This window comes from Balaenoptera ricei, chromosome 15, assembly GCF_028023285.1.
Source record: "Balaenoptera ricei isolate mBalRic1 chromosome 15, mBalRic1.hap2, whole genome shotgun sequence".
Classification (NCBI taxonomy): Eukaryota; Metazoa; Chordata; class Mammalia; order Artiodactyla; family Balaenopteridae; genus Balaenoptera; species Balaenoptera ricei.
In genome coordinates, this window is record NC_082653.1 from 72,267,526 (window position 1) to 72,553,490 (window position 285,965).

The 285,965-nt window shown below is 47.6% G+C and overlaps 6 protein-coding genes across 15 annotated transcripts; 2 read left to right on the forward strand and 4 right to left on the reverse strand.

Moving 5' to 3' along the window:
- Positions 1-23,017: 23,017 nt before the first annotated feature.
- Positions 23,018-136,268, reverse strand: XPO6 (exportin 6). Its single transcript, XM_059896570.1, has 24 exons — positions 135,644-136,268; positions 98,009-98,099; positions 94,616-94,728; positions 93,606-93,803; positions 88,339-88,498; positions 86,306-86,383; positions 77,269-77,722; positions 73,859-73,985; positions 68,375-68,484; positions 60,058-60,166; positions 58,522-58,614; positions 57,300-57,369; positions 47,679-47,838; positions 44,455-44,547; positions 41,020-41,164; positions 39,215-39,361; positions 38,122-38,311; positions 32,413-32,568; positions 31,335-31,449; positions 30,988-31,159; positions 29,096-29,257; positions 26,623-26,721; positions 26,235-26,465; positions 23,018-23,684 (listed from the first exon to the last, which is right to left on the reverse strand). Exons 1-24 carry the CDS (start codon positions 135,644-135,646, stop codon positions 23,583-23,585), a joined length of 3,378 nt encoding a protein of 1,125 aa, XP_059752553.1. The 5' UTR covers positions 135,647-136,268; the 3' UTR covers positions 23,018-23,582.
- A 30,432-nt stretch (positions 136,269-166,700) lies between these two features.
- SBK1 (SH3 domain binding kinase 1) lies at positions 166,701-218,608 on the forward strand. Of its 4 annotated transcripts, none has more exons than XM_059897319.1 (5): positions 166,701-167,517; positions 200,149-200,339; positions 212,357-212,589; positions 214,030-214,232; positions 215,017-218,608. In XM_059897319.1, the coding sequence occupies exons 3-5, from the start codon at positions 212,364-212,366 to the stop codon at positions 215,848-215,850; spliced, it is 1,263 nt and encodes a 420-aa protein (XP_059753302.1). In that variant the 5' UTR covers positions 166,701-167,517; positions 200,149-200,339; positions 212,357-212,363; the 3' UTR covers positions 215,851-218,608. The 4 variants fall into 4 exon arrangements, with proteins under 4 accessions (XP_059753302.1, XP_059753299.1, XP_059753301.1 ...); XM_059897318.1 differs by lacking the exon at positions 166,701-167,517 and adding an exon at positions 194,190-194,943; XM_059897316.1 differs by lacking the exon at positions 200,149-200,339.
- LOC132349398 (protein transport protein Sec61 subunit gamma) lies at positions 180,771-181,032 on the forward strand. The gene has a single exon (XM_059897760.1). The coding sequence runs from the start codon at positions 180,771-180,773 to the stop codon at positions 180,975-180,977; it is 207 nt and encodes a 68-aa protein (XP_059753743.1). The 3' UTR covers positions 180,978-181,032.
- A 31,337-nt stretch (positions 218,609-249,945) lies between the features above and the next one.
- Positions 249,946-254,014, reverse strand: LAT (linker for activation of T cells). Of its 3 annotated transcripts, none has more exons than XM_059896332.1 (12): positions 253,855-254,013; positions 253,651-253,678; positions 253,491-253,525; positions 253,143-253,227; positions 252,945-253,009; positions 252,823-252,852; positions 252,672-252,735; positions 252,506-252,600; positions 250,822-250,884; positions 250,543-250,621; positions 250,386-250,460; positions 249,946-250,207 (listed from the first exon to the last, which is right to left on the reverse strand). In XM_059896332.1, the coding sequence occupies exons 1-11, from the start codon at positions 253,955-253,957 to the stop codon at positions 250,430-250,432; spliced, it is 678 nt and encodes a 225-aa protein (XP_059752315.1). In that variant the 5' UTR covers positions 253,958-254,013; the 3' UTR covers positions 249,946-250,207; positions 250,386-250,429. The 3 variants fall into 3 exon arrangements, with proteins under 3 accessions (XP_059752315.1, XP_059752314.1, XP_059752313.1); XM_059896331.1 differs by having other exon boundaries at positions 250,559-250,621; positions 253,855-254,010; XM_059896330.1 differs by having other exon boundaries at positions 250,559-250,621; positions 252,672-252,852; positions 253,855-254,014.
- Positions 254,015-254,851: 837 nt separating this feature from the next.
- Positions 254,852-262,784, reverse strand: SPNS1 (SPNS lysolipid transporter 1, lysophospholipid). 5 transcript variants are annotated; one of them, XM_059896325.1, is made up of 13 exons: positions 262,459-262,784; positions 262,168-262,372; positions 262,004-262,069; positions 260,081-260,217; positions 258,779-258,930; positions 258,616-258,682; positions 257,662-257,807; positions 257,200-257,355; positions 256,724-256,913; positions 256,298-256,363; positions 255,928-256,026; positions 255,463-255,634; positions 254,852-255,189 (listed from the first exon to the last, which is right to left on the reverse strand). In XM_059896325.1, exons 1-13 carry the CDS (start codon positions 262,726-262,728, stop codon positions 255,095-255,097), a joined length of 1,821 nt encoding a protein of 606 aa, XP_059752308.1. In that variant the 5' UTR covers positions 262,729-262,784; the 3' UTR covers positions 254,852-255,094. The 5 variants fall into 5 exon arrangements, with proteins under 5 accessions (XP_059752308.1, XP_059752312.1, XP_059752310.1 ...); XM_059896329.1 differs by having other exon boundaries at positions 262,724-262,778; XM_059896327.1 differs by having other exon boundaries at positions 262,168-262,458; positions 262,724-262,775.
- A 7,085-nt stretch (positions 262,785-269,869) lies between these two features.
- On the reverse strand, positions 269,870-280,554 carry NFATC2IP (nuclear factor of activated T cells 2 interacting protein). The gene is made up of 8 exons (XM_059895966.1): positions 280,066-280,554; positions 278,914-278,986; positions 276,406-276,520; positions 275,618-275,698; positions 275,339-275,525; positions 273,953-274,097; positions 273,718-273,827; positions 269,870-272,106 (listed from the first exon to the last, which is right to left on the reverse strand). The coding sequence occupies exons 1-8, from the start codon at positions 280,450-280,452 to the stop codon at positions 271,948-271,950; spliced, it is 1,257 nt and encodes a 418-aa protein (XP_059751949.1). The 5' UTR covers positions 280,453-280,554; the 3' UTR covers positions 269,870-271,947.
- Positions 280,555-285,965: the final 5,411 nt, after the last annotated feature.

The window sequence follows — 285,965 nt, forward strand, 5'->3', positions numbered from 1 at the left end:
ATTCTGCCCAAGCTGAGAACTTCTCCAACAACCCCCTGCTCGTGGAGTGGCAGGGCGTGCAGAATTCAAGGTTAACGGATTATGAATTGCCTTACTCTAGTGGGTGAGCCTGTGCTCCCTGGCAGCTGCTGCTACTTTGCCTGGGGGTAGGTGAGAATAATTGTGGGCAACGTTCCTGGCAGGAACCCATATGAAAGATGGCCAAGGGTCTCCAGACTTGTTTATTAGATCCCTTTTCTGGCCCTAGGCAAGGTGTTCCCAACTATTTTGAGGAGGACCTCCATTCAGTATTGAGGGTATTGGTTGAGAGAGAAAATACATCATGGCCAAACAGCTAAAAAGAATTCAGTGACACTTTTAAACGGCCGTGCAGTATTCATCGGAGGAGTATCTGTACACATTTGAAAACCAGTCCCTCAGATGTTGGCTTGAGACGGTGGTTCATGTGCATGTGTGTAGCACTCAGGGACCTACAGGCTGGGAACCCTGTCCTGGACATTCAAAGCCAGGAGAGCCCAAGTGACATATGTCTCAGGGACCACACTCTCTTAAGAAATACCCAGAGGAAGCACAGAGAGGTTTGAAATTTCCATCTAAGACACTCTTCCACTCTCTGAGTGCCCACTGGATGCTCAGCACCAGGGAGAAAAGAGCATGAACAGCATTAATAAGTCCGTTGTAGAGTCGGCAGGTGTTAAGAGCCAGGGAGAACAATAAAGCAGGGAGGAGGACAGAAGTGAGGGTAGCAGATTGTGATTTTAAATCAGGGCTTCAAGGAGATCTCACAGGAAAGTTGACATTGTAGCAAAGGCTTGAAGGAGGGTGGGAGCAGGCCACGGAGATATCCCAGGAAAGGAGGTTCCAGGAAGAGGGGGCAGCCAGTGCAAAGGCCCTGAGGTAGGGGATAACTGAAAAAGCAGTGTGGCTGGAGATGAGTGAGCAGGGAGAGTAGAGAGGTGATGGGCGGAGGGGACAGGTCATGGTGTGTGGAGTTACAAGGACTCCGGCATTTACTCTGAGTTGGGTGGGAGCCTGGGGAGGTTCTGGGTATAGGAGAGACATATCTGACTTGGAGTGTAAGAGGACCACTCTAGATGCTGGATTAAGAAGGGGGAAACAGAGACCAGCTGGGGGCTAGTGAGTGAATCCGTGCAAGCAATGCCAGCGGCTCAGACCAGGGTGGTTGCAGCGAGGTTCTCCATCTGTGTCAGTTTTCAAAAGCAGATCCAGCAGGATCTGAGGTGGGATGTGTAAGACGCCTTTGAGGTGTTTGGCAGGAGCTCCTGCAAGGACAGAGCTGCCCTGTGCTGAGCCGGAGCAGGTGGGGGTGGGGCGCGGGGAAGCTCCAAAGTTCTGACTGATGTTGCCCTGGACCTTGTACTCAAAGTGAAGATAAGGACGAGGGGGTGGAGATTGTGCCACCAGAGGGAGCCACTGCATGTGTCTACACACCCTTCCGGAACCGAATCCAAACTCATGAGCGAGCCCCTTGGATAGGATACGTATTTTTATCCTCAAATAATGATACAGTTGCCTTGGGTGTGGACAGGTGTTAAAGAAAAATTATTCATGACACTTGTTAAGACAGTAAGGCAGCCTTTATTCAGGGACCACTGCAAAAGGAGCTTTGCCACAGGAGAGAGAGACTGGGCTGAACTCTGAACACAGGGACAAGAGGGGATTTATAGCCAAGGAGCGGGGGGGCGGTGGGGGCGGTCAGTGGACGGAGGAAACCTCAGGGCTGGGGGGATTCTGGCCAAAGTGACTTGACAGGATTCCTGCTGAAGGCGGCCCAGGAGGATAAGCTGTCTGGAGTGGGGAATGAGGAACTTGATTGGGTCTCAAGGATGAGGGATTCTTGCTAAAACTGGAGTAAGCTGGCCAAGGACAGAGCCCAAGGTCAGGGCCTAGTTGAGAAGAGGGCTCAGAGGAGCCCGACTAAGGCTTGGTCGAGGAGGGTCTTTGTCTGGGGTGGGGCTGGGGTGGGGAGGGAGCTTGTTTAGGAGGCCAGAAAGGTGGGCCCAAGCCCCTGTCCCCTCCTCTTCAGACATTGTCAGAGGCCAAGGCCTCCTGTCTCCCAAGACACCCGACCAGGGATTGAACCCCGGCCACCGCAGTGAAAGCACCGAGTTCTAACCACTGGACCACCAGGGAATTCCCCCAATGCCTCTGCTTAACCTCCTCCAAGTACTGCCCTCTGCCGGCCCCAGGACAAAGTCTAGATGCCCCAGTCCTAGAAAGTCCTGGAAAGTCCAGTCCTTTCCAGGTCCTGTATGGCTGGCCCTGTGCACATCTCAGCCCCTCCCATGCCACAGACACACCAAGTCACCTTCCGCTTCCTGATCACCGTGGGCTGGGACAGGCCCCCAGGCCTCGCGCACCTCCCTCCCTCCCCCTCCCTCTGCCTGGATGATCTGATCCTGTGCGTCCTTCAAAGTGCTGGTCACACGTCGCTCCACGCACCGCAGAGCCTTCCTTGGCTCTGTCCTCCTCCGTTTGGCCCTTCATCACCCCTCCTCTGAGCTGTGATGTCTGTGTTCACGCTCATCTCCCCCACGGGCCTGGGGGTCCCTCAAGGTCACCCCCACCGGCAGCCTGCAGGCCAAGTTTGGCCCATGAGCGTGTTTTGTTTGGCCTGGTTGGAACTGGCCTCCACAGGGTGCTAAATTTTCATGAGTTGCCAACATTCAGTAATCATGATTTCACACAAAAATCTAGACTTCCAGCTTCTCTGGCAAGATCAAGTTACCTGCCGACACTGGGCCTGCATTTTTGCCAGGCAACCATTGCCAAAGTTCCCCGTAAAGCGGATCACAAGGGACCACAGTCCCACTGGGCCCTTCCATCGTTAGGGATACCTGTGGGGAGCCCCTGGGGGCATTCAAATTTGAGAACCTGGAAGCAAGGCGGCAGCGAACGTTTTTGATAACACCACTTAGCACGTCTCACCACTTAGCACATCTCACCACTTAGCACGTCTCACCACTTAGCACGTCTGTGGTGCTGAAAGTCAGGGTGATGGTTACAGTCTCCGTGACTGAAAGGGGCCCCTGGGGGTGGGGCTTCTGGGGGCCGGTCACATAGGTGTGTACACTTTATGAAAACTCATTGAGCCATACAGTTGGGAACTGTGCCCTTGTTTATATTCAACAAAATTTACCAGAAAAACTGTTGCTGTTAATAAGGAAATTCATACTTTTCAGGAACCATGAATATGCTTTGAAGGGACACGACCCAAATGCATCTCACTTTCCACTTAGAGTCGGCTGCTGCCAACACTCTCACCAGCTTCTGGACCTCCTAAGTCACTTCCTGTTTCCTTTTTCTTATTTTCTAAATTTATTTATTTGTTTTTATTTTTGGCTGTGCTGGGTCTTCGCTGCTGCGTGCGGGCTTTCTCTAGTTGTGGTGAGCAGGGGCTACTCTTTGTTGCGGTGCACGGGCTTCTCATGGCGGTGGCTTCTCTTGTTGTGGAGCACGGGCTCTAGGTACGCAGGCTTCAGTAGCTGTGGCTCGTGGGCTCTAGAGCGCAGGCTCAGTAGTTGTGGCACATGGGCTTAGTTGCTCTGCGGCATGTGGGATCTTCCCGGACCAGGGCTCGAACCCGTGTCCCCTGCATTGGCAGGCGGAGTCTTAACCACTGCGGCATCAGGGAAGCCCAGTCACTTCTTGTTTTCTAAGCCTTCAAAATAAAGCTTGGGAAACCAGAGCATCTCCGGCCTCCAGGCCCTCCTAATTATAGCAAGGGATTAGCCAATTTCCAATTACTGGTGAGGTTTTTTAAACATTGACTCCCAAGGTATCTAAGCCTAATACACATTTTACTCCCTGGTTCAGATGCCTCTCCAGGGCTTCAGTGAAAGCCTCGGGCCGCTGGTGTGTTTATGAGGCTGCCTGCTGCTTGGGGCCAGTGTTCCCAGGGGAGGAAGGGACCCTGGAGCTCTGTGTGCAATCAAAGAAGTCCCAAGGTGTGGGGTCTCTGGAAGAGAAAGGAACCCACTTCATTAGCAAGTGATCAATTGGAGTTTCTTTGAAACTGTCTTAACTCTTCCAACAACTATTCAAGAATTTAACAGGCCCTGGCTCTGTGCTAGGCTTTCAATGAACAAGACCAACCAGGTCCGTATCTTCATGGGGCTATGTTCTAGAAAAGGAGACAATAATGAGCAAGGAAACCGCTCATACATTCAATAATTGCAGATGGTAAAACAGGACGCGGGAGACAGCAACCAGGGGCCTCACTGAGGAGGGACGGTTGAGCTGGGATGTGTTAGCAGATGTCCCGGATCGAGGGTGGAAGGTCTGAATTTTAATCCTGGTTCTGCCACATCTGGGCCACCCCTACCCCTCAGAGCCTCAGTTTTCTCATCTGTAAATGGGGAGGGGAAGGGGACATCAACACGTGCTGAGCGTCCTCACCACAGAAGGAGACTTCCATCCCCTGTCACTCTCAACCCTCACGAGGCTAGTTGCCTAGAGAGAAGAGGCTTGGAGTGCAGGGGGTTGGGGAGAGCTCCTATCCCACGGCCTTGAACATCAACCCAGGAGCTAAGATCTTACCCCATCAGCGATGAGGATCCAGTGATGACTGTGGAGCCTAGAGCATGACACACCCAGGGCTGTGTTTCTGGAAGGTTGCCCAGGGGGCCGGCAGGGTGGGTGGCTGGGAGGTAAGGAGTCCTGGAGATGTGTCAGGAGGCTCATGCTGTGGTCCACACCTGCTCTGGTGATGAGACAGAAGCCTGGGCTTGTTATCTGGCCACATTCACAGAGAACAAGGCTAGGGCACACGTGCACCGCAGGACGTCTGCTCAAAAATGTGTTCAGAAACCACAGCCATAGGGTGACCAACAAATCAACCTTAGCTCTGACGTCCGGGGCAGGAGGGAAGTGAGCCAGTCCTGGAGAGAAGTGGGAGGAGGACAGGAGGCCCTCACACTGGTCCCCACCATCAGCAGTGATGTCCTCTGGATGACAGGCCAGGGACGATCTCAGGGGGATGGAGCATGAATGAATCATGAGAAAGAGCGTGGGAGCGTTTATTTAGGACCGAGGGCACGTCAGGCACTTTGGCCAAAGGGATGTAACTGAACCCTTATGGAATTCTTAATCTCAGCTGGAGAAACTGAGGCTCAAGAAGTAGCAGGGCAGGGGCCGGAGTCCAGGGCCTGGCTGACTGTCATCTTCAGGTAAATCAAGTGTCCAGGTGAAAGCCCCATAGCCCACTGACTCCCCTCCTTGTTTCCAGCACTCAGTGGGATTTTTCTCAGTCCTCAGGGGCTGTAGCTGGTTTGTTTTACTCCAGTCTTGAGGAGGGACAGTGAGGAAGGCTGGGGAGAAAACAGACATTCTAAGGTGTCTCCTGAAACCAGCCCTTCTTGGGCTTTCTGAGTCAAGTTGTTTTTTGCTTCCCTCCTCTGCCCCCTAGAGGCTGAGAATGGGGCAGCAGGCTCTGCTTCCCTGGACCAGGAAGAAAGCCCCCTCTCTCCGCATCCACCCTCCACCAAGAAGCTAAAATTGCCTCCACAGCCACCTGAGGGACACCTGGGACTCGATTAGGTGATTGAGAGCAGAGGTCTCCAACTGGGTGTAAAAGTTTATAAATTACAAATATATTACCAGCAGTATAAAGCATATATAAAAACTAAAAAAATTTAAAGGAGGACATAAAGATTAAATAAACACGGCTTTTAAATGTTTTATTTTTATTTTATTTACTAACAGTATAATAGACCTTTTGGCCTTCCTTTAAACATTCTTTTTTTTTTTTAATTAAACATTCTTAATAATATATTTTTACAGCTAGCAATGCAACTGCATATGCTTTCTTAAATTTTTTGAAAAGCATGGGTTAACACTCTGTGCTGTTGTGATTCAGGAGTCTGGTTCTATGTAGAGTTATTTCCATACTTGATTTGGCTGTTAGAGCTGAAAACAGCGATTTCATTTGGATTTATACAAAGATTTCTAAATCCAAATGAAAGAAGCACCTCATGGGCTGTGCTTTCTAAATACTAATATTCATATTTTAGTCCCATTCTCAAAATAGGGAACCGTTTTTGGTGAAATCTGGCTAATCTACATTCATCTTTCTAGATATCCATCACTAAGTCCGGCAAACAAATCAGAAGATTAGTATTCATGTATTTTTAACAAACGGATTCAAAACCCCCTGAAAGTTTTCTTTTTGGAAGCTTTTTGAAATTGGTTGGAATCTTCCGTTTTCAAGTTCTTAAAGTGTGCAGACTTGGAGAGTTTCTAAGGGGAACATACTTTCCTTGCTTTTTGGCAATACAAGCTCATAACAATGGAAACATTTCCAAACATCTGCTTTCAAAATTCTCTTTCCAAAGATGTAAAAAAGCAGTTACATTCTCTCCCATTGTTTAAAAATTACCTTCCTCTTAGAGGAGCAGATTAGGTGCTTTGTTTTCAGGGGGATAAATAGTCGACAGTCACGTGTCACCCCAGAAGAGGTCAGCGAATGTGGGCGCTTGTCTTTAAATACATGAGCCTCATCTCCAGGCTCAGCAGCTGTTTGAAGTCACACTCAGGGTCCCTCCCCATCTCGTAACAAAGTATCACTGAAGAGTCTTATATGCAAAGGTCTTGTTCTTAGTAGTAATAATATAAATCATAAATACGATGATAGAGAATAGGGACTCTGTGTCAGGCACTATGTAAGTGGGCTCAGACGGATTAACTTACTATATCCACGAACAACCCTGTGAGGCAGGTACGATTCTAGACCTTTTTGACAGATGGAGAAACTATGGCACGGACGTGGCAAAACCGTGAGAAGCCAACTGGACAGCATGTTTAGGACATCGTTGTTGTTGTGACTCTGACAGATGATAATGGCTAAGGGGAGACTGTTGATGGGGCCACTGTGAGAACATGGGGACCCTCAAACTTGGGAATCAGAGCTTCCGCCACCACCCAGGAGACACCATGAGCTTCTAGCAGATTTGAGTCCAGGCCTGTGGTTTCGGCACAGCCCGCAAGGGACACCCACACTCTGATGGGAGGTGAGGGGCACAGAACTCACTGAAAAAGGGTGAATCTTGCCTGTGCTCGCACTGCCTTATCTTCCTCGGGTTTCTGATCAAGACATATATTCTGGAGCCTCTTACCTTTACCACACAATCTGTTAACCACTTCTCCATCAACCAAGAAGGAGGGTCAAGTGTGGCTATGTCATTCCAGGAACCTGAACACCCCCCTCCTTCCCCCTCTGACTGAAGGCATCAGGGACCCAGACCTCCTAGCTGGAGAGACCCCCTGGGCCCTCTGGACCACTCTGCTCAGGGAATGGGGCCACACAAAGCCCCCACTTGGAAGACTATTATGTCACCCACATCCAGATTGGCCATCTCATAGATGTGTGTTGCTGGTCAAGCAACTTAGTCCCTCTGAATGTAAGATGGGTATGACAGTGTCCACTTAACCTGTGGAAAACTCCTGGTACGACATTTTTTTTTTTTTAATGTGAGCCAAGATTTTAAATCAGGAGATCAAATACAAATAATTGGATTCTCCAACTTCTTAGGGACAATCTAAAAGTCTGCCAGCACTGGGCCTGCATTCCCAGCTGGCAGAACTGGCTGGAACTGAGTAACTGTTTTAGATAGGAGACAGTCTCCCCACTTTGCCACAGTCCCCACCACTCCCTATTGTCTTACATCAGATCTACTTTGCTCATTCCTATCCCTGGCCTAATCCCAGCAGGCAATGGAGTTTGCCACCACTGGGTTAGAATTTTAGTTCCACTGTCCTCAGAGCTCCACCAGATCATTATCCCGGGATCCACTGTCACTAAACCCACAGCTCAACATCTGATCTTTGTAGGGAGCCGTCATTGCCTCCTTCTGCATCCTCCATCGCTCCAGCCACCAGGGCACCAACCAGCACTGAGGACTTGGGAACCACCTCCCTAGCCAGGCATCTGAGTGACCGAATCAGCCCTCAGACGTCCTCGTTCCTCCCTGTGGCTGAAGATCCTGGGGTGAGGCCTCTGCTTTCAGCAGTTTGCAGGGCCCCAGAATCCAAGTCTGTTTTAATCCTCCAGGCGCTTAGTCTGCAAATGGTTTCATCTTGGTGTCTGGGCTACTTGACTAGAGCATCCAGCTGCTGTCTCTGATGTTCCAATCCTTCAACAAATCCCCATCGAGCATCTGCTACAGGAAGCAGCAGACCAAGGCGCATGGGCCAAATCCAGCCCTCCACCTGCTGCATTCTGCCCACAAGCTAAGAACAGTTTTTACATTTTTAAAAAATTTTTATTTATTTATTTATTTATTTATTTATTTATTTATTTATTTATGGCTGTGTTGGGTCTTCGTTTCTGTGCGAGGGCTTTCTCTAGTTGTGGCGAGCGTGGGCCACTCTTCATCGCGGTGCATGGGCCTCTCACCATCGCGGCCTCTCTTGTTGCGGAGCACAGGCTGCAGATGCGCAAGCTCAGCAATTGTGGCTCACGGGCCTAGTTGCTCCGCGGCATGTGGGATCTTCCCAGACCAGGGCTCGAACCCGTGTCCCCTGCATTGGCAAGCAGACTCTCAACCACTGTGCCACCAGGGAAGCCCAGTTTTTACATTTTTTAATGGTCGAAACAAAATCAAAATAAGAATCATATTTTGTGACACACGCAAATTATATGAAATTCAAATTTCAGTGTCCGCAAACAATGTTTGATTGGAAAGTAGCCATGCCCATTCATTTCCGTGTTATCTGTGGCTGCTTGCAGGCTCCAGGGCAGCGTTGGGCTGTCGCAACAGAGACGTAAGGCCCACAGCCCACAGAGCTTCAAATGTTTGCTCTCTGGCCCTTTCCAGGGAAAGCCTGCTGCCCCCTGCTCTGCTACATTCCAGGCCCTGTTCTGGGTATTGGCGCTACAGAACTATTTCCGCTGCCTGGCGCTGCATAACAAAGTACCACAGACTGGGCGGCTTAAAACAACAGAAATGTATTCTCTCTGAACTCAAGGTGTTGGCAGGGCCACGCCCCCTCCGGGGGCTCCAGGGGAGGATCCTTCCTTGCCTCTTCCAGTTTCTGGTGGATTTACATTTACCATACTGACCTCCATTTCCTCATCTGTAAAGCGGCGGCAGTCTCACTGGTGCTGCGGACGTTAATTCAGATAATATGCAGGTAACAGGCCACCCAATGAGACTTTTTTTCCTGTTTTGTCCGTGCTTAGCAGCTAAGGTCCGAAGCCAAGGACCAAAGCTGCCAAGGATCCCACGTTCTAAATAGAAGGAGGCTCTGTGAGAATTGTATAGACAGACTGGGGATGCCTTTAAGGAAAGGCATCTTGTTTGTCAGCCGGATGCTGGCAGAGGTAGAGGCTCCACAGGCCCACACTGGTGCCCCTACAGGAGAGAAGCATGGGCAGAGAGCTTCCTCAGGGCCCACGGAAGTGCGTAATGAATCCTTATTTTCAGCCCTTCTCCATTGTGGGGTAGAAGGTGGGGGTGTGTAGCAATTAACTAAAGGCCAAGATAACACTGTGTAACAAAGAGCCACAAAACCTCAGTGGCATCAACAACACACATGTATTTAGCTCAGGAATCTGCAGTGACCGGGGTTGGATGATCTAGAATGAGCTGGCTAGGACAGCTCTGCTGATCTCCATTGGGCCTACTCACATGTCCAGGGGCTAGCTGGGGTCAGCTGGTCTCAGCTGGGTCATCTGGGCAGCTCCACGATCTCAGCTGAACTCACTCTCATGTCAGAGGGTTGGCTGGGGTCTGCTCATCTCAGCTCGGCCTGCTCGCCTGTCTGGGGGTGACCGAGGCTGGGCTCTGCAGGACAGCTCTGCCGAGCTTGGCAGGCTCGCTCAGGTGGCTGCAGCTGACTCGTGTTGGTGACCTGGGCTGGCCTCGGCTCCTCCCCGTGGGTCCTTCATCCTCCTCTTGGGATCAGGAGGGTGGTCCAGGCCTACTCTTTTCATGACAATAGTAGAGGTACAAGGAAGTGAGCACGAGGCCTCTGAAGGTCTAGGTCAGGACTGACATGCTGTCACTTTTTTTGCCGGAATTCGGCCTCTGTTCACCAGTGCCGAATAGAAGCGCGGAGACAGAGTTTTGGGTGAAGTAGAAAAGAATAGCTTTACTGCTGTGCCAGGCAAAGGAGGCCACCAGCAGGCTAATGCCCTCAAAACTGTGTGCCCCACCCCGGAGCGGGTAGTGAGGAGTTTTTTTTGTTTGTTTGTTTCTTTGTTTTAATTTTTTTAAAAATTTATTTATTTATTTATTTTTGGCTGTGTTGGGCCTTCGTTTCTGTGCGAGGGCTTTCTCTAGTTGTGGCAAGCGGGGGCCACTCTTCATCGCGGTGCGCGGGCCTCTCACTGTCGCGGCCTCTCTTGTTGCGGAGCACAGGCTCCAGACGCGCAGGCTCAGTGATTGTGGCTCACGGGCCCAGTTGCTCCGCGGCATGTGGGATCTTCCCAGATCAGGGCTCGAACCCATGTTCCCTGCATTGGCAGGCAGATTCTCAACCACTGCGCCACCAGGGAAGCCCAGTGAGGAGTCTTATAGTGTTCGAGGAGCAGGGTGTGGTCAGCTCGTGGACGTTCTTCTGATTGGTTGGCGGTGAGGTAATCGGGAGTCAGCATCATCAACCTTCTGGTTCCAACTGGTCTGGGGTCTACGCGCTTGTGGACAGCATACAGTTAACTTCTTCCACCTGGTGGGACTTTTAGTATCTGTAAAACAGCTCAAAGGACGTGGCTCAGAATATTATCTATAGTCCCTGAGGAAGAACTAAAAGTCCTTGACTTTGTTTAATGGCTAAAGTATTATTATATTGTCTTGCTTGACCGTTTCCCTTTCTTTCTGCATTTTCTCACTTCTCTTATTAAATTTATTCTTTGACTAAAGTTTTTCTACAGACAAAAGGCAGACAGAGGACATGGGTAGGGGTCTATTCTAGGAAGGCCTCATAGGTCCTGCTTGGTTACACTTTTACTTTACCTTACTGGCCAAGGAAAGTCCATGGACAAACCCAAGTTACACTCCTCTGTAGTGGGAGGAGCTGGAAGCCACAGACAAAGGGCAGGCATAGGAGGGGTGAAGAACTGGGGCCAATAGGGCTCCACTGCACAGGGCTTGGCTCCTGGAGTTTGGGGGTGCACTTGGGAACCTGGCATCGGTGGCATTTCTGGCCCAGAGACTTCTGAAGGTGAGAGGCCCCCTGTAGGGGGCCCACAGATGATCTCCTGGCCCACAGATGATCTCCACTTGAAGGGCCTGTGGTGGTGTGCGCCTCGGGAGACCAGGGGAAATCGCGTTTCTTCTCTGTGGCCCTCAGAAGGGTGGGAAAGGACTCTCTTTATCCCCAGCAGATTAGAGGAGGAAAGGAGGTCTCAGGACCACTCCTGGGACCACAGAACTGAGACATGGTGTGGACTCCCGGCTGAGTCCATGGTGGAGACTGAACCATGGTGGGGTCCAGGTGAGGCTGGCTTCTGCTCCATGACGTATGTGGGACCCCTCTGCAGACAGTTTGCAGGGTCGAGGGGAGGGGCGGAGCTCTGAGTTGAACTGAAGACTGAGATTTGGAAACATGCAGGCCTGAGCCTACGACGGAAATGAGACGGTTCCCACAGAAAGGGACCAGAAGCTGCGGAATCAGGCCAACATGGCACTGAGGGACGGGGTATAGTTGAGGGCAATTATGTGAATAATAAAAATACAATAAGTACAATAATAATAACAATGCTAGCAGCTAACATATACACCACTTCTTGTGTACCAGCCAGCGTTCTAGTGCTTTATTTATTTTAAATATTTATTTATTTATTTATATTATTTTATTTATTTTTGGCTGCGTAGGATCTTCGTTGCTGCGCGCAGGGTTTCTCTAGTTGCGGCGAGCAGGAGCTACTCTTTGTTGCGGTGCGCGGGCTTCTCATTGCGGTGGCTTCTCTTGTTGCGGAGCACGGGGTCTAGGTGCGTAGGCTTCAGTAGTTGTGGCGCGCGGGCTTAGTTGCTCCGGCATGTGGGATCTTCCCGGACCAGGGATCAAACGCATGTCCCCTGCATTGGCAGGCATATTCTTAACCACTGCGCCACCAGGGAAGCCCCATAGTGCTTTATTTAGATTTAGTAACTCTCTTAACCTTCACAACAGCCCTATGATACTGTTATTATATTAATCATTATATTATTATTATCTTCATTTCAAAGATGAGGAGGCTGCGGCAGAGAGGCTCAGAAACTTGCCCAGGGTCACACAGCAAGAGGCACAAGCCAGGATTTGATCCCTGGCAGTTGAAATTCCGAGGCTTGTAGCTATGCTGTCTCCTTATTTTTTAAGAAATGAAACCATTTCATGTTTACACTCCAATGAGTTAAATGCCCCAATAAACCAGTCACTTAGTAGGTTCTCAAGAAATGATAGCTCCCTGGCCTATTCCTCCCAATGACCTGGGCCGCCTGACGACACCTGTTACCATGGTGACCCCTCCCAGGGGTGCCCAGGGGCGCTGTGGAGAGAGTTGAGCTGCGAGCAGGGATCCTAGGTTCTAATCCTGGCTCGACCCTGGCTCTCATATCTGGCTCGTTCCCCACTCTGGCTTCGGGCTCCCAAGCTATAAAACAGGGGCATTGAACTTGGCCGTGACCAGGGAGGCCGTGTCAATACCTCCTGGGGAGGCCATGTGCCCTCTGCCTCCTCAGACAATTCCTGCTCTCCCAGACGGTATGTGTGGATGTGCATGTGTGTGTCAAAGTCACAGGCTGTGTCCACAGGGTGGCAGCCATGCAGAACAGGGCAGAGCATCTGGAGGCAACAGACAGCCATAGGGACAGCCCAGGAAAGCCTCACTTTCCACCAGCCCCCCTGGACCTGCCCAGACAATCCCTGGACCCCAGGGCCAGCACTGCGGGCGAGGTGTGCTCAGGAAGAGCCCCATCTGCGTCACATGTGGCAGGAGAGGGCTGACCAGCAAGCTGCCACCACACCTGGGCTCACGGCCCCACCTGCTGTGTCTCTGAGCATCTGAGCTTCTGCCTCGAAAGTGAGGCTAACCATGCACCTCTCCAGGGGCATGAGGAGTGCATGAGGGACCTGGGGGGATGCCCAGCCCGGGACCATCTTCTCTCCTGACACCTGCTTCATGTCTACACCTGGCCCGTGTGTCTGACACTTTGCTCAAGCTGTCTCCATCTTTTCCAATCAAGTATCAGCTGAACCCCCAATCACCCCGACCGCTGCTGACCAGCCAAAGCCAGGCCTTCTGCGCTATGGGTTACACACCCCAACGGCCCAGAGGAGCCTGTATCAGTAACAACCCAAAGGACCACTGTTCTACTACAACTACTGCAACCCAGGCTTGAAGCTGAATACTCTACATCCATCAGCTCATGTGGTCCTTCAACAACCCTGGGAGGAACTCATACTAACTCCCCTTTACAGCTGAGGACTGAGGACCAGAGAGCCTAAGTGACTTGCCTGAGGTCACACAGCTGGGCTGACTGACTTGTGCGTGGAAGCACAAGAGAGAGAAATCAGCCCACAGACAAGTGTAGCATCACTTTACAATATTAAATCTAATTCTATGACTTAGTATTGTGGGGTTGTTTTTTTTTCATTTTTCCCTCAGTTTTATTGAGGTATAATTGACTTAGTATTGTTTTTATTTTTAATTACTTTGGGGTTGGGGGTGGGGTGTTGGCACTACACTTTTTCCAGTGTTTAGGGTCTGGCCCTCCATCTAGGAAGCAGTAGCATGTGAACTTGAACCCAGATCTGTCCGAACCTGACTCTCAGGACCTCGACAAGAACAGACAGACTCTGAGCTCCACCAAGCTCCCAGGCACCCACCTCTCTGAGTGCGTTGGCACCTCCAGAGGGCCTGAGACTGCGGGGGTGGGAGGGGAAGACCGAGGACGGGGTCCCCAGGCCAGCCCCTCACACTGTCATACCTGAGGGGAGGGTCTGTGGAGTGGGTCTAGCTGGAGGAGTCCTATGGATCCAGAAATGCCTGTGTCGCCATCTAGTGGGCATAGGTCACACACGCAGCTGCCCACCATCTTTTAAATAGCCTTTGTATCTGGGGGAAATTCTCGCAGTATGAGTCCATCTCCTGGCATAGAAGGCAATACACACGTCCCAGCCTCCCCGTCCCAGTCTCCCTGTTGCCATCACATGCGCCGACCTAGGATTCCAATTTGGGAGAGAGTCAAGTAGAGTCCTGGAGTAGGAGGCAGAGCGTGGTGGGGGACATCGAGATTTTAGAGGCGGGGGGTAGGACTGACCAGCGGTTGGAGTTTAGCTCCTCATAGTGGAGCTCCAAGCCTGATTAAGGGTTCCCCGGGCAGCTTCCTGTTCTCACCGTCCTGCCGGTCTGCACTGAAAGGTGAGGCTGTTTGCACGTGGCCATGACGCGCCCCCTCCCTAGGGAAGCGAATACTCTTGCTTCTCCCTGCTTGCCCCCTCAGAATGCAAGCCCAGGGCTGACCCCAAACTCTGCCCCTGGGAGGCTGGATTGGTGGGCAGAGGGGCCGGAGAGAAGACGGAGCGTGAGGATGGGGATGGGGACCGTCATCTGTCACCACGTGCAAACTGCTGAAGACCAGCCAGTGAGCAGCCGACCCCTCAGGGGCCACATGGGTCAAGGCTTCGTGTGGGCAGCGGCCAGCCTGTTGCCCAAGACTGACCAGCAGGACTGATGCCCATCTGTGCCAGAACTCCGGCTCTGCCCCCTCTGACCTCACTTCTTGTTGCCAACTCCCTTTTCTATGGCCATGGCCTCTCCAGAGTTGTCTGGAAGAGTGGTGGGAGCTGGGCCCCGGGGGTGGCTGAAGGTGGGAGGGGAAGCCCTAACCCGCAGGGCCCGGGTGGACCGGAGGGAGGCGGCCGAGTCACCCGAGCCCGGTCCCCGGCGTCGGGGAGGAAAGCTGAGGCTCAAGAACAGGGGCCTGAGGCCTGCCCCAGGGCAACAGGCCGCCCCCGGCCTGGGAGGGTCGGAAAGGCAGGAGCTGCTCCACCACCCACCTAACTGCGGTGGCACCAAACAGCACAGCAGGTGGCACCAAACAGCATCGAGTCCTCACGTCCACTCACTCTGATTTTCTACTCTGCTGACGGGAAGGCGGAGACTTCAGGCGCCGGTGACAACCTGCTGTGTCCTGGTGGGGATGGTAAAGGTCAGATGTCACAGGCAAGGGTATGGCACACAGACACACTTAGCTTCAGACACAGGATTGAGTCGGTTTCGGATATTCAGTCCTGAGGGGACCAGGATCATCTAATAGTGGCCTTTTAGTCTGAGGATCCAAAGTCCAAAACAGGACCTGGATGTCCCTCCCCCAACCCCATAAAGACATCTGCCTCCCCCCAAAAGCCAGCTTGGAAAGAAGAGGGATGAGGGGGAAAGGAGACCTCTTGAGACAAGACACTTTCAGTGGGGAGTTTGACAAGTCTGCCATGGACAGCTGTGCAGGTTGTTCACCATCCAAGAAGGCCTGGCTGAGGGAGCAAGTGTGGGGTGAAATCTTGCTTACACTCCACTCTCCTGGTGCAGAGCTGCACCTATTTGGAGGAAGAGGTGCCTTTTGAAATTCTCACAAAACTTGTCTGAAGTTTGAACTTTAATGGAATATTTTATCCAGAAGAGCCTGTTTCAAATCTGGAGAGAATGATTTCGGTTTAATGGGCAAATTTTTAAAAAATACATTTTTCCGGCCACCAGTTTTGCAGTGTAAAATGAGATGATTTCTAGAAACAGGTACGTTTTGTGTACCTCTGAGTCAGGTCAGAGCACAGACTATATTTTGTCCGTCACCCCACACATGCATTGTACACAAACACACACACACACTCTCTCTCTCTCGTAAGTAATTATGATGATATAAAGGACATGGACCACTTTCTTGAGGGCAGGACCCATGGCTATCCACGCGTCAGGCCTAGTCCTCGACCCAGTACTGGTCACAGTATAAACCCTCAGTGAATGTCTGGTGATGACTGGCAGACTGAACAGGTGAGTGATGCGTAAGTGATACACACCTTTGAGCTGAGGGCGGGTCAGACCCGCATCGTTCTATTAAGGGAAACCTACACAGCTGGCCTTTGGCTCCACAGCCCCCTGTGCACAGAGAAACCCCAAGGAGCCTTGTGCTCAGGGATGGACCGGAGTGCCCAGGGTCTCCCAGAAGTGCACTCCACCTGGGTCATCTATACAAACTGGATTCTGTAAAGAGCTCTCAAAGCCACCAGGGGAAGCAGAACTAACTGGATGGAGCATACTGTGCGTCAGGAAGCAGTCCTGCTTCTCACATGCCCAGGCTCCAAAAACAGAAAGGGCCGGGACCCGGCAGACCCGGTCAATCTGGGTCCCCAGGGACCCAGACTCCTGGCTCTCGGCTTCCCACTGTCCCCGCAGCCAGCTCAGGCTCTGGCTCTGGGACTCCTCCAGCAGCTCCATCCACAAGCACTTCCTCTCAGGAAGAACAAATCCGACTCCAGGCACAGCAGCCACAGCACCTCTGGCAGGGAACAGAATTTGGAATCCCGTAGACCTGGTTTCCCCGCCCTGCCACTTACAAGCTGTGTGACCTCAGGCAAGCCACATAACCCCTCTGGGCCTCAATGCCCTTCAGGTTCAAGGGTGACAGTGACAAATGTCCTGTCTCCTTGGCTCAGCAGAATAAGAGCTTAGGGGACTTCCCTGGTGGTCCAGTGGCTAAGACTCCACGCTCCCAATGCAGGGGGCCCGGGTTTGATCCCTGGTCAGGGAACTAGAACCCACATGCCGCAACTAAAGATCCCACAGGCCACAACGAAGGTCCCACGTGCCACAACTAAGACCTGATGCAGCCACATAAATAAATAAATATTTTTTTAAAAAAAAAAGAGAGAAAGAAAGAGAGAAAGAAAAAAGAAAAAGGAGAGAAAGAAAAAGAGAGGAAGAAAGAGAAAGGAAGGAAGGAAGGGAGAGAGAAAGAAAGAGGAGGGGAGGGAGGGAAGGAAGGAGGGAGGGAGGCAGGGAGGAAATGAGCTTAGGAATGACTGACAGGAGCACAGAAGCTTCCAAGGCCCCTCAGCATGCCGTTTCCCCAGTGAGGCTGAGCGGAGGCTGGCTCCTCCGTGAGCACGGGCATAGCAGAAAGAACACAGGCTCTGGAACCACACAGACCTAAAACTGGACCCCAGCTTTGCCAATGACTTGCCGCATGGCCTTGGGAAATTCACTTCCCCTCTCTGCGTCTCAGTCTCCTCATCTGTAAGCGTGTGCTCTGAGAGCAGCAGATCCTAAGGGCTGGGGTGGGTGCCTGCAGAAGGCAAGCCCCAGGCAGCATCTGGAAGGCAGTGGTGGCCTGTCTCGTCCTGCAGGGGGGGAGGCGGGAACCATTTTTGGAAATGCCACAGTACAGATCAGTAAAGTAATAACAGCCCCTAGAGCGTCTCGGGGCTCCTAGCCCCTCCCCAGGTAGGCTCAGCAGGGGGAAGCTGGAGATGCTGTGCACGTCCTTCTCTGGAGTCCGAATCACTTCTACTCCAGTGGCCTTCAGAGGCTGGAAGCAAGGTCGCAGCGACTCCAGGGGAGCTCAGGACTTGGGCAGAGAGAGGCAGGGCGTGGGCTGGTTGCAGCCTCTGGACCTCAGGCCCCACCTTGGCAAAGTGGGGATAAGCCTTCCTCGAGGGCTCCGAGACTGGACAGTATCTGTCTTGGTTTTTTTTTTTGGCTGTGTTGGGTCTTCGTTTCTGTGCGAGGGCTTTCTCTAGTTGCGGCGAGTGGGGGCCACTCTTCATCGCGGTGCGCGGGCCTCTCACTGTCGTGGCCTCTCGTTGCGGAGCACAAGCTCCAGACGCGCAGGCTCAGTAATTGTGGCTCACGGGCCCAGTTGCTCCACGGCATGTGGGATCTTCCCAGACCAGGGCTCGAACCCGTGTCCCCTGCATTGGCAGGCAGATTCTCAACCACTGCGCCACCAGGGAAGCCCTCTGTCTCGGTTTTTCCCGAAGGAACCGCACCTCTGGATGAGTCTCTAGCCTCAGGCCCCAAGCTAACTCCAGACACCAACGTGGGTCCAAGAGACGAGGGCCCAGATTACCTCCTACAATGTTCCAGAGGCCACTTCTACCTCACTGGTCCCCATCATGGCTTAGGCAGAAACAGTCAGCAGGGGTCTCCAGGGGTCTGTGACCCACCAGAAGGTGTGTATATGCACAGAGGCCTAAGGGGGCAGAACCCTGCCACACACATAACATCATGTTGTACACCCTGAAAGAGGTGTGTGCATGTACATACACACAAGGAAAGGTCTGGAAGGCCACCCACTGAGTCATTATAATGACTTAAGAAACTTTTATTTTGTTTCTCTGAAATGAACATGTATTGTTTGCACAATAAAGAGAAGGAAAACTGGAGCTGCTGGATGTGTTTAAATAATTAATCTTTCACCCTCCTTGCCCCCCACCGCGGGCACCACACAAGGCACCACACAAGGCTCGCGGCTTAGACCCAGGAGGCCGCATAACCCACGTCTGTGGCAAAACGCACCACCCCACCTAGGGCCCGAGCCAATCAATTAACGTGGCCTTTAAAAGATGTTTCCAAATGATGCAGACAGGGAAGAGCGGAAAAGGGAGTCCCTGATCTGAAGAAATCCTTCACTGAAGAGCCGTTCTCTCAAGTGCTTTTCCCTAAGGAGCCTGAAAGTAAGGCCAGGCGTTCTGAGAAGACACCAAGGACGCAGCTTCATTGTGTTAAAAACTAGCGCCAGGAGAGACCTCAGTGTGACTCCAGCTTCCTCCTTTGAGGAAAAACCCACTTAGATACATCGGGAAAATCCTCACGCACTCAGTATTTTGGGGGCACCTGCTCCAGGCCCTACACTGAGCGCTGGGGACACAGATGCTACCCTGCCTTCACGGAGATCTCATCCCGGTGGGGGACAGAGGCGCTGTATGGTTAGTAAGGAAGCCTCGCTGTCAAGGGGCGTGCAGGAGAGCTTCTGAGTGGAGGACCTGGAGGAGGGCAGCCAGCTCAGGTCCAGAGGGTCAGGGAAGACCCCAGCTTTCCCCTGGAGCTGGTGTGGGGATGAACCGAATTGGTCAAACTGCAACCACCAAAATGCTGGCTGTGCAGAATACAATGTTGTTCGTCATGTTTATCTCAGTGCTGGGGACCCCCTCAGAGTCGATCCCTCCTGACGAGCCAGGCGGCTGCACCTGAAGCTGAAAGGAAGGACGCCGGGGATCGCCTGTCTTCTAGACACAACAAGCCTCCCAGGGCCGGACACTTTCTCTTCCAGGACTAGGGAGAACAGACGTCCCAGTTTACACCTGTCGCCCCAGAGTTATTGTTGATAATGTCTCTTTTCACTCAACACATCCTGATTTGGGGTAAAAAAAATTACAGTCATCCTACCCATCTGTCCACCAAAGCTTCATGGCAATCTTCAAATGTCTCCAGTCAGCGCCAGCCTGCTGGCCAGCCTTAAGATGCCGTCACACCTGTGTCTTCAGCCTTCCTCTGCCCACTTGCCCAGAGGTGAGAACCGCTCAGATGATTGTCACCTGCAGTGAAGCCTCCCCTGACCCCCTAGCTCTACAACCCTCTGTCCATTTTCTGGACTCCTAACCTTGTCACAGTCCTAAGTACTGAGGTTCTGCAACAATCTGTTTGCCTTTCTCCTCACTGGTCTGTGAGTTCCTTGCAGACACAGGCTGTGTCTTATTAATCTCCAAATCCTTCCCTCGCAGCCCCAGCACCTGGCTTATGGAGGCATTTGGTAAGTCTGTAAAATTGACGAGCCACCACCAACCACGGCTCCTGTGAAGGTCCCTCTCCCTGGTCCCAGCTGCCTGGCAGAGGTGTCACTCGGGGACACTAACGTTGCTCAGAAGTGGGCAGGAGGCCTGGTTAGGCTGCCACTAACCAGCCAGGAGGCCCTGGGGCTCAGGGTCCCCACGATCCACAAAATTAGGGGCTGATTTGCTCAAATGGTCTCAGTGGAGCCCTACAGCCCAGACATTTTGCAACTCTGAAGTCTGTAACTTTCATCCTTCTTCTGAATAGAAATCAGGCCCCCCCCCCCGCAAGTGATATCACAAGCCTCAAAAATATTTGACCCAGCAGTTTCACATGTAGGAACTGAACCTGTGGAAATAATCACACAAGTACCAAGATTTATGTACAAGGATGTTCACTGCAGCATCATTCGTAATAAGAAAAACTGTAAACAAATCATGGTATAGCCATATGACAGAATACTGTTAACGACTGCAAGTTTGTGTGCCTAACGCCCAATGAGGCCAAACGGAAACATCAGAGTTTGGAGCAGAGAAAGGTTTATTGCAGGGCCACGCAAGGAGATGGGTGGCTCACGCCCCCCAAAACCCCAAACTACCTGAAAGCTTGCAGCAAAGCATTTTAAAAGGTGAGGGAGGGGTGTGGCTGGTTGTTACAAACTTCTTGGTGCAGGAATCCTTTGTCCCCATAGGTCCGGTCACCATGTTCCTGTAAACCTCCAACAAGCCAAGTATTATTTTCTGCTCTGCAACATTTTATCTCTGTATGAGCAGAAAAGTGTAATACTCTTAAACGGTATAGCGCTTGGGACATTGGGATTGACATATATACACCTGTTGATACTATGTATAAAATAGGTAACTAACGAGAACCTACTGTGTAGCACAGGGAACTCTACTCAATGCTCTGTGGTGACCTAAATGAGAAGGAAGTCCAAAAAAGAGGGGATATATATATATCTATACATATAGCTGATTGTAAAGCAACTATACACCAATTAAAAAAAAAAAGGTATAGCCTTGAGAATAGGCTGTCCTGTATATTTCAGGCTACGGGCAACATTCTTAACTGGAAGCAAAGGCAACAGAACACAAAGATTAAAGTAAAAGAAACAGATCTAACATGGAGTCAGATTTGTTCTTCCCTATTACAATACCATCCACCATTAAAAACCATGTTTTAGTAGAATATTTAACAACATGAGAAAATGGTCATGTTAAATAAATCAAAAGGAGACTACAAAAACAACAGGACCTCTATTTAAAAAAAAAAAAAAAAGGAAAAGGAAAATCATACATGTTTGCAGACAAATAGGGAAATGTTGAAAGAAAATTCACCAAAATATTAACAGTGGTTTTCTCTGGACACTGGGATTAGATGACCCTATTTTTTTTTTTCCTGCATTTTTTACATATTCTTCTACAACATTTTGTAGTTGGAGGGGGGGAAAAGGCTGTTAAAAAATGTCAACCCTCCGTTGTGTGAGGCCAATGGTAGGCAATGGAGGAAAATGCCATAAATTGTGAAAACCAGAAAATTTCATCAGAACCCTTCCCAAAGCCAGCGGCTGTGCCTTTGGCGGATGTAAATGACATAAACCAGAGGAAAAGCAGGACATGGGCATCAAATGGAGCCGAGACAACCTCCTTGCACACAAAGGTGGCAGGGAAAGCAGCCCACCTCACTGAAAACCCCCAGCCATTATCTGTCCCCAGCTGAGACTGACCTAAAGGCTCCCTCTTGTCCATCTCTACCCTTTCCCCATCCCCTTCCTCAGATCACAAAGACGGTTTCTGGATTTGCCAAGGGCCTGAGAACTTATCCAGTTCCACCCAGGTGTCCTAAGGCCTGCTCTGTGCCAGGCCCTATGTGGGGCACTGCAGTCAAGAGAAATCGGATCAAGACCTGTCTGACCTCCCTCCCAGGGGAGGAACCCTTCCTGTGGGTCACCCAGCCTCTTGTCCACCTCCGAGGACTGGGAGCTCACTACAATCCATGCAGCTGGGGCCGCGCCCATCAGTCTTAGAATAAATATCCTCCATCCCAGCCCACCTTACTCCTCAAGGCCTTTCCTCTACCATCCCAAGTCCTGCCTTGTGTTCCATCCAAGGGTGGGGCCCAAAGGCGACCAAACCCATTCCCTCACCCCCTCCGTCGTTAGGCATTCAAAAAGCCCTTTCATAATCTCGGGCACAGGCAGCGCTCCCGGCCTTGCCTAGCAGGCAGGTGGGGTGGTGTTTATAGCCCAGGAATAACTGGATGCTACTTCCCTTCTGTAGAAGAGCGACTGAAGTTTCAATTCCCTCCTCTACGAACTCTGAACTGGGGCTAGCTGCAGCTGGGAGGCTGCGACTGACGCGGAGCAAGGGGCTGTGTGCACGTGTGCACGCATGCACACGTGCGCGCACACACACGTAGCTCAAAGCCGGCCCACGTCCCTACCCCCAACTAAAGATATTCTTATAAAGAAAGGCCTCGGAAGTAGAAGCTGTCAGCCCCCAACTCCCTCCCCAGTTCTGTCAATGAGTTCACATAACACCCCTACCCTCACTTTCAGGTGAGCAAACCTCTTCCTGCCAGGCGTGGTGTTCCTCGTTAGAAGCAACCCCAGTCCTGTCTGTCCAGTCCCTGTCACACCTCAAGCAGGAGGAGCTGCCGATCCGTTATCCTAGAAACTTCGAGGACAAGTACCATTTCTGCACATGAACAGCGGGTCAAGGCCTCACCTCTCCGACACACCAGCGAGCCCCTGAGTCCCACCCACTCCTCGCCCCTCACACGGCTACACCCTCCCCTCCCCTCTCCAACCCCCATTCTCAGACAATCCATTAAGAGACCTTCACCTCCCTGTTGTCCTCAGGCGAGACTTTGGTCCATTGAGGGGTCCACTCTCTGGGAGGGGGAGGAGTGGGAGCCCACGTTCTGAGAAGCAGGGGTGTGGACACCACCTGGACTCCAGGCCCACCTCCACCACTAGGGTAACTGTCAGACCAAGTCCCCCACCGTCCCTGAACTTGAGAACAGGGACCCTGCGTCTTCTCACTGTTAAAGACGTTGTCGAGAAGAGGACGGGATGTAAGTTAGTCCTCCTCGGAGGGGCTCCCCGTGGGCACCGACACAGGCCTCACCCCCTGCTGCCCTGCTCCCCGCCAGGACGCTCCCCTTCACCTGGATGCTGGCCCTTGAGGAAGTTTTGAGTGGAAAAGAAGCTCCCTAACCAGCGTTTATATAACAACAACATAAGCATTTTATTTTTTCATTAAGCTTCTTAGTTTCTTAGTATCACAATGGAATGATGAGAAAACAAGAACAAAAAAAAAAAAAACCCCATGGGTCTGCAAATCTCTGACAAACAGCAGAGACTTCAAGGCAATTGAGGGGGAGGGAGGGAGAGGCTTGACAGAAGTGCCAAAGTAGTTCCAACATCATGCCTCTCCTTAGCCGGCTGGGCCGGGAGGGGTGGGGAGGTGGAATGGTGAGAAGGTGGCACTGTCACAGCTGTCCTTGGCGTTTCTGCCTCGTGACTGATACACGCATGATCTGCACGGACCACCCCACAAGGTTTCCCGTTGCCTCCCTGGTACCTGGCCGCATGATCCCTGCCTGCTCCAAACCCCGGGACACCCCGGAGCCAGTTCTGCTGGGTGGGTGGCAGGAGAGGAGCGTGGAGTGGGTTGAGGGCAGGCGACGCCGCTCCGGGCGTGAGAAGCCGAGGAGCGGCCGAGGCCCGTCCGGGAGACACCCGTGGCAGCAGGCGGAGGTGGTGCAGGTGGCGGCGGCAGGAGTCCACGTCTCTTGGGCGGTGAGCAGGCCGCGCCTAGAGCTTCACGGTGCCGGGGGGCAGGCTGTCGTTGCAGAGTCTGTAGTAACGCAGGTCGTTGACCAGCCTGTGCACACTCTGGGTGAACGAGGGCAGGTCCTGGAAGGCAGGGGCACAGCTGCAGCCCAGCCCCACCCAACACCCCAAATCACCCCCACCCAACCAGCCACTCCTGTCGCACAGGGCGTCCGGAGCTCTGAGAACATTTGACAAAACGCGAAACTTCACTCATTCTTGCCCCACGTGTCAGCAAAGGCACAGTGGGAGAAAAAGAACAACAGCTGATACTGCCCTAGTGCCCACCACGTGCCAGGCCCTGTCCCAAGCAATTCAGAGACAAAAGTAATTTAATCCTCACTGCCAGCCTGTGGTGCAGGTTGTTAGTACCATCATTTGAAGGATGAAGAAAATGAAGCGCGGACAGATTAAGAAACCTGCCCCGGGTAACACAGTCAGGAAGGGAGGGGATCTAGACTGGAGTCGCTCCCGAGCACTGATACGGCTCCCCTCCACCACAGCCAGCCGAGCCACATCTGCAGAACCCTTCTCCACCCAGGGCTCCAGGCAGGCTCTGCCAATCAAGAGTCACAGTGGCCCATATGTCTCATGACACCTAGCCTGCTAGGCCGCAGAATAGCAGAATACAAACAGAGAAGGCCCCTCACAGCAGGAAGCTCAAATTCAACCATGGACCACTACAGGACCACCCGAGGTCTGCTTCTTCATCTTTGGATTGGGATTACTGAAGGCTGGATTGCAGATCCACAGGCAAAGTAACATCAACGGTGCCTGTCCACACCCCCAAGGCCTGGCTAACCTCTCCTCCTCTTCAAACTTTAGCTCAAAGCCTGCCTCTTCCAAAAAGGCCACTCGGATACGTCCTATTTCCTGGCTCCAGCGGGCTAGGTCGGCGCCTCTGCTCCAAGCTCTCTGAGGCCCTTGGCTCACCCTGCCTGTGGACAGTGAGGGCAGGCTCTGGAGCCAGAAGCCCCAGCTCCAGATCCCGCTTCCTGGCTCTACCAATCCCAAGTTCTGTAACTGCCAACCAACTGCTGCCCTTTCTGAGCCTGGGTTCCTCTGTGAAGTGGTGTTAAACAACAGGACCTACACTTCAGAAGGCTGTTGGAAGGCTAAAAAAAAGCTGAGGCAAATAAGGTGTTTGGTTCAGTGTGGTCCACAGAGGGCGCTGTTGCCCATCTTCCCAGCAGGACTCCTTAAAGGCAGGCAGGCACGAGCTCCTGGACACCTGGCACAGGGCTGGAGAAGAAGCCAGCTTAAATACACAGTGGATGGATGAATGAATGAATGTAGGCGCTGATTCCTTTACTTATTTTATCCTCAAGAAAACAAACCAAGGCATATTTTTAAAATCAGTGGCGCCCAAATGCCAAATTCAAATGTCTTGAATGGAACACGGCAGTACATTTCTGCATTTTTAATAAGCACCCCAGGTGCTCTGATGCATACCTATCAATAGCTTTGAAAACCACTGCTTTAAATCAAGAAGTTGACTGAGAATGACATCATTAGAAACTGATCATTAAATATTAGGATTTGGCCTCCAGGATAAGGATGACAAAATACCCAACTGGCTGAAGTGAACTTAATGAAGCTCAGGAGAAAACAAGATCAACGCCAGGGAGAGAAAGATTCCAGACAAGGGAAAACAGGAGCTGAGTCTAAGAAAGAACTACCTTGACACGTATCACAGACGAGACAAGCAAGGAAGACGAAGAGTTTGCTACAGCAAGAGCAACACGCAACCCTGGACGCTGAAGTGGAACGTGGACGGGCTGTTCTCGCACGGCGGTCGGGTCAACACCACCAAGAGGATGTGGGAGAAAGAGAAGGTGTCACTGCATCAAGTGTGAGTGGCTGAAAGACGAAAATTACTTATTCGATAGGAAAAGTTCCAGGAAGAGCCTCTTGGCGGGCGAGCAGCCAAGACTTAGCAGCTGAAACGGGAAGGAGGAGGACAGGTGAGGGCCCAGCAAGGAGGCCCCAGGACAGGAGAGGCTGGGCACCACGGGACCCGGACACACTAGCAACGATGGCTTCACGGGCATCCACAGGCCTCACCACCCCAGTTCCCACTCAAGGGGCTGCCCAGGCGGAACAGCCCACCTGACCGGCTCTGGGTGGACAGTGGGAGGCAAGAGCGTGAGCGCTGTGAGGCTCCTCCCAGGGCCTGGCAGCAGGTCAGCCCCGCTGAGCCTGGCATCTGGAAGAGCCCAGGGCCCCACCGCTAACCCCTGGTGCTTGGGCTCCCAAGCACCAATCTTCACGGCCTGTCTGCAAGTCCGGGCTGTACTGGCTCACGACCCAAAGGAAACAAGAGCTGGGCCCCAGTCAGAGGTGGGCTCGACAGAGTGTAAAGAAGCTGAGACAAATCAGGCGGACGGCTGGGGCCAGAACCGGGCCCAGTAGCTGAGACGAAGAATATACGTGCTGCAGAGGCCACCACTGGGGGACAGCGTGTGCCCCTCAATCCAGCCACGGCACCGAGTCATCCAGGAGCCGCACAAGCTACAGTGGAGCCGCCGGGGGCACAAAGCACGCGCGAGGCAGCCTGCCCCCTCCTCTCGGAACAGGTGCCAGGCTTGAGAGCCCACGCCTGCCCTCCCTTTAGCCTGGCCTCTCTCTCCTCACCCGATCCATCTTGAAATTCCGCCCCAGCACATTTTTCTGGTTGGCATCCACACCGTCACAGCTGGTCAGGAACTCTGGGAGGAAGGCCGCGAAAAAGCCATCGAAGTCCACAGAGGCCATGTTGTAAATGGCGATGCCAATCTCCTCCTGCAGGAGGTCGTGGGACTTGTGAACCAGGACCTGGAGCAGCACGTTCACAAACTGAAAGAGCATGGTGGTCCGGAAGATCTTCTGCAGACAGAGAGGGAGCAGGGTGAGCGAAGGCCGGGCGGGCTCCCTGCCTACTTCCCGTCGTGCTCCGCAGCCACTGACCTGAGGAGGGTGGCCTCGGCCTGGGCCCACGACACCTCTGATGAAGAAACCTTCATCTGGGAGCTGGGGCACTTACCTTGTGGTACAGCTTCTGCTTGGTGTTGAGAGTCTCCAAGTAAAAGAGATTTTGTTTAAATAGGTGGATGTCAGGCTGGAGAAAGGACTGTCCAAAAGCCTAGGAAATAAGACCACCATTTTATAAGCAGCCTTTCAACACCCTCAGATCCAGCCTTTCTAGGGCACCTCCCTACGCCCAAAGAACTGACACTTGGCGGCGGTTCCCCACGCTGACGCAGGGCGGGGGCACCTACTGCCTCATTCTCCTGGCCTGTCTGGTCAGATCTTTGGAACGCTCCTGTGTAGTCTGAGCTCCCAAGTCCTCCCCACTGGGCCTCACTTATTTGGTCTCATCTTGCACCTTTTGTAATTAACCTCCACACCTTCACAGGATCTGTCTTTGAAGGAAGCAGCTAACACCTCTAGGCAAGTACCTCAGCCGTCTTAGCAGATACCAGAGGCTGCCCTCCCCGCCTCAAGCCAACCACTCGCCCGTAAGCCACCCTCTCCTTGGCATCCCAGGTCTTATAAACCACAAATCCTTGAAGGCTCCTTCACACCTGGCTGCCTCTGCCTTAGGGTTAAGCAATAGCAAGTTTTTAAACTGCTTTGCAGTTTCTGGGCTGTGGAAGTTTCCAGTTCACCCCGCACCCCAAACACAAAGAGCCCTGCTCCCCCAGAAAGTGACGGAGGAGTGGGGGAGGCGAGTGAAATGCAAACCCAGTGGTGGGCAGGACACTCCCCAGAATAAGCCGGTGATGGCCTCGTCATTCTGTCCCTGGGCTCCTAAACTATGAGAAGGGGGTCTTATAACCCCTGCTGTAGTGATAACATCTCCATGATGCCCAATTGTTTTATTTAGTTTTTAAAGTCGGGTTTATTGAAGTGTAACACAGAGTGAAATTCACCCTTTTGAGATTCACCATTGTGTAATTCTGACCAACACACAGAGTCATCTAACCACCACAACGATCAGAACAGAACATTTCCTTCTCCCAAAAAGTTCCCTCGTGCCCCCTTTGTGGTCAGTCCTCTCCTCTTACCCCGAGGTAACCACTGCTCACTCTCTGTTCCCCTGGATTTGCCTTTTCCAGAACATGTGTCATATGATGGAATGGAATCAGCAGTATATAGCCCTTTGGAGCCGGACTCTTACACCTGGTGGAATGTATTGGGAGGTCACTGTGTTGTGCGAATGAGAACAGGTTCCTTTTTACTTGCTGAGGAGCAGGTGCCACAGTCTGTTTATCAAGCCACTGGCTGATGGATATTTGAATTGTTTCCAGCTTTTGGCAATTATGAAAAAAGCTGCTATAACATCTGTGTATAGGTTGGGGGGAATATATGTTTCCATTTATCTTAGGTAAAATATTTAGAGATGGGATTGCTAGATCACATAGTAATTACATGTTTAACTTTATAAGAAACTGCCAAACTGTGAAGCTGTTTTCCAAAGTGGCTTTTACCCGCCCTGAGTGGAGGACCAGCCATCAAAAGAGTCTTGAAAGCAAGGACAGAGTGGAAGAGGGAGGTAGGAGGGGAAGGAGAGAAGGCACTTGAATACTCCAAATCCAGGCCCGTGATGGGGTGTCAGAGATGGAAGTGCATGAAAATAACTGCAAAGACCAGGGGTGCGACATCCGCTCTTCCACACAGGGAGAGCGCGTGAGCGTGTGTGTGCGCGCACGCTGGGAGGAAGCCGAATGGAAGAACGGTAGAATCCCGCTGGTTTCCCCGTGACGAAAAGCTAGCACTGAAAATCCAAAAAATAAAAATAACTCTCTACTTCAGCCGAGGCTTAGAATAAAAAAGTTGTACGACTGAGTGCAGAACAAGGAGTGCGCCTGGAAGCGGTCCCTGAGCAGCCGGCCACGCCGGCACGGGGAGGCCGCCCGTCTCCCACAGTGGTGTGTGCTCAGCCCCCAGAGCTCACTCTCTAGGGTTTAACAGTTGCACTTGATCAGAAAGGGAGACAATCACAGGGCAGTGTTTCTCCCGACATGGTACAAGCCAGAATTCTCTCTCAAAAATGCAGATCAACTAACACAGTGCTGCAGGTAAGGAGGGCCCCAGGTGGTCCTGACGTGGGCAGCCTCCTCACACGTGGGGCAACTCTGCTATAAGGCAGAGGGAACTGAGACGTATCCAGCATCCTGGGTGCCAGGAACGCTGTGTACACTCTCATTTAACCCCACAACAAACCCACGAAATAGGCACTATTATCCCTACTTCACAGATGGAGAGACTGAGGCTCCAAGACGTTAACTAATTTCATAGGTACTAAGAGGTAGAGCTGAGCTTCAGACCCAAGACCACGAGGCTTCAAAGTGCCACTGCGTGGCGCCTGCTGCAGTGGCCACATTAGAGGCAGTGGGACCATATGCCACAGAAGCAAAGCAAGGGACAGTCGGCCAGTGGACCCAGGTGGTGTCCAGAATGATGCGTGTCTGTTCCTGGATCACAAGGCAGCCTCACCAGCTCTGCCCCATTACCTGCATGATGGCACTGAACTGAGGCTCATTCTCCATCTGCTCCTCAGCAATCCCCCTCTGGACACTGGCCAGGACGGTGGACCTGAAGAAGTACCTCCAGTTGTGATGCAGCGTCCGGAAAAGGAGCTCAAACAGCTCAGCCTTCACATCAGGGGAGGGGCGCTGCGGAGACACACACAGACCCTCAGACCTTCAGGGAGCCACTCACAGCCTGGGCCCAGAGCAGCAAAGAGGCCTGAGAGATGCCTCCTAACAGCCAGCAGCGGGTTGGCTTTCCACCCTCACTCTCGTCCTGTCAAGCCCCCTGTGGGCCAGCAGTTCAAACGAGGAGTTCTTTGGCAGAGACATGGTCACAGTTGAGACACACAATGCCTGGGTCGGTGCCAAGGGGCCCTTTTTCTTTTTCTTTTTTTTTTTTTTTTAAAGAAATTCACGTTCTTTATTTATTTATGACTGTGTTGAGTCTTCGTTTCTGTGCGAGGGCTTTCTCTAGTTGCGGCAAGTGGGGACCACTCTTCATCGCGGTGTGCGGGCCTCTCACCATTGCGGCCTCTCTTGTTGCGGAGCACAGGCTCCAGACGCGCAGGCTCAGTAATTGTGGCTCACGGGCCCAGTTGCTCCGTGGCATGTGGGATCTTCCCAGACCAGGGCTCGAACCCGTGTCCCCTGCATTGGCAGGCAGATTCCCAACCACTGCGCCACCAGGGAAGCCCCCGGGGCCCTTTTTCTGATGGAAGCACTCAGCTTTTTAAGCCAAGAAAAAAAGGCTACTAAATGGAAAACAATTAGGAATATGGATTTCCTGCTGAGCAAGCAGCTGACCTGATCTGTCACATCTTCTTGGTGGTGCTGTTCCTTTGTCAGTATAAAAAAAAAGCTGTCCCAGCTAACCTGTTGGTCTTATGCAACCTCTGAGGATAAAGACAAATAAGAAGGCTTAAAAGAGGTTCTGCCCTCCATAGAAAAGGAGTTTAAAGAGCACTTAGAAACCACCGACAGCAGCGTTAGAGGGCCTCCGGGTGGAAGCAGCACCCCGGGGGAGGCACAGTGTGGCGCTAACTGCTCTCCCAGCCTGTCTCCTTTCTCAGGCAAGAGGAGGGGGTGAGGGAGGCAGGCTCAGCAATAATTTTCACATTTATCCAAAAATCTCCAAGTCACTGAAGAGCACGACAGGTCACATTATTCCACAGGTCTCGGCAGAATTAAACATTATAAGGCCCAGATCTATTTAATGCAGCTTTGATTAAAGTTAAATTAAGACCAGGGGGCACCAACTTCCATGGCAGGAATCCTCAGAGGGCGCAGGTGTGTTTAATGATGCAAAGCAACTGGACTTACTTAAGCCTTAGTTTGGGCAGTTAGGAAGGTTAGCCCTTATTTACGTAACTATTACAGAAAACTTAAGTTAAATATATATTTATTCTGAATTTTGTCATGCTGAGTGGCTGTTTTCTAAGAAGGACAAAGAGCTTTCTAATGATGAAAGCTTTGAATGGTTCTAAGAACTTGTTTTGTATCCTTGAGATCATGAAAGTTCTTAATAGGAAAGTGTTATGAAGTGTCATTACTACAACATTTGTTATGTTTGCTGGAGAAAACCATATATTCACCTAAAGTTCTAAATTATTTGCCATGGGACACTGATCTTACTTACCAACCAACCTTGTGACAACCTGTTATGCTTACACTAGATTAGTTCTAATTAACTCAACCAATATAAAAAAAACCATACCAAGCTAATGGCATTCTTTCTCAGAAAAAAAATTATTTTATAAGAAAAATAAAATAACTAACAAATTAGCTTTAAAACACAACCCATTTTCCTCAATATTTCATTCCCTCCCCCATCTCAGGCAGGAGGCAGCACAGGGGACCACCCCAGCCCCTCATACCTCGGCGATGATGGGATACACCTGCTCCATGCACAGGGAGATGATACTGGGGAGGAAGGGCTTGAACACCTGGCCAGGCTCCTGGACCACCACCTGCAGGATCTTCAGGAACTTCTCAACCACCCGGCAGCCAGTACTGCCTTCGTGGAGGATGCTCTCGGCCAACTGTTCTCTGCAGACAGAGAACGCACACAGTAGCCAAGAAAACGTTTCTCTGGGGAGCAGCATGAAAACCAACACTTGGGGCAAGTGAAGGAAAGGAGCAAAAAGTCCCACACTTTGTAGCCAGGTCGCACCACTGCTCATGTGGAGTCTGAAAACCCTGGACACAGCGGGTCTGTGGTTACCTGGTAAACATATTGAGGAAAGTCTGTATGATCTGCTCAGTGAAAGGCACGCCCATCTGTACTCTAAGGCCTCGAAACAGAGTGAGGAAGAAACTCAGCATCTCATCAGTCACATCTAAATAAAGGGACAAAGCAAATGATCAGAGGCACGTACACAGGGATAAACAGAAGCCCTTGGCTTGATGCACTTCCTTCTGCAATCTGCACTATCCTTTCTCTCTAAGGCTTCCTGCTGGAAGAAATTTCCCCAACACCATCACAGCCAATGACGGAAAGTGGGAAATGATTAAGGATGTGCTGAGAAAACTGCTCTGGCACAGAGAACTCTGCCTGATGGCTCACGATAGGAAAAGAAGGTCATCTCGAAGCCGCCCTCACTGCCCAGCACCCAGCGCCACGCAGAATTCTCACTGCAGGTGGGTTATTCTGTACTTGCTGATGCAACTACTGAACTGGGTCAGCCCCTGAGGGCTTCAGCCACTTCTCTATGACTGATAATCTGCAGTTGGGTCCAGGGTCAAGTGGCTGAAAGTGGACAGTGAGGGTGTACTCAGATTGCATGGCCCTGGGCTATTAAATAGATTAACTGCAGAAAATACTGGTTACATTTAGCGTGGCTCCACTTCCAGATCTAAACAATCATATTGTACAGTACGCTCTGGCTTGAACCACACACACTCAGGGGCAATCTGAGTGACTGAGAAGCCCTGGATATTTCTCTCATAAGACTGACAAGACCACTGTAAGTGGTCATGAAAGCCAGGCGAGTACATCCAGAGACCCAGAGAGAGCCTCTCTGAGTGACAGTGACAGTGTGCGGAGGTGAAGCATCTCAGCAAAATCCACCTTGCCATGTAAGTAAATAACTATCAGAAAAGTTCTCTGTCCCGCTGCAATGCCCCTCTTACTCCCATCCATTCATGTTCCCAAGTGACTCAGCGACACACGACATAACCGCCCTCCGCCTTCACCATCTAGGCCAACCCCACCGACTGACTTGGCCTGCCCTGCAGAGCTAAGCAGTTACTCTGGTCCTTGTCAGCACCACCCAGCAGTGAGGCCTGCGGCCAGCTCCTACCTGACTGATGGATAAAAGCTGGAAAGAGGGCCAGGGAGACCTGAACGGATTCCTGCAGGGACTGGTAGCAGATCTGTCGGGACTTGGTGGATTCCCCGGAGATATTCTCCACGATATCTTCTAAGACACTAAGTGTCTGGTGGATAATCACCTTGGCTGCAAACCAAGATTAAGTTGCCTGTTATGACTTGTCTGAGGATAAACAGGGTAAGAGGGAACACAGGGAAGGGGAAGAAACCTGCAAAGTTATTCAGAGGACAATCACACAGAAGTCTCTCTTGAGTGAGTTATCAATCTCTCTCTGTATCTCTCTTTCTACATCCTTTTCTTCCTTTTTTTGTTCCCTTTTTACTGTCAGGACTCCAGTTGCCTGCCAGCCAGCCTGCTCAGTTTTTTGCCTCTATTCTGCCTCTATCCACCTGAAACATGTCCACAGAGAAGATGAAATGTCCCTCAGGTTAGGTGTCTTGGACTTAATCAAGACTGCAAGATGGTGAATAGACCAGTGAGAATGTTAAGTGTCACAAGGTAATCATCACAGGCAAGAATGGACACATGCAGATCAAACACCCTCCTTCAACTCCAGACATGGCTCCAGCCCGGTAATCCACACAAGCACCTGCCATGCACATCTACTGCTGCTGTGTTAAGGAATCAACTGCCTGATCAACCCTTGGTCTATTGGGCCTGAGGGCCTAAAAAAATATATACAATTATTGTTATTATGTTGCATTATAGTATATTGTAATATATATTGTATTATATGTTACTGACAATAAATACTTCTAACAATCCCCTGATGTAAGAGCTCACTGATGACTCCATACAGCACACAGGGGAAACAGAGGCAGTGGCTAGCAAACAGGCAAGATCTCAGAGGACAGAGCAAGGGCCTGGGTCAGAGGGGCCTGGATGTGAATTGCACGTGGTCAACACAGCTACACATGGGGGCAGGATCCTCATCGGTACACCAGGGTTGGCCAATAGCCCCCACCTTTGCAGGGTTGCTGTGAGGATTAGAGACAAGGCTCAGAATGATTCTCGCAAAGCACCTGACATATCAGGAGATCCAGCACAGGGAAGTTGTCACCACTCCCTAGCACCTGTGGGGTTTCTCTTCCCACCGGCTGCCTCAAGAAGCCCCACAGGGCTCAGCCTGAGCTTGACAGACTTGACCCTGGCGGAGCTCCAGAGGAGGAACCGGAGCTGGGCTGAGAGCCAGCCTCCACCTGTTAGGGCTCTCCGGGTGGCCCTGACCCCGAGCCCACCAGACTCTGTGAGGGCTGCAGCAGCTTCCAGGGAAGGGGATAGCAGAAAGAATCCAGGCTTTACAGGTGCATGGGACCAGATCTGACTCCTGACTCTGCTTATTCTGAATCTCGGTTTCCTCATCTGAAAACATGGAGAGATGATACCACCTTACTCATAGGACTGGGCATGAAAGAAGACAATGGCTCGCAACAGGCCTGGTCCACTCAAGGCTGGTCACAGGGATGCTAGAAACTGAGCTCCTGAAGAAGCCATTCACTCACAACACTACCAGCACACGGATGCTCACTGAGCCAGAAAACTGCACCTGGCAGACGCTTCCCCAAGAACACACAAGGCACAGGGAAGGCAAACAGAGTCAAGAGACCAAAATCTGACCTCTGATGTGAGTGTATTTAAACAAGAACCAAGATTTATTCACAAAAATGTGCAAATGGAAAACAAAAAGCACAATTAAATATGCAATAATAGGAAAATGGATTAAATATGCAAAAATTGGAAATATGTAAATTGGTACTTCCACAGGATAGGATGTTATAAAACCATTAAAAACACTGCTTTCAAGAAGAAAGGCTAATTAATAATAATAAAAAAAAAGGGGGGGGGGCTTCCCTGGTGGCGCAGTGGATAAGAATCCACCTGCCAATGCAGGGGACACGGGTTTGAGCCCTGGTCCGGGAAGATCCCACATGCCGCGGAGCAACTAAGCCTGTGTGCCACAGCTACTGAGCCTGCGCACTACAGCCCGCGAGCCACAACTACTGAGCCCGTGTGCCACAACTACGGAAGCCCACGCACCTAGAGCCCGTGCTCTGCAACAAGAGAAGCCACTGCAATGAGAAGCCTGCGCAACACAATGAAGAGTAGCCCCCGCTCACCACAACTAGAGAAAGCCTGTGCTCAGCAACCAAGACCCAACACAGCCAAAAATAAATAAACAAACAAACAAATAAATAAATTTTTTTTTAAAAAAAGAAGAAGAAGAAGAAGAAAGGGGCAATGTGGTGAAGAGCAACGGATCTGGAGCCAGTCAGACCTAAATCACACTCCTGACGCCACCACTTTCCCTGTGATCCAGAGCAATGTACACCTGGCAGGCCTGGGGTGGGGGGTAGGGGGTACGGGATACCTTTATTGTGGAGAGATTGGCAGACACTCCCTGAAGCTGGTGATCACACTGAGCATCGCCAATAATGGGATAAACAGAAGCGATGCAGTGGAAGTACACGTCACCACCTAGCTGGTGTTCCTGCCAAAAACTGCTGGAAACAACCAGACAGAATAAGATTATGGGACTTTCTACAAGAAAACAGGTCTGGACGCTTTAAAAATGTCAATGTCATGACAAACAAAAACTAGGAATATTTTTCTTTATTAAGAAACTAAAGAGATGTGACAATCAAATGTACCTCATGATCCTTGAAGGTATCCTTTTTTAAAAAGCAAAAAAGGACAGTTTGATAAGAACTAGGGAAAATTTAAATGTGGTCTATATATTAAACAACATTATTGTAACAATGTTCCACAGCTTGGTTGGCTGTGTTAATGGTGTTCTGGTAATGTAAGAGAATATCTTGTTCTCAAAGATAAAGGTTAAGTACTCAGGGATAAAGTGCTGATGTCACCAACTTCCTTTAAATGGCTCAGTTAAAAAGAAAAGGTGTGTGTGAGGTTGGGGAGAACACAAATGTGGCAAAATATTAACTGGTGAATCCTGGTGAAAGATATCAGTTTCTCATTTACTTAATCTTTTTAAAAAAATTTTTTTATTGAAATATAGTTGATTTACAATGTTGTTTTAGTTGGAATGGGGGTTTAATTCTGTTTTACTACCATGTATTTTCTTGGCTGCTTTGGGTCTTCGTTGCTGCACGTGGGCTTTTTCTCTAGTTGCGGCAAGCGGGAGCTACTCTTTGTTACAATGCGTGAGCTTCTCATTGTGGTGGCTTCTCTTGTTGCGGAGCACGGGCTCTAGGTGCACAGGCTTCAATAGTTGCAGCACGCAAGCTCAGTAGTTGTGGCTCGCGGGGTCTAGAGCACAGGCTCAGTAGTTGTGGCGCACGGGCTTAGTTGCTCTGCAGCATGTGGCATCTTCCCGGACCAGGGATCGAACCCGTGTCCCCTGCATTGGCAGGTGGATTCTTAACCACTGTGCCACCAAGAAAGTCCCTCGTTTACTTAATCTTTTAACTGTTCTGTAGGTTTGGAAATTTTTCAAAGTATAAAGTTGGGATAGGAAAAACTTTCCAGCCTTCATTTCACCACTTGTAGAATGAGGATAACAAGACATAGCTCAAAGGGCTATAGGGGAAAGCTAGATGAAATAACGTATATAAAGTTCCCAGCCCAGTGCCTGGGACAGAGTACACACTCAACAAACGTTAACTATGTTTTTCATTATGTTTACTGTGGAAATCATTATGCTATTCAGCAAATATTTCCTCACATGGTGGCAATCACACTTCCCACTTCCTCTGAAGTTAAGCCCTGGCCCTATAACCATTCACTCTGGCCAATGAAATGGGAGTGGAAATGACAAGCATCACTTCTAGGCAAGAGCTTTAAGAATCACTGCACAATTCGCCATGTTCCTTTCCCAACGTAAGCACAGACTACAACCGAGCCATCATCAGCCTGGGTCCCCGAGTGACTAGAATAAGAAAAACCTCCCCAAACCCCTGATGCAAGCTGGACACATAGTAAGAGCAAGAAAATAGATGTTCTCCCTGCATTAAGCCCCTAAGCTTTGGGGGTTGTTTGGTACCACATAGCATAACCTAGCTTATGCTACCTGATATAAGTACATGCAAGATAAAGTGAGAAAAGACCATTAAGCTTTATAAAACATGATTCCACAATAGCTGTATGGAACCCCTAGGCAGGTTACTCAATCTTCACATACCTTAGTTTCCTCATGGATAAAATCAGGATAATTAACAGTACTTAACTCATAAAGCTGATACTAGAATTAGATGAATTACTGAATGTAAAACACTTGGAACGAGATTCAGACAAATACCAGATTTTGAAGGTTGATGTTGGCACAGCCAGAGATTTGATGAGGATGTAAGATCGCCGAGGCAAGAGCCTGGCACACAGGATGCCCTCATTAAGCCAGCCATTCTTATGCAGCTATATAACTATAAAATACTCTTACAAACAGAAAAGGGAAGACAATGAGGAATTAAACCTTAGCTAGACCAGGAGTCAGGACAGGTCTGCAGGGGGAGCTATCATGCCCCACCATGTATTACTGTCAATTACTCCAAATAGGAAGGTGTTACCTACTTATCCTGCAGGAAGAAGAAAATTATTCTCCCACCTGAAGACAGTCCAGCCAATCACAGACTGTAGCAGCCTAACCAGTGAGAAGTCTTTATACTTTGGACTCCCAGGTTCCTCCAATGGACTCTGGTTATTACAGCCCCTAGCAACTCCCCCTTTTACCCTATAAAAGCAAGTTCCCCTTCCTAGTTCTTTGGATTTGCCTATGGTCTGCCATAGTCCTCATATCCTGAGAACTCCAATTCCTCTGGCTATTCCCGAATAAACTCACTTTTGCTGGTAAAATAATTGGCTATTACGGTATATTATTATTAAGGTTGATAACAATAAGATGGTTAAAAAGGTTACTTTCTAAAATACTAAAAATAGTGAGATTTAAGAGTTTCTTTTTCCATCTGTATACCATTCTAGTATTTTTGTACAATTAGCATATGTTATTAATATTCCTAATTATAAAAGTAATGCTTTTTTTAAAGAATGTTGAGTACATATGACTAACATTTCACAAAGCATTTTTGTTGCTATCAGCAACGTTCTATTATTTTCTTTCTGTGAAAATAGACTGTATTTTCAAAATATTTCTTTAATATTTGTTATTTCAGGAAGATTTTTCAGAGAAAGCTGATGCCTTCTACTTGAACTATTGAGTTTTCTTGATTCTTTTTTTTCCTCCTCCTTTAATATAAACAATCAAACTTGAAGATACCAAGCTCTTTCAAAGCCTCTTAAATATATTTGGAGAAAGGTTAGAAACGGTTTCAAAAGATAGTTTCATGCTTCCCAGTGTGTAGAAGTGAACTGCTTTGATTGCTTATACAAGTATCTGAAATGGATCAAGAATCACTGTAGGATGTTTACCCACGGAAGGCATCATCAAGTAATGCCTTTAAATGGATGTTTTCCTTATTTTGGACATTTTAAATAAGAGACGGGGGCAACCTGCATTCAGGAAATAGGTTCATCTGATGTGTTCACTGAATTCCACAGGCAAACAGGATTCTACCCCCGAGTACGACTCTGCTCCTTAGCAGCTGCGTGACTGTGGACAGATGAATTCACCCATGAGCCCCAGATGCAAATCCCATCTGCCACAAAGGAAGAATGATGCCTGCCCTACCTATCTCCCCAGGCTGCCCCTGCCTAGGGGCCACTTACTGTCATCCAGGGGCATCTTCCTCTGCGGGGCGACAGCATTGGGCTTCAGGTTGTGATAATCCCGGGAGAGCGCAGAGATGAGGCTGGCATGGTTGATGGAGCGCACAGGCCACTGCTGCTCATTCTCTGGGAGGTTTGGCCATGGAAGCAGCAGGATATTAGAGAGGGCTCGGCACACCAACACCTGAGCCTGGAAGAGACCCCAAGGCATCCATCAGAAGTTTACGAGCAACGTGGGCAGCAGAGGGGCTGTGCCTGACACAACCTTCAGTACCTACCGCACACAGTGAGCTCAGGCCTCAGGCTCCTTTCTTAAAACCTGGGCCTGGGACTTTGGTCCAACTCAGATAATCCAGGGAGAAAAGAAAAACTGAGGCAAAAACACCAAATCTGGGTCTAGCACATCTCAGGGCCAGCCTCCACAATCACTCTTAGTGCTGGCACTTCCCCTCTAATTCAGTACTTGAAGCATCACAGAGGGAAAAATCACAGACACTGAATCCAACCTGTCCCTCAGCTGCCGGCTTCTGACACCCTCCGAGAAGCTACTCACAACAGTGCTGGTACGAGTCTCTTACAGTCAATGTGCCCTTGGCGTCAAGTCAGAAGCAATACATTCACATCCCAGGTGCTTTTAAGTAACTGCTTGGACTGCCCTATGACCCCACCCCTGTTTTGTTGTTTTTAAACTTCTAGCCTGAGCCTCCGGGAGGATTTTAGGAGAATATACTTGTCTGGAGTGTCTCAACCCTAAGAAAACAAACATTTAACAACAAAAGCAGACTGTTTTAAACCAGAAAGAATGCAAAGAGGACTCTCCCAACACCAGCCAAATTGCCAGCTCTCAAAGCAGCACAATCTCCACGCCTCTTGGGAGGAACATTTTATGTGTGAATCAGCACACTGACTGTGTTAGGAAGGTCATGACAGAGAGCACTGAGGCTGCATCGGTGCCATGCATATAAGAAATCCATCTATGTTAGCACAGCCTGTAAGCTCTAAGTGCAAAAAGAAAGGCTAGACTCTTCTCCTCAGCTTCCCTGAGCCTGAGCCACACGGCTCTGGGGACCCCAGGGTAGCCCTGAGGCCTCACCTTATCAACCAGCCGCTGGGCAGAGGCATCGGTGATTCTGTTGAATAATTTCTGTACTGCGGGGATGCTGATCAGAAAGACAGGTCGCACAGTGGTGGCCAGTGAGACCAGTAAATGGCATGCAGATAGCAGCAATTTGTCTTGGACCTGGCGAGGGAAGAGGACATGATATGTCAGCTCACAACATCTCCTGTGAGACTGGTATTAGAAGAACTTGGTGAGGCAGCCACGAGCTAAATATGGCTCTTGGATGCCAAATTATACCACCTAGGCTCTGGCTCAAAGAGCTTTTCCTATAATGATGCCCAGCAACAAGGCATCCTCTTCCTTGCCACATCCATAGCTCCTGCCCTCAAGCCAGGACCACCCCCCCGTGCCCCCCCCCCCAGTTCCTCCCATTCTCAGTCACCGGCATCTTTGAGCTCAGTCACTTCTCAGCTCAAGAATCTACAGTGGCTCCCGTCAGCTCTTAAATCACATGGCAAACTCCTTGGCATATCATTCAAACAGCTGGGGATTGTTCATCTCGCTCTTCTTGCTCCAATCAAGCCAAGATCTCCCCCCACCGCTTTCTGCACTCCATCAATTGCACCAGGCTCGCCTACTTCCTTCACCTCAACATGCCAATCAAAACCTTGGTTCACGTACCATTCTATCCCTTTCAAATTAGCAAAAGAGAAGACTCTTTGAAAACAGGACCTAATGCTAGTAAGACTGTGCTGAAAACAACACACCAAAGAGTCAGTGGCACGTAGAATAATTTAGGGAAAAAAATTACATAATTTCCTAGAATCACAAAATATCCCTAACTTTTAACCCTATAATCCCACTTGTTCTAAGAAAATTACCTAAAAGGACAAAGCTACATTCATGAGTACACACATTTCAGAGTTATTCATTACAGAGTGACTTTTTATCAAGCGGAGGCAACGTAAAATACCAGCAATGGGTAGGTAAGTTTTGAAACAACCCCTCACAGGATATCATAACTCACTGACAATTACAAACATAACAAAAATTTACAGAAAACAATACCGTGTTCTGTTAATAGTGGTACAGGATGCCATGTATGATTAAAACTACTGCCCCCCCCACCCAAAAAAAAGAAAGAAAGAAAAGAAAAAAAGTATATGCTTTAGAAATATAAATTGGTGGTCTTCTTGGAGGACGACTTAGAATCTATCAAATTTTACATGGATATAACCTTCGACCCAGCAATTACACTTCCAGGAGTCTACCCTACAAGGATGTACACACAAGGATCTAATGTCCATCAACAGAAAAATCATTATACGCCCCCACTACAGAATAGCGTTGGTCAATTTGAAAAACTGAACTTGCTCGACATGTGTAAAGGTCTCCGAAGCATAATGTTAAGCAAAAGAAGATATCTGAAGATATCTCTCCAACTATCTACAAACTTTTACTTATGCAGTATGTGAAAACAGGAAAAAGTCTGAAGGATATACAACAAACTGTTGACAGTGCTTCCCTTGGAAAGGAAAATGTTTTGAAGGTAGGGATTAAAGAGTACCATAATTTTTTAGTCTGTATATTGGAACAGTATTTTACTTTTTGACAATGAGCATGTATTCATGTGGGACTTAGAGAATTGAAAAAATAGTTGTATTTGAATTTGTATGGACTACAACTAAAAAGGAACATGAAATACACATAGTTCTATCACAGCGGTTAAGAACTGGGTCCAATGCTTTGTGGTATTTTAATGTTATAAGAAACGGGTATATGAACAGAAGGACAGACGTGGAGTTAGAGAAAAGGTGCAGCCTTTGCTGTTTCAAGACCTTGGTGCTGATCAGGGGTGTGACTGCATCCATGGTGGTGGAAATGAGCGTAACGAACTGCTGCGTATTCTGCCGATGAGCCTCGCTGCAGTACTGTGCTAGCCAGTGAGAGTAAGCCTGCAGAGCAGCCAGGGACTGAGCGTGCCTGCGAAAGGAGAGAAGACGCGATTTTAAAGGTTATGCTCAAAATATATTATCACTAAACTTGTTTCCACAGGAGGGAAGAATTCCATCCATCACATTTACTATTCTAGGACACGCGTGAAAGTGTGGAAACCATTTACTTGCCTCACGTAGTACCTAAAAGTTAAAACCCATCGTCTAAATATTGCCACCATTGCCTGGAACACAGAAGGCAGTTGGTAAATGTCTATCAGATCTCATTCAACCTTTCTGTGACACACGTGAGCTCAGCCGAGAGAATGGTAAATAATAAAAACAGAATCAAAGAACTTAAGTGATAATGTGTTGACTTGGGAACTAGTAAGAATTTTATATCCATAGCTACAAATCAGGATGTAGAAAACTACCAGGAATTATAGTTTTATAAATAAGCTTTGATATGAGTCTCTCAAGTTTAAGCTTCCATCATACCATACATGGTATCTGGCTAGAGGCTTGAAGTAGCAAAGACTATGTTTGGTTTCTGCCAATTTTGTACTGCACCATACACACAACAAAATATACATCATAAAAGCTCAAAATTCATCAAAGATAATAAATAATCAATCTTTTTAAAAGTGAGGCAGTTGTCTCAGAGCTTACAAAACACCAGACCTTCTAATAAACCTAAATGGGTTATTTCTCCCTTTTCTGAAAAAATTAGTAAGCAATCTTGGGGTGATACTTTGAGACTCTAAATAAATATACCTTTCCCCAACGAACACCCATTGAGGAACCCTGCCTAAATCATTCTTACACTGGTGGTTGCAAACTAGTGGTTTTTCTACTTCTTTCTTTTTCTGTTCATTAGCTGTACTCTTCTGTAAAAAACAGCTTTCCCTCCCTGATCTTTTTCTTTCTTTTAAATTATATGGATGCCTTATATTCAATATGTTATAACTCATTATTTCTTGATGATCACACTGTCAAGTCTGACCAGGAAAAACCCTTTCAAGCTAGTCCCTATATCCTTTTCGTATGTTCCCAACCTTCCTTACTGACTCAACAAGATTCTCCAGGGTCAACCTGCCCCAGACTTGGAGCATTTCTCCAAGGAACTCTGGTCCCTTTTGATGGAGAATGTATTTTAGAAACCAAGAGCCCGAGTACTAGAGGTAGCATTGCTACTGGAGTGCCACTGCTTCTAGGAGCTTTCAGTGGATGTAGCTAGGTTATAGGCAGACACTATTTAAAATCAAACTCAGTATCAACAATCCCAGGGCAAACTGACCTCAAGTGCCTCTAGATACGACGCAAGAAGGACATGTCATCACCTATGCAGTATTCTTGCTAAAATGTTTAACCTCAATCGAATACAGAGAAAAACAACTAGACAAATCCAGATTAAGATTTTCTTAAAAAAAAAAAAAAAAAAAAAATTAGGATCTGGATCTCCAGAAAGTCAGTCTCTCTCTCCACCCCACCCCTCCCAAACACGCAATTTGGGGAACTGGTCTAGGCTACAGGAGACACACATAATGTGTGACTCATTAGTTAGAATTCGGATCCAAAATATGTATGTCTATAGATATATACGTAAAAAGGACATTCTTGGGATAATTAGGGAAATTTGAATACGGAATATATATACATATACACTTAAAAATAGGAGATGACATTACTGTATCTATGAAAGTTTTTGAGTATTGATAATGGTATTTTGGTTACATAGGAGAATGTTCCTAGGAGATACATGCTGAAGGATATACATGTGAAGTGATGTGTTGTCTGCAATTTATTTTCAAACAGTTCACACACAAAAAATATATGTGTGTGCACTTGTGTATACAGAGAGAAGCACAAGAAAAAAAAAAACATGATGGCGCAGTGGTTAAGAATCCACCTGCCAATGCAGGGGACACGGGTTCGAGCCCTGGTCCGGGAATATCCCACGTGCCGCAGAGCAACTAAGCCCGTGTGCCACAGCTACTGAGCCTGTGCTCTAGAGCCCGCGAGCCACAACTACTGAGCCGATGCACCTAGAGATTGTGCTCTGCAACAAGAGAAGCCACCGCAATGAGAAGCCTGGCAGTGCAACGAAGAGTAGCTCGCCACAACTAGAGAAAGCCTGCATGCAGCAATGAAGACCCAATGCAGCCAAAAATAAATAAATAAAAATAAATTTATTAAAAAAAACAAAACAAAAAACAGCAAATGTGGCAAAATATTTATCATTGATGAATCTAGCTTGAGAGTATAGTATATGGGTGTTCATTCTATTTTCCCCTTTTCTATAGATTTGAACTTTTTCAAAATAAGTTAGGTAAGAGAAGGTACTTAAGTACCTTAAAGTAAGAAAATATAAATATTATTTATATTTAAATATAAATAAGACTCTCTTTCTATTATTTATCTAATTTGAAGCTCAAGAATGCTCTAGAACAGGGGTCAGAGACTTTTTCTGCAAAAACCAGAGTATAAATATTTCAGGTTTTATAGGCTATCCACTCTTGTTCAGAACTATTCAACTCTGCCACCGTAGTGCAAAGCAGCTCACAGATAATACGTAAATGAATGGGCATGGCTGTGTTCCAATAAAACTATTTACATAAGCTGGCAGTGGGCTGGATTTGGCACAGGCCATAGCTTGCCAACTCCTGCTCTAGTCTAGAGCAAGCCTTCTGGGCAGTGTAATCTCTGGGATATGGCCCCATCTCCAGTCCCCATTCCTCTATCCCTTCCATATGTCACTTTCCTAATGGCTTTTCACTGTCTGTAAAGTTTCTCAAAGTGTGGTCCCTGGATGCCCCGCTTTCAAAATCACTTGAGGTTCTTGTTTAATATGCAAATACCCGAGGCTTATGCCATCCTGCTACAATCAGAATCTCTGAGGGAATATGTTTCCCAAGCAATTCTCCTGTACCTTACAGTTTCAGTCACTGGTCTACAGGGTAAGAGTCATGGCATTCAAGGTGAAACACTTAGCCCTAACATGCCTATCCAGCCCCGCCTCCCGTCACACCAACTGCTCACCACATCCCTAACTGTGTGACTCTGGAACACTTCTGTGGCTTGGCTTGTGCTGTTCTTTCCTCCTGAAATGCCTACTCCATATACCTTCTGCTGCCAGCTCTCATCTGCCCGATGAATTCCATTCACTCCAACCACCCCGGCCCCGAGATATCATCAAACAATCTTTCTCTTTCTAGGTTTCGAGGTGGGAGATTTTCATCTTTTCATGGCAGCCACTACAGTCCCTTTTTATCTGCAAAATCATTTGGGGCCAGACAACAAAGTCTTTCTGAGAATACACGAACATCTAACTATACTTACACATCAATGAGATCAGGCTTCAATACTGATGGCACGGCAGTCTCAATGTTGTACAATTTTATCTGAGATCCATACAAAGTGACTTTGACCAGCCTGTTGGCAAAGAAGAATACAAGAAAAAACATTCAGTTTATGGACTAAAATAGACAAAATGGACTAGGTACCAAGGTCTCGAGGACAGACTTCTTTTCAATCAAAAAGAATCCAGACCAGGTCTTCAATTTTATCCCAAAGACATAATCTGAGATGTGCATAAAGATTTATATACTAAGATACCAACTAAAGCATTACTTACATTGAAAACAATATAAATATCCAACACAGAGAACATAATGTAATGTAACAATATATACAATAAAAATGATTAGGATGGAAACTTTTATGCTATGTGTATTTTACCACAATAAAAAAAATTAGAAAAAAAGTGAATGTTTCAGGCGGATAAGTATATGACAAAGAAAATACAGCAAAATGTTCACTGTAGAATCTATGGGTATTTCCTACACAATTTTTTAACTTTCTGAAGAGTTGAAATGGGGTTGGGGGTTGGGAGGCCACAAAAGTTTCTAAAATAGATTAAGGTATTTTTAACTTCAAGCACAATTCTTTGAGAAGCAAGTTACTGAGCCCACTGGTTGCCCAAGGGCTCACTATTTATCAGTACAAACGAACGTTAAATACAGTAACTAATAGCCAGCTCTAGTGGGAAATGGGAAATGCATCTTTCATTAGAGACAGACATTCCTTTCTGAGTAAACATAAACAAACAAACCAAAAAAACTAGAGACCTGGCTAGGTTCTCTCTGTGCTTACTCTGTAAGGAAACCTGGGAGCAGGTCTGAGGGGGACGCCAGGGAAGACAGTGCATGTTTCTCTCCCCCAATCCAACAGTCAGGAGAGTCTCAAACTTCACTGAGCATAAGAATGAACTGGGGAACTAATTACAAATGCAGCTCGCTGGTGCTGCCCCACAGACTGACTATAGCATTGAGGGGGGTCTGGAAATGTGCATCTTTGAAAAGCAGCCAGGGGACTCTGATGCATGTGGATCATACTCTGAAAAATGCTCCTCTCTGATGGCGGGGAGAAAGCAGGACTTTGTTAAAAAACCACAAGCTTGAGCCACAAGTTATTCAGGGTTGGGGAGCAGTCAGAAAGACGTATTTCCAGTCAGTCAAGGAAATAAGGGTAAAAGAGCCAAGGGTTCTCAATCTGAAGTCCTAGGAAGCGGGGTGTGGTGGTGGCAATAACTAGGCATCAAATCAGTCACCATCAATAAGTAAGACGCCAATGCGCAGCCAGTATTTAATTCTTTAAGCTGCCCCACATTTTTCACATTCATACAATAAGTGTACAGTTCAGTGGTATTAAATATATTCACAACGTGCTACCACCCCCACCATCCATCTCCATCATGCTTTCATCTTGTAAAATTGCACCTCAGTACCCATTAAATAATAACTCTCCATACCCCTGCCACCCCGGCAACCAGCCTTCTACTTTCTGTCGCTATGATTTTGACTACTCTAAGTACCTCATATAAGTGAAATCATACCGCATGCGACTTTACATTCTGTTTATTCATTCAACAGCATTCTTTAACGTTGTTCTACACTAAAAATGAACATCTTTTAATATTTCTATGTTTAGCAATCTTAATATTAGGTTTGTTTTATGTAACCTATAAGTGAAAACACTGCTAATCACAGTGGCTATTAAGATCACATAGCCATAACAAGGAGGCTTCTCTCACACTTTATTCTAAATGAAGACAAAACAGCAAAGTATCTTTACGGACTGAGCCTGAAAACCTAAGCAGTGCACAAAGATGTATATATAAGGACCTATAAAATAGCAATCCGGGATCTCTGAACAGTCATCTCACTATGAAGTTGAAATGACTGATGGATATAATATATTGCTTAAGTTTAAATTAAATATAGATTTCAGACAGAAGGACATGTTCTATTCCTACTAACCATCAGCGGAAACAGGCCTAGTGCAGGAAAAAGAGGAAAAAGAACTTGAAGTAGAAGCTCTGTGGTTTGGAAAGAGCACAGTATTTGGACTCAGGAAACTGGTTAAAGTACCTGTGCTCCCACTCATGAACTGTGTGACCTGAGGTAAGGCACTCACCCTCTCTGGGTCAGAATTTACTCAGATAAAATGACAATACCTGTCCCTCAAAGTACAGAATGAAAGAAAATGTACAAAATTACTTTTGAAAATTTCCTACTCCTGTATGCTGCTTTTATTATTAATATTAATCTGGCTTTTCAAGATTTATTTAAAATTCTTAGTTATCGCTGCTTTTAAGCTAAGAGTAACAGTTAAAAAAAAATCTGGCATGCAAGTAATTAGGCTTGAGCCCCAGCTACCCCTCATGTGTTACCAACGATACAGCTACTGGGTAAATGAAAGCACCAGGTGTCTCTCAACTTTCGGCTGGACCCACACCCACCCAGTTTTGATCGAATCAACTCACTGGTTACCTTGAAATGATCTGAAAACCTCCTGTCACTTTTATTTTAAGCATATGACTTTTTAAATGTATGACTTCATGAGAAGGGAGGGGGCAGACTAGGTAGTAGGAAATGGTCTCCAACAAATGCAGCCGTAAACCCTGTGGGGGACCCTCAAGGAAGAAGTAGTAAAAGGAACTTGGTGGTGGGAAGGCTGGGATCCACCCCTCAGGTCAGGCTTGGAAGCTGCCCAGTTTCAAATCCTCAGGATCCTAAGAGGACTGGAAAAACCAGTCCCATTCTAAAAGGACCAGAAAACGTCCCACCTCTGGCATCTGGCTGCCTACTCTGGCATCTGGCTGCCTACTCGGATAGTGCCTACTGCCTACTTGTTTGTCCTTTTATTAATACGGCTTTCTTCATGTCTCTTTATGACCTCACCTGGTTTCTTCTGAGGTTATTCCTGTCTTTAAATATGAGATCTTCTATGAAATAACAGCTTATATTTACTGTTTGCTACACACTAGGCCCTGTGCTCAGTGCCTTACCTCATGTAATTCTCACAATACACCTACAGGATTCTACGTCCACTCCATTTTACAGATGAGGGACCTGAAGTTCAGAGAGGGTCAGTGACTGCTCCACACTCCCCTGTATGTGGCAGAGCCTCAATTCACCTGGCGCCAGAGCACAGCTGCCTGGCAACAGCTGTTCCTCACACAAGCAGGTAAGCTGAGCTCCATGCTGTAACTGCCCACCCACCTCTCCACCACCGTGAGGGCGTCGCTGAAGCGCACGGCGAACACGTCCCCGATGAAGTACTCAGCTAGGCGGCCCACAGCCTGCAGGAGGGAGCTCAGGTCTCGCAGGGAACAGTGCAGCCGCCGGCAGTCGTTCTCTGCTGTGATGTTCAACCTGTGTCCTGGAACATAACACTTCAGATGGTTTTTCAACAGGAAGAACATGCTTTAATTACCACTACAGATAACTGCTCATCCAGGCAAGCTACATTCAGCAAAACCAATTTTTGAAACATAGCAACCCACAGGCTGCTTCCCAGTACCAAGCAGGGAAACTGGGCAGGCTCCACCTACAGCCAGACCCACATGCACCCCAAGGCCAGAGGGAGAAACAGAGACAACAGACAGCCCGGGCCGTGCTCACATGGACCCATCTGATCCATGACTGGATTCCTCTTGACCCTGTGAGGAATGACACCGCCAATTTTACATACAAGGAAACACACCCAGGGGGGCCCAGTAACTTGCCTAACATGGGTCGTATTTCCAGGGCAGAGCTAGACTCCTAAGCTAAGCCTATGCGACTCTGCAGGCTTTCTGCAAATGGCCCTGGTGCAGAATGGAGTCTCCATGGGCTGACAGGGTTCAAAGAACAGGGTGCACTCAGCACTCCACCCCAGGTTCGCAGGTAGCAACGTATGGACCAAAGGCACAGGACCTGGGATTCAGAAGACACAGGTTCCCTGCCACGTGCAAGCTCTGTGCCTCAGAGAGCCCTCTAAGTCTCAGTTTCTTCATCTTTAAAATGGAAACAAGCACTACTATCTAATTCACTATAGTAAGGGCTGAATTAGAATGTGTAAAAACCCTATAAACTATAAAACATTATTCAGTGTTTGTAATTAATAATGAATAACAAAGAGCTAGTGATTTTCTAAGGCCTGAAACTTTCCCTCAACATTTCTTCAAGCTGAGCAAGGAGGAAACAAAGATGAAGGGCAACAACATCCTCAATTCAGCCACCTCCTTGCCCTTTGGACCCCTCTCCCCACACAGGTCTACAAAATATATTAATTATTGCCAAGCCAGAGAAAGCGCTCTCCGTCTGACCAAGTCCTCCTCCTGCATCCAGGAGGAGGGAGGGAGGGGCAGTAACAGTAAGATCACTGCCATAGGGCACCTGCAATCCATCCACTCCCTAAATACTTTTCAAACCTTCTCCTGCCACTGCCACTTCAGGATTTTACTCTGCTGGAGGCAGGAACCTCCCCCCATGGCACTCCACGGCATCTTCCTAGAACCCAGATCTAAGCACAAAGCTCCCAGCAGGCAAGGTGCCAAACCCTTCTGGGGCTCCCTCTGGCCAAAAGGGAAAATCCCAACCTCCCCAGCCTCAGCTGAGGTCTCTGTGACTTCACCTCCTCCTCCGATCCCACTCTATCACCTGGACCCACTGATGACCCCCTGGTGCCTCGTCTCTGCACCTCTGCACAAGCTGCGGTCTCTGCCTGGAGTCCCCACGTCACTCTCTGGCCACGCACACCTCACGGCCCTCATATAGCCTGCAGGCTCACCTAAGTATCGCCTCTCCAGGAAAGCCTTCCCTCCCCACTCCCCCAACAGAGGGAACTCACTTCCCCTCCTACATCCCCCCAGGGCACTCCGTGCACATAAGGAGATAAACTACTGATTTGTAAGCCTGTCTCCTCACTGACTGTGAACTCCTTCGTGGGGAGGGGCTCTGGCCAGCAGCCAGCACGGCCCCTGGTACAGAATGAGTGACCACAGATGTACAACTGAATTCGATACACAGAACAGAGAGCTAACTAGAGCAGCAGAGAGAGTCCTGGGGGCCTGAATTTTCTCATACTGCCCTTGGGAGCATTCCCTTTACTATGTAAACGTGAATATGGATAAGCGACACCGGTGGAGAAGAAAAAGGAAGGATGACACTTAAAAGACTGGGGGTGAAGCAGCAAGTTCGATGCCTCAGCTCCTACACTGACTTCCAAGTGCTGAGGCTGGAAGAGAGCCTGTGACAGCCCCGAAGGAAGGACAGGAGCCTGGAAAAGGGGACACTGTGATCAGGGCTTGTTACAGTGGGTCACACCCCAAGGAGCAGAAGAACAAAAGGAAGGGGCAACTCAAGCAGAGAGCCAGTGACAAAGCCGGCCCTGACCTGCCCGATCACCTGTCCGCTTGCAACACTCCCCGTGGAGAGCAGAGCCTCGGCGCAGAAACACCCAGTGGGCTTCTCAGCCTCAGGCAGCCCTGCCAAGGCCGCTGGGTGGGCGTCGGAGGAGGGTGGGCCAGCTCCCCTAGTCAGAGCAGAAGGGTGAGCGTCCCACACCGCCAGCCAGAGGAGCCCACAGAACACACAGAACCAAGAAGTGGTTCTGGTCGTGCTTGGTCACATGAGAGCGAAAAATGCCTCTCTCCTCTCCTCTCCCAGTTAACAAAAGTGCCACAGATACACGCCTTCTGAATGTCAAGGATGTTCAGGGTTACTGCTATGGAACCGAAGCCCAGAGTAAATGAAAACCTGTTGTTCCACCTGTATGTACACCAACCAAGCCTTAGGGCTCTGTGGGAAATAAACCCTTAAGAAAAACATACCCTGGAACTGGATGTGGTGGTGGTACAGGCTTCAAAAGAGATGAGGCCAGCTCTTCTTTCAGAGAGCAACGTGGACAGGTTTCAAATCCGCATCAGTAGCCCCTCACTCTCCCTGCACGCACCCATCCTCATCTTCCACCCCATCTCCCACGGAGCTCTACCCTGACGAGTTGGTTTCAACTTATTCACTGTACTAAATACCAAGAACTAGGTACCCTTAGGTACAATCTAAGAACTAGGTTCTTAAATATTTTAAGCATGAAGGAAAACATTCTGTGTTTCTCTTTTAAAAACCAAACCAAAACACCACCCTAAATCATGTTTCCCTAGTAGATGGTAGTAAGACAGCTTAAAAGTCATGGGGACCATTATTATTCAACATAGTTTTGGAGGTTTTAGCCACAGCAATCAGAGAAGAAAAAGAAATAAAAGGAATCCAAATCAGAAAAGAAGTAAAGCTGTCACTGTTTGCAGATGACATGATACTATACGTAGAGAATACTAAAGATGCTACCAGAAAACTACTAGAGCTAATCAATGAATTTGGTAAAGTAGCAGGATACAAAATTAATGCACAGAAATCTCTTGCATTCTTATACACTAATGATGAAAAATCTGAAAGTGAAATTAAGAAAACACTCCCATTTACCAATGCAACAAAAAGAATAAAATATCTAGGAATAAACCTACCTAAGGAGACAAAAGACCTGTATGCAGAAAATTATAAGACACTGATGAAAGAAATTAAAGATGATACAAATAGATGGAGAGATATACCATGTTCTTGGATTGGAAGAATCAACATTGTGAAAATGACTCTACTACCCAAAGCAATCTACAGATTCAATGCAATCCCTATCAAACTACCACTGGCATTTTTCACAGAACTAGAAGAAAAAATTTCACAATTTGTATGGAAACACAAAAGACCCCGAATAGCCAAAGCAATCCTGAGAACGAAAAATGGAGCTGGAGGAATCAGGCTCCCTGACTTCAGACTATACTACAAACCTACAGTAATCAAGACAGTATGGTACTGGCACAAAAACAGAAACATAGATCAATGGAACAGGATAGAAAGCCCAGAGATAAACCCACGCACATATGGTCACCTTATCTTTGATAAAGGAGGCAAGCATATACAGTGGAGAAAAGACAGCCTCTTCAATAAGTGGTGCTGGGAAAACTGGACAGGTACATGTAAAAGTATGAAATTCGAACACTCCCTGACACCATACACAAAAATAAACTCAAAATGGATTAAAGACCTAAATGTAAGGCCAGACACTATCAAACTCTTAGAGGAAAACATAGGCAGAACACTCTATGACATAAATCACAGCAAGATCCTTTTTGACCCAGCTCCTAGAGAAATGGAAATAAAAACACAAATAAACAAATGGGACCTAATGAAACTTAAAAGCTTCTGCACAGCAAAGGAAACCATAAACAAGACCAAAAGACAACCCTCAGAATGGGAGAAAATATTTGCAAATGCAGCAACTGACAAAGGATTAATCTCCAAGATTTACAAGCAGCTCATGCAGCTCAATAACAAAAAAACAAACAACCCAATCCAAAAATGGGCAGAAGACCTAAATAGACATTTCTCCAAAGAAGATATACAGATTGCCAATAAACACATGAAAGAATGCTTAACATCATTAATCATTAGAGAAATGCAAATCAAAACTACAATGAGATATCATCTCACACTGGTCAGAATGGCCATCATCAAAAAATCTAGAAACAATAAATGCTGGAGAGGGTGTGGAGAAAAGGGAACACTCTTGCACTGTTGGTGGGAATGTAAATTGATACAGCCACTATGGAGAACAGTATGGAGTTTCCTTAAAAAGCTAAAAATAGAACTACCATATGACCCAGCAATCCCACTACTGGGCATATACCCTGAGAAAACCAGAATTCAAAGAGTCATGTACCAAAATGTTCATTGCAGTTCTATTTACAATAGCCAGGACATGGAAGCAACCTAAGTGTCCATCATCAGATGAATGGATAAAGAAGATGTGGCACATATATACAATGGAATATTACTCAGCCATAAAAAGAAACGAAATGGAGGTATTTGTAGTGAGGTGGATGGAGTTAGAGTCTGTCATACAGAGTGAAGTAAGTCAGAAAGAGAAAAACAAATACAGTATGGTAACACATACATATGGAATCTAAGGAAAAAAAAAAAAAAGGTCACAAAGAACCTAGTGGCAAGACAGGAATACAGACACAGACATACTAGAGAATGGACTTGAGGATATGGGGAGGGGGAAGGGTAAGATGTGACAGGGTGACAGAGTGGCATGGACATATATACACCACCAAATGTAAAACAGATAGCTAGTGGGAAGCAGCCGCATAGCACAGGGAGATCAGCTCGGTGCTTTGTGACCACCTAGAGGGGTGGGATAGGGAGGGTGGGAGGGAGGGAGACGCAGGAGGGAAGAGATATGGAAACATATGTATATGTATAACTGATTCACTCTGTTATAAAGCAGAAACTAACACACCATTGTAAAGCAATTATACTCCAATAAAGATGTTAAAAAAAAAAATCTAGGAACAATAAATGCTGGAGAGGGTGTGGAGAAAAGGGAACACTCTTGCACTGTTGGTGGGAATGTATATTGATACAGCCACTATGGAGAACAGTATGGAGGTTCCTTAAAAAACTAAAAATAGAACTACCATACGACCCAGCAATCCCACTACTGGGCATATACCCTGAGAAAACCAGAATTCAAAAAGAGTCATGTACCAAAATGTTCATTGCAGCTCTATTTACAATAGCCAGGACATGGAAGCAACCTAAGTGTCCATCATTGGATGAATGGATAAAGAAGATGTGGCACATATATACAATGGAATATTACTCAGCCATAAAAAGAAACGAAATTGAGTTATTTGTAGTGAGGTGGATGGAGTTAGAGTCTGTCATACAGAGTGAAGTAAGTCAGAAAGAGAAAAACAAATACCGTATGCTAACACATATATATGGAATCTAAGGGGAAAAAAAAAAGGTCATGAAGAACCTAGTGGCAAGACGGGAATAAAGACACAGACCTACTAGAGAATGGACTTGAGGATATGGGGAGGGGGAAGGGTAAAATGTGACAAAGTGAGAGAGTGGCATGGACATATATACACTACCAAATGTAAAATAGATAGCTAGTGGGAAGCAGCCGCATAGCACAGGGAGATCAGCTCGGTGCTTTGTGACCACCTAGAGGGGTGGGATAGGGAGGGTGGGAGGGAGGGAGATGCAAGAGGGAAGAGATATGGAAACATATGTATATGTATAACTGATTCACTTTGTTATAAAGCAGAAACTAACACACCATTGTAAAGCAATTATACTCCAATAAAGATGTAAAAAAAAAAAAAAGTCATAGTGACCAGGCCTGCCCCTCTTCCCCTTTGGCCCCTGCATCCACGCACACATCTGAAGCATGGCCTTCCCCCAGCCTTGCCCCTCCAGCCTCTTCTTGGACACCTCAACTGAATACTAGAGAGCCCAGTGCCTCTTGAGGGAGTCTTCCATCTTTGGACAGCTTCGTCAAAAACACAGGGGCTTCCCTATAATTGCTCCTTATTACCCCTGGTCCCGGCCTTTGAGGGGAGAAAAACAAGCCTAAGCCTGCTGACACATGACAGTCTTGGGGAGATATGCAGAGAGGGGTCACACTCTTGCCAGTCTCCTCTTGGCTGAAATACACCCCAGGGCCCCTTCCATTTTCTGTGTCACCCTCCCTCGAGAATCCTTGCCATCCTGACCACTCCCTTCTAAACCGACCCTAATTTGTCTGACAAAAAGCAGTACCTAGAATGAAAAACAGCTCGCAACTGCTATGTGTGTCTTAAACTATTAGTTTGAACCATATGAAATTGCTGATATTTGACTGTTTCTGACCTAAGAAAACTGCAATTCCATATAATTCAACTTAATACATATGTGCCGTCCAAGGTTCATATTAATCAAAATGGCAGTTGGCTCTTCCCTGCTCTGTCTGCAAGGCAGACAGACATACAGGCAGTAAGTACCCTAAATCAGCCTCCAGCCCCTGCCCCCCAGCCTGGAAACCACATACTACCACCACCACCAAAAAATCATGCAAGGTACCACACCTCAACCTGAGGGGGCAGGCTAGAGTTCCCACTGTGAAAAGCTGTTCAGATCAACCCACATTTTCTCCTATTTGGCTAAGGCTTAGTTCCCTCCCTCCTCCAGTCAACAGCACAGAACATCCGCAAAGTGGAGCCTGCAGGGGAGAACACTGCTACGTACAGGTTTCAGAGACAGAAAATATCATGGCCACACTGAAGTCCTATCTTACAGAAAGCAAGTCACCCTGCAGCTGCCTAGATGTACCCTAAGCCACATCCAAAGAACAGCTCACTGGCAAATCACTGCCCTGGAAAGAAACATCTTAATGTTAAATACAATTCGGTCTTTCTTTTTTTTTTTTTTTTTGAGGTGGGGGAGGCTGGGAGATAAAGGTATAAAAATTAGCATTTAAGGTATTCCACTCTGAGAGAACAAACAAGTCATAAACGAACCTAAGTAGAACAAAGAATTTAAGTCCAGAAATCTATATATTGTAGATGGAGCAATCTCTTAGGCAGGCAAGTTTGCACAGCTAAACAGAAAAATTAACAGGGCTGCTTAGAGCAGAAATATTGCCCCAATGAGGGAAGATCTCAGTAAGGAGTGGCAGAAGCCAATCACCTACAAAATGGATACCTGAGGGCCACATAAGGACACAAATGCAGCACTAGGGGCACAACAGGGCTTTGAGGATTTCTCAAACCACAAAAGGGACAGACAAACAGCAAGGGCAAAGGATGACTCCCAGGGGTAAGGGAGGCACAGCGACTGACGTACCTAGCACAGGGACAGCATGTTTTGCCTTGGACTTTACTGAGGAAGTGGAAGCAGAAGGATCAGCAGAAGCAGAGGAAAGAGTAAGACTCCCATCTCACAGGCTCTGGAATTCAGGCCGGGAGAAGGTCAATGCAAATGAAAGGAACGGGCCATAACCCATCAGGGGAAAGAGAACGTAGTTTCTGGTAAGAGGCAGTAAAGCTGACTAATATAGCATGGAGGTTATATGAGGGGTAAATGACCATGGGAACCAAGGAACAAAATGTACTCAGAGTTTCCATTTTTTAATAGCCTTTGTATTGGAAACTTGGCTTTTGCTTTGTCATGGATAAGAGAGCTCATTTTAAAACAGGAAATAAGGATTTCTCTGGCCTGAGAGGTTCTGCCACTGGAGAATATGCACCAATGATCAGTGCTAGGGATGAGGTTTAGAAATGACCTGGAAGAGCCAAGAGCACTGTGAAATTGCCAGTAAATGGGCGGCAATGAGAGCAGGCATATGATATTTCATTTAGGGAAAAATCATTCAGATTATCCTTCTCAGATAAGAAGCTCTGAGTTATCAATTATGTCTCAGAAAAAGGACTTAGGAATCACTGCAGATTTTCACCTGAAGACCGACACAATGTAATGTAAAAAAAGTCAGCTACTAACACTGACTTTAGGGGTCAATTTTGGGGGAAAGGAATACACGCTCAACTTTTTTTTTTTTTAAGATCAAGAATGTCTTTAGGGTCCTGACTATATTCTAATTTGAATAGTGGCCCTGAGGGAGAGATCACCACAGTACGATTTTTCCCAAGAATGGATTCTGGAAACATCTGTAGCATTTGTACACAGTCAAATGTCCATTAATGCTGACAGCATTTTACAGGCGCATTTGCTTTGAAAAGTGGTCTTTTTAAAGTTCTGCATAAGCTGTTCTTACCCTATCTACACCATCAGGGCCTAAAGCTGGGGCATGCCAAGTCCCATCAACCTCCTGGGGCCCAGTGGATTATTTAGAAGCTAATATAGTCATGGAAACAAGCCGTCACAGGCCACCAAGAAGGGCAGCCTCAGAAAGAGCCTCTCGGGGAGGCTCTGCCACAAATAACAAGCTCATCCAGGCAATGGGCTACACCCTGGACAGCTCTGTGCCAGGATGAAACCCGGCCAGGGCCAGGCAGAACTCCTGTAAGGAAAACTGTGAGGAAGAGCAGTGTGAAATGACGTGTGTGTGTGTGTGTGTGTGTGTGTGTGTGTGTGTGTGTGTGTGTGTGTGTGTGTGTGTGTGTGTGTGTTTTCAGCTGGCAGAATGAATGTCAAATTTTGGTTAATTCACCTTTTTATCATTCCCTATTATACCATCTTGGTACTAGCACCAACAAGCCACATGACCTTGGGTAAACTAACATCTCTGAACATTAATTTCCTCTTCTGTAAAACCGGAGAACTATTATTAGTACTTACACCTCACAGGCCAGTTGAGAGAATTAAATAACAAAAGCAAATAACATGGTGCCTGGCATGCAATGTGTGTTCTACAAATAGAAGCTATTATTTTATCATTATTATTAACAAAATAACCAAAAAATGCTAACCCTAAACCCCAAGCTGGTGAAACCTGCCAACAGCAGGCCAAAATCTTTCCAGCCGGCTACAGTCAGGGCTGCTGACACAGGAGCGCTAACAACCCCCCAGGGTGAGCTCTACCAGCCCACCTGCTGCAGAGCTGCTCCCATGTCCTCCTGATTCTAAAAGCCAGAGAAGAACGAACCCGTCGCAGGAAAGTCCAAGGCCATTTTTTGCTAGCGTACTAGTTGGCTTAAAGGACACAGAGAAATATTCTAATCACTAGGGTTTTTCAAAAGTCCTAACCTCTTTGCTCCAAACCAGCTTCCTTTCTCTCACTGAGATGCCTCTTTGGAATATGCGGTCACAGCCTCATCTCTTACCTCCCCCAAAGCTCCTTTTTAATCATGATTTTTTGTGTTTTTTTTAAAAATTTTCCCTGTTTAGAAATGGAGAGAGAGGGAGCAGTAGGGAGAGGGCAGTGGAGAAAGCATGTTCTGACAACACAGAAGGCAGTAATTAAATATCAGTCCAATTTTTTCTGAACATTAAATTAGAAAATAAAAGCCAGCTTACCTGACGCTGAAGTAACTATAAACTGCTGTAACCCCAGATAAACTTCTAAATTGTCCTGAAGAACTGGAAACTGAAAACAAAGAAACAAAGATTTAAAAACAAAAAAAACACCATAAATGCGAATTGTAACAGCATTTCAACAATGAAAGAAGTACCTATGGTGGGGAGGAACAGGATAAAAAACTTTTCTCTGGGAAGCTTTATATGCAGCCAAGAAGAGGTGGCACCCTTCAGCACCTCCCACCCCAGACAATTTCTACAATTGAAACCACCAGTTAATATTTGGAATAAGAAAGAAAGTAACACACCAGTTTGATACTTTTTCTAAACAAAGCACTGGATGCTGGGTATGATTATTATGACTATTATGTTCTTAAAAGAGGACATCAAGCCCCCAAATGATCTACACCTTCTAGAGCTCTGAGACAGGGCCCACCTCCCTTCAAGTCCAAGGAAAACCCTGCCTTTGAAAGAAACAGCAGATTTGCCTTATTAAAGTGTATGGCAGAGTGAAAAGACAGCCAAATTATTTGGAGTCAGTTTGCCTTACTCATTTAGCAGACAGGACCTTCATAACCAGAGCTCTACCTTCTCTTTCTAAAGCTGCTAACTCACCATTAAGATAAAATTAAGACGTTAATATGACAGGTCCCAAAGAAAGGCAGATGGCAAAATAAAATGGCACTCTCCATAAGAGAATACAAGATATAGCTGGGCTGTGCAATGCAAAACGGACCCCAATAAATTATCTTGCCTCTAGAGGAGAGATGGACTTAATGAAATCTCCTCAAATAACAAACACCACTTAGTAAATGAAATCAGTCCTTATGACTTAAGGATTCTAGCACATAAACACAGGCAGAGAGTACCCAGCAAATAATTTGTCAAGAGTGAGCTTTACAAAGGCTAACTTTTCAACGATGTAATTTTTATAAATAAATCTTCCACTTGGCTTAGCCACTTCTGAGCTACTGATGAAAGCATTAGTAAAATTCATATTACACCCAAGAGTTTAGGAAACAAAAACAGAGTTTCCAAAAGTTGATTTTAAAATATCTGGGGGAAATGTTAACATTTTTAAATTTGAGGGTCGGTTATGGTAATTATTATTCTGTTTAAAATATATACGTTTTATAATACTGGTGAGCAAAAAAGCCTTACTACTCATGCTACATGCAGGGAAATAATTAGGCTCTTCGTTCCCCTCCAAGTGGTGAGTTACCAGTGTTGAGAAGGCGTGTGTGGGAAGGAGCTCCATCACTTTGGCCACTACCTCCAAGCTCTGGCGTAAGTACCGCTGCCACTCGGTCTGCTGCTGCGGGGCAAACACAGAAGGATCAGCTCTCCCAGACAGGCAGAGTCTCGTCATCTTCCCCGCCAACCTGTCCTCAACCTCAAGTCCACTCTCAGACATAAATATGTGAAGAAATAGCAAATGATGGAACCAGGTTATTTGGTACTTTAAAAAGGCTAAGCTAAAAAAATTTTTTTAATCCAATGAGTTAACTTCACAGGAAGCTATTTCCTCAAAAAGCAAATGATCCACATAGAATGACCTACTTTTCTCCCTACTGTCATAGGAATAAGATATTTTTAAAAAGTCACCTGTGAAATGCTCAAGTCCCCTTTACGTCATCCCAGCTATAGGAATTGGTTCATTACTTTCTGAGACAGCCCGTCACTAAGCACGTATAAGTATAACCAAGCACACCAGTGCCAGGCAAAGTACGGTCCTCAGACAGGCAGCATCAGCATCTCCTGGTGGTTTGTCAGAAATGCAAACTCTGTGCCCGCACCCCAGACCTCCTGAATCAAAGTCTATTTAACAAGCTGTCCCAGTGATTCTTATCCAGGCTAAAATATGAGATGCACTGGCCTATATCAAACAGGTAACGGGAAGTGAAGCTAAAATTTACCAAGCCTCTACTACCCACCAGGCATGTGGTCAGCACATCCACGTGTGCTACCCTCACATGTAACTGTCAACACAGGTCAGTTCAGATATATCCTTCACCTTTTGGGAGATGAGGAAATTAAAGCTCAGAGAATTTCAGTGACCAGACCTCTACCTCCTTCCTACCCAGGGTTGCAGAGATTCAAATCCAGGCCATCTGATTCCAAGTACAAGGCTATTTTGAACCCAAATATGGCTTCCCTCAAGGTCTTGACCACACCACAGTGGCTGTTATTTTGAGAGTCATACCAGTGACCTGAAATTTTTTAAATGCACGGTGCTTAAGAAAAAGGAACACTGGAGTTGTGTCCTTACAGACATTTTCCTTACAAACGTTGGGCACACCAGCATCAATAAATTCAAGATTGATTTTAAGAGATATCAGTTTACAAAATATATATAGTCAAAAGAGACATCCTTTCATTCTAGCCTTATCATTTAAGTATCTCTTTAACTATTTCCACCAGCATCCAGCTAGCTTTTATTTGTTGCCCAGAGTGTGGGTGCAAGGCAGGGAAAACAGGAGGTAGATGCAGAGTCCTTACTAAACCACTTTTCACTGTACATATGGTTTCTCTACTTACCTCTCTAGTCCATATAGGTAAATGCCTGTAAAACTTTTTTTTTACAGTTAATGAACCCAAAGAGACCAGTCGGATACAATTTCAAATGCATAACTCAAACCGTAAGACCACTCTGGCTTAAAAATAATCTCCAGAGCAAAGAGCCACGGATTCCAAGGCTCCATTTCGATTCATACCACAGCATGACAATGATTAAGGTCAATTAGGATGTGCTGCTTACATCGTCATCCAGCGTCTCATCATCCAACTCCTCCAACTGGGCCTGGTTGTATCTGAACTGGATTCGATTCAACACCTCCGTGAGCAAGAGGACTAGGGCGTCTTCGTACCTATGTGGCAGGGAGAAATTCAACATCAGATGAAAGCAGGCTTTTAGCCTAGGATTTCAAAAAGGCCTCCTGTACTGTGAAGGGAATGGTGTCTGTGTTGGATCACCATACACAAGAAGCATCTAAACTAAACTTAGTTTATGGTTTTGCAAGTGCTATGTGAGAGTGGAACAGTAGCAGGGGTGTTTGTTTATTTATTTAACTATGTTCCAGGCACAGAACATACTGGATTGAACCTTCTTGATGGATTGAACCTTTTATCATTATATAATGTCCTTCTCTGCCTCAGGTAGCAATTTTTGTCTTAAAGTCTTTTTTGTCTGATATTAGTATAGCTACCCTTGCTCTCTTTTGGTTATTGTTTGCATGGAATATCTTTTTCTATCTTTTTACTTTAAACCTATTCGTGTCTAAAATTCAAGTGTCTTGAACAACATGTAGTTGGATCATGTTTTTTAATCCATTTTGCCAATCTTTGCTTTTTAACTGGAGAAGTTAATCCTTTACATTTAATGTAATTACCGATAAGGAAGGACTTACTTCTGCCATTCGTTTTCTCTATGTTATATCTTTTCTTCCTCAATTCCTCCAGTACTGCCTCCTTTTGTGTTAAATAGATATTTTCTAGTGTGCTATTTTAATTCCCTTGCCATTTCTTTTACCATATATTTTTAAAGTTTTTTCCTCAGTGGTTGCCCTGAGAACTGTAAGTACTATATATAAGTATCTATTAATTCAATGATTCAGTCCTTTTAACAACTGTGACAGGTAGGTGGTATTATCGGTACTTTTCTGATGAGGAAACTACAGTTAACAGAAGCTAAATAAACTGCCCAAGGTCACAAAGCTAGCTGGTTTGAACCCAGAGCTCCCTAACTCAACATGTCATGTTCTTCTCTCTACACATAAACCACCAACAGGCTTGGAGCCTGCTCCACCCACTCCAGAAAACCTCAATTCTAGTCAATTTGTAAGAACACTTAAAACCTAAAAGGAGAGATGGAAAAAGCCTAGGGGAACCCTGACCCTTTGATCTATGTCTAAGAATAATTTCTCAAAGAAACATGTGGAGCCCTAGCCTTGGATATTTCCCACATGTGATAAGAACTCAGAAGACAACATAGTTCTATGTGACAGTTGCTACCACAAGGGCCAACAAACCACTAATTTTCAAGAACAAATCAAGTAGCCGGAACGCTTGCCTGTCCTGAAATGTTTCTACGGGAAGTTCAGAGCTCGTCCTACTCACAAGGCAAACCAGCCACGCTGGTTATGCAGCTCTCAGTGCCAGTCCACTCTCCACATTGTGTGATGCTGGGACTCAGACTACACAAAGCACATTCCTCCTCTGCCTGTTAGGCTCTGTCAACAGGGGCACTGGAGGAAAACTGGAAGGCAGAAGGAGGGGCAAAGGGACCCCATTCTTCCTGTGGGCTTGCTGTCCTGGCCAGTGTCACCCCAACAATGGTCACCCGGCAGTAATAATTGGTTCCAGCTTCCACATTCCCCAAACCAGCCCCATCACGAACTCTCAGAGGTGCTGGCAGCAGCCAGGTTACATCTTCTCAAAGGATTAAGTCCCAGCTCCCTGGGGCCTCTCCTCTGAGCTCCTGTGGCAGTTGGGTGATATCCTCTCCTCAGAGATCTGAGCTCTAGCTGCATGGGGGCCGTCCCTCTGATATTTGACATTTTAATGACCCCAACACCTCTTTCCTTTGTACCGCTAGCCCTAGGGGTGGAGCTGCTTCCCACAGTTATCATCTGTGTTGTCTCAGTGGTCAAGAACATATGGAAAGAAGTCATTTGGTGGGACCTCTGGGAAAGCTTCTTTTGTCTAACCTCTCCCTCTTATTCCTGCTGCCTGAATCATAGGTGTGATGTCTATAGATTCAGCATCCATCTTTGACCATAACGTGACTGTGGAGATGGAAGCCATGCCTAAGGCTGGTAGAACAACAGGTAAAGGGATCCAAATATTAATTGACAGGGACTTCCCTGGCAGTCCAGTGGTTAAGACTCCACGCTCCCAATGCAGGGGGCACGGATTCAATCCCTGGTCGGGGAACTAAGATCCTGCATGCCGCACGGTGCGGCCTAAAAAACACAAAAACAAACAAACAACAAAATATTAATTGACATACCAAAAAAAAGGAGACACTGAACATTTGCCAAGGGAAAGAAAATTAACAGATTGTCACAGATGACACATGTTGAATTATTGAAGATTTTTAAAGCAGCTGTTATAACCATCCTCCATGAGGTTCTTTCAGCTGGAAGGTGTTTTGGACTGAACTGTGTCCACTCAAAATTCATATGTTGAGGGACTTCCTTGGTGGCACAGCGGTTAAGAATCCACCTGCCCATGCAGAGGACACGGGTTCAGTTGCTGGTCCAGAGAGATCCCACATGCCGTGGAGCAACTAAAAGTCCATGCACCACAACTACTGAGCCTGTGTGCTGCAACTACTGAAGCTTGCGCACCTAGAGCCCGTGCTCCGCAACAAGAGAAGCCACCGCAATGAGAAGCCCACGCACTGCAACGAAGAGTAGCCCCCGCTTGCCGCAACTAGAGAAAGCCTGCGTGCAGCAACGAAGACCCAACGCTGCCATAAATAAATAAATAAATAAATATATAAATAAATTCATACATTGAAGCCCTAACTCTCAGTGTGACTGTATTGGAGACAAGGCCCATAAAAGTTAATAAAAGTTAAGTGAGATCATAAGGGTGGGGCGGGCCTTAATCCACTTATACGAAGAGGAGGAGACATGAGGAAGTACGAGCGTGCTCACTCTCCCCACTCCCCGTTCATACACAGAAGAGAGGCCATGTGAGGTCACAGAGGGAAGGCAGCGTCTGCAAGCCAGGGAGAGCCCTCACCAGAAACCGAATCTGCCAGCACCCTGATCCATGACTTCCAGTCTCCAGAAGTATGAGAAAATTAATTTCTGTTGTTTAAGCCACCCAGCCAGTGGTATTTTGTTATGGCAGCCCGAGCTGATCAAACTAGAAGGTAAAGGATAATGAAAAAGAAACCTGGAACTTCAAGAATGAAGGGAAAGCAAGAGAACTGACAAATCTCTTGGTAAACACAACAGACTGTTTCTCTATTGTTTCTCTTAAGATCTTTAAAATATGAATGTTGGATGAAAGCAAAAATAGAACACTGTCTGATGGGGTTTTCAATGCACACAGATGTAAAATATATGGCAACCTCAATACAAAGAAGGGAGGGCAAAAAGATCTATATGGTGGTGAGGTTCCTATATCACACTTGAAGTGGTAGTATGTTAACTTGAAAAATTAAATATATATGTATTTTAATATACAGAGCAACCACTTAAAAAACTCACATAAAGAGATATAGTCAAACACTCAATAGATACATTGAAAAGGAAAACTAAACTTGTGTGAAACAACAGAGTCTCAAAATAAATGAAGCAAAAACTGATAGAACTGAAAGGAGATGTAGACAAATCTACAATTATATCTGGGAGAATTCAACTCTCTCTCAGTAACTGACAGAACAAGCTGGATAAAGACAACATGTACACCATCAACCAACCTGACCTAACTGACATATCTAGAACACTCCACCCAACAACAGCAGAATGCACACTTCTCAAGTGCACAATGAACAATCACCAAGAAGACTAGGTCATAAAACAAACCTTAACAAATTGAAAAGAATTGAAATCACCCAAAATGTGTTTGCAGATCATAATCAACTAGAAACAATAATGAGAAGGCATATGGAAAATCCCCAAATATTTGGAAATTAAACAACAAAGAGGAACTCAAGAGAAATTACAAAATATTTTAAATTGAATGGAAAGGAAAATAAAACATATTAAAATTTGATAAAGCTAAGGCAGTGCTCAGAGAGAAACTTACAGCATTACATGCTTAAATATACAATGCAAATAAACCTATAGATCTGGGTGGCTCAAGCCACAAATGTGATTCCAAAAGCACCTCAACTTCTTCTGAGAGTTAAATAAAATTTTACACGTTAAGGTGACTACATAGTAGGTGTTTGTAAACATATGATGAATGAAGGAACAAGAGAACAAACAAATGAATAAACATGCAGGCAATAAATAAACAAAACTACAAGTCAGATAACTATGAAGCACTGAAGCATAGTCCTGGATAGCTTTTTCAACTCAATGAAATAACTAAGATTCCATTCCCTTGCTCTCTGGGGCAATCAACAGCATGAATTTCTCGTAACAAGAGCTAGAAAGCTACTGAAGCCCTGGTACAACCCTAGTTAATACCTTTTATTAACTGTATCAAAATGTCATGTGTCACAATGGCACTTCCTCTCTATTCAGCAGAAAAACCCACTCAGAAGAGAAGGGCAGCAATTTTTCTCACGCTTACCCACATTTGTTCATAGTCCAATTGAATGTCACCCGGAATCCCTGGCAGGTCTATGGCCAGCACTTGCCAGCACTTTCATGACAAAGGGGTTCACAGGACATGACTCAATAACTTCAGGTTGCTTAACTCACTTCAGGTTTCCTCATCTTCCTGTAAAAATAAGTTTCTACACAGGTGTCTCCCTTCACATTAACAAGCATAGAGAGAAGGGAGTGAGAGAGAGAAAAGGGACGAGAACCAATACTTATTTACTGAACACCTACTGTCAGCCAAGGTACTTTACACACACTGGTTCATTTAATTTGCTCAACAACTTGTAAAGTAGGAACAACCGTTCCCAAAGTACAAAGAGGAGAAAAGGAGACTGAAATTTAGGTCTTCCCACACCACAGATTCAAAATGGCAAACCTGGACAGTAAACCCCATTAGCAATTTCGTTCAGCTGGGTATGTTACAGAACATTTATTCCATTAACACTGGGACTCAAGTTCTCTAAGTCCCCACCAGTTCTGATCAAGAAACTCTTGAGCATCCTCACTGAACAAGGAACATGCAGAGCTCCAATTTCCAAGCTCCTAGGACCAAAAATAAATCCACGTACATTTGTGCTTCTAAATTCGTAGCCTACAATGCCTATCACTTTGTTGTGATGAATGATGCAAAACCTTTAAACCACAAGGGACAGGAACTGAATGCTGTCTCTGTGACTTAACCACACCTACGTTTTGCATTTAAGATACCAAGAAAACATTCTTGACTACTTCCTGCAAGATCAGTTGCTTCTGAAATTCTGGCTCAAGCCACAAAAGCCCCCCAACTTCTTTCAGATACATTTTCTCAGTTGAAAAACATTTGATTGCATTTACATGCTCTTCATTAAAATGAATGTGGTAATTATCTGTAGCCAGTGCTCTTTAACAGCTGCTTCTGCAAAACAGTGTATCTCTACTCTATTGGGATCTCTAATATAACCTAGAGCAGTGGTTTAACTTTCATTTAAAATTTTTTCAGGGCTTCCCTGGTGGCACAGTGGTTAAGAATCCACCTGCCAGTGCAGCGGACACGGGTTCAAGCCCTGGTCTGGGAAGATCCCACATGCCGCAGAGCAGCTAAGCCCGTGAACCACAACTACTGAGCCTGCGCTCTAGAGCCCGCGAGCCACAACTACTGAGCCCACGTGCTGCAACTACTGAAGCCCACGTGCCCAGAGCCCATGCTCTGCAACAAAGAGAAGCCACTGCAATGAGAAGCCTGTGCACCGCAACAAAGAGGAGCCCCAGCTCGCCGCAACTAGAGAAAGCCCGCACGCAGCAACGAAGACCCAACGCAGCCAAAAATAAATAAATAAATTTATTTTTTAATAAATAAATAATTTTTAATAAATAAATAAATTTTAAGAATAAATAAATAAAATTTTTCCAGTGCACACTTGTGTAAATATACAGCATAAGAGGTGAAAGGAAAAACATGTAAGTTAAAGTTCAACTATTTTCTTTGCACACCTCAGCAGACTACACCCTTCTTTGTAGTCTACTACCTTAGACCACTAGAGGGTGTCTGATTGACAAGCAGTTCCCCAGATGATGGTTACCATTTAACAGCATAAACCACAGACAAGCTTTGAGGGTTTGGGAGTTTTTTGTTTTTTAAAGGCATAAAAGTGTTATACATGTATGTTTAAAAAGAAAGTCACGAAAAATTAGAAAGCCTAATATTTAGGATAATAATCAAATGATCAATGAGAAAAATCCCTAGTGCTTTTTTTTTTAATTGGAGTACAGTTGCTTTACAATATTGTGTTAGTTTATACTGTACGGCAAAGTGAATCAGCTGTATATATGTATACATATACATGAATGTATATACATATACATATATCCCCTCTTTTAAGGATTTCCTTCTCATTTAGGTCACCACAGAGCACTGAGTAGAGTTCCCTGTGCTACACAGTAGGTTCTCATTAGTTATCTATTTTATATACAGTATCAATAGTGTATATATGTCAATCCCAATTTCCCAAATCATCCCACCCCTAGTGTTTAAAGCTGTCAGCAAGAACCACTGACAACTGTGACAACAGATGACAGATGCCTAGGCAGGCAAGACAACATCTGCAAGTGGGCTGAAGGCCTTTGTTATCCAGGGACCCTGTCATTTAACTCCACAGTCACCACCTCAGTCAAATGACAACAACATCTTCTATTACTTATTATTACTGTGTAGTCATTACTATGTCCATTTATTGAGTGCCTAATACGTGATTGATAGTGTGCCAGGTATTTTATATACAATTTCCTTGAATCCTAGCCATTCTGCAAAAGAGGTATTAGTATTAGTATGCTCATTTTGCAAGAGGAAACGTGATTACCATATAACTTGACCAAAAGTAACACTGCTGCCATGAAGCAGTAAAGAAATTTAAACTGCACCACTGCTCCTTCTATTGGTGCAACAGTCTGCACAAGTATATATTTTCTCAATGGAACCATATTCTCCACACCTAAAGCACATTTGTACTGCGCTTTAAAAAGCATTTTCATATTAATCATGTCCTCAGTTTATTCTTCCAACAAGCCTGAGAGATGTGAAAGAATATCTACCACTTAAATATAGCAAAATCAGGCACAGTCCCAGAACCAAAGGATGCAACTGCTCAGCATACAAGAAAGAGAATTTGGCGGAAGTGCCTTTTCTTTGAACAATCTCATTCAACAACACAATTACTCACAGTTGGCAAATTCACCGAAAACAGGATCCACTGTTGTGTAAGAAGGTTTCTGACACACAAATATACTACCCATAACCACATGTGACCTGACACCATAACAAGATGGAAGCTATTTTGCAATCACAAAAATAGTTTTGGGAATGAAAGTACAAATGCTAAACTTGGAATGCAAATACTGTTTCGAATTTTAAAAACGCATAAAACCTCAGCAATGGAAAGGGTTTTAGAGGTTCAGTCCAACTCTCCCCAGTTGGGGGGTCTCCTCACCACCTCCATTTGGCACATTTCTGGGGGAGGGGCATTCACTATCTCCACCATCAACCACTAATACTATTTACTGAGCATTTGTAATATGTTGAGCGTTCTAGATATATTAGCTTCAAATAATTAGATATATAATGACCACAGTGTACAGGAACCATACTTTCTGCCTGCAAACAAGAAAAAATGGGTTTGAGAAACATGGGGAAAAAAACATTTCCCCATTTTCTGTTTTTTAAAATAAAATTAGAAGTACAAAAATGATTATCTCTGGATTGCGGGATTATAGATAACTTTTCTTTATATTTTTCTATCTTTGCTAGTTTTTAAAATAAATATTTTTTTCCTGACAAGTATTTATTACTTTATTTGGGAAATTTTCAAGCACATACAAAGGGAGTGAGGCTATAATGAACCCCAAGTTCCTATCAACTAAGTTCAACACCAATTATCAACACATGGCCAACCCACTTCCCCCTCTATCCCCAGGGAATTATTTTAAAGCAAATCCCAGATATCATATCATTTTATCCAATAAATACTTCAGCTTGTATCTCTAAAATAAGGGCCATGGGGGAGGATGGGGACCACAAAAGCATTATCATACCTAAAAAATTAACAATACATATTACTTTTTTAATCAGAAAAATGTGTTTTTAAAAATGAGATATTTAAGGGGAAGAAAGAAGAAAATGCTCAATGGCTTTACTACCTAAACAGCTTACATGACTCAGTTTCACTGAAGAGGTCTGACTGCATGGTTGCCTCTTTAGGCCACAAGAAAAACTGACAAAAATGTTTATTTCTAGTTATCAATGTTTCTGCGGTTTACCTGTTGAGAACTGCTTCCTTGTCTCCCAGACGGCTTTTAATTTTACTTGTCAGATAGTCCAAAAAGAGCGTCCAGATATCCAAACAAGAGAAGTAACCTTCATGAGTAGGCTATGGTGCAAAAGAAATCCAGACAATGAAATTACTTAATGCAATTACTCCTTAGAAACACACCCACCAGTGTTTACATCCACCAGAATGCTACAACCATAAGCCTAGGTTCCCTCGGCTTCTTGGTAACCACAATTGGTGTCTTTTATTCGGTCTTCACGATTGGGCCCTGTTGAACCTAACAAGACAAGGGTACCATGGAACACATCATTAAGGAGATACTGTACTATGCAGGGCAAACCAATTTACAAAATAAGCCGAGCGAACACCTGTTTTAAAATCTGAGACTGTGATGCAGAGAGTTCTTACAGATCATCCAATTCAAATCTGTTTTAGAGAAAAAGAAACTGAGATCCAGAGATATGTTCAAGGTCAGGGGTAGGAACAGGTCCCTATACCCCCAGCCAATGCTCTTTCCACTACATAGTATTACAAAACCAAAACTAAGTTTCAGTGGCTCCAAAGTGACAAGTTTACACATTTGAACATTAGGAAAGTAACATCTGCAGTCTTCCTACATAACAGATTGAAAATGAGCTCGTTAAGACTGACCTACAGGCTTTAGCTCATCTGCAAAGTAGACGTGTCAAACAGGCTAACAGCAACCTCTTACCAGGTGTCAATAAGGACAAAGTAAGGAGAAAAGAGCAAGTCTTTGTAGGGTCCTAGCGCCTGGACCACTGCACTGATCAACTTTCTCAAGAGCCTTGAGATTCTATTTCATGCAAAATCCAAGCATTATATTCTCCAACATCTAGTCCTTCTCACACATATTCAGTTTCATCTGTGGCCCCCCAATCCCTTATATATCCACTCAAATTCTTGCTACCTACAAGAACTCTTCGGCTTTACTTGTGATTACTTCATCGAACCACATATTTGATGGCAGGATTAGATATGGAAAGAAATAATACCATCATCTTCTTGAGTCAGTTTCCTTCCATCTCTGAGCCAAAGAAATCCAGAAGTTTACAAGGGCATGTATGGAATCTGTCCAAGAGATAACTACCAATGATGGTGGTGGTGTACCCAGGCTGGGTCTGAGACAGAAAAACTGTCAACTTAAAAAATGTGGCAGACCCCACTCACAAGCCACAGGGCAGCTCTGGAACTGGACTGCTACAGCTCAGTCAGGACCACTGGCAGGGCCATCCTCAGGACATGAAATGAACCAGAAGAATAAGCAGAAAAAACAATAAGCCGTGTGGAAATAATATGGATAGCTTGTGGACAGGCACTTGACTTGCAGCCAGGAGATGTAGTCTCGTCCTGTGCTTCCAGTAAGGAGGTCACCCAGCCACCCTTCCTTGCTTTGACAATAAATACCTACCAGATCCCTCACCAAAAAATATAACTGATCAGATGCATGTGGAGGTGCTTTTGAGAAAAGCCACCATATAAATCCAAGTGTTATGGCTATGTCAAAGTAGTTTACAATTATACACGTCTTTCTCATGCGTTTGAATTGAGGATTTACTGTGTGGCTCAAGGCTGGAAAAAAAGTTGGGCAAATACACCCTCTGTAGGACCTGAAACACTACCATTCACATCCATCTCTACAGGCCCCACTGTGAGGCCTTATGCACTGCCCACAGTCTGGCCTTTGACAATTGCTCTGGGCACAGATTGCTAAGGTCATAAAGGCAATAGGCTGACTGCACTTTTGGAGTCATACAACTTTGCAGAGCCCTCAGGGACCCATTTTTAAAATGTACCCATACTCAGATTTTTTACTTTTCAGATCCCAGGGCTGGTTAGTCACTAAAGATCCTGGCAAGTTCCTTTACGAAACTAATGATACTACTCTTCTCTCCAAGTGGTTTGTTTTCATTTGCATTGGTCTGTTTGATCTTCACAACAGTCCTGGAAACCGGAGAGATGTTTTTCTTCTTCCCATTTTACAGATAAAGAAACCAGAAGTCAAGTCATCTGCCCAAGGTGACAAGATAAGGAACAAAAACAGGACTAGACTGTGGATCGTAAGACTCCCCCAGTCCAGACCCTTCCCCCTATGCCATACTATCTCAGGCATGTTTTAAGAAGAAGGGGCAAAATGGAAACTGCAAGACCAAGAAGGAATTGGTAATGATACAGCAAGAGAAGGAGCAGGAAGACAGAAACCATATGTTTATACAGACACCTCAGGGGCTCAGCAATGGTAGAGGCAAACACCTGATGAGCACTAGTGGCTGGAGGGACTGTGGCAGGACACTTAGGTGAAAGAAAAAATGCAGGAAAATAAACAGAAGAGAGGAAATGGTTACAGGAAGATACTACCACCATCTTTGTCTTATTACTATTCTTTAAAAATATGTTGACCAGGGACTTCCCTGGTGGTGCAGTGGTTAAGAATCTGCCTACCAATGCAGGGGACACAGGTTCGAGCCCTGGTCCGGGAAGATCCCACATGCCGCGGAGCAACTAAGCCCGTGCGCCACAACTACCGAGCCTGTGCTCTAGAGCCCGCGAGCCACAACTACTGAAGCCCACGCACCACAACTACTGAAGCCCGCATGCCTGGAGCCCGTGGTCCTCAACAAGAGAACCCACTGCAATGAGAAGCCTGCGCACCGCAATGAAGAGTAGCCCCCGTTCACCTCAACTAGAGAAAGCCTGCGTGCAGCAACAAAAACCCAACAGACCCAAAGATAAATAAATTAAAAATAAATTTAAAAAAAAATGTTGACCAGGACTAATATTTCCATGAATTGTAGGAACAAAAGGCAAAGTACATTGAGAATAACCCTCTAAACAAGAGAAAAGACACATTTTCCCACTTTACAGAGAACTAAGCTCTAATAAAGGAAGAGCACGCTGTTAATGAACAGATGAGAACTTAAAGCTCTCTTGAGAGCAATTTAATTTCTTATTCTTAAATCTTATCCTAAAGAAATCTTTTACTACCAGCTCCTGGGCCTAGAGTGTGCCCTGCCAGCTTTCTCCCGCCCTGCCTCTCCAGCAAAGGGCAGCTTCCCCCGGAGCCCCTTCCAGGTTCCTGCCCTTCTGGCCAGCGCTCAGAATTGGCTTCTGCCTGCACCTCGAGGCCACCAACCCATACAGCCCAGAGTCTGCACCCAGAAATGCAAGTCCTCGCACAGGAGGCCAGCAGAACACAGGGAGCTCAGCTGACAGTGACCCACTGGTGAGGGAGGAAGACAGAAGCTTGCTGTTTGCCTCATGACCAATCTATCTCTTCTCCCAGTATGTAATTAAAACACATATAAATATATAAAACCACCACTCTCGGTTCAGTGGAAAATTAACCCGTAGGATTCTAGTGAAAGAATCATAGAAGATGAATATGGAAAGACCCTAAAGATGCCCACTGCAGTCTATCTCCTTAGGAAATTTAAAAGACTTGTCCAAGGACTGAATCTAATAGAAATAACCAGAGCTCAAACACAGAACTTTTGGGTCCACATCCAAAGAAGGAGGCATCAGACATGCATACTTCAAAATACTTTTTAGCTTTCTTCTACACCACGTATACTAAAAAGGTCCCACTTTACACAGGGAGCAAAATCGCAAGACGTTTCATTCTGTTTCCCAAATAAACCCTTCCTTCTGCCCCCAGCACTGGCTCCTTATCTCTCGTTCATTTCTGCTGCACTTATTCTAAGGTATCTATCAAATCCTTCCTTTTTTCCTGGTCCCCTTTAAGATTTCTCCAGATCCATCTCAAATCTCTCCCACTTCTGATGCTTCTCTCCTACATCCTCACCCTCTTACATCTCATCACCTCTTCTATCCCTTCTAGGCCTAGTGAGATCAGCGTGTTTCCTTCTTGCTCTGCACTCACCGGCCCCTCTATCAGACATCGTGTCACTTCTTTAACCTTTGATCCTCCTCCATCCGCACCCTTCCAAATCCCCTTGTACATATACACACCCCTCCCAGCCTCCACCCTTACCTCTCCTCTAGCCTCATTAAGTTACAACATCAGTGACTGAAACAACCAAAAAAGACTGCTTATAAAATCAGATGCCCTCACTGACCCAGCAGTTTCATCCCTGGTAATATACCAACATACGCAGAAAGAGCTACGTATGTACATCAAAAGGCAGGCACAAGAATGTTCACTGCAACATGATTCATGACCACCAAAAACTGGAAGTGGCCCAAATCAGCAGTGGAGTGGCTTTTCTAATAACTTCCTATAAAACAATGAGAACAAACTACTGCCACACACAACACAGATGAAGCTCACAAACATAATGTTGAATGAAAAAAGTCAGACAAAACAAATCTACATTGTATGCTTCCATTTAGACAAGGTCTAAAACAGGCACAACTCATCTGGGATATTAAAGTCAGGTCTGGGGTTACTTCTGGGGAGGATGTGGAGGGGAGTGATGAAGGACATGAGGGGATTTCTGGGGGTGCTGGTAATGTTCTACTTCTTGACTTAGGTGGTGGTCACATGTCTTGTTCGTTTGGGGAAAACTCACGAAGCTATACATGTATGATTTATGCACTTTTCCATACGTGTGTGATAGTTCAACAAAAAGCTTTTTTGGGGGGAGTGGGGGGGAGCTGCACCACAATGCTTGCGGGATCTGAGTTCCTCAACCAGGGATTGTGCCCGGACCACGGCAGTGAAAGCCCCGAAACCTAACTACTAGGCCACCAGGGAGCTCCCCAAAAAGCTAATAAAGACACACAAATGGGCACAAGTGATAGGGCATGACAGAAATGTTTAAAACTGGACTCTGATGATGGCTGCACAAGTCTATAAATCTATCGAACATCACTGAATTGTACAATTACAATGGGTGAATTGCATAGTAAGTAAATGTTATCTCAATAAAGCTGCTGAAATATATATAGAAACAAAAAATATTGAGTCATCAGAATGTAAATTCAGTGAAGGCAAGGACTCTGCTTACAAGGGTTATATGCCTCGCTCCTGGAACACAACAGGAGCTCAAAAAACATTTGCTGAATGGGAGAAACAACTGGATCCACCAAAACTGAACTCTTGAGAGCTTCACTATTTACAATCTCCTTGTGGTAAGTCTTAGTGACAGTTACAGACTAGAACTAAAGGCCCTAACTTCAGACTTTTTCTGTATTTTGCTTCTTCAACGTAACAGTGATTAAGAGCAGACTCTATGGGTTCAAATCCTGGCTCCACCACTTACTAACTGTATGACCCTCAGCAAGTTACCTTTGTGCCTCAGTTTCTTTATCTGTAAAATGGGGATGATAATACCTACCTCATAGGGTTGTTATGAAGGATAAATGTGTTAATCTTCATATAGTAAGCACTATATAAATGTTTGACAAATAAAATAAAGAAGTTCTTTCTCCTGAAAGTAACAAAGTAGACATTTTGAGTGGCAAGGGATAGACATGGGCAGTTCCAGTGCTTTACCTGATGAAATGTGTACTTGAACAAAAGTGTCAAAAACTCCACCACGGGGAACTGGGAGTAGGACTCGATTCTTCTTAGGTGAACACTGACAAAGAGCCGCAGAAAGTCAGTAAACTTCTCGATGTAGCTAAAGAAGACAAGAAGACAAAAGGTGACAATGAGAAACTCGGCCACCTCCCTAGAAGAGAACTCAAATTCAATCCAAATTTCTTTCAGTACAAAACTATACAGATTTATAACAAATATATTTTCAGTTAAAAATATAAAGGCCTGCAACAATTACCTACAGGTCAGGCAACCCTTCATTCCATTACCACCTGAAACATAGCAGAAAAGCAACTTTAATCCTCAGACACTATCTAGGTAAGGCATCTTATAAGCTAGCATCCTCATATTTTCTAACTCAGTGTTATGACCCAATTAAAGTGAAAGGAAATGGTACTCAAAAGGTCCATGGGCAGATCATCTGTCATTTCAATGTGGCAAGTCTGGAGGGCTGGTTTTCTTTGCTAGGAGGCCAAAATATTAAAACGAATGTGCTAAAAACCCAAAAACAAAACAAGGCTATAGGAAAGGGATGGCATCCAGGTAAGATATATTCAGTCTTGCAACCTAATGTTCATGTTTTTTCCCACCCTCTGGCTCCTGGTGCTAATTAAACATAGCACATCCCAATCCATTCTGAAAGTGATTTCAAATGTAAGGGAGGAGGACTGTTAGAGCTGGACAAGACTCAGGGACAATTTAATGATGCATCATTTTAGAGATGAAGCCCAGAGAGATAAAGTGACTGGCCCAAGGTCACTCAGCCAGCTCACAAAAGAATTGGACTACCATCTACTCCCAATCCAGTGCTCTTTCTTTTCACATCACAGTGAACTCCCAATTCATTTGTATTCAAAAATCATTTCACAGAAGAGTGTGGGTCACAGCTGCAAGGATAAGATATTTCTGTTATTGAATACACAGCACATCATCACTCTCACATTTCAGAAACTGTCATTTTAAGCTCCTAAATACCAAAAGGTGATTAGAAAATGAGATGGGCATACCTCCATAAACCACATTTCAGAGACAGATTAAAAAAGATAAAAGATACACTGGGCCTTAGCCAAATATTGAATGATGGCTAAAAGCAATTCTGAAACTCCTAACTGCAAAAAGCTGTGTTGTTTTTTTTTTAAAGCAAAGATGTATGAGATAATAAAGGGGAAGAAGACTACTCCTCAGAAGAGCAAAACTGGCCCATAAATAAAACGTCCCATATTGTTCCTGGGACCTAGCACCCTCAGGGTGGCCAATCTGTGTGGCCGCCACACACAGGTAAGCTTATTTGCAGCTTAAAAAAAAAAAATGAATTTGTTTGATAAGGATCATGGGGCCAAATACCTGAAAAACAGTAAGGCACTAATCAACTGTTTTTAGAGATAGGAAAGTGCAAAAAAGCTTCTCTGAGGCCTTCAGTCACTAATACTCAAGAGCAGGAACTCCTCATTCCTCGCTCAGCCTACTGCACATTTTTATGTGGTTATTCAAAGACATCAACCAGTTTGCTGCTCTTCAGGAAGATGCACTCAATTCCCTACCACCCATTAAAGAATAAGAAGTCATGGGTCAAATACCACACAATCTCAATTTTATTTGAATCTCCAACCCAATTTTTTTAAAGAATACAAGCAAGACTGTTCCGTAGCTAAAACTCCGATTTTATTTCACCTCATTTTCTTTCCCTTGCCCACCTTCTGGTACAGGTGCTAATGAGCAGTAGAAAGTTAGAAAAAAAGGCAGTAGAGGAGAAGAGAGGAAGAAACCTGGTTAAGCAGCTCCTAAACAACTGAGAATGGACTTAGCTGTTTAGAATTAGTGGTAAGGGACCCAAGAGCCAGGAAGCAAGCACTCAGTGTTGTTCATGTCACCTTTCTGCTTCCAGGCACCTCTCAGCTTTCACAGGGCAATAGGAAGCATAGGATTAAAATATAAAACCAAGAGCACAAAAGTTACACGTAACAAAATCAGAACACAGATCATCCATGATGACATTTTTATACCACCCAAATGTAAGCCATAACAAACATTACACCACAAGTAAAAGTCAGAACAACTGATATCTGATGGTTGGTACAAGCAGTTGGGTTACTGTTGTGATTTTTTTAAACATATGAAAATACAGCCTTTCTTAACCAAAGCTAGAAAGGATATAAACATATAAGCTGTGTCTGAATGTTGATGCTTTTGAATTCAAATAGGAAGCTATTACCAAATAATGAAAAGTAAAACCAACATATTACCATATCAGATTATGAGTTCTTTTGTGATTATACAAAGAAAATTTCACACAAAGCTTGTTTACAATGAACCAAACCAAAATAATCTCATGTACCAATTTTTTCAACTTTAGAAAAACTTATTAAAATTGCTAAATTTAGAAAGCACTAAAACTGTCTTAACTTTAGGCACTTGACTTTATATCCTGCTGCTTACTCTAAAGAAAAAGAAATGGCTTAACTCTGCATAGCTTAACAACAAAAACAAGCCAAGGAAAATTGATGAAAATACTAACAACTTTTGCTGCCAGGCAATCTATAAATATTTACTAATTCAATACAATTTATCTGCTTTAAAGTCTCTGAACAGTCAACATAATGTTCTTAATATAAGCTTCCAATTTTCCCTTTTGTTTTTACACAGCAGTAGCATCATATTAATGAAAGCTGGAAGATACATAAATGACATCATCTGTAAGGGAAATAAATGAGACCATGCCTCAGCATACTGTGGAATCATCTGCTAAGAGGCCTTAATAAAGAGAGGCTAAGTGATTTTAGGCTCCATTCAAGAGGACAGTAACCAAGAAACACAGGTGTGTGCCCCATTAACAACTCTCCTTTCTTTTGATGAAAACTTGCCATCGGTGCAAAACTCACAATAGTGACAACATTCCTATACACTGCACGACGTTCACTTGAGAAAAGTCAAATAGGAAGAACCAACAAGCAACACCAAGCAAGGAAGGGCAAGTGTAACTCCTGTACCTCCACGGGCCTCCTCTCCTGTGCTTGGCTACGCATGAGCAGCGGTCCCAGTTCCTGCACCACCTCAGACCTGCAGGCAAAGAGTGAGGAGAGGGCGGACAAGGGTGGAAGGGAGGACAGGAGATGGACGGGCAAAGAAGACAACCAACCTACACAATTCACACAATTCACAACTTTTCCAACTCAACTCCTTTCCCTTAACCACCCTAGCCCTTCCAGCTAAGCTCGGACTTACTGGTACACACCTACCTCTCCGTTCCTCACCAGGAGCCCCAGATTCTGAAACCAAAGAGGATTACAGACACTATGCAGTGCAACGTGATAAACAGTCAAGGCCCATTCTCAGGGCACAGCCGATGCCACACCTGTTTTCATTACCTCTCATCGAGTTCTTCTAGCCTGCTCTTCACCGTGTGGGCATTGTTATCCTTGGTGATTTTCTGCAGGAGGTAGAAAGTCTGCTGGAACATACGCAGTAAGTACTCCTCGAACTCCACAGGCACACAGTTCTTGGACATGAGTTCATTGATGCAGGACATGGCCAGGACCCCAAGCCGGCCGCGCTCCTGACCCAACACACAGTTCTGGCTGCTGCCGTTAACTGATGCCATCTTTCTGGCCCGGATGTCACAGCCAAAGCGCGCAAAGTGGAAGATGGTGGTAAGGAGGGATGGGGTGATGCTGGCAGACAGAGGAATCCAACTGAAGAGATGGGCCAGGCACTCCAAGGCCAGGGAACAGATATACTCACTCTCCACATCAAGGATGGGGATTGGCTGATTCAACAGTTTGGCTGAACTAGGACTCTGCAACAGGTTACTCAGTAAGTCACCTGAAACACAAAAGGCTTCTAAGATACACACTATCAAATCTCTTATAAACCAATTTAAGTAATTCTCCTTAAAAAAGAACAAAAACAAAAAACCAAGCATTAGCATAAAGCAGAAGTTCTCAAAGTTTGGTCCAGGGACCCCTGAGAGCCCCCAGAACCCTTTTCGGGGTTCACAAATTCAAAACTATTTTTAAAAGAATGTTATTTTCCTTTTTCACTTTTACTATCTCACAAGTGTACAACGGAGCTTTCCAGAGGTTACATTCCAAGTCACAAGCAACAGAGAAAAAGCAAACGCTGTCTATCATTAAGCTACATATTAAAGAGATTTACAAAAATGTAATGCCGCTCTTCTCAGTAAATGTTTTTGTTTGCTTTGGAAAAGTTATTTTTCATTAAGATATATTATTTGTTAATATGCACTGAATTCATCACAGTTACTTTTAAAAGAATTAGTAAATATTTCCAAATTTTCTCAGTTTGAATATCAATAGATAAAACCCACAAAGCTCTTTGAGGACCTCAATAATTCTTAAGAGTAAAGGGGTTCAGGGAATTCCCTGGTGGCACAGTGGTTAAGAATCCACCTGCCAATGGAGGGGACACGGGTTCAAGCCCTGGTCCAGGAAGATCCCACATGCTGCAGAGCAACTAAGCCCATGTGCCACAACTACTGAGCCTGCGCTCTAGAGTCGGTGAGCCACAACTACTGAAGCCTGGGTGCCTAGAGCTCGTGCTCCACAACAAGAGAAGCCACCGCAATGAGAAACCCATACACCGCAATGAAGAGGAGCCCCTGCTCCCCACAACTAGAGAAAGCCTGTGTGCAGCAACAAAGACCCAACGCAGCACCCCCAAAAAATAATTAATTAATTAATTTAAAAAAAAAAAAAAAAAGAGTAAAGGGGTCCAGGGTGGGCGAAACAGGTGAAGGTGGTAAAAAGGTACAAACTTCCAGCTGTAAGACAAATAAGTCCTGGGGATGTAATGTACAATATGGTGACTACAGTTTACAATTCTGTACTGTATATTTGAAAGTTGCTAATAGTGTAAAATAAATTCTCACAAGAAAAAAATTTGTAACTGTGTGGTAATGGATCTACAGTTACTGTGGTGATCATTTTGCAAATATACATAAATCACTATTTTGTACACCTGAAATTAACACTAACAGTGTTATATGTCAATTATACCTCAATTAAAAAAAAAAAAAGAGTAAACAGGTCCAATGACCAAAAATTTGAAACTACTGGGCTAGTCAAGGTGAGGTCTGTGGACCTGCATCATCAACATAACCTGGAAGTTTGTCGGAAATACAAATGATCAGGCAACACCCACACCCACTGAAGTAGAACCTGGGGGGTGGGGGCAGGAAGCTGTGCTTGTACCAGCTCTCCAGGTGATTCTTATGCTTGCTTAATTTTTGAGAAGCACTGAACACTAAAGGAAATCACACAAAATGAAATTGGGGGTGGGGGGCTATAACATGATGTTAGAGAAGACAAAAGAAGAAAAACATTCATAACTATAACAAGAAGAAGCCTTTCCTGAAATAAAGGTGTGACTATACAAAATGAAAGGGCTTATTCTGCCCCAAGAAAAAAAATAAGGCGTAATCAATACAAAAACTTCAGGAATAAGTAAGGAATGTAGGCAGAAAATGCACATATACAAAGGAGAAAACCCCAAATTCAGACTTCACAGTAACAGTCAAAGCCAAAAAACAGTGGTGCAGTGTCTACAAGTTCTGGGGCAAAGAATGACTTAACCCAAAGGTCCCCTTTGAGTATAAAGGAAGGTGACATTTTTTTCAAACATGCAAAAATTCAAATAATATATTGCCCACAGATTCTTAGGGAGGATACTGAACAATGAAATCATGCAAATAAAGAGATAAATAAAAACGAAGAATTACAGAATGGTGAAGCTGTGGCAAAGGGACTAATGCAAGCACTGAATTAAATACAGAATCAAGACTAAACAAATGGTGGAATTATAGAAGGGTGTGCTAACTAACTTTCTCACCTTTCACAAGCACGAAGTCTCAAAATATATGGTCTAAAATTAAAATATGTAGTAAGAAATTGGTTTTCATAACCTTTTTTTTCTTATCCTTGGAGATATCTTTTACAAACTAATATTCCTTGTGGAAAAAGCATCTCAAGGTCAGCAATTCCTTCCATTTAATACTTCCTGTTAAATTCAAGTAAAACTAAAACTGAATAGTCTTTAGCAAAAATATATGATACCAAAAAAAAATACATGATACGATGCCATTTGGTCCTTTTATTCAGTTTAATCTATCTTTAACTGCATCTATGTAGAAAGAGAGGTCTGGAATGATGTTATTTCTGTATGGTGGAATACTGGGTAAATTTTTACATTTTGTTTTTTACCTTATAGCAGCAGTTCTCAAATGTTTTAGTCTTAAAACCCCTTTACACTCTTAAAAATCACTGAGGACAGCCAAAAGCTTCTTTCTGTTTATGTAGGTTATTGATATTTGTCATATTAGAAATTAAAACTAAGAATTTTTCAAATATTTAATTCATTTAATAATGATAAGCCCATTACATGTTAGCATAAACAACATTTTTAAATGAAAAAATTGTATTTTGCCCTCCAAAAAATAAGTGAGAAGAATAGCACTGTTTTTACATTTTTGGAAATCTCTTTATTGTGTGGCTTGAAAGAAGATAGCTAGATTCTCTCATCTGGTTCTGTACCCAATCTGTTGTACTATGTTGTTTTATTGAAGTATATGAAGAGAACCCAGCTTCACACAGATATACAACTGAAAGAGAAGGAAGTGGCCTTTTCAGATAACGGCAGCTATTCTAATACTAAAATCTGATGAGTACTCATTTCTTAAAGGTTAATTGCAATGTGGAATCTGAATGAGCTTTTTTTACTCGGTATACTCATGAGAGTGAGAATAAAAATGACAAACAACGTCTTAGTATTTTTATGACCACATCGTTGACCTTTGGGACCCTGAAAGGGTTTGGGGGGACCTCCAGGGGTCCCCAGACCTATTGAGAACTGCTGCCTTATACTAATGTTGGATTAATATGAACAGAGTAGTTAACCTTTCTCAGCCTCAATCTCCTCAGCCATTAAAATGAGGATTTTGTGATTTATTAATAAGGAGTTTAATTTCCATTGCTAAAACTAGATTAAAAAGTTGTCCTCTGGCATCTATCTTGAAACGTGTTTGCTGGTTTCTGTTCTGAAAGAGCTGCATTTGATACCAGATGAGACTAATCATGATCTCAGCTACTCAAGCTGGTAATCAGAAGACCTGGTTTCAAAGAATAATGCAAGAAGGATGTTCAAGCAGAATCTGCAAACGTTTCAGTTTGTTTATTACTGGATTAATAATTTTGATTTTTGGAATTGCTGTGGTGGCTTTCCACTTGAGTCATACAACTTTCTATCAATGGCTGTTTGTGGTATTGCTTTTTTCATCATTCATGGACTGACGGCCATTTATGAAAGATGCCAGTTAGAGGAAATCACCATTACCCAACTATTACAATTATCAGGGCATTTATCAACCAGGATCAAATTGAGGCTTTAGCAATGGAGGAGCCAACAGACACCACCTCAGTATGATCTTATACTAAACCCGGACACTGTTGGGCCCTTGGGCCTTTTTCAAGTCTCTTGAACATTCTTAAATAGAAATAAATTCTGGCTTTAAAAACAAAAACAAAACAAAAAAGTTGGCCCTATTCTTCAGCTCAGAAGAATTTTTCCAGAATGGGATTCTAAGGGGGGGGTGTGGGGAGAGCAACACATCAACGATAACACTGATGTTAAGAACAGCTACTAGGACTTCCCTGGTGGCACAGTGGTTAAGAATCCACCTGCCAATGCAGGGGACAGGGGTTCGAGCCCTGGTCCAGTAAGATCCCACATACCGCGGAGCAACTAAGCCTGTGCACCACAATGACTCAGCCTGCGCTCTACCTGCGAGCCACAACTACTGAAGCCCGCGCGCCTAGAGCCCGTGCTCCGCAACAAGAGAAGCCACTGCAATGAGAAGCCCGCGCACTGCAACAAAGAGTAGCCCCCGCTCGCCACAACTAGAGAAAGCCCGCGCGCAGCAACAAAGACCCAACACAGCCATAAATAAATAAATAATAATTTTCTTAAAAAAAAAGAACAGCTACCTTTCATGTGCTATTATTATTTGCTTGGTGCTGCACCAAGCACTTTACATACATATTCTCATTTAATGCTCCCAGCTCTAAAGTAGGTATTATGATTATCTGCACTTACAGACAGAATAACTCAAACACAGATGAGGCATTTCCCCCATGTTCCTCAGCTAGTCAGAGGCAGAGCTGAAACTAAAACCCAGGTCTAGCCCCAAAGCCTATGCTCCTTCCCAGAAGCCAGGTCAGGAAAGATTATGCAGCCAAGAAAAATGATCAGTCAGAAAGCTAATATTCAAATATAGAAAAATATATAAGATCCAAAGTCACATGTAAAATAGCATGTGTACACCATGACAGAAACTATAGAAAGGTATAAGCACAAGGACAAAGACTGAACGGGAGTATGCAAAGGTAAAACCTATTTATGTGGATAGGATGATCTCTGACTATTTTTTCCCCTCAAAACAAGTATCTTTTAATGTTGTTTCTCGATAAAAATTATTTTACTCAACTTTAAATGTTTCAGGGAATTTTAGTAAATCACAGAAGAATTTTTCCAAAATTGTATTTTAATCCAAGTGAAGGAATCGCCACAGAACAGAGACCCTGCTTCATGCTGCAGCATTTCCAAAGCTATGCTGAGAGAGCTTTAACAAGCTCTTGATTATAAAGAGGGCTTGTAAGAGGGCTCTTCGATTTTAAAAAACCTGTGACCAACCTCATCGTCCCTGAATTGGGCCAGGCCCCGGTGGCAACAGGCACCCACGCCCCAAGTAGTATGTAGGCTACTCTGGGGCATTTACTAACTTGGAAGTAACCCAGACATGGTTGGAACACTTGTAATGGGCTTTCATGCAAAGATCCCCTCAGCTTTTTTCTTTTCTTACTTACTGAAATTCCACATGTTTTCTATTCAGTTCTACATTTATTAAGAGTTTCTCAACCTCAGCACTATTCACATTTGGGGTTGGATAATTCTTTATTGTTCTGTGCACTGAAGGGTATTAGCAGCATCCCTGGCCTCCACTCACCAGATGCCAGTAGTACTCTTTCTTCAGTTATGTTAACCAAAAAATTTCTCCACATTGCCAAATATCCCATGCAGGGCTAAATCACCCCAACTAAGATCCTCCGACCTAACTGTAGCCTCAGTCCAGTAAAATGGGGAGAAACTCTTTTTAAGGAACCCTTGGGAGGAGGAAACAAGATCACAAGAGTTGTGATCCCAAGTCCCATTTTTCTACAGGTGAAAAGATCTGCAAGTACACGAACATGTGCATCTTGTAAAGAGTTTGGGAAAAAACCCAGAAGGTGTAAACTGGTCGCAATCGATTAGGGCTAAGACATCTTCACCCTAAAAAACTTTCCATAGCCAGTATATATACACATTTATATTTAAAACTAAATACCATGTGTGCAAGAACGATATGGCCCCTTAATTTTTATTACAGAACAATCAAAGCTAGCTCAGAACTACAGTATTTATGTAATTTCGTTTTGTTCACTTTTTTTCCCATTTTCCAAGCAAAAAGAAGCGAGGACAAGAGGAGAGTAACTAAGGAAGAGGGCTGAGGCTGCACGAGCACAGAAGGAAGCCACACGACGGCATAGAGATGGTACATCCACACCTCCCCTCACTCACTCCTCAGAGCAGAGTTGCTCTTCTACAGAGAGGACATCCAAGGTCAGAGAAGGTAAACCAAGTAAGCAGTGAGCCAGGACTCAACCAGGGGAAGGATGAGGCGGGCAGAAATGGTGAGAGTGACCGAGACAGCAAACTTAGAAGAAAGACAGTGCGCCTCGACTGGGAATGATGGGTTCACGTCACTGTCCCACCCCCCTCACTGGTGATGTGACCTCTGGCAAGTCACCCGCCATGAACCCCAGCTTCCTTTTTGTAAATAAGAGAGAACACCATCATCAATTTCACAGGATTCTGGTCTAGTGAGGTGAGTTTAGGAGATGAGGCAATAATTTGGGGAACTATTCTGAGAAATAAACTACACACACCCGTCAAAACTTTTTCTATAACCAGACTGTTAGAGCAGTTGTTGCAGGGACTAGTCCCTGGGTTTTATTCTTTGAAAGTGATCAGACAGAAAATGACATTACAAGAAAACATATGAGAAAAGAGACCAAAAGCCCACAGGGCCAAGTCTGATGGGCAGCTGGGCAGGGCAGTGAGAGTCTGGCAGGGACTGCTGATGGGGTATGTTTAGGAATTATCTGAGTTTATTCACTGGGCCCCATGGTTTCTCAGAATTTCCTCTATAAAACTGAACTCACAGTCAAGGGAGCTAAAGAATTTTCTAGACATTTTACCACTTAACTTGGTGTCTTAAGGGCACAAAGGCAGTTGAGCAAAAGCATCAAAATAAGTGTTGATTAAATCATTAGCACTGCCCATATAGTGAAGCAAGATCTGATGACTTCACTCACAACTCTCATAGAGTTAACAAGTGAACATGCAATTTTTTTTTTAAAGAGGAAGTGTACCAACTTAAAAGCTTACTTAACTCCCTAGTCCACCCCCCCACCAGTCTCAATTTATTTTGCTTTTTCTCAAATACTAATATTCAAGACTTCAAAAATTTTAATAATGTCTAAGAGGCAACTCTCAAAAAGCACTCATCATATTTTTAGGTTTTGTTTATATGGACTGTCAGCTGAGTTCTTATTTTATTTCCCCTAACCTCATAAACAAAACCTAGGCAACACATGGAAGAGTCAAGCATTTATTTTTGATTTGTATTATCTAATATTCTCCAACGTGGCCTCCAGGATATAAGTCTATCAAAGTATAAACTGAGTTAGCTCAGAACATGTACCTGAAAGAAGCCAACTAAAACTCACAGCTTTTGGTACTGGAAAACGATATCAGAAAAACAAGTTTTACTAAAGTAAACTGCTGCTGCTCACTTAACCTGGATACTAAGATAGTATTCAACTATCAAAAGAACCAATTTTTGCAAACTACTATTGAAATGAGATGACAAATTTTTTTTTTTTTTTTTGGCCACACCACACGGCTTGTGGGATTCTAGCTCCCCTACCAGGGATTGAACCCGGGCCCTCGGCAGTGAGAGCATGGAGTCCTAACCATTGGACCACCAGGGAATTCCTGAGATGACAAATTTTAAGATCAGCCAAACTGCAAGAGATTCCAAAGTGTATACTCAAAAATCAAATCTCTGCATCTTTGCAATTTTTTCTTTAATCATTCAAATATTGCAAAATATAAATCTGCTAAGTCACCTCAAATATCCACTTTGAAAATGAAGGTTTGCCACCAAATACAAATAAAGTTCAATTTCCTGTAGGCTTCTAATATACTCTAGAACTCTGTAATAGTTTTTAACCTAAGAAGTATGGCAAGTGACTCTCTAACAGTTTTTAATCCAAGTATGATAAATAGAATCGAAATAAATTAGTAAACTGTAAGCAGTCCTCAAAACTTCATGATGTATTTTCAATTCTACAGTAACTCTGCAAGAATTTCAACTTCCACATTTTAACAACAGGCTACATGAAACAGCTAGGGCTCAGAGATGTCTGATTTCAACAGCCTATTTCCTTGAGGTAAAGGAGAAAGATGAGGAAACATTTCTCATTAGCCACATCAACCTTTACAGTAGAGGAAGTAGTATGTGCCATTTCACAGGATGTACTCTACTTGAAAAGCATTTGTGATCATTTAATGTAAACAGAAGCCATTTAGAAACTAAAAGTTCCTGCTCAGACACAATTTCCTCTTTCCGTCCATCCTTGAAAGTAGCCATTTTTAGGTGAACTGCACTCTGACTTTTGAAACAGATATTAATATAACTATGGACAATAACTAGCCGCCAGTAAACTATTTAATGGCCGCTGTAAATATACCCACACTTTATCAAATGAATCCAAACTTCTGTAAAGTCAATGCTGATTACTGCACACTGGCTCCCAATCTGTCCAGGCCAAGATGACTTTTCCCTGAGCCCATGAGGAAGTAAGCACTCCACATGCCCACGTCCCCTCCTTCGGGCTGCCACCCACCTCCTATGACCTGACCCCTGCATGACTGCAAAGCAGACACATCACACCCACAGGCTCACACCAACCTCAGCACGAGCAATACAGCCATGAAATATGAGAAAAAGGGAAAAACAAGCCAGGAGGGACAGCAGTCATAAGCTGAAGGTGCCACCTTCCTGATGGGCAAGGAAGAAACAAGCTATGTTGTTCAAAATATTATATTAGAAAGTACAAGTACTTACAAGGAACTAAGAAAGTCAGCTACTCAGAAGACAAGGGCAGAGAGGCCAAAAATAGATTAAGGAAGAATGTGCATCTGTGTCTGGCATAGATAAGCAATTGCTACCCTGCTGAGACCCCCAACTGCATTTAAAAAGAGGAACACAATGTATGGTGCAGACCATACCACTTTCTCCTGAGGTCGGGGATGGTGGTGGGGTGGCAGCAGTCACGCTGTGTTTGTCCCAGACAGTCTCCAAGATACCTACAAAGAAAGGAGAAACTGAGTTTAAGAGAGAAATAAAACTTAACATATAAAAATCAGATTTAGAAAAACAATGTATTGATATATTTGATCAAGAATCAGTATTTAAACATCTGTCTCTATGTCTAACTGCTTTTTCTGGACAACACCACTTGGATATTCCAAACGCAATATATCTTTCCCCACAAACCTGCCACTAATATTCTCATGCTCCTCACCAGTCAACAGTACCATCCGCACAATCTCGGCATCTGGCCTCTGCTCTCCTCGTCAGGCCTCACCCACACCCCACACAAAGGCTTCATCACGCTGCACTATTTACTTGCTGTTCCTTTCTCATGTGTTCTCCTTCTTAACCTCTGAACTGCTCTCCCCCTTCCAATCCAACTTGACCTTTCACCAGACTAACTGCTACCTGTCTCTCAGAATTCCACTCAGCTGTCACCTCCTCCAGGAAGTCTTCCCTGCTCAGTTTTGCCTGCACATAAAACATTACCTCTACCATAACTCTTAACACATTGTCTTTCTCCCCTACTAGAGTATACATTACTAGAGGGCAGGGACTATGTTTTATTCCTCTTTATATCTCCTTACAGAACCTGGCATATAAGATGATCATAAAAGCTTTTAAAAATATTTTGTTCTCAAAATATTTAATATTATAACATGGAAAACATTGAAAATATCGTGTTAAGTAAAAGAAGCTAGACACAAAAGGTCACATATTCTATGATTCTATTTTTATGAAAAGTCCAAATAGGAAAATCCAGAGACAGATAATACACTAATGGTTGCCAGAGGTTGGGGTGATGAAAATGTTCTGGAATTAGACAATGTGATAGTAGCACAACCTTGTGACTATGTTAAAAACCACTGAGCTGTTACACTTTAAAATGGTAGATTTTATGATACGTGAATTATATCTCAATTCAAAAAATTTTAGTGTCCGCAAAAGTAGGACACAGAGATGTCAGACATGGTCCCTAACTCTAGAAATTTAACAACTAGTTGTGGATGTCAATAAATATGCTTTGAATGAATAAATGCTCTGAGGTCTGGGTTTCCCCTAGGGATTTAGGGAAGGATGGGGGGTAAATGGCAAGTTTACTTTTAATCAAAACACTCTTATAACCAATTTTAAGTGCCCACCTCATGACAACCGCTTTTGTAACACATGCAAAAAAAAAAAAAAAAAAGTCCCTAGATATCCAAGAAGCAGCCTGAGTAGAAGAGCTGGAGATAGAAACCCTTCTTGTCCCTACAACACTGCCTCCAGCGCGCGGCTTGGCCTCATGGCCCGACACCGCCCCTGCACCTCAGAACCAGCAGCACAGCGGGCACGGCCCTCGCCCTGTCGCCCTCGAGACACAGGGGCTCCGTTCTCTTCCTACCTTCCTGTCTCATTCTGCAGTTTGCTTTCTGTTTATTCTTACTCTTCACTCATAGTCACGAGGCTCTAACGCAACAGACCAGATGACGAAGCAAACGCTACATACAACTACAACCTGGCGCACAGGGTGCTGACTCCACACCTGGTCTCACTTCCCTACTCAGAATTTGAAATGTTCACATCTTCCTCCTCCTCCTCCAACTTCTCCTGATTTAAATTCAAATCATCTTAAATAAAGTGCCTGCCACCCACCTTACTTAAAATGCAGTAATCAGCATTTCAATCACATTCCTATGACCCGGTCTATACCGCATTAATCATGGCTATAGTGAGGACCAAATAATGAAAGACTTTAAAAGGAAAATAAATTACAAACATTTTTTGAGACCCTATCGTGTGCTAGATACTGGGCTAGGTGCTGGGAATATGGCACCACATTCTTTCTGTTTTTACGTTCGGTCTCAGTAACAGCTAAGGCAACTGCTCAAAAATTCTGAGTGCCAGGGCCTGCACTCTGGGCATCTGCAGGCAGGCCTCTGCCTTCTGGTGCCACCCAGCTGCTCACCTGTCAGTAGCCCAAGCACTGTCTGCACCTGTTCCAGCAGCAGCTTTCGCAACTCCTCCTTCCGAGCCACGCTGAGGTCCTCACGGGGACAAGCCAGCTCTTCTGAAGTTGTCTTCAACATGATCAACCCGAGGGGAGTTGTCACAGGGGACTGGATCAACTGCCAGGAAAAAGTAAGTTTCTGAGCAGAGTGCCTGGCTAATTAAGGTACAAAGAAGACTGACGAATGGTGAATCTATGAAGTACAGTCGTCCCTCGGTATCCATGGGGGGTGGGGGGGGGTGTTCCCAGGACCCCTGTGGATACCAAAATCCAAGGATGCTCAAGTCCCTTTATATTCAATGGTGTAGTGCAGTCAGCCCTCATACAGGAGGGTTCAAATCCTATGGATACGGAATGTCAACTGTACCTCTGTGTTTAATCTTACATGAGCAGGCTACATAAATCAAACCTTTAGAAAAATGACCGAGTACACTTACGTACCTTTTTAACCATTCAAAATATATTCTCATCTTATTTTAAAGACAAAATTCTAAATAACACCATGAACTTAAAAACAACAAGAAAACAATGCTCTTTTACACCTAACATGGCAATTTTTATACATGTCCATACTCCCAACAGAGCCTTGGTTACTCTGCCCAGGTTACTATATTAGTGATTTCGGTATGTGTAAACCAATTTGTGATATCTTTCCAACATTCAGGTGTTAAATCAAGTTTACAGTTCCAAGCTTTGAATGCTTCATAAAAGTTCAAGATTAAACATGTGGCAGAGCAGAAACACACATACACGTCATTAAACTATGATACTGATACGGTTAGGACTTTGCAAATACCTACGTAGCAAATTAAGGTACTTTTTCTATCACCTGCAATATCCACTATGCCATAAGAAAGTTTCCTTAAACAAGAGACAGAAAAAAAGGTACACTTTCAACAGCATAACACTACTTATATCTTTCTTATCAATTTCACAAAATTCAAAGCATTTATTTTTTAGTTTCCAGAAACGGTAAAAGTAATCAAGGTACCATTAAAATCCTATTGGGTTATATGCTACAATCTACGAAAGAGCAAACAAATTAAAAAAAAAACTTGACCATTTTCTTTAATCATAATTAACTTTAAATGTAGTTCATTCCCTGATAAAAATAAGTTTTTTTTTTACTCAATCTATAAAATATAAGCCTTAGGGAAGAGGATGTCACCAGGAACTACACCCAGATAGAAAGGATATTCTCCACTTCAAAAAACACAGGGCAAAAACAAAAAAAACAAAAAAAAACACAGGGCACTTTCCTGTCCCTTGAAAACAACTCTTCCCATCGCAGACCAAGGAAAAGCACATCCCCAAAGAGCAGGACTCAACATTGGGAACTTAAAGAGAAATTCAACTGCCCTCAGCAGCAAGTAATAGTGTGTTGAAAATGCTCTCTATTAAATCAGCTAACACTTCAAGTACATCCTCCACAAGTTTTCCCTTCATGCGCTACAAGTTCGGGCTATTTCTAACACCGACTTAAAATTCAGATAATGCAGTAGGGGAGAAACAGGAAATCCCTCCTCTAACAATTTTTCTTTACATGATAAAGTGAATAGAACTTTATAAGCATCCCTTTTCATTCAGACACCTTTGGATTATCAATCTGTATTTTAAAAGATTTCCATTATTTCTCTCCTTTCATTTCCTTCTTTCTGTTCCACCCCTTTTGTCTCTATTTTCCCCCAAGACCTCATTCTTACTCTCTCAGCTGGGAATGACTCATTACCAAATATTCCACTGGGCAATACTTTCCTGTACGTATGAAATGCTTCTGTGCTCTCCAGAAATAAAAAATCCCTACAGTATGGAAAACGTATCTTAAAGGTCCTCCTTTCTCTCATCATTTGGGAGAAGGGAAGAGAGTCAGGCAAGAAGCTGGCTGAAAATGCAAGTTATTCTTTACTTGAAAGAACAGCCTGATAAAATGTGTAATTTTCCTTCTCACTAGCTTTGTTTCCAGAAAGCTTTTTATTAAAAGAGTGTCTCCTTTCACCATCCTCACATACATAATTAAAGTTCATGACATAGGTAATCTCTGCAATTTATTTTAATAGAGAAGAAGCACCTTCAGGTTGCAAATCAAGTTCAGGTCCTTAGTGTTAGCTTCAGAAATTTTTATCATACCAGCCAATCAGAGAAGAAACATCAAAATTCTTTCTATGCTTCTTTTCAATGCTTGCCCCTTAAGTATCTGGCCCCACGCACAATGTGACCAGAAGTCCAGCTCAGCAGATTCCAGGACTCTGAAGAACTGACTCTAGAAAGGTGTGATGTACGTGCTAGTGCAGGCGGGGGTGGGGGGGAGGTGGGGAGAACAGGGGTCGGTTCTGACTTCAACAATTCCTTCTCCAATGGCCTAGAAAGGCTATAACCAACACACAGAACTGCAAGTATCTTTCTGGGGCCCCAAATCAACTCCTCTTTGCCTGGTATGGCGGTCATCATAATTATGGCATAAACTGCACAGATGCCCCAGGCCAAACGTTACAGAATTAAAAAAAAAAAAAAAAAAGGCTATGCACCCCAGACTGCAGACCATAATGGAACTAAGCCTATAAAACCTTTCAGATGGTTTAATCAACAGATTATATAATTGTGAAGTTGATTCCAGAACCAGTTTGGTCTTGTTTACCAATGCCTAAAGAAAAGATTTTCTTTATTATCATTATCAGAAATGTCAGCAATTTAGCACCAATCGTTCTTGACATGGCTTTCATGCCACTGACTGGTTCTCATGCATGAATAAGAAGCGGGGAATAATACAACTGGAAAGAATTTTAAAGATCACTTAGTCCAATTCTCTCATTGTACACAGAAGGAAACAGAGGCTCACATAGGAGTTACTAAAATCAAGGTGATTTGTGACCAAAATGGACACAGACCCCAAACCCACTGCCTCCCAGTCCAGTGCCCCTTCCACTATGGGGTGTTTCAAAGTCATGAAGGCTGCATGAGGTGAAAGGAGTCATTTCTGAAGGGTGGAAAGCGGGAGGTGGTGGCGAAGAGAGGAAGACAGCTACCCTTTTGAAATCTCCATGAGCACCTCACCTAAAAATGCTCTTCCGAATTCTCATTTATCATCATTAATCATACTTCATGGGAAGACAAGAAATGTCTGCTTTGCATCGAAGGAAATGATCCCAGCTGGGCGAAAACATGGTTTCTCCTCACTGCTGCCGACAGGACTCGGCTCTCTGTCTGGCTCACATTCTTGCTGCTTCACACAAGACACACCACTGACCAACCCAGGATGGAATCCACTCAGACCCCCCCACCTTCCTGGTTCTTTCCATCTCCGTGGACTTCCTGGCTCCCTCTTAGAGAGCCATGGAGACTTACCACAACTGCTTTTCAACTTGGAGTGAAAGCAAGCGTGTCAGAGAGAGCCAGCAAAGCCTCTGGCCTCCTAACCCACCACTCCAGGCTCCCCGCCTCCTAGCCATTCCTCGGGTTCTTTGCACTGTTATTCCCTCTGCCTACAACACTGTTACCCTGGAAGCCCACATGGCTCACTCCATCACTTCCACTCAGTTTCTGCTCAAAAGTCTGCTTCTCAGAAAAGGCTTCCATGATCATCCCATCTAAATAACACTCCTGATATTCCCTCCTCCTCACCCTAGATTTAGTTTTCTCACAATACTTATACCTACCTGAAAGAATTTACTTGCTTACTGTTTACTGATGCCTCCCCCTTGGGATTATAAGCTCCATGAAGGCAGCTATTTGTTCATTACTATATCCCCCCACGAACCTAGTTATTAGTACATGGCTGGTATTCAACAAATAGTTTATGGAATAAATGCATGAATCTCCTTTACAATATCAATTCAATAAATCTCTAGATAAATGAATCACCATACAAAACAAAATAATATTGAATGAAGAATTTCTGTGCCACCTTGAGAGGCAATCCAAAAGAAGCAATATGGATGCTGGATTTTTTAAGTTGCTGCATCATTCAAACGGTTTGCAGGGAGAGCAAGCAGAACATTAGAAAAAGGTATTGTTCCGGAAGATTCTGCCGTCACTAAGACTATATCCAATTTTCAAAGAATTTTATTTCTATAATCTGTACATAATACCCATTTCCTACATACCCAAGACTGCCTCGATAATATAAACGTTTCCAACTTTATCACAGGAGTCAAATGAACAAAAGCATCGCCCTCTTGGCTTTTAGGTCCCACCTATTCCCTGATGACTTCCAAATCCTGAACTCCATATCCACATTTCCTAATGTCTCACTAGACGTGCACAGAAGGAACACGCAAATCTTAAATGCATTTTCTGCCAAACTGAATTCACCATCTTCTACCCAAACCCATTTCCTCCTCCTTCATCCCTGGCCTAGAAAATCTGCCATCTGAGCCAGGAACTTGGAAGGCATTCTAGCTTCCTCCTTCCCTCCTCCCTACAACCTAGTCCCTGCCCAAAGCCTCCTCCGTGCCTCGCTGCTGTCCAGCAGGTAAGCCCCGGCTTGGCTCAGGCCCCTTGGCTCACTCAGACTTCTCCAGCAGCAGCCTTCCAGGCCTCCTTCGCTCTGGCCTCACCCCTCTGCAATCCAGACTCCACACTGCTGCTAAAGTCGTCACTCCAACATAAACATGTGGCCACGTTGTCTCCCTTCTCCAAACTTTTCATTAGTTCTCGAGTAAGGACTATGAATTAAACACTGACGCCCCCTGCAAACGCAAAGCCCTCCCTGCTCTGGCCCTGTCCGTCAGCCTAGCCTCTCACTCTACCACTCAAGCCACCACCTCGCATCTCATCACCAACAACACTGAAAACACCTCAGCTCCTTGAGTCTAAATGCTGTGTCCTCACTGCACTCGGCACAATACTCCACTACAGACATTAACATATTGTTGGGTAATTATTATTTCCATCGCTTTCTCCCCACTAAACTATAACTATCGAAGGCCTCATCCTGGCACCCAACACCTGGCACAGTACCTAACAGGCTTTCAAATACTTGCTGGACAAAATTTCACAAGAGGTTAACAAAGTGATTGGGGCTCCCCATCCCCCACCTTCTCCACTGCACCAAGGTACAGCATGTCTCAGGAACACAAGGTTAAGTGAATGAGATAATCCACCCCACAATGACCTCACCATTGCAGTTCCAAAACGCTCATCTTAAAAATCGTCTTCAATACAAGAAAATAATCACTTCTTCAAACAAATTATTTACAAGATAAAGTTTCCGTAGGTTATCTCCTTACCTGTAAAATGTTAGTAAAAAAGTCATGGTAGAACATGGGCCAATCCTGACGGCCAATGTCAACAATCACTTTGCAGAGCTTGTTCCGGATGAAGTAAGGTAAGGTTTTGTGGTGAGCCAAGAGGAGTTTGGGCAGGCAGCTACGGATTTCCATCTTATCCTGAGATGGGACCCCAAGCCACATTTTATTGATCAGATTCTGAAAAACAAGTATACATCTTGTAAGTTAACAATCTATACACAAAACAAACTGGTTTTCATCCAACAGTAGCTATCTCCCTCAAACAAGAAACTCTGCTTTTAAACAAAGGTTTGGAGCAATTTGGCAATGAGAATAATAAAATATTCAAATTGTATGATACAACAATCCCATTCCTAGGAACATAATTTAACAGCTACATAATTTAACAGAAACAAAAAGGTGTAGGTGCAAAAACTTTCTATAACACCATTGTCTCTACCAAAAAATAATGACAGAAACAACTTTAATGTAAGAATAGGAGAATGGCTTGGTGAATAATGGTACAGCCCCTTATAGGAATATAATATAAAGGTAAGTAGGGGAAAAAAAACAATGCAAAATGAAGTGAGCAATATGATTATAATTAGGTTTTTTGAAAAAAAGTGTGCACAGGAAGGCAATGATTGGAAGAGAGTTGAAATAAATGAAGATTTTTGTGGTTGGGATGATGGTATAATGGGTATCATCCCTCCTCCCAACTGTTTTTCTTTAATCATCTTTCTCTTTTAAATGAAAACATGGAAGCAAAAGTTATGTTACCACAAACGACCTCCCTACCTCACCTATCTCACCTTTTGGTGCTGAAGATGGAAAGGCGCCCTAGAAAACCTGACATCTTGACAAAGGCAGTATGTGGCAAGAAGCCCCTGAGCTGAGTTACCACTATTTCCCAGCCATGTACACATCAAAACTAAAGTCTAGTGCCAATAACAAGGCAATGTGACTAAAAAATACTCTTCAGAATAGTATAAAAGTACCTGACAACTTACCTCAAAAACCGTTAAACTGTACATCATTACATAGTCATTCCTAGTGCTGGAGAGAAAATACAGGCAGAATCTCCAGGCTCCTATTTGCTGAGCAAAGTTATTAAGAAGTTCCTCTGGAAAAGTTAAATAGCAACAAGAGAAGGCTATGAAAATACACAAAATTAATATAAGGCTGGCTGTCTTATTATTTTTTTTAAACACACCTCTCTCCACATAATGTAATGATGTCAAAACCAATTACAAAATCCAGTTGATTCTTCAAGATAGAAAGGACAAAGCATACAATATTTTTCTGACTCTGAGGTGACCATGAACACTGACACCTAAATAACAATAACCTAGCTATGGACACCTTTTTTTTATGGGCACTTTTTTAGGCAGAGAAACTTTCACTGCTGAAATTCTTAACCTAATGTGTAGACGGATACAAGAGTATCATTTTTACCTTACAAATGATGGCCAACTGGTAACTTACATCATCTGGGGTACAGCTATATGTTACCTCCTCACCACTCACTCAACACTGTTCTTAACCACTTATACACACACACACACACACACACAGTGATGGCCAGAAAAGTAGGAAAAGAAAAAATTAAGACTAATCTTATAAATACAGGATTGGAAAAAATGCAAGAGAATTCAAGATGGCTAACTCTTCATCTGAGTTGGTTTTATTTTAAAATATCACCCACAAGTCGGCAAATAAGAGCAGCAGTCATGGGAGCTGCCAGGAACCACCCTGTCCACCTCAAATCAGTTAGAAGTGGTTTTCTTCCTCCTGAGGCTGCTGGGCAGACAGCAAGCATTAAGAGTCTATCACCATGTTTCTGGACATGCTGCCCCTTAGTCACCTTGACCTGCTGCGCTGGTCATAAAATATAACACAGAGCGGGTAAAAATACAAAGGCAACAGCCCTGAGAGATTCTAGGAAGCCCTTGGAAAAGCAGCAAGCACAGCAGCCCGTTCTAATCCTAAAGTCACTGCTCTGCCAGTGCCCTACAACTCAGGCTAAGTGCACCAAGGCAGTCTCATTACAAATCCTATAAAAGGAAGCTGATGGTGTGTTCTTATAATTAAGCAAAAGTTTCTATGACTCCCAGAGGTGAAGTCCAACCAGAGTGATCTCTGGCTGGAAATAAGGAACTCTGGGCTCTGTTCTAGACTTTGCCACTAATTCACTGAGTCTGATCCCAAGCAAATCACTGCTCCTCTTTGATGCTTCAGCCTTCTCCACTTTCAAAAATGACCAGACTGTCTCTTAAGGCTCCCTGCTAACAGCTCTATCTCTAGAGCACTAATAACACACTTTTGGTGGAGGATGGGTGGAGCCCCTATAATAAAAGGTCTCCCCTCCTTTCTCCCACCTAGCTAGGAAAGACTTTAGTTTATCCTAAGACATCAAAAAAGAAGCAAGAAGTGGTTCCAGCCCACACACTCAAATAAAGCTATGGAGACTACGTACAAAAAGAACTAAGACAGGGCTTCCCTGGTGGCGCAGTGGTTGAGAATCTGCCTGCCAATGCAGGGGACACGGGTTCGAGCCCTGGTCTGGGAAGATCCCACATGCCGCGGAGCAACTGGGCCCCCGTGAGCCACAACTGCTGAGCCTGCGCGTCTGGAGCCTGTGCTCCGCAACAAGAGAGGCCGCGATAGTGAGAGGCCCGCGCACCACGATGAAGAGTGGCCCCCGCTTGCCGCAACTGGAGAAGGCCCTCGCACAGAGACGAAGACCCAACACAGCCAAAAATAAACATAATAAATAAATAATAAAAAAAAAAAAAAAAAAAAAGAACTAAGACACGCCTACTACCAAACCCCCGGATTCCCCTTAGCCAGCATTTAAATTAGACTTTTGTAGCATCTGGTTATTTAAAACTATTTAAAAATCAGATTAGAATAAAAATATGTTAAAAAGCTTCCACTTTTAATTCATGAACACTGAGGTGAACAACATTAGCTTTGCAATCCAAAATTTAAGAGAAAAACCAAAAGCGTATCAATTATAAGCTAAAAACAGGACTATGGAGAAATTAGATGTAAGGGAAAGATCCTTCACCTCCTTTGGTAAAAATCACCAGTGATACTTTTACTATGAGGTACTTTGGTAGCATAAAACTAACAAGAGTGAGCAAGAGGTGGGTCAGCCCAACTGAGTAATAAGAGAGAACCTAGGGAAGCAAGCAGATCTTCTAAGCCAGAGGCCAGAGGCCTGATCATCTACTGGGCTCAGCTTCCGTCAGTATACCCTGTTTATAAACGCTCTGGTTCCCTACAGCACAGTCCCTCAGAAAAGAAGGCATATACAGGGCAGGCCCACAAGAGACCACCACATTTAAAATTAAGAGATAAGAAGCTGCATCCACCAGGAGCTGATGTGATACTCAAAGGATGCAAGGGAAAATGGGCTGCAGCCGAAGGTTTACTGGCCACCTGAAAATCCAAACGCTAATCAAGCTTTGGACCAAGGGCAGAAGTCAGCCATAACACTCAGCTGGCTAACATGACTTAAGAGAAGCCACGTGGGACAGAGAAATGGCTCTGCAGAGACCTGGAGACACAGAAAAAGGCCTCCAAGGAAGTGAAAGCAATGAAGGTCAGTACAGAGCAGACAGACACACAGGGGAAAGCCTCAAGGTTTGGATCAAGAAAAACAGTTTTCATCTTCAAGTTCAGGGCTTAAGTGAGGGCTCAGAGAGAGAAAAAGATTACTCTAGGACTTCAGTGTAGCATGTCCCTGAAGCAGAGATCTCACAACTTAAATAAACCTTCTAGTTTACAGTATGCTTTAATGAATATTGTGTGTCAGTGAGTATTAAATTCAAAAACAGGTTCTAGAAGGTGCCGAGGTTCCCAGAAGACCTGAAATTACACCTACATCTCTCTGTTGTTTGAAGCCTTTATTCAACAAAACTTGCAGAATGAGAGCGATAACAGTGGCAATAAGGAAAAAGCAAGAAGGCCCCAAAGGTTACACCCGTTAAAGGATCTCTGGGAACTAGATGAGGTTCAGGATAGACTTCTACACACCAAAAACATGTTTGTTTTAATGCTTTCATGAGTTTTTTCTTTAAATTAAGTCACAGACTTCTTATAAAAGTTTAACATTGCTAAAATTAAGAGCAAAGCAGGGGGAGGGGTTTCCACACATGGCCAAAGGAAAGAAAATCCATCACTATGGATTCTAGTGGGCTCTGCCGAATACAGCCCTTGCAGCTAGGTTTGTAGACCTCACCAGCCACCAACCAGCAGGACTGGATTAAAAAGAGCCAGAATTCAAGGGGAAACATGCAGGCTTGACCAGGCTGCCAACATCAAGGCTACCAACTCTTTCCTCCCCATTGGGGCCTCTTTGTTATAAACGACTCTTTACTACTCAACATTTCACTTACCTATCTCACGTTTTCTTTCATTGGTTGTACAGTCGTGGAAAAACTCTGTCATCAGACTTTCCAGTGCCCTGAGAGAGGCTTCTTCAGATGCCTAACAAAGAAATTTGAAAAAAACAAAACCAAAAAAATCAGTAACTGTATTTTCAATTCTACTGTTCCTCAGTTCCTTCAGGTAACATTCAACAGCCATAGTAATTTACTTCCTCAAAACATCTTGGTTCAACATTCTTCAAATACATGATATAAGCCAGAAAACTGCAAGGAATTTCCCAGATGACTCAAAACCCAAAGTTTTAGTATACTCTATAAATTCGTGCTACCGTGCTATCAATTTTCAATTATTTATGCTAAGGAAAAGAGAGCAAATAATTTAAAATTTAATTCTGGAAACATACTGAAAGCAAATTAACAGCCCCTGGCCCTGACTGAATAGGCAGAGTGAAGAGATTCAGAAAGGTTAGGGTGCCTTATAGACTATCTGTCAACAATGTTATTTGCCCCATGTCTGAATAGTTAGCCATACTCTAATTCAGAGCAACTGTAGTCAAACTGCTGCATGGATTCCTGGGGTTTTCTGAAGGGACTTCAGGGGCCAAATATCCACTCAACTCTCAATCTCACATGAGCAGCCAACAGAGATTAAGGTGCAGCTAAGAGCCAAGCAGAGCAAGGACTAAAAATGAGACAGTACCTCCCAACCTCAGACCCACAGAGAGCCAGACTCTCAGCAGAACCACTCAGGCAGAGAATAAGAGGAGAGGGACCCTAAGCCCCCAAGGCTCATCCTCTCCCTTTTCCATACGTAGCCCCAAACCCACTTCCTCTTCTCTCACTGAAGGAGGGGACATCAGGTGCAGCAATGAACTTGAGTCAACACTCCTTCACATAACCAGTCTGCAACAAGGTGAGCATTCGCAGGCCCTTTTTGAATCCTCACTGGCAATAATCTACCTAGAGATGATCAGGAGCCAACAGCAGTTTTGATTTCTTAATCATCTCCTAATTTCCTTCTTCCCACCCACCTTCCCTATATCCTCTCCACTGCCCCCAAAGTGAGAGCTGACTATTAAAACTGCATTTTAAAACAAGCCCACAGGGACTTCCCTGGTGGTACAGTGGTTAAGAATCTGCCTGCCAATGCAGGGGACATGGGTTCGATCCCTGGTCCGGGAAGATCTCACATGCCGTGGAGCAACTAAGCCCGTGTGCCACAACTTCTGAGCCTGCGCTCTAGAGCCCGTGTGCCACAACTACTGAAGCCTGCACGCCTAGAGCCCATGTGCTGCAACAAGAGAAGCCACTGCAATGAGAAGCCCGCGCACCGCAACAAAGAGTAGCCCTCCGCTAGCCGCAACTAGAGAAAGCCCGTGTGCTGCAACAAAGACCCAATGCAGCCGAAAATAAATTTATTTTAAAAATTAAAAATAAATTAAAAATAAATAAATAAATAAAATAAGCCCACACTCAAATGTATCATTTATCAAACTGTAATATTACCAAGGGCCTCCATTTGGTAATCGGCTTTTTTTTTTTTTTTTTTTTTTGGTAATCGGCTTTTGAGGACACTGAGGAACTTGGGCCATTTCTGTGAATCAACGAGCACTTCTTAGGACTGGCACTAATTACAGAGGCTGAATCAGGCTTGCACCAGCCCACCTACATCAGCCAGCACGTTAGCACACTAGCCAGCACACGGGGGGCCACGTTCAAGCAGTGCCAGGCACGGCTGTCGCTCCCATGCTGCAGTCATGGTGACAGCTGTGCAATGACAGCTGAACTCTGACATGCTGAGTGATGAATTATTGTTTAATAGTTCTGGCACTCGTGAGTTTGAGGGACTTTTTTTCTTTTTTTTTGTAATTTAATTTTATTTATTTATTTTTGGCTGCGTTGGGTCTTCATTGCTGTGCGCGGGCTTTCTCTAGTTGTGGCGAGCGGGGGGGTTACTCTTCTATCTATCTATCTATCTATCTATTTATTTATTTATTTAGGCTGCATTGGGTCTTCGTTGCTGCGTGTGGGCTTTCTCTAGTTGCGGCAAGCAGGGCTATTCTTCGTTGCGATGTGCGGGCTGCTCATTGCAGTGGCTTCTCTTGTTGTGGAGCACGGGCTCTAGGTGCATGGGTTTCAGTAGTTGTGGCACATGGGCTCAGTAGTTGTGGCTCGCGGGCTCTAGAGCGCAGGCTCAGTAGTTGTGGTGCACGGGCTTAGTTGCTCTGCGGCACGTGGGATCTTCCCGGACCAGGGCTCGAACCCGTGTCCCCTGCATTGACAGGCGGATTCTTAACCACTGCACCACCAGGGAAGTCATGAGGGACTTTCTGGTCTGAATTTTATGATAAATATTAGCCCTCTGCTCTTTTTTCAAACCAATATACCAGTTCAACTAAAAAATATCCTTGGATTGCAAGTTAAGCTTTTTAATGCAAAAATAACCAGAATGTGGAACAAAAATAAGACTGCAATCCTCTTTAACCTGTTTCAAGTTGTTTGTGTTGATCAAAACAGCCTCACTGTTCTCAGTGACAGATTTTCTAAGTGTTATAAATTCATATTTCAAAATGAATTTGTATAAATAAAAGAATGCTTCGGTCTGCTTCATGAATCAACTTGGTGTACCATTTCATTTGAAAAAACAATTAGCTGTTTTTAAAAATGTTTGTGGGAAGATTTAAAACAATCAAAGGAAAATCTCCTATGTTAAAGTAACTTATTGGCAAAGAAATAAACATAAATCAAGACATATTTCTTGAACCAAAATCAGCTATTTAGTTAAAATAAATCCATAGTTTTTCTGGAGCTAAAATAGGTTCCTGAACACTAAAGATACATCTTCAAGTCACACCTGCTACACAACTTATTTTTTTTTTTTTTGGCCGTGACGCGCAGCATGTGGGATACTTAGTTCCCTGACCAGGGATCGAACCCGGGCCCCCTGCAGTGGCAGCGTGGAGTCTTAATCACTGGACCGCCAGGGAAGTAAGTCTCTCCACAGCTTATTCTTGCAATGAATCATTTTAGAGTAGATCCTGTAAAAAAAACCTGAGCTTATCACATTCAGGCAATCAACTGTCAAGGTTTATTTCATATGGGTTCTTGAGGCAGAAGTTTGTGAACTTGACAATTACCGGCCATACATCAAAGGCTGCTGAAAGCAAGTCTCTGACTCCCCAGAGAATCCAACCCTGTCTCCATTCCCAGTCCCATCAACCCCACCCTCCCAGCTCCAACCCAAGCTAACGTTCCCACAGAAGGTGGAAAGACAAAGGTATCCACAAAAATTACAGGATGATAGTCTCGCCTGATTTCGTAAATGATGGTTATACGAAAAAGGAAACTCTAAAACCTAATAATCCAGTGGCATCACCAGGTGTCTCTCAGCAAGAACAAATAACGTGCTGTTTGCATTTTCAATCATTTCTCTAACTGCAACAGGAACACCTACCCCATGGGGTGTTAGGAGGACCAAATGAAATGCTCCATGTAAAGCTGATATGTAAACTCCAAGAGGTTATCTAATTCACAGTTATGGCTGCTATCATTTTTATTTGGTCTCAGATACCAAATGAAAACAGACCAAAGCAAAACAACAAAAGTGGTCAGGCCTACTTTGAAACTGGAGATTCATGCCTTCAGGCTTAAGGGCTTTGTCCCAAACATATCTAGTGGGGCTTTTTTCTAACTGGATTTCAAAACAAAACTATCTTCAGGAGAAGAAAAGGAGGTTGAGACTTTGCCAGGATCATACAATCGGAATAGAGCTATAAAGACATGAAGGATATGTTCAAGACCTGCAAATGGTTGAAGGATATTGGAGAATTAGCCCCATTTGGCAAGAAGGCCACTGGACCCTTTGCTAGCTGTTTTAAGCAGGTGGTGAAGCCAGAATTCAGACGGCAGTGGGTTAAGAAATTAGTGGCCTACTGAAGCCCGCGTGCCTAGAGCCCATGCTCCACAACAAGAGAAGCCACTGCAATGAGAAGCCCGTGCACCGCAACAAAGAGTAGCCCCCACTCGCCGCAGCTAGAGAAAGCCCACGCACAGCAACGAAGACCAAAAATAAAAAATAAATTTATAAATAAATTTATAAAAAAAAAATTAGTGGCAAGTAAGTATCAATACATGGGAATATTCCATACAGACTACACTTTCAAGTTATAAAAGGACAAAGACATTTTAAAAAAAAAGTGTCATGGTGTGGTAGGAAGAGAGGTTTCAATTCAATTCCCAAAGGCTATTCAAGCAATGCTCTGATTAACTGATGAAGAACATTCAGGATTCAGACACCTGACTGCTTCCCATCTTGGACTTGGGATTTAAGACCCAGATCTTGCAGAACTAAAAGACAAGGTTAGCTTAAAACCAAGCGAGGCACATTCACACACACAAAAAATTTCAGTTACATGGCAGACAAAAAATGTAAGCAGTAAAACAATAAAGCTTCTAGAAGATAATACAGATCATCCTCATGACCCCGGGGTAGGGAAAAAATTCTTGGAAACACTAAACATAAAGGAAAAGATTGATAAATCAGAATATTCATCAGATGGCACAATGAAGAGAGTGTAAAAGAAAGCCATGAAATGGGAAAAGATATCACCAATATGGATAACAGAGAACTCATATCAGAGTATAAAATAACTTCTACAGATCAATAAGGAAAAGATAAATGACTCAATTTTTTCAACAGGCAAATAGTTATAAAAGAGGATATTCAAAAAGCCGATACATAAAACAAGTGCTCAAACTCATTAGTCATCACAGAAATGTAAATTAAAAACAAGACAGTGCTACAAATCTACCAGAATGGCTAAAATTTAAAAGACAGTAACAAGTATTGGTGAGTACGCTGAGCAACTGGGACATGCACACACTGCTGCTGGTGGGAATATAAACTGGTATAACCATTTTGGAAAATGAACATATGCATACTTTATGACCCTGTAATTCTACTCCTTAACAATATATCCAACAGAAATTTGGATACCCCACAAAACGTACACAGATATTCACAGCACCATTATTCATAATATCCAAAAAGTCTAAAGAACCCAAATGTACATCACCAGTGGAATGGACAAATAAGTTGTAGTTTATTCATCAGGAAGATATTATAAGACAACAAGAATGAATGAACAGGTACTTCCATGGTGGCGCAGTGGTTAAGAATCCGCCTGCCAATGCAGGGGACATGGGTTCGAGTCCTGGGCCGGGAAGATCCCACATGCCGCAGAGCAACTAAGCCCGTGCGCCACAACTACTGAGCCCACGTGCCATAATTACTGAAGCCTGTGCGCCTAGAGCCCGCGCTCCGCAACAAGAGAAACCACGGCAATGAGAAGCCTGAGCACCGCAACGAAGAGTAGACCCCGCTCGCCGCAACTAGAGAAAGCCCGCACGCAGCAACAAAGACCTAACGCAGCCAAAAATAAATAAATTTTTAAAACAAAAAGAATGAATGAATATTGCTTCATACAACAACATGGATGAATTTCACAATGTTGAATTAAAGAGGCCAAAATACATCCTTCATTATTCGTCTTATATTAATTTTTAAAAACAAGCAAAACAAATCCATGGTGTTATAATCAGAATAGTGGTTATTAACCTCTGCGGAGGAGGGATTCTGGGATGCTAGTTATTCTGTTTTCTTGATCTGAAAGTTACACCAGGATGATTGTGCACTTTTCTGTAAGTACATATACACAATTTTTGAAACTTAATGTTATACTTATTTTTAACATTCAGGTTGGTATTTGCAGACTCTGATTTTAGAAATTGTGTTTTTCCTCTATTAGCACAATTATTAAGAGCAGTTGGGAGGCCCACAGGTGAAGTCTGAGCATGAGACTCCTGGATTCCTAGGAATCATCACCGATTTGTCTTCAAAGCTGCAAGGGTGACAACAAAAAGTATTACAATCCCATAAGTCTATGCTTCCCCTGAGCTTACCTCAACAGCAAATTAAAATCCTTAGGATGATGAATTAAAAGTGGCTCAGAATATATACACTCTCGGAGACCTATGTATGTATCTAAAAAAATCATTTGTGTTCCAAAAAGAGTTAAAATCTGCCAAGAGGACCTTTCAACTATGCCTGCCTTGACTTTATCTGCATTTTTATTGCACTGCTCATGGTCCAGCAGTTCAGAGACTATACTATACGTCTGACTCATTTATTAAGGAACTACTAAGTCAACCAAGACTCACAATCACCTAATAAATTATAAGAAAAATTGGCAAGAAGGGCAAGGGCCACATAATTTGAAATCTTCTTTGACTTTTCCCTCACTACCACTTCTACCAGGCCCTAATCACCCCTTGCCTAGATTACTATAACTTCTTTTACCTAGTCGTCCTGATGTCAGCTTTCCCAATTCCAATCCAATCTGTACTTCACTACCAGATAAATACTCCTAAATATCCATTTTCTGCCCCAATTAGTCTAAACCTAGCTTTAAAGAGGCTTTAAATCTGGGCCAACTGAGACACTCAGCTATCCACTCAACAAATAAACTCAGTATTCACTAAGTAGCTGATACTGCATTAGGTCCTTGAGATACCAGGATGAGTAAGACTGTCCTTGACTTCAAAGAACTGGAGATGGCCTGGGGGGCGGGGGGAGAAGGGTAGAACCAATGAATAAAAACATAGAATGTGATGGTCTACATCCTATAGTAATGACATATGTATAAATGGCTTTAGGAGCCTAAACAGAACTAACTCTGTCTGAGGGAGACAGGGAAAGCTTCAAAGAGATGATAATATACGTTGGGATTTGAAGAATGCAGAGTTTACTAAGAAGAAAGAAGGAAAGCATGCCTGATTCACCATTACTCACCACAGGAAGCCATCACTCCACTCTGAATACTCATGGTCTCAGAACAAATGTCTATTCCCATCCTGCATTTGCTCCTGGGTCTGCAATTCATAGTTCAACCTTCATGAAATTTCTTACAAAGTTTACAGTGCAGATCCCTTCCTTGTTTTCATCTTTTGTCTTTTCCTGTAATCGGTATCACAGAATTTTGCCCATGGCACTGTTCTCTGCTCATTTTGGAATGGCACAATGAAAGGGCACAGGCTCTGGTGTCAGGTTCCTTGGGTTCGAATCAGAGTGCACCTTGGCCTAGTTATGTAACCTATTACTCTTTCTCCTCTTGTGCAAAACTGGGGATAATAAGAGAACCTAACACATGGGGTTGTTCTGAGGATTACATAAAATAATCTATGTAAAGCATGCAGTAAACATAATGCCAGGAATAAAGTAAGAGTTGAAAGTCGTCTCTGTAACTATTAATAATCCATAGACATTAGGTCTCTCTAACCAGAACATAAACTGTCTGGAAAGAGATTCTGCCTAATATGTTTGTATTTCCTGTAATGTCCAGTATGGACTGGTACTCAAATATTTTACAGACCAAATGCAGGAGACTAAAAGGAACAAGTAGACCGTTAGTATCAGTTTTATTTTCTCAGGAATAATGGTAATTCCTCCGAATTCAAGATACATATGACTCTGTTTAAATTTCCCCCTTTAAGATCATAATGACCTTTGCTCACAAGCACTCAATGAATACGTTTTGAAAACCAGGAGACTGCTAATAATTTATCTTAAAAACACTGAGACTGATGATGGATAATATGGTGCTCTGTTTGTTAAGACACCGAGATGACAGTTTTCTCAAATCCTGATTAAATCTGTAACGTTTCACCTAATTGCCTCTATAACACCCTTCTCTAACACATAAACTTTTTATAAAACTGATACTGGGAAAAAAATGACTCTTTTTTTAAAGAAGGTTTTTATCAAGCTTTTTGCCACTTTTGCCAGGAGCCACATTTTGTCTATCCTTCAAGGAGGTGAATCACACGAGCCTTCTGTATTCAGGTTCATGCTTCCTTGATAGTAAACCTAAAAAAATGACGGCAAGCATAGCAGAGTCCCAAGTCCAATACTCCTGTGGCATATCTAGAACAGTTTTACTACTCTATTTACTTATACATAAAGAAGGTTTCTGAGAAAAGTGATTCTATACTAACTGCTGACCAAGGTTAAAAATAAAAAGTATGCAAAACATACCTGATGTGTTACAACAGATGCCATTAGCAAAAAAATTCAATCTCAGGCTTCCCTGGTGGCGCAGTGGTTGAGAATCTGCCTGCCAATGCAGGCGACACGGGTTCGAGCCCTGGTCTGGGAAGATCCCACATGCCGCGGAGCGACTAGGCCCATGAGCCACAGTTGCTGAGCCTGCGCGTCTGGAGCCTGTGCTCCGCAACAAGAGAGGCCGCGATAGTGAGAGGCCTGCACACCGTGATGAAGAGTGGCCCCCACTTGCCTCAACTGGAGAAAGCCCTCGCACAGAAACGAAGACCCAACACAGCCAAAAATAAATTTAAAAAAAAAAAATCTTTAAAAGAAAAAAAAAAAAGAAATTCAATCTCATATAAACTCTGGGAGCTAACAGGATTACCATGGATGTCTAAACTCTCAAAAGAACACTCTCATTCTTCCCTATACCCTTCACCACTGCAAAGAAAACAGACGAGGGGAAAAATCTCTTTGGCCTTTAGGCCTGCATATAAGTAGAGATGAAATACTAAGCTTAAAATAACACACAATAGGAATCAATGTGACATCTTATCCATCCCCTCCTGCAGTCAGCTCAAAATGCTAAGAAGCGCACCAAGGAAGCCCCAGGCAGAAGGATACGCAGAACAAGTCTTCTTCCCACCTTTCCCATCACTGCTCTTTGTGTCTCAACCTGCAGATACTGTCCTTTTAAAAAACAAACTATGTGGAGAGCCCTTCGTCCTGGGACACGGGGTGCGGCCGGAAAGGCGGCCGCCCCCTCGCCCGTCACGCACCGCACGTTCGTGGGGAACCTGGTGCTAAACCATTCGTAGACGACCTGCTTCTGGGTCGGGGTTTCGTACGTAGCAGAGCAGCTCCCTCGCTGCGATCTATTGAAAGTCAGCCCTCGACACAAGGGTTTGTAAAAAAAAAAAAAAAAAAAAAATGAAAAAAAAAAAAGTAATAAAAAAAAAACCAAACTAAACACACCACGATGAAATAGAAATCTCACTTTATTTCTCTGAAAGCAAATTGGTAAAACCAGTTGAATCTTCAAAGTCTATCACTCAGAAGTGCAGTCACCCTGGGGGTGTTGAATGCTTCCACCAAAGACAGAGGGGAGACAAAGGGTACAGATACATAGTGAAGTAATTAACTCTAAAAGTTATATACTGGGCTTCCCTGGTGGCGCAGTGGTTAAGAATCCGCCTGCCAGGAAGGTTAAGCTGGGACGAAGTAAGAGAGTGGCATGGACATATATACACGACCAAATGTAAAACAGATAGTGTGGGAAGCAACCGCATAGCACAGGGAGATCAGCTCGGTGCTTTGTGTCCACCTAGAGGGGTGGGATAGGGAGGGTGGGAAGGAGACGCAAGAGGGAGGAGATATGGGGATATATGTATATGTATAGCTGATTCACTTTGTTATACAGCAGAAACTAACACACCATTGTAAAGCAATTATACTCCAATAAAGATGTTAAAAAAAAAAAAAAAAAGAATCCACCTGCCAATGCAGAGGACACGGGTTTGAGCCCTGGTCTGGGAAGATCCCACATGCCGCAGAGCAACTAAGCCCGTGCGCCACAACTAATGAGCCTGCGCTCTAGAGCCTGAGAGCCACACTACTGAGCCAGCGTGCTGCAACTACTGAAGCCCGCACTCCTAGAGCCCGTGCTCCGCAACAAGAGAAGCCACCGCAATGAGAAGCCTGCGCACCGCAACAAAGAGTGGCCCCCACTTGCTGCAATTAGAGAAAGCCCGCGCGTAGCAACGAAGACACAACACAGCCAAAAATAAAAATAAATAAATTTTTTTAAAATTTAAAAATAAAAAAAATAAAAGTTATATACAAAAGTTGCAAGGAATAAAAATATTTTCTACTGGAGGAAAGACATGGAGAGCCACACCATGTTCCGGGAAAGCAAGGCCGGGGCAGATGCACTTACCACAACTCTACGAACACATGACTGGAACTAACTATGAAAGTTATATGTGTGCCTCAAAAGGCTCCTGGTTGTCTCACCTACAGCTTAAATCTGAACAATATTTGCCCTTTGAGAGTAACTATAGACGTAACTTTGTAGGATATCATCATGCAGATACTTAATATTTGATTAAAACACACTGTGGCTGTATCTAAACATAACTCTAATCATTAAAAGGCACCTTTCTGCTTTAGTCTAAAACTATTATAAAGCTGAGCAACTACAAGACATTCCCGCCCCCCCCACCCCCAATATTTCTTCGGTTTGCAGAAAGTGCCCAGTCAGATTCTCCGTCCCTTCCATGAACCAAAGGATCTGTTTACTGCTGAGGACCAGGAGTTTGGAGCAGGATGACTGACAGGCATCTGGGCCAGAAAGCCCAACGGGTCCCACTATGGTAGTGAGAAAGCCAAAGCAGTATATTCTGTCCCTATGGGGACCAATTAGAGGAAACATCTTGTACACAGAGGACAGTGTGTTTTATGCTGGGAAAAACCAATCCACCTACTACTAGACAAGCTATAATAACAAGAGGCACCAATTAGCTACGAATGGACAGGTGCACTGGTTTCAAAAATTTCCAGCAAATCTAAAGAAAACTACAGAGTCATGACAAGTAACTGTCATTCCTGATTCTAGACTAGATCCTGTACTGGAGGGAAAAAATGCTGTAAAGGACATACTGGGCCAACTGACAACATTGGAATACAGATAGTAGACCAGATAAAAGTACTGAATCAATGTTAAATTAATTAAAGTTGACAACTGCACTATGGTTATGTAAGAGAATATCCCTATTAGGAAATATACTATCTAGGGGCAATGGACCATGATGTAGGCAACTTACTCTCAAATGGTTCAGAAAATATCGTGTGTGTGTATATGTATGTATGTGCATAAATATACATAGAGAGGAAGTGCAAATAATAAAAGCAATCATGGCAAAATGTTAACAGTAGGTGAGTTTGGGCTAAGAGTATAAGAGTGTTCTTGGTACTACTCCTTCTTGGCAAGATTTCTGTCCATTTGGAATTTTTCCAACTAAAAAGTTTTTAAAAATCTCATCTGTTGGATTGGTACCCTCCACCTTGCTCCTCACTGCTCCAAGCTAGCTGGTCAAAGAGGAAAGAAAAAGTGACAAAAGAGTACAATAAGAAGGAAAGGATTATTTTACTCTCTCAGATGCCAGATTTATTATCTCACACTGTTTCAGAAAAAGGATAATACATAGCCTAGACATTAAAAATTTTGCATCTGCTGGTTGGACAAGAACCACAACCCACTAAGAGCTAAAATACTTATAACTTATACACTTATTTATTTATATTCTAGTCTGAAGGCTTTAATTAGACAGCCAAAAAAGCAAATGATAAAAATAGTTATTCTGCAAGAAACTGCCTAAAATAAATGAGTAATACAGCCAAGAACAGGCTCTCTTCACAATCCCATCTGCTTCTCTTTCCCAGGTACATATCCCAGGAGGATGAATGTATACATCAGCATGCCTAGTCAATTAAACTCAAAAGATACTTAGTGAGCACATTAACACAAGGCATGCTACCAAGAATTCCTAAAAGAGGACCATGGAATCTTAAGAGAGAAATAAACAAACCCCAGAGAACAGCAAGTCCAACCTCATTTTACAGATGAGGAAAATGAAGCTCAGAGTATCTTGTCCAAAGTCAGCCAGCTATTGGTCAAGTCACCGGGCAGGGCCACCAGAGTCCTTTCCCAGCGATGGCTCCTCTACCCCTTAAAGAAGCCCAGAGGAGTTCTGCTCCAAGGGCTGTGGGGACGATGAATGAGCTGGCATTACCCTGCATTTGATGAAATCAGGAAATGAATGGGTGCAAGGTTGATGGGCCACTATAAAAACACGCTGCAGGGCTTCCCTGGTGGTGCAGTGGTTAAGAATCTGCCTGCCAATGCAGGGGACACGGGTTCGAGCCCTGGTCTGGGAAGATCCCACATGCCGTGGAGCAACTTAGCCCGTGCGCCACAACTACTGAGCCTGCGCTCTAGAGCCTGCGAGCCACAACTACTGAGCCAGCGTGCTGCAACTACTGAAGCCCATGCTCCTAGAACCCGTGCTCTGCAGCAAGAGAAGCCACCGCAATGAGAAGCCCACGCACTGCAATGAAGAGTAGCCCCCGCTCGCCGCAACTAAAGAAAGCCCGTGTGCAGCAACGAAGACCCAACACAGCCAAAAATAAATAAATTAAAAAAAAAAAAATGCTGCAAATCTGAATCACAATTAACACTACAGCTCAAATGTAAATAATTTCATTTCACTGCTGTTACCACCTGCACCATTTAAGAGCAAGTCTCTTGTAAAACCCATACCACCTTCCTCCTGAATTACTCCCAGAATGGCCTTTTAAATAAGTTAAAATAACATGTTTGTAATTTTGGCAAAAATCTCCAGACTATATTACAGACTGTTGGAATCTGGGGGAGCATAATCACTTCCCTTCTCTCACCCTCCCTGGTTCTATCCATTGATATACAGTCTCAAGAGACCAAGTACAGGTCAAAGTCTAATGTCCTCCTCAGGACAGGTAAAGCTGCAACCCCTTTCTCGTTCTAAACTGCCCTGGCCCGCCCAGGCCTAGCCACGAGAGGAAGGCGGGACACAGAGGAAGACAAGCTTCTCCTGAGGGGAGGCAAGTGAGAGGGCACAGGCACAAAGCTGGGCAGTGTTCTGATGCAGTGAGTGACCTTGCACCTAGCAGATACAGGCCTTGGTGCTGGGCTCCCCCCAGTGCAACCATCAAGAGATCAATCACTCCTGTGGGAAGAAAGAAATGCAAGGAGGGAGACAGGGCCCAGAAGACTGTGCTCCAGTACTGCTCCCACTTGGGGTACAGACGACAATCCCCTGGATGTGCACCAAAGCAGGAATGAGGGGACACAGAGAAGGTGCTCTTTACACGAGCAATGACAGAACTAACAGGCTTCATAGGAACCAATGCTACCACTGAGAGGTCCTCAGCCACAGCCTGGCAGGCAGAGAAAATACCAAGTGAGAGCCGGCCCCAGCTCCAGAACACAGCCTGCGTAACTTTGGGCAAATCCTGCCAGCTCTTGGAGCATCCTTGGTACTAAATGCAATCAGGTGTGTGTACTGCGTGTTGATTATAAAGCACTATGTAAACGTTGGCTAATATAGTAGTTCCTCTCACTACAAGTTTCTCTTAGCCCACCCTCATGTTGGGATTTGCTTTTATAAAGGCAAAGTCTCCTAAGTTGTCATCAGCTGTCCCTCTCAATACACCCAGCACCACCTTAATGCTGTAATTCTTAATTTATGATCAGTCACATTACTCTAAGGCTCTCCAAGTATCACTGCCGACTGCCAAAGGGTGCTTATGTATCCCACACAATGTAAACAACGATGCCCACGATAGCAGCTGCTGAAGGATCTTTGACGGTGCTACATTCTGCAGGAAGTGTGATGCTGCTACACAAGCAGAGATCTGCGTTCAGTAGGAAGTGACTCTTCCTGACTGGGGAGTTCTAAATGCTCCTCCCATCACCATAGATGACTACTAGCCACCAAGAAAGAAGACACCACATGCTCTGGTGAGAGCAACTCTCTCCACCAGGGACTGTCCTGGGTGCTGGGTTCTGCACAGCACTATTAGTCGATGCAATTTTCTTAAGTTTTACTTTCAATAGTATGCTTGGTAATCACAACTGTGATTTTTAAAAAGCTGTAACTTTTACAATATGGAAAGCTATCGTAATATTGAAACTATTCATGATTCTCTTCCTCCACCCCACTGAAAATTCAGTGGGTTAGAAAGACAGAACAATGGCAGTTCTGGGGGTGTTTTTTTAGGAGTGGGGGAAGTGGAGGTGGGAGGTGCACAGGAGAAAGGAAATGGATACTTAGCTCCTGTCCAATTGTCTGATCCTGCCAGGAACCCTGGCCTTGCTCACATCCCTGGATAATGAAGGGATGACTCAAGAAGCAGCCTTCTATCAGCCTCCAAACCCCACACAACAAGCATAATTAGCTTGAGACGGGAGCATGTAACCGCCCTTCCTACAGTTCCCAACCGACCCTGCTAGAACATGGGGGAAAGGAGTGGAACAGAGGTAAAGATAAAGTGCTGCTTTTGATTCCCACCTCCCAGCTCTGCTCCTTCACTCTGGGCAACAGCCCAAAGCCAAGGATTAGAAATTCCACACCATTCCACCTGAACGTGCCCTTCCACCATACAGCTGGCTGGGTACTCCCTATCCTGGGAACGCCTTAAAATGAATTGTCACAGCGTAATTGTGAGGGGTGTGGACTCCGGAGTCAGCCTCAGGTCTGTATCTGACCTCTAACTTTACCACTTACTCTGTGCATGACCTGGCACAAAGTACTTAACCTCTCTGAGCCTCAGTTCTTCACCTGCGACGTGGATTTACAACAGCTCCCCACCAGGTAGCTGTGAGAAGTAAATGACGTAACACACAAAAACCCCTCGGCACCTTTAACCATAAATGAGCAGAACTCTCTCACTATATATTTCACTGATGAGTCAGTAAGCTTTAAAAAAAGGAAGAAACCAAATAAACAAAAATCCCACATAAGTCAACTAAATGCTCAAAAAAATTCCAAGAATGCCACCGTCTTCACTTTCATTTTTATAGCGATCAACCTACCAGTGCTGCAAACAAAGAATAAAAGAAAAGCACCATTGTCTTCCAGGCTTCTATTTGTGTTTGGGACAACACGGGTTGGAATTAGATCCATGATTCCAGCAGCAAAAGCTGTTTGGTCTTTTTTTTAAGAAAAAAATATTACATAGAATCCCAATACATAAAATAGACTCAATCAGAGACTGCTTAATTAATGGGGCTGAAGGAGGAGAACCGAAACGCCTATCCAGCATTTGGGACACTTCCAAGAAAGTACCACATTAAAATTCCTCAGAATTAAAGCCCTTCCAAAAAAAAAAAAAAAAGCCCTTCCAGCTTTGCTTCAGGTTCTACCAAGTCTGGCAAGTTTTCTTCAGGTAATAAATGGTTGCTAAAAGACTGGTCTGCAAATTCTCCCTCAAGTATCTTTCAACTGCAAGCCTCTCACTACCACCCAGGGTCTTCACCACCTGACCATCAGGGGTGATCAAGTCACCCCACCACCTGGCCCTGACCTGCCCCTTGGATGTCACCATCCCCATGCTCCCTCTTCCAGTTTCCTCACCCACCCTGTGCCCCAGCCAGACCCAGCTTCTCCACATAACAGCTCCATGTCTTCACAGATGCCATTCCTGCTACCTAGGATGCACTTCTCTATCCAGAAAACTCCTACCTATACATTAAGATTCCTTGAAAACGGCATCACCTCTGTGAAGCCTACTGAAGTTCCCCCGGCAGGGCCGGCCATTCTCTGTGGGCTTCCTAACATTACACTGAACACGGTGAACTGAAATGACCTCTTTCACTTTTCATACAACACTGGCGAGATCATAAACCAGTGCCACCACAATGGAAGACGATTTAGCAGTTATCTACAAATTTTAAATGCATCAACAACTTCACCCAGCGAGTATACTTATAGCAGTTTTTTTTTTCCATCCAAAAGTTTATGTGTGAAAGGACCTTCAAGTCAACACTGTTTGTAAAACAAAAGATTGGGAACAACCTAATTTTCCATCAAAGCAAGACTGGTTAAATAAGGTACATCCCTATCATGGAATACTAGGCAACTGTGAAAACCAGTGAGAATGCTCTATACACATAGATATGTGGAACTACATCCAATACATTAAAATTTTTTAAAAGGCAATAAACAGTGTACCAGTATGTACAGTATGCTACCCATTAGTAGAGGTAGAGTAGGGAATGTGAAAATACACACACTTTTCTTTAAACTGGTAATGGTGGTTGCCTCTAGAGAAGAAAATGGGGTTCTGGGGACAAGAGAAGGGAAAGAGGCTGACTTTTCTCTGTACACTCTACTGTATCATTTAAATTTTGTACAATGTTCACTTGTTTAAAAGAGAAAACAACTAGAGAAAAAAGAAATTTCCTCCTAATGTGTGGGTCTCTCCAGTAGCCTGGAGTGCACAGGCAGAGACTACTTCCTAGTCATCTCTGTTCCCAGGGTCTATCTAGCACACAGCAGGCACTTAATAAACACTTGTTACAGGAATTATTTTAACTCTTTCTCTTATACTAACTGAAGCTATAAAGTAGTTACTCAATGGTGATAACTTAAAAAACTAACATTTACTTAGCACTCAGTACATACCAGGCACTGTCCTAAGGACCTGACATCAACTCCTTTAATCCTCGTAACAATCCCATTGCACAGATGAGGAAAACGAGGTCCAGAGAGATGAAGTAACTTGTCCCAGGTCACGTACTTGGTTAAGTGGCAGAGCCAGGATTCAAACCCAGGCCCCAAACCCATGCTCTTAAACATGAGGTTATACTATTTTTCAGATACCTAGGAATGTATTAAAATTGCTAAACACTGAATGCATTCCTTACTGAATACTTGCTGCAAAAATCCATCCTTAACTGCTTAATCATAAGCAATGTTGAAATAAAATGAGTTAGGCCACTGCCTACTTGGAGACTGAGGTATCTCTAATGCAAGTTCTGATCACTGGCTTTGCTGATTCACACTGACCCCACCCCACTCTCAAGGGGATCAGGCTCTGGGGAAATAATTAACACACTGACTAATGAAAACAAGACATTGACTTGCCCACAGAATTTACCATGGAAGCTATACTTTGTTCCATAAATAAAATCCTCCATCTACACCAAGCATTCCATTTCAGTGGGTGCCTGATCAAACTCTGAAGGCCTTTGGAAAAACTACACAAACAAAAATGAAAAACTACACAAACACACAAAATTTCCCCCACTACCAAGGACTTCCAATGAAGATGTCAAACACGAAAAAGACACCCCGGACCCTCTCTGGTTGTCCTTGTTGTCCCCAACACCACTCTTACGCCTAAGCAAAAATGCGTACGTTTCCTGAGGTCTTATACATTAGATACTGTCACAAACGTATTCATTTTTAGGCTGGCTATTTTGTTGCTATTGTTGTTATTTTTTGATGACACAGAGGGAAGCACCTTACCTAAAGTTCTCCAAATCATGCTGCTGTAGAGGTTAACTTCTAGACGAGTTTCCTATATAGTCCCAGCCATGGAATGTGCTGTCATTTCACTGGCTTCCACTCTCCAAGCCCATATTCTTCCTATCTTTGTCCTTATTTTAGGTTCCCTCTTCCCCCAAGGCCTGTAGCCCTCTGTTCACCAACAACAACCATAAACTAGGAATGGGACATCTTGACCAACTAAATATGCTGAATTCAAGACTGTTGCGGGGACTTCCCTGGAGGTCCAATGGTTAAGACTTTGCCTTCCAATGCAGGGTGTGGGTTCGATCCCTGGTCGGGGAGCTAAGGTCCCACATGCCTCGCGGCCAAAAAAAAAAAAAAAAAAACAACAAACACCAAAAAACATAAAATAGAAGCAATATTGTAACAAATTCAATAAAGACTTTAAAAATGGTCCACATCAAAAAAAAAATCTTTAAAAGAAAAAAAAAAAGACTGTTGCCATAGATGGACTGTCAATTTTCAAACTTTAATATTAATACATAGACTCAATTCAAATTTTATTTAATCTAATTCATCTTTTTTTCTGCTTTAAAAGATATTGAGATGCCATGTATTATATGATTCCATTTATATGAAACATCCAGAATAAGCATACCTATAGAGACAGAAAGCAGATTTGTGGTTGTCAGGTGCTAGGAAGAGGCAGAAATGGGGAGTGACTGCTCCTGGGTACTGGGTTTCCTCTGGAGTGATGAATCGCTCTAGAACTGGAGAGTGGGAGTAGTTGCATAACATGGTGAATGTACTTTAATGTCACTAAATTGTACACTTTAAAGTGGTCAACTTTCTCTTATGTGTATTTAAAGAAACAATAAAAATCAACTTAAGACTATGGAAAAAAAAAGTTAAAGGCACCATTTCTAATATATTACAGTAAGCGTAAAGGATACTTAAAGTAAATAGTAACTAAAGTAAGCATAAGGGATCTGTCTCCTATAAACAAACAAAAATAAAATCTAACTTGGTAAAAACTTTCCCTACAAAAAAAAAGATATTAAGGAAAAATGAAAAGCCAATTTTTAACCTACTAATTTTGCAACAATTTTCTTAAGACTACCCAATGCTGATGAGTATTTATCCATAGCTAGTGTAAGAATAAATTGGTATAACTTTTCCGGAAAATAGCTTACAACATACCTTAAAAATGTTCATACTAAATCTAAAACTATTTTAAAATAAAAGATTTATTTAAAAAAAATATCTTCATACCCCCTTGGGCCCTTCTGGGAATCTAGCCTAAGGCAATTTTCTGAAATACAGAAAAAGCTTTTTGCAAAAACATTAATCACATATTATTTACAATGGCAAAAAATGGAACAATCTAACTGCCAAAGAATCCATGCAATGTGGTATTATAGAGCCACTGTAAATATTTATTAAGTATTTAATGATTTGGAAAACTACTTATACTATGTTAAGTGGAAAAGGCAGAAGAAAAAAGTACATTTACAGTGTGATCTCAACCATATTTAAAAAGTAAATAGAAAAAAAACTGGAAGGAAACAAAAACGTTATTAGAGGTTGAATCAGATGGGGGTAATTTCTTGTCTATTTTATACTATCAAATAGTCTACAGAGTTCAAAACACTTTTTACAATGAGGAAAAATAAGCACAAATCAAAAAATGGCAGAGAAGGCCTTGTGATCACATCAATACCTACTTTAACTGCCAAGCAGTACTAGAAGGAAGAAGGTGCAGAAACTGAGCTAAATTACTGGAAGACTTGGCTACTGTGGTTTTGTTTTTGTTTTTGTCTTTAATAAATCCCTATGGGAGAAGAGTATACAGGAACTCCCTGTACTATTTTTGCAACTCTTCTGCAAGTCTAAAATAACTCAAAGTAAGATGTTTAAATTGAATAAATAGGGACTTCCCTGGTGGTGCAGTGGATAGGACTCCGCGCTCCCAATGCAGGGGGCGCGGGTTCCATCCCTGGTTAGGGAACCCGCATGCCACAACTAAGAGCTTGCATACCGCAACTAAAGATCCCGCACGTGGCAATGAAGATCCCACATGCCACAACAAAGACCCAACAGCCAAATAAATAAATAGTTTAAAAAAATTAAATAAAATAAACAACAAGGACCTACTGTAGAGCACAGGGAGCTATATTCAATATCTCGTTAAAACCTATAATGGAAAAGAATCTGAAAAAGAATATATAATGTATATACATATACTCTCTATATATACACGTATATTATATATATATATATATATATCTAAATCACTTTGCTGTACACTTGAAGCTAACACAACATTATAAATCAACTATACTTCAATAAAAAATAAAAATTAGGGACTTCCCTGGTGGTCCAGTGGTTAAGACGCCATGTTTCCACCTCAGGGAACGCAGGTTTAACCCCTGGTTGGGGAACCAAGATCCCGCATGCCACACAACGTGGCCATAAAAGTTTTTAAAATAAAAATTAAATTTGTCTTTCTCTAAAAAGAGAATGCAGAATATAGAGGAATAATTTCCTAGGCAATAATAAAGCACATGGCTCCTTTCCTCAATAATTAAATAAAAGCCTTTCCAAGAGTAGCTGCCTTCACAGACGTCACCTGCACTGCCTATTAGAACTCCTTATTCTTCAACATTTCAAAGCTTTCATCTTCACGACCTGACCTAAACACACTGCGTTTTTTTACTCTTCTGTGTATACCTGTGGTTCCATCTGTCCAAAATGGCCCTTCTGCTTCCCCACCACCTCATGCCCCAAACTCTATGCCTAGGGACTTCCTACTTCTGCTTTGAAACCCAACTCATTTGCCACCTCCTTTGGGAAGCCTTCCCTGATACAACCCTCCCATCCCCAGTGTGGCCAGGCTTTTTTTTTTTTTTCTTTAAGTACAGTTGTACCTCTTACAAGGTTCTTTTTCTGTACTTATTCCCCAGCACTGTAATCATTTGCTGACATGCACATCTCTTCCAGAAGTTATAAACTTCTATAACTTCTAGTCACCCTTTTCCATGCTTACATTCAATAGCTGTAGGCCAGCTTCCAGTTATCTTGCAACTCTGTTGCAAGTGAGCCCCCAAATTCACCAACAATGTTTCCTCCAGCTCCTGACTTTCCATTTCAGTAAAGAATTACAAATTACACACATTCCAGTGAATAGACTAACACCACAAATTAAGTGTCTTTTCAACTTTCTCTAAATAATCAGCAACATTTGCAATGGCCCAGCATTCACCTAGTATGAGGAATTGCTTTCCTTTCCTTCCAAACCTAGAGTATGGTGGATCCAAGGCACCAAGTTTTTAACATTGTTCTCTAATTTGTCCATAACTCCTTTTTGCTAACTAAGAACTTTAACTTCCTCAGATCATTTCATTTGCATCACCAGTTCTATTAGTTGAATTTCTTTGCGGGATTATCTTTCATAAAGTAATGAAGATTTTCATAACTCCCAAGTCATAACCCTGAAGAGTAAAGAACCCCCAGGCTGTACTGAGCTAGGAGATCAGCTGGGCCCACTCATTTGCCAGCCAAGTGAGTTGCTCCAGACACCTGAAGGCATTGCAAGTCATACTTTTTTAAAATAACAAATGATTTATCAAAGGCTTTGAAGGTTACTGACAAATAATCAAAAACACAAGTGTTACGTACCAAGGGTCTACTGAGTATGCCAATAAAAGTAGTCTACTCAAAGCTCTCTTTCAATCTGTTCCCTCTTGAGGTGTAAAGGGGTATTCTCTCAAAATGTTTTCTTATATTTCTTTGAGGTCTTTTCAAAAGCCTTAAAGTTTTTTCTCTTCATAAGAAGTCTCCTTTACAGATACACCAGGATATTTTTCAACGCTCCTCATAAAAGTATGTCTGTCCACAGAGCTCTGGAGACGTGGACCAGTCACCCCCACAGTAAAATGTGATGATGGGTACAGATGAGCCGGTTTGCAGGGCAGAAGTTGAGACACAGATGTAGAGAACAGACATATGGACACCAAGGGGGGAAAACTGCGGTGGGGTGGGGGTGGGGGTGTGCTGAATTGGGCGATTGGGATTGACATGTATACACTGATGTGTATAAAATTGATGCCTAATAAGAACCTGCAGTATAAAAAAACAAACAAACAAAACAACTAATACTAAACTTTCATTGGGTTATTTGTATGGAAATACGTTAATATAAATGTTTCAGACATTACATGAAATTTCTAAAAATCTTATATGTTCTGGTATAATGTTATAAGTCATAATCCTAGTTATTACTTTAAAATGTATATCTCAGAAATAACTACTTTTCTTGTCAACTGCATTATTATGAACGTTCATGAAATCTTTAACCGTGGTCATTTTTAAGTCTTTTGTCATTTACAGACAGTTCTGGGTGTACTCTGATGCTTTTGCAAATATGTTCCTATAAAAGGGTTTCATCTTCAGGGAATTCATGGAAAAGAATCTGAAAAGTACAGGTTTCTGGTAACTGACTGTACTGCTGAACTGAATGAATAAGCATTTTCAGAACCCTAATGAAAAACTGATGAACTCATAAAAGTGCTAACAAAAGATCAAGATGAACAAAAAAAATTAATTACATGGGACTGAGTGAACTGATGAGGATGAGTATAATTTTTGTGACTTTCTGTTTGAATTAAAAAAAAAAAATCCCACAAGGACTCAGAGGCAAAGAATATACAAATCAATTTTCACTGCAAAGTAAAGGAGCTGCTACAGTGGAGGATTACTGGACTGAATGTCAATATTATGACATAGTATGAGTGTGTTTCATGTTTGGTAATTGCAATCATTGTTGCTTTTGTTGTGGTCATCCATGTACAATGCTTGATGTCAGTCTATTTATCTCTTGTAAAAATAAAATACAGTGTGTGTGTGTGTGTGTGTGTGTGTGTGAAAAAAAAAAAAGTGATGATGGCTACACAGTGCTCCTCAAGATAATGGATGTGCCTGGATCGTTAATTTGCTTGTAAAGATTGGGGAGGGAGGGAGAGAGGAAGAAAGAAAAAATATATATTGACTTTTAAACAACACAGGTTTAACATACAATTCAAGATTTTCAAGAAATTTCAGGTTTACAGAGAGCTGCTATGACCTAAAGCCCCAGGACAAGGGCCTTCTCTTAAGCAGGTGTAGGCTCTCTCTGCCATTAGAGGAATTTCAGTAGAAAATCAGGGAAACCCTAAGCATGATCAGTAAACTCTCCTATGAAGCTACTTCATATATCTTTTAACATTCTAAATTCATGCACCCAATTAACAGAACCAGCAGCAAATGATTACCAGAAAAATCACTTCACCAGGGTGAGCACTGCAACTTTCTGGCAATAGAAGTGCTTTCCTATGATTAAACCTGTTCTTACATCATGTTATGACAAATACATATGAAACCAAGTGGGAAGGAATAGACAACTTAATTACGTGGATCATCAGACAAAAGGTCTGATGGTTCAGAAAACTATCAGATTACAGCCCCCTCACCAAGACAATCTTTTTATTCAAGTCCACAATACTAGTACACAAGAAATGATAGTGTTCTCTGACTAAAATTAGTGGCATGAGATTAATCAACCAAATGTGCAAGCTATTCCAAACCTAATTAAAATCAACATTCTAAAACTATTCAGCCAAATTACATAAAAAAAAAAAAAAAGTTGGCTGACCCAACAGAAAAATGTACAGAGGTCAGGAATGGTCAAGTGACATTGGAAAAAATACACATGGAAATAAAACATCAAAAGATGTTCCACTTCACTCATAACTAAAGGACTGCACATGTTATTCCTGAAGTGCCATTTCATCTTTCACATTAAAAAGTTTTATTGGTGTCAGCCAGAAGGTGGGAAACAGGAACTATACCACTAGTGAGAATATCAACTGATACAATCTTTTTGTAGAAAAACCACTAAATAGCAGAATTTTTAAATGTACTTTTTGCCCCACAATTCCACTTCTAGAAACTTATCCTACAATCTCACAAAATGTACAAAGAGAAATTTGATGTGTTTATTGTAGTACTGATGCACCACACACTGGATATCTAAAATATCCATCATTAGGGAACTAGGTAAAAACATTAAGGCAGGCATACCATGTTCTAGGGCAAAATGATAAAAGAATGATCCACACTTAAAGATATCCTAATTGAGTTACTGAACTTCAGCAATACAGAGTTCTCCTAGCAATCATGCAAAAACAGGCAAGTTCTCTCTCACTGAGGTAAAGGGAGAATGAATTAGGCTAACCAGGCTTTTCCACGCAACAACCTTCAATGGAAGAAAACAATGGAGAAATATCCACAGAATTCTAAGGAAAAGAATGTATGACCCATTAGTATTATACCCAGCCAAGTTACCATTTATGGATAAGGACGACAGACATTTTCAAAACAAATAATTCAGGGAACAGAGCAACCATGAACTCTATTGGAAAAAAAGTATATATGTGTGTGTGTGTGTGTGTATATATATATATATATACAAATACATACATATACACACATATATACACACACACACACATGTATCAGCTAATCAATGTTAAATAGATTAAAAGGTTCAAGAAAACACTGAATCCCAGATGGTGGAACAATGTTTACAAGATCTGAGGATGCACTGCAAGAATTTTTTTTTTTTTTTAAATAACTAAATCAACCAGAGCTGAAGCCTGGCCTTTTATCTTATTTTTATTTATTTACTTGGTTGCGCCGGGTCTTAGTTGCAGCAGGCGGGCTCCTTAGTTGCAGTGTGCACGTGGGATCTAGTTCCCTGACCGGGGATCGAACCCAGGCCCCCTCACTGGGAGCACGGAGTCTTATCTGCTGCGCCACAGGGAAGTCCCCCACAATCCAAGAATTTTATACCTAGCCAAGACATCCTTCAAATATAAAGGGAGAGAGACATTCTTAATTCACCAAATAAGGCACCGTTTCTTAAAACTGACAACAAGATCTAGCTAACAGGGAAATGAATCCAAAAATTCAGATATGGAAAGACCATAGTTAAAAGAACTAGTGGGGGACATTTGAATCCCTTAAAATGTAAAACTAAGACTAAATACTGAGGGAGTTATGGTTATAGAGCAGACTATAAATGCTCTAAAGACACTGACAAAGTAAAATAACAAGAGTGAGGAGGGAAAAGGGGAAGGAGTACAAATTTTCTTATTTTTCCTATTATGAAGTTCATTGATACTGCCTAGAACTGAAACATGGAATATATTTATTTATTAAAAATGATGCCATCTTGTTTGTAGAGACGTGGATGGATCTAGAGACTGTCATACAGAGTGAAGTCAGAAAAACAAATATCGTATATTAACACATATATGTGGAACCTAGAAAAATGGTACAGATGAACTGGTTTGCAGGGCAGAAATAGAGACACAGATGTAGAGAACAAACGTATGGACACCAAGGGGGGAAAGTGGCAGGGGGGGGTTGGTGGTGGGATGAACTGGAAGATTGGGATTGACATATATACACTAATATGTATAAAATAGATAACTAATAAGAGCCTGCTGTATAAAAAAATAAATAAAATTTTAAAATTAAATAAAATTAAAAAAATTTTTTTTTAAGTATATGATGGCTTTAGAAGGTACGAGGCGGCTTTCGGAACGGTGCCAGCCATGGGTGCCAGGCATGAATGCAATGTGGCTTTAGATGGCTTCTGGTGGACAGTTGTGTACCAAAGGGATGAGAACCGCTGCTGGGGTCTTAAAGCACAAGCTTAATGCTGTATCCATGGGCAAACAGGCACTATGCAGGAAGTTAAGTACTATGTAGGCACTAAGCTGAAAGTTGAAGGGGTGGACTTGAATCCTTGACCTGTCCGGGCCAACTTTTTGATCCTGGGTACATGTTTTTATCCATGGATGGCTTGCTTGGGGTGCAAATTTTGGAGATCTTTTATATAAAGGTGTCAAGAGAGGTACTGGCTACAGCGCAGGGAGCAAGAAGCTTTAAGCAAAGGCAAATGTGTTACCCTGAAGATTTCAAGGGCATTTATGACAGCAGTCATGCATCTTAACAGTTGACAGGCAGCTGGATGGATGCTCATGGGATAGGAGAGGAAACAACTTTAAATTTTTTTTAAAGCCTATTTTGTTTATTGGCCATGCTGCACAGCATGTAGGATCTTAGTTCCCCCACCAGGGATTGAACCCGTGTCCCCTGCAGTGGAAGCGCAGAGCCCTAACCACTGGACCAGCAGGGAATTCTCCAACTTTGAATTTTAATAAATATTTATGAACCAAAAAATAAATAAATAAATAAAGTATATGATGCCGTCTTGGGACTTCCCTGGTGGTCCAGTGGTTAAGACTCCACGCTTCCAATGCTGGGGATGTGGATTCGGTCCCTGGTCGGGGAACTAAGATCCCACATGCCTGTGCGGCATGGCCAAAAAAAAAATTGATGCCGTCTTCATATGGTTTTCATAATCTTTTTCCTTAACCTATGGGGATTTATCAAGAGCTAATAATTATTGTGGCAAAGATTATTTGAAATCTGACAACTTATTTTTCAGTTTCACTTGTTTATTTTTCTGCTATTAAATTCAAGTGAGGGGCTTCCCTGGTGGCGAAGTGGTTGAGAATCCGCCTACCAATCCAGGGGACATGGGTTTGATCCCTGGTCCGGGAAGATCCCACATGCGGCGGAGCAGCTAAGCCCGTGCATCACAACTACTGAGCCTGTGCTCTAGAGCCCGCGAGCCACAACTACTGAGCCCACATGCTGCAACTACTGAAGCCCGCGCACCTAGAGCCCGTGCTCCGCAACAAGAGAAGCCACCTCAATGAGAAGCCCGCGCACCTCAACAAAGAGTAGCCTCCACTCACTGCAACTAGAGAAAGCCCGTGCGCAGCAACAAAGACCCAACACAGCCAAAAATAAATAAATAAAATAAATGTTTAAAATAAATAAATAATACAATAAAATAAATTAATAAATTCAAGTAGACGGAGAGACCTCAAGAGCACTGTGCTCAGTGAAACAAAATCAATGTCAAAAGGTTACGGCCTGCAGATTACATTTACACTACTCTCAAAATGACAGAACTGTAGAGATGAAGAACAGATTAGTGGTTGCTAGGAGAGAGGAAGGAGGGCTACAAATAGAAAGAGTATTAGGAAAAAAATACTCAGGCATGAGTTAGACCTTCAGCGGTGATGGGACAGCTCTGTACCTTGACTGTGGTGGTAGTTACATGAATCAATACATGGAATAAATTGCATAGAGCCAAACACACACATGAATGCAGGTCAAAAAATGGTGAAAACTGAATAAGGTCTGTAGTCTAGTCAACAAATGACATGTACTAATGTCAATTTCCTGGTTTTGGTATTGCACACAGCTATGTAAGGTGTTACCGTTGGGGGAATCTGGGTGAAGGGTACAACAGGAATCCTTGCACTCATTTTGCAACTTCCTGTAAGTATATAAATATTTCAAAAAGTATGTTTTTTTTTTAATGCAAAGAATAGTAAATTGATTTTTATTTTAAAACTAGCATGACCCAAAAAATCAGCATCACAACTTCTTTAATACGAGTACTTATTTTAGATATCTATCCTCCTTATCTCATAGACAAATAGAAACAAAGATATATGGATTGTTAATCATAGTTCAGGGTAGAAGGATTTAGGGGATTTCTTTTTTTGCCATGTTCTTTGTATTGATACCTTTTGATACTGCTTGATTTTTAATGAGCATACATAATTTTTATAAAAATTATCCAATTGTTAATCTAAAAAAAAACCTGATCTATCCCAGGTCTGATTATTAGCCAATTTAAAAACTAATGACTTCCCCCCCAAACTGCATTTAACTCATGAAATACCTTTACCTTTTCAAGGAGTCTGAGATCAGAGATATTTTTCATTATAACCTTCATATAAAACAGCAGCAGACTGTTCTGATGTAAATTAACTACTGCGTATGCTAAGCCTAATGGGCTTAACTGAACTGAAATACATAAAGAAGCCAAGCAACCTTCCTCTCTGTTGCCCTGTAACGTGGTCCAGCTACCACTCTGCCCTCGAGTCACATTTTTTCTATTCTATCACATTAGAGCATATGCAGAAATATCTATTTTCTCGTTTGTTATCAGTGAACTTTTACCATCTTGCCCTTTCCATTACCAGGTGTAAATTATGCAAGTTTTAAGGTTAGATGACTAAATGTACTGTTTTTCCTGGGACAATATACCCAGTTGGGCTACATTTCAAGTAACGTTTGTCATCAGCAAACTTTTACCATCTTGCCCTTTCTATTATGAAAGGTAAATTATGCAAGTTTTAAGGCTAGATGGCTAGATGTACTGTTTTTCCTGGGACAATATACTCACTTGGGTTACATCTGAAGTAAATATACCTATGTAAATGTGCACAGGCTTAAGAAGAAACCTAGTGCTACAGAAAAAACATGGGCTGTGCGTTTAGAATCTTGGGTCAGCATCCCATCTCTATCAACTTGCTATGTAACTTTAAACAAGCTACTTATATTACCCTCCCTGAGCCTCGGGGTCCTCATCTTCCTCAACTGTAAAATGGGAACAGACAGTAATACCTACCTTGCAGCGTGGCTGTAAGAGATGAAATGAGGTACTGTCTGTAGTATACATGAGGGCCCCTAAACAACGGCTAACACAAGAGTGTAATTATGAAACACTCACAGACCTTTTTTCTCCCTCTGAGCCCCAGCTTCCTTCCCTTCCCATTAGCCTCTTTCACCTCCCTCACTTCTCTCTGCCTTGTGGGTTTCCTCAGGTACATCCACAGCTCTCACTTCACCCCACCCCCACTCCCACTTGTTCCCCAGCAGTCCTCCCAGAAGCAATCAGTTTTTGGAGCCTCACAGGAAGTGTACCATCTGCACAGCATTTGTTCTAACAACGCCTCTTGCTTACCTGCTCCCCACCTCCACCTGCCCAGGGCAAAAGTGCTGCTATCTGAGCTTGCTGGCTGCATGGCTTTCGGGAAAACAAGGTGTTTACTATATTCATACTCTATTTCAAGCTTACTATACTCTCTAAATGCTGCTACTAGCATTTACTAACCTCAAGGGCATACCTTGACCTTCTTGGATTTGTTTTCATACCTCTTTTTTTTTTGGGGGGGGGGGGCCGCACACCACACAGCTTGTGGGATCTTAGTTCCCCGACCAGGGATCGAACCCAGGTCCTTGGCAGCAAACGCAGCGTCTTAACCACTGGACCACCAGGGAATTCCCATCACACCTGACCCTTTCAATTACCTAAATATCTGTTGAATGCTTAAGGGGCACTGGAAATGTAAAGAAGACTGAGATTCATTCTGATATGGGCTCATAAAGAGAAAGAACTAATTCTCTCCACTCCCAGGCTTGGAGGGGGAGGAAAGGAGAGGAAGCCAAGGAAAGGATGGAGGAGGTTCACATTTTGCTCTTCAAACTTCTGAATTATTTGATACTTACTACAAGAATGTAGCCTTGTAATTCTTATATAATAAAAAACAAATAAATCAAAATTATAAAAGCAAAAAAAAAAAAACCTAACTATAATCAAAAATGAGAAACGTTAAACTAGTGGCTGGAAAGCCTCAAAGACATCACGTTCATGGTAGGTAAGGTCTCAAAAAGAAGAAAAGGACATTCAAGCAGAGGAACAGCACTGAACAAAGACAGAGACGTACGAAAGCGTACTCGGTGTTCTGGGAATGACAAGTGGCTTGCTGTGGCTAGAGAACAAGATATAATTTGAGAAGTCTTGAAATGATATTTCGAATGAATCACTTTAAGCATTTAATAAATCATCTTCTCCTTACTGAGAGGAGTAAAAGAGAAATTGTGAAAATCCAGGACCCATGTGCTTTCCAATACTCTGCTGTGATAAAAACTTGGTCTCTGACAACACTGGGGACCCTCTGCTCGAAATAATTTGGGGTCAAGTGACATGACCACATCTGAGTTCCATGAGGTAGCTCTGGAAGGAATACAGAAAAAAGATGGACTGGTGGAGGAAGAACCTGGAAGCTGTCAAGACACCAACCATGAAAGCAATAGATGACAATGGCCTGACCAAAATGGAGGGAATGGAGGGAAAGGCCGAGGTCAGGACACAAATAAGTTAGCTGCAGCATCAACAGGTCTACAAGTGGAGGACTGACGGCAAAGAGGACGCTAAAGATGACTCAGGTTTATCACTTGAGTGTCCAGTGAATAAGATCATTAAGAGAACTAGGGCATGGGGGAGGAGGCACTAACCTAAGGGGAAGATGATGGATTTGGTTTAGACACGTTTAATTTGATGTCTACAGGACACTCCGGTGGATATCCAAGGCTGGAGAGGGTGGTTGAGTTCTCATTGGTACACAGGCCATAGCTGAAGCCATAAGAAAGAAGATCGGGCTTCCCTAGTGGCACAGTGGTTAAGAATCCACCTGCCAATGCAGGGGACACGGGTTCGAGCCCTGGTCCCGGAATATCCCACATGCCGCGGAGCAGCTGGGCCCGTGAGCCACAATTACTGAGCCTGCGCTCCGCAACGAGAGAGGCCGCGATAGTGAGAGGCCCGTGCACTGCGATGAAGAGTGGCCCCCACTTGCCACAACTGGAGAAAGCCCTCACACAGAAACGAAGACCCAACACAGCCATAAATAAATAAATAAATAAAATTTAAAAAAAAAAAAGAGAGATAAGCAAAACATTCTCTCTATAAATTTGATCTTTAAAAAAAAAAAAAAAAAGAAAAGAAAGAAGATCAAGGGAGACTGAACCAAGAGTTATATCATGGAAGCCAAGGGAACCAAGAAAAAGTGTTTCAGGGGGTGCGGGTAAAGGAACCAGTGTTTGCCAACAGCCAAAAGATGGCATAAGGACTGAAAAGAGGCTATTTATGCATTCACTGTACTACGCCAACTTATGTAAGGAACTTGAGCATCCGTAGATTTTGGTGTATGCAGGGGCTCCTGGAACCAAGCCCCCGTGGATACCGAGGGATGACTGTATATACTGGAGTCAGCACACAGCGGTCACTGGTGATCTTGAAAAGTAGTGAAGACAAACAATCAGTCTGCAGTGGGTTGCACAACAAACCACTGGTGGAGAGGAAAAGGGAGGATGAAAAAGAAGCAGAAAGTAACAGCTACACATTCAGGAATTCCCTCCCTCTTCACCCCAGCCGGTGCAGTCACGTCTCCCTTGACTTGGACACATATGTCAACAATCCAACTACCTAAAAGTTGTCAAGATCCTTGTCCTGCCCAATGCCAATTACCTTCATCTCAACACAGCAGCATCTGCCTCCCTACCTACAGACAGAGCCAAATCCCTTATTTTATCGGCACATGGACCGTCTCCTGTCATCTCCCTGTCAGTTTCTTTACCTGTCATCTCTTCCATTCCTACCAAATCCAACCACCAATTAATTAAAATTTCCTACTATTCCCAATCACCAGTTTAGAGGCTTCCAAAATCAGCTTGAGCTCCTCCCTTTTCTTCATCCCTTGAATCTGGAATCAGTCAGTTTTAAGTGATGACTCTCTTGGTCAAGTCTTCCTCTCCACTCCTAACTCCAAATCCAAGAACAGGCCTTTATCACATCCACACAGGCATGGTGTCCTATCTGGTTTCCCACACCAATCTAACCTGCACACAGTAGATGGATTAATGTTCCTTTAAGGAAAAATCAGCCAAAAAACAAAGCCAAACTCCCTTGAGTAGTACTGGAGGCCCTCCATAACCCAGCCCTTAACTGCTTTTATAAGCTTTCTCCCCAACTACTTCTTCACAAAAATCTCCACCATTGCCAAACCAGTCTATTATAGATCCTTTCTTAACGCTACACATTTAGTTACACCCTTCTCTTCTGAAATACACCCTCTGTGCAAGTTCTATTTACTCCCTTTTTCTAAAGGTCTTGAACACCCAAGACCTCCACAGCATTCCTAACTACAATGTAACTGTCTACCATGCCAGGAATTGTTCTAGACTCTCGCGATACATCAGTGAACAGAGCAAAGCTTTAGGGGTTAATATTTTAGCACAAAGAGATAACAAAAAATAGATTTCATAAATAACATTAACCATGTAAAAGGTTTAAAAGTGTAAATGCTACAAAAAGTAAAGCAGGATGTGAAGGACTGGGAGTTCTGAGATGGGATTACAACTTTAAACAGGGTGGTAAGCACTGGCCTCACCGGAAGATGACTCTTGAGAAGGCCTGAAGAAGGTCCCGCTGGTCAGAGAGATCTAGGGGAAAGTGCAGTCCAAGCAGCGGCAACAGCCAGGCCAAAGCCCTGAGGCAGGCACACACCTGGAGCATCTGAAGGACCGCAAGGAGGCCAGGGTAGTTGAAGAGTGAGCCAAGGGGAGAGTAGCAGGAGATGGGTTCAGAGTGTAACCATGGGCCAGAATATGGAGGGCAGAGTAGGCCATGGATGCGCATGTGGGCCACTGTGGCCTTCGCTCTAAGTGAGATGAGGAGCCATGGGAACAAAACAAAGACATGATCTGCCTTAGATTTTTCAAAGGATCACTGAGGCTACTGTGTTAAAACAGTCTATCATGGAACAAGGTCAGAAGCTAGGAGAACAGTTAGGAGGCAACTGCAGTAATTCAGGCAAGAGATGATGAAGGCCTAAACTAGAGAGACAGCAGTGGAGGGAACAAGAAGTGATAAAATCCTGGCTACATTTCGAGGGTAGAAAACAATCAGCCTTCCTGATACGGACCAGACGTGGGATATGAGAGAAAGAAAAGTCAAGGATGACTCCAAGTTTTTGCCACAAGCAACTAGAAGGATGGAGCTGCCCCCAACTGAGAAAGAGAAGACTGTGGGTAGAAAAGAATTAAGGGGAAAGTCGGGAGTTGGGTTTTAGACAGGTTACATTTGACATGCCTGACAAACAAGCTTGCATGTCAAGTAGGCAGCTGGATACATGAGAACTGCGGCTCAGGAGGGAGGTCTGGCCTGGGAGCTAACTAGGTCTGAGGCCTAGAGCACTCCAGCTGTTCAAAGATCAGTGCGATGAGGAAGAAATATCCAGTAAGATGGCGGAAAACCAAAAGCACATTTTAGTGTCCTGGAGGCCAGGTGAAGAAAGACTTTAACAGAAGGGGGAGTATTCAACATGTCCAATGCTACTGACAGATTGACTAAGATGAGAACTAACCCCTGCGTTCAACAGCAGCGGGGTGGGACCTTGACAAGTGAGCTTGGGAGAGAATGGAAGGTGAGGAATTAAAGACCACTCCTTCCTGGAGTTTTGTTGCAAAGAGGAACAAGGAAATGGGGCAGCAGCTGGCCAGGAAAGTAGGAATAAAGGTATTCACGATGAGAAAAAATAGCATGTTTGTGTACTGTGCGTATATATGCACATAAAGCCCTACAAAGTCCTAAGCACTCAACAATTGTTAATTCCTTCTTTCACTTCCACCCCTGACACCTATTATTTTCTATTATCTTTATTGATTTATATCTAATCTTTGTAACTATCTGCAAACTTTCAATTAGAAGGCCCTTTTTTTCCGTGTCCAACTGTCAAACTCTTCCTAACCCTTCAAGACTCAAATATTCCTCCTGGGAAATCTTCCCTGTTCCCTGTCCTCAGGTATGCCACCTTTGCATCAATGCATTCTTCTACTATGGTCACCCTTACCACAGCCTCTCATAATTACCAGAATATATGCCCCATTTCCTCAATAAACTGACTTCTAGAGGGCAAGGACAATATTATCCCTCCTGGGGTGAAAGTGTAACAGTTGAGAGCACTGACTCTTGAGGCAGACTGCCTGGCTCTGAATGCCAGTCCCGCCACTTGGTTGCTGTGTGAGCGTGAGAAGCTGCCTAACCATTCTGGGCCTTGAATGTTCTCATCTATAAAATGGGAAATAAGAACTTCCCTGGTGGCACAGTGGTTAAGAATCCGCCTGCCAACGCAGGGGACACGGGTTCGAGCCCTGGTCTGGGAAGATCCCACATGCCACAGAGCAACTAAGCCTGTGCACCACAACTACGGAGCCTGCGCTCTAGAGCCCGAGTGCCACAACTACTGAAGCCTGCGCGCCTAGAGCCCGTGCTCTGCAACAAGAGAAGCCACCGCAATGAGAAGCCCGTGCACCGCAAGGAAGAGTAGCCTCCGCTCGCCGCAACCAGAGAAAGACCGAGCGCAGCTATGAAGACCCAATGCAGCCAAAGATAAAGAAAAAAAAAAAAAGAAAAGAAAAGAAAATGGGAAATAACAATAGCCTCTGCCTCCTGGAATTGTTTGAAAGAGTAAATGAGTTAACATATGTAAACTCATTAGCCTGGCATATGCTAAGCCCTATAAATACAGACTCTTTAACATATTGTATCCACAGTACCTGGGATTTTAAGCTTGATGAGGGAAGTCAATAAACAAATGAATAAACTGAGGCACTCAAAAGCTCTGGCCTATTGTACAGAATTACTTCTCTGTACCACATTAATAGTGCTTTGGGGGTCTGCTTAGCAGGTAATTTTATCATTTGAACCATGTCATCTACTAATTTTTTCAAAAGCTGTTCAAGTCATTTCTGGATATTTACTTGTCTCCCAGACAACCTCTAATGCCTTGATTGCCACAGAGACCCTCTGAGCACCGCTGAACCTTTCCCTGCCATCTCCCTCCCCCACCACAGCTTCTTTACGCCTCCTGCCCCGGTGCACAATCCAACACAGTTGCTGAACTAACGGAAGACACACCAACTGAGTGGCCAAATTTAAGGTCTGATCTTCCCTGCATTACAGGGACCATTCATGGAACGTGACAGTCAAAAATAAGAAGGTAGGGCTTCCCTGGTGGCTCCATGGTTAAGAATCCACCTGCCAATGCAGGGGACACAGGTTTGAGCCTTGGTCCAGGAAGATCCCAACATATCGCAGAGCAACTAAGCCCGTGCGCCACAACTACTGAGCATGCGCTCTGGAGCCCGCGAGCCACAACTACTGAGGCCCATGCACCTAGCTAGAGCCCGTGCTCCCCAACAAGAGAAGCCACAGCAATGAGAAGCCCGCGCACCGCAAAGAAGAGTTGCCCCTGCTCGCCGCAACTAGAGAAAGCCCATGCACAGCAACAAAGACCCAACACAGCCAAAAATAAAATAAATTAATTAAAAAGAAAAATGAGAAGGCGGACTTCCCTGCTGGTCCAGTGGTTAAGACTCAGCACTTCCACTGCAGGGGGCACAGGTTCAATCCCTGGTGGGGAACTAAGAGCCCACATGCCTCGTGGCATGGCCAAACATAATAAAAATATAGAGTTCAAAAATGAGAAGACTTTGTAACCAAAGCAATCTTCTAAGCAACTAAAAAAGAAAAAAAAGTGCTAATTTAAGTAAGGGTTCAATTTTGCACAAAATTTCCATAATAAGCAAAGCTCATTTGATATTAAGTAACAACTTTTCAGAGAAGTAGTGGTAACCTCTAAGATGTTACATCACTTGAGAACTCATGGGAATTCAACCCAAAATGATGATTTAATCAAATGTAGTTACAGTTTAACTGTTCTAGGAATTCTGTACTGCAACTACAAATCTTTTTTAACTAGTTCTAAATTTGCAGGTCAAAATCCCTCCTCCTAGAGGGACAGTTTAAAGGAAATTCCCATGCTCCCCAGCCCTCATCACTATCTCAGAACCAAATAAAATATAGTTGGATGACATTCCCAACCAACTTCCACGTGAGGAAGCACCTGTACCTCAAGGAGCACAGGCTTTGGAGAAGAGCACCTTGGACCCAAATGCCAGCTCCACCACTTGTTAAACAGGTATCCTACACCAGGTCTGTTCATCTCCTCCTCTGGTAGTAATGGCAATAAGGTAACCAACCTAGCAGTGTTCGTGTGCTTAACTGATACTGAGTGACTGAAAGAAAAACCAAATAAATGAAAAACAGCTAGCTTAGTGTAGATACTTAATAAATGGTAGTTCTATCATATTACACCATTTTCATCTTATTAGCGAGTTGAAGTTTTAAAAAGAAGATATTACAAAGGCCCAAACTTACCTGCCAACTCTTTAAAGGCTCTTTAAAGTAAAAATGGTAAGTCAGTAAGAAACAGAAAAAAGTTCCTGGAATAAAGAACTGTGATCCCAGGCAAAAGACCCTCCTCCGGTAAGACACAAATCAGGCAATGGCTTCCTTGCATTCAGGGACAAGGCCTGCCCCATCCACACCCCTGAACCTGGGACACCTACAGATGAACCCCCTGGTGTCAGTACTGCAAAAAGGACGTAATTTGACAGTCCTATTCACTTTACATCCGCTGTGGTCACCCACTGTGTGCTAAAATAAGTGAGGGATAGGTTACAGAAAACTTGACTCAAAACTTACCTCAGAAAAAATTGTAAATGGTAATCATGAAGTCAACTACTACTACTTTACAATTAATTGCTCAAAGGTGGTCATTTTCATAACACTCTCCTGACTGCCAATTAAAATGAAACCTGAATACAAGAGTGCTTGGCCAGCTTAAGTTGATAAACAATAAAATTCTGTCCAAAGGTTCTAAAGCAACGTTGTCAGCTACCCGAGGGGAGGTACGTGTCTGTCTTGTTTACCTGACATTCGCTAGAGCCTCGAATATAGTGGCTACTTAAAATTCATTAAAAGATTTGTACACCCATGTTCACAGCAGCATTACTCACAACAGCCAAAAGGTGGAAGTAATCCAAGTGTCCATCAACAGATGATTGGATAAACAAAATGTGGTCTACACACACAATGGAATATTATTCAGTCTTAAAAAGGAAGGAAATCCTGACAGATGCTATAACACGGATGAACCTCGCAGACATTTTGCTAAGTGAAATAAGCCAGTCACAAAAAGACAAAAACTGTACAATTCCATTTATATGAGGGACCTAGAGTAGTTAAATTCAGAGAGACAGAAAGTAGAATAGTGGTCACTAGGGGACAGGGAAGAAGGGAATGAGAGTTACTGTTTAATGGGTACAGTTTCAGTTTTACAAGATGAAAATAGTTCTGGGGATGGACGCACACAAAGTGCATGTACTTAATGCTACTGAACTATACACTTAAAAATGGTTAAAATGGTAAACATTATATTACGTATATTTTACCACCATTTAAAAAAAATTCATTGAAAGAATCAATGAAGGATTACTGAATACTACTTTCATCATTCACTAAATATTATACCTCATACCTTTAGATTATTCATTAGAAAATCCCTGTCTCCACATTTTATAGCTGAGGAAACTGGGACTCAGAGAGCTTAACTGATCTGCCACTATCCTACATACAGTATCTATTATACAGTGCTGCTTGGCATTAATGGTGCATTTTATCTGACTGGTTGTAAGCCCCACAAAGGCAAGGGCTACGCCTTAGGTCTTCTTTCTCTGCCCAGAACCTAACACATAACCCACAGGCCCCTTGAAACTTCTGAAAACCCCACTGGCCTGAACAAGCTATATTACAGATGTCACTGCATCCCCTTCTCTACTGAACCATTAGTGTGGAAGGTGTAAAATGGGCAACCTTAAGAACACTTCTGTAACTGGAGGTGGTCAAACACAGGCCAGGCAACCAGCCCCTGTGGGCTTACTATGTACCAAAAGCTGGGGCAGATAAAAGTTCAGACAATTTCATCTTTGAGAGAATTGAGTCTACTGCAATAGACAATTACAATAAGACAAATGCTTAAAAACAGATGTGACTGCACAAACCTAAGGGAGTACTGACAGTGCCTTTGGGTCTGGAAAATGTGGAATGTTATCTTCAGAAGTGGCTTCTGAACTAGATCTAGAAAGATGAAGAGTTCTCCAGGCACTACCAGGGAAAAGGCCAGAGCGTGTAGCAAAAAGAAAGGCAGAACGGGTGTCAAAAGAATAGGACAGTTCCTGACTTCTAGTTCCTATATCTAAGTAAGTAACCTCTGAAAACCACAAACCCTCTCAGCTGCCCCCTATATAAACCTACAGCAAGACTCCCTCCAGCTCTGTGAAGTGTATTCTGTCAAATAGGAGCTCTGAAATCAGACTGCCTGGGTTCAAATCTTGCCACTGTTACTTAAGAGTGACCTTGAGCTGGGTAATTAGTTGCTCTGTGCCTCAGTGTCCCCACTTCAGAACACAGGGCTGGTGTGCTAATTAAATAACACATGTCAATCACTTTAGCACAGCGCCTGGCACATAGTAAGCCCTCAATAAATAAATGATAGCTACCATCATGATGAGCTGCTACAATGTAAGCGAGGCAAACACCAGATGCAAGGGTTGTGTCCGCTCCGCGTCCAGGTCCCTCCCAGTTCTGAGCGATCCCGAGGGGCGGGGGGGATGGGAGCTCAGAGCCCGGCTGCAAACCCTGCACGCATGTGTCACTGTCGGGCTCGGCACGCGCCTCTCCCCGCCCTGGGGAGAAGCGATGGCTCAGCAGTCCCGGGCCCGCTCCCACCGCTCAGACCCGGCACCCGGGAGAGAAGGGGCTCCGACCCCACTTACCATGCTGGCCGGGGAAGAGGGCGGCTCAGGTGAGCTAGCTCTCGGGCTTCGGACACGTCCCGCTCGCACAGTTCAGGTCATGGTCCCGGCAGGCTCGGGAAGTCCCCCACCCATGCAAAGACAACCGCCTCCCCACCCGGGCCCCGCGGGGACCCTCTATAAAGAGCGCGGCCCCCCGGCCCGCCTCATCGGGGACCCCCGGAACAATTCATCCAGACCCACCCACCCCTCCGCAAGGAAACTGAAAAAGCAGGAAATGGGGCTCGGAGGCCGGCGAGGAGAGCAGCGGCTCGGGGCCCCCCGCCCGGGCCCGACCCCCAATGGGAGGCTCCGGGCCCAGGCAGGGGCTCCCCGGCCCCCGCGTTCAGAAGCGGCGGTGGGCCCGACCCCGAGGCTGAAGGGGCCTCGGCGGCGCAGCCCGAGCGGGCGGCTCAAGGGAAAGGCCCGAGGGCCCGAGCTATCCTTGCCGCCCTAGCCCACACGGCCGCCGCCGCCGCCGCCCCCCGGAGCATCCCTGCGCACGCCCGCTCCAGAGCTGCCCGCTCGCGCCGCGCAACCGCCCCCAACCAACAGCCCCAACGCGCCGGAAGTGGCGAGTGCCCGGCGCGGCCCCACGGCGCGGCCGCCGGGCTGCGGCGCTGGAACCGGACCAATCCGGAATCGAGCGGGCGGAGGCCGGGGGCGGGGGGGGGGGGCGCGGGGCGGGGCCGCACCTGACGGCTCCCTCTGGCCCCGCCCCCATTCGGCCCCGCCCCGCGCCCGGCGCCCTCCGCCAGTCCACGCGGGCCGGCGGCCATGTTGGTAAAGGGTACCGGACCTGCCACCTTGGTAAAGTGGCGATTTCTCTTTCGTTTCCTGCGCTCATTCATTCCCCATATCTTCATGGAGCGCCTTCTGCGTGCCCAGCACCCGGCTAGAAGTCGGCGGCACGCAGCCTCTGCCCTTGTGGAACTTACATCCATTCAGCCCACACATTTTAGCCCTGCCGTGGACCTGGCGCCGCTGTGGGTGCTAGGACTAGTGTAGTAAACAAGACTACTGTAGTCTTTGCCCTCAAGGAGGCAGATAAGCAGCAAGTAGAGAGCAAGTGAATAAATTAATTGTAAGAAACGAGAAGTGCTGTGACTGAAATGAACGCAACAAACACGCAGGGTCCCGAGATAGAAAATGGAAGGGAGGGATGGAAATGTAAACTGAGGCCTGAAGGATGAAGTCAGTAGCGGGAAGCGTGATCAAAGTCGAAGGAACAGCAACTGCAGAGGATCTCAGAGGGCAAAGGTGTGTTGGGTTCCTGTTCCTTTCCTCCAACCACTTTACTTGTGAAAGTGCTGAGTTTAAGAAACATAAGCGAGAAACAATCCCAGGCAGCAGAGGTGCTGCTACTGTGCATAGGCTGGATAGCAAATCTGTATAGTGGCTTTCAAACTCCAGCATGAACCAGAATCACCTGGAGGACCTGTTGAAACACTGATTGCCGTTCCCCACTCCTAGAGCTTCTAATCAGTAGAAGCTCATGATTTACATTTCTAACAAGTTCCCAGGTGATGCTTATGCTGCAGGATCACCCTTGGAGAACTGCTGATATAACTCACGGCTACAGAAACCAACCGCTTTCGTTTATTCTTTCATCAAATATTGTTGCCCACTAAGTGACAACCACTGTTCCAAGGATTCAGTGCTGAGCAAAACAGACACACTTGGGCCCTTATGGAATAGAGAAACAAATTATTTTAAAAGTATTACAAAATAAGTCGGGCTTCCCTGGTGGCGCAGTGGTTAAGAATCCGCCTGCCAGTGCAGGGGACAAGGGTTCAAGCCCTGGTCCGGGAAGTTCCCACATGCCGCGGAGCAACGAAGCCCCTGCGCCACAACTACTGAGCCTGCACTCTACAGCCGGCGAGCCACAACTACGGAAGCCCACGTGCCTAGAGCACGTGCTCCGCAACAAGAAAAGCCACCGCAATGAGAAGCCCACGCTCTCCGCAACTAGAGAAAGCAGGCACGCAGCAAGGAAGACCCAACGCAGCCAAAAATAAATTAATAAAATAAATAAATTAATTTAAAAAATAATAATAAGTCATCACTTACAATTGTGATAAGAGCATTAAAGTAAAATACAAACCACTTGAGAGTTAATAGCCAAGGGATCTAAGCTAATCTTGGAGGTTGGTATGGAGAGGCAGTCAGGAAGTGACATTTATTTAGCTGTGGCCTGGATGACATGTTGTAGTTTGCTAGGCAAAGACAGGGGACATAGAATCTCCTAGGCAGCATAAGCTGCATGTACAAGAGAAGCCACCTCAGAAGATAAACAGGGACTTCCCTGGTGGCCCAGTGGTTAAGACTCCGGAGAGTGCCACAACTAAGAACGGGTGCAGCCAAATAAATATATAATATTTTTTTTAAAAAAGATAAACAGATGAATCAGGATCGATGCCAAGTGACTTGTCCTTTCTTGGCTCAGTTTAGTGATGAGCAAAGGCTTTAGGATGAGACAGATTTGAAGTGGGAAACTCTTACCGCTAGCTGAGGTATATTGAGCAGGGGACTATAGAAGTCTTAATTTTCTCACCATGTAATTGGATGAAATAACAGAAAGTCAACTCACCCTCAATAAGAGTTATGCCTTTGGCTCGCATAACTCCCATGACTGGACAACCAGAAATAAGTCAGCATCAGGCTGGGAGTGATGGGAGCCCTGGATCCATTCCTCTAGGATTTTCTTGGCTCTGCGATCCTCCATGTATCAGCCGTGTCCTCAAGATGGCTGCCAGGGCCAGCCAGGGCCACAAAATTCCCTGTTCACATCCAGCAAGAGAGAGCACCTTTTCTCATGTCCTATCTCATGGCAGTAAGCTTTATCCTACCGGTCCTAATTGACCCAGGCCTGCCCATCCCTGAACTAGCCATGTGGAGGAAGATGGAATTGCTATAATTGACTTAAAGAATCCTCCCCTGGATTTGTTGGAGTCACCACACATCCATCATACCTCCATTGCCAGGCTAGAGTGAAGATTAAATTTAATGTACACAAAACATCTAGCACATAAGGCATGCAATAAATCACAGCTATTATTAATTTTACTCCAGGGATTTTGTCCAAGTCAACTAAATAACATTCTGTTATTAATATTAATCTCAGGCCTGTCTATTCCAAAAAAAGATTTAAGGCTGCTATTGCTTTTTGTTGGCACTGCAGGGATGGCCCCCATCCATCTCCTCCTGCCCATTCCTGTTGCTACTGCCTTGGTCTCATTCATTCAGTTATTTGTTCAACATTCAATGAGTTAGTATTAACTTTCTGCTAGACCTTTTGCAAAACCTAGGAGTTCCAAAATGAATAAGATTCAGGCAAATTGTTCACTGCCTCGTGGTGGAAACAGCCACCCAAAATTACAGTATAGTGTGAGAGGTGCTATAACAGAGGTGTGTACAAGCCTTCTAGCTATGGCAGGGGGAGTAGTTGGGAGGCTAAACAGAAATTGTAACATTTTAGTTGGGTCTTGCGGGATAAATAGAAGTTCACCTGACTGCTGCAGTGTCCCCAACTCCTCTTCCCACTCCAAGCTGTCTTGTACTGTGCCAAGACTCTTTCCACTGCAAGTGACAAAGTTGGGACTCTAGAGTTGGAATTCTAACTATCATATGGAAAAAAGGGACTATATTGTCTCTGGGAGAGATCCAAATGGTCGCATGCATTTTAGACATGGCTGGATTCTGGATCTGAAGTGATGTCATAGAACTCAGTTTTTCTCCATTTCTTGGTTCTGCTTCCTTGGTTATGGCGGTCCACATGGTGGGCTCTACATACCCAGGCTTTATCTTCTCCCAGGTTGAAGCCTGGTAGAGAAGAGAGTATACCTCTTCTACAAATGTTCCAGGAATATAATCCCATTGGCTTTCATTGGATCGCTCCTGAACCAATCACTGCAACCAGGGGGAATATGGTGCTCTGATTGGCTGGACCTTGGTCACATGCTCCATCCCAAGCTCCACAATAGCTCTTTCAATGGCCAAGATCTCTCTGAGCCCCACCACAATTCTACCAGGCTGTTAGAAGCTGGAGAATTCTCCCATTTTGCAGATGAAGAAACATGTTAGTTTCTCAAAAGACATAGGTGTTAACAGTAGCACTCAATATGGACTTAATGAAAGAAGGGAAAAAAGGGTGAGTGTCTGGCACCCTCTATAGGTGATGGGAACACACTCTCTCTAACCTGTCATTCAAGGCCTTTGACAGTCTTTGAAACTCTGTAACCAGAGTCTCTGGGTTGAGTCTTTACTCTGCCTCTTACTAGTTGTGTGGCCTTGAACAAGTCACTTAAACTCTCTGTACCTCAGTTTCCTCATCCATCAAATGGGAACAACACCAGTACCTAACTGTCTGGGTAGGTACCTGTGTCAGTCAGTTTCTATCAAGAAACTCTAATTCAGATTTGAAGAATTGACAAAGGGGTGTTTCAAAAGGGGTTTAAGGAAACCGTACAAAGGATAATGCAATACCCCAGGTCTAGTAACAGCAGGACTACTAGTACCCCTAGGCCTAAAGGGGCTAGAGGAGGAATGGTTGCCAGAATCTGGCAAGGGAGAATCATGTGAGAGCAGCTGAAGGAAGCATCCAGCCAAGGTGATCCTGCAGGGAGGAAGCCAGTGGGATAAATACACTGACCTCACTCTCTTCCCTCCCTCTCTCTCCTGCTGGGGCTCCCCATTGCATAAATCCAACTAGGAGCCAGAGACCAAGGGAGGCTGGTGATACAGTTCATAGAGGCCAACCTCCTGGGCCCAGGGTTAGGTAGAGAAGGGGAGATGGAAGAGACCCAGCAGAGCACCATGAAGTATTTAGAACTATGTCTGGCATATTAAAAGATTTTCAACCATTTTAGTTATTAATTACTATCTCCATCCTAGCTCCATTCCTCCTTTCAATCTCCTCTCTCTCACCTAGCCAGAATCCTCATGGCTCCTGGAAAACAGCAGCCTCTTTCATGTCTCTGAGCCTATGCTTAGGTTGTTCGACCTCTTGGAATGACATTTTCCTAATCCCTTTTCCTTCCTTTCAAAATCCTACTCATCCCAAAGGCCAAACTCACATGTCTCCTACCAAGTGTCCTCCTCCTGTGGAATAAAGGGCAGTTAATAAACAGTCATTAATATGATATCGGAGAAATAGTGTCTGAAGACTTAACTAGTTGTAACATCCACCGGAAATATCCAACAGGAATCATCCATGGGTACAGCATCATGGGGGACAGACCCCTAGTGTCCAGCAATATCTGCCCCTGTTCTCTTCCAAGTACAGAGGAGGTTTACATGTCCCTATTCCTTACAGTTGGGTAGGATGATGCCAACTGAGTAGAAGTGACCCATGTCACTTCTGGGCCAGAGCATTTCCTTGCCTGGGCAATTCCCTTCCATTCTGCTCTCCCCTGCCATAGTGAACCCTGAGGCACCATGTTGAAATTGTGGTACCATGAAATGAGTGACTACATGGGACAGAACCCCTTCCAGACCCACACCAGACCAGCAGAACAAGCAATAAATAAATTTTGTGTTTTGAGGCACTGAGATTTTGAGGTAGTTTGTTACTGCAGCATAACCTGGCCTTTCCTGACTGGTACACATGACCATGTGTGTAAAGATGAGCCCCCTCTGAATCATATCTGTCAGTATTCTCAGGCTTATGTAGTCCCCTGCCCTTGAACCTGGGCTGGCCCTGGGAATTCAATTCTGACCAATGAATTGGAGTGGAAGGGAGCATGACTTCCAAAGTTAGATCTTAGAAAGCTTATAGCTTTTGCCCAGGTTTCATGGAATATTCCCTCTGGGGCAAGTCAGCCACCATGTAAGAAATCCAATTACGTAAGAATGCCATGCTGTGAGGAAATTCTGGCTAGCCACATGGAAAGACGGTGGGAAGAAAGAGAGTGTTGCCTGACCAGCTTTCATCCATGACAGCTGGCCCAGTGGAGGCACCAGCCATGTGAGGGAAGAGGCCATCTTGGATGGTTGAGCCCAGTCATGACTTGGGAAGACTCCAGGCCCAGCACTTGTCTGACTACAACTGCATGAAAGACCCCAAATGAGAACCACCCAGCTAGGCCTGGTCAATCTGCAGAACTGTGACAGATAATAAGTTGTCGTTTTAAGTTATTAGGTTTTGGGAGACAAAAATACATACCCAGAACCTGCAACAATCCATAACCAGAACACTATAGGAAGGGTCTGCCCTTTAAGGGAACCCATAAGGAGCCATCACAGCTCCTTTCTTGTAGGACTATGAAAAACCAATTGTCCACAACCCCAATCAACCACTGGGCGATCCCTTGACAGAAGACCTGGCTAATTGTCTGTTGACTGTGTCCTTAAAAGACAGAAAGTGCCTGAGGCTCACATCATGCAAGATCAAGACCACCCAACCTCAAGACACACCCAGGCCTCCTACAGCTTCACTGAGCCCCTGGCAACCTTCAGATCAGAGACCCTCCAGCTCAAGCCCAACCCCCGCCTCCACCTTCACCGTTAGCTAGTTGTTGAGATGGATTTCTGTTGACCTGGCAAACTTTGGGAGAATGAAGCAGGGCATATATATTATTAATAGAAAAAAATCTGCGAAGTTGCAATACCTCAATTCTGAAGAGTGTGTTTAAGAGTTATTTTTACCTAAATTATTTCCCAAACAACATCTAAATTTAGGAAATCCATAAATAATTACTTTTTTAATGGCTAACGAAAATGGTGAGGGTAATAAAAGATCATAGATGGTTCCAAAAATATGGTGCCGACAAAAGAGAAGATGAGCCCTGGTCTGTGGACAAATGAATACAAATTGAGTGCAAAATATCTTTATTTTATATGCAGATGAGACCTAATGGGAAAAAATGTAAAATGCAGAAAATTAAAAGGACACCTTATGGGAATTCCCTGGCGGTCCAGTGGTTAGGACTCCAGGCTTTCACTGCTGATGGCATGGGTTTGATTGCTGGTCAGGGAACTAAGATCCCACAAGCTGTGCGGTGCTCTGGCCAAAAAAAAAAAAATTTTTTTTTAATTTAAAAAAGAAAAGGGTGATTTATTATGAAGCAGACAACAAAGAGGAAATAAATCTAGGGCTGTAATGAAGGAAGATATAAAAAGAGAAATTAAGTGATGTAGCTACAATATAATCAAAAGTCTTTTTTTTATAAATTTATTTTTGGCTGCGTTGGGTCTTTGTTGCTGTGCGCGGGGTTTCTCTAGTTGCGGCGAGCGAGGGCTACTCCTTGTTGTGGTGCTCGGGCTTCTCATAGCGGTGGCTTCTCTTGTTGCGGAGCACAGGCTCTAGGCATGCGGGCTTCAGTGGTTGTGGCATGCGGGCTTCAGTGGTTGTAGCACGTGGGCTTCAGTAGTAGTGGCACTCGGGCTCCGTAGTTGTGGCTCGTGGGCTCTAGAGTGCAGGCTCAGTAGTTGTGGCGCACGGGCTTAGTTGCTCTGTGGCACGTGGGACCGTCCCAGACCAGGGCTTGAACCCGTGTCCCCTGCATTGGCAGGCGGATTCTTAACCACTGCGCCACCAGGGAAGTCCCTATAATCAAAAGTCTTATATGCAGGTGTAACCCAGGTGTCAGCTGTGTCTTTGTCCTCTGGCTCCTGTGTGCTCTGCTTTTTGCTTTACATCAACCTGGATGCAAAACCCAAAACATCTTCAAATTTCCCAAAACAATTGACTCACACCAAAGCAGCGTTTCCAATGGGGGTGCGACTGGCCGTGTGTGAGAAACATCTCACCAGTTAGCATGATCCTGGCCACCGAGACAGTAATGACCATGCCCTCACTCCCAGCAGTCACTGTGACCAGTAAAAACAGCCCACATGTTTCTAATGCTGCTGGGGCAGTGCCATCCTCAACAGAGTAACCGTGTACCAAAGCAACAGGGACCCATCTTTACTAAAGATTTCATAAGGATACAGAAGAGGAGACTTACATCACACATCCCATTGCAAACAACCTAAAACCCTCATTCACACTCTCTGCTTTTTCTACAATCCTTCATCAGCAAAACTGCTACTGGCTCATTTTTTCTTTAGCCCATCATCTCTCATAGTGCCTGGCAGTCTAGTTCATTTCTCTCCCTGCAGAATTTCATTCCAAATCTCAAGTTTCTCTCCTCATTATTATACAGAGAGGAGACTTATCATTGCCCTGGATGCTACCCCATATTTGCATATGCACACTCATCATTTGCTCAGCAAAGCAAAGGGCCCTCATCAGAAACTGCCATCCTTAAAAGGTGGTTTAGCCACCATCGCTGGTTACCTGAACACACCTTGAAATCTTACCACAAGTGTCATATCAGCTGTGTTTGCTCTGGAACATTCTGATGAAGGAAGTTGTCTCCATCTTGTTACACTGGAAGAACATAAATGACGCAGGGGACTCCTATTTTTTTCCTGTCCCTTCTTCTGATAACCTCAGTTTTGCTCAGAAGGTACCTCTCCTCCACTCTCAGTGTTTAAAGTTTGGGTGGATTGACTCCATGTCAGGGTTAAGCATGTGACCCAAGATAATATGTTTTCCATTCTTTTGCTAACAAAATCAATACTGTAAAAAATAATCTTGGGGACTTCCCTGGTGGTCCAGTGGTTAACAATCCGCCTTCCAACGCAGGGCACACGGGTTAGATCTCCGGTCTGGGAACTAAGATCCCACACGCCACGGGGCAACGAAGCCCATGCGCTGCAACTACTGAGCCCGTGTGCTGCAACTGCTGAGCCCGTGCACCACAACTAGAGAGAAGCCCACGAGCTGAAACCAAGAGCCCGCACGCACCGCAACAAAAGATCCTGCATGCCACAACTAAGACCCAAAGCAGCCAAAATAAATAAATAACTAAATAATAAAAATCTTGTGCATCTACATACATAAGTGTGCCAGAGTGTCCATAGAATAAATTTACAAAAGTAGAATTGCTGGGTCAAAAGGTGTTTTTGATGGACTGTGCCAAATCACCCTCCAGAGGAGTTGTGTACTGCTCTAAGCTACACAGAGAGTATCTATTTCCACACAGACTGGCCAGCAGGATATATTGTCAAACTTCTGAATTTTTTTGCCAAACTGAGAGGTGCCATCACAATTTTTTTGTGAACTGTCAATTTATGTACTTTGCCCCTCTTTGCTATTGAATTGTTGGACCCTTGCCTACATTTCTAGGAGTTCTTTATGTAATTAGGAGATAAACTATTTGTGATACTGACTTGCAGGTATTTTCCCCAGATTGTCATTTGTCTTTTGATTTTGCTTATGGTTTTACTTTTCCAAGAAGAAGTTTTAAATTTATTTTTTATACTTGAATTAATCAGTCTTTTATGATTTCTGGATTTTGAGTCATACTTTGTAAAGATACTCCCATGCCAATGTTTGAAGGAATTTGTCCATGCTTTCTTTTTTTTTTTTAATATTTATATATTTATTTATTTGGCTGCGCTGGGTCTTAGTTGCAGCACACAAGATCTCTGTTGCTGCGTGCGGGATCTTTAGTTGCGGCAGGCGAACTCTTAGCTGCACCATGTGGGATCTATTTCCCTGACCAGGGATTGAACCCCCGCCCCCTGCATTGGGAACACAGAATCTTAACCACCGGACCACCAGGGAAGCCTCTGTCCATGCTTTCTTCAAGTACTTTTATAGCTTTAAAAAGAACACCCAACAACAACAGGTAAATCTCTGATCTACTTAAGAGTTTATTTTGGTGTACAGTGTGAGGTATGAATCCAAACCGTTGTTTGAGAGAGAAGACTCCAAACCCAAACCAGGCACAGACTAAGGTGACTTAGTTCCCAGAAAGAGGCCAGGCCAGTTGCTAGGACCTGATACACAGAATGAAGAAAAGTGCCCAGAACTGGCCAAGTTTAGACTCCAGGACAGCAGGAATGAACAACAGGTCCCAGTAGAATGATAGCAAGAAGCAGAATCAGATGGCAAGCCCAAGGTCCCAGGCAGCAGAGGGACAAGGAGACCAGGAGAGGGCCTGGGAAGCTGCTTCCAGCACTCCAGACAAAGCCTGCACGTGCCTAACCTCTGGTAAAGTCTGTGGCTCCAGGCCTGCCAAGCCTCATGGTCAATGTTACCTTGAACCCTACTAACCTGATACATGGAGAGAAGTGGGAGAGAGTCCTTGCCCTCAAGTTCTCATTCTTAAGGGAGAGCCACAGGGACTTCCCTGGCGGTCCAGTGGTTAGGGCTCCACGGTTCCATTGCAGGGGGCCCAGGTTTAATCCCTGGTCGGGGAACTAAGGTCCCACAAGCTGCCTGGCGCGGCCAAAAAAAAAAAAACAAAACCACAAGGGAGAGTCACAGCTATCTGCCACCAATTCTAATAAAAGATTGAAAGCAGAATAAAGGTCAAGGAACACTGAACAATACATTCTGACTGGGGGGCTTCATGTAGGAGGTGATGGCATTTGTGCTGAGCCTTAAAGAATTAGTGAGCTCTGAACAGATGGAGTTTTTTTTTTTTAATTGCAATAGCATATATTATATAGATCATCTTGGGAAGAAGCGACATCTTTATGCTGTTGACTTTTCTTTCAAGAATAAGTCTGTCATTCCATGAGTTCAGTCTTCTTTTGCATCATTCAGCAGCGCTTTAAAGTTTCCTTCATATACATTTTTCATTTTTCTTTTTATAAATTTATTTATTTATTTATTTTTATTTTTGGCTGCGTTGGTCTTCGTTGCTGCGCGTGGGCTTTCTCTTGTTGCAGTGAGCAGGGGCTACTTTTTGTTGCGGAGCATGGGCTCTAGGTTCGTGGGCTTCAGTAGTTGTGGCACGCAGGCTCAGTAGTTGTGGCTTGTGGGCTCTAGAGCGCAGCCACAGTAGTTGTGGTGCAGGGGCTTAGTTGCTCTGCAGAGTGTGGGATCTTCCCGGACCAGGGCTCGAACCCATGTCCGCTGCACTGGCAGGCAATTCTTAACCACTGCGCCACCAGGGAAGCCCCAGACCTGGGTTTTCCAGATATAAAACTATATCACCTGCAAATCATTTTCATTTTACTTCCCTTTATCTATTTTCTAGAGATGACGGAAAATCAAGGAGGGCATTCCTCCTGATTTCAAACCCTAGGTGGGAGAAAAAGGAGAGAAATTTGCATCTACTATAGTACCTCATGGCCTTTACATATGTTCTTTCCTTTGCCACTACCTCTCCCTTTACATAAGAGATCCCCATTGAGACAGGAGGGAAGAGGGCAGGGCACAACCATTAAAAGAATGACATAGCTGTTGAGGATACGACAAAAACTTGTTAGAACCAACTAGGTCCAAGATGGTGGAAGATTTGACTTCCAGTAGACTTTGAGTCTCATTATACACGCATAATAATGCATTACCATGCTAAATGACACACCCACAGGTGCCAGGACAGTTCTGAGGCTAACCATAAAAGGCCAAAAAGTGGGTGGTGACCCAATTCCTGGAAATCTCCACCCCTTCCCCAAAATAGTTGGAATAATCCTCCCACTTATCAGCCTATGAAACTACCCAGCCCATAAAAACTAACCACCCCATATTTCAGGGCTGCTGTTCCTTCTGAGATGGACTACATTCTGTCTGCAGAATGTGTATCTCTAAATAAACTTGCTTTCACTTTACTGTGGCTCACTCTTAAATACTTTCCTGCGTGAAGCCAAGAACCCTCACTTGGCAACCAGTCCCAGGGACTCACCTGAGACCTGGGAAGTGACCATCCCCTTGCACCCCATTTTTTTCTTGCAGCACCATCACTCTTAAAGCCTGAGATCAAATGTTGCTTCCTCTGGGAAACTCTCCCTGACCACTTGGCCCAAGTCTGGTTGGCTTGTACTTCTCCATCATGGAGGTCATCCCAGTCCATTGTACTGCCTGTAAAAGTATGGGATTAGCCTGGGCCTCCTGCAGGCTGGAACTCTGAGAGACAAGGGAGTGTGCTCATTTGGGGAGCACTTGTTTTCAATCTGCCCGACATCCACCTCCCCCTCAGTTCCCTTTTGACGTTTTCTTCCTCTTATTAAATATGAAACCGAGCCCCCCTAAAACTGAGTTCTCCTGCTGAGTTTACGATCAATCTCTCTATCCAAAACTTTATTCCCTTTCTTGTCCCGCCCCTGTTCCCCTCAGGGTTGAGGAATATCAAAGAAAAGGGGGGATTAAAACCGAGCAGGACCCTGCGGGGCCTTCCCAGGTACAAAAGTCCCTCTGTGTCCCCCATTCCTTGCTTGTAGAAAAAAAGGCTTTGGTCTCCAAGGGCTTCCCTGAGTTCCAAAGAGCAGGTTCAGGCAATTAATGATTAGGGCAAGAGCCACAGGACTCTAGTTCCTCCTAAAGGGAAATAGATAACAATCTGATGCATACCTTTGAGTTGTTCTGCAGAAACTAAGACCCCCCCACCCAGGTGGAGGATGGTGACTTCATGCTGCTTTGAAGCAGACCCCAGGCTGATTGGAACCAGAAGGTTGAGATTCCTGAAACATCACCCTGTTACCTCACCACCAACCAATCAGAAGAAGGTCCACGAGCTGATCAAGCATCCTATGACCCTCTCCACTAACACTGTCTTTTAAAACCCTTGCCTGAAATCCACTGGGGAATTCCGGTCTTTTGAACATGAGCTGCCCCTTCTCCTTGCTTGGCACCCTGCAAATAAACCCTTACTTTGCTGCAAACACCCACTGTCAGAATTTGGCTTTCTCTGTCGTGGGTACATGAGCCCTTGCTCAGTAACAGATACAATTAGCAGGGATTGAAATCAAAGATTTTCTCTCCTCTAGCAAAGGGGAATGTGTGAACCCCATTACTCATGCAGTCAACACTTGTTGGACGTGACAGGATTGACATTGAATAAGAAAGCCTCAGTGTAGTGAAGGAAGGAAATTATTCAGTGATCCCTTAATCCTGGGTGACCAAGAAAGTTAGTTTAGCATACAGCCAAAACTAGGTCAGATGGAGCCCTCCTCCTAGGAATTTGAATACTGAGACAAAGAGATCGAAATGATTAGACTGTGATTCCAGATGCAGTGCCCGCTCCATGTGACAATTTCCCCTTCCTGGCCTCTGGAACTGCCCATCTCCAAGCCTCCTGTTGACTCCATGAGCAGTCCATTTCCTTCCAAGAAATTCACTTTTGCTTAAGTTGGTCACAGGTGATGTCAGGGTAGGCTATGCTGCTGTAACAAACAATCTAAATTCTCAGTAGCTTATCACAGTAGAAGGTTATTTCTTGTTCATGTCACAGTCACAGTGGCTTGTCAGGAGGGCTTCGCTCCACACAGTCATTTGGGGTCCCACACCTTTTCCATCTTGGGACTCAACCCACCTTTAGGACCTTGGAGGCCTTCATCGGATCCTCTGCATCTGCTGGCAAAAAGAAAAAGAGAGAGTGTGGAGGATTCCACTGGAGTTGCTTTAGGAGAAAGACCTGAGAGTGTCATATATCACTTCCGCCCCAAAATCCTTTGGCCAGAACTTAGCCATACGGCCCCACCCAAATGCAAGAGAAACTGAGAAATGTAGTCTAGCTGTGTACCAGAATGAACAAAGAAACAGTGTTTGCCACCATTGCTTACTACCAACCAAATTATATCTTGACTGATATACTAGCCATTGTATTTTTAGCTTCTAGCCCCATACCTGACACAGAGTGTGCATGCAATAAGTATTTACTGGGATTTCCCTGGTGGTGCAGTTGTTAAGAATCTGCCTGCCAATGCAGGGGACACCGGTTAAAGCCCTGGTCCGGGAAGATCCCACATGCCGCGAAGCAACTAAGCCCGTGCGCCACAACTACTGAGCCCGCACGCCTAGAGCCCGTGCTCTGCAGCAAGAGGAGCCACCACAATGAGAAGCCGTGCATCACAATGAAGAGGAGCCCCCGCTCACCGCAACTAGAGAAAGCCCGCCTGCAGCAACAAAGACCCAACGCAGCCAAAAATAAATAAATAAATTCTATAAAAAAGTATTTATTGAATGAAGAAACAAATGAATGACATTTTATACTGTTTAGTGTTCACAATAACCCTGATGAGGCTCAGAACAGTTAAGTAACTTGCTGAAGGTCACCCAGATAGCAAGTGGCAGAGCTAGGATTCAAAGCCAGTGTATCTTCCATTGTCCCATGCTGCCACCCAAAAGTTCCATCTGTGCGCAGAGCCCGAAGCTGTGTAGAAAAATGAAATCAATAAGAACCAGTCCCTGGCCTGGAGGAGTTCACATAAAAAGAGAAAAGTTGAAAAGCAGCCCAAGTTTGCCAAGATTTAAAGACCAGCTAAGGACAACAGATGAGATAGCACATAATTTAGTGCCAAATGCACTGCACAGACAAATGTGGAGAGCAGAGAGATGCACTTTGGGCTGGAACCAATGGTCTGGGAAATCCTCAGGGACAAGGCAAAGCTGAAACATCAAGACAAGCTATATGCACCCAAATTCTCCCAGGGAAACTTTGGAATCAGGCTCTGGTCATCAGTGCATTGCAATGGATCTGACAACAGGCAATGTGGGCCTTAAGTCTCAGCCTAGCTGCCTAGAGGCCACACTGTTCTTCATGAGCTGAAATTCTCAAGACATTTTTACTTTGTATGAAAGAAAGCAATTCAAATTAGCTTTAAGAAAACAGTGATATATTCTGATTCACATATATCCTTTTATAATTTTTTTTCTTTTATTTATTTATTGGCTGTGTTTTGGGTCTTCGTTGCTGCACACGGGCTTTCTCTAGTTGCGGCGAGCAGGGACTACTCTTTGTTGCAGTATGCGGACTTCTCTTATTGCAGGGCACGGGCTTCAGTAGTTGTGGCACACGGGCTCAGTAGTTGTGGCTCGTGGGCTCTAGAGCGCAGGCTCAGTAGTTGTGGTGCACGGGTCCAGTTGCTCCACAGCATGTGGGATCTTCCCGGACCAGGGCTCAAACCCGTGTCCCCTGCATTGGCAGGCGGATTCTTAACCACTGCACCACCAGGGAAGCCCCACATATATTCTTAAAAGTTTCTGTGTAGGTGGTCTTCAGGCATAGCCTGATCAGGGGCTCCTACCGTGTGCTTGGTCTCTATCTCTTTGGTTTTGCTTTGCTCTTGGACAGGGTCTCCCCTAGTGGTGGACCCTGGTTCCTCCATACTATCATCCTCTCAGGAATAATTCTAAAGGAAGGAAAGGTTTTCTTCTTGAATTGCTCTGGGAAGAGTCCTAGGGCTTATTCTAGGTTGGCTTGGCTTAGGCCATCACTTTTGAGCTGGATGGAGTCAGATTTGAAGTTCTGGATAGTACACATTCTCCCCACACCAACCATATCTGTACTCTGTCAACCCTCTATTTTCAGGCCTTGATGACTTCAGCTGAAGAAGGATGCAGAAGGAAGGGACTAGCAAAGGGATTTCCCCTTGCATAAAGGAAGACCTCAGCCTGGCACCTTCCTCTGGAGCAGTCAGGAACCTGCCCAACGTATCATGACACACCTGTAGAAGCCCTCTAGTAGACAAGTCTGGATTTTCCTCAAACACTCAGTGAATGATGGCCTCTGCTGCCCAAAAAGGGGGCCAAGGAAGTGTGGTGGGTCCCAAGGTTGACAATAGTTGGTGGACTATCTCCACCCTTCAGCCTGCTTGAAGAACCAAGATTTTCCACTCAGTAGTCCTCAGCAGAATTTACTTACCTATGTGACTCACTTTGAAACATAGAGCCTGGCATGGGGACCACCAGGACAGAACTGCTGGCTGGGTGTGGGCTGAGCGTGTTGGAGGGTGGTTAGGAATACTCTTGCATCCACATGGCCCAGAATCCAAGACACTGTCACTGTCTGGGCACCAGTCATGACAATAAAGAGAAACCCGCTTGTGCTAACTTAAATAAAGTTATGGTGTATACATTAGGAATGGTTTCAGCAGTAAGAAACAAAGACATAAAAATGAGGACTTATTTTTCTTGCTTAATAGTAAATAAGTGATGCTGTGTAAACTCAGCTGCTCAACGGGTCAGTGGCATCTCTGATTCTCTTAGCTTTGCCTTCATGGTGGCAAGATGGCTGCTGCAGCTCCAGGCATTGTGTTCACATTCTAAGTAGGAAGCAGAGGGAAAGAGATGGTGGCAGCCACACCTGGCCTCTTTTTTTGGATAAAGTAAAAGCCTTCCCGTAAACCTTGAGCAGTCTTCTGTTCCCATCTTATTGACCAGAACTGAGAAATACAGCTTCCCTAAGCTGCAAGAGAGGCTGGGAAAGAAAATCTTTAGCTTTTCCAGGCTGTACAGTGGCAACAGCAAGAGAGAAGGAGGTAAGGAATGCCAGATAGTGTCAACCACAGGGAAGTTTATTGAAAATATGGCAGGACAATATTTTGGGGATATTAACCTATGTTTTTTTCAATTTCCTGATATTTTCTTTTTTCTTTCCTGCTGTCAAGCCAAAACCTGGGCTTGTCACCTCAAGAGAGGAATGTGAGTGGGTAAAAAGCCATGAGTCTGGCTTTTGTGTCCCAATAGCTTAAGTCGTAATTGGAGAAACATAGAGGCTTGCCAACTTCAGATCAGAAATATTCCCCTGAGGTACAGGACAAAAGAGAGAGGCAGAGGAGAGGTAATGAAAAAAAGAGAGTTTGGGAAGTCTCTGAGGGTGAGGCCCTGAACTCAACTTCTTGTGGGGAAAGGAACAAGACCCCAGAAAGAGGTTTGAGAAGCCCAAGGGCAGATGGAAAGAATGTGGGCATGGGAGCAGCAAAACGATCCCTGAGCCTTGAGGATGGTTCAGAAGAGGCCAAAGGAGCTGCAGAGACAGAAACGAGGGGGACTGTACAAGCTAAAGGTCAGTGGCAGACGGCTGAGGGCTGATGTTTTGGGCACACCTGCATGGACAGAGGGCTTTACGACAGACATCGCCCACCATAGCTGGGCATTTCAAAAGCCACCCAGGGGGCTTCCCTGGTGGCGCAGTGGTTGGGAATCCGCCTGCCAATGCAGGGGACATGGGATCGAGCCCCGGTCCAGGAAGATCCCACATGCCGCGGAGCGGCTAGGCCCGTGCACCACAACTACTGAGCCTGCGCTCTAGAGCCAGTGAGCCACAACTACTGAGCCCACATGCCACAACTATTGAGCCTGCACTCTAGAGCATGTGCTCCACAACAGGAGAAGCCATCGCAATGGGAGGCCTGTGCATGGCAGCGAGGAGTGGCCCCCACTCTCCACAACTAGAGAAAGCCGGCACACAGCAACAAAGACCCAGTGTAGCCAAAAATAAATAAATAAAATAAAAATAAATTTTAAAAAATAATAAGAATTAAAAAAATAAAATAATAATAATAAAAAAAATAACAAAAGCCACCCAGGAATTAGACACATTCACACAGTGAGGTCACACAGTGCCATCCTGGCTTGCGATAGAAATTATGCTAAGTTGCGGAAAACGCAAAGAAAGTTCTTCATGTACCCTTGAGTACCTGGACTGAGGTCACGGTCTGTGGTTGCCTCCCCCAGCATCCATTCTCCCCTTGCTCCTTAGGAATAAATCCTTGCTTTTAGCTGGGCACATTTCCCAGACTCCCTTGCAGCAAGGTTTGATCATGTGATTAAGCCATAGCCAATAAGATGTAAGCAAAACTGCTCCATGGGACTTGCAGGAAGTTGCCGTAAAAAGGAGGGACCCACTCTTTGTCCCTTCTTCCTTGATGCTGCCTGGAATAAGGCAACTCCAGCAGCCATCTTGGTCCAAGAGGTGACCTTGAAAATAAAAGGTGGGAGAGAAAGTGGAGCCTGAATCTCTGTGACATGGCCATACCATCTTGGACTGCCCGCCTCCAGACTTATTTGACATGAATGGGAAATGAACTATATTAGTGTGCTCGGGCTGCCATAACAAAGTGCCATAGGCTGGGTGGCTTAAACAACAAAATGTATTTTCTTACAGTTCTGGAGGCTAGAAATCCAAAATTGTCAATAGGCTTCTCTCATTGGCTTATAAATGGCTGCCTTCTCCCTGCTTTTACATGGTCTTCCCTCTGGGTGTCCCTGTGTCCTAATCTCCTCTTCTTATAAGGACACCAGTCATTGGATTAGTGCCCACTCTAATGACCTCATTTTACCTTAATTACCTCTTTAAAGACACCATCTCCAAATTCAGTTGTAATAGGGAAGAACAAATCTGACTCTGTATTAGATCTGTTTCTTTTACTTTAACCTTTGTGCTCTATTGCCTTTGCTTCCAGTTAAGAATGTTGCCTATATCCTGAAATATACAGGGTAGCCCATTCTCAAGGCTCTGACCTTTAAGAGTGTAACACTTTTCCATTCATATAGAGATAAAAAGTTGCTGAACAGAAAATAACATTTGACTCATTGGAGGTTTACAGGAACATTGTGACCTGACCTATGTGGACAGCTGCAAGAACAAAGGATTCCACACCAAGAAGTTTGCAACAACTAACCACTCCCCTTCCTTGCTTTTAAAAATGCTTTGCTGAAAGCCTTCAGGAAATTCGGGTTTTGGAGGCTGAGCCACCCATTCTCCTTGCATGGCCCTGCAATAAACCTTTCTCTGCTCCAAACTCTGAGGTTTCAATTTATTTAGCATCACTGTGCCTGGGGCACAGTAACATTCTAAGGTACTGGGGTTAGGACTTGAACATATGAGTTGGTGGAGGGGGACAACACTCCAGAACAGGTACTTGCTAGCAGGGGCCAGGCCCACCTTGCTGTGCAGCTCTGGATAATTAGCCCCCCTGACCTTTCTGAGCCTCAGTTTCTTCTGTCATGAAGCAAGGGGTTTAACATGCTGATGGCTGCTGTTGTGCATTTTGCTTCTCAAGCTCACTCTGGGGCTGCTTTTCAGCTAAATTTAGGACCAATCTGTCCCCACCGTGGGCTTGTGGAGCTGGAGAAGGGTGTGGGTGGACTTGTGAAGTGATGGCTGCCAGCCTGCAGCCTCCCTGCCCCTCAGCCTCACTTGCGGTCTCCCTCCCTCACATGCAGTGAGGCTCGGGCCTGCCTCAGGCCCTCCACTGACCATTGACTATCCTCCTAGGATGCACTTAGAGGAGTTATGGACAAGGTCTTTTCCCGAAGCTGGCATATGCACCCAGCCTACTCAGGGCCTCAGAGAAGAAGTGAGAGTTACATTTGATTAGTCAGTGCTAAGTGCTTTTCATGGTTAGCTCATTTTACAGATGGCAAAACTGAGGCAAATCCCGACACTTACACCTGGGCCTTGAATTCCAACCCTCCTACCCTCTTGCGAACCTTTCTATTCTATATTTTCAACCACTTTCTCTCAACTGGAATCCATCCCATTAATTTTTTTTTTTAGATATTCATTTATTTATTTATTTGGCTGCATTGGGTCTTAGTTGCAGCGCGTGCAGGCTTACTTGCCCTGCATCACGTGGGATCTTATTTCCCCGACCAGGGATCGATCCCGCGTCCCCTGCATTGGAAGGTGGATTCTTAACCACTGGACCACCAGGAAAGTGCCCCATTAACTTTTTAAAGAGTAAATAATTTACCGGTTTAAAAAAAAAAAACTAAGAACAAAAATAGAGTTATATTTGTCATTCCTATTCCCCATCCTCCCTATGTCCCAACCTTTTGTGATAACCATTTTTTACTTTTTCCCCCTCAGTGGTTTTTTTTATGTAAATAAAATATATTTTCATATTTCCCATTTCCCCCATGTCTTACACAAAAGATGGCATTCTAAATATACTCTTCCTTTTCTTGCTTTTTTTTGGCTTAACAGTGTCCTAGCGATTTTTCCACTACAGCACATAGAAACTTTCATTTTTTTATAGCAGTGAATCAGTCTTTTTTTTAATTTATAGCAAGTATTCATTAAATGTTTATTACTTGAATGAATGACTAATAATTTCAATCCAACAATCTTTAAATTGCTTAAAACTATGACACTATTTACCTTTTCAAATTTCATATAATCTTATTCTTTCTCTGCTCTAGTTTCTAAAAGCTTGGTAATTTTTTCTATTTCTTATCAAAAATTCTTATGCAGCAAATTAGTCCCCTACTGATGGCTTCTTGGGCTATTTCCAGTCTTGTAAGAAAAAAGTCAACAGAAACAATAACCAACATACATACACACACAGACACACACACACACACATTTTCATCCATGTCAAGTTGCTCTATACCATAAATTCCTGGAGGTGAGACTGCTGAGTCAAAGGATAAAGGCATTTGTAATTTTTTAAAATTTTATTGAACTATAGTTGATTTACAATGTTGTGTTAATTTCTGCTGTACATCTAAGTGATTTGGCTATACATATATATATTCTCTTTCATATTCTTTTCCATCATGGTTTACCACAGGATATTGAATATAGTTCCCTGTGCTATACAGTAGGTCCTTGTTTTTATCCATCCTATATATAATAATCTGCTAATCCCAAACTCCCAATCCTTCCCTTCCCCACCCAAGGCATTTGTAATTTTGATAGATAATGACAAATTGCCATTCACAAGAATTGTACAAATTTGCACAACCCATCAGAAATATACACAAGGGCCTATGTCTCTTTTGCCTCACAAGAGTCAAAAGAAAAATGACAGGGCTTCCCTGATGGCGCAGTGGTTAAGAATCCGCCTGCCAATGCAGGAGACATGGGTTCGAGCCCTGGTCCAGGAAGATCCCACATGCCGCGGAGCAACAAGGCCCGTGCGCCACAACTACTGAGCCTGTGCTCTAGAGCCCACGAGCCACAACTACTGAAGACTGCGCGCCTAGAGCGTGTGCTCCGCAACAAAAGAAGCCACCGCAATGAGAAGTCTGCACACCACAACGAAGAGTAGCCCCTGCTCGCCGCAACTAGAGAAAGCCTGCGCGCAGCAAGGAAGACCCGACGCAGCCAATACATACATACATACATATATGCATAAATAAATAAAGTTTATTAAAAAAAAAAAATGACAAGCTAGGGAAAAATATTTGCAGCTCATATCACAAATGAAGGACTCTTTTGCCTAATATATAGAATTCTTAAAGTCAACAAGAAAAAGACCAATGAACCAATAGGAAAAATGGGTAAAAACATGAAAAAGATAGTCTCTAAAGAACAATTTCCCGTAGACCTATGAAAAGATGCCAAGTTCACTCACAATAAGAGAAATATACAGTGAAACCATACTGAGAGGCTATTTCTCACCTATCAAAGAGTGGCAAAGAAAATTCAAAAGTTTTCACACGAATATATACAAAATAGATAACTAAAAAGAACCTACTGTATAGAACTGGGAACTCTACTCAATGCTCTGTAATGACCTACATGAGAAAAGAATCTGAAAGAGTGGATATATGTATATGTATAACGGAAACTAATGCAGCATTGTAAATCAACTATACTCCAATAAAAATTAATTTAAAAAAAGAAAAGAAAATTCAAAAGTTTGCCACTTCATCGTTATTTACACATTTTCAAAGTTGCCCTCTCTGGCACTATTTCTCTTCTCTACGAGCAATCTTCTAGAAACAACTACCTAATGTCACTGCCGCCATTTGCATGCCTACTCAAAACACGCTGCCAAGGCAGGGGTTCTCAACCGGGGGCAACTCTGCCTTCCAGGGGACATTAGGCAACATCTGCAAACGATTTTGGTTGCCACAGCTGGGGAGTGGGGTGCTACGAGCATCTAATGGGTAAAGGCCCGGGCTGCTGCTAAACATCCTCCAAGGCACAGGACAGCCCACAGCACAGAATTATCCAGCCCAAATGTCCACAGTGCCCAGGCTGAGAACCCCGGCATTCAGGCTGCCTCTGCCATAAACGTTAAATCCAGCGGGCTTTTTCTAAGTCTTCATCTCTCTTGGCCCCTCGGCAGCGTTCAGCACCGCTCACCCTCCCTCCCTCTTAAAAAGCTGTCTTCTCTGACCCAGGTTTCCTTTCTTCATCCCCTTTCCTGGCTCATCCCTGTCTATGTGGCAATTAAATTTTGGGGTTCCTCAAGGCGGGGTCCTAGCCCCTCTTTTCCTCTCACTCCACACTAACCCTCCTTGTTGTCACTGACTCCCTTGAGTTTAATCACCATCTGCCCAAACCGACCCTGGAGGTTCGGTTCTGCATGTCTAACTTGCTGCTCCTCAATTCCACCCGGATGTTTCCTACACCCGTGGGACCCATCAGGCTAAGCTTGCCCTCACGATGCTCCATACCAATTCTCTTTCAACGTTCCTTATTTCAGTGACTGACAAAACTGTCGGTCTAGATACGTGAGCCAGGAGCCTAGAAGTCCCCCTCTCCCTCCAACCTCACCAAGGCCTGAGATTTACCCTCTACATATCTTTCTAGTTCATCCGCTTCTTCCATTCCCACTTCCTCCAGTCTGCTCCAGGCCACTGTCACCTTTAGCCTGGACCACTGCGCCATCTCCCACATGGGTTCCCCACCCCGACCCTGCCCTCAGCAGCCAGAGGGAACTTTTCAAGTCACAAATCTGATCATGTCTTTTCCTCCTGATTAGCCTCTGTTTACTCTTAGGATCAACTCAAAACCCTTAACCTGCTGGCATGGCCTGGTCCCTGCTGGCCTTATCTCACACAGATGACCTTCCAGGGGCCTTCCCACCTTAGATATTGTGAAATTCAGGCCCCTGGTCATTTATAGCCCTTAGACTATACAGTGACACTTGAGTGACACAGACCTGAAGGGACCTGTGGCAAGTGATGTTGCTACCTGGGGGAGGAGTGCTCCAAACAAATGAACAGGAAATGCAAAGACCCTTCAGGGATGAGAGGAGTTGAATATCTTCCCCATATACTTACTGGCTGTTTCTATTTCTTTATTTTGGAACTGCCAGTTCACAGTATCTGCTATTTGTCCTATTGGGTTCATGGTCCTTTTCTTTCTGATTTGAAAGAGCTAATTTTGTATTAAGGACACTAGCTCTTATCTATCATTTGTACTACACACTTTAAAAATAGTTGGCCATTTGTGTTTATTTGGTTTGTAGTAGTTTTTGCTGTGTAGAAACTTTTAAATTTTTTATAGTCAGATTTATAATTTCTGAACTTGGTTTCTCACCGGAAGAACACTTTCTCATTGAGATTATTTTTAAAATTCATATTTTCTTCTAATTCTTTTATAGTTTTATTTTTAACTTTGAAATCTCTGATCCATCTGTTGTTTCCTATGCTTTAACGAGTGAGGTATCCAGTGAGTGAGGATCCAGATATATATTTTTCAAAGACTATCAAGTAGCCCATCTTTTTCTCACTAATCTGAAATGCCCCGGTGCCAGGTATTAGGCGCAAACCTACCCCTTCTATACTTGGCCTCGTAATGCAGAGGCCGCGGCTGTGCAAACCACCTTTCTGCTGGGTCAGAGCTCTGCGGTCGTCTCTGTCCATAGGGGGCGCTAGAGCTAGACTTCGAGGATGGAGGACTGAGGATGCACATTGGCCCTGGGGCAATGGTGATGCTTAGGGGTGACTGAGCGGCTTAAGCCCTCCCACCACGTCATCAGTTCCCCCCACAAAGTCATCCCAAATAAGCATTCTAAGTTCAACAGCACCCTGGCTCTCCACTGCTGTCTCAAAACAAGCTCCTCTTCCTCTTCCAATCAGATTGCCTTCCCAAAGATGTCTACAGAGAAACTCTGGAACTGACCTTACTTGGGTTCAGAAGGAGAGATCATCAAGGTCCAAGGGGGCTGGTCTCCCAGGTCCAAGACCCGCCTTGCTGAGATCTGCACACAGGTCACCCAGCCCACGAAACTTCTCTTTGCAAAGCTGAGCCCACCCAGGTATATTGACCCAAAGACAACATTCCCTGCATCCCACTCTCTGGTTCCTCCTCCCCACCACATAGCACTCCAGAAGGGGGACGCAGACCTGAAGGCAGAGTCCCCCAGTGCCAGGGACTGACCCTGCTGGACTGGAAATCCAGTCGCGTCTCTGAGGCCACCAGGCTTCTTCAGCTGTGGCCAGTGCCACCGTAGTTCTTTGGGCAGCTCCATCACAACACAGGGCCACGAGGCAGCCGCTCTCTAGCTGGCATCTGACGGAAGGGTTGCGGTAGGGAGGGGAGGGATTCTACTTCCTTCGTATGGGTCCCCAAGGGTAGACGTAAGGCTAGTGGGTGGAAGGCACAGGGGCCCTTCCTATTGCTAGTAGCCGTCTTGGAAGGCAGTGAGCTCCCCATCCATGATCCTTTGTCTGGAATGGTTTTCTCCCAAGTATTAACATAACTCACCACTCACCTCCTTCAGCTGTATCACTCAAGTGTCACTTTACCAGTGAGGCCATCTGCAACCACCTTATCTAAAATTGCAAACCTCCCTCTCCATCCCTCTTCCTTGCTCCACTTCCCTAGAGCTTATCATCATATATTTTCTTAATTGATCTTGTTTAGAATCAGTCTTCCACCACTAGAATATAAGCTCCACAAAGGCAGGGTTTTTTTATCTGTTTTGTTCATTACTGAATCCTTTGTGTCTAGAACAGTGCCTGGCACATAGTAAGTGCTCAATAAACATCTGTGGACCAGATTCCTCCCAACCACCTTCAGAAGTAAGTAGTAGTTTTATTTTTTATTTTTTGGATACGCTGTACAGCTTGTGGGATCTTTGTTCCCCGACCAGGGATACAACCCAGGTCCTCGGCAGTGAAAGCTCGGAGTCCTAACCACTGGTCCTCCAGGGGATTCCCAGTAAGTACTATTTTTATCCCCATTTCACAGCTACAGAAACGGAGGCATATAAAGATGAAATAACCGGACTTAGCAGCAGCCCTGGGTCTCCAATCCCAGGCATTCTATGTCCAGGGCATGTGCCCTTAACTCCACACTGTATTGCAGTTACAAAATGCTTATATTCCAACATTGTCTGTAACAGAAGAAGGCTAGAAACAACCTAATTTCCCATCAGTAGGGGAGCAGTTAAATAAATTACAATACTAGGCATCCTGTAATAGCCTATAAAAGCAACCTATAAACGAATTAAGCAGATCTATATGCGCTTATCTGGCGTGACCTCCAAGTTATTGTTGAGTGAAAATAGCAAGATGCAGAACAGTGCATTGCATGGGCTCTTATCTGTAAAACAAAAACATAAACAGGATAATCAGACACAGATAGGTTTGATGTGCAGAGAAAGGTTCTGAATGGATACTCTAGAAACTGTTGACAAGGTGAAGGTCTCTAGTGGGAGAAAGTCTTTGCATTCCATTTGGTATTTTGGGGATTTTATTTGATTTTATTTTTAAATTTATTTATTTATTTATGGCTGCACTGGGTCTTCACTGCTGTGTGTGGGCTTTCTCTAGTTGCGGTGAGCGGGACTACTCTTCGTTCCGGTGCGCGGGCTTCTCATTGCGATGGCTTCTCTTGTTGTGGAGCACAGGCTCTAGCGCGTGGGCTTCAGTAGTTGTGGCACGTGGGCACAGTAGTTGTGGCTTGCAGGCTCTAGAGCGCAGGCTCAGCAGCTGTGGCGCACGGGCCCAGCTGCTCCGCGGCATGTGGGATCCTCCCGGACCAAGGCTTGAACCCGTGTCCCCTGCATCAGCAGGTGGACTCTTAACCACTGCACCACCAGGGAAGCCCCCCTTTGGGGATTTTAAATCATGCACATGATTTACTTTTTTTCAGCAACATAAATCTTCCTCATGGTTTAAAACTCAAATAAAACTACAGGGCTTAGAGACTTCCCTGGTGGCACAGTGGTTAAGAATCCACCTGCCAAAGCCCGTGTGCCACAACTACTGAAGCCTGCGTGCCTAGACCCTGTGGTCCGCAACAAGAGAAGCCACTGCAATGAGAAGCCCACGCACTGCAATGAAGAGTAGCCCCCGCTCGCCACAACTGGAGAAAGCCTGCATGCAGCAACGAAGACCCAATGCAGCCAAAAATTAAAAAAAAACAAACAAAAAACAAACCTACAGAGCTTACATCAAAAGTTAGCAGTCCCCTACCCCACCTCTCTTGTACTCCAGGTCTCTTCCTAAAGGCAATGAATTCAACTCTTTCAGCTGTTCCTTCTGTTTGCCATTCTCTTTCTTTTCTTCTTTTTTTTTTTTTTTCCATTCTCTTTCCAAGTCAGGGTTTCTCAAACTTCAAGGAGCACGTGAATCACCTGGGATTTTGTTAAAATACAGGTTCTTATTCAGCAGGTCTGAGGCGGGTTCCAAGAGTCTGCATTTCCTTATTATTTTTTAAAATATTTATTTATTTATTTATTTATCTGGCTGCGCTGGGTCTTAGTTGCGGCATGCGAACTCTTAGTTGTGGCAAGTGGGATCTAGTTCCCTGACCAGGGATCGAACCCGGGCCCCCTGCATTGGGAGCGTGGAGTCTTAGCCACTGGACCACCAGGGAAGTCCCTGGCATATGCTCCTAATTTGTCAGAAGATTTGTTTGAGCCACTGTAATTGAAGGCCTCTTTGTTACAGCAGCTTAGCTGCACCCTAATTAATAGAGAGTGAAGGGCCATCTCTCACCCATCCCCTACTGGGCAGGGAACCACCCCCCACTGGTGGGAGTGTTTCCTCTCTGGACCTGTCTGGGCCCCCACGTGCACTGCCCAGCATTGGAGGCCTGGCCTAGAGTGTGCACCCAGTGACTACTGAATTTGAATTTGAAATGGGAGCTATTTGTGTCTGTATTTGCTTCCCCCTCGGATTATGAGCAATTTAGGTTCTATCATTCAGGTCTCCGATGAAGGACTTTGAAAAGCACCAGCCATGCTCAGGTGTGCCAAAGGGGAAGGTGCTTTGTCCAAGCTTCAGAGGCCCCTGGGCGAGAGAGCCCGCCCAGTTACTGTGTACCTGGCATTTCACATGCCCTGGTTCACATAATTCTCTCCACCATCCCCCGAGGTAGGTATTTGGAGTGAACCTCAGTAGATTTTGCCTGCCCACCATCCACGGGGGTGAGAGGGAATGAGAAATGAATCAAAACAAGAAAGGGTCCTGTGTGGACCAAGAATGACAATGTGCCATGAACTGAAGGGAAAGATTAACCCCGCCTTCCGCACACCTGAGTCCAAAATGGAAAATAAGGGGCATGGAGGAGTGTTCGCTGGGGCCTGGGTGGACAGGACAGGTGAGGCCTGGCTGTCAGTGTTCACGTCCCGGTTCCCGGTTCACGAAGCCCAGGGTGCTAGGCTAGGAACCCGGCAGACAGCCCCTGCGGATGGCCTGAGTGCTTCCAGCCAGCAAAGGCGTGGGTCCAGGGTCCACCAGGAAAGGCCTAGGCTCTCAGGTAAGGAGGTGGGTGGGCCTCTCCAAGGTCGACACATCTCAGGCCTCTTCCTTTTTTAGAGGCTTACTGTGTTCTGGAAACATTAAGAAGTGCCAAAAAAGGCATTATGAACGCCACGGTGTATCTTAACTATTTATACTTGCCTAATTAACATACATGCAAATACAGTGCAAGATAGTTGTTCCGTTCACAAGGTAATGACAGGATTCATAAAGGACAGTGACTCAGGGATACCCCATAGAGGGGTCAGGGGAGGATGTGGTCTGAGATGGGACAAGCTCTTAATGTCCCATAAATGTTCTCGGTTCTCAATCCCATCAGAGAAATTGTCATGCCTGAATGTATAACTGCACGTAGAAATCATATCAGAAGCCTACATTTAAGTCTCTTCAGGAATGTGAGATTCCCCCCACGCCTGAGACAGGTCTGTGAGATTCCCCCCACGCCTGAGACAGGTCTGTGAGATTCCCCCCACGCCTGAGACAGGTCTGTGAGATTCCCCCCACGCCTGAGACAGGTCTGTGAGCCGAGCCTGAGCCCAGGAGGATGGCTGGGGCTGACCCTGAGTGCCAAGGGCTGCAGGCCTGACTCCAGCCCCCCAAAGCCGGTGGGGCTGCCCCTGCTGATGTGTTTCTGGCCCGTAAGTCTGGTGCGGGGGCCACCCCTCGTGGAGGGGGGTCAAATGGCCGAGGTGTAGTGCTCAGACTCTCCCGAGATGCTTGGAGAAGTTTGGAGCCGCCTGGTGACTCTAATCTTCCCTCCCCAGGCGGGGGTCAGAAGCGGGTGGGGCCGAGAGAAGGAAAGGCAGAGTCTCAGGCTCCTGCGAACTGGGTCTGATCCTCCACCCCCATCCCCAGCCCAAGAGCAGACCCAGCCACCCAAACAGTAGACAGAGAGAGCTTCACAGCCACTGAGAATTAAAACCTATTGATTTTCCCCATTAGCTAGAGAACACCATCAGAGTGCATTAAAACCAGGCAAAGCACCAGCATCATGAATAATTAACATCCACAAATGACAAACCCAGGGGGCCCAGGGGAGGGGGAAGGGGCGCCTGGAGGCCTAGGGCACCTGACCCCTTATGACTCCCACCCCAGGGAGTCCTAACCTGGCCTGCCCTCCCCTCCCCTCCCCTCCCCCTCCTCCATGAATCTCTACTAGTCCTATCCCCTCTCATTGCCTGTCCTCTCCTCAAAGAAACATCAAGTCTCCAAGGCAAGCAACCTAGGAAGACAGAGCACTGAGATGAGAATCAGGAGTGCCTGGCCCTGCCGTGTGTCACTGTGTGACCTCCAAGGAGTCTGCCCCTTTCTGGGCTCATTCCTCGGGCTAAGTCTACAGATCTATGGTTCCAGAGAGGGACGGTGACTGGCCCAAAGCACACAACAGGTCTGTAAGCAGAGCCCATACTAGAACCTGGGGCCCCTAGTCATGCCCCCCCAGTCCAGCCTATGGGGCACCTTTAGGCAAATCAGAAAAAAGTCCCCCGCTTTGGATTGACCATTGGAAAATGGCACCCCTCTGGGTGAACCAATTAGATGAAAGCATGCCCTTTGAAAAGATCAATTGAAAAGCGACCCTCCCTCTAAGTGGACTAATTTTTTTTTTTTTTTTTTTAAGAAATTCATGTTCTTTTATTTATTTATTTATTTATTTATGACTGTGGTGAGTCTTCGTTTCTGTGCGAGGGCTTTCTCTAGTTGCGGCAAGTGGGGACCACTCTTCATCGCGGTGCGCGGGCCTCTCACCATCGCGGCCTCTCTTATTGCGGAGCACAGGCTCCAGACGCGCAGGCTCAGTAATTGTGGCTCACGGGCCCAGTTGCTCCGTGGCATGTGGGATCTTCCCAGACCAGGGCTGGAACCCGTGTCCCCTGCATTGGCAGGCAGATTCTCAACCACTGCGCCGCCAGGGAAGCCCTGGACTAATTTTTAAAAAGGCACTCTTCAGGCTGACCAATAAGAAAAAGGAACTCTTTTGAGTGGACCAATTAGAAAAAGGTGCTCCCCAACCCCTGCATGCGGTCAGAGTTTGAAAGGAGCAAGACTGCAGAGCAGAGGTACGGCTGAGCCCCCCACTCACCACCCACCGGGCTGCCCTGTGCAGTGTGTGCAGCCTAAACAACTGTGTGCGGCGGGCTGTGTCCCCACCCCCACCTTTTCTTGGCCAAGGAGGCCCAGATCTGTCCTTCCAGCCGGTGGAATTCAGTTCACTGAATTGATGTTTCCTTCCAAGCCGCTCCACCTCCCACGTACTTCCTCAGCCCCTCAGCTGACCCAGGTTCCCACTTCCATCCTCCTCCCACCCATTCTTCCTCCTCAGAGCCCCGGGAGGGGCAGCGCTGGAATGAATACCTCCTACACCTCTGACCGTGTTACCTGCATCTTCTTCCTGCCCTGCAGGGCACCCTGCATCTTTCCATGCCTCTGAGCCTTTGCAGGTACACTGCTCTCTGCTGGTGATGCCCCGCCTCTAGAGCCCCTGGGAAACATCTACTCACTCTAAAACTCAGCTTAAAGACCTTCTCCTCTGCTGCTCACTCTCTTCCTTAAACATGCCAGCTAGTTCTTGCCTCTGAGCCTTTGCACCTGCTGATTCCTCTTCTTGGACCTGTTCTGCCTCCAGATATCCTGCAGATATTCCAGCTGGCTCCTCCTCCTGCCGGTCACAGCTCCAATGTCCCCTCCTTGTGAGGTCTTCCCTGAACACCCTGTCAAACCACCTCCCCATCAGCCTCCCTCACAGCTCCATGTTTTATTTATTCATAACACTTTTCACAAGATGAATTTATTTTTCCTTTGTTTACTGGTGCTTCCAAAGCCACTATGAATGGCTGTGCATGTTGTAAGTTGCAGAGGAGGTGAGTGGGGCTGGAACACAGCCTGCCATGCACACTACAAGCTGGTGCTGGGGAGAGGGGCGGGGGTGTGTGTGTGGGAGGGGCTGCACCTGCCCGGAGGGAGCGCCTTTCCTAATTCACACACTGTCACCAGGTATACAAGCTTCAGCCCCAACGGCCTCCAGCTGTGACAGGCAAGCCCACCAACTCAGGAAGTGTCTGTCCTCTCCATTGCTGTGAGTCCAGTGTCCAGCGCAGTGCCTGGCACGTAGCTGGTGCTCAATAAACATTTTTCAGTTTTTTTGGGCTGCACCTCTCGGCTTGCAGGTTCTTAGTTCTCCGACCAGGGATTGAACCCAGGCCTCAGCAGTGAACGCGTGGAGTCCTAACCACTGGACTGCCAGGGAATTCCCCAACATTTTTCAAGCAAACAAATTCTACTCGGATTCCCCCACTCCCACCCTCTCCCCACACTCTTCAATAGAATACACCATGCATGTGGTCCATTTCTGGGTCCCACAGGGGCTGCGTGTAGTTCATTGTTGGGGGTGGTCCCACAGGAAGCCAGTGACAGAACTGGACCCAGACTTGGTGATGGTAATTGTTTGTTAAGGGAATGCAGAGGGGATCCAGGAGTGGATGCGTAAGTATAGGAGTCCTGGGTATGCTCCCTGCAACTCAGTGCCCTGCTCATGACAGGGACGATGCCCTGAGACCCCAGTCTCACCCGGCTCCCTGGAGAAGCGCGGGGTGGGTTCAGGTGGCCCCGGGCACTCTGACCAAGATCCAGATGCCGAGCGCTGCACAGTCATTCTTGGGCAAGAGGTGGCATCTGAGGGTCCCGTGGGAGGCAGGCCAGGCTCAGGCAGGGGCGGAACTCAGGCGCTGCCTTCCCTCTGCTCCCTGTGGCCACCCGCCTACCGGCCTCCCAGCTCTGGCAGGGAAGGAGTTAACCTCCCGGCTTCTCAGCGTGAATGTGGAGCTATTAATACCCACAGCCAAGCCGGTCTGCCCGAGCAGCCACTGGAGTCGGAAGAGCCGGGAGCAAAGGGAGCTCCAGTCGGAGCCAGCGCTGGAGCCAGGACTCCAGGGTCCAGAACTTTTCTCGGGGATAGCGAGGGCACTGTGCCAGCCTCACCTGGTCCTTGCCCACCTTCCAGCTTCAGGTCCCGACTGTCCTTCCCGGAGGCCACCCGTGCCGTGCCACCCACCCCAGCTGGGGAGAGCAAACTTTCTTAGGGAAACCACCGCCACTGCCGTGCTGGCTGGACGGGGAGGAGCAGACGGCTGGACAGACAGATGAACAGATGGACAGGACATCTGCGAACCTGTCCTCCTGGTCCTGCCTCTGACAGGCTGCAGCAGAGCGGGCAGCTGAGGGGCCTCGGGCGCCACCAGGGGCAGCAAGGGGCCCTGCTGGACCTTTGTGCACCAGCCAGCTGCCTCTGAGTCCAGGCGGCTGGAAGCTGCTTCCAGGGGCCCAACCCCGTGGCTGGAAGGTCTGTGGGTCAGGACAGCAGATCCCACCAGACAGAGCCCCAGGCTCTCCCACCCACCGAGGCGACGGGTAACCTGAGTGAAAAGGCACAGGTGGCAGGTGGGCAGGTACAGGCGCGGGGTCCTGAAGCCAACAGGCTACTGACCCTGGAGCACGCTGGCTCGGGGACCCCTGCCCAGGCAAAGGACGATGCTGCCGAGGCCGCCACCAGCCACCCCTGCCCCGTCCTGGAGCTGCCTCCGGCCTGGCCCCTGGGCTGTGGAACAGAGGATGTGCCAGCCTTCTGCTTCGTCTGTTTCCACAGGGAGGAGGAGGAGGAGCTGCTGGAAGAAGTCCCACTGCAGAGGTCAGTGCCCGAGGTGGGCAGCGGGTGGGCAGGGTGAGGGCACAGGGCTCGAATGGGGCCCCTGGGGGCCTGGAAGTCCTGCTTCCGAGTTCCTCGTCTGTCCACTGCTTACCAGCCACCGCCACCTCCCTGTGTCAGACTCTCAGATCTCTCACCTGGGTATCCCCACAGCCTCCGCCCTGTCTCTCCCATCCTGCCCCCACAGTGACCCTCCTGTCCTTTCCCATTGTGGTCATGTCCTCCCTGCTCAGAGCCCTCCATGGCTCCCAGCTCCCACACGATGAAGTCAATACTCAGCTGGGCATTCAAGGCCTGTGAGATCAGGCCAGCCCCACCCACCTCATCTTGCTCTGCTCTCCTGTATTCACCCCCAGAGAAACCCTGCCCAGACTTCCTTTCTCCTGGCTCCCCTCCTTCTAGGCCCAGCTGCAATACCTCCTCCTCCAGGAAGCCCTCCAAGAAGCCCCTGCCCCATCCCAAGCTGAAAGCCACCTTTCCTCCCTACACTGCACTGACACCTAATAGTGATAGGTTTTCGTTGAATTAATAAGTGGAAATGTCTGTGTGTGCATATGCATGCGTGTATGTGAGTTTGTGTATAAAAGAAAGGGAAGGGAGGGGAATGAAGGTTTGTGTGTGTATGTGATTGGGTATCTGGGTGTGAGTATGTGGGATTGTGAGTATGTGTACATGTCTGTGGCACTGGGTGTGAGTTCTATGTACTTATGTGGGGAAGGAGGTGTGCACTGGGACCGGGTCGGGGGGTTCATGCCCTAGAGATCATTGTCTCTTTTGCCAGCTCTCCCTACCCCCACCTTCAGGAAAACCCAGGCTCCAGCCAAGTGCATTTCTCAAGCTGTGACTGCAAGCTCCAGGAATAGATGGAACATCTGTAGGGGAGACAGGGGTCACCTCTCTCCAGCCCAGCCTGCCCACGCCTCCATCACTGCCTGAGTCAGCACTGCCCTGGGTGGCGAGAAGGGCAGGCTCAGGGCCAGCCCTGGTGTGCCCTCTGGGCCCCTAGTAGGAGGGCGGGAGTATGGGCTCCTGCAGCCTGGGACAGTTTCCTCCCTGAATCTCACTGTTGGACCTGGGTCAGTCATTTCCCTTCCGCGGGTCTCTGTCTCCTCATCTGGGAAACGGTGGGCTGCTCCTTGCATGGTTGTCAGTTCATCATTCAGCAGCGATTGAGAGCTCATAGTACGCCAGGGCCCCAGCCCTCATGGGGTCCAGCCTGCTAGGAGAGACCCGAAAGCAAACCAATCAGTTTGGCAGCGCGATGGGCGCCTTGATGGGCGTGAGTGCACTGCGCGCAGGGAGTGAGGGGGAGGGACTGACCACCTCTGCCCGCAGGAACCCTAGGAGCCCCTGCGGGTCTGTCTTAAAGGACAGGTCCTCTGCCAGGTGGTGTGTGAAGTTAAGGAAAGGACATCCCAGGCAGGGGGTACGGCAAGAGCAAAGACTTGGTGATATGAAAAAGAAATTGTGTGGGCATGGTGGAGATGGGGCTGACAGGGTCTGCGGGGGCCAGATCACCAAGGGCCTTAACTGCTGAGCCAAGGACTTGATCTATAGGTGATGGGGTGAGCAGTGGGGAGGGCTTGAAGCAAAACGGGGCCAAGTTAGGCGACTCAATGAGGTCACAAGTGTGGAAGTGTTTCTCGAAATCCAAAACAATGGATTCCTGAAAACATCACTATTTTCATAGTAAGAGCTCAAAATGCTTGTTGAATGATTGGACGAATGGACGAATGAATGAATGAATATGATGTGGGGAGATGGGACATCAGAATCACTGAGCTGGTGGGCGCTGGCCCTTTAAGATCTGGCAAGGGGACACCACCAGGCTGGGCAGAGACAGTGACCACAGGTGCCAGGTGGTAAAGCTAAAAATACTGAGTGATGTGGACACCCAGGCTGCAGGAGCCAGGCAGTGCTAGTGGGGGGGGGGGGGAGGGGAGGGGGAGGCTCTGGAGTGTTTCTTTCCTACTGGAGGAGGGGCAGTGGGCAGTGAGGTCTGGTAGGGTCACCTTGGGGGTTTAGAGGAGCTTGTCCTCCTCCCCCACTACTCTCAGACTTTCTCCAGCCCCTGGAAGGTGCCAGCTTTCACTCCCAATAGCTGTCATGTTTAGTAGCCCCAGGGCGTGCTAATTCTGAAGCATCCTGCTTCTCTGCGACTCTGGGGAAGTCAGTTCTTCTCTTTGGGCCTCTGTAAAATTAAAGCATTGCTGGGGTGCTTTTAGGGACAGAGAAGCAAGGAGGGATGCAGGCAACCAGTTCACTCATGTGTGGATTCAGCAAATGCTCCCCGAGGCCTCCTGGGGACTAGATGCTGAGGCCACAGAGATGAAAACAAACCAGGCACTTCCCTGGAGGAGCCCAGCAAGGATACACTGGAACAATTGCATGCAGCGCAATGTGTTGTCATTGAGGTGTGAACGCAGTGCCCTCCGTGGGCTGATGCAAGAAACGGCCACACTGAGAACTCATCTGCATGTGGTGAAAATTTGTCAACAAAAGCATCACCCATCAGCCACCTCCACTTGATGCTTGATGTGTGATTAAGGTGAGGCTCGCCGCCTTAATGAACAAGCCCTGGAACCGCACGCGCTTCACATGGCAGAGCCTCCTGTGCTGCTCACGCAAAGTCCAGAGGGGACTGGGGTGTGGGGGACACTCTGCTCTACTCAGTCTTTCGGGGACCCAGGCTCCTCCCACCTTGTGATACTGTCATCACCCAGGGCTTCAGAATCCATCGCCGGATCCTCTGCTTCCACTGGCAAATGAAGAAGAAAGAGGGTGGAGATCACATGGAAGGGTTTTCCGAGCCAAAGCTGCAAGTGGCCTACTTCACTTCTGCCCACACTACATGGCCAAAGCAGCTAATTTCAAGAGAAACGGGGAAACGTAGTCCTGTTGTGAAAATGTTATATTTGGTATACATGAAAGCGCCTGGCACATAAGAGGTACCCAGCATGTTTGTGCGGAATGCATTCATTCACTCTGCAGATTTCACTGAGCACCCTCAGTGGACTTGTACTAGAAACTGGGCAGTGAAAACACCAGTCCTGCTCTCAGTGGGCTTTTATCAAAGGGGGAGTCAAACAAAATACAAGTAAACAAACAAACAAATACCATCTTCCGTGTTCAAAACCCACTGTTAAGGAAATGACCAGAGGGATGGTTGCGGGAGACACCCACTTAACATAAGGGGGAGGGGAGGTAGGGACAATTCATCTAAGACCTCAAAAATCAGAAGGAGCTGAGCAGAGTTGGAGGAGGAGCATTTCAGGCATGGAGAACAGAGAGTACAAAGGCCTAGAGGCAGGTTAGAGTTTGGAGACTGTGAGAAAATGTCAGGTCATTGTGGCTAGAGAAGGGTGAGTGATGGGAAGAGTGATATGGGCGACAGGGAGAGTGACAAGGGTGATGGGGAGAGTGACAAGGGCGACGGGGAGAGTGACACGGGTGACAGGGAGAGTGACATGGGCAATGGGGACAGACAGGAATGGCTAGATCACGTAGGCCTTGTGGGCCATGGTGAGGAGGATGGATTTTATTCTGGATAAGATTGGGAAAGATTTGGAGGCTTTTAAGTGGGGGAAGCCATATAATTTGATTGACATCTTAAGTGGTCACTTGGGCTGCTCCGGAGAGAATCCATGGCAGCCAGCCCAGAGTAGACACAGGAAACCGGGGTGGAGGTCATGGTGATGATGGAGGGGGCCATGGCGTTGGCCTGGACCATGGTGGCCCATGGAGACGGGGGAAATAGGTGCCTTCTAGATATATTTGGGAGACAGATTTTGCTGATGGGTTAAAGGAAGAAGGGAAGCAAGGATGAATCTGAGGTTTCTGGGTTGGATAAGTGTGGGGATGATGGGAAGGTTCAAGGGAGGGAAGAGACGTGGTGGGAAACTCAAGAATTCGGTCATGGATGTTTTCAACATAGAAGCACATGAGATGCCCAAGTGAAGCTATCAAGTGAGGACTTGATGCTAAGAGTCCGGAGCTCAAAGCTGGAGTTTTTGGGCGGGCGAGAGGATATCAGAGACTTCAGTGTGAAGATGGCATTGAAAGCCATGAGGTTGGGACTTCCCTGGTGACGCAGTGGTTAAGAATCTGCCTGCCAATGCAGGGAACACGGGTTCAAGCCCTGGTCCGGGAAGATCCCACATGCCGCGGAGCAACTAAGCTCTTGCGCCACAACTACTGAGCCTGCGCTCTAGAGCCCGCGAGCCACAACTACAGAAACCCATGCGCCTAGAGCCCGTGCTCCGCAACAAGAGAAGCCACCGCAATGAGAAGCCTGTGCACCGCAACGAAGAGTAGCCCCTGCTCCCTGCAACTAGAGAAAGCCCGCACGCAGCAGCGAAGACCCAACGCAGCCAAATTTTAATTAATTAATTAATTTAAAAAAAAAGAAAACCATGAGGTCACAAGGAGAGAGAGGAGAGGAGAGGCCCCAGGATGGAGCCCTGAGGAACTCCACAATTTTGGGGTCACGTGGAGGAGACGCTAACAAGGGCGGAAGAGAAGTAAAGTAGGAGGGAAACCAGGAGCATGGGTAGTCATGGAAACCAAGAGACGAGTGTCTCAAGGAGGAGAGAGAGGTGGACAACTGGCTTCAGAGATGCCAAACGGCCAAGGAAAAGGAGAATAGATTCAGCAGCACAGAAGTTGAAAGTGCCCCGGATAAGAACATTTCATGGAGGGGTGGAGACAGGAGTAGGTGTGAGCAGAAACTTCTGGTTAAAGACGGTGGAACGAATACACACATCTAATTTCTCTGTGTCCTGAAACTCCATGAAAAAGAAGTGAGTGGGTTTTTTTTTCTTTTCCTTTATGGTTTATTACAAGATATTGAATATATTGATAGTTCCCTGTGCTATACAGCAGGACCTTGTTGTTGCTGGTTTTTTGGTTTTGTTTTTTAGTGGTGTTTTTTGGCCACACCGTTCCCTGACCAGGGATCTAACCCGCGCCCCCTGCAGTGGAAGCACGGAATCTTAACCACTGGACCTGCAGGGAAGTCCCAGGACTTTGTTGTTTGTCTCTTTTATATATAGTAGTTTGTGTTGGTTAATCCCAAACTCCTAATTTATCCCTCCCCCACTTTCCCCTTTGGTAACCATAAGTTTGTTTTCTATGTCTGTGTCTGTTTCTGTTTTTCAAATAAGTTCATTTGTATCATATTTTAGATTCCACATATAAGTGATATCATCTGATATTTATCTTTGTCTGGCTTACTTCACTTAGTGTGATAATCTCTAGGTCCATCCATGTTGCTGCAAATGGCATTATTTCATCCTTTTTATGGCTGAGTAATATTCCATTGTGTATGTGTGTGTGTGTGTGTGTGTATATATATATAAATATAAAATTGTATATATACATTGTATTTTATATATATATATATATATCACATCTTTTTTATTATTTTTTTTATTGAGGTATAGTTGGTTTACAATGCTGTGCCAATCCCTGCTGTACAGCAAGATGACTCAGTTTTACACATACATACATTCTTTTTTAAATATTCTTTTCCATTATGGTTTATCCCAGGAGATTGGATATAGTTCCCTGTGCTATACAGTAGGACCTTGTTGTTTATCCATTCTAAATGTAATAGTTTTGTAGATAGGTTCATTTGTACCATACTTTAGATTACACATATAAGTGATATCATATGGTATTTGTCTTTCTCTTTCTGACTTACTTCACTTAGGATGATAATCTGTAGTTGCATCCATGTTGGTGCAAATGGCATTATTTTTTCTTTTTTATGGCTGAGTAGTATTCCACTGTATATATGTACCACATCTTTATCCATTCATCTGTTGATGGACATTTAGGTTGTTTCCATGTTTTGGCTATTGTGAATAGTGCTGCTATGAACATAGGGGTGCATATATACCACATCTTCTTTATTCATTCATCTGTCAGTGGACATTTAGGTAGCTTCCATGTCTTGGCTATTGTAAATAGTGCTACAGTAAACATTAGGGTGCATGTATCTTTTCGAATTAGAGTTTTCTCTGGATATATGCCCAGGAGTGAAATTGCAGTGTCATATGTTAACTCTTTTAGTTTTTTAAGGAACCTCCATACTGTTCTCCATAGTGGCTGCACCAGTTTACATTCCCACCAACAGTGTAGGAGGGTTCCCTTTTCTCCACATGTGAGTGGGTTTTTAAGGTGTATTTATTGCTCTTTTGTTGCTGCCATAACAAACTACCACAAACTTTGTTGTTTAAAACCAAATTTATCATCTTACTGACTATATGTCAAAAGTCCAACACAGGTCTCCCTGGGCTAAAATCAAGGTGTTGACAGGGCTGCTCTTGGAAGCTCTTTCTGGAAGAACTTTCTGGAAGCTCTAGGGGAGAATCCATTCCCTTGTCTTTTCCAAGGTGCCGTTTTCCAGTTGGCCCCCTCCCTCTGGCAAGGTAGCGTCTCTCTGGCCCTGCTTCTCTCATCACGTCTTTCTTGGACCACGGCTGGGAAAGGTTCTCTGCTTTTAATGCTGCATGCGATTAGCTTGGGCTCACCTGAACAATCCAAGATCATCTCCCCATCTCAAGGTCCTTAACCTTAATCTCACCTGCAAAGTCCCTTTCTGCCACGTAAGGTAACATACTCCCAGATTCTGGAGATTAGGACACAGACATTTTGTGGGATTAGGTGGTCCATTATTCTGCCTGCCACAGCATGAATCAGCAAGAACTAATACATTGAAAAAGGAGACAATAGCAACACAGTTTCGGAATCTGGAAAGCAGAAGAACATGGTAAATGATGTAGCAGTCTGATGAAATTGCACCTCAAGTGAACCCTAAATTGGGGGTGAGAAAGCCAAGGGGCACCACAGTTCCCCCACAAAACCCCGAAAGGCCCTGGTGTTAATGGACTAAGTATCCCCTGGAAGTGAGCATAAAGCTGGGGCCAAAAACAGGAGGATTGGTCTAAGAAGGGCTTTAATTCTCAGATTTCTTTCTCTGCTCAGCACCACTGGGCAGCTGCCTCTCCCCCACCCTGACAAAGACCGAAGGCTTATTCTCCAGAGAGGATAAAACACAGAGTCTCTGAACCAGAGGACAGGGCACCGTGAGGACGAGGGGAGAGTTCTATACCCTACTGGCGGGATTATTTGAATATTGCATCCTGAATGTGGGGAGCTCTGCCCCCGCCCCCATCACCTGGGGCCTCCTTCCCCATCTCAGCTCCCAGAATAGCGAAGTCCAGCCTAAACTCTCCAGGCAGGACACTGCAGATTTATTCCCTTCAATCTCTGAATATATTAACAATGGGTATTATTTTCTTGCTCTTCTCTTGTTTCCTGTTTTAGTTTTCTTCTCTCCGTGCATAGTTTCTGTTTCCTCCAGATTTTTTTTTCTGTTCGGATTACTTCTGTCTACTACTGAGCCCGTGTGGGCTTAGTTGCCCTGCAGCATGTGAGATCTTAGTTCCCGAACCAAGGATCGAACCCGTGTCCCCTGCATTGGAAGGCAGATTCTTAACCACTGGACCACTAGTGTCAGACTCTCCAAGAAAAGGATACCTAAAAAGGTTGGCATCAGGGATTTCCCAATGAAACAACCCAATGCGAATTCTCTATATTGACCCCCTGAGTCAGCCAAGCCCCCTACCCATAGCATAGAGCTACTCAGCAGCTTGCTTGCATAAGTTGTATTTTTCTATTCTTTAATCAAGGCATAATTACTGTGAAATGCAAAGGTCTTAAGTGGCCAAATGAGTTTTGACAAATGTATACACCTGTGTAACCCACACCTTAATCAAGATATTACCATGTGAGGTAACATTCAGGCTTTCATCATGCCCCAGTCAATACCCAACACACACAGAGGCAACTACTATTCTATCAGCTCTTTAACTCTCTTAAATACGAGCAGATAACCAGGGACCATCAACATTTGCGAAAAACCTCTAATATGAGAGGCAGAACAAAAACAAACAGAAAAACAGAATTTAGAGGAAACAAAATATGCAGGGAAAAGAAAACTTAAAAGCAAAACTATAATTACTATATTCAGAGATTTAGGAAAATATATTGCAACTATGAAACAAAAACTAGATGCTATTTTGAAAGGGAAAAAACCTCTGAGGATGAACAAAACAAAACAAAAAAGTTCTTAAAAATTAAGAATATCATAGCAGTGGGAGTTTGGAGTTAGCAGATGCAAACTAATATACATAGAATGGATAAAAAACAGGTCCTACTATATAACATAGGGAACTATGTTCAATATCCTGTGATAAACCATAATGGAAAAGAAAATGAAAAAGAATGTGTGTGTGTGTGTGTGTGTATATATATATACATATATATATATGCTGAATCACTTTGCTATACAGCAGAAATTAACACAACATTATAAATCAACTATACTTCAATTAAAAAAAAAAGAATATCATAGCAGAAATGGAAAACTTATTTAATAGAGTTAGGGGTCAGCAAACTACAGCCTTCGGGCCAAATCCAGCCTGTCACCTGCTTTTTTTTTTTTTTTTTAATATTTATTTATTTATTTTTGGCTGTGTCGGGTCTTCGTGGCAGCCCACAGGATGTTTTGTTGCAGCATGTGGGCTCTTCGCTTCATTGCAGCCTGTGCGCTTCTCTCTAGTTGTGGTGCACGGGCTCCAGAGTATTCAGGCTCAGTAGTTGCAGCCCGTGGGCTTAGTTGCCCTGCAGCATGTGGGATCTTAGCTCCCCGACCAAGGATCAAACCCGTGTCCCCTGCATTGGAAGGCAGATTCTTAACCACTGGACCACCAGGAAAGTCTCCTGTCACCTGTTTTTTAAATAAAGTTTTATTGGAAAACAGCTACACCATTTATTTATGTACTGCCTATGGCTGCTTTCACATTGGTGGAGTCGAGTAGTTGTTACAGAGACCCTAAGGCCCATAAAGCCTCAAATATTTACCATTGAGCCCTTTATAGGAAAAGTTTCCTGACCCCCGGGGTTAAAAGATAAAGTTGAGGAAATTTTCCAAAAAGTAAAGCAGAAAGGTAATGATACGTATCTGTTTGGATCCTCCAGTAAACAGATGGTGAGCTGAGTTAGCAGTGTAAGAAGTCCTGGGGGACTAATGCTTGTGAAAAATAAAGGAGGAGGAATCAGGATTGGGCAGGAGGAGTCTTTAGACCGTGACGTAGATCTGACACCCGTGAAATGAAGGAGGAAAGGAAATAAATCTGGGAAGAGAGAGCCTGACTTTGGTGTAGATCAAAGTCTTGACCAACCCAGTGGGGGCTGCAGAGCAAAGACTGTCCATTGGAGGAGCCCCACATTGGGCAGAAAGGGCCAGGTCCTGGTGTCCCCGCTGTGCTCAGTCATTGGCTGGGCTGCCCAAGAAGACCTTGGTCTTGAGTCAAAGGCTGTGGTAGGTCTCAAAGGCACTATAGTTGGAGGCTGTCAACCAACTGCACTCTTCACAGCTGAGTAACAAGTTCTTTCTTGAAGGGAGAACCCAGTGGGGCACCTGCATGGCTGCCACAACATGGAAAATAGGAAAGAAAGAGTAAGAAAGAGGAGCAGTGCAAGAACCTGACACCTTAACACAGGAGTTCCAGAAAGAGAAGAGAGAAAGCAGAAAAGAGGAAATAAGTCGATGAAATATTTCAAATATTTCTCAGAATGGAAGGACCTGAGTTTCCAGATCAAAAGGGCTCACTGAGGACTTCCCTGGTGGCGCAGTGGTTAAGAATCCGCCTGCCAACGCAGGGGACACGGGTTCGAGCCCTGGTCTGGGAAGGTCCCACATGCTGCGGAGCAAAAAAACCCATGTGTCACAACTGCTGAGTCTGCGCTCTAGAGCCCGTGAGCCACAACTACTGAAGCCCATGCGCCTAGAGCCCGTGCTCCGCAACAAGAGAAGCCACCGCAATGAGAAGCCCGCGCACTGCAATGAAGAGGAGCCCCGTGGCAACTAGAGAAAACCCATGCGCAGCGACAAAAACCCAACGCAGCCAAAAAATAAGTAAATAAAATTAATTAATTAATTAAAAAAAGAGAAAAGATGCACATACAGAAATCAATTTAATACAGGATAGATGGATGTAATATATGTGATATATGGATGTGAGATCACTCTAGAGAAGTGAGGAGGGAATAATGGGGGAGGTAGCATCTGCATCTCTGAAAAAGAAGTAGGGTTTCAGAAGGACAGTATGGAGGAAAGGCATCAAGAAGAAGGAGCAGCATGAACCACCGCATAGAGGCAGGAGCATGATTTGTCCTGCGTGGCTGCAGTATAAAGGGTTAAGGGGAGTTTAGGCTGGAGAGGTAGGTTGGGGCCAGGTTGAGGAAGGCCTCCAATTCCGGCAAGGAGTTTGGATGTTACTCAGTAAGCAGTAAAAGCCTTTCAGTTGCTCGCTGCAACTAGAGAAAGCCTGCGCACAGCAACAAAGACCCAACGCAGCCAAAAATAAATAAATAAATAAATAAATAAACAAATTTATATATAAAAAAAAAAGAGGGCCCACTGAGTGTCCAAAAAAAGGATAAAGTTCGACCCACACCACAGCCAGTCACTATTAAATTTCAGAACGCAGAGACAAGAAGAACATTCTACCATATTCTAATAAGGATCAAGAATCATAATGGCATCAGATTTCTCAACAGCAATCCTGGAAACCAGAAGACAAGGAAGCTATTTTCAAAAGTATAAAAGAATTTTTTTCGGTCTAGAATTTGATACTTAGCCAAACCATTAATAAAGTACAAAAAAGATCTTTTTAGATTTACTAAGGCTCAAAAATTTACCTCCCACGCACCCTTTCTTAAGAAAGCTACTGGAGGATGTGTTCCTAAAACAAGGAAGTAAACCAAGAAAGAGTAAACCTGGGATGCAGGAAACAAGGGAGCCAACACAAGAGAGAGTTGAAGGGCATCTCCCAGATGTTGGTGAAGGGAGATCCCAGGGCAGCTTCTCTGAGGAGCAGGCCTGGAGGGCAGGCAGTTCACATTGGAAAAGTCAGAAGGTTCTAGAAAAGGTTTCTTCAAGGAGATGAAACTGATAGGATGCCCAATATACTTAAACTTTTGAAAGATTTACACAACAAAGAGAGAGTGTGGGTTGAATTAGACATAAACACAGAAAAACAGGCCCTACTCCCCCCTCAAAAAAATTATTAAATCCAAGAAGAACAACTTTTGTGCAGAAAAGGGAAATTAAAAATTTTAAACTTCTGCTCTAACACACTGTTAAGAGAATGAGAAGATAAGCCATAGAATGGGAGAAAAACATTTGCAAAAGACATCTGATCTGATATAGAAATGTTTAACTGATAAAAGACTGTTATCCAAAGTATACAAAGAACTGGTGAAACTCAACAATAAGAAAATGAACAACCCAATTAAAGAATGGGCAAAAGAGCTGAACAGCCACTTCACCAAAGATGATATGCAGATGGAATATAAGCATATAAAAGATGCTCAACATCATATGTCATCAGGAAATAGCAAATTAAAACAACAGTGAGATACCAGTACACACTTACTAGAATGACCCACATCTAAAACACTGACAACACCAAATGCTGGTGAGGATGTGGAGCAACAGGAACTCTCATTCATCGCTGTGGGAATGCAAAATGTTACAGCCACTTTGGAAGATGGTCTGGCAGTTTCTTACAAAGCTAAACATACTCTTTTTTTAAAATTATTTATTTTTATTTATTTATTTATTTATGGCTGTGCTGGGTCTTCGCTTCCGTGCGAGGGCTCTCTCCAGCTGCGGCAAGCGGGGGCCACTCTCCATCGCGGTGCGCGGGCCTCCCACCACCGCGGCCCCTCCCCTTGCGGAGCACAGGCTCCAGACGCGCAGGCTCAGCAATTGTGGCTCACGGGCCCAGCCGCTCCGCGGCACGCAGGATCCTCCCAGACCAGGGCCCAAACCCGTGCCCCCCGCATTGGCAGGCAGATTCTCAACCACTGCGCCACCAGGGAAGCCCCTAAACATACTCTTAACATATGATCCAACAATAGCATTCCTTGGTATTCACCCAAATGAGTTAAAAACTTATGTCTGCACAAAACCCTGCACATGAATGCTTATAGCAGCTTTTTTCATAATTGCCAAAAACTTGGAAGCATCTAAAATGTCCTTCAATAGGCGAATGGATAAACAAACTGTGATATACCCATACAATGGAATATTATTCTGTGATAAAATGAGCTATCAAGCCACAAAAAGACATAGAGCAATCTTAAATGCATATGGCTAGGTGAAAGGAGCCAATCTGAAAAGGCTATATGCTGTATGCCTCCAACTACAGGACATTCTGAAAAAGCCAATACTAGAGACAGTAAAAAGATGAGTGGTTGCCAGGGGCTGGTGGGGAGGGAAGGAGGGATGAGTAGGGGGAGCACAAAGGATTTTTAGGGCAGTGAAACTATTCTGTATGATCCTGTAACGGTGGGTCCATGACCCTAGGCATCTGTCAAAACCCATAGAATGTACAACACAGAGTGAGCCCTCATGTAAACTATGGACTTTAGTTAATATTAGTGTATCAGTATTGGTTCATCAATTGTAACAAGCTTACCACACTAATGCAAGATGCTGATAATAGGGAAAAATGGGGAGGGGGTATACATGGGAACTCTCTGTACTTTCTGCTCTGCTGTTCGATAAACCTAAAACTAAAATAGAAAGTCTATCATAAAAAAGGAAGAAAAGGGAAAGAAATCATAGTATTCCACAGAAAGTTGTAAATAATGTTTCCACAATATGTAAACACCACCAATCTTTTGTTGCTGTTTTTTCTTTTGGCCACGCGGCATGCGGGATCTTAGTTCCCCGACCAGGGATTGAACCCTTGCCCCCTGCAGTGGAAGCGTGGAGCCCTAACCACTGGACTGCCAGGGAAGTCCCCAACACTACCAATCTTATCAATATTATGATGCAACTGTACCGGGATGGTGGAAGACAGGAAGTGGAGGCAGTGGACATCAGGGAGCTACACTCTTATCTTCCAACATGGGAAGTTGAGAGGAAAAGTCTAAAACTGGAAAAGCGTAACCTAAAACATGCTATGTAGGAAACACAGGGGTGAAAATTACTAATAATCAACTAAAAGAGTGGAAACGGTTGTCCTTAAGAAGTGGGAAATGGGAGCAGGAAATGCCCGTGTTTCCTGATAGAAATAGATGGAGGACTTCCCTGGTGGCGCAGTGGTTAAGAATCCGCCTGCCAGTCTTTGGCTTGCGAGCGGACGGCGGACATCATGGATCAGGTAATGCAGTTCGTTGAGCCAAGTCGGCAGTTTGTGAAGGACTCGATTCGGCTGGTTAAAAGATGCACCAAACCTGATAGAAAAGAATTCCAGAAGATTGCCATGGCAACAGCAATAGGATTTGCTATAATGGGATTCATTGGCTTTTTTGTGAAATTGATCCATATTCCTATTAATAACATCATTGTTGGTGGCTGAGTACCTTTTTAGAAAAGTGTTTTTCATCTTGGGGATTGGTGAACAAGTGAGGATTTGAGACGCTCATGGAGTGAATATTTCCCTATATGTTTTGTGTTTTTCTTTCATTTTTTTTCTTCCAAGATGTTTTCTATTTGTAAATTAAAATAATTTCCAAAAAAAAAAAAAAAAGAATCTGCCTGCCAGTGCAGGGGACACGGGTTCGACCCCTGGGCTGGGAAGATCCCACATGCCACGGAGCAACTAAGCCCATGCGCCACAACTACTGAGCCCGCACGCCTAGAGCCCGTGCTTCGCAACAAGAGAAGCCACCACAATGAGAAGCCCACGCATTGCAACACAGAGTGGTCCCTGCTCGCCGCAACTAGAGAAAGCCCGCACACAGCAACGAAGACCCAACGCAGCCAAACATAAATAAATAAAATAAATACATTTATTAACAACAACAACAAAAGAAATGCATGGAGATGTGTGGTGGAGGAGACACCAGAGTCCGCAAGCTGGGGGGACGATCCTGGAGAAAGGAGGAGGGGGAAGGGAGGGGGGATGTCCTGAAGAATCCAGGGCCCAAGGGAGGGGTTGGCCTCAGAAGGAGAAGGGCCACCCCCCACTGAAGGCTTTAGAAGAAGTGAGGAGTGAGGAGCTAGGTGGGTTTGTGATTTGATGGTGGGAGCCAATAAAACTGCATCTGGTCCATCTGTTTTCTCAATGAAGTGGCAGCCACGGTTTGAGGAGAGAGGAGAAGGTGGGAAGACCTTGCCATTCAGAGTGGGGTGCATAGACCAGCAGCAACAGCACCCCCTGGGGGCTGGTTAGATGTGCAGAATCTCAGGCCTCCCCAAGATCCCTAGGAGATGCACAAGCAAATTAAAGTTTGAGAATCACTGCTCAGAGAGAGTGGGGAAAAGCAACTGACAGGCATACTTGGGTTGTAGGGCAGCAGTGAGTGCCCCTTTGAGACCATGAAGGGACACTCCCAGCCAGGTGTGGGACCCTCAGACCAGTGCTAGCTTGTGCAGTGCAGGCAGAGAGCAGGTGATAGCTGGCATTTTGCCAGGCAGGTACTCCAACAGGAAAGTTGGGCCCAGCAGTGGGGGGTGGTTTCCAGGGAGCGGCCATGGTGATGGTGTGCGGAGCCCAAACAGGGCACAGTGGACAGTCGTGGCAGAAGGAGACTGATGGGCAGTGAGAAAGTGATGGGGACAGTGGGCTGGTGGCCTCGGTGAGATCAAAGAGCTGTTGTTTCTGGGTACCAGATGAAGAGGATGGAAGGGGGAAACAGGGAGACGATCAAAACAGATCTCAGAGCGGGGTGGGGGGGGCGGTAATTACAAGGCTTGGGGTGTGAGCCTCAGAGGTTGAAGGGAGCAGAGAGGGTTAAGGTGACAGAAAAGGCCAGAGAACCAAGAGGCGTGCTGCAGACTGCCTGATATCTCCTCTGTCCTCCCCTCTAATGATGGTGGTGTGGCCTGCGCATCAGGACTTTTGAAAGTTCCCCAGTAGATTATAATGTGCAGCAGAGTTTGAGAACCACGGGTGTGGTCAAGGAGACCCAGGCTCTGACAGAAAGAAAGAGACACAGGGGAGCAACCAGAAAGTTCCTTGGGGCTTGCATTGCAAGTGGAGCCTGACCAGGGAAAGGGGCAGTTGGGTAGGGGCCGCATGTCCTGGGTTGTAGATGAGAAGATGGAGATGTTGTGGTCTTCCCCTAGAGAACCAGATAGTAAATATGCGTGTGCGCCTGCGTGCGTGCATGTGTGTGAGACAGAGACCGAGAGAGCGGACCGAGCAAGGCCAGCGCCCCGTTAGCCCGTCTTCTGTCCTGCACTGTTGCAGACCGACCACTAGAGGGAGCACCGCGCCCGCACATTGCGGGGTCGGCCCAGCAGGTTCCAGTGGTGAGGCTTCGGCCTCTTTTTCGGACAGTTTCTGTGTTCAAAGTTCAGATTCTGCAGCCACGTAGCCCTGGGTTTCACTCCAGGTCCCACTACTTCTAGGCTGTGTGATCTTGGCCAGTTACGCGACCACTCTGTGACCCGGTTTCGTCCGCGGTACAGTGGGCACAGCGTTAGTTCTAACCTGAGAGGGTTCGGAGGATGAAGGAGGTCACGTGGGTGAAGCGCTGCGCCACACTGGGGAATGGCTAACACGACCTGACAGTGGAGGAGGTTTTGCCCCCGCCTCTGTATCTCTCTGCTTCTCTTGCAGCCCCTCAGCCCTGCCCAGCCCAGATCTATCCAGGGTGAGAAACGGAGTGGGAGGAAGCAGAGGCTGGGTTGGGGGTGGCCTCTAGGCCAGGGACGCGCCTGGGCTCCTCCCTTTCCTGCTCAGTCTTGCTGATTCTTTTGTTTTGCAGCAAACCTCACCCTGTGGCCCGTTCCTGGCCATGGTCTCGTCCTTCTTACCCCAGACCTTCCCCTGCTCCTCCGGGTGCCCAGGGGACCAGCAGCTGCCCTTGCCTGGCAACCACATCATCCCTGGAGCCCATGGGATGCCTGGTGCCCAAGGGCTCAGCGTGGGTGCTCCATCCCAGCCATTCTCCTAACTGCCCCCGCTCCTTCCTGGCTCCTGCCCAAACCAGCCAAGAGCTGACCTATGAGGCCACACCCCAGGGGATGTCTGCATTTCCAGGTTTGCCAAGACCCCCGGTGTGGAGGTTGCAGTGGGTAAAAGGCCCACAGAAGCAGCCCCTCTGTCCTATCCTTGGTCCCACAGAGGGGTATAGCCTGCCTGACTTTTTTAAAATGATTTGCCAATATTTTAAAAATCAGGGCATTACACCTTAGGATGCAGATTTCCAACTTCTCCTGAAAAATTGGAAGCTCTGCAAACCTGAGTTCACATTCCCACATGACAGCAGTGGGCCACAGGGGAGGGGAGGCCACCACTCAGATGGGCCAGGGCTCTCCGGCTCACCACTGTCCCCACCCAGGCCGTGCACCCCATTCACAGTCCCTCCCTGGCTCCCGTGAGCATCTCAGTCTGCGACCCCAAGAAGGGGGAACTGTGCCTAAGAGGGTTCATGTAACGTGTCGTTGTTGTAGCCGCTGGCCCAAGGCAGGCAGAAATGCAGAGGTAGAGGCGTGGGGGCCCCGGAAATGAGAGCAGACCCTCAGGGGCAAGGAATCTTGGGGGACAGAGAGCTGCTTAGTGTCCTCAGCTGTTTGTGGAATTTCACGGTCCAGGGGCCAAGGGCACTCTACACACACACACACACACACACACACACACACACACAGACCGCCCCATTGGCCAATCGGTCAGCAGATCCTGCCACTTCTCACCACCTCTGTTCCTACTGCCTGGTCTGTTGCTATCTTCTCTCGCCTGGCTGGGTACCGGAGCCTCCTCACTTCCATTCCCCCACGGTCTGTCTTCCCCACAGCAGCCAGAGGGAGGCTGTTAAAACCTACAACCCGCCTCCTCCCTCCTCTGCTCAAAACCCTCCAAGGACTCCCACCCCACTCAGAGTCAAAGGCAAAGGCTTACAATGGCCCTGAACAAACTCTCCCCATCACCTCTCGTCTCCTCCCTTGCTCCATCAGCCTCCTGGTTGTTCCTGAGCATCCCAAGCACACACTCTGGCCTCAGGGCCTTTGCACTGGCTGTTTCCTCTGCCCGCCCACTGTACCTGCCCACCTGCCTCCACATCTGCATGGCTCCCTCCCTCCTTCACCTCCTTCCAAGTTTCTGATCAAATGTAACCGTCTCTGTGAGGACCTCCCTGTATGCCCTGTCCCCTCCCTGCTTTACTTCTTCCCTCCCGCTAATCCCTTGAAGCATAATCGTTTACTCGTGTATTCTTGTTTTTTGTCTTCTCCCCTCACTACAATGGACAAGGGCAGGGATTTTTCTCGGTTTTGTTCATTGCAAATGGTGCTTGGCAGGAAGGAGACATGCGATAATATTGGGTTGGCCAAAAATTTCGTTCAGGTTTTTCATAACATCTTAGGGAAGAACCCGAACGAACTTTTTGGCCAACCCAATATTTGGTAAGTGAATGAATGAATGAACAAATATGTGAAATGAGGGCAGCAACGGTACCAAGTAAGCAGAGTGTCTGTGAGGACTCAGTCAGTGTGCACTATTCAGGGCCCCAAACTTGGGCTATAGTGCTCTGTGGTTGGCATCTTGCGATTTTTTTTTTTTTTTTTCATTTTTTGGCCGCGCTGCGTGGCTTGTGGGATCTTAGTTCCTCAACCAGGGATCAAACCCTCGCCCTCAGCAGTGAAAGCACAGAGTCCTAACCACTGGACTGCCAGGGACTTCCCAGCATCTTGCAATTCTTAACCATTTCATCTTTGAAGTGTAATGAAGTCTGATTAACTACGGTGCACGCACTGTGAGCGATCCCACCTCCCTTCCCACAACCCCTGGCGTTTTGGCCACCCACTCCTTGCCCCCAGCCAGTCAAGGCTGCTATCCTTCGTCTGGCAGCGGCCTGGGTGCAGGAGGGTTCCATGTCAGGTGTGCATCAAGGTGGCCCCAGGCACCCATGAGGGCCTGCACTGGCCCCAGGGGTATCCCCGTGCCCAAGGCAGCATGACACTAAATAGCAAACACAAAACACAGTGGCAGGCGGAGAGAGAGGCTTGGGTAGGAAGGAAGAGCTTCTCTTCTGCTTTCTGAACAAGAAGCCCCACAATCTGTAGCTGGCTCTGGTGTCAAGGACACACACCTCACACGTGGTACCTGCTCCAGCCACGGGTGCTGTCGTTGTTGTTACTCAAGACCCCATGATTAGAGGGAAACAGAGCCCAGCAGGAGAAAGCCCCCAGGCTCCTGGGCCAGCTGCTGGCCTCCCAGGTGACAGGCTTGGAAGAGAACATTCCCCTGCCGCCCACCACCTGCCTCGCGTCCGCTCTGTGAGCCGTGGGCTGCGGATGCGCCAGGGCACATCCCTCCCTCCTGGCCGCAGCTGCCACATCTGTGAGCTGGGACGAGAGCCCTGCAGGTTTCCCTCTGGCAACGACAGCGAGTGCTTTGCCAACTTAAGCCTGGGGGAATGTGAGGGTGGCGGTCATGGTTCCCAGCCCGTCACAGGGATTGTCGTGGCTGCTTTGCAGGGTCCCTGGGTCAGGGCTCATTTTCTGCCTCCATCCCCCAAAAGTTCAAAGGGTGATATAGCTTTCAGCCCTGAGGGGTGGGTGACAGGGGATCAGGCCTCCATGGTGACTTCAACCCAATCATCCATAGCATACGTGGCCCTGGTGAGGGCACCACACCCTGATGGTAACTTCAGGCCAGACCCTGGGGGTGGCTGCCGACCCTGATGGTCACTGCAGGTCTCGATAGTGGCCTCAGTGGCCTCAGAGCCCCGCGGCGGCTGCAGACCTGGTGACGGTGGGGAGGTGCCGGGCACTTTATCCCCCCTCCCTCTGTCCTGCCTAAGCCTCCATCTCTCCTCCCAAGCCACTAGGATTTGAGCCATTCTCCAGGATCCACTTAATTAGCCAAGCTCATTAACTCCCACAGGCTTCTCCTCCCCACCTAATTAACTGACTTAATTAGGGCTTGCAGGCCCGGTTCCACCCAGCCCCCCTCCCGCTGCACCCTGCCCACCTCCTCCAGGCCCCTGGCTCAGCCAAGCCTCCACCGGGCTGGGAATGGATGGGGGTGGTGCTAGGTCCCTCCAGCGCCCAGGCCTCCACCCTGTGTCCCTCCTTCCAGTCCGGGGGCCCAGCGCAGAGCCCCTCCCGGGCAGAAGCTCATGGGCAAAGGCGTGGAAACAGAGAGGGAGGTGGGTAGGGAGAGGGATGGAACTGAGATAGTGGGATCAAGTGAGAGGAGGTGAGGATGGTGGGACTGGATGGGCCGGGCACCGGAGTGGTTCGGGGCCTGGTCTCCGGAGCCTGCCTGGGTTCAAGCCCCAACCAGTGTGTCAGCCTCGGCATCTCCTCACCTCCCTGTGTCTCAGGTACAAAATGATAGCGTGCCCGCACCGTAAAGTTGTTGTGAAATTTAAACGAGTTCATATGTGTCAAATGCTTAAAATCTGGCACCAATCTGTGTTTGTCAAATAAGTGGGTGGTGTGGACAAAGGCTCCCTGCGGAGGAGGGGCTGGAGGAGGGGAGGGGAGGGTGCCGCCCCTAGGTGTCAGGGAGACAAAACCCGCCCCCACCCGGAGGCCAGCAGTAGAGTGGGCCTGGGAATTGCAACCAGAGGCTGCCAACTGGGAGGTACCCTTGGCCTGGGAGAGGTTAAAGGGACAAGGAGCAAGAAGGGCACAGGAGAGGGCGTCCTGTTCCTACTCCAGGGGGTGGGAGAGGCTGGCCTTGTTCGTGCAGGACCCCCATGCTCTGTGCCCTAGTTTCCCCATCTGGGGGAAGGTCTAGCCTTGTGGAAGCACCTGGCACATCCTAGTTGCCTCATAAATGTCTAGAGCCTCATACCTGAGAAGCGAGGTGACATGAAAAGGTGTTCAACGGCCTTCATCTCCCCTGAGACCAAAGTAAAGAAAGTGGGCTGCACCAGCAGCAGGCAGGATGCAGGTTAGACAGGAGGTGGGGCTTCCAGGTTGAGGAGTACAAGATCCCAAATGTGGGAAGGAGAAAAATTGTGTCTGAGCTGCTGAGTGGGCTCCAGGGGAGAGATGGCCAATCAGCAAGGAGCAGGAGGGAGTGAGATGGGGCCCGGAACTACTTAGCTCAGAATCTGACGTTTATTGGTGTAATTAGTATAGGGTCTCCCGCACTAGACTGGAAGCTCCTGAAGGCAAGGATTGTCTGTTTAGCCCACCCTTTTATCCTGGTGCCCTTATACAGCAGGTGCCAGTGAATAAATGTGAATGCGTGAATGCACGCCTGTGTGCCTTGGCCAGGAACACAGAGGTTCCTGATGCTTAGAGGGAAAGGGGCCCCACCTGGCAGCCCAGGCATCCACCCCGCCTGCTCAGCTATGATCCCCCCAGCTCTTCACGTGGCCCCAAGAACAACCACCCTAAGGGGGGCAGGAGCTGGACTCCAAGGATTCCAAACTCCTGGACACACTGAGCTCCCTCTGAGAATCTCCTCAGACAACCTGGGATGCTGAGGAAATAGTGATTATGGGGGACAGAGTTACTCCTGCATTCTTAAACACTTTAGAAACCCCCATTTACACATAGTGTAAAGAGCCTGGGGTTGTAAGTGACAGAGACCCAATTCAAACTGACTTAAGCACAAAAGGGATTTTTGGGTTACACGACTGAAAAGTCCAGGGTCTTCAGGTATGGCTAGATCCAGGGGCTCAAATGATGGCACTGGGATTCTGACACTCTCCGTCTCTTGGCTCTGCTCTCTGCTAGGTCAGCCTCTTCCTCTGGGAGGTTCTCCCTTGTGGGAGCAATTCCAGGCTTACATCCCACCCTCTTTTGGTGCAATGGAAAGAGAGTTCTATTGTATCAGCCTGGCATGGGGCACAGACACATCTCAGAAACAATCAGTGTGGCCAGGGGACTGGTATATGCTGATTGGCGGGAGCTGGGTCACAAGCCCACCCCTAGAGCTGAACAGGTGAGCCCCACTTTCAGAAGCCCTAATGAGTAGGGAAGGGTACATCAAGGAATGTGGGTCCCCAAAGGAAAATTGGGGTTCTGTTGCTAAAAATAGGGGACAGATGATGCTGTGTAACAGAATTCCACTCTACTTGGAATAGATGGGCATCAAGCCAGCCCCAGGGCCCTGTTCTAAGTGCTGGTTATTTGTGGCAGACACTGTCCGTTCCCCACCCAGATCTCCCTGGGCCCCTTCCCAACTTCTATTTGCCAGCATCCTGGCCCCTCTTCCTGAGGGCCTTCCCTGTTCCAGCCTGCTCTGCCCACATCCACAGCACGGCCTGCACCCCTGCCCAGCAGCTCTCACCAGTGACCGACAGGAGCTGGGATATCATACATGTTCAGTGTATGGCCGTGCATGTTCTACACAGTCTCTGAGAGTGTTCCAGTGTGTTCACCTCCAGTTGCCTGCAGTGGTGATTTGTCACTGCCTTCTTGTCTCTTTTCTCTACCCCGCTTCCTGGAATCACCTGCCAAAAAAAACCCACCTGATCTCGAATCCCTGTCTCAGGGTCTGTTTCTGGGAAACCCAAACTAGGACATCATTAAAGCCAGCCCTCCAGGGATGTGTACGAGACAGCACTTTCTTCCTTCCAAATGTCTATTACATTCCTGGGGCTGGCTTTGGTGACCCATCCCCGAGGAAGGAGCAGAGACTGACGGGGCTCTGAGTAGCCTCTGTTCTGAAGATGCTCCCAGGTCCCTGCAGTAAGCATGGTGGGGGAGGGGCAGAGACCTAGCAGACCCTCACTCCACTATGTCCCAGAGAAACGGCCACATCCAGCCCTAAGGAACACAGGCGTTCAGATCCGCCATGAGCAGTCGGTACAGGTGGCAGGGGGCCAGGGAGCCAAATGTACTACTCATTCCCATGTTCCTCAGAGAGCGAGAGATGAGATCATTTCAGATAGTTCTTAGACCTGGCTTTACAGTGAAAAAATTATTTTTTCCTCTCTTTTTTCAAGATCCCATTTAAAAACACTCCCACTGATTAATTTTTAATTATTTTGAAAAAAAAGTTAAAAAAAAATAGAGAAAAGTGTAACCCTGTGCATATCCACAACTAGAATCAATGTTAACATAGTATCATATTTGTGTCAGATGTTTTCAATAAAGAAATAATAAAACATGACAGATAAAGGTGAATTCCCATGATCTGTCCCCGCCCCAGTCCCATTTCCTGGATTCCATCCCCAAGGGCCACCACAGTTAGTCTTCTCAAATCAGTTGGCACGCTTTCAGCTGCAAGGGACAGAATTCCCTTCAAAGCAGCTCCAAGTACAACTCAGCAGCTCTGAGGTGTCATAAAGAAGAGGGTTCTTTCCTCTCTGCACTACCATCACTCTGTACTTCCCATCATCAGTGGCATCCTGCTGGCCGTGGTCACAGAGTTGTATTTCGACCCGGGAGGTGGAGAGCCCATCAGGACTCTTGCTAGAACACTGTGTTTCTCACTTCAGAATATATTCTCTAAAAAGGTGTTGAGAGATTCAAAGATCCATCGCCTCCAGCTGCCATACAGCTGGGGCTGCCCCGCTGTCTTCTTTCTGATCCATCGTGGGTTCAGGTGGATTCCTGGTTTTCCTTATCAGCTACAACTTGACCTGTGTCTCCCAGCGGCCCTGAATGCTCCCGCTCCTGGCTGTGAGCAGCTTCTGTACCTTTGCCCAAAATGGCATTGTCTTCAGCATCCTAAGCCTGATCAGCTCTCTGAGCTACTCAGTCACCAATGCCACCAGGGCCCCTGATCATGCTGCATGAGCCAGTCACCAGCAGCAGTGTCCTGGGCATGATGGTGGCCCTCCGGGGGAGGAAATTATTCCTGTACAAGACCATCATAATGCAGACCAACAAGCCAGGAACGTCTTCTCCCGGTCATGACTGGGGCCAGATGCAATAAGGACCATCATAGAACATAGAGTACACTGGGGAAAATCCCCAAAGGCCATCATTGTTCCATTGATGGAGATGATCAACACGGCCGAGACAATGTCTCAGCAGAGCCCTTTCAGTACAGCTGGTAGAGGTACCCACACTCATATAGTTTGAAACATTATGTAGATTCTAGAGGACAGGGACTCTATTTCAATTCCTTCCCTGTTTCCCCCAACAGTAACAGAAATTTCTGACACATCAATGAATATAAAATGCAGCCAAGGGAAAAGTGCAAAATCATCAAAAGTCGTGTGGTTCCAGGTCTCACATGCTTCCCTGTGCAGGGAGCAGCAACTGACTGTCCAAGACCATGGGGACATGTCAGCCTTGGAGAGGGGTGTGGGCAGAGGAAATCTCAGTGGAGGTCTCTGTTTTCCAGTGTTCCTCCTGTGTCGCTATGGAGGTGACAGTTAAGTTTTACGTTTGTGTTCTGCTATCCAAATGACACCCATCAAAACCCTCTCTTGCAAAGGCAGCATTTGCTGTGGGTGCAAAATTTGAGCTGGCCAGGGTGGATTATCTCTGGGTGTCAAGGAAAAAGGGCTGCAGCATTACAAACAGCTGCTTTAGTTCCTCTCTGCGGATACATTATATTGGTTCAGTCCTCCAAGAAGTGGGCCAAGACGGGGTCAGATATGCAAGCGATTTATTGGGGAAAATGCTTGGGCGGGAACATAGGGAAGGAGCCAGAGGAGGCTGGGAGAACTGTCAGACTGCAATAGAGCCAATATTTGGAAAAGGGAAAGGAAGGAAGGAAGGTGGGATAGGAAGAGTCTTAGACTGCAGTGCAATGTTAAGAAAGTTCCGACAAATCCAATGGAGAGTCCTTGATCTCAAGTTGCCCATCAGAGAAGCCCTGTATCTCCCAGGAACTGGGCGCCTTAGAGTCTCTGCTGCGCTCAGTCTTTGGCTGGGATGGGCTGGAGGGAAGCAAAGGAGACTTCTCTGTGAACCCTGCAGACTCCACAGCTGCTGCCCTCAGAGTCACCATCCCTGCAGTCAGAGATCTGGGTGGTGCATTCTCAGGGCTGCCACATCCCACCCCTTGTGCCGCACGGCTCTTCTGTGGATGCCATGAGCCTCTCTTTGTAAGGGGAAACTTTGAAGAGGGAGATTAGTGGAACCAACTACAGCTCCCCTCCCCTCTGCTGCACTTGATCTCGGGGACATAACTGGTACTCATCCCGTCCCCCTTCCACCATCCATTCTCAATTATCCACACCCTCAACTGTCACATTGGCAGGTCTTGATGGGTCACCGGGTGGTGTGACCCAACCCTTCAGTCCTGAGGGGTCTAAACTCTTGGTTATCATAACCAATGGATCACTTCAATGGATCACTGGGTTCCACGTGTATTTCTCCCTGCTCCCACTTTGTAAAAGCAGCCCTGCCTTATTCTAGTAACTGATCAGGGTACTTCTAGTAACTTCTAATAACTAATGAGGGTCAGTTACTGCTGCCAGGACAGTGACTCCTCTTCTTGCCTGCTGGTCCCAGAACACATGGAGTCCAGAGTACTCTGGCAAGCAGCCATAGCTTAAATTTTAATGGGACCCTTGCTGTGTCCCCTGGTAAGAGTGTGCCCCCTTTGGGGACCAAGACTTCTCTCCCTGCAGAGCTGGAGGGGGGTGTTGATTACCCACAGTGCATTTTGGCAAAGCTTTACTAATCACAGGGGTGGGAATCAAATCCCCAGTTGAAGAATCAGGGAAGGCTCCTGCGGAAAGTGGCCTTGAACAGCACTACCCTTGATAACCATAGCTGGGAGCATTTCAAGGCCTGATTCTACCTCTGCTCCTCTCTAGGCCTCAGTTTCCCCACCTGTAAAAAGAGGAACTGCTCTCTAAATGCTAATGTTCTGGGACTCATTTGTTAGACGAAGGAAGATATTCCCTTCCCTCTTTCTCTAGTCTCCCTCTACTACCTGCCCAATAACTCAAACCCCTCCATTCATTTGTTTGGGACAATAAGGCCTTACTTGGAGAGGATCAGAACACAGAATGAAATTTGAAACTCGGGAACATTGGCAGGACAGGGAGGAGAGAGGAAAGGTAGACAGACATAGAGGAGGTATCTTGGAGGAAAGCTGTTTGGAGTACAAAGAAGAGGGGAAAGATGGTCGAGGCAGAGAAAACAAAATGTATAAAGGCACAGAGGTACAAGAGAGCAGATATTCTAGGAATACCGGCTGAGGTCAAGGCTGAATGGAGAAGAGGGGGCCTCAGCAGGGGAAAGGTAGGAGGCCCCAAAGGCTAAGGGCTTGGAATGCCCGGATAAGGTTAGAATTTTACCCTGGTGGTAACGGAGTTATTGACAATTTTATGTAGGGGAGCAATCCAATCTACTTTGTACTTTACAGAGCTGACGATCACATAGACTTGGATTCTTTTTTTTAAAGTTTTGATAGAGGCTGGAGGGAGACAAGTTAGGAAGTAAGGCAATATTCTCCCCAGCAGAAGTTGCAAACCGATGGCCCATGGGCCAGATTTGGCCCAAGAGAATGTTTCATTTCGCCCATTTGGTATTTCTGAATTTGGGGAATTAGTTTCAAACATTTAAAAGTTGGACAATTGTATGTTAGAATATGGATTTCCTGCTTGAAAAATCATCTGTCCACCCAGGGCCCATGATGCTTGTTTGCTTCATCTCCACCATTCCCTATCACGTTACACCTGACCCCAGTCACTAATTTATGTTACCTATAAGTACCTGAGTTTGCAATCCCTGGCTCTAAAACTTCTAGAAACAGTCGGGGTGCGGCGGGGGGTGCGGGCAGTGGTTGGGAAGAGTGTGCTGGGTGGACAAATAGGGAAGGTGCAGGGGGTGTTAGGGGCTTTCTCTTCAGGGAAACAGTGTGGGTGAGGCTGAGAAAAAGGAAAATAGGGCCTGGGAGGCTGAGCTGCCCCCATCTCATCTCCATCCTCATCCACCCCACTTCCTTCCAGGTCACAATATCCAGTTACCAAACAGACAATAGTCCTTCATACCTGGGTAGTGCCTTTGCACATGACGCTGCCTGGAATCCCCTTTCTTCCCTTCTATCTGGTGAGCACTGTGAATCCCAGCTGCATCCCATGACTAGCCACTACCTGTTTACAACAGGGGTCAAAAACGCAACCTGGGCTGGACATGACCTTCAAGGCCCCAGTTTACGACCTCTTTCCTAAGTAGACTTTCCTGAGTTAGTTCTCTGACGTCCTGCTCGGATGGATGGATGGATGAATTACATCGGACTGCAGGGCTTACATGTTTCCCTCCTTGAAAAAGACACAGGCTCTGCCCCACAAGAACAGACTGGGACAGTCTGGGGCAGTCTGGTCCCGAAGGAGCCAGGAGGCTGGACCAGGTGACCCTCTCAGACTCCCCCGACTCCTCTCTAACCTCGTTCTCGCCCCCTTGTGGGCTCTGACCTAGAAAAGACGGGGATGGGAGGAGAAAGAAGCAGCCCCCGGGCGCTAGGACCCAGCGCGGCCGGAAGGCGGGGTGGGGGCGCCGCGCGCTACTCTCGCCGCGAGGGGAGAATCTGCGCCCAGCGGCGCGCGGCTGGAGGGCGCGGCGGGAGGGCGAGAGCGCGCCGGGGTTAGTGCGCGTGCGCGAGGGCGCGCGCCAAGCGGGGCGGACAAAGGGGCGGGCGGCGGCGCGCGAGCCAGAGGGCGGAGCCGCGGGCCAGGCGGGCAGGTGCGCGCAGGCCGGAGGGCGGAGCCGCGATGCCGCGATGGAGCGCAGCCCGGGCGGGCGCCGGGGCCGGGGCCCGAGCACCAGGCGGAGCGCGAGCAGGAGCCGCAGCCAGAGCCCGGACCAGGCCGGGGTCCGGGACCGCCGGGCCGGGCTGCTCGTAGCAGCGGCGACGGAGCCCCCCAGCGGCTGAGGGGCTTCCTCCCAGCTCCTGCGGTGGCCGGGACTCAGCAAGCCCCCGCAGCCGGGGAGCGTGGGGATCCCCCCACCACATCCAGGACCCAGAGACCCTTAGGAAAGCGGGTGGCCCCCCCAGATCCAACACAGAGCGATTCCCCAGCGGGGGAAAGCGGAGACTACCTCCGTATTCAGAAGACAGCGACCTCCCTGCGGTTCCGCGAAGACACCCCCTCTTCAGTCTGGGCCCCCACAAGACCTAGAACGCAGTGACCCCCCTGTCCGGGATTGTGGGGACCCCTTCTCAAGATCCTGGCCATTACAACTCCACACCTCAAGACACGAAGACCCAGCTCAGAACGCCCCTAGATCAGGGGTCTTAGACCTCTCCCCCCTCCCCGATTCCGGCTCACAGAAACCCCAAATCTAGGGACCCGAGGACAGCAAGAGCTATCCCTCACCAGCAAGAGGCCTCGGGGACCCCCCCCTCGAAGCTCCAGGACTGGGGCGACTGAGCCCCTCGCGGCGCCCTTCTCATCCCAGCCCATGGTTGTGGCGCCCTGAGCCCCCCGGGCCGGGCTGACGACGAAAACCGAGACGGCGCCCAGGCCCCCTGCCGCGGCGTCCCCGCGGCCCCAGCCCAGGTAAGCCGGGTCCAGGTGAGGGGCAGCAGGTGAGTGGCCGCCGAGGTCCCTAGCCCTGCAGGTGGGGAAGGAAGTATTGGGTGCGCACCGCCCCCTCCCCAGCGTCGCCATGGAGCCGAGGCTGAAGGACGTCTCTTTGTGTCTCGCTTGGAGGAGCCGCCCCCTCCTCCTCTCCCTTCCCCCACCCCACACCCTGGCCCTGGGGTTTGGGCACAGCTTCCCGGCCCTGCGGGGGAGTGGTGGCAGAGACCCTTGCGCCACAGAGAAGGGGGAAGAGGGTGGGGAGTCCACCCCCCAAAATTGTGACCCTGGAGCCGTTGGATCCTTGGTACTTGGACTGTATATACCCCTCCCTCAAAGGCCAGGCTGAGTTCTCAAGTGAAGTCCCCCCCGCCCCGGGAAGAGAAGATTTGGGGTGTCCACAGGTGAGGGGGCCTGCAGTGTGTGGCCCTAGGGTGATGGCTGGGGCTTTGGGTGTGTGTCTTTGTCTGCGAGAGACAGGGAAGGGGTGTGTTTGAGAGAATGGGTGGGATTCCCTTCTTTTCTGTGTGATTCCACTGCCCCCCACCCAGGCTGGGAAGGGGTGTCTTCACCCAGGCCATGCTTCGTGCTCCCTTCAGGACAGGGAGGGGACAAGCCCTTTCTAAAGTGAGGCTCTGGTTTCTGGGGGGGGGAGGAAGTCTGGAAGAAGAAGCCACTTCAGGTCAGGGCACTTTTCTGTCCCCATGTACCCCAGGGGCAGCAAACCCAAGGCCCTCCCTTCTCCTCCTGACCTCCAAACACCCAGGGCCAAACCTCAGGTGGGGTCAGTGTATCCTGGACAACCAAGGAACCATTCTAGGTTCTCACTGTAGCTTTACAGGCGGTGTACAAAGCAGTACCCCCGCCTGGCCTTCAGTGAGGTCCTGAACCCCAGGCCTTGCAGCTCATGGGAAGATGAGAGGCCCAGGGGATGTTTTATCCTGGAATTCTGGATCAGAGATCGTAAGAAGGGACTGGACCATGCCGAGGGAACACACTCTGGGCTGCTGGCGTTTCCACCAGCCTCCTCTCTCTGAGCCCTCTGCAGGCGAGCAGTGATGCTGAAGAAGGTAGGACTCTGAGTACAGGTAGCCCCACCAGGAGTTCCTTTGTTCACTTATTCATTCAACAAACCTTTTGCTAGTGTCTGTGATGCACCAGGCCCTGGAGTCAAGGTCCTTTTTCCCACTTCATCCCCTTTCCTGATCTTTCCTGTTCATCAGATGTCTGGGCTGTTCTCAATTTGCCCAGGCTGTGCTTGGTTGGATCAGTTGAGGTGGGTCTGGTCAGGCCCAGCTGACCAGTTCTGACCCCACTCCTGAAGCACCTGACCCTCATCAGGATCTGCGTCTCCAGCCTGGTCCCACCCTCCACCCAGGGGCCCACATAGTGCTGCAGACTTGGGGGCGCTGAGCCTGGGCAGCAGCTTACTCTTCTCCCCGCTTCCCAGTACCAAGTGCCCCCTCCCCCACCTGCTGCTGGCATGGACCTAAGGGGTAGGATGTGATCAGCCGGAGAAGAGGTTGGGGAGCTCCAGGCCAGAGCCCTGGCAGCCCCACCTTCAAATTCAAGGACAGTTGAGACAGTCCCCCTCAGCCCAGGCTGTGGGGGGAGCCAACTGCCCTGAAGACTGGGTGACCTTGGGCAAGCATGTGGCATCTCCCAGAGATAACGGCAGTGGGCCACTCACTCTGCAGCCGGTCGGGTGGATGTGGATCGCCCTTGGGCGGCAGAAGCATCCAGGTGTGTCCTCTCCATCTCTAAAGGAGTTCAGTTCCCCCGGGGGGTTCCCAAGAGCCCAGGGCCTTGTCAGATGACCCACCAGCAAGGGAGTGGAGTGAGAGGCTAAAGAGTGGAGATTTGAGTCACTGTGACTAGGGAAAACGATCAAGAGGCCAGAGGGGGACAAGGGAGTAAGATCTTCCTTCCTCGCTAACCTGCAGAGGCTCCCCGTTGAGTCTGGAATAAAGCACCATCAAAGCCCTTTGCAGTGTGGCCTGAAACTACCTCCTGAGTGTCAGCTCCCGCTCCTCACTCTCCAGCCTCTACTTCTGGCTCATGTCTGTGTCCCCCAACTCCTTCCCTCTGCCATGTGCTGTTCCCTCGACCTGAAAAGCCCCACTATAGGATGACTCAAGGGCAGCTCTCCACCTCCCCTTTTGATCTGACCTGGACTGGCACAGAGTGGAGAGTAGAGTTGGACCGATTGATGGTTGGTGGCTGGGAGACGGTGGCACATGTCTATATGTGCTGTGAGAGTGTGTCTCCACATCCAGACTCCGATCTCCGATCTCCAGGAGGCGGGACCAGGTCTGCCCCCTCCCTGCTGCATCGGCTTTGTCTAACCCAGAGCCCAGCATATTGTGTAGCACATGTTGTAAAACACAACTGCTAGACACATTTTGTTGATCCAAACAGTGTTTTTCTCATGTTTGTATTTGTTGCCAATGCTAAACAAACATACAGTTTCACACACAAATATTGATTTTTGGATCCTCTTGAAAAATCAGATGCTGTGATAAGCCCAGGCGAGAACCAAAGAATGACAACCTTCTTTAGATTGGCTATCACCCTGCAGCTTGACCCAGGCCCCACCTGGCCTGTTCACTCATTTCCATGACCTGCTGGCCCCTCTTGTAGGCATCTGGTCTTGCAGGCCTAGGATAGAGGCCAGAAAATGTTTGCTCAGAGAGTGACCTTTGTCTGTGTGTGTTTGCACACATGGGTCTTTCCTGCCTCCCCCATGGCCAAGTTAGAACCGGTACAGAGCAGTGTCCCTCCGAGGCTTTTAGGGCTAAGTGGTGAAGTGAGCCTGAACTCCTCCAGCCAGAAGCATCTCCAGCCTGGTCCCACGTTCCACTCTGGGCCCCGTCTTGTGCCCCCTCCTCTAGATTAGAAGGATTCAGCCAGCAAAAACCTGTTTTAATTGTCCTACTTGCCCGGGAGCAGAAGTCCAAGGTTCTAGACCCAGGTCTTACTGAGGACTGTTGGGGGAGGTCTGCCCTCTGGGCCTCAGTTTACCCATGTGTCAGGGAGGAATTGGACTAGAGGTTCTCTCAGCCATAATCTTCCTCCTTGTTCTAACTTTCTAGGACTGAGTCCAAACTGCTGTAGTTTTGGTCGGGCAGGAGATGTGCAGGCCTAGATGCAGAAGTCATGCAAAAATATTGACATAACCTAAACATTAAGGAAACCAGTGGGTGATACTAAGTAGCTGAGCCAGGGGTCAGGAGTCAGCACTGGGCCCCAGCCACTGGGCATGGCCCTGGAAGGGAGTGTGCCATCTTCCTGGATGAAGGTCTACAGCAGCCAGAGGCCAAAGGAGACAGCAGAGCACCATAGTTGAGAGCACAGGCTCTGGACTTCTGGGTCTGAATTCCATTTAGCTGCTGTGTGATCTTGGGCAAGTCACTTAACCTCTCTGAGCTTCATTTTACTTATGTGGAAAACAAGGATAATACCTACCTCAGGGTCAACAGGGGGATTAAGTGAGCTAAAGCATGAAAAGGGCCTAGGACAGGGTCTGTCATGTGAAAAGTGCTCAGAAACTATTGGCTCCTATTGGAAAGGGCACATTGGCAAGTGGGTAAGTAACCCTTGGTGATAATGTCTTCTTGGTCGTCCTATAGCTGTTCTGGGGGAGCCAGGGGGCTTTTGGTGCTGCCCCCAGGAAAGGGGAAGCGGGTGTTTGAGAAGCAGTTCTGTGTGGTGCTTAAGGACCTACCTGCCCCTGCTACGGGTGGGGTAGGGTGAGAGTCAAGCCTGAGGGGTGGGACATACATATGGCAGCTGTAGTCGAGGTCTTCTTCCTGCCCAGAGCTGCTTTCTAGGTGAGGTGCCTGCCAGGCTTCTGTCCCCAGGCTTCCTGCTCCAGGCAGATGGGCCTCTGGCCAGAGCCAGGACCAGCATCTCCAACAGACCTAGTCTTCTCCAGACTACCCCCTCCCTCCCCTATTCCCTTGGTCCCCCTTCCAGGTCTCAGGAAGCTGTGGCGTTAGGCCTGGTGGGGCCCGTTAGAGCCCCCTCTCCTCTCCTGTCCACCCTCTCCCCATCCTCCCCTCCACCCACCATATAGCTTGGCCACAGTCTGGAGAGGGGACAGCTCCAGACTCCCCGCTGAGCCCCCATTCAGGGAACCATGTAATATCAGGGTTGGAGGGAAGCATTCTTCAGTGTCAAGTGCCCCACACCGGCCACTGGACATCCTTTCTCATTTAGCACCGAGAGCAGCACGTCCTTAACCCAGAGTGGGGATTTGAGCCCAGCTCTGTGAACCCCCAAAGGTTTGGGTGAAACCGGCATCAGACTGCCTCGACCACTCACTAGCTGCGTGACCTTGGATGAGGCAGTGTCCTCCGTGCCTCAGTTTCTTCTGATGTAGAATGGGAATACTATCAATACTAGCTCCTTCCTAGAGTTGTGGGGAGGATTAAATGATAAAGCGCCTTTAGCTCTGCCTGCTACTTAAGTGTTTGCTTAATACTTTTGCCACCCCCAGAGGGGTATGCAAATGAGTGGGTCCAGCCACTGTGACTCCCCACTGCACCTGCTCTCCTTCCCTGTGGCTTTAGCCCGTCCTGGGAGAGGCAGAGAATGTTCCAACTGCCTCTGGGTGTTGGGATGGCCCTGAGGGGCAGGGGTGGGGACTGGACAGGACAGAGCCGCCTCGTCCTCCTCCTGGTCAGGCCCTGTAGAAGCTGCACAAATCCCTGCCCCAGGGTAGCTTCTGGTCTGTTGGGCCCCCCAACATAGCGGGAAGGCTTCCTACTCTCGCACTGGAGCCCACAGTCCTGCGGGGAGATCATCCCATCCCGAGAGCTTGGGTACCTGCCAGCCCTGACCCCAAGTGTCTCTGGGAGGGAGTGGGGCCAACAGTTAACTAGTGGCCAAAAGCACAACCTCTAAACTCATTGTGTGACCTTGGGCAAGGTGCTTAGCCTCTCTGTGCCTCAGGTCCCTCGACTACAAAAAAGGGGATGATACTAGTACTTGCCTTGTAGGGTCATAGTGAGGATTAAGTGATGAAGGTTTGTAGAATGCTATGAATGGCACCGAGTACCCTCTATGGTTTGCTGTTACTATCAGTCCCCTGAAGCCCTGAGCAGAAATGGTAGTCCCACTTGTACAGTTTAAACAAAAATGGAGGCTCGGGGTGAAGGTCTTTACTCAAGCTTCCATATCTAGGATTCGGAGAAGATTCTGCCCGCTCTTCCATCATTCACACATAGTCCACAGGCCACGGCCAGCCAGAAGGACCCGGCAGAACCTAACCTGGGCCCTGGCCGCATTCCTGGACATACTGCCCGCACACCTCTTCTCACCTGGGGCCACGACAGCTGAGAGCTGCAGCACAGAGGAATCTTCGAAGGAAGTCTGTAAGGCTCCCCTATTCCTTCCTCACTCAGCCCCTTCAAGGACAGTGGTGGGATGCTGCTGGGGGCTGGACTGGGGGTCTCCGAGTGCAGCGGAGTCGGGTTCCTGCTGTCTTTTGGCCTCTCAGGGTCTGGCACATGGGCTGGCTTCAGGAAGGGTTTGCTCAGGTCCCGAGTCTGGCATGCATTTCCAAGTGAAAGGCAGGTCCCCGCCATGGCCTCCAAGGCCCTGCGCACTGCCCCCCCATCCCTTACCTCTACACTCCGCTCTGGCCCCTTGCCCCTTACCCACCACTCCACAGCCATGCCGGCCTCCTCACTGTTCCATGAGCACACCAAGCACAGCCCTTGCCATCCCCACCTTGCCTCTGGCAGCAGGGCTCTTCTACAAGATCCAGTCTCCACATGCTTGTAGCCTTCTCAGGGGCCTTTCCTGACCCCCCTCACCCCACCATCTACAATCCTATTCCCCACCCCCGGCGTTTCCTCAGCTCTCCCTGCTTTGTTTCTCCCTTTAGGACTTCTCACTCTCTGACTGACATGTCTTACTTACATTTATCATTGTCTGTCTCCAAATTAGAATATAAGGTCCTTGGGGACAGGGCTGTTTGTCTGGTTCATGAGTGTATTCCAGATCCAAACACATAGTAGGTGCTCAGCAAATATTTACTGAATGTTCTGGAGCCAGGCAGATCTCTCTAAGCCACGCCTTAGCTGCGTGCCACTGGACACGTTACTTAATCGTCCCTTCTCTGAGTCTCAGGTTCCTGAGCTGTGAGGGATATAATGGGAATAGCAATAGCAGCTTCTCCTAAGATGGTTATGAGGTTTGAATGAGTCAATCTGTATAAAATACTTACACTTTAGGTGGCTCATAAATGTCAGCTATTATTAATAATACTTTAACCTATTTAAAGTATTATTAACCCTATTTTACTGATGAGGAAATGGAGGCACAGAGAAAGTAAGTGACTTACCCAAAGTTTCATGGCTAGACATGGTGGTGACCTGGTTCCACCCAGGGGTGGCTGAATCTGGGCTCCAGGCTCCTAAGCTAGGCTGCATCCCCGCTTCCATCCTTCAGCAGGGGCTCAGGGAACGGGGAGAGGTGAGGGCCGTAGCTAAGGAAGGGCTCATCTCTTCAGGGAGCCTCTGCTCACCCAGCCATCTCCCCACTGGCCGGCCCCTGTCCACTGGTGGACACCCAGCCAAGGCCCCTGAGTGCTGGGCTGCCCACGTCACTCAGCAACTAGGCTCATGCCTCCTCCCACACCCACAGGGGCTGCCACAGGTAGGCTGGGAACGAGGAGGCCCAGGGCTCCCACCTCCCCACAGGGCCTGGCTGGAGGGTCTGTCCCAACACTGGGCACCAGCTGCAGGCGGGCGGCAGCACCAGCTATTAATAACCACCGAGGATGTGCCCTGGGGAAGGGGCAGACTGCACCAGCTGGGAGGGGAGGCTGAGGCAGAGGCTGGAGCCAGAAGCAGAGCCCGGCAGCACAGGGAACCCCAGGCTGCCCCTGGTGGGGAGGGCAGTGGGAAGAATGTTGTTTCCAGCTTCTGCTGCTTGATCTTGGGAAAGTCTCAGCTCCCCCTCTCAGTCTCCCACCTGGGAAATGTCGGGGCTGGCCCACGTGATCTCCAAGGTCCTTCCTGGCTCAAGCAGGTTCTGGGGGTAAGATTTAGCAAAGCCAGAATGGCCCCCATGTCCAGCATAGAAAACCAAGACTCAGTGAGAGTACAGCCTCACTCAAGACGGTGCAGAGTTGTCAGGGTCCAGGACGGAACCAAGGTCTCAGGCCCCTCTGCCCAGCAGATTCTTCCTGAGCATCTGCTCTGTGCCAAGCACTGTAGGAAGTGCCCCTTTAATTCTTACAGAAACCCATCATGTTAAACAGGCATTCTCACCCCATTTTACTGATGGGCAAACTGAAGCTTAGGCAGGTGTATGACCACACAGCTTAGGCCACACAGCAAGAGGGGATGTAGCCAGAATTTGCACCATGAGGGGAAGACGAAAAGATTTGAGAATATTCTCCTCTTCCTTTTGACCCTGAATAGAATGTTTGGCAGAGTCTGTATTTGTGTCAAAGGACCAAGGGGAGGGAGAGGACTTACCTGGACTTTCTTACGGGCTCCCTGGGGCCCTGACCCCTTGATGTTGTGTGTAGAAGTGTGTATGTGGTGGCTGGGGACATTTTTCAGGGGAAAGCGTACTGAGACTTTGGTGACCCATGAAGGGATATGAAATAGCTCATTTCACAGATTGGAAAACTATGGGCGGGGGAGCTGGACAGGGCTCCCTGGGCACCAGCAGCAGAGGCCAGAGCTTACCCAAGCAACTCACAGGCCTCTTTCTGGGGTGAGAGGGCTCAGCTCTGGACCCCCCACTCCCTGGCAGCAAATAGGAGAGCCCACATGTGAACTGATTTCTGCCCTGCGGTAAAAAACATGAGGGTCAGGGATACCCTTCCGAGAAGGTGTTAAGTGGCAGAGAACCAGACTGGGCACTGGCCTTGGGGATGTAGGGGGAGGGCTCCCATCAGGGGTGGGTGTCAAGGGGGCTCCCAGCTGCCCCCACCTTCCTGAGCACAGGCCAGCTCCATGTGGAAGTTGAGGGCAATCAAGCTGGACCACTCCTCCCCAGGCCCCTCTCAGGGGACACCACCCTGGGGTGCTGAGCCTGGGCGGGTGGGCACGACCTCTCCTCACACTCTCCCTTGACATTGTCTGGACCCCCAGCCATGCCTGATTCCTTACACCCCCCAGACCCAACAGGATTGTACCTAGTGAAAAGTTTAATTCCCACCCTGCCCCTGTTCGCTCAGTTCCCACTTCTCTCCCCAGACATTCATTTGTTCATTCATTCACCAAATATTTATTAAGTGCCTACTATGTGCCAGGCACTGTGCTAGCTGCTGGAGGTACAGCAGTGAACAAGACCAGCCCAACAGAGTCCCTGTCCTCCCAATGCTTAAGTTCTAGTGGGAAAGAGAGACATTCACAGTAGACATTACATTAGACAAGTGATACACTCTACTGGGGAAAAAAAATAAAACAGGAAAAGGGGAGTGCAGTAGGATAGCCCTAGTTGAGAAGGTGCTGTTTGAGCAGAACTTGGAGGAAATGAGCCATGTGGATGTCTGGGGGCAGAGGGAGCAGCTACCAGGCGGGGAGCTGGCGTGTTCAGGGAACAGCAGGGAGACCAGTGTGTCTGGAGCAGGGGGAGGGAGGAGGCGGGTCAGAGGGGTAAATGGAGGGCCGTTGTAAGGACTTTGGAATGAGATGGGAGCCAGTGGAGCGTGTTGACCTGGGCAGTAATGTGATCTGATTGGGATTTGATGGGCTCCCTGGCTGCTGTGTCAAGAAGAGATTGGGGTGGGGGGCGGGGGGTGGAGCAGTTAGGAGGTTGCTGCTGATGGCTCAGGCCAGTGGGAGTGAGTGCTGAGGGTGGTCAAGCGCCTTAGTGTCTGGTTGATTCCAGAGTTACTTTATGCACATGCAAGCAAATGAGGAACTTATTCCTATTTTCCCCCACTTCAAAGTAACGTACTAAACAAAGTGATATGGAGGCCCAGAGAGGGTGAGGGAGCAGGCAGCAGCTGCTATGTTCCACCAAGAAGCAGCCCTCCCCTGCATGGCTGGGGGAGGGCCAGTGCAACAGCCCTCTGGGGGACATCGAGCTCTCTGCAGAAATTCCAAATGCACTCATCCTTTAACCTGGCAACCCATTTCTAGAATTGATCATACAGACGCACCTGCTGCACACTGCAACATGACTTATGTACAAGGCTATTCATTGTTTGTGGCAGCAAAAGGTTGAGCACACCCAACATCTATCAGTTGGTTAAATAAATGGCAGTACATATATCCATACGTACCTTTTCAGCCCCGGGGGCCTGGGTTTGGTTTGTCAGCCGTTCCTCCATCCTTCTGCCCAGCCTCCTCGGGCCTCCCCTGGACTTGCACTTTGTGCAGGGCTGGCCCGGGTGCTGTCCACACCTGTGGTGCTGAAGACATGGGCCTGGAGGGAGGCCTGGGCTGCAAACCAGAGACCAAGAGTCGGAAAAGGGAGATAGAGCAGGAGTCGTTCAAGGTTCAATTCCTGGCTCTGCCTCTTACCAGCTGAGTGACCTTGGGCAAATTGCTTAACCCCGAGACCCTCAGCATCCTTATGTGTAAAATGGGGTTGCTGTGAAGATTGAATGGCAGCAGCAATGTAAAGAATTGGCAATTGAGAAAATAAATGATAATTTTAACTGTATCATTTTAGAGACAGTAAAGCATAGTGGTTAAGCTTGTGGACACTGCAGTGATAATGCCTGGATTTGAATCCTGGCTCTACCACTTACTGGATGGGTGGTCTTGATCAAGTGACATGACCGCTCTGTGGCTCAGTTTCCTTGTCTGTAAATTGGAGTGAATAGTAGTCCCCGTGTCACAGGATGTTGTGAGGATTTGACGAGTTAATTTACCTGAGGGACTTGGCACAGGACAGGGGTTCCTTAAGTGTTAGCTGTTGCTGTAAATTTCTTCTCCATTATCTTCATCATTCTCATCACAGCACTCCAGCCTCTCTGTTCACAGTGGCCAGTGTCACTCACAGCCACTCCCGTCTCTGCTGTGCTTGGGGCTGGGGCTGTTAGAGCGAGACCGCACCTTGCCCTGCAGATGCCCTGGCTTCTAGCCCAGCCCTGCCACTAACTTTATATGTGATTTTGAGCAAATCACTGTTCTCTTCTGGCCATCAGTCTCTGCACCTGTAAAACGGGGCTAATGATATCTCACGCAGGCCCCTGGGAAAATAGCTATGTGCCTGCAGGGTCACATTCAGGAAAGCCAAGGTATAAAAAGTTACAGCTTCCCAAACACGTAAAGAATTATTCACTGGGCATTTGTCACACACTGGCTAAGCGCTAGGAATAGCGAGATGATTAAGGCATGGGGCTTGCTTTCAAGGAGCTCTTGGGTTTCTTGCTAGATTGTTAATCCCCTCCAAGGCCCATTAAGGTGTCACCTCCTCCAGGAAGGTACCCTGATGCCCACTGCCAGCGCCCTTCTTGGAAATGTTGGAGCACTGATCATGGCCTTCCTGGCCTCATGATTATCTGAGTCCTTCTTTATTTGCCTCCTTGATTTGTAGGCTCATACCCTCTATCTCATACCCTCTATCTAACCTACTCACCCTGTGCCAGCACCCAGCACAGTGCCTGGGCTCAAATAGATATGCTTGTCTGGAGGCTTTAGGCTGTAAGTTACACAAATTCAACTCAAACTGGCTTAAGCCAAATTCAACTCAAATTGGCTTAAGCCAAAAAGGAAATGTATTGATTCATGAAACAAACATTCAGGAATATAATTGGCTTTCGGCATGTCTGGAGCCAGGTGCTAGGGATCATCAGAAACCTTTCCGTCTTTCAGCTCTGCCTATCTCTTTGTTGCTTCATTCTCCGTCAGGTGCTTCCCTCATGGTCGCTGAGCCAGCCCCCAGCAGCTCCAGGCCCGTGTCCTCCAGCTTTGCAGCCCAGGGGTCAGAAGGTATCTCTTTCCTGATAACTTCAGCAAAAGTCCTAAGGCGAGATCTCAGTGGGTCACCTTTGGTCACATGTTCATCTCTGAACCAGTCAGCGGTGACCTGGCGGATGGGATGGATCCCCTGGTTGGCCAGCCCTGGGTCAGACCTGCGCGTAAACCCAGAGTGGGGACAGCCCTACTGAACCACCGGACTGAGAGAGGGACCGTTCCCTGGAGAAAGGGAAAGTGATGCTGGGCAGGAGGAAACACCACAGGCCGATACAAGGAACCACTGAAAATGCAGAGCAAGGCAAGGATCAGGTCAAATCTGGTCTTGAGACAATTTATTTGACCCCACAGGTGGGGAGGACTAGAGGGGAGAAACGGGGAGGCGGGCACGCGGAGAATGCGGGGTGTGGGGAGCTGGCTCAGCCATGCAGACTGAGGGAATGAAGCTCCAGCCCCTCCTTTGACAGAAGCAAAGTGAAGCAGGTGAGAGAAGCCAGAGGGGCTCCCTGTCCCCACTCGGTACCTGAAATTCCACCTCGTGGCTGCTTTTTCACAGGGGTTTTTAATAATAGAGTAGACCCAGAGAGGGGACCTACCCAGGCACAATCACTATTTAATGGCATCCTTCCAGGCCAGGGCTTTGTTGAGGATACCCTTGGGGTTTGCCTGTGCTAAGGGCATAGCATGGGTCCAGTGACCTGAGAGAGGGGACCCGGGCATGGGGACAGAGAATCTTTGACTCCCAGAGTGAGAGTAAGAAAGGCCTGGCTGACTCGGTCCAGCCTCACCCCGCACTGATTTCCCCCAACAGATGGGCTTCCAGTATCTGCTTCTCTGCTCCCAGCGGCAGAGAACGCACTTCCTCACTGTGTGAGACTGTGAGACTGTGAGAACTGTCTCATTTTTGAGTTGCTGTCTGCCTGGGTCTGCCTGTAGGAGCCTCGCAGGACACAGCATATAAGAGCATGGGATCTAAAGCCTGATAGCCTGAGTTCAAATCCCACTCTGCTAGTTATTAGCTCTTGGGCAAGTTACTCAGCCCATCCATGCCTCAGTATCCCCTTCTGTAAAGTGGGGATAATAGTAGCACCTACCTCTGAGACATCTTGCGATTAAATGATTTAATCCACTGTTAGCGTACCACCTGGCACGTGGTAAACAGTAAATATTTGCCAGTATTATTATTCTCCCACAAGACAGGATAAGAGCAGTCTCCCTTCCCTTCACAGGCTGATGACCCTCCACCTACTCCTATAACTGGATTCTTGGTTGCTAGTGTTACCACCATCCAGGTTACCTTGTCTGGCCACATTCCAGGCAGTCGAAAACACTGAGGTTCAAATCTTAGCTCTTTTGTTTACTTTCTACATAACTCTTGAATTAGGGCAGTATTAGCTGCTGTAACAAATAAGCCCCATATATCTCAGCAGCCTAACAAAACAAGTTTACTTCTGGCTCACAAAATACAGAGCAGGTAGTCCTCGTCAGCAGGAGGCCTCGCATAACCAGGGGACCCAGGCTCCTCCTATCTTGTAGCTCCACCACCATCTTCTAGAGTCTTGGAGTCCTCTGCATCAAGCCACAGAAGAAGAGAAAGAAACTTTAGCCACTCTTAAAAGCTCCAGCCTAGAAGTGACACCTCATTTCTGTTTCACATGCCACTGGGGAAAACCAGTCACAGGTGGCCACACCAGGTGACCACACCTGGAAGCAGGGGAGAGGAGAAATGTAGTTCCCTGCTGACAGCCACCCTCCAGAACAGCTCTGTATTATAGAAGAGGGAACACAAAGCTTTGATGGGCAGTTGGCTATCTTTGCCATAACCATAGTAAGTCATGGTTTGCATGACTTATGGCATAAATCATCTTTGCCATAACCATAGTAAGTCAGAGGTTTCTTGGGCCTCTGCTCTTTATCCATAAAGTAGAAAGCATCACTTGATCATGGCAATGGTTGCACAGCTCTGTACATTTACTGAAATCATTGAATTATACACTTGCTATGGGGGAGTTTTGTGATATGCAAGTTATACCTCAATTAAGCTGATTTTTAAAATGGGAGGCATCTTGCCCCCTTCTCAGGGTACTTACGAGGACTCAGTGAGTGAAATTTTGCCAGACTGGCACTACGTGTGTGTGTGTGTTTGCGTGTGTGCATGTGGTGGGGAAGGGGGTCCCAAAGTAGGCCTGAGTTGGGTTACTCTTTGGGTGTTGTTTTCATGAAAGTGGCACCCAGCTTGAGCCACCTGCCAACAGGAAGTGGTAGATGGTTCGGTCTTGCTTCTTGCTTGGGAAACTCTCCCCACACCACCGTGGCCCTCCCAGCTTGTGGCGGAAGACCCAGCCCATGGGGCCAGAGCCTTTGTGGTCAGGGCCACAACCACTGCCATGAAGACTGGGTGACGCCCTCCTGCCTTCAGCACCCCAGATGGGGAATCGAGGGCCTCCCTCGGGGCCAGTGAGGACACACACTTGAGGTGCAGGTCACGTGGGGTCCCCTGGGGCAGCACAGCCAGCTCGAGTGTGCACGGATGCAGCACCAACTACACCGGGTGAACGGAGGTTGGCCAGGACCTCTACTGCCTGGTGCTAGGAAGTTCACGGCCATCAGGTCCTCAGCTGCTTCTCCAGGTGGAGGCAGTGACAGAAACGAAGGTAAAATACTTTTAGGTCAAGTTCCCCCTGATGCCAGACATCTATGCCTTCAACCACCAGTGAGGCTGATGTGGCTCACTTCACTCTCTGGGCTCAAGTCCCCACCTGAAAAAAGGGGCTGGTACACCTGCCTCAGGGACTGTTGTGAGGATTGAGTTAATACGCGTGGCACACCTGGACCGGTGCCTGGCATCCAGTCGGCTTTCCGCAGGAGCTCCGTGATGGCACGCGCATCCCTGGCTGAGGCTCTATCCTCTTCTGGGTCTCCATTTCCCCACTCAGATACTGAGGGATATGGATACGATGTTCACACATTCTGAGTTGGGGGAAAAAATAGTGGTTAAAAGCACCAACTTTGGAGCCAATGCCAGCAGTAGCTAGATGACCTTGGGCAAGTTATTCAGTCTCTGTGCCTCATTCTCTTCACCCCTAAAATGGGGATGATAATAATACCTACCTCATGGAATTGTGAAAATGAGATGAGTTCATCCTCCAAACAGGGCCTGACATGTAGTGAGTACATTTAAGTGTTAGCCGCTGCTATTACTGTTATTTTCTTCATCTTATGGATGTGGAAGCTGAGGCCCAGAGAGGTGATGGGACTTATTCAAGGTCACCCAGCTAAAAAGTGGCGCACATTAGGATCAAGGCCAAGCCTGCTGAGCCCCAAGGCCTGTGCCATTTCCATCGTTCCCCACTGCGCCTCTTAAGTCACGTGTGTAGTAACTGGGACAGAGGCAGTGTGTACCTGGGGGGATGACGCAGCAGCAGGGACCGGGTGCGGGTAATTCCTTGTCTCCTGCTGACACCTTGCAGAGAACATGCCTGAGGGGAGAGAGAGGTTGAAGGAGTGAGGGGGCACAATATGCAGGACCCCCCAACCGGGACCCTAGGAACCAAGGGAAGGGACAAGGAAGAGTTGAATTTGATGTAATACCAGCCCCCAGGGCGCTCTTGGCCTGTTGATGGGGACAGACAGGGACACAGCTGAGACCACCATATTCAACAGAGGCCCTAAGAGAGAGAATACAGATCCTGTCTGAACCCTGGGGCCCCTCAGAGACAGAAGTTGGCACCTGGGGCAGCAGGGAAGGCTTCCTGGAGGAGTGGAACCTGAGGGTAATGAGATAAGGAGATGGGGCTTGGGGCAGGGGGCAGTGAAGGCAGGCAGGAATGGCGGAGGGCACTGGAGAGGCGTGTTCAAGCTGTAGAGAGGCAGAGCTGGGCAGGGGTCAGAGCATGGGCTGAGCCTGGGGTGGGGGAGCAGGTGTGCCCCCCCACCCAGCCCGGTGCCTGCCCAGGGCAACTCTGAGGCCAAAGCAGCAGAGATAAGCCGAGCACCCGACAGTCCCTGGGGGAGGAAGGTGGGGAGGGAAGAAGGGCTTCTAGCAACTTGCGGCTGCCAGTCAAGCTCCCAGGAGATGTAGAAAACAGCCCAAACTGATTTGACAGGGCCAAAGCCCGAAATGGGAGCATTGCCACACGTGTGCACACATGTGCCCGCACACACGTGGCCCGCCCGCCTCAGCAGCCCTTGGGGAGTCCACACACATCAGGAGAAGTAGGTCAGCATAGCAGCCCAGCGCCGGGAACTCTTCCTGGTGGGCAGGGGGAAGAGTTCAAGATGAAGAGGGTGTGCGCTCATCAGCACCCCTCGGGGTGGGGTGGGGTAGGGTAGCCGCACACTCTCCACAGGAACGGCCTTACCTCTCCTGGCTACTTCACAGCAGGTCGTTCTCACTCGGCGTCCTTTCCACCCAACTAGCGGGTGGACACTTGATAAGGAGAGAGAGCTGACCCCTTCCAGCCCTGCAACCAGAGGAAGACTTGTGGGGAGATGTCACCCCACTTTAGCCCTGCAGCAGGAGGGGCCCAGTGCTGTCCAGCCCGGAGCAGGGACTGCATAGACTTGACGGTGCCAGGCAGGGTTGGGTTCAACACACTGAGGGTGGCGGAGGAAGCAGGGCTGGGTGTCAGTGGGTCTGGCGCCATCCCTCCCTCTTGAGGTCTGTGAAATGCGCTGGAGACGCTCTGAGGGCATCGTGTGGGACTTTGGCGGGCTCATGAATGGAGGGGAGGGGCCCGCATGGGGGAACAGGATCCTGAGGAAGCAGAAGGGGGCGGGAGCCAGAGCAGAGGAGGCGGGGACGGCTCCCTGCTCCCCCAGCCAGCCGGGAGGACGTGCAGATGGAGCTCCGTTTGGGGCTGGGTGGGAGGCAGGAAGTTCCCTCCTGGTGCTCCTCCTCTCCGCGTCAAGTGGGAGGCTGGGTCGTGCCGAGGGGGAAGGGGAGGCAGAGGAGGGGAGGAGGGTTTGGGCCTGGGAGAGGAACGGCCGGGCCAGGGTGAAGATGCCAGGCTCTCGGGGAGGGCTCACCCCTGCTCCCAGCCTCCAGCCGAGCTCAGCAGGCGAGCATGGAGGTCCTCCGAGTGAGAACGTGTCCACACCTGACACTTTGGGAGTGCTTACTGTGCACCAGGCACCAAGCACTTCACGTCCTTTGACCCTTAGGGAAAAGATACTATTATCCTTTTGCTAAGATGGGGAAACGAGGCACAAAGAAGTGAAGTCACTTGCACGAGGGCATCCAACTAGCGAGTCATAGAGCCAGGCTTCAAAGTCGGCAGTCTGGCTCCAAGTCTGTGCCTTCCCTCAGAGCCGCGGGGTGGTTCTGCAGGGGTGGCGGCTGAGGGGTGGGCTTCGGCTGCTGAGAGTGCTGGGTGGTCCACCTGGGACTGGAGGGAGAAGGGAGTGAGGGCAGAGGAGCTGCACCAGGAGGCAGCTCCCGAGGGTCCAACCTAGAGCGGATTCAGCGCTGGCCTCCCCTGCTGGCGCGCACACAGACACAGACACGCGGGCACCTGCTCCCGGAGGCTCGGCTCCCTGGTCTAAGCCTCCCCCATTAGACAGACGAGAAATGCAGACCCCAGATGGGCGTTCACTGTCACTCAGCCCTGAACTCTCGCCACTGCAGCTCTCTGCCCCCCTCCCCGGCACCATCTGGAGTGGTACCCCCAATGGGGTGGGTGTATCCAGGAAGGCCTCCCCACCCAGCTCGTGTGAACATTGAAGGGGTCGGTCGGTGAATTTGGAGGGTAGGGGTGAGGGAGGGCGGATCTTTGTAGGACAGGCATTCTGTCCTTGTGTCTGGGGAGCCTGTGCGGGGCCCTGGGGCTACAGCTGTAGCTGTGTGTACCTGAGCCAGGCTGTGTGTTGTCGTCTGAGGTTGGGGGAGGGATTATAATGCTGTGATGGGGGTGTGGCCACACCTGCACCGCCCTGACAGAGTTTCATCTGAGACCCCTGCCCTCAGACCTTGTCTGCCCCTCCCCCTGCCTTATTTTCTCTATGGCTCGTGTCACCTTTTATCATAATATAATATATAATATATAATTCATGGGTTCACTGTGTTTTGTCCATTTCCCCCCTAGAACGTAAGTCCTGTGAGGGTGGGAGTCTGGTCTATGTGTTCAGTGCTCTGTCCCCAGGGCTCCAAACAGCACCTGGCAAACAGCAGGTGCTGATCAGTACTTGTGAACTGGAGCACTCATGTGAACTCAGTATGTGGCGTGTCTTTGTGTGACATAAAAACGTGTGCCTTGCCTGGCACAGTGTCTGGATGATAGCACGAGACAGGCCAGCGGTACCCAAGTGGGGGCTGGGAGGCAGTGGCTGTGTCTCTGGGGAGTGCTGGCTCAGGCCTGGCCCTGAAGCTTTGGGGGAAAGGTGATGCAGCAGAGATACCTGTTGCCCCCTTGTGGTCATCTTCGGCCTGTCTTCGGGCCCAGCCCTGGGGAGGGAGGAGTAGGCCCTGGCTTGATGTCACACCCCTTGCCACACACCAGGGAGAAGATGAGCGTGGGCTGCCCAGAGCCCGAGCCGCCCCACTCCCTGCCCTGCTGTGGGCCAGGGACCGCCCCTGGGCTGGGTGCAGGTGTGCCCCTCCTCACTGAAGACATGCAAGCGCTGACCCTCCGCACACTGGCCGCAAGCGACGTCACCAAGCACTACGAACTCGTCCGGGAGCTGGGCAAGGGCACCTATGGGAAGGTTGACCTGGTAGCCTACAAGGGCACAGGTGAGTGTCTGCAGGGTGGCCAGCTCTAAGACAGGAGTGGGGACTTGGCTGGGGCTCTCTGCAGGGGCCAGGAGGCCAGCAGGAGGCAGAGTCAGTGGTCCACGTGGAGAGAATGTGGCCTGAAGCGGCCCAGGGAGGAGGGGACCAGGCAGATGGGACAAGGGAGCAATCTCTGGGCAGAGTGCCCAGACTGGAGGGTGGGCTGCTTTGGGGCCATCCAGAGTGCCTTTGGGACAGCCAAGGGGATGCGCCCGGGGACATCTGGAGTCAGGGGAGAGGTCAGGGCTGGCGGTGGTGTCTGGGGAATCACCAGCATATTGGTGATAGCAGCCCCCAGGGAGGTGGACCGAGCTGAGAGGGGGTCCTCGGGAACAGGGCACCATGCTTACAATGGGTGGGAGAGGGCCCTGTGAGCTCAGTGTGGCCGTCTCCATTTCTCAGGTCACTGAGGACTCTGAGACCCAGAGAGATTCAGTCACTCAGCCAAGGTCATGCAGCTACAGAGGGTGTGAGCTAGAATGAGACCCCAGTAATCAGCTCCAGGGCCTTCTTGCTTAACCCCTGAACTTGATGCCTTCCCCACAGTGTAGGCTCACAGCAGTGCCCACACAGCCAGTCAGGGACAGGGGCTGCATGAGTGCCCACAGCTGCACACAGAGGAGACAGGGACAGTAGGAGGAGTACTGGACATGGAGTCACCTGAGCTTTGCTACTTGCTTGCTGTGTGACCTTGGGCAAGTGACTTAACCTCTCTGTGCCTAGGTTTCCTCCTTTGTAAAATAGGGTAGCATTAATGCCCAGCTGATAGGGTCCTAATGAAGAGTGAGCTGTGCACATGAAGTGCAGAAGGCAGGCCTGTGATGTGTAAGTGCTCTGTGGACACAAACGTGTGTCACACAGCTATGCACCCAGGTGGCTACAGATGCCTGCTCAAGCTCAGAGTCAGGGACGTGTGCCTTGCAGGTCCTCATCTCTCCGTGTCTAGTGCCTTCTTATTTATTCATCCATTTAAGAAACATTTGTTGAGTACCTACTATGCACCAGACTGTTCTGTCGGCACTGGAGATACAGCAGCGAACAAGACAAAGGTTCCTGTACTCAGGGAGCAGCCTTCTAGGCGGGCGAGACAGACAGATAAATCGGTACACAGTTTGTCAGGAAGAAAATGAGAGGATGGAGAAAGCAACAGGCCCTCCTCATCGAGGGCTTCAGGCTGGGCATGGAGGACCCAGGCTGACCGCTGACTTGCTGCATGGCCTTTGACAAGTTCCTTCCCCTCTCTGGGCCTCAGTCTCCTACCTGTGAGATGAGGAGAGTCACACCCGCTGGGGCCCTCATCGTGCACTGTGGCTGGGACAGGCTGTGCAGACAGGCACGGGTGTGTGAGGTGCAGGGGCGCAGGGAGAGGGGTCTTCACCACTGTCACTGTCACCTGGCCAGGCACAAAGATGGCACTGAAGTTTGTGAACAAGAGCAAAACTAAGCTGAAGAACTTCCTGCGGGAGGTGAGCACCACCAACAGCCTCTCCTCCAGCCCCTTCATTATCAAGGTCTTCGATGTAGTGTTTGAGACCGAGGACTGCTACGTCTTTGCTCAGGAGTACGCGCCCGCCGGGGACCTGTTTGACATCATTCCTCCTCAGGTACATGGGTGGTGGCCGAGGAAGGGGAGACTGTCTTCTGGGTCCCCAGAGTATGAGAGTCGAGGAGGAGTCAGGCGCCTCCTGACTTAATCATTTATTAGGCGCCTACTGTATGTCAGTCACTGTTCGGAGGGCTGGGGATACACAGCAAACAAGACAAGAGGTCCTGCTCTGGTCCTAGAGGGGGAAACAGACACTCTGCAATCGGCCAGATGATGCACTGAGATGAGGAGCAGCCAGGGTGATGGGATGAAGTCCAGCAGCCCCCTCCTCCGCAGTTGCATAGAAACAGGTGGGGACCCAAGAGGGGAGGTGGCAGGGCCACCAGAGGCTTCCCAGAGGAGGTGCCCTGGAGTGGGGAGAGTGCCCGGGGGGATTCCAGGCACCTGGGTTTGCAGTCGGCCAGGGTGAAACTGCTCTGCCGCTCACCGGGTAAGGGACAAGGCCTCGGTGTAAGGGAAACGGGCATATAACCATATAACGTGTGCTGCGGAGTTGAGGAGTCGTGCGGGATAGGGCGCTTTAGCAAAGCACCTGGCCCAGTGTAGGCGCTCTGGACAGTTGTTGTGGGAAATGTGGGGAAGGTGAGGAAGGTGGGAAACCACGGGGCCAGGGAGGGAGCCGGGGATGCCCAGGTGGGATGATGGAGGGTGGCTGGCACCGGATCTGCCCAGGAAAGGGACCCGGAGGGAGTTCAGGCGAGCGGTGACAGGGACGGGAAGGAGAGGACCGGGTTGGGGTGGGCCGGCGCCCCTGATCGTCTCTCCCGTCTGACCGGCCGCAGGTGGGGCTCCCCGAGGACACGGTGAAGCGCTGCGTGCAGCAGCTGGGCCTGGCGCTGGACTTCATGCACGGCCGGCAGCTGGTGCACCGCGACATCAAGCCCGAGAACGTGCTGCTGTTCGACCGCGAGTGCCGCCGCGTGAAGCTGGCCGACTTCGGCATGACGCGCCGCGTGGGCTGCCGCGTGAAGCGGGTCAGCGGCACCATCCCGTACACGGCGCCCGAGGTGTGCCAGGCGGGCCGCGCCGACGGCTTCGCGGTGGACACGGGCGTGGACGTGTGGGCCTTCGGCGTGCTCATCTTCTGCGTGCTCACCGGCAACTTCCCGTGGGAGGCGGCCTCGGGCGCCGACGCCTTCTTTGAGGAGTTCGTGCGCTGGCAGCGGGGCCGCCTGCCGGGGCTGCCGTCGCAGTGGCGCCGCTTCACCGAGCCGGCGCTGCGCATGTTCCAGCGGCTCCTGGCCTTGGAGCCCGAGCGCCGCGGGCCGGCCAAGGAGGTCTTCCGCTTCCTCAAGCACGAGCTCACGTCCGAGCTGCGGCGCCGGCCCTCGCACCGCGCGCGCAAGCCCGCCGGGGACCGCCCGCCGGCCGCCGGGCCGCTGCGCCTCGAGGCGCCCGGGCCGCTCAAGCGGACGGTGCTGACCGAGAGCGGCAGCGGCTCCCGGCCCGCGGCCCCCGCCGTCGGGCCCGCGCCTGGGCCCGCGCCCGTCCCCGTGCCGGTCCCCGTGCCCGAGCCCGGCCTGGCTCCCCCGGGGCCCCCCGGCAGGACCGACGGCCGCCCAGACAAGAGCAAAGGGCAGGTGGTGCTGGCCACGGCCATCGAGATCTGCGTCTGAGCCGCCCCCGCCGCCCTCGGGCCCGGGGCGCCGTGCAGCAGCCAGGCCGGGGCGCGGGGAGCCGCCCTGGGCCGAACCGGCCAGCACCCCGCGGCGGCAGGAGGGAGTAGTGGTAGACGCCCGGCCCGCGGCGGGCTGGTGAGATCGCCACCAAAAGGAGCCAAGCCCCCCAGGCCCGAGGATTCAGAGGCCCCCTGACACCAGGAGCAAGGGAGCTTGCCGGCAGACTCCCCACACCTCCCTGAACCCTGGAACCCTGACTAGTTGCTCCCGGCCCTTTGCACCCCCTGGCAGATCATCCTGCAGGCCCACCCCCGGTCCTGCCCTCCCGGCCTCCCCAGCCCCCAACCCCCACCCTGGGCACGAAAAGGGGCTGAAGTGCGGAGGCAGAGAAGGGCCTTAGGGCCCCTGGGCACTGGCTGGGAGGAGGGCGATGAGCTGAGGGCGGGGGCGTTGCTCAGCGGCCACCTGCCCCTTTCCTGGGAGGTTGGAGGGAAGGGACCAGGCCCCCTGCAAAATGTAGCAAATGTCTGGAGGCTGCAGAAGTGTGTATGTGCAGACACACGGCCCAACTCCCCACCATTCAGTCCCCAGATGAGGACACTGAGCCCAAAAGGAGGGCAGCCAGCCGAGACCACACAGCCAGGGAGGTGGAGCTCTGGAGGCCCTCCCCTCCCCCACAGGGATTTCAGGACGACTGAAGGGCTCCGGGGCCAGGGACCTCAGCTGCCCCTGCATCCCTAGGCCAAGGGAATGAGTGCAGAGCCCAGGGCCGGGCCCGCCTGCCCACCGCACCTTCCCCAGGCCCGGGAAACCTCTCAGATCCTTCTCAGTCCTCGCTGCCCCAGCCCAGACTCAGGGGGCCTGGGCTCTTGGCAGGCGGCCAGGTGATCTGTGCCAGGAATTTCTCCTGAGTTTCTACTGGGGTCCAACATGTCAGCCTGGGGCTGACCCCATCCTCACATGTCCCAAGTTTCTGGTACTGGGGTGTGGGTGTGAGAATGGGAGGCCCTGGAAGTGGGAGGGGGTGAGTGTGTGAATAGGTATGGGTGCAGCGTGAGTGCACGCGGAGTGCACATGTGTGCGTGTAGCCTCGTGTGTTCAGTGGCTGCATCCAGACGCCTCAGTAACTCTGCCCCAGGATTCTCAGCGGGCAGCTGCCAGAGGGCATCCAGGCCTGCGGTTCAGCACACCCCTCAGGGAACCCGGCAAGGAGGCACCTGCAGGTTGGTTCAGGACCCTAGGCAGCAAAACAGACCAGAGGGACCCAGCCTCACCCAGCACGACTCCACGACCCCCGCCCCCTCCGTGGAGGCCTGGGACCCCGCAATAACCTCAACATGGGTGAGGCTGTTCCCTCTGCCTGGCAGTGCCCCATCCACTGTCCCGGGTCACACCTTCCAGGTTTCCTCCTGGGGTTCTCGGCCATTTGAGGGGGCTCCCTGATGGGCCAGGCTGACCAGAGGGACCCCTCTGGCCTGAAGTCCCCACCTCTCCATTCACCCTCATTCCTACCGCGCAAAAGGGCTATAGGTCCCCCTGCCCTGCCCGGGTCCAGTTTACAAACAGTGTGCGGTTGCCCCAGGGCCTGGCCCCCACTCCTCCTTGGTGTGCCCACCCCTCTTGAGACCCACCTCCCCAGCGGGCATTGGGGCCCTCCACATGCCAGGTAAGTAGCAAACCCCTCCTCCCACCAAGGGCCAAGTCTCAGAGAAGGCCCCCCCATCACTGCCCCCGGCCCACCTGGAGCCCATCTGGGCACCTCTCCCAGCCGCAACTTCTCCTTTTGCCTTAGGCCTCTTGACATCCTGTCTCTCCTGCAATAACAAGGAAGCGAGATTCCAAGTAGACGCCCCTTGCGTGCGCCCTCTCACACTCTCTCTCTTTCTCTCTCTCTCTCTGTTAAGATCTTGTCTGAGAGTCTCTCCCTCGTCGTAGTATCTAGGATGTTAGAGTGGGGAAGGGATCGTAGTTCTGTAGCCCAGCCCCTGTTTCCGGAGGCACAGAGAGGGGGCAGCAGCGACCGACAAGGAAGCAAGACTGGAATCCGGTCTGCGCCCTCCCCGTCGGGGCCTTGCTGCCGCTGCCGCCACCACCTCTGCTGGTCGGGCTGGGACCCTGTGCCCCTTAGGAGAGGTGTTGGTCACAGATGTTTACCTCAGTTTATGTCACTGTCGAAGAAAAAATAAACAGCAAAAAATTAATAACATCGTAAACATGAAGACTTAGAAGAGAAAAAAACAAAACAAAAAAAAACCCCTCGCGATTCTTCTGTGAAGGTGTATGTGTGTGTGCGTGTGCGCCTGCATCTCTGTCCTCCCCCGGGCAGGCCGGGTCATCCCTGCCCTCTGTCCCAGCCCTGTGCCCCCCACACTGCCCCCTATCCTTCGGTGCTTCCCAGAGGCCCCTCTGAGCTGGCCTGTGGGGTGTGGGGAGCCCCTGGGGGGGGAGGCAGGGCCACAGGTTAGCTAGAGGGTCCCCCACCAGGCCAGCTGAGCAGAGCCCTAAGGCTGCCCGTGCTCCCTGAGCCCACTCTGTGGCCGGCAGGACAGTCATGGTGGCTGGCGTCGGCATCCAAGCCTGGCTCAGAGCCTGGGTGGAATCCCAGCCCCAGAGCCCCAGACCCTTATGTTGCCACCGTCCCCCGCCATGTGTTTGTAAATACTCTGGCATCCATTGGCCCTGAGAAGGTTTTTAAATGTGTTATTTACTTCTCTAATCATGACAATTGCTATAAAATAAAAGTTTAGAAAAATTACCACTGGGTGGCTGTCTTGTCTCAGATATGGGGTAGAGAGGGAGGCACACAGAATTACTCTGGAAACTGAAAACTTGACAGATGGTTTAAGGTAGGGTCTGCAGAGTCCAAGGGCAGCTACTCCAGGGCTCCTGCGACCTCTCCTGTGACTTAGAGTAGGCCCAGGCCAGGGACTGAGTATGAAGGGAACGAGGACCCACGTTCTGGGGGAAGAGGCAGGGACTTGTCCTTGGACTGGAGTCCAACTTCAGCGTGGAGCCCTTCAGACTGGGCGGGAAATAGAGGCAGAAAGCCCAGAGGAACAGAGTAGGCGATTCATCCAGCCGCTGCTCAGCAAATGTTTACGGAGTGCATTCTGTGCGCCTGGCTTCCTAGTGGGGCCTGGGGATGCGCCAGTAAACAGGACAGATGGGGCCCCTGTCCTCAGGCAGCCAGCGATCTAATGATGGAGCAGACATTACCCACATGGAAGGCTGGGTGCTGGGAAATTACGTAACTGAAAAGCTGTTCAAGTTTGGAGGCGGCAGGAGCTCCCTGAAGACGGAGACCAGAGTTGTCTGGGCATCGGGCACAGAGGGTGTGAAGAAGCTGATTGGCAGTGGCTGCGGATTCAGAGGCAGCAGGCAAATGGCCGTTCTAAAGCAGGGGAGTTGGGGCCGGCTGTGGGGAGTTTCATGATTCAGCATTCATTCGGCAAATATTTATTAATTGCCTACTTGTGTCAACAGAACAATTCTGTTGGCTCTGCCTTCAGACACAGGTCCACCCAGAATCTGAGCTCACTCACCACCGGCATTGCTCCCACCGGAAGCCGGCAGCCCTCCTCTGCCTGTTGCCCCTCACTGGTCTCCCAGCTTCCTCTCCTGAGCCTCTTCAGGCTTTCTTCAGTACAGCAACCAAAGTGAGTCTTCCCATAGACAACACCTGTCACTCTGTTGGAAACATTACGAAAGCTCCCTATTTCACCCCAAATCAAAGCTGAAGTCCTTACAGCGGTCTCCAAGGTCCCAGCCCCATCCCCTGCTCCACCCCCGTGCTGTCTTCAGGCCACGTTGGCCTCTAGGAAAGCCAAGCACACGCTACCCTCAGGGACTGTACCCTTGCCTTGGACTCTCCCAAATCTCCCTGGAGCCCCCTCCCTCCCCTCCTTCAGGTCCCTGCTCAAATCTCAGTGGTCACGGTGGGGTGGGGATGGTGGTGTGCTGAATTGGGCGATTGGGATTGACATGTATACACTGATGTGTATAAAATTGATGACTGATAAGAACCTGCAGTATCAAAAAACAAACAAACAAAAAAAACAACTAATACTAAACTTTCTTTGGGTTATTTGTATGGAAATATGTTAATATAAATGTTTCAGACATTACAAGAAGTTTCTAAAAATCTTATATGTTCTGGTATAATGTTATAAGTCATAATTCTAGTTATTACTTTAAAATGTATATCTCAGAAATAACTAAATTTCCTTGTCAATTGCATTATTATGAACTTTCATCAAATCTTTAACTGTGGTCATTTTTAAGTCTTTCGTCATTTACAGACAGTTCTGGGTGTACTCTGATGCTTTTGCAAAAATGTTCCTATAAAAGGGTTTCGTCTTCAAGGCATTCATGGAAAAGACTCTGACAAGTACAGGTTTCTGGTAACTGACTATACTGCTGAACTGAATGAATAAGCATTTTCAGACCTCTAATGGAAAACTGATGAATTCATAAAAGTGCTAACCAAAGATCAAGATGAAAAAAAATTAATTACATGGGACTGAGTGAACTGATGAGGATGATTATAATTTTTGTGACTTTCTGTTTGAAAAAAAAAAAAATCCCACAAGGACTCAGAGGCAAAAAATATACAAATCAATTTTCACTGCAAAGTAAAGGAGCTGTTACAGTGGAGGATTACTGGACTGAATGTCAATATTATGACAGTGTGAGTGTGTTTCATGTTTGGTAATTGCAATCATTGTTGCTTTTGTTGTGGTCATCCATTTACAATGCTTGGTGTCAGTTTATTTATCTCTTGTACAAATAAAATACAGTGTGTGTGTGTGAAAAAAAAAAAGAAAAATCTCAATGGTCAGAGACGACTCCCTGGAGCAAATGACCCTCACCCTGCTTCACTCACCACCACTCGCAATACCAGGTATTTGTTTGTTCTCCATCTCTCCGCATTAGAACGTAAGTTCCATAAGAGAAGAGTCAGTATTTGGCAAACTGCTACTCCCCTCCCCATTTCCACCTCACTCCTAGGACAGGGCCTGGCACATGACACTCAAGAATTGTTCAAATGAATGAATGAATGCCCAATACTATTTTAGGGGCCGAGGATACAGCAATAAACAAGATAAACAATTCCTATCCCCTGAAGCTTACTTTCTAAAGACAGGCATTGAATAGGTTACATAATTATCTATGAAATTGGGTGGGGGGGGAGTTAAAAGAGAGAGAGGGGAAAAAATAAGAGAAAAAACAAAATCCACCCAGACTAGATCAGAGGGGGAAGGACTCCTCCTACCCAAGAATTTGATCAAAACCCTGTCACTTCAAAATGTCTGCCACTTGTCTGCAATCATAAGGGCGGATACCTGGGGGCAATAATCACTTTATTTAAGGGAACATTTTAATGGATTGTTAAGGGACGGAGGGGAAATCTATGAATGTACAAATATCCCCTCTTTGTAACTCCCAACGTGTCAGAGAATGCCAAGACTTACCACTAGGGGGCCTTGGTTTTCTGCACTGTTGCTTCTGTCTGCCTCTCAGCATCACTGCTGAACTCATGCATCCTCCAGGGTGATAAAGCCTTCATCCTGCCAGAACAAAGGGGCTTGACAAGAAAGGTTTACACACACACACACACACACACACACACATACACACACACACACACACACACACACACACACACAGAGTTTCAGAACCCAACCGACCCCTGGAACTCCTTAGATCCTTCTGTTTAGCCTGGGCCACCTCCCTTTAATCATGGAGAGTTCCTGCTCCAGAGCACTTAGTGTCCTTTCCTGTCCACAGTCTTCAGTCAAGACTTAGTCCCTCAAAATGTTTCTTTTAACATTGAACTTCAGAAGAGAAGAAATTGTATTCTTGATTGCTTTTTCCCCAAGGTGCTCCTTGAACCCCATGCAAAATTTCCCAACTCCTCGCCAGTGACAGCTAAGTATGCCAAGACAAGGAATATTGGAAGGGGCAACCTCAAAGCTCCCATTATACCCTTCATGCAGGGCAATGGATGCCTACTCAACTTGCATCACTAAGGGAGAGAGTCCCCACACGGCATCTCTGTCTCAAAAATGTAAAGCCCTACCCAGCCATCTAGTGACTGGTCTGGGGGTGGAAATGTGGGTGTAAGAAAAGCAAATTTGAGGTATTTACTGGCAGTTGAGGGGAGGAGAATATTCATCACCTAGCTTTGGGTTAATGGAGCTTTGGGACAATGGAGTAATTCAGGGGTTTCCATTTGGAGCCAAAGAAGGGCAGAAAATGGATGGTGGCTTCAGAGGCCAAGAGCTCATGGGGAGAGCCAAGAAGTAGGCTGTATAATTAACCTACTGTATTGTATACTTGAAAATTTCCAAGAAAGTATATCTTGTGTTCTCACCACATAAAATTCTAACTATGTGATGTGATGGATATATTAATTAGCTAATTATGGTGGTGATCATTTCATAATATACACACACATATATCAAAACATCAAGTTATACACCCTGAATATATACAATTTTTTTTTGGCCACCCCGTGCCGTGCAGCTTGTGGTATTTTAGTTTCCCGACCAGGGATCGAACCCAAGCCCTCTGCAGGGAGAGTGCAGAGTCCTAACCACTGGACTGCCAGGGAATTTCCAATATATATAATTTTTATTTGTCAATTATACCTCAATAAAGCTAAGGAAAAAAAAGGAGTAGGCTGAGCATGGCCTGACTTGAGAGACAGTGAGCCCCAACTTGGGAATCCTCAGAGAGATCATGGAGGCACGTGGTTATCCTTAATATGTGGTGACGGGCTCGTGTCATTTATTTTGATGTTAAAGAAAAATGGAGGGTGACTGCAGAAGGTGGAGGATTGGGGGTTATAGTTAATTACAGCTGTGATAAGGACCACAGGATGCTAAGAATAACATAAGACGTAGTGGGCATCTGCTATTTCTTGTTCTGCACCCATTCCCCTCTCTTTGGGTGACAACACCCCAAGTTTTCCCTTCCATGTTCTTGATCCATGTGGTTCCGGTGGGGCTGACTCTACCTCTTGGCTCCATGGGGTGATCACATGACCCAGGTCTGGTCAAGCAGCATATTCCTACCCCTGAGCCACAGTGATTGGCTCAGGCTTATATAACTGGGTAATACAAGGCTCCTGGCCTTTCTCTACACCTATTAGGGAAAAAGTATGCTCTTTTCATTAGAGTTGCTAAGCTTGTGGGATGTAAGCCTGGACCACTTGGGGAAATTCTGGCCAAGCATGAAACCTACACAGAGTGAATGAAGCAGGGCCAAGAGATGAGGAGCGATGGATTAGGATGACATCTGAGCACAAGAATTCATGACTGAAATTAGATCTAAATGGGTTTTGCAGTTGCATGAGTCCATATATTCTCACAAATCCATTTGGGTTTGGTGTCTGTCCCTTGCAAATCAAAGAGTTTTGACTGGTACCCAGAGAAACCTAATCTGTAAGACCCCTGAAACCACCAGTATCTATCGAGCCCTGCCCCATAGCAGCCACTGATCAACACAGGTAACCTTGATCTCTAGAAGCCACTGAGCCCTTCTGGGACGAGATGCTCACTTCTGAGGCTGAGATTACCGGAGTATTCATCAGGACTCATTGATCTCAAATAACAGAAAACCCATCGCAGACTGGTTGATTTGAAACTGATTTGACGAAGTCCAGAATTAGAACCAACTTCAGGTGCAGCTTAATGCAGAGGCTTCAACTTCAGCGCTGGGATGGATTTCCCTCTCCATCCGCTCTGCTTCTTCTGTGTAAACTTACTCCTGGACTTCTTCCTCTTTCCTTGTGGTGTAGGATGGCTGCCAGTTGCCCCAACCGGCATGTCTCAGAGTGATTCCCAGCAGGAAAACATGAGACCCCCCCTTCCCCGCTGTCCTGCCCGGCTGCTGTTTGCATTGTGTTTGGTTGATCCTGATTGGATCCTGTATCTATTGCTGATCCAATCACCAGGGCCAGAGCAATGCCATTCTCTGACTGGCTGAGACCTTGTCACATGCTCCACCCCTAAGCCGGAGGTGGTACCTCACTCCAGTAACTGACTGAGGGAGTAAAAATGTCTCCAGTGAAAAATCAGGTAAAGGTGTGGTGGATGTATCATTTGGCTCCAACTCGTCACCCTTCCCTGTACCCATGTCCTTTGGCAGATTATTTTACAGTGCCCTCCCACCATGGGCAAGATGACCTGCCCAATCTCTTGACTCTGCAATCAAACATGTGACTTGCAGTCAGTTGGATGTTAGCAGGTGTGACCCCGAGGCTTGAAAGGAGGCTTGCTCATTGGTGCTCGGTGTCTCTTACCTTCTGCCGTTGCCATGAAACCAAGTTTGTTTCTTATTCATGGACCAGGGGATAACTGCCTTTGTATGTTTCCCTGTTTTTCTTTACTCTTTATCGGCATGCATACGTAGCTTTAAGAACTGGAGAGTATTGCAGTAGGTATCTTTTTTTTCATGAATTTATTTGATTTATTTATTTTTGTCTGCATTGGGTCTTCCTTGCTGCGCTCAGGCTTTCTCTGGCTGCGGCGAGCAGGGGCTACTCTTCGTTGCGGTGCGCGGGCTTCTCATTGCAGTGGCTTCTCTTGTTGCGGAGCATGGGCTCTAGGTGCCCGGGCTTCAGTAGTTGTGGTCAGTGGGCTCAGCAGTTGCGGCTCACGGGGTCTAGAGTGCAGGCTCAGTAGTTGTGGCGCATGGGCTTAGTTGCTCCGCGGCATGTGGGATCTTTCTGGACCAGGGATCAAACCCGTGTCCCCTGCACTGGCAGGCGGATTCTTAACCACTGTGCCACCAGGGAAGTCCCCCTGGCAACTGGATTATAAAATGCATAATTTGGGACTTCCCTGGTGGTCCAGTGGGTAAGACTCTGTGCTCCCAATGCAGGGGGCCCGGGTTCGATCCCTGGTTGGTGAACTAGATCCCACATGCATGCAGCAACTAAGAAGTCCACATGCCACAACTAAAGATCCCACATGCTGCAACAAAGATCCCGCATGCCGCAGCTAAGACCCAGTGCAGCCAAAATAAATATTAAAAATAAAATAAAATAAAATGCATAATTCATGCAAAACTCCTGAGTCTTATGAGATACCAGAGAACTGAGGAGAGGCATAGGTTCCTGGAATGTGAGGGCCATAGTCTGTATCTTGGTCCTGCTGTCCTGGAAGGATTCAGAGATGCCCTCTCCATCAACTGCAGACCTGAGGTCCTGCAGCCATTCTCTAACTAGGGTCCCCAGGTCCCTCAACTCCTCCCAGGCTCAGAAGATGCCCCAACTTTTTCTGCCATCATCTGCTTCCCCTCCCACCCCTGGAAAAACAGTCTAAAGTAACTTGCATTCAGCGACCTGGGAGGTGCAGCGCTGGTTTGCAATGGGGAAAGAGGGGTTTCTTTCTTACCAGCTCATCCATGGTGTCTGTTGTGGTCCTGACCTGAGGATGCAGCCATGGAGCTCCATGAGGATCCTGGACTTCAAGGGGTCTCAGAGCTCTGCTGGCTGAGGCCAGAAGTGTGTCACAGCAGCTCTTAACCTGGCTGTTCACTAGCATGACTAATGTCAGGATTTTAAAAAAATATTTAAAGATAGAGGAACAAGGTAAGTGACACCATGAGGAAAGAATCTGGGAAATCCAGAGTGTGGGGTATTCTACAAGACAACCGGTCTCTTCAAAAAGTAAACGGGGGACTTTCCTGGTGGCACAGTGGTTTAGAATCCGCCTGCCAATGCAGGGGACATGGGTTCGATCCCTGATCCAGGAAGATCCCACATGCCTCGGAGCAACTAAGCCCGTGCGCCACAACTACTGAGCCTGCACTCTAGAGCCCACAAGCCACAGCTACTGGGCCTGCATGCCTAGAGCCCATGCTCCGCAACAAGAGAAGGCACCGCAAGGAGAAGCCCGTGCATCGCAACGAAGAGTAACCCCCGCTCACCACAACTAGAGAAAGCCTGCATGCAGCAATGAAGACCCAACACAGCCAAAATAAAAATAAAATAAATAAATAAAAATAAATAATAAAATAGAGTTCTGTTTAAAAAAAAAAAAGGAAACAGGGAACTTCCCTGGTGGTCCAGTGGCTGAGACTCCATGCTCCCATTGCAAGAGACTAGGGTTCAATCCCTGGCCAGGGAACTAGATCCCACATGCCTCAACTAAGAGTTCGCAAGCCACAACTAAAAGATCCCGTGGGGCTTTCCTGATGATGCAGTGGTTAAGAATCCGCCTGCCAATGCAGGGGACACGGTTATGAGCCCTGGTCCGGGATGATCCCACATGCCACGGAGCAGCTAAGCCCATGCGCCACAACTACTGAGCCTGCGCTCTAGAGCCCGCGAGCCACAACTACTGAGTCCATGTGCCACAACTACTGAAGCCCATGCGCCTAGAGCCCGTGCTCTGCAACAAGAGAAGCCACCACGATGAGAAGCCCGCGCACCGCTACGAAGAGTAGCCCCCGCTCACCGCAACTAGAGAAAGCCTGCGCACAGCAATGAAGACCCAATGCAGCCAAAAACAAACAAATAAATAAATAAATAAACTTATTTAAAAAAAATAGAAGATATAAGAGAATTATTGTTAATTTTCTTGGGTATGATGAGAGCTGGAGGCTATGGAGGAAGATATCCCTATTTTTAACCGATTCATGCTGAAGTCTTTAGGGGTTGTGTCATGGTGTCTACAACTAACTTTCAAACATTTTAGCAAAATACACACACATGGCCCAAGCAATACGGCAATTATTAGTAATTATTGAATCAGATGATGTAATCATTATACCATCCTTTCAACTCCTCTGTGTTTGAACATTTAAAAAATAAAAAGCTGGGGAGAAGGTATGACTGCCGCCTAATTGAGTGGAGCCTGCTCTCATCAGCCCTTCTGGGTCGTTTAAGGACCTTGGATTCTATCCTGAGTGCGTGAGGAAGCCCTGGAAGGTTTTAAGCAGGGTGTGACATGATCTGATTTTTTTTAATTTATAGCTTTTAAAAAGATATTTTCCTTTTGAGGCTTGGCAAAATGGATGACATAGAAAATGGTTCATGGCCAAGCACCAATGTCTGCACCAGGAAAGCATAATTATCAAATTTTAAACCAGAAGCCACCTCATGTGTTGATCATTCTGAATAAACCTAAATTATTTGGTTCCCCAAAGCTGTGTGAAACAAAATCTCATAATCACTTATAGATAATAATAATAGCACAGGGACTTCCCTGGAGGTCCAGTGGTTAAAACTCCACGCTTCCAATGCAGGGGGTGCAGGTTCGATCCCTGGTCGGGGAACTAAGATCCCACATGCCACACAGTCAAATAAATAAATAATAACAGATACTGAGGCATCACCCAGACCAATTAAATCAGATTCCTGGCACCAGGATCTGTTAAAAAACCCCACGTGAGCCTGCAGTCCTGGGGTGACAAGTGCCAGCCTGTGATGGCTCAGCTCCCAGAGTCCCTGAGAACAAGGCTGGCCCTCGGTGCCTGTAGAAGCACTAAACTGCAAGGACACGTATTGCACCCTGGACCTCTCCCAAATACAGACAGACCGTGGCTCTGGAGGGCCAAGGTCAAGGAAAACTGCTCCTTCCCCGAGGGTTTCAGGACCTCTCACTTTTTCTTTTCATTTTCACTTAACTTCTCTGGTTATCATGATCCATATACATTGTAACGAATTAAAATAATATATAAAAATATGAGAAAGAAAGTAAAATCACCTAGAATCCCACTGCCCTGAAATAACTGCCATTTTACTTGATGACCACTCTTCAGGTATTCCTTTACGAGGCTAGACACGTGTAAGCATAGAGATGTGTGTAGGCGGGGTCCTAACACATAGGCACTGTTTTTCACTGGCAGTTTTTGCTTTTCTCTGGGCTTACCTCCCACCAGGTCTCTCCTCCACTCCATCCCTTCCGAGGTAAAGCTAACAATACGGTGTGTCACCTCTTGTACCTTCCCTGTCTCATACGACCACACCCAAGCATGTATATGCATAGAAAGGGGATTTATTTTTGTTTCACAAAACTAGAATCCTATTATCCACACTTCTCTCTGTTTGTTTTACTTTCTCCATTTAAGAGCATTTGATGGAATCCCTCCAAGGAAGCTGGGATGGATCTATCAAATTCATTCTGTCTCCCGGTCCCGTGGTATTCAATGGTGTGGATGTTCCCCAGTTCGTTCAACCATCTCCTCTTGGGTGGACATTCACTTTCTTTCCAGTTTTTGCTGCCGTGAACCCTGCTGCAATAACCATCCTTTAAAAACTTTTTGGGGGGCTTCCCTGGTGGCGCAGTGGTTGAGAATCTGCCTGCTAATGCAGGGGACACGGGTTCGGGCCCTGGTCTGGGAGGATCCCACATGCCGCGGAGCAACTAGACCCGTGAGGCACAATTACTGAGCCTGCGTGTCTGGAGCCTGTGCTCCGCAACAAGAGAGGCCGCGATAGTGAAGAGGCCCGCGCACCACGATGAAGAGTGACCCCCGCTTGCCGCAACGGGAGAAGGCCCTCGCACAGAAACGAAGACCCAACACAGCCAAGAATAAATATAAAAATAAATAAATAAATAAAGGCTACAGTTGCTAGCACTATATTTAAAAAAAAAAAAAGCAACTTATTGGGGCAGAAAAAAAATGTGAAGGCTGAAAACTTCATAAATTAGATGAAAGAGATTATTCTGTCCATCCAAGAATCTTAGCGAACATAACTAAGACATGTAAACTCTACTCAGCACTGAGCCATGAAGTAAATTATGATTACCTTTCCTTTCTGCACTTTTTGTTTTACCAGTGTTAGTAATTCTCTTTCTTTTTTTTCCATTTGCTTAGACAAATCTATGTACGTGTTATTAGTTCAACCCCAGACTCTCCACCAGTTGTTTAAATTGTTTCTCAAGATGTTCAGTTGGATTAAGTGGTTTACAAATTTAATCTTGAAGAAAATCTCTGCCAGAGCCCCCTGCCCTGCTCCAACGTGAACTGACTGCTCTCTGGACCTGTTGCAGCATGCGGGATCTTCGTTGCTGCGTGCGGGATCTTTAGCTGCAGCATGCAGGACCTAGTTCCCTGACCAGGAATCGAACCCGGGCCCCCTGCATTAGGAGCATGGAGTCTTAACCACTGGACCATCAGGGAAGTCCCTGTCATCCTGGGGTCTGTCTCTCATTATTTCCCAGAGGAGTCCCTTCCCTCTTTTCTATGCTAGAGCTCCTATTTCTGTATTAAATTATGTTTCTCTTCCTCGATTGCCTCTCTTGTTTTGGTGGAGCACGTTCTTTTGTAGTTGCCCAATAAAGCATGCATAAAATCTTGCAAAATATCTTGCAAAAATTCTTATCAAATACTGCCAAATTGCTTTCTGAAAGAGCTGTTAACAGTTTGCATTTCCCTCAGCGATATACGAACCCCAAACCCCTCCAGTTCTTTCATTTTTGCCTACCTGCTGGGTATAAAGTGCCAGCTCATTGGCACTTTAATTTGCCTTTCCCTGCTTACTATGAGACTGAGCATCTTTAATTCATGTATTTGCCATTTGGATTTACTCCTCTGTGAAGTGACTCTTCATACCCTTTGACATTTTTCTTTGGGGCTGTTGGTCTTTTTGCTGCCAATCTGTAAGGACTGTGCAGAACAAGCCTGGACCATTCATCTGCCATATTTGCAAATACAAATCATCTTTAACTATGCTGACAGTATCTTTCCATACTTTCCCTTCTAATTTTACCATAGTCAGACTCATCTAAAAGATTTTTGGTGGCCTCTGGGCTTCTTTTCTTGGTTTAAAAAATTTCCCCCAAACCGTAGATTGTTAAGTCTAGTTTCCTAAGTTTTCTTCTAAGACTTTTATTAAGCCTTTAATTCATCCCTAATTTACTTTTACCTATGGTATGGAATTTTTTTTTTTCAAGTAACATCCTCTCTTTTTAAAAATATTTTTACCTATTTTATTTTTTTTGAATTTTATTTTATTTATTTTTTTATACAACAGGTTCTTATTAGTTAATCTATTTTATACATATTAGTGTATATACGTGAATCCCAATCTCCCAATTCATCCCACAACCACCCCCCCTCCACTTTCCCCCCTTGGTGTCCATATGTTTGTTCTCTACATCTATGTCTCTATTTCTGCCCTGCAAACTGGTTCTGTGGTATGGAATATTGATCCAGTTTTCTTTCTTTCTTTCTTCCAAATGGATAGCCAGTTGTGCTGGCACCTATTACTAAATAAACTGCCATCTTCTGGGACTTCCCTGGCAGTCCACTGGTTAGGGCTCCACGCTTCTACTGCAGGGGCCTCAGATTCCATCCCTGGTTGGGGAAACTAGGATCCCACAGGCCGCATGGCCAAAAAAAAAAAAAAAAGCCCTCTTTTGACTGATTTGAAGTTCCACTTTTGTCATGATTATAGATAAGACTCCGCCTGCATTGGCAGGAGGAGTCTTAACCGCTGTGCCACCAGGGAAGTCCCCCTGTGATCTAATTTTTCAAAGCTCCCCATTGGGGGCTGCATGTGGAGGCATTCATGTTTTTCTGATGTTTTAAGTCGTACTATTTTCTGAGGTTAACTCTTTATCTTTGTCCTTCTGCACATTTTTTTCTTCATAGAGATCCTGCATTTTCCCTCTTAAATTTATCCCCTGGTAATATAAATGCAAATGAAATATTTTCTTTTTTCTATTTCTACCAATGATTTCTTACAGTATCAAATTATCTTATCTCTTCTTTTTCAATAGTGAGGATTTCATTTTTTAAATACTGGTGTATTTGATAGGCCCTCCAAAATACTGTTTTATTTTGATTTCAAGGGAAATAGCCTTAGTATTTAGAATGAAGTTTGCTGTCAGTTTTTGGCAAAGAACCTTTATCATAGTTCAGTAGTTTATTCCTTTTTAAAATTTCTTTTTAGTAATTTTTTTGAAAAAGCTATTGAATTTTTTCAACTAACTTTTCGACATCAATTGATACAATCACATTGTTACTATTCTTTAATGTGATGCAAAGAATTACATCGATCAATTACTTGATATTGAACCTGTCTTGATTCCTGAAATAAAGCTCTATTTGCTCAAAGCATGTTATTCTTTCGATATACAATTTTATTTTACTTGTTAGCATTTTATTTAGAATGTTTGCATCCAAGTCATAGAGAGATTGGCCTACAATTTATAGGCTTGTGTTATGTCTTTTTTTATTGTTTTAATTTGTTTGCTGGTTTAGTATGTTTATCAGATTTTCATATTAAGGTCATGCTGCCTTCATAAAATAAAAGGGAGGGAATTCCCTGGCGGTCCAGTGGTTAGGACTCCGCCTTTCACCGTAGGGGGCCCGGGCTCCATCGCTGGTCAGGGAACTAAGATCCTCAAAAGCTTCACAGCAAGGCCAAAAATAAATAAATAAAATTTAAAAAAATAATATGGAGACTTTCCATCTTTTTCTATGACCGAGAATAGTTTAAGTAACATTGGAATTACCTTTATTTTTATCAATTTCAGCTATCTGATGATTCATCTTTGAAACTGTCAAGGCCTGGTGCCTTTACAATTTTATATGTACAAAAAAGGTAATGTAACATAAGTGTAAGTTTGAAGACAGAGAATGCCAAAGGCCCAAGAGCCAAATTAAGGTACATTTATAAATTACGCATCTGTGTCACCAGGGTTCAGCTTGGGCACATTTTTGGGGTGGGTTTCTCAGCTGTAAATAGATTTGTGTGAGGTTTAAATAAGATAAAGGCTGTGCAGTGTCTGCAGATATTCCACAAACATGCCTCTTCCTTGTCCTCTTGTCCAAAGTCCCCCCTAACAAAAGACTGCACTTTGTTGTGTGGGCAAGGGGGAGCCACTGCTAGTCTTTGAGGTGGGGAGTCACCAGTAAAGCACCATAGGAAGGGTTTAGTGCTGGGAGGTGGATTTAATTAGCCTGATGTTACAGGTGAGGAAACTGAGGCACAGAGAACGGAAGTTCCTTGCACAATTTCACACAGCTACAAAATAACAGCCGGAATCCAAACCCAGGTCTTTCGGACTCCAGGCCTCTCAGTCACAGGATCTATCCACCCCCAAACTCCAGAATCTGGGAGAAACCACAAGCCCTCCATAGCCCACTGTACCACCAGCTTCTCGGGAGAGACAAGCATCACCCCCTTGTGCCCCGCACCTTTCGTACGCGCCCCCGCATGAGTCACTCGACGGAGCCAGAGCGAAAGAAGCCACCCCCTGGAGGAGTTCTCTGTGTGAGTGCATTTCAGGTTCTGTCTTAGTCACCACTTCTCTTGGTTTCCACCCCTCCCCCGACTGCCAGGAGCCTATGCGTCCCCGTGCGTCCCCAGCCAGGGTCGCCAGTGCCACCCACAGTGGGTTCTGGCCCCAAGTGTGGTGGAGGCTCGGTGGTGGGGCTGGTGAGGCTCGGTCCTGAGATGTGGGCAGGGTGGCTGGGGACACCTGGCCCTATAACCACTACTGTCTTCCCTCAACCTAAGTGAAAGCAGTGAACCTATCAGGCAAACGCAGCCTCAGTGCTAATAACAGCTGACACTTCTGGAGTGCTGACTTCAGCCAGGCCCGGCTCAAAGCCCTTTGCATCAATTAAGACATTAAATCCTCATAAAAGCCCATGAGGTACTATGGTCCCTATTTGATAGATGAGGCAACTGAGTCTCAGAGAGGGGAAGTGACTTGCCCAAAGTCACAGAGCCAGCCAGGGACACAGCAGGGAATCCAACTCAGGGAGCCTGTGGCCCGAGTCCACGGCCAGACTCACTACACAGTCCTTCCTCTTTGCCCTGCTGGCTTCCCCTGGCCCTCCCCTCCATGATCAGTATCAGAACCAACACCGCCCAAGGGCCGGGCAAGTCTAGGTCCCTGCCCGGGCCTCATCCTGTCCTTCCAGACCAGCCCAGCCAGAGCCCCTGAGAATGGCGTGCAGCTCCCCCAGGTTGCCAGGCTGCTCAGCCTCTAGGCCTTTGTAGGTGGTTTCCTTTGCTTGGATCACCCTCCTCCTTCTCTCCACTGGACCAATCCCCTCTCTGGTACAACTCAAGCACAGTGCACCTCCTCTGGGAAGCCCTCTGGGATATGCCCCCATGGAACCCTAAACTTCCCCTAATGAGTCCCAAATTTGGCATTTGCTTGCTGTGACCTTAGGCAAATTACTGAATCTCTCTAAGCCTCAGTTTACTGATCTACAAAATGGGGCCAATGATATCTCAAGGGGTTGTTCAAAGATGAAGAAATAAACTGGGCAACGTGCTTATGACAGGGCCCAGCCCAAGGTGAATGTTCATTAAATGGGCTCATTTTATGGCACTGAGTTGTGGACACTGGGTTGCAATTGTTTGTGTCTGTCTCTCCCACTGGACTGAGTGCACTACAAGAGAAGAAATCCTGGAGCCCAGCACGGAGCCCACCCTGAAGGACATCTCAACACATATCTGATTTATTGGATGAACGACCAAGGTCCAGCTCCCTGGCGGTGGGGCTGAACAGGCAGGCAGGGCTCATCCTGCGGGGGGCGGGGGACTGCCTCTTCCTGGTTGCGTGACCTCGTGCAAGTCACTTAAATTAACCTTTCTGCAACTGAGTGCCTCCAGGCCAAGTGGGGATAACAGTCGTCCTACCTCTAAGGACTCTTAGGAGGATTAACCGAATGGCTATTTATAAAGCACTTAAGGAGAGCTGGCCACGGCAATGCTGTATGAGGGTTGTTGGAATAAAAATAAGCAGCTGCATCCCCTTCAAGTGTCCGTATTTGGCCAGCTCCCACTCTCTGCCCCGGCCACCTCAAGGTCTAGGTCACAAGGAGCACTTCCCTGGCCACCTCCTCCTTCATGCAACTCCCCGGTTGTCCCATCGCCCTCAAGGCCCTGCCCCCAGCTGAGCCTCCGTCCCAGACCTGGGGCTGGTGTCCTGCTCCATGCCAGGCACTCCGTGCAGGAGCAGAACCACAGAATCCAGAAGCAGAAGAAAACAGTATAAACTTGTTTTCCGAACCTAATTTTCTTGACTCTGACCCCCCGAACCCCATCAGCTCTGATGATATAATTGAGAGGGGTTCAGGGAAATCCAGTCCACACTGGTGATTTTTAGTCACGGTGAAGATTCTGAGTCCCAGCCATTTTATGACAGTGGTCACAAGATTCTTCCCCCATCACCTGCCTCTAAGCTGGGCCATGGACCCCAGGCCACAGGGCCACTGAGGGGTGAGTAGGAGCCCGATGACACAGGGGGAGAGGACAGGTCGGACTGCGCTGGGGCCCGGCTGGTGCTTCTGCCCCACCCCCTCCCATCTGCCCCGGGGGAGAGGATGAGCGGGAGCGCTGTGGTTTCCCCTGCAGCTTCAAGGCTTTCTTCTTCGTGTTCACTGTTGCTGAGGCTTCTCAAGTCTCTGCTCGACGCCCGGTTGGCACCAGCCCTCAGCTACGAGGTCGCATCACCCCTAAGAATGAACCTCCCTGTTGGCAAGCACTCCAGCCATTCCTCCCAGCTTCCTTCTGTGTCCCCCTCGGAGCCTGCAGAAAGTTCTGGAAGGCCTCTTCTCTAGGCATAGGCCATGGGATACCCCTGCCCCTTCCCCCAGAAATGCCCTCCCCTCCCCTCTCTGCCCCGTCCATTTCATGCCCACAGGTAGGCTTGTCGGATAAAACACAGGACACCCGGTTAAATTCGAAGTTCAGAAAACCAACAAATAATGTTTTAGTATAAGTATGGCCCAAATATTATATTTTTATTTGCCAAACCTGGCAGCGCAGCTTGTGGGGCTGGATTTGTCTGTAGGGACCTGGCCCAGCAAATCCAGCCAAGGAAAGGGTTGTTGGTCTCCCTCTCTCTCAAAGACCCCAGACTCCTCGGGGGACTCTTTTTCTGTGGTTCCTTCCCTTCCCTCTGCCCTCTTCCCACCCCATCCTTGCCCCTGGACACCCTGAGGGGAGGGAGGGAAGAAAACTCCTGCATCTCAAACTCCCCCTCTGCATCCCCTTTCCGGATGGGCTACGTTTCCCCTCTTGCTGGCGGGAGAAACCCTGTTCTCCCACTTGGCCTCCCCTCCCTGGTCCCTTCTGTGTCACACCTGGCACAGTCTTTTGAACTGGCAGTTTGGGCTCTTTGTCTCCATTTCCAGCTGCCTTTGTGGGAGGTGGTAGAAAACAACACGTTGTTTGATGTCTCACATTAACAGACAGCCACAGATCAACCCCTCCATGCCATCCTGCTCTGCACACGTCCTCCCCTTAGAGTGTCCCTACAACCTTCCCATTTGATAGATGAGGACACTGAGGCTCAGAGAGGTCAGGGCCTCGCCCCAGGTCACACAGCTGGTGAGTGGTGGGCTGGGGGTCTCTTTCAAGGACTTGGGGCTGCCCACAGAAAACTCCCGCCTCCTCGGAGACCTGGGTTCCCCGCGGAGACTAGCAGGCCCTGTAGGGAGGGGCTGAGTTGCTGAGGAGGCTCCAGGCCCCTCAGCCCACGAGGTCTGTTCGCACAGGAGCTGGTGCTGCAGCCGCCCGGGGTGAAGCCTCATCCCACCCCCCGCAGCTGGGGCCGCGTGTGACATTTCCTCTCTGAGGATCAGCCACAGCCTCGGGGCTGGGGGAGAGGGAGGAAGAGGGGGCCCCTCCCACCCATGGGAACTCAGAGAAATCTGTCTGCTTGAGGCGGCCAGGCCCCTGCGTGTGGGGCTCAGGAGCAGGCAAGTCCCCTTCTAGAATGAGTGCCGCCGCTCAGCAAGGTCCCGGGAAAGTCATTTCGTGGCTCCAAGTCTCAGTTTCCTCATCCCCAATAGGATCAACAATACTTGCTACATCATAGACCTGAAGGAAGGATTAAACATGGCCTTAAATAATAAAAATAGGGACTTCCCTGGCGGTCCAGTGGTTAAGACTCCGGGCTTCCAATGAAGGGGGCTCGGGTTCGATCCCTGGTCAGGGAACTAAGATCCCACATGCCCACGGCGCAGCCCCCCACCAAAAAAAATGGTTCACACTTAGTATTACATGCCCTAGACTGCTCTAGGCACTTTACATAATATATTAAGTTATTTAATCCTCCCAACCAACCCATGAGGTCAGTCCTATTATTATCCTGACCTTGTAGATGAAGAAACTGAGGCAGAGGGAATTCCCTGGCGGTGCGGTGATTACGACTCCATACTTTCACTGCCAAGGGCCCAGGTTCAATCCTTGGTCGGGGAGCTAAGATCCTGCAAGCCGTGCAGCTCGGCCCCCAAAAAAAGAAGAAACAAACTGAGGCAGAGAGATGAAGTCACTCGTTCAAGGTCACTGAGGTCACAGTAATTCTGAGGGCTCAAGGCCCTTATGTGTAAACCACACAGCACAGAAGTGCTCAGAAAACCTCCACATCAGGAATCAACAACTGAAATGGCCCAGGAAGAGACAGATGTTAACAAATGGACCAAAAATCCAGAAACAGTCCCGGGGAATTTAGTATAAGATATGGCACCATTTCAGATTACATGATTATATATATAATCCATAGACAGAAAATATGGACTGTTTCATAAATGGCATTGGGACACGGTTTAGCCACCTAGAAAAAAATAATGACTGCTCCACAGATCATACCTTACACCAGCATAAATTACATTAAAGATTTAAGTGGAAACAATAAAACAGCAACAATACTAAAATAAAGTCAGGAAAATGTTTTTATCTCAGTGTGGGAAAGGCCTAACTATGACAACAGAACCTAGGAGTCATAAAATAGGAGATTGATAAACTCAACTGTGTAAAAATACGAAACTTTTCATAGCAAAGCCTAGGATAAATGATGATAAACGTGATAAACAACAGGGGACACAGATGGGTCCACTTTGTGAAGATTCATCAAGCTGCACACTTCTGATCTAATAGTTTGCTGTGTATGTTGTACTTTAGAAAGTTTTTTTTTTTTAAAGATAAGTGACAAACTGGGAAAATATGTTTGCTCCTCATGTCATAGATGAAGAGTTCCTTTTCCTAATATATAAAATGTTCCTAGAAATAATAAGAAAAAGACTACTCAAAAAAATGGCGATGGACATGGGTCACAGAAAAGAGAATACAAATGACCCTTAAATACATGAAAAGATGCTCATCTTTTCTTATAATAAGAGAAGTGCAAATTACAACTACAGTTAGATGTCAATTTTTAGCTGACGGTCTGGCAAGAGATTAAAGAGTTATATAGCACTGAGTTGGCAAGGATGTGGGGAGACAGGCGCTGTGGGATATTGCTTGTGGGAGTGTCAACTGCCCTCCTCCCCCGAAGGGGAATTTGGCAATATCTATCAAAATCACATTTGCTCGTTCATTTTGATCAAATGACTCCACTTCTAGGGATTCGTTATACAGAGATACTCCCACGTATAAGGTCATTACTGCAACTCGATGTGTGCAAAGTAAATTATTGGAAACAATCTAAATGTCTGTCACTAAAGAACTAGTTAAGGTACATCCATATAATGTCAAACTACGGATCTGCAAAAAAAAAAAAAAGAACGAGCGATGTTTTGGGATATGCACCGAATAATCTCCAATACGTTGTTACATGAAAAAAGCAACATACGAAGAGCATGTAGAATTATACCGTTTATGTAAAAAAGGAGGGGCGGAGAATATGCACATTCATGTATTTGCTTATATGTGTGAGAAAAATCTCTGGGTAACATAACACCCACCGTGCCTTGGGTCAGGAACTTAGTGGCAGGGGATGAGGTAAGAGGGAGATTTTCCACTGTATACCCTTTAGTACCTTTGGGATTTTGAAGCACAGGAATACAATACCTATTTTTAAAAACATATTAAATTTTCATTTTAAAACTTTGAAAATAAAATAGAGCAGGTCAGGGTCTACCCAGCTCTGGCCAGTAGTTGCCACGTGGTAATGCAGAGCCAGCCTTGCCAGACATGTCACGTCTTCAGGAGAAGCTGGAACTGAATTTCATATGGAAATTACCTGTGTTCTTCATGTTGGCAACAGTGGGGAGCCCACAGTGGCCCTCTTGTTACTTGCTTCTTCCTTAGTTACAGAACTCTGATTTGAAGACATGATCAGGTAAAAAAAAAATGCATTTCCTGGCCTCCCCTGAAGTTAGGATTGGCTAGTGAAATAGAAGCTGTGGTCTCCCTGAGTGGAGATGCATAAAATCTGGAATGGGGGCTTGGAGTTGGTGGGAGAGGCACCCATTTTGCCTCTCCCAGCTCTACTTTTTCCTGCCGGAACACAGATGTGAGCACTGGCAGCCATCTTGTGACTCTGAGGATGGAGGTAAGAGTTGAGGATGGTGACTAGGAAATGTAGAAGGAAGCTGGGTCCTTGGTGATGCTGTGGAGCTGGCACACCTCCCTGGACCAGGGGCTGCTTGCCTCACAGGACATATTCACGTGGTGGACATGGCAGATTTATATGTGCATGTGACCATTTTCTGGAATACAATAATGGAATGTCTTATTTGAACAAAATAAGCATATCACAACAATTTTCCAACAGGTGGAAATAAAGTCTGTGGAGAATAGGGTATCTTTCTCTAATTTGCACAAAGAATTAGACTATTATTTGCCTGAGCTATTATAGTCAGGTCTCAGTCAAATCTAACTAATACAGCAACTAATTTTCAAAAATTAAATAGAAAAAAATCCATCCTAAAATTCATGTGGAATCTCAAGGGACCTTGAATAGCCAAAACAGTCTTTTTTTTTTTAATATAAATTTATTTATTTTTATTTTATTTAGTTTTCGCTGCATTGGGTCTTTGTTGCTGCACGCAGGCTTTCTCTAGTTGCGGCGAGCGGGGGCTACTCTTCATTGCGGTGTGCGGGCTTCTCATTGCAGTGGCTTCTCTTCTTGCAGAGCATGGGCTCTAGGCATGTGGGCTTCAGTAGTTGTGGCACACGGGCTCAGTAGTTGTGGCACACGGGCTTAGTTGCTCTGAGTCATGTGGGATCTTCCCGGACCAGAGATCGAACCTGTGTCCCCTGCATTGGCAGGTGGATTCTTAACCACTGCGTCACCAGGGAAGTCCCCCAAAACAATCTTGATAAAGAAGAACAAATTTTAGAAGACTCATACTTTCTGATTTCAAAACTTATTACAAAGCTACAGTAATCAAAACAGTGTGGCACTGACATAAAGACAGACAGATAGACCAACGGAATAAAATAGAGAGTCCAGAAATAAGCCCTCACTTATATGGTCAAATGATTTTCAACAAGGGTGCTAAGATCATTCAATGAGGAATGGACAGTCTTTTCAACAAATGGTGTTGGGAAAACTGAATATCCACATGCAAAAGAATGAAGTTGGACCCTTACCTAACACCATATACAAAAATTAATTCAAAATAGATTAAACACCTAACACTATAAAACTTCTAGAAAAAAAAACATAAGGGGAAAAGCTTCATGACATTGGATTTGGCAATGATTTCTTGAATATCTCACCCAAAAGCACAGGAACAAAAGCAAAAATAGATAAAAGGGACTACATCAAACTTAAAAGTTTCTGTGCCTCAAAGGACACAATCAACAGAGTGAAAAGACAACCTACAGAATGGGAGAAAATATTTGCAAATCATATATCTGATAAGGAGTTAATATCTAGAATATATAAAGAATCCTACAACTCAACAACAAAAGCCAAATAACCAAATTAAAAAATGGACAAAAGACTTGTATAGACATTTCAACAGAGGAAGGGATAAACAAAATGTTATGTATACATAGAATGGACTATTATTCCGCCTTAAAATTGAAGGAAATCGTGTCACATGCTACAACATGGATGAACCTTGAGGACATGATGCTGAGTAAAATAAGCCAGTCACAGAAGGACAAATACTGTATGACTCCACTTGTATGAGGTAGCTAAAGTCAAACGCATAGAAACAAAAAATAGATTGGTGGTTGCCAGGGGCTGGGGGAAAGGGAATGGGGAGTTGTTTCAGTTTTGTAAGGTGAAAATGTTCAGGAGGTCTGTTGTACAACAAGGTGAATATACTTAACACTACTCAACTGTACACTTAGAAATGGTTAAGATGGTGAACTTTCTGTTACATGGGTTTTTTTTAACCACAATTTTAAAAAAATTAAACACTGCAGTGGGCCACCAGATTGCAATCCTTCTCTTAGACAGTGCTTCCCTTAGGCTGGATGTGTAACCACGTGTTAGGACTGCAAGGGCCGTGGGGAACTTGTCACTTAGGGGCTCACATGCTTGTCGTCAGCTCTCTTTTAATTCATTCATTCAACAATACTTACCGAGCACTTACTCTGTGCCAAGATCTATGCCAGGCCCTGGAGTGAGAGAGATGAAGGGTGAACTAGCTCACAATCTAGAGGAGAGACAAACGATAGACACCAAATGCATAAAAAATCAGTGTTATGATGCCAATTCATTGGGGTGACCCGATCCAGGGTGACTGGGAGTGGGACAAGATTACTTGAGGATCTTAATGACAAAAGGAGAGGGCCATGTGAGGACATGGGAGAAGGGCTCCAGGCAGATGGAAGGGCAAGTGCAAAGACCCAGGGGCAGAAGTGAGCCTGGCCTGTCTGGGGAGGATGGGGCAGGAAGGTCAGCATGACTGGCTCAGAGAGCAAGGGGGAGGTAAATGGCTGAAATTCTGCCAGCAGGCCCACATACATGAAACAGATAAAAAGCAGCCTGTTATCAGCATAAACGTTTTTTTTCAACCAGCATAAACTTGATTTGTGAGTTCAGATATACCATTATCTTTTATGGTAAAAGTAAATTATAACAATTATTTTGTCCTAGAGAAAGGCTGGGTCAACAGACGCCCCTCAAAATCTCCTATTTGCCTCAACACATCCACTGTCTGCCGAATCTCTGAATTAGTTCCTTGGGGTAATTTAAAAACCACTGATCTGCTTGGGCCCCATCACCCCCACTCAGCAGATGGGTGGACTGAGGCCCAGAGCAGAGAAGGAGCTCCAAGTAAGGCCAGGGCAGAGCAAGAGTTAGGCCTGGTGATGAGAGGCACCTGGCTCCCCATTCAGGGGTGGGGAGGCCTGGGAGAGGGAGCAGTCCACAGCCCGTGACCCTGACTCACATGGGAGGAGCCGTGAGTGACGGGACACTGGAGGGCCCTGGCCCTGCTTCCCGTATAGGGAGAACCCTCTCCCCAACACCCAGGCAGCCTGGGCATGGGTGTGGGGCCTGGGAGGAACAGTTGAGGGTCAAGCCAGTGGCCTGATGGCAGGGCTGGGAATGTCTGAGCACGGCCACCTGTGCTCAGAACTTCCCCTCACTTCCTGCTGGTTTTCCAAGCCCGCCTCAGCGCTCTCCTGTGATCCTCTGGGCCTGGCTCCCCCTCTGGTGAATCTCTCTGAAGCAAACAATCTCAGCTGGTTTCTGTTGCTTGCTACCAGGAGCTCTGCAGGATCTGGAGGGTCTCCCAGGCTGCAGTGCCTCCATCACCACCCATACAGCCCCTCCGATGGCTGCTAGGGTCTCAGCTCTGTTACTGACTGGCCATGAGGTCTGGGAGAGGCAATCGCGGGCTCGGCCAGGCTGGGAGGGACATTGGCAGAGCAAGTAAAGGGCTCTTAGTCACCGACCGGCTCTGGGTTTCCTAAAATTCAATTCTGAATCCACGTTCAGGACTTTTACCATATCCATAACTGCCTGTACTCAATCTTATTATTTTTCTTTAAAATGACTTCCTTTAAAAACTCAAATTCAGGGACTTCCCTGGAGGTCCAGTGGTTAGGACACGGGCTTTCACTGCAGGGGTCCCAGGTTCAATCCCTCATCAGGGAACTAAGATCTCACAAGCCATGCGGTGAGGCCAAAACAAAAACAAACAAAACAAAACAAAACAAAAAACCTCAAGTTCATTTAATAGGCAACTACATGCCACATTCCTAAATGGAAATCCTGTATTTCTTTCCTTAAATAAAAGGAAACCCTAAAAAACAAATCCAGCAAAATCAAAATGATTAAATTTCATCCAGCTGCCTGCTCAGGGCACTGAGCTTGAGGCTTCCTCTCTGTGCAAAAAGGGAGATTAGCAAGTGTCTAAGGACAGTTAATAGCACCAAAGAACCTTTCTCCATAACCATAATCAGAATTGAGAAGAAAATTACTTTCTCTCCCCAAGATTTAAGGTGAGTTAATGCTGCCACTGTTTAAAACCGGCACGTATACAATGTACCCAGACATTGGCAATGACCAGACTAATTCAGCCAGAGTCCTGTCACGTCGAGGGTTCCAGCTGTGTGACCATGGGCAGGTCACTCAACTTCTCTGTGCCTCGGTTTCCCCATCTCTAAAATAGAATAAATAACAGAACCCACTTCCTCAGGGTATTGTGAGGATTAAAGCAGTGAATAGCAGACAGGTCTGCCAAACATCTGTTAAATAAATAAGCCCACCTCGCGGTACAGGTGGAAGCCCTGAGGTGCAGGGAACGGGAGGGATGGGCTCAGAGCACCTGGGAGCCTCCCTTCTCTCAGCCCCTCACCAACCCCAGCCAGCCTCTCGCCCTTGGGCACCCCGCCCTGCCCCCTCCCTGCTGCTCCGCACTCGCCCCAACTTCCTGAGCTCCTGCTCCGACTGGGCTACTTGATTTAATTCTCACAGGAACCCGGAGAGGGAGGCGGGTTCATCAGGCCCAGTCCACAGAGGGTCGGCCTGAGCCCCAAAGGGGTGACATAATTCCTGTCTGTCTCTGCGTGCACCAGGGCTGGGAGGAAGACGCAGCGGATTCTGGGTTCCCCCCCCCATCCAGCCCAGGCCCCCCCACAATTATCTTTAGGCGGCAGCAGCTGAGCCTCCTGGTATCTCTCTGATCCCCCAAATTTCCGGTTCCCCAAAGACAACTCAGGATGTGGGGAGGGTGGGGTAGGGAGAGGAGGAGGGAGACAGAGAACGAGAGAGAGATCACAGAGAGACAGAGGGCCACAGAGACAGAGAGAGACAGGGCAGAGAGACAGATGAGAGATACGGCTTCCAAGACAGAGACTGAGAAACAGATTGAGGCCCACAGAGAGGGAGACAAAAGAGTCAGGAAGGGAACGGGTGATCCAGAGACACACAGAGATGAGGAGGGGCGAGGGAAGGGAGAGGCCGAGAGAACAAGACGGAGGCAAAAGTGAAAGTGGCAAGTGGGATGGGGAGCGAGGGGGCCCGGAGCCGGAGCTTGGTGTGCGGGGTGCCGCGGGGGACCCGGAAACAGAAAGACAGGTGGCGAGCCTGAGAGCCAGGTGGGAGAGGGAGAGAGTGCACAGAGGCCCAGCCGAGGCATACAGGAGGCAGACGGGGACAGGGACCCCGAGCGTGGAGGCAGGAGGGGCCCCAGGTCCTCCTCTTTCTCAGAGCTCAGGGGGCTCCCAGCCCCCACAGGGCCACAGATGCTCCAAGCGTCCACCCCTCACGTAGCCCGTGTGTCCCCAAGAAGAGGGACTCGGCTCAGGTCCAGCTGCCCACAGCCCAGAGCGGGCAGCCCCTTTGAAGTCCGGCAGGGGAGTGAGCCCTGAACGACCTTGGCTACCCACCCCGCTGAGGGACAGAGGTGGACAGAGAGGCCTGAGGGGGGACTTGGTGGGTACAGATAGATGGAGGCACTTGGGAACAGGGGTTGCTTAGACCACTTGGGGAGGGGAAGCCAGTACCCTGCTTGGTCTGGCCACCTGCCCTCTCTGAGCCTCAGTTTCCTCATTTGTAAAAGGGTGATAATGAGACGAACTTACTCAGGGTCACGGTAGCGACCAAACATGTGAACCGTGTGGCATCTCACGTGGCCTATGTCAGTGCCTGAAAGTGGGCCTTGTTGAAGGTCGAAGATCCGCAGCATCCTGTCCAGATGAGTCAGGGCCCTTTCATTTGCAAATGACAGAAACCCAGCTGGAGCAGAGCCAAGTGAAGGGTGTTAATTAACTCATGTAACTGAACAGTTCATGGGTGGTGCCAGTTTCAGGAATGTATGGATCCAGGACCTCAACCCATGTTCTCAGGAACCATTTTCCCCCTACCTGGCGCTGCTCACCTCTGTGCTATCTTCCCCCTCACAGGTGCCCTTCACATGGTGGCCCCTGGAAGCTCCAGGCCCATGTGTCCTCCCTGTTGAGGGGTCCCAGCAGAGAGAGAGAGCCTTATTCCCAAAAGTTTTAGCAAAAATCCCTATGCAAAGCAGAATTTGCTCTCTGTGGAATTTCTCCTTGGGTCTGCCTCCTTGTTTTCTCCTTTTGCACCAACTTTTAACATAGTCTCCCTCCCTTCACTCCAAAGTAGGCTGCGTTTCCATAAATAACTCTGGCATTTGCTGTGTGACTTTAAGCACATCACTTAACCTCTCTGAGCCTGTTCTCTTCTCTACAAAAGGAGCTCCTTATACCTTGTAGACCAGAGTGTTGTGAGACTCAGTGAAATCATGAGTGTGGCACACAATAAATGTGGAATAAATGCATCCCAACAGCCATCCTCCCTTCTACCAGCAATAGCCTCTAATTTTCTCTGGGTGCCTTCCCCATTTCCGGTGCCTTCCCCATTTCCACTCCCTCAGAGTGGAGCATATGACCCAGGCCTAAGTCAGTCAGCACATGGCATTCTCCTGGCCAGTGATTGGTTCGGGGAGTCTTGTGACCCAAGCTAAGACAATTAGAGTAAGTTTAGGGCTTTTGCTGGCGGTGCTGGGACACTTTGCTCCCCCCACCCACCCAGGATAGGAACTGGAAGGACATGGTCCCTGAAGCTGCCAGAACCATCACATGACCACAAGGGAGAGGCTGTGAAAATGGAATCAGTGGAGAAATTAGAAGTTGGTAGTGATACTTAAGCCTCTGACTCCAGCCATACCTGAGTTCTAACTTTCTCAGCAACAAGGGATCCCATTCTTTTACTTCCAGGGACACCTTTTGGGGCTAGGGACCTCAAAATGAGAAGGTTTTAAAACTTAAGTTCAACATCCTCAAAGGTTCCCAAAGTCCAGAAATCTAGTGGCAGAGTTGGGACTCAAACTTAAGTCTCCTCACCTGTATCCCAGTGCTCTTGCCACCAAACTCAGTCCCCTCTCTAGAATTACTGCTCATCAGCTCCAAGAATAATAATACCAAGTAAAGAAAGCAAAAGTAAGGAAAAACCAGAAAGATTTCCCTGGGCAGGTGGGTGTTGAGGAGGAAAGTGGGACACTGGGAGGGGATTAGGTAGGAGGGCAGACCCATGTGTCCAGGACAGATGGGTTACCAGCCATAAAGTGTGCACGCAGGTATCTCTGAGGAGCAGTTAGAAGAGGTGGAGGGTGAGGAAAAAGGTGAGTTTCACACATTGGTCACCAGGGGCTCATCACCAGCCCGGGTTGGCCTGATTGTGGTTGGGATTTGGTGGAAATGATAGGCGCTGTGGTTATCCACTAGGAATCTTTTTGTGGCAAGTGGAAGAAAGCCTGGCTCAAATTGGCCTAACCAATTGGCCTGATGAGATTGACTCATCAGGCAGTAATGTCTTCAGGCATATTGGATCATTGGATCTGGGTGCTTATACAGCTATCAGGACTCAGTTTTTCTATTTCCATTTCTGTTGACTCTGCTTTCCTCTCTGGAGGCTTCATTCTCAGGCAGGCTCCCTCCAAGTGGAAGCCTGCAAAAGCTCCAGGCCTACATCTTATGGGCTTTGACACCGCAGTGGACAAAGAGCTTCTCTTTCCTATTAGTTCCAATGAAAGTCTCAGGAATGTGTCTCATTGGCCTGAATTGTGTCATGTGCCCTTCTATCAACCAATGACTGTAGCCAGGGGGTGGGATATAATGATTGGTCAATCCTGGGTCACATGCACATCTAAGACTTCAGTCCCGCCTGAGCCACACAGACATTTCAAATCCAGGTGGCGTCATTGGAAGAAGAAGGCACGGATACTGGCAAGGAAAAACAAAAGAAGTCCTCTGTAGATGTTAGAAGGTGGCCAGCAAAATGCTAATAATAACATTTTTAAAACTTCTAAAGTCAAATACATTTGGGGAATACTAGTTTAGGCAAAGAGAAACAAACGTTTCTCACAGGATCCCTCAGAGCCATGAACTCAGCAAAGTGCACTTGACTCTGCCAGGAGGATTTAGAGAATGCACTTTTCCCAAACTCTCCTGAAAGCAGAACGCTTCCTTGAGAAGCTTCTCTCGGGACTCATGAGCCACACAGTGCATTTTGGAAAAAATGGCACTGAATACCACAAACAGCCCAAGCTCTTGCAGCAGGCACTGTCGATGCCTCGTCCATGGCCCTCCTCACCATTTCAGGGCTCACTGGCCCGCGCATCTGCCGGCACCTGCCTTCCTCTGCTCCAGGCTTGCTGGGGCCACTGGTGCCCACTGTGCCCACATGAGTGGCAGGCCAGAAGTTCTGGAGAATTAACAGCCCCCCTTTCCCTGGAGCCACCCTCAGTTGGTGAGTAACGGGCAAGGTTGTACAAATACCCCAGCTCCCTCCCCGGGCGGGATGGCTCATACCCACCCACTCCACAAGGCCCCCAGCCTGCCCTGGCAGGGCTGTGTCCCAGTTGCCCGCATAGGTAACTGGCTCTATAATGCATCCTTTGTTGGCTGCCTTCTCTTTCCTGTCTCACTCCCCTGTCAGTGATTTTGGGACCACCTCCCAAATAAACTATTTGCACTGGGACCCTTGTCTCAAGGACTGCTTCTGAGAGACCCCAAATCAATAGAGCTGTTACCTTCCGATGGCCTTTACAAACACCCAGTTGTCTCCCCAGCAATTCCAGAAAATATTCTCTCTCACTTAACACTAAATCTACCTTTCCTCCAACAACGGACTTGAAGAAAAAAATCTGTTTCTGCTCCCCAGCTTTCATCTGCAGGGATTCTACCTACTGACCACCGCACTGTGCTAAGAACCCCAGCCCGGCCCCGTAGACCTCATTGCCTTGACTATCTGTCCCTCCTGGCTCATCCACTGGTGGAAGCAAAGCACATTCTCTCGCTGATCCAAGAAACACCAGTGGGAAGCTGCTTCGTGCCTCAGGGCACACCCCGCCCCCAATCCACCAAGGCAAGGACCCAGAGTCACCTTGGACTTCCCCAAGCCTCACGGCCCACAGCCAACCCATCACCACGTCCTTTGCTTCTGCCTCCCAAACATCCCCTATTCTACCACCTCGCTCCACGGCCACCACCACTTCTTCAGCTAGCCCACCATTTCTCCTGTGGATCACTCTAGGAGCCGCCTCACTGATCCCACCTCAGGGCCTTTGCCTACGTTGTTCCTAAAGCCTGGAGCGCCATATGCAACTCACCTACTTGGCGCAGACAGACCGGCACCTCTCAGCCTCCTGTTTACTGCCTCCTAAAGCTGCCCTACTTTTCTGCCTCCATCCACTGCCCCCTTAGGTCTTGGCCTCTTTTCTTATTACAAAATCATTCAGATATGCAAACATTTAAGAGAGTCACGTATCATACACCTCTGTATCCAACCCTACTTAATACGAACAAGACATTACACATACCATGGAGGCCTTCCTGAACTCCTTCCCAGGTATCCTCCCCGCTCCGGCCCATGGTAGCCACTCTCCAGAGTTTGATATTCCTCATTCCTTGGCCTATCTTTTTTTTTCTTTTCTTTTTTTTTTTTTTTTTGGCCACGCCTCACGGCTTGTGGGATCTTAGCTCCCTGACCAGGGATGGAACCCCGGGCCCATGGCAGTGAAAGCGTGGAGTCGTAACCACTGGACAGGCTGGGAATTCCGTCCTTTGCCTATCTTACTATCCTTGCATATATGTGTATCCCCGGACAACATGTACAGGTTTTTCACGTTTTTAGGTTTATATAAATAAAAAACTTGCTTTCCTTTTCTCGCTCCAGCTTCTGCTGGTGATATTTAGCGGAGTTGACAGACGTTGCTCCAGTCCACTGATCTTTCTCTGCTGGTGGGTCTCCACGGTGTCAGTGGACTGCAGCCCCTCCGTCCACTCTCCCAGTGACGGTGTCGGCTGTGTCCCGCTGTCGGCCATTACAGTTTGCCCTGAGCCCCTTGGACCCACCCCTTAGCCCGTGTGCTGGTTTGTCCAGGTTTATACCCAGGGATATGCTAGGCAAGGGGACACACCATCTTCAGCTTGACTGATGTTGCTAGGTTATTCTCAGTGTGGTGGCACCAACATGACCTTGTTGGTAAACTGTTTCTGTCCCTCAGCCCAGGCATGAAGGTGCCTCTGCCCTTTTCTATTTCCTCCAAATAAAATGACTTGGACTTCCCTGGCGGTCCAGTGGTTAGGACTCCGTGCTTCCACTGCAGGGGGCATGGGTTCGATCCCTGGTCGGGGAGCTAAGATCCCGCATGCCGCACATCGGCCAAAAAAAAAAAAAGACGATGCCACCTGTTGATGTCCAGCTTGTCCAAACCCCTCCCCAGACCTCCCTCCCCCACTTTTCCAACGGGCCTCTCACAACCTCCCCACCTGGGGCAGCGGCACCTAACACAACACCCAGAGCAAGGGTGCTGGCGGCAATGACTCTGGAGGCCAACAGGCCCAGATCTCAGCCCAGATTCGCCACTTTGGCCGTGTGCCTTTGGGCAAATCACTTTTCCTCTCTGAGCCTGTGTTTCCTCACCTGCAAAATGGGGATACGCACAGTAACTGACAACAGGGGCGTGACAATGATGAAATAAGCGTGGAAATGTGGCAGGCGCTCCACAGAGGAGCAGTTGCTATTACCCTTGGAGGCCAGACGCCAGCAACTGTGCATCCCACTCAGGACTACTCTGGTTGTACGAGACAGAAAACCCAAATCAAGCTGGTTGAAGAAAACTGGCATTTATTGGCCCAAGTAACCAGAAGTCTGAGGGGATGTCTCGCTTCAGGTGTGACTGGATCCAGGCATTCTGACACCACCAGGAAGCCAGCCCTGCCCACCTCCGGGCCTTCTCTCTTCCATGCTGGCTTCATTTTTGGGAGGCTCTCCAGGTGGGGGCTCTAGGACCATGTTCTCCCAGCTTCACGACTGCCATGAACAAAAAGCTTCTCCTTCCTGACACTTTCTGCCCATGTCCAGCGCTGGGCCTCACTCTGGCCAGGTTGTCACACGCCCGCACGGGAGCCAGTCCCAACGACCAGGGTATCCACCAGACCCTCCTATTCAGAGGGGGGTCTCAGAGCAGCAGCAGTAGAACCACTTGGGAGCTCGTTAGGAATGCAGAGTCTCAGACTACATCCCAGATGGACTGAATCAGAATCTGCATTTTCGCAAAACCCCCAGGTGAGTCATCTGTACGTCAAGTCTGAAGAGGACTGTGCTGCCCGTTAACTTTTTCAGTTGCTTAGACAATTTTTAAAGTTCTGTTTCGTTAAGAACCATAAAAAGTAAGAATTAAGAAAGCCCTTTGAGGGACTTCTCTGGTGGCGCAGTGGTTAAGAATCCGCCTGTCAGTGCAGGGGACACAGGTTCAAGCCCTGATCCGGGAAGATCCCACATGCCGCGGAGCAACCGGGCCCGTGTGCCACAACTACTGAGCCTGCGCTCTAGAGACCGCGAGCCACAACTACTGAGCCCATGTGCCACAACTACTGAAGCCCACGCACCTAGAGCCCGTGCTCTGCAACAAGAAGCCACCGCAATGAGTAGCCCCCGCTTGCTGCAACTAGAGAAAGCCCGTGCGCAGCAACAAAGACTCAATGCGGCCAAAAATTAATTAATTAATTTAAAAAGAGAAAAAGAAAAAAGAAAGCCCTTTGAGGTCATCAAGTCCACCCCCTTGTTTTAAAGATGGAGAAACAAGGGGCCAGTGGAGAAGGGTCTTGCTCTAGACGCCCACCCAGCGCTTCCCCACGCCCTGTTCTCCCATCACCTCGGCCATCGTCTGCCACTTCCAAGGACTATCTCATGAGGAGACGCACCTGAGCCCCAGGAGTGCCAGCCGGGCTCAGAACTGCCTCACTCAGAAGGTGACGTGTCCCAGGCTTCGTTCAGTCACTCACACATACCTGGTCAGGACCCTCGGGAGCACAGAGGGTCTGTGAGGATGGAGACCCATAAACACACACAGACACACACACACACACACACACACTCAGGACCTCAGACACAGCCCACCCTCACCCTGACTCCGACCCACTGCGCCCCCCAAAGCTAAGAGCACTACAGACCACAGCAGCCTTTATTCTGTTACAGAGAAGGGCTGGGGCCGGGGTGGTTCATTCTCAGGCTGCGTCAGAAGGTGCAGGGTACTGGGGCCACACAGACTGGACCCCAAAGTGACAATAAGTTAGGGGGAAAGTTCTCAGGCTGTCGTCAGGTTGGAGACGGGGCAGGGTGCCAAGTGGGGGCCCACAGAGCCACTGCCGGCTGCTCAGCTCGGCACTCCCAGGCAAGGCTGGCTCCAGAACCCGCACGGCCTCTCACTGGAACACAGCGGGACAGGGACAGAGGGAGGGGTACAAGGTCAGGAGGTCCGTGGCGGTCACAGGGGGCCCCAGACTCAGAGAGGAGAGGGCTGAGATGGCGGGGAGGGCGGGGAGGGCGGGGAGGGCCTAGGGCCCGCAGGTCCAGGGCAGGGCTGGGACGGGCGGGGCCTCTCACCAGGCCTTCAGTGAATCTGGAGATTCTCATAATCTGGAGTTTCCTCATCTTCCATCTCCTGGGAACTCCGGCTGGCTGCGAGGGAAGGGGAGGTTGGTCTTCAGCTCACAAACCATCCCGCTCTCCTCCAAGGCAGCTCCCCCAGTGTCTGCCCTACCTCCCCCGACACACACCAGGCTTGGTCCTCGCCACGGGCGGCAGCTCCTGGGACACGTTCACATACTCCCGGCTCCCATCTGTGGGGACAGGTCAGAAGGAGGGACGGCCATACCGAAAGGGGGGCAGGCCACACTGGGGGTGAGAGAGGAGGAGGACACCCAGGCAGAGGGCGAGGGAGCCAGAGAGGGGGCGGTGGGCACCCTCAAGGCCGGAATGAGAGTGAGGATGGGGTGGGGGGCGCGAGAGTGAGGAGGGAAGGCGGACCCCAGCCGCTCACCCAGGGACGCATCCGCGCTCTCCTCACTCTCAGGAACGTTCACGTAATCTTCCCCCGACTTCACTGTAGGAAAAGCATTGGCACCCACGCACTGGTACCCAGAGCCCCCGAGGCAGACACCCAGAGGCTCCCAACCGCAGCCCCCAAAGACTTTCCACATAACCAGCCCGAGACTCCTACACGCAGACCCCCAGAGACCATCCCCACCGTCGGCCCCAGAGGGAGGCAGGGAGGGCGGTCCGGACCTGCGACGCGGGTGGCGATGGAGAGAAGTAGGACAACTTGACCAGAATTGATTAGGGGAAACGGAATTGTGGGAGGAGAGACAGCAGGCCCAGCATGTCCCTCAGGTTGGGGAGCAGGGACGGGGAGCGGCTCGGGGTGGTGGGGCTGGGCGACACGTGTGCAGAAGGAAACAACACGCAGGGCTGGGCCGAGTCAGAGGCGCCATCAGCCCCGCTGGCCTCTCCTCCTCAACCAGGCCTGCCCTGACCCCCCTCTCCTGTCCTTGTCCCTTCCTAACGCCTAGCGCCATCGACGACATCTTATTCTTTCATGTGTTGACTTATTTCTCCCTGAGGATGTGGACAAGGCAGGCTTCGGAGTCAAACTGCCCAGGTTCAAGTCCAGCTCCAGCATTAACTGTGTAACCTCAGGCAAGCTACCTAACCACTCTGGGCCTCAGTTTTCTCATCTGTAAAATAGGGTGAGGAACGGTACCCACTGCATAGGGGTGTTGTGAAAACGGTGAATTAAAATAAGGCCTGTCATACAGTAAGTTCTGCCAAGTTTCTGTTAAATAAACAAGTCATTGTACAGATAGGACAAGTGAGGGGCAGGAGGGGAAGAGACAGGCTCAAAAGCCCCTGGGAATTGTGAGGTTTAATATTAATAAGTTAATACACATAAAACTCTTAGTAGGGCATGTAGTAGGCCCTCAATAATGTTAGCTGTTTTAATCACAACTCTACCTCATTAGATGTGATTATATCAGGGGTACCCAGTAAATATGATGGATGACTGAATGAGTGAATGAATGAAAATAGGCACTTGGACAGATGGTCTGGGGCTCAAGAGAGAGGCCATGAGTTGAGAATCAGGATGGCACATGAAGCCAGGGTGTGGAAGTGAAGACCCAGAGCAAGTACAGAGAGAAAGGAGAGGAATGGAACACTGAAGATCACAAGACACTTAGAAAAGCCTCCAACAGGCAGGATGAAACCAAAATGAAGAGAGAAAAGCAGCCCAAAGGAAACTGAAACAACACAGGAAGCAGAAGAAAACTTCCCAAAGAAACCCAAAAAAGACGACCTATAATCAATATCCTTAGAGATTTATGAGATGATATTGCCTTTGTGAAACAAGATAGGAGGCTATGAGAAAGGAACATTCAGAGACAAAGAAAGGGCTTCTGGACAAGAAAGACAAAATGAAAGCATAGAGTCAAAAGAAGAATACAGTCAAGGAAATCTCGCAGACAATAAAAGCAAAAGACAAGGAGGGAAGAGGAGAGAAAAGGTAAGGAAATCAGAAGATCGGAGCCGGAAGTCCCCCTATCTGAAGGACAGAAGTGCTAGAAAGAGAGAAGAGAGAAAATGGAGGGGGAGCAAACATCCAGGAGGAGAGGGAAGAGCCGAGGGGCCGCAGCACAGAGGGGCAGGGAGTGGTCAGATGGCCGACTCACCGGAGAAGGCGCTATCTCGGAGGCCAGGGTTGCTGGACACAGGAGCTGGTGGGACGGCGGCGCCAGTGGCCGGGACGCTGTCAGGAAGCACGACCCTGAGGGAAGTCAAGGAGCGGGTGAGCAAGGAGCCCCGGCCTCGGCTCCCACCTCCCGCCTGGCCACTCACAAGTAGCCCTCGTTGGGATAGTCTTCCTCATCCTCGTCTTCGTCCGCATCCTCACAGACCGCCTCTGGGGGGGTTAACGACACAGGGTCAGCAGAGCCCAGGACAGGCCCCAGCGTCCTCCCAACCAGGGCCGCCGGGGTCCTTGACGCACCCTCGTTCTCGTAGCTGGCCACACTGTTGGCTGCAGAGAGAGCGGGAGAGGGAGACTGAGCCAGCTCAGAGGGGCCCGTCCTCTGCCCGGCCCCAGCCCCATGGGCCCGGTTCCACGCTTACCACCATCTGAGTCCTGCTGGGAAGACGGCATGCGGTGGGAGCCTCCGGGGGGCTGTGGGGATCTCCTGGGAATCAAAGGTCAGAGGGCATGCTGGGGTGGGGCTCTGGGGCAAGAGGGATTGCAACAGGGAAAGAGGCCCCCAATCCAAGCAGGTGAGGGGGTTAAAAGGGGGATTTGGAGGGGAAGTGGCCACTTACGGGATGGGGAGCAGGTCTGGCTGGCTCTGCAGCAGGTAGGTCACAGGCGGGTAGGAAGTGGTTGGTGGCCAGGAGGCGAGTGTGGCTGAGGATACAGGACCAAGCTGAAGGAACGACTCCAAAGCTCACGCCCCTACCCTGGACGAGGCCTCGAAGGGCAGACTAACCCCTGACACCCCTGTGCCCTGGACAGGCCTGCGGGGGGCACCCACCTCCCTCCCCACCCCCAGCTCAGGTCAAGGCCATGTGGGCAGCCACAGGGGAAACTGAACAAAGGCACACGCTCTCCCACCCACGCCAGGAGACGCTCCCCCCGCATCCGAGGAAGGGGACCCTCCATGTACTCACGAGGCGATTTGATCACGATGCTACTTGGGGTCAAACTAGCAGGAGAGACACAGCTTGGGTAAGCAGCTGGGAGAGGCCCCAGACCCCATCTCAGTCCCCTGGGGCCCAGCCCTGCATGGGGTATTGAGGGAGACACCCAGGGTGGACGGGGCAGACTCACCCATCGGAGGCAGCAGTGTCATATGAGCCTGGGGAAGAGAGGGCCCGTGAGGCAGGAAAAGGGGGTGACGAGGGCAGAGGGTGATGGAGTATGGGGCTCTCAGCGACTCGAAAGAGTTAAAGAGGGACAAAGGAGTTGGGGCGTGGGGTGAGGATCCCTGTCGGTGTGTCTGAGCATCTGGACACCCCACCAGCACCCACTCACCTGGCAGCTCTCGGCAACGCACACACAGTGCCATCAGCAGCACGGCCAAGAGAGGCAGCAGCAGGAGGCCCAGCACAAAGAGGCCCAGGCTGACTGCCTCCATCTGCAGGGAGAGCTTGCACCTGGCCTAGCTGCTCGCCGCACACCCCTCCGAGACAGAGCAGCAGCAGGCCAAGGGCCAGGCCAGAAAAGGTACAGGGGCCGAGCGGGCACCAGGCTGGGAGCCTGGTGGGGGGCAGCTGCGCCCTCCTCGGGGGCTCCCTGGGTCTCCTCCCCTCAGTGGGCTGAGTGGGCGTCAGCGCGGGCTCTGGAAGACCCTTGAACCCAGGGCAGTCAGGCCCTGGCCTGGAGTCTGGGGCGCCAGCCACCCCTACACAGACCCTGTGCCCCAGCCCTACCTGCCCCTGGGCTCTGCGCCTGCCTCTCCTCAGCGCCTGCCTGCCTGCGGCAGGAAGCTGTGGTGAGCGCCGGGTGAGGGCAGGAAATCATCGGGGCTCAGCTGGCTGCACCCTCCCCCTTCCCACCCCCACCCAGCCAGTAGGGAGGGGGAGGAGGCCACCTCAGGAGCCACCCCGGGCCCTCAGGAAGGGTCTGCTGGCCTCCGGGACAAGGGGCAACTCAGACCAGTGGGAGGAGGAAAAGATACTTGCAGGCCAGCCAGCTGCGGTGCCCTCCACAGTGTGGCTCAAGGAGGCAGCAAGGAGGGAGGCCCTGACACCGGGAATTCTGAGGGGCCCAGGGCATGCCCACCCCACCTCACCCTGGACGGCCTGCCAAGGGCGGGCGGGCTCTCGGGGAGACATGGGCATGAGTGACTCACGGTCACACCAAGCCAGCTCACTCCACCCCTTCATTCACTGGCCCAGAAGGGCAGGGATTTGCCCAAGGGCCCGCAGGAGTGACCCAACAGCCACTGGGAACCTGGGACTATAGAGGGGGCGTCCCCTGCAATCCAGAGATCACTAGCACCCAGAGAGACTCCAGCAGGCACTTGGGGTCTGGCTACAAACTTTATTCAGTTACAAATAGCACCGAGCCCCTGGGGCTGCTCCAGTGGTGGGGGATCCCCCTCTCGGACCCCCAGAATCCCCTCTTGGCCACCTGTGTAGTGTGTGGGAGCTGGAACATGGCCCAAGGCCCCTCCTAGAAAATGGGCCAGCCGAGGATTTGGGCCCGGGCACCTCCTGGGGTGGGCCCAGGGCCAGATGTGACAGATGTGCAGGTAGCAAGCGGTGACCCCTCAGATGAGCACACTGGACACGGGGACCCGGGTGGAGCGTCCTCTCTGGGGCACCACGATGCGGTCATCAGCAGGCCCGGCCTCACGCAACAGACCTGTCAGGGAGGGATCAGAGCCAGGGCTGGATGGACAGACAGACACAGGGCCAGGGAGGGGACAAACAGGCACTGGCAAATGGATGGGGCAGCAGAGCCACACAGTGGGGCATCAGCTCGTGGGACAGGGAGACCCGAGGCCGAGGGAGGGGAGGGCTGTGGACTGAGGGCTGCAAGGGACACGGGGCTGGGTGGGTGGGCGGATGGACAAGCAGGCAGCATCATGAAGTCAGGCAAGGAGCTGTGGACGGACAGCGGGGAGGCCCGACCGACCCTGCACGTGCAGCTGGGCCCGCCGGCGGTCGCCCTCAATGAAGATGGCAGCGCCCAGGAAGGCCGCGCCGCCCAGCGCCCCCATGAAGGCGCAGAGCATGAGTGAGAACTGCAGGGCCCGGAACTCAGACAAGAAGGAGGGGGGCCAGCCCTGGCGGAGGCGGTCGGAGATCTGTGGGGAGACAAGGAAAGAAAAGTCAGGGGAACGGAGAGGAAGCCCCTGAACTCCAGAAGACCGAAGAAGACTTAGGCCTGGACCATACTGGTGCAAATCTGCCAAGACAAAATCGTGCCCACCCAGCTGAGCCTCCGAGGTGAAGGGTGCCTGGCACAGGGGACTTGGATGCCTCACTAGGGTGAGACCCTCTAATCTGGCCTGTGCTCAGGCCACTGGCCACCGGCCGGTACTGGGAATGTGGGGTCCCCCGAGCCCCACCCCAGGCCCAGCCAAGGGGCCGTGCTCACCAAGCCAATCAGGTAGGGGCTCCCAGCGTCACCCAGCAGGTGGGACAGCACGATCTGAAAGGCTTCAGCAGTGGAGCGTCGTGTGGGGATCACCACGTACTGGGAGGAAAGAGGGGCAGGAGGCAGAGGGCGGGGACAGGGCCAAGGCTCAGCCTAGGCTGAGGTCAGGTGAACCCCAGCTCAGAGGTGTGGCTGGGGTGAAGGGCAGGGCAGGCCCGGGCTACAGGCCCACCTGGGGTTGGACTCTGAAGTCAGTCCAGGGCTGGGTTTTGAAGAAGGGGTGAAGGTCACAGTTCAAGGCAAGTGAGGTCCCCTGCCCCCACTCCCTGCTCCCATCAGCCTCTGGGGTAACCCTGGGCCACCTACTCACCAGCAGAATGTCAGCCACAATGGCCCAGTTCATGGACAGCAGTGTCTCTCCAATAAAGATGAAAATCTGGGGGATGGGAGGTAGGCGGTGAAGGAGAGGGAACAGGGGTGGGGCGTTGGTCTCATCACAAGAAGAGCAAACACATGGAGGGTTCACTAGGTACCAGGCCCATCTATTAACTCATTTAACCCTCACAACACCCCTAGGAGACAGTTGCTACTATTATTCCCATTTTACAGAAGATGAAACTGAGCACAGAGAGGTTAAGTCACTTGCCCAATGTCACACAGCTAAGAATGGCCAGAGCTGAGATTCAAACCCAGGCGTTCCCACTCCAGAGTTGGCTCTGACCCTAGTCCTGCCCCAGTGCACCATTCCTCCACCCTAGACCCAGAACACCCCCTTAGACACCTGCTGGCTACTCACATAGGTGGCCACGATGCTACCACGGGCGCAGGCAAGGGACAGGAAGAGGAAGGGTGAAGAGCCCAGGAGGCCAGCAGCACAAACCAGCGGGTCAGCCCGGGGGTTGGAGCGGCGGAGTCGGTGGCTGATCTCCACGCCCAGGCCCACACCCAGGACCCCGGTGAGGCAGGTGATGAGCCCAAAGATGAGGCTGGGGGGAAGGGGAGAGGCAAGGGGGTTAGCCTCACCCCCGTGGCCCAGAGAGAAAGATCATCCATCCCGGCCACCCTCACAACCCAGGTCCATCCAGGCACAGCACCCCATGGTTCACAAGAGGAAGGCACTTATTCCCAGACTAGGAAACTGAGACTCTGGGAGAGGCAGTAGCTTGTGGAGTCAGGATTCAAACTCTCCTTGCCTGAGTCTGAATCACAGACTCTCTCCACTTCATCCCCTGCAACCTGCAGGGCCACCCAGCCCAGACCCCATCTGGGTACCTGTCAGAGGAAGAGCAGGAGTCTCCAGGAAGGCAGGGGGGGGTCTCCCCCAAGACCACGCGGGAACGCAGCAAGAAAGCAGGAGCCCAAAGAGCCAGGGAGCCCGTGACAAAGGCCACAGCAGTGAAACCAAGGGAAGACAGGATGAAACTAGGACTGCAGACAATTAGGAGGGAGGAAGTTAGACTCCACTGAGGTATCGGTGTCAGAGACCTCTCTTCTCCCTCTCTGGCTTATTTTAATAGTCAGGGCACTGAGTCTGGAGGCTGTACTGGCTTCCAGGATCTGGGCCTGTAATTCAAGCAGCTGCCATAAGGGGGCAGTGGCGACAGAATTCCTGGCCTTAGGGTAGGGCCAGCTGACAGAAAACAGAACAAAGACCATACCCATGTAAATCTCAAACTAGACCTCAGGGCCTCCCTGGGGGCCTCAGATGTTGGGTTAGGATGGAACTGAACTCACTTTCTTGCCAGAGCCCTCAGATCTGCCCACCACGAGGTGGGGTTCAGGGGTGGTGAGTCTGAGTGGCGCTCCACAGCTCCCCTTGGCGGCTCCCGTACTACCAGGAACAGCAGTACAACAGCCACCACTCCTAGACCTGGTGTCACCTGGGGAAAGAGTGGGCTTCAAGAGAGGCACAGACAGGGAGACACTCAACCCTGGGGGCTGAGAGAAAGTGAGGGTGTATAAAAGCAACTCAGGCCCCAAGACCTCAAACACCCAGTGAGTGCCTGCTCAAGGAAGCTGAACCTGTGACTGAGGGGAGGGGGTGACTGCCACTAGGAAGTGTTTCTGTTTCTGCAAGCCTAACTGCTCCCTCTTTAGCAACAGCACCCTAATTTTCTTTTGGGAAACCACTCCCCCCATTTCTCTCAACCCATGTGGTTCAAATAGGGTGGGGCTTATAACCCAGACTTGGCCAAGAGTAATGTTAAACCTCCCAGGCCTCAGTGATTGAGTCAGTGCCAGCATGTGACCCACGTCCATCTAATCAGACACCATCCAGGACTACTGCTCAAGGATCCAGGGTGCTGAAGTTTCTAAACGGGAAGATAAACATGTGGAGCTTTCACTTGCTTGAGAGGAAGATAACAGAGGAAAGTAGAGCTGAGAAAAGGATGATCAAATTCCTGTGACACTGTGGGAGTCCTGAATCCAGCTTTACCTGAAGCTCACCCTGGGACTTTCCATTATGAGAGCCAATACAGTCCCATTTGGGGGCTTACAGTTGTACAGTGGGCTTCTATCACCTGCAATCAAGAGTTTTACCTAGCACGTGGCTTCGCAGTGAGGGCAGCTAGGCTGCCTGTAGGCTTGGCAGCGTGAGCACTGCCTTCAAAAGGGGGTGTCTGACGGTAGAAAGGGGGAATCAGTGAGTGCACTGCTAACCTTTCCCCAGGCTGTGACCCGACTCACCCGCAGAGCCCAGTGCCAGTCCCCAGCCGCATCCTTCACTTTGGAGCCTGCAATGTAACCCAGACCACTGTGGGAAGGGGGTGGGGGAGGAGAAGAGACGGCTGGTCAGTCCCGTTCCAGGCAAGGCCCTTCTGCCTCCCCACCAGGGCCGAGGTCCACTCACCTGCCCACAGGGATGGCAAAGTAGAACACGCTGAGCATCCGACTCCGCTGGTCTGCCACGAAGAGGTCAGCGATGAGGGTGGGTGCGATGGTGGAGTAACTGGCCTCCCCGACCCCCACCAGGCCCCGGGTCAGGAGGAGCAGCCAGAATCGCTGGGGAACGAGATATGGGGGAGGTGGCACCCCGCCCTGCAGCCAGCCTCCCAGCCTCCCTCACCAGCCAGCTCTGGAGAGGTGGCAGGGATGGCAGGAGAGGTCTGGGTTTTAGAATCAAACAGACCTGAGCTTGAATCTTGGCTCCACTACTTACTAGCTGTGACTCTGAGAAAGCAACTTAACCTCTCTGAGCCTCAGTTTCCTCATCTGCAAAAGGGGGATAATAACAACTTGTTCACATACCTATTGTGAGAACTGGACAACAAAAGGTCTATTCATTACCTTGCACTCAGTAGGTACGAAATAAATCTTTATTTCTATCTTGTCCAAACCACCCAAGACACCCCAACAGTGAATAATGATCTTAGGCAGGGGTTTATTTGTCTACCAGAGACACCAAAGCTAAGAACAAGGCACGATCACCCAAGGAGAGTGTGTAGTGTCCGGGGCTGAGGAGAAAGAGTCCCAGGGCAGAAAGTGAGAACAGACAGAGGTGATTTCAAAGGAGCAAAGAAGCAACAGCCAGGGAGGCAGGACGAAAGCCAGAAGAGGGCATCACAGAAGTTAGAAGAGAGTTTTCGGAAGGAAGAAGTGGGTCAACAGAGCCAGAGGCTCCCAGGAGATCCAATGAGAACAGGACTAGGAAGTAGGAGCTACAGCTAGCAACTGAGAGGGCACTGTTGACTTTGGCAAAGGAGCGACGGGGGCAGGTTAGCCGGCAGTGCTCAAGGGGGTAGTGGGAGGAGAGGAAGTGCAGGCAAAGCGAGAGCCTCTCCCCAGCTGCTCCTTCACCCAGACTGGAGCTTCCCTCTGGGGAAGTCTGACTAGGAAGAGGAAGACGGAGAGAGGGCAGTTCTGGTAAGGTCTTTCCTGTGACACAGAAATGTGAGTGTTTAGGTGTGCAGTGGAAGGAGGGGATGATGGACAGAAGAAGGTTCTGGAAGAAAAGGGGAGAGGATGGGGTGGGCAGATAACTCAGGCAAGCAGGGAACAGAAGACGGCATGGACCAAGGGAACCGCACAAGTTGCCCGGGCCCAGTATGCAATGACTCCAAAGAGGAGCAGCAAAGACTGATGGGGGAGTCAGGGCCGGGGGAGGAGAGGGCAGGGGGGGAGGGCAGAAGCAGGAGCCAGTGTGGGACCTCACCTCTCTGGGGATGAAGGACGACCCCAGTGTCACCAGGGACCAGAAGGCAATGCCCCCGCACATGAGATACTTCCGATTGTACCTGTCACCCAGGTAGCCAAACACAGGTGCCAACACCATGTAACTGGAGATGAACACTGGGGGGAAGCAGAGAGTCACAGCCCAGCCCCAGTACCCCTACCCCACCCCCAAACCAGCTCAGGGAGGGCGAAGGGGGGCAGGAATAACTCCCAACCCTGAAACTATCAGAGCTTCCTGCAAGCGGGGGTTGGGGGAGGTAGTAGTCGTCCAGCTCCATCTCCAATGTTCTTCAAATCTTCCATTGTAGAATGGATGGCCCAGCTGACTCATCCCTTCCTCCATACCCTGGTCTGCAATGCACTTATCTGATCTAGCCCCTCCCTACCCCTCCAACTTCATGCTTATCCACTTTCCCTCTCTGCACCCCAATGGCCCAACTACCAAGTTCAATACCACCTTAAGGCTTTGGGCACCTGCTGTCCTCTCTATCTGGAATTGTCTCTTCTCTCCCCTGAGCTCCACAACCTCAGCTCAGAAACCTTCCCAACCACCCTCAGCTCAGAAACCTTCCCAACCACCACATATCCAGTCTCTATCACAGCTACTCTGTCTTCTTTTACATAACAGTTACTTCTATAGAAAATTATCTCATTATTAGTTTAGGTTTTCAGGGACTGTTGCCCCCCTCATGCACAGCAAAATGCTGGCTCCAGGAAGACAAGGACTGTATTGGCCATGACTGTGTTTCCATCACTTAACACACTGCCGAGCACAAAACAGGTGCTCAACAAACATGTGTCAAATGAAAATGTGAAGAGGGTTGCCAAGAAAGACGTGTGTTTTTTTTGTTTTCTTGTTTTTGGCTGAGCCACGGGGCATGTGAGATCTTAGTTACCGGACCAGGGATTGAACCCCTGCCCCCTGCACTGGGAGCACAGAGTCTTAATCACTGGACCACCAGGGAAGTCCCAGACCTATTTCTTCTCTAACTCAACAACTCTTTAGAGCTTTGCAGACCTGGACCTATGATCCTATTCTCATTCCATTAAACTTTGGCTTAAATAACTCCAGTTCCTTGGTGGCCTGGAGTGGAGCAAAGAACACTGCAAGATCTGGTTTCAAACTCCTCTTCTGCCTCGAACTTGTTGTGTGACCCTAGGCAAGTCTTAACTCCTCTCCAAGCCTCAGTTTCTTTATAAAAATGTAGATAATACTACCTACTTTCTCTATAAAACAAGAATAATAACACCAACTCCTTGGCTGATAAAAGGATTAGAAGACAATGGGTGTAAAATGTCTTGCCAAATTCATTGGATGTTATCAGTACTTCCTCCAGGGCCTGACACATGGTAAGTGCTCAGAAATGAAGGAAGGAGGGAAGGAAGGAAAATAGGACTTGGCTTTGCCTTTCCCATAAACCCCAAAGTTCTGAACAAGTAAAACTCACCTCTTCCCCTTCTAGACACCCTCTTCTGCCATTATTTACTGGGTGCCTACCATTTTCCAATACTGTACTATGCACTTCACAGGCATTATCTCATTGAATCCTCACATCAGCCCTATGAGGTGAGCCGGGGTTATTACCAGTTCCAGTTCACCGACAAGGAAAGTGAGGCTTAGAGAGGTTGAGGGCCTTGCCTACCATCACATTAAGTGAAAAGCTGGTATATAAACCCAGGTCTGTCTTAACCGTTATACTAAACTGACTCCCTCTTTAAATCTCTTTAAATGTGGTGTCCTAATCGAACAGGACAACCTCAGGGCAGACCCATGGCCATCTCCTCCCCTAGCTCGGCCACCGGACCTCCCAAAAATAAGGCCCCAGGCACGCCAGCATGTGGCCCCAACTGGGGTAGAACAGAAAGAAGAGGTGCTGTGTGCCCAGGAGGGGCCTCCACTCACCGGTCTGGATAAGGCCGGAGCTACTGTCTCCGATGTCGAAGAACTGCTCAATGTCCGGAAGGACGCCTGGGAAGGAGAAGACTCAGGATGGGATGGCCGAGGCAGCCCCACCTTCGGGACCCCGCTCCCATCCCCCTTTCTAACTTTCTCCCAGAAGTCAGTACCAGCCACGGTGAAGCGGTCCATGTAGTTAAGGAGGTTGATGTAGCACAGCACGGCCACTATGAGAGCCGAACGGCCCGAAGACAAGCCCGTGATGCGCTGCAATCCCTCCCGGTCTGGGACTTCGGGATCCTCGGACTTCGGTTTCCCCATGGACCCCGGCAACCCCGGGGTGCCGGGCGCAGGCCCGTCGTCCGTGTCATCCGCCTGGCTGAGGAAGGGCGCGGTGTCGGACCCGGACATGGTCCCGGGGGCCGCGCCCGCCCGCGCTACGGTCCCACCGACGATCCCACCTGCGAGGGGAGGAGGCTGGAGAAAGGAGGATGGAGGGAACCCAGGCGAGGGAGGTGCGCTCGGACACCGAGAGGAGCTTGCCCCGAAGCACAGAGCACGGGGGCTGGAACCCGGGCTCTATCATGCGTCCCCTCCCCGGCAGACACACCGCGCGGAGGGACGAGTGGAACGCCGGTGAGGTCAGAGACCGGAGCGGGTTGAGGAGAGTCCGATCCCCCGCCCCCTCCCGGTTGAGGCCACCCCTCACGCCAGGTAGGAGCCCACCGCATTCGCGGTTGGTCAGCCACGGCGCCGCACCACCGCTACCGCCATATTGTCTAAGAGCCGGTCATGTGACACCGGAGCAGGGGCGGGGCGGTGGACGCCACGGCGGGCCAGCCCCTGACGCGACTACGGGGGCCACGCGCGCCCCTGCGGCTTTGCCGACGTTCCCGCGTCACGTGACTGTGGACGGTCGCCACGGTCCTCGGCTGCGTTCCCGCCGCGACAGCCGACCTAAAGGTGTCTGGGTGAACTGTTGCAGTCCCTCCCACTCTGAATCTCGGCTTCCTTATCTGCAACGCTGCTTGGCAGACTTCTTATTGAACGAGATCAAACGAGATGATGGAACCTTAAAAGATTCTGGATATACAGTAGTACTGTAAATATGTCTAGACGTGCCAACAGACAGTTGTGGTTTTTTAAATTTATTTATTTCTATGTATTTTTTGGCTGCGTTGGGTCTTCCTTGCTGCGCGCAGGCTTTCTCTAGTTGCCGCGAGCGGGGGCCCCTCTTCATTGCGGTGCGCGAGCTTCTCACTGCAGTGGCTTCTCTTGTTGAGGAGCACTGGCTCTAGGTGCGCGGGCTTCAGTAGTTGTGGCACGCGGCCTCAGTAGTTGTGGCTCGCAGGCTCTAGAGCACAGGCTCAGTAGTTGTGGAGCACGGGCTTAGTTGCTCCATGGCATGTGTGATCTTCCCAGACCAGGGCTCGAACCCGTGTCCCCTGCATTGGCAGGCAGATTCTTAACCACTGCGCCATCAGGGAAGTCCCAACAGACAATTCTTACTCTCTTCCCCACGGTGTCCGGTTGGGGCTTCATACGTGCTCAGTAAGTGTTGGATGAATGAATGAATGGTGAACAGCGGCCCCCGTCCCTACCTTTCGGATTCCCCAACCCAGCTGAGCTTTCCCTGCAGACGTTTAAGAAAGTGTCCCCAGACCCCACCGGCCGCGTCTGGAGCCAGTTTTTCCTCACCTCCAACTCTGATGGTCTCACTTGGAACAGGCAGGGGCTAAGGAGACTCCTAGCCGTGGACGGGGCTCGAAGACCACAGAGCCCTGGCACCAAAACAGCTTGGTTCCTGAGTGCCTGGCCGCCCCAGTCGCCAAGCTACATCTAGTAAACATACACTCTAAGTAAAGTTAGTGTAGTTCTATGCAAAGGCAGCTTCAAGACCCCTCGTCCAACCAGACCTCTAAGTCCCTCTGCCGAAATTCTGGAGTCTCATGATCTTGGGACCCCCGCAAGAGGACTTATCAGAAACTCTTGAGTCACTGCCCTACTTGGCGTTGCCCCAGGAGTACTTCACGTTTCAGAACCTTAAGCCTGGTCTCCCTTTAGGGTCTAAAGGAAAGAGATGGAGAGGAATTTCAGATTGTAGTCACTGAATTTCCTCAGTACTATTGAGTAGCTACTATATGCCTGACATTGTGCTGGGTGTCAGGCAACCGCAGATTTACCTACCCTCGTAGAGCTTATCTGAAGGAGCTTTTGCATGCAAAAGGTGCACCTGTGAAATGAAAAGGCAAGCCACTGATTGGAAGGAAGTATTCGCAAAGCATGTATCTGACAAAGGACTTCTATCCAGATGTATAAAGAACTCTTAAAACTCAGTAAGACAAAAACACAATTTTTGAAGTGGGCAAAAGATTTGAACAGACATCTCACAAAAGAAGATATATGCAGAGCACAGGGAGATCAGCTCGGTGCTTTGCGACCACCTAGAGGGGGGATGAGGAGGGTGGGAGGAAGATGCAAGAGGGAGGGGATATGGGGATATACGTATGCATATAGCTGATTCAGTTTGTTATACAGCAGAAACTAACACGACACTGTAAAGCAATTATACTCCAATAAAGATGTTAAAAAAAAAAAGATATATGAATGGCCAACAAGTATATGACACCATTGGTCATTATGGAAGATAGAATTAAAACCACATTAAGATACCACTATACTAGAATAGCTTAAAAAAATAAACGCACTGGGACTTCCCTGGCAGTCCAGTGGTTAAGACACTGCACTTCCACTGCAGCGGGCACGTTTTCGATCCCTGGGTGGGAACTAAGATCCTGCATGCCGCAAGGCATGGCCTAAATAAAGAAATAAATACCCTGATAAAGTACTGGAAATGATATGAATGTTTGTGGGAATGCAAAGAGTACAGCTACTTTGAGAAACAATTTGGCAGTTTCTTTAAAAATTAAACATACAGGGCTTCCCTGGTGGCACAATGATTAAGAATCCGCCTGCCAATGCAGGGGACACAGGTTCGAGCCCTGGTCCGGGAAGATCCCACATGCCGCGGAGCAACTAAGCCTGTGCGCCACAACTACTGAGCCTGCGTGCCACAACTACTGAAGCCCGTGTGCCTAGAGCCCGTGCTCCACAACAAGAGAAGCCTGTGCACAGCAACGAAGAGTAGCCCCCGCTCGCCGCAACTAGAGAAAGCCCACGCGCAGCAACGAAGACCCAACGCAGCCAAAAATAAATAAATAAATTTAAAAAAAATTAAACATACACTTCCCATATGACCCAGCAACTCCACTACTAGATATCTATCAACAAGAAATGAAAACATGTCCAAACAAAAGCCTGTATGTGAATGTCCATAGAAGCATTATTCGTCATAGCCAAAAAAAATGAAAACAACCCATGTATCCATTGACAGGTGAATAGTATATTCATACAGTGGAACACTGCTCAATGATACATACAGTATGGGTAAATCTCATAAACACTGTGCTGAGAGACCCCAGACACAAAAGACTGCATACTGTATTATTCCATTCATATAAAATCCAGAAAAGGCAAAACTAATGTGACAGAAAGCAGATTAGTGGTTGCCTGGGGCCAGAGGGAGGAGGAGGTACAAACAGGCACCAGGAAACGTTTGCAGGACTGTGGACATCTACTAAAACTCATTGAACTGTAGACTTAAAATGAGTGAATGCTTAGGCATGTAAATTAAATTCCATTAAGCTAAAAAAACATTAAAAACCTGTAGATCTGTAGTCCAAACACAATACCTCTGGACAATAATGAAAATAAAACTTTCTGGTTATAAAGACAAATATTTTGATGCTAATTGGTTTTGGCAAATGGGGAAAATATTTGGTTCTTCCCCAAGTCCAGGTGACATTTATTTATTTATTTATTTATTTATGGCCACGCCTGCATGTCATGCAGGATCTTAGTTCCCCCACCAGGGATCGAACCTGTGCCCCCTGCAATGGAAGTGCTGAGTCCTAACCACTGGACCGCCAGGGAATTCCCCCAGGTGCCTTTTTTTTTTTTTTTTTTTTTGGCTGAGTCAGGTCTTAGTTGCGGCACACGGGATCTTTGTTGAGGCATGCAGGATCTTTTCATTATGGCACGTGGTCTGGGTTCCTCTCTAGTTGTGGCGCTCGGGCTTCTCTCTAGTTGTGGCGTGCGGGTTTTCTCTCTTTCACCCATGCACGTGGGTTCCAGGGCGCATGGGCTCTGTAGTTTGCGGCATGTGGTCTCTCCCCGTTGAGGCACGCAAGCTCAATAGTTGTGGTGCGAGGACCTAGTTGCACCGCGGCATATGGGATCTTAGTTCCCTGACCAGGGATCGAACCAGCGTCCCCTGCATTGAAAGGCGGATTCTTTACCACTGGACCACCAGGGAAGTCCGCCCCACCCCACCCGCCGCCCAAGGTGCCTTTTAATTTTATGTATCTCTCGATTAAAATTCCTTTAAGTTCAGATAAATAAATATGTCTGTACAGGTCTATTGGTTTCAACTGGAGCCCAACTTTTGCTCTATTTGCTTTGGAAATTGTGGTTTGTGAAATATAAGTACATGTGGAATTTCTTGGAAAAAAAAGTTCATCCATGACAAGAGCCACAAAAAAGAAGTCTGGCATATGGGTATTATAAGGACCTGATAACAGGGACATTTGACCTGGTCAGGGAGGTTTGAGAGCCTCTCTGAGGAAGTGGTCCCTGAGCTCTGCAAACAAAAGAAGAGTAAAGAGCATTTTGCTCAACATCCAAGTCTACAAAGATTAACCTGCTGCAGCCGCTGACCAACAGCGCACTCGGTGCTTCAGATGAAGAGATTAAGCAGGTAACGGGATGAAGCACTCTGCTCCAGACAGAGGAAATTAAGGATAACAGGATGCTCTGTGCTTTGGATAAACAGGCTTTTAGGTAGCTAATATGCATTTCAGGAAGAATTTTAATGAACCCCACTTCTTGCATCTTCCCATACATAGAAAAGCACTATAATCATTAACTTGAGAAAACTGCTCTCTGTGACTGGCAGTAATCTTTTACCAAAATGTATACTGACTGCTTGTACTCCCTGACCAAAATATTTACATGTAAACTGGCCTCACCCCCTACCTCTTTGGAGCAGTTTTTCAGAGCTATCTGAGAGGCTGTCTCCCAGGCTATAGTCCCCAGTAAGTCCCTGAATAAAACCTCAGATGCGGGGGAGGGGCAGTCATTGACTTTCCAGGAGGGAAAGAAAAGCAGTCCAGGCAGCAGAAAGCATGTGCAAAGGTCCTGCCACAGAAGGCAGCATAATGAACACAAGGGTCTGAAAGCAGGGCAGTGTGGAGAGCAGTGAGAGAGGGAGGCTGGCTGGGGAGCGGGCAGGGAGCAGGCTGGGCAGGGCCGAGGCCATGTTTAAGTATTTCCTTCATTTTGAATCAGATTTGCATTTGAGAAAATCACTCTGGCTGGATGGGAAGGGTCCAGAGGGGCAGCAAAGCAATCTATCAGGTGGCTGTGGCACTAGGCTGCAGGCTGTGATGGCTTGTACCAGGATGGGACAGAGGGAGGGAGGCAAACTGCTTTGGGGCAGTTAAGTTGATTTGGCGATGAAGATATGGGCATGAAAGAGGTATCAAGAGTGAAACTTAGGGAATTTCCTGGCAGTCCTGTGGTTAGGACTCCTAGGACTCCATGCTTCCATTGCCGGGGCCCAGGTTTGATCCCTGGTCAGGGAACTAACGTCCCACATGATGTGTGGCACGGCCAAAAAAAAAAGTGAAACTTAGATGGATGGGATGGATGGTAGTGGGATTCTTTGAGATGAGGAACTTATTTATTTATTCAACAAACATTTGTTAGGTAACTACTGTGTGTCAGACACAGAGCTAGGGATCTTTGGTAAGAACAAGATATAGTATTTGTTTTCAAGGAACTTACAGTCTAGTAGGGGGGAAAGACATAGACCAAGAAAGACAGCTCAGGACTGTCCTGAGCTAGACCTATTCCAGGCTAAGGTGGGACACACAACAGAGAATGTGGCCAGTGCTGTGGGGGGCTTTATGGAGGGAATGGCAAGGGTTGGGACATGGTAGGCTTTAAAGCTGTGAAGCTACAGGATAAAAAAGGAAAATAGCATCTTGCCACTCAGCAGTGCAGCAACACCTAGGAGCTTGTTAGAAATGCAGCATCTCGGGCCCCACCCCAGAAGTGCTGATCCCCCATCTGCATCATCACAAGCTCCCCAGCTGATTTGTGAGAACATTGAAGCTGTGAGAAGCACTGGTCTTGTTAAGAATTCTGAGTCTTCAACAGGCCCACCTGGTTTTCCGTCTGGCTCTGCATTCCGTGGCTGTGCGGTCTGGGACAGGTTAATTCATCTTAGCTTGTTTCTCTTCTGTAAAATGGGAATAATAACACCTGCCTCCCAGGATTGCTCTGAGGATGAATGAGATTAGGAAAAGTGCCAAGCTTGGTATGTGGCACCAGATCAGGGCTCCTTAAAGTTTTGAAGGTTTCTAATCAGGGGAGTTTTAGAAAGATTCCCTGACGAGTGATCAATCTCTTTGATCAAAAGGATGAATATTCACTCTCATCATCGAAGAAATGCAAATCCTTTTACAATGAGTGGTCTTTCCCATATCCTCCCCAGATTAAGCGCTGGGGAAGATAAGAGGAAACTGGAACCTTCTAGCACTTGCTAATGGATTTATAAAGAGGTCCAGTCACTTGTACTCAAGAGAAAATGGGTAGGTGCACATCCAATGATCTGTGATTCCATTCCTGGATATAAACCTGAGAAAAATCCCACTCGGGGTCACCACAATATTGCTTGCGATAGCAACATACTGGGGGGCTAGAACGGGGTTTGGTTACAAGTGACAGAAATCCTCCAATAGCAGTGATTTTTTTTTTTTTTTTTTTTTTGGCCACATGGCTTGCAGGATCTTAGTTTCCTGGCTAGGTTTTGAACCCGGGCCCCAGCAGTGAAAGTGCCAAGTCCTAACCACTGGACCACCAGGGAATAACCACCCAATAGCAGTGATTTAAACAAGACAGGAAGTTCCCCTTCTCGCCAAAGCCCAGAGGTCAGCAGTGCAGGGCTGGTAAGACGCTGCATGGAAGCGGAGACCCAGGCGCCTTCTCTCCTTGTCCTGCCCTGCATGGCTTCCTTCCCCAAGGTCACCTTGTGTCAGTAGGGATGCTCCACTTCCAGTCAGCAGCAGGAAGAAAGGCAAAGAGAGGGGCACACACTGCCCGCTTAGGGACGTGTCCTGGAAGTCGCACGCCTTCCTCTGAATTGGCATTTGGCCACACTTGGCTACAGTGGAGGCTGGCAAGCACTGTCTTCATTCTGAACTCTCTGTCTTTTGCTAAAAAGCAGGGGTTGGGCTTCCCTGGTGGCGCAGTGGTTGAGAATCTGCCTGCCAATGCAGGGGACACGGGTTCAAGCCCTGGTCTGGGAAGATCCCACATGCCGCGGAGCAACTAGGCCCGTGCACCACAACTACTGAGCCTGCGCGTCTGGAGCCTGTGCTCCGCAACAAGAGAGGCCACGACAGTGAGAGGCCTGCGCACCGCGATGAAGGGTGGCCCCCACTCGCCGCAACTAGAGAAAGCCCTCGCACAGAAACGAAGACCCAACACAGCCAAATAAATAAATAAATAAATTTAAAGAGCCAACATGTTTCTTAAAAAAAAAAAAAAAGCCTCCTTCTCAATAAAAACCAGGGGTTCTGTTACCCTGGAGGAGGAAGAATAGGTGTGAGGGGACAGCAAATGGTCTCAGCCACAGGGGTCATGTGGGCGGGTGGTCACGGGAAGGACAGAGAGACAGAAATCCTCAAATATACACAAGTTGAATGTATTCCCGTTTATTCTATTGAGATTGAACATATTTTAATTTTAATGTGTTCAGACTTATTAATGGACATAAAATATCTGAAAAAAAATGAGTTATACCATATCATGGATTATTTAAATGTTAAAAAATTTTCTTTCTATATTTCCCACATTATAAGTTCAAAGGAATACCACATTCCAACAAAAAACTCTTTAAAGAGAGTGATATGCTTTTGCCAAAATTATACCACCTATCAGTGGAAAATTCACGGCTTTATTAGTAGACGGTGCTGAGAAAACTGGCTCATTATACGGTGAAACTAAAACTTGGATCTCATAGACAAAGGTGAATTTCAAATAGTTTAAAAGTAGTATTCAACATTTCAGCAGCCAGTACAGCCTGGCATCAACCAATGAGAACAAATATTTGACCATGCAAAGCAGATGCCAGCACATACCAGTGTGTACTGGCTGGACTTCAGCCCAATATTAGTGGCCTAAATGTGAAAGAAAAGCTAATAAACTAACAGAAGAAAATGTAAAATATCTTAACTACTTTTAAATAAGAAATCAAAAAGCAACAAATGATATAACAAAATAGTTAATTCACCTACATTAAAATTAAGAATTTCTGTTCAGTGAAGGACACCCCTGAATATACAAACACAACTGCCATTTTGAGAGTTTTTTGCAACTGCCCAGGAATATACGAAGAACTTCTGAGAGTAAACAAAAAAAAAAGATAGGAAGCCCCCATGAGAAACTGAGCAATTCACACAAAGGGAAACCAGAAAAGCTGAAAGGTATATAAAGAAATTCCCCAAATTACTGGTGATCAGATGAATGTACATTAAAATACGGCACCACTTTACACCCAACAGACCAGCAAAAATTAGAAAGTTGGGCAGTAGCAAGTGCTGGTGAGGATAAGGAGAAATAGGAAGCTTTATGTGGGAGGGTCAATGACCATTCTAAAAACAAATAGAGAAATTAACCTGTCTGACCCATATTCCCATCCTGGGTACCTCTGCCAGAGAACTTTTCACAAAATATGGAAGGGGACACATGAAAAGATGTTCACCGTGGCCTTGTATACATGCTGAGGAGTTGGAGGCACAAAGGTGTCCACCACTTAGCAGATGTGTAAACAAAATGCAGCTGACACCCACCATGGAATACCTCAGAGCAGTTCAAAGAAATAAAGCTGATGTAGCATAAGCAACACAGGTTGAGTGAAAAAAGCAACAGCACAAGATCTATAGGATAATACTACATGTGGAAAAAGTATATTCACACATACAACATGGCATTTTTCAAGGATACATTCATATTCAAAGACATGTAATCAACACATTAAAATGGACGCTTACAGGAGAGGATGGAGTGAAGGGGAAAAGCCATAAAACCAGAGAAGCCTTGCGTGGACTGGAATCCTGAGATCCAAAACCAAAAGGCTCAAGGTGCTCAATTATGCCTTAAATAAAGTGTGTGCATCAGGAAGGTGGCTTGAAAGGGTCCTGGGGTGAGGAAGACACCCAAGCCTGAGAATCTACTATATTCTTCAAAAGAATAACCCATCGTCTGCCTCTGCTGAAGCTAATGCATGTGTGAGCTTGATCATCTAGTTTCCTGCAGGCTGAGGAGCCACACCCCTGTATGTGCCTCAAGCAAACTTCACCCCCCCCCCACAATGACACTGAGGTCACTGCTGATCCTGGACGTGGCATAAATCCCAGGCCTGGAATCCCATACCAGGGATTTCATGTTGATTTCAACTCACTCTTTCAATAGGAGCAGTTTCATAAAAGAGACATTTCGATAAAGGAAAGGGTGATGGTGGAGGGGAAAGGGTGAGGGTAAGGGATACCTTCTCCATGTCCCAGGGGACTGCCAAACTCAGCACACCCTGTGGATGGAGCCACAGTCCACCCGGGGCAGCAAGGACCACCACACACCTAATCAGGTAGCAAACAGCTTGAAACCAGGGTCGACGGGGCGGGGCGGGGGTGGTCCAAGATCACTCCTTGATTTTGCTTCAGCTTGAGGATAAGTTCTACCTCAGTTTCAGCTAGCCGTTATGGGGCCAAAAGGGGGCAGCCGCTCTCCCCAAGTCCAAGCTGGGCCTCTAAACAGGGAGTGGGGTTTCAGCCCCAGACCTCAATGAGGTCCCCGGATTCCATGCCCAGATCAGCCGGCAGCTCCTTGCCTGAAAGCTTTGTCCCATCAAAGAAGAAGGAGAGCTTGTGGCCCGAGAGTCCCATGGCCTCCTCGTAGCGGGACATGAGGGTCTTCAGAGGAGAATCCTGGATGGAGAGGAAAAAATGGATGTAAGAATTTGAAAAGAGGGGCTGAGGAGAACTTGTAGGGACAGACAGAGGACTTGCGACAGGGAGGACAAGGGGACAAGTCAAGTCAGAGCCCACGGAGGGAAAGGCAACTGGCCGAAGAAGGCAGCAGCAAGCTGGTTCCTCTCTAGGGAGCTGGGCCACAGAGCCCAGGGCTGGGATGTTGGCTCTGGGTCAGGCAAGTTCTCCAAAGCCAGTCTCCTCACCTACGATGGAGGCATGAATCACAAGGAGGAAGCCAGCCGGGCTCTGGAGTGAGCATGACCCAAGCTGGGGGCCAGGCGCTCCCATTGAAATGGATGTATAACCCTAGCGAAGTGCTATGGGTTGACTGTGTCCCCCAAAAAAGATACCTTGTGGTCTTAACCCCTGGTAAATGTGCATGTGACCTCATTTGGAAGATGTGATCAAGATAAGATGAGGTCATACTCGATTACAGTGGGCACTAAGGCAACAGGACTGGTGTGCTTGTAAGAGAAAACAGACACACAGAGAGACACACAGGGAGAACATCATGTGAGGAAAGAGGCAGAGATTGGAGTGATGCAGCTGTGAGCCAAGGACTGCCAGCCACCACCAGAAGCTAGGAGGAAGCAAGGAAGGATTCTACCTAGAGTCTCTGAGGGAGCATGATCCTGCTGACAACTTTTCTTTCTTTATAGTTGATTTACAATATTTTATTAGTTACAGGTTTACAACATCATGATTCAATATTTTTATAGATTATACTCTATTTAAAGTTATTATAAAATATTGGCTATATTCCCCTCTGCTGTCCAATATATCTTTTTTTTTTTAACATCTTTATTGGAGTATAATTGCTTTACAATGGTGTGTTAGTTTCTGCTTTATAACAAAGTGAATCAGCTATACATAAACATATATCCCCATATCTCCTCCTTCTTGCGTCTCCCTCCCACTCTCCCTATCCCACCCCTCTAGGTGGACAGAAAGCACCGAGCTGATCTCCCCGTGCTATGCGGCTGCTTCCCACTAGCTATCTGTTTTATATTTGGTAGTGTATATATGTCATTGCCACTCTCTCACTTCGTCCCATCTGCTGACAACTTGATTTCGAACCTGTAGCCTCCAGAACTGTGAGAGAATACATTTCTATTGTTTTAAGCCACCCAGTTTGTTGTATTTTGTTATAGCAGCTCTCAGAAACTAATACGGCAAGTTATTCCACCTCTACAGAGGTTGGCTTCCATATTTGTTAGATGAGGGTAACAACAGTGCTTTCCCATCTAAGATTGTTGTGAAATTCAATAATATCCTGAATGTGAAGTAAATATCCTTAGCACAGGGACTGTCACTTCTTTTGTAATTAGGATGGGTTTTATTGGTTACTATCCAAGGGTGATTTTGACTTTAACCAGGAGGAGTTAGGAGACCAGAGCCAGGTTCCCAGCAGAAGGGGGAGGGAAGTTGAACACTGGGCTTTTTCCACTATCTAGGATGGGTGGGGACCCAAGACCACACAGGGCAGTGACTCCATCCTCCACCCACTGACACGAGAGACCGCAGAGCACGGGGCAAGGGGCACAGAGAGGCAGCTCCCCCACTCACTCGAGGCAGCGAGACTTCCAGCATCTGGTGCTTCTCCTTCCCCTGCACCCGCAGCTGGAGGAGGTGGGACTTCTCTGCGACATCCGGAGAACTTGCTAGCACCACACAGTCTGTGGGGGGCAGGATCGGGAAGCCAGGCCTAAGCGCGGGTTGGAAGCAGGGTCCCCTCTGGGCCTCTTCCCATATCCCCTCCCTGTGGCAAAAGCCTCCTCAAGCCTCCCTGCCTTCCTCTCACCAATGATGTCAGCCACTCCAAGCTTTAGGGTCCTGGGGGTGGCGGTGGGGGACAGCTCTGTCTCTCCGAAGAGCAAGAGGATCCTGCTTGGGGACACCCCAAGATGGGCGGCCATGTGGTCCACCACGCTCTGGAGGGGCTCCGACTGGGAGGGGGACAAGAAGTGAAGGAGGCCTTCCTGCCTTGATGTGCTTCCCCCACCACCCCCAGTTTCTGGCCTTAACTACTTGCTGAATTCCTCATCTGTGGGTTCCACCATATTTACCTGGCAAGGCATAAAATAAAATCATGTCAATAAGGGGTTCAGGCAAGTGACACAAAGACACGAAGCAGCCATGAGTTAGGAGAAAAAAGGGAGTGGTGGGGATTGCGGCAAACCAGAACCGGATATGCTCCATCTAAACAGGCCAGCTGTTCCGCAGTTCCAGCTGATTGGTACCATGTAGGAATATGGGCCAGGTACTGTATCTTCCTATTTAAGAGAAACCAGAAATCTGGACCCTGGTACAAAATCACCCATTGCAAAGGTTGGCGATGAACTCATATGTTCATGTGACTCATACATGGGACTTCCCTGGGGGTCCAGTGGTTAAGACTCCACGCTTCCACTGCAGGGGGTGCAGGATCAATCCCTGGTTGGGGAAGTTCTGCATGCCGTGAAGTGCAGCCAAAAAAATAAATAAATAAAAGCACCGTACAGCACAAAGGAAGAAGAAGCATGGGACTTCCCTAGTGGTCCAGTGGCTAAGATTCTGCGTTCCCAATGCAGGGGGTTCGATCCCTGGTCAGGGAACTAAGATCTCGCATGCCACACAGCAGGGACAAAAAAAAAAAAAAAAAAAAAGAAGCAGCAGCAGCACAGTTGATAAGGCCACGGGCTGCCAGTTCACAAGCCCTGGCGTAGTTGCTTGCCTGATGCACGGTTACTGCTCGATAAATGGTCACTTGTTATCATTCTTGTTTTGGAATTGGAGTCATCCCTACAAAAAGAGTAGTCTTCATCAGGAAGCTAGGGGGGATCGGAATGACCAAGTGACATCTGGGTGTCCAAGGCAGTAAGAGCAAGCACAAGAGGGAAGCACAGGGTCCGAGGGAAGGAAAGAGGGAGGGATGCACCCTGGGGAGGGGCTACCAAGCAAAGCTTCTTAGGATGTTTTAGTGGAACCTTGAAAATGGGTGGGAAGTTTGCCAGAAAGAGAGGGGAGAGGGAGGAAAAAAATCTCCCAAGGGTAACAGTGAGCACAAAGGCGCACAGGGCTGAACGAGCGCTGGGCAGCTCCAGACAGCAGGATGGGCAAAGGAAGCCACGGTCCCTTCTGCCCAGACACCACAGCCTCTCCATAGACAGTTCCTGGGACCCTTCTCCCAGACTCTTCAGGCACTTACCATTCTGATGGGCAATCTGACCAGGTCAGTCCGACACCGGATTTTGAGCGGCAAGAGCCGAGGTTTCTCTGGGAGAGTGGGCCCCTCCAGTAGGACCACCTCATCCTCTTGGCTCAGGTGGTCCTGGCCCTGGGGCTGCTTGGGACTCAGGCAGGAACGGAGATCTTGGAGGCGCTTGTTCACCTCCCTGGGGTGCAGAAAGAACTGTGGGTCAGTCAGGGTGGGCCCCCTCCATACTGCCGCTCTCCACCCCAGCCCAGAGTCCCCTGCCCTTGGTACCTTAACTTCTGGAGTGCCCGAGTATGCTTCCTGCTGTTGGTCCGTGGCAGAGATGGAGGCAAAGGTGAGGTGTCCTGAACCCTGTAGAGATAAAAGAGGGACAGGATGGAGAAAGAGGTGAGACCCCAGCCCCACACCTCTCTTCATGGGACCCCTGGGGACCAGAGGTGGACCTGGAGAATCAAGAGAGAGCATCTTCCGGTGACATCCATCTTATGGGAAGACAGGGGGAGGTAAGGACAGGGAAAACCTGAGTCATAATTTTTATATTTATATGACCCAAACATGAGGGAGGAGAATGCCTAACTTTTAAGATAAGTTACTTCCCAGGTAAATGTCTGATAACATCCAAATGACACCAAGCACTTACTATCTGCCAAGGGTTAACTCTTAATTTACCCCAAAATTCTGACCCGGGTACCACTATTATCCCCATTTTACAGAAGAGAAAACTGAAGCACAGAAAGGCTGGCTAAGAGACAGCCGCCGGATTTGAACCACAGGGCAGTCTGCAGAGCCAAACCCTTCACCCCCTGCATCACTACTTTCTTAGACACAAAGCTGAAATCTCCACTTCCTGGTGGGTCCTGAGGGCCCGCTGCCATCCTCTGAGGGGGACTCACCTTTTCTTCCCCCCAAGGAGAGCTTCATTCCTCACCTGAGCCTCAAGACTCCTTCCGTCCCTTCTCCTTACCCTTTGAGGAGCCAGCCAAGGGTTCTGCTTGCCTCAGTCTACCCCCCCAACTCCCTTTCTGCTCCAGCGGCCCCAGGGCCCTCGCCTCACTCACAGTAACATCTCTTTCTTCTCTTCTCCATCCTTACTCCTCAGCTTCTTCTTCCAGGGAGAATCGGGACATGGGGAATCCTCAGCGTGGGGACTGCTGGAATCTGCCATGTCCGCCTCTGGGGACAGAGTGGGAGGAAGTGGAAAGGGTTAGCCAAGAGAGGGCAGCAGGAGCCCAAGGAGAGACAAGTCAGGGGCTTCAGAAGGTTCTGAGAAAGGAGGAGACTAAGGGAGCCCCAGACACACACAACCACTGGGGAAGGGCTCAAGGGGTGTGAGTCAAAGGGGAAAAGCCTACCTCAGAGAGAAGGATGAACTGGAGCCTGACAGATTAGAGCAAGAAAGTGTCAGAGCTTCGTGCTAAGGCATGAGACAGTGGCGAGTGTGGACAGTCGGAAAGTGGCTCACCCCAACTGAAGCATGCTCTTCTCACTTTTGATCACATGCACCCCACAAATGAAGAACACTGAGCACACAACCCGGAAAATAGGTATTTACTTAATACACATATACTACTTACTATACAGGGACATACTATTATATATGTTATAAAACATACACTAAAACAAATGTCAAAGGATGACTTTTTTTTCTAATATTTCTCTTATTTTCTTCCCATACTCAGTTTGGTGGGCACAGAGAGACTGTGACTCCGGGGTGGAGGAGGGGGTGTGGGGCAGGGAGGGAATGAGGTAAAGAGGTAAGTATAGGCCCTCTGAGCCTACGTTTCTCAAATTTCATCCATGTGTCATTGCCACGTTTTGCCATATCTCTGTATTATTTAATATCTTTCTTTCTTTCTTTTTTAAGTTAATTTATTTATTTTTGGCTGCGTTGGGTCTTCGTTGCTGCGTGTGGGCTTTCTCTAGTTGCGGCGAGCGGGGGCTACTCTTCATTGCGTGCGCGGGCTTCTCATTGTGGTGGCTTCTCTTGCTGTGGAGCTCGGGTTCTAGGCGCGCAGGCTTCAGTAGCTGTGGCATATGGGCTCAGTAGTTGTGGCTCGCGGCCTCTAGAGCGCAGGCTCAGTAGTTGTGGCTCGCGGGCTCTAGAGCGCAGGCTCAGTAGCTGTGGCACACGGGCTTAGTTGCTCTGCGGCATGTGGGATCTTCCCAGACCAGGGCTCCAACCCGTGTCCCCTGCATTGGCAGGCAGATTCTCAACCACTGTGCCACCCGGGAAGCCCGGCAGGCGGATTCTTAACCACTGTGCCACCAGGGAAGCCCTAATATCTTCCTTTAAATCACTCATTTTAACTTGAATATCTTATAAAAGGAAATCAGGTATAATATTCTAAACTATAGAAGCTCTTTTCCATTTGCTTGCCACATGATCATCATTAACCATAAGATAAAAACTGTGAATACAAAACAATGATAATGAATCCTAGATCAGTGGTTCTCAGAGGCAATTTTGCCTCCTGGGGGACATGTGGCAATGTCTGTAGACAATTTTGGTTGTCACAATGCGGGGAGGAAGGGGTTGGGGTGTGATACTGGTATCTGGTGGGTAGAGGTCAGGATGTTGCTAAACATCCCACAGGGCACAGGACAGCCCCAAACAAAGAATGATCCAGTCCCAATGTCAGTAGCACCGAGGTTGAGAAATCCTGTCCTAGTAGCTGCCAGAGGCCTGAGATTCTGCGTTTCTGACAAACTCCTGGAAGATACCCAACACTCCTGGGTCCACATTTTGAGTGGCAAGGACAGAGGTGCCTTTGCACTTCTCTGTTCCAGGTACCATATATGCAAACCATATATGTAGCCCAAGAGGGGGCTTTCTATATATTCTCTTTAATTAAGTCTCACCAAAATCCTTTGACATAGGTCCATTTTTTATCCCCATTTTGCTGATGAGGAAATTGAAGCATTGAGAGATTAACTCGCCCAAGGTCACACAGCTACTAAGGGGTAGAACTGGCATTCAAACCAGGCCTGCTGGTTCCTAAATCAGCACTTAATCACCCTGCCATACTCCCTCATGGTGCAAAAGTCGTAGTCCAGGGTCTGCATTTGCCCACTGGATCGCTTCCCTATTAGACCTGACTCCTACTCACTGCCCTTGAGTGGTTTGCAAAAATCACATCACTGAGGGAGAACAAAGGCTGGGCAGCCCTGAAAAGATTCAAAGAACACCCTGCTGGCTCCAGAGTGTTCCCAAGACACTTGTTGCAGATGTAACAAGATGTTACAGATTCTTAACACCTCCCCCTGCCCTGCTCCCAGGATTACAGAATCAGAATCTCTGGGGATGGCACCTGGAAATCTGTATATTAGCTCACTCTTATGCCTATTAGAGTTGGCAGAAGGGTGTTTTGACAGCATTTTCTGTGCCTTCTGGTTAACAATCCAGCTCCTTTCAGGATTGGAGCTTTTTCTGGCTAGGATGCAGGAGTCACCTCTCCCATGTCCTTCCCCTGAGCCTCAGGAAACAACTAACTGCAGGGATGTAAACTCCAGAAAGTCTCCTCAGAGAGGCCAGCGCTGGGCACCTCTCCCTAGAAGCCCACCCTTACCTTCCTCAGTCTCTGGGGGGCAGGATTTCAGGAGGGACATGTGGTCTGGGATGAGGTGGAGGCTGCTTTTCACCTGCAAAGAAAAAGTAGATCAGTCCCAAATCCTCCCTCCACTTAAAGAGAAAACTGGGGTCGATTCTTCCCTCACACCCAGGCCGCCTCCAGCTCCCAAGTCCTCCCTAAGGATGTAGACATTACAGCCCTCCCACAGGGACTCAGGAGCTCAGCTTCCCCAGGATCCAAAATTGGAGTACCCTACCATACGGTATCACTTATATATGGAATCTAAAATATGACACAAACGAAACTATCTACAAAGCAGAAACAGACTCACAGACATAGAGAACAGACTTGTGGTTGCCAAGGGGAAGGGGGGAGGGGGGAGGGATGGACTGGGAGTTTGGGGTTAGTAGACGCAAACTATTACATATAGAATGGATGGACAACAAGGTCCTACTGGATAGCACAGGGACCTATATTCAGTGTCCTGGGATAAGCCATAATGGAAAAGAATATAAAAAAGAATGTGTATACATACATGTATAACTGAATCATTTTGCTGTACAGCAGAAATTAACACAACATTGTAAATCAACTACACTTCAATTAAAAATAATAAGGAGTACTCTGATTCCGACACCCCTTTCCCTAACGCACCGTAAGGATGCAAGCTTAGTTCCCTTTTTTTACGAAGCTGCTAGCCATCCTGCTATCTTTGAATCCTTGGGAATCTCAGCCCCCTAGCTCACCCTACCACGTGGGGACTCCAGCCTCCTGGAGCCCCCAGTTCTCTCTGAACTTCCATGGACCCCAGTCCCCATCTTCCTGGATCTTTAGCAATGGGTCCCAACCTTAAAACCCAGTATGCCCCAAATCCCAGCCCTAGGTGCTTCAACTCTTCTCTGAACCATCAGGGATCCCAAACCCTTAGGCTCTCTATACCCCCCGACACTCCAGCTCCTGGGAATCCCAAACTCCCAGCACACTCCAAACCCCTTCACCTCCCCAATTTACAGAAACCCCAGAAATCCTGCCCCCAAGGCTCCTAGCCCCTGCTTCCGTTTAGTCTCCCAAGACCAATCCTAGAACCCTACCCTCAACATTTCTAAACCCAGCCCTTCCGCGCTAGCCCTCTCGGGGACCCGCGGGCACCTTCTCAGAGTACACTGGAACCGCCGGTGCCTCCCCGGGATCCAGCAGCAACCGCCGCCGCCGCCTGACCAAGACCCGAGGGGTTTCAGCCGGCCGTGCGTCCGCCCCTTCGCTGTCACTGTCGCTGTCGTCCCGGGGCGCGGCCGGCACGGGGGGTTCCGGGAGCGGGACCTCGGCCGGGTCCGCAGCGCCGCGCGCCGTTGCGACCTCCAAGACATCCTCATCGCTGTCGCTGACCAAGTCCACAAGCACCGAGTCCAGGGTGCGCCGGGCTGGCGACCGTTGAGCGCCAGGACGCCGGCCACGGCCGCCCCGGGATCCCCGAGCCCCTCGGCCGACACCGCCGCCTCTGGACCGCCGGCCCTGTTTCCTCACCGGCTCCGCCATGGCACACACCCGGCTGCCACAGTCGCCCACCTCTAGCCAACTCGCCTGGCCCCCTCCAGCGGCTTCCGCCCTTCATTGGGCGAACTGCCTGCTAGTCGGCACCTCTCCCCGCCCACACCCTCTGGCTCCACCTCTCCGCCTTTTCACTGGTCGCTGAACCCGCCCATCACACATTCACCACTGAAACCAAGGCGCCAAAGATTCCAGTCAGACTCGGCGCAATCGGCGTAGGTTTCGACTCGTCCCGGCTCATCCATTGGCCTGACCCTCCTTCAAGCCCCGCCCACTGAGGAGAGTCTTTTTCCTGGTTGGTGGAGGAGCAGGGCATCCTGGGAATTGTAGTCTGCAAGCCCTCAGGCTAGAGTGGAGGGAGGAGTCCGGCTGGGAATTGCTTTTAGAAACCGCAGACCTCACGGGTATCCCGTTTATTCTTTCCCTCAACTGCTTGGTGGGCTGAGTAATTCCGCTCGACGCCGACGCCTCGCACACGACCCCTCCTCACGTGCAGAATCCGCACAATACGCCCCTGGACCAACACTTCAATACCACGCAACTCTCCGCATAACCTCCGACAGCATACATACCCTCCCTCACACTGGAGGTCCCGACAGACACTTTTCACGGGCAAAATCAACCCAACATACACTCTTGAAACACCCTCCCACAACGTACACCTAAGCACAACCCGCCTCACAAACAACACCTGGAAGGGCAAATACAAGTGAAAAATAAGAGGCTTGATTCTCCCTGTTGAAAATAAGGGACGTGACTTCTCCCCCTTCTCCCTTTTCTTTCAGAATTTCTTTCTTGGAACTTTTCAAAATGTATGTAAATCTTTGTGATGGCTAACTAAGCCTCTTGCCAGTCTCATAACTCAGGAACTCCAGGACCTGGGAGACATTTTCTTTTTAATTGAAGTATAGTTGATTTACAATGTTGTGTTAGTTTCTGGTGTACAGCAAAGTGATTCAGTTTTCTATATATTTTCTTTCTCAGATTCTTTTCCATTATAGTTTATTACAAGATATTGAATATAGTTCCCTGTGCTATGCAATAGGACCTTGTTGTTTATCTATTTTATATTTAGTAGTTTGTATCTGCTAATCCCAAACTCCTAATTTATTCCTCCCCCCACCCCACTCCCTTTCCCCTTTGGTAACCATAAGTTTGTTTTCTATGTCTGTGAGTCTGTTCCTCTTTTGTAAATAAGTTCTGGAGCCATCTTTTTGAAATGCAAGCATCATGGGAAATAGCTCCCAATCTCTCCATCTCCCAGCTCCAGCGGGAGAATAACAGCCTAACTTCATGGAGGCTCTGCTGCAATATACAAAACCACCTCCCATCAAAAATACTGTAAAGCAACTATACTCCAATAAAAATTTTTAAAAAAAGAAAAGAAAGAAAACTAGATAAATCAGACTCTAGGAAAAAAAAAAAAAAAAAAAGATGCCAGAAGTTTGTCTTGCCCTTGGATAAAAGCCAATCACCATGATAAAGTTAGGATGATCTACGTGTGCCTAAAGGTGGTGTCAAGTCCTCTTACTTGAGGCCTAGTCATTGTTTATCTTGAAAACAAGATATGGGTTTTGAAATTTTATATTGAAAACAGGATAATGGGTGGTACCTGCTTGGCTATATAAAATGGTGAGATTTCTTTCTGCTTTTGCAATCCATCTCTCAGGGGATTGCCTGTAATGTGCCTGGCATTCTGTTTAATGCTTATTCAATTATAAAACTGTTCTCTCAAACGTATGGACACCAAGGGGGGAAAGTGGCGGCGGAGGGTGGTGGTGGGGTGGGGTGGCGGTGGGATGAAGTGGGAGATTGGGATTGACACATATACATTAATATGTATAAAATAGATAACTAATAAGAACGTGCTGTATAAAAAAATAAATAAAATAAAATTCAAAAACTCAAAAAAAATAATAATAAAACTGTTTTCTGTCTCTACTACCTCTGTGTAGAGGTTTTCTGGGTTTGAAGAAGGTTTTGTTTTTTCATTCTATTTCCCCAACACACCCACCAACGACATTGCATACCTCAGAGGCTACATATCCTCCACACATCTACTGTATCCACAACTCCTATACAACATGCACCCCGACGCAGCACAGATGTAACCGATCAGGACCCTATGAGACCTTCCCGGGACAGGCCCTTCCCCCATATCCTCTGCTTTAGCTCCTCTCTGAAGTATTGATACCTAGATAACAATATTTCATGCACACTTCCTAAGTTGTTTTACAGATGTGAAAACCCCCCACCAGGACTTCCCTGGTGGCGCAGTGGTTAAGAATCCGCCTGCCAATGCAGGGGACACGGGTTCGAGCCCTGGTCCGGGAAGATCCCACATGCCGTGGAGCAACTAAGCCCGTGCGCCACAACTACTGAGCCTGCGCTCTAGGGGGCCGCGAGCCACAACTACTGAGCCCACGCGCCTAGAGCTCGTGCTCCGCAACATGAGAAGCCCACGCACAGCAACGAAGAGTAGCCCCTGCTCAGCCCCCGCTCGCTGCAACTAAAGAAAGCCCGTGTGCAGCAACGAAGACCCAACGCAGCCAAAAGTAAATAAATAAATAAATAAATATTTAAAACGATGCTTTGCCGAAACCGTTTGGGGAGCTCCGGGCTTTTTAGTGCATGAGCCACCTGTCTCCTTGCAGGGCCCTGCAATAAACCTTTCTCTGCTCCCAACCTCAATGTTTTGGTTTGTTTGGCGTCACTGTGCGTTGGGCACACAAACTTGTGCACTAACACAGACACACCCCTCCTACACTTCACACCTCCCATATTGCCTCCAACTGCATGACCCCCATTGGCCTTAGAAATAAAAGTCAGTTATTTTACCAGCAAGAATGGGTTTATTCAGGAATGGCAGAGGAATTGCAATTTGGGACAAGGAAGCTATAGCGAAAGCCATAGGCAAATCCAACAAAGAAGGTTATTTTATAGAGAAAAGGGAGGACATTGGGAGGGGTCGTTTTGAAGGAAAGTCCATTGGAGAAACGTGAGAGTTCAGGGTGATGGTGGTTTCTCATTGCCTGAGTTGCTCCGGTAGTGGATTTCTTGTAGGAGATGCAATGTACATCTTTTCTTGTTGGGACCTGTAATTGATGATTCTTTCCTGTCCATGATTCTTCTGTTGGGGTCTTTAACTGACAGTTCTTCCTGTAATTGATGACAAGTGGTACAGCATGAAAGCTCCCCCTTCAGACTCCATTTTAGTGAGGTTTCCTTTTATTAATTTTCACTCCCCTGACACCTCACACTGTACATGCCACACCATACTTCACACATAACACCCACACAGCATACACCCAATACCACCTGTCTCTCACACACATAACATTCACATAACTTGTACTTCACACATCCATCCAGTACAGCATCTTTTTTTTTTTTTTTTTTACAAATTAATTAATTTATTTATCTATTTTTGGCTGTGTTGGGTCTTCATTGCTGCACGCGGGATTTCTCTAGTTGCGGCGAGCGGGGGCTACTCTTCGCTGCAGTGCGTGGGCTTCTCATTGCGGTGGCTTCTCTTGTTGCAGACAACAGGCTCTAGGCGCTCGGGCTTCTGTAGTTGTGGCACATGGGCTTAGTTGCTCGCGGCATGTGGGATCATCCCGGACCAGGGCTCGAACCCATGTCCCCTGCATTGGCAGGTGGATTCTTAACCACTGCGCCACCAGGGAAGTCCCCCCAGTACGGCATCTTGATGACCACCCACATCCCATCCCATCCCCCTCCTCTGCTACACTGATATCCTCTACACACACACCCCAACTCAGCCCACACTTCAAGTCCTCCAAGTAGACTCAGCCAAGGTCAAGACTGAAAGCACACAACCCCAGCAGGTGAGGCTGCTTCCCAAGAAACAAAGACTCTGGACTTGGCAGAGTGGACTCCAAGGACCTCCTAGCCCTGGGAACTCTTCATCCACTCTTTATAGTAAGGCTGGAAGCATAGAGATTGCACCAAAAGCCCTTCTGCAGCCTTGGTCCCTACCTGGGAGGCCCCTGCAAACTAGGGGTGACCGTGGGGGCCTGAAACCTCTCTCAAGCCTCCTTCTCCCTAAATCTTGTTCAGGAACTATAAGTGGTCCAGTCCCTGCCAAAGAAACAGGTCATGGGGTGGGAATTTGTGAAGCTTTGGAGTGTGGCTTTCTTCTGAGCAGGTCCCTGCACTGGAGGAGTTCTTAATCCAAATATTCTGTGTGCCCTCTGGCTCCTGGGACACAGTAGGCCCTTAATAAATGCCAAATAATAATAATAGCTAATGTTCCAGTGCCTACTATGCTACTGTCATGTGCTTTACATCTCATTTAAGATTCACTTAAGGTAGCTATCATTATTATCCCTATTCTACAGACCAGGAAACTGCAGCACAGAGAGTTTGAGTCACACAGCCAGAAAGGGTTGGAGCTGGCATTCAAACTCAGGTAGTCTGATTCCAGAGCACTGGGCTGGAGTTAGCACACCTCTGTTCCTCATCTTCTCCCAAGACTTCGCTGGGTAGCAGAGCTCACAGGAGTAGCTCCAGCCTCTGGCCCCTGAATCTCAGGACCTGGCACAGTCCTTCATTCACTCCTCCTTCCCCACTCATTTCCTGAGCTCCTGATCTCTGCCATCCCCCGGCTGGGTACCAGGGGCACAGAGAAGACCCAGACATGGATTCACCCTTGAGAAGGTAGGATGTTTTCACCAGGAGTGTCATGTTCAAATGATTCAGGCACAGGCAGGAGACCTACATGAATGAAGCAGCCTGGGTGAAAGGCAATAGGGAATGGTGGGAACTTTGGCGATATGGAAAGCTTACATTAGCTGAAGGGTAAGTTCGGGGTGTGAATCCTGAGCTAGATCTGGGATATTTATTTATTTTTTTATTTTGTTTCTGCCACATGGACTGTGTCCAAGATGGAAGCCCAAGGAAATGCTGAAGGTTCACTTCCCATCCCCCGCATTCCAAGCATACATTATGCAAATATAACAAGAGGCATCGCTTTCTTTCTTTTCTTTTTCGTAATAGATACTTGAGCTCAAAGCAGGACAGAATCTCCCTGGTGCTAGAAATAACAAGGAAATCAAAGCCACAACATTGAGAGGGCAGCGCATGGGAATGCTGGGATCCCTAGGATTGGAGTTTTAATGCCCCCATGGGGACAGAGGTTAAGGCTGAGTCCCCAGGAAGAGCAGAGAGCTGAAACTAAGCCCCATGCACAAAGCTGGGAGCTGAGAAAGGACTGTCTCTTCTGGGCACAGAAGACAGAGGGGAAAAAAATCCATCCACAGGCCTTGGGATGCAGTTTGGAAAAAGTCACCACAGGAAATCAGAATCCCCAGGGTCACCAGAGTATGGGCTTGTAGTCAGACCAAACCCCTAGGGCAAAAGCCTGCTCTGAATAAAATGGTCAGAAACCTGTGTAGCCTGTAAGACTGTGGCAGAAGCCAAAGCAAGCTGGCCCCAGAAGATGTGAGTGGGGCAAAGGACTCCTGCAGGAGAAACACAAA

Excerpts from the sequence above, each read along its gene's own strand:
- NFATC2IP (XM_059895966.1), bottom strand. The coding sequence starts at position 280,452 with ATGGCGGAGCCGGTGAGGAAACAGGGCCGGCGGTCCAGAGGCGGCGGT. Across the intron at positions 278,987-280,065 it reads TTCCAGTGTACTCTGAGAAG|GTGAAAAGCAGCCTCCACCT; the intron begins GTGCCCGCGGGT and ends TTTTCTTTGCAG. Across the intron at positions 273,828-273,952 it reads TGGAGTGGCTGACATCATTG|ACTGTGTGGTGCTAGCAAGT; the intron begins GTGAGAGGAAGG and ends TGCCCCCCACAG.
- XPO6 (XM_059896570.1), bottom strand. Across the intron at positions 58,615-60,057 it reads ATGAGACGCTGGATGACGAT|CAGCAGACCGAGTGGCAGCG; the intron begins GTAAGCAGCACA and ends TTTGCCCCGCAG. Across the intron at positions 29,258-30,987 it reads TGTATCCCATCATCGCCGAG|CGCCCCTCCCCTGATGTGAA; the intron begins GTATGAGGGGCT and ends GTGTCTCCGCAG.
- LOC132349398 (XM_059897760.1), top strand. The coding sequence starts at position 180,771 with ATGGATCAGGTAATGCAGTTCGTTGAGCCAAGTCGGCAGTTTGTGAAG.
- SBK1 (XM_059897319.1), top strand. The coding sequence starts at position 212,364 with ATGAGCGTGGGCTGCCCAGAGCCCGAGCCGCCCCACTCCCTGCCCTGC. Across the intron at positions 212,590-214,029 it reads GGTAGCCTACAAGGGCACAG|GCACAAAGATGGCACTGAAG; the intron begins GTGAGTGTCTGC and ends TCACCTGGCCAG. Across the intron at positions 214,233-215,016 it reads TTGACATCATTCCTCCTCAG|GTGGGGCTCCCCGAGGACAC; the intron begins GTACATGGGTGG and ends GACCGGCCGCAG.
- LAT (XM_059896330.1), bottom strand. The coding sequence starts at position 253,957 with ATGGAGGCAGTCAGCCTGGGCCTCTTTGTGCTGGGCCTCCTGCTGCTG. Across the intron at positions 253,010-253,142 it reads CCAGACCTGCTCCCCATCCC|GAGATCCCCACAGCCCCCCG; the intron begins GTAAGTGGCCAC and ends TTTGATTCCCAG. Across the intron at positions 252,853-252,944 it reads CCAGCAGGACTCAGATGGTG|CCAACAGTGTGGCCAGCTAC; the intron begins GTAAGCGTGGAA and ends CTCTCTCTGCAG.
- SPNS1 (XM_059896325.1), bottom strand. The coding sequence starts at position 262,728 with ATGCGGTGGGCTCCTACCTGGCGTGAGGGGTGGCCTCAACCGGGAGGG. Across the intron at positions 256,914-257,199 it reads TCCTGCTCTTCCTCTGACAG|CCTCATCTTTGGGCTCATCA; the intron begins GTACCCAGATGG and ends CCTTCCCCCCAG. Across the intron at positions 255,635-255,927 it reads GCCCCTACCTGATTGGCTTG|ATCTCCGACCGCCTCCGCCA; the intron begins GTGAGCACGGCC and ends GTCTCCCCACAG.